Source organism: Elgaria multicarinata, chromosome 2 (genome assembly GCF_023053635.1).
Source record: "Elgaria multicarinata webbii isolate HBS135686 ecotype San Diego chromosome 2, rElgMul1.1.pri, whole genome shotgun sequence".
Lineage (NCBI taxonomy): Eukaryota > Metazoa > Chordata > Lepidosauria > Squamata > Anguidae > Elgaria > Elgaria multicarinata.
The window spans coordinates 54,162,861-54,436,473 of NC_086172.1; the positions used below are offsets into that span (position 1 = coordinate 54,162,861).

General features: G+C 40.2%; 3 protein-coding genes across 4 annotated transcripts; all 3 read right to left on the minus strand.

Moving 5' to 3' along the window:
- Window positions 1-32,655: 32,655 nt before the first annotated feature.
- LYPD6B (LY6/PLAUR domain containing 6B) lies at window positions 32,656-67,604 on the minus strand. The gene is made up of 5 exons (XM_063116575.1): window positions 67,531-67,604; window positions 37,259-37,409; window positions 35,948-36,046; window positions 34,393-34,523; window positions 32,656-32,856 (listed from the first exon to the last, which is right to left on the minus strand). The coding sequence occupies exons 2-5, from the start codon at window positions 37,386-37,388 to the stop codon at window positions 32,689-32,691; spliced, it is 528 nt and encodes a 175-aa protein (XP_062972645.1). The 5' UTR covers window positions 37,389-37,409; window positions 67,531-67,604; the 3' UTR covers window positions 32,656-32,688.
- A 29,813-nt stretch (window positions 67,605-97,417) lies between these two features.
- KIF5C (kinesin family member 5C) lies at window positions 97,418-181,921 on the minus strand. Of its 2 annotated transcripts, none has more exons than XM_063116567.1 (26): window positions 181,759-181,921; window positions 166,215-166,305; window positions 158,928-159,001; window positions 153,597-153,701; window positions 148,395-148,443; window positions 147,048-147,103; window positions 145,276-145,363; window positions 143,858-143,982; window positions 142,076-142,180; window positions 138,007-138,155; window positions 134,745-134,893; window positions 128,904-129,079; window positions 127,188-127,256; window positions 122,129-122,335; window positions 120,667-120,813; window positions 119,887-120,075; window positions 119,656-119,773; window positions 118,206-118,282; window positions 115,967-116,076; window positions 113,863-113,964; window positions 112,142-112,202; window positions 110,554-110,625; window positions 110,094-110,198; window positions 109,280-109,496; window positions 106,389-106,490; window positions 97,418-101,214 (listed from the first exon to the last, which is right to left on the minus strand). In XM_063116567.1, the coding sequence occupies exons 1-25, from the start codon at window positions 181,882-181,884 to the stop codon at window positions 106,396-106,398; spliced, it is 2,862 nt and encodes a 953-aa protein (XP_062972637.1). In that variant the 5' UTR covers window positions 181,885-181,921; the 3' UTR covers window positions 97,418-101,214; window positions 106,389-106,395. The 2 variants fall into 2 exon arrangements, with proteins under 2 accessions (XP_062972637.1, XP_062972638.1); XM_063116568.1 differs by having other exon boundaries at window positions 97,418-101,218.
- A 6,041-nt stretch (window positions 181,922-187,962) lies between these two features.
- On the minus strand, window positions 187,963-242,013 carry EPC2 (enhancer of polycomb homolog 2). The gene is made up of 14 exons (XM_063116569.1): window positions 241,808-242,013; window positions 214,765-214,924; window positions 210,528-210,673; window positions 206,502-206,708; window positions 204,533-204,681; window positions 204,054-204,183; window positions 202,045-202,236; window positions 201,037-201,126; window positions 198,967-199,112; window positions 198,508-198,851; window positions 192,156-192,292; window positions 190,732-190,888; window positions 189,892-190,225; window positions 187,963-189,225 (listed from the first exon to the last, which is right to left on the minus strand). Exons 1-14 carry the CDS (start codon window positions 241,958-241,960, stop codon window positions 189,153-189,155), a joined length of 2,418 nt encoding a protein of 805 aa, XP_062972639.1. The 5' UTR covers window positions 241,961-242,013; the 3' UTR covers window positions 187,963-189,152.
- Window positions 242,014-273,613: the final 31,600 nt, after the last annotated feature.

Genomic DNA, 273,613 nt, shown 5'->3' on the forward strand with positions numbered 1-273,613 from the left:
TATGCCCCAACAGGGCAACAAGAGAGCATTATTATGGGAAGACTGAATGAGACAGATGGCTGAAGATGGTTTGCATTTTTACTGATGCACAGACAGCATGAAGCGCATAATACCTGCATGGAAATGGTGGGTGTGAGCCCGAGGGCTCAGTAGCAGCCATGCAGTTTTGCAGATGGATGTTTCCAGGGTGCAAGCTAAGACTCTCCGTAATAAAGAGTGCAAACTGCTTTCATTGACCACATGTGCATCATGACATCACACTGTGTCTTCCCCGTAACACTACTTTAAACACTCTTTCTCTTACATGTTTTGAAATCCGCCATTCCCAATGTTTTACTGCAGAAGAGGCGAGTTCATACTGGCAAAGAGAGTGATTGGCAGCTGGAGAGTGAAGCATGAGTGAGAATGCAGCTAGATAAGTCTATATACCTGTTCACTGGCACAGGATAATACATGAACACCGGTACACTTCAATTAAGCACTCCCTTTACTAGGGACTAAACTTCAAATGAAAAAAAAATGACGTCTTTGCTTCTGCATTCCTTTTTCCACCATCTATTTTTTAGTACTAAAAATCCCTTCAACGTATTGTCACAGCCAAAATATAATTTCTACTAACATTTATTAAAGAGGTCTTAGAGTCAAACTAAATATCTCACTCACTGCAATTAATGTACACAGTTTAAAAAATGCAAATAGCAGCTGCAGGCGGTGGGGGGAGGGGAGAAGGAGAGCTTAAATTCCCTGCCCCACTTCCCCAGACATGATAGAGGCTTCCTTTCCAATGTCTCAGGGAAACAATCTTCACCAAGACCATGGTAAGGAAAAGAAGGCTTACTAGCCCTGATGGCTACTAGCCCTGATGGTTATGTGCTACCTCCAGTATCTGAGGCAGTAAACCTAGATGCACCAGTTGCTGGGGAACATGGGCGGGAGGGTGCTGTTGCACCATGTCCCGCTTGTTCATCCCTGGCTGATGGCTGGTTGGCCACTGTGTGAACAGAGTGCTGGACTAGATGGACCCTCAGTCTGACCCAGCATCAGGGCACTTCTTATGTTCTTAAGGATTAAACTCTTCCTCTTCATCTCCTTTGCTCCTGCAGCCACTATTTACATTTAGAAGAAGGAAAAACTTCAACCATGTTAATTGCATTCATACAATTATCATCAGGTCAAGTTTTACCCTTAGGATTGCTCCAGATGTAGCACCGTTTCTGTGATGGAAGCACTTCCTTGTAGAAAATAGCATGCATCCCACATATAGATTACCACAAGTGGCACTCACAGATGCCAATATATGTCTTGGCATGTGTTATATGAGGAAAGGCCTGTCCTTGTATATGCCTGCCCAAGTATTGAAATCGGCCAAGGGGGTTGCTGGCTGGCACCAACATTGGTCTCATTTTGGCACCTACTTAAGAACTGGCTATTTTCCCAAGCTTTGGGATCTGATCGGTTTTATTTATTGACTTACTTAACTGGGTACTGCATGTACGATTCCCCTCTATGACCTACTATCCAGGGTTGCACATACGGAGCCCTTTTAAGGATAGTTAAAATTTCATGCAGATGGTTAGAAGAAACTTAGCTTTTTTTAAAAAAAAAGATTCTGTATGTTGTATATTGCATCTGGAAGCTATGGGCAATCATTGGGCAGTATCCAGCTGTGTCATTCCATTAGCACAAATGATGTTGCGCTAGCAGAAACTAGGTTCTGAACTATGCGCAAACAGAGAATCCAACTAAAGTTAAGTTTGCGCAATTCCTATTGCAAAGTTTTTGCATAGTTCTTGTGCAACCCATTGTGCAACATCTTGCGCATTCCCATTGTGCAACCAGTTATGCAACTGCTGGCACCCGTTGTGCAATGCATTCTGCAAATGCTCACAAAACCAGTTCTGCAAGTTTAATGGGCAACCACTTCTGTAATGGAAAAATACAGTGGAGTTCTGCTAGTGCTATTTGAGTTTGTGAAATGTCACTGTTGGATACCACCTAGGGCTTCCCAGGATGTGTGAGATCGTTGTATGATGAGGTGCTGGTCCATATTAGGCCTTAGCTAGACCTACAGGATAATGCAGGATGGAGGAGGGGTGATCTCGCGTTGTGAATAATGCAAGAGCCCACCCTCATTTACACATCAGGCGAGGCGACCTCAACAAGAGAGCCATCGCGCCCGCCATTTTTTTAAACTTTTAAAGGGCCGGCTGCACACGAGCGATGGAAAGTAAGGGTTGTTTTTTTAAAAAAAATGATTTCCCCCCCACACACACTGCCCCTGAAGGGAGCTCCGTACGAGTAATCGTGCGGAGCCAGGGTCAAGCTGCAGAAACGGGCCACACCTTCCGTGGTCCCAGGCTCAGCCCGGGACCATGGAAAAAAGCGGGGCCAAAGGGTAGGGCTATATCCCGGGGCCCTGCCTGAGCCCGGGATCCCCTGTGCATCATCTGGATGCACAGGGATGATACCAGGTATCACCCCGGGATATAGCCTGGTCTAACAAAGGCCTTAGCCACCAGATTTCATGGAGAACATAAGAAAAAAGAAATCAGTCTGAATCCATGTCTTCAAAGGATTTACGTTGACATCAACCAAATGCTTTCCAGCTTTTATGCCTAATGTGCTTTAAAAAAAAAAGACATAGTGAAATACTAGACAGTGAAGAGCACAGTATGTCTGCTAACAATACTGCAACAGGAGGATGGGATGTCAGCATTCTGGAAACATCGGAGACAATAATATAAGGGTAGAGAGAAATGATGAATGTGCTAAATGACAGCTAGTTATACTGAGAAGATAGTGTAACAAACTGTGATAACAGGAATCTCTTTGAGAAAAGAAAAATAGACCCCCACACGCCTACTGAATTTGACCCAGGGACCAAAGGAAAACTAATGGAGCTATCTGTATATAGTAAACATGGAAGAAAATGTCTAGGATTAAAATGAAGACATCGTAAAGCAACATCACATTTCAGCAGGTCGTTATGGAGTCATGAGGATGAGGATGGATTGGATCCCTTGAACTTGGGCTTTGAACTTTTTGAAATTGAGCTGTGTCCAATATTAATTTAACTTACGTCCCATTCATTTCAATGAGTCTACCCTAAGTTGGATACAACCCACTGTTTTTGAGAAATTGTAATGTAGTCTGTAGTACAGAAACGTGCCAATCTACACCGTTGATTTAAAGTGGAGGAAGAGCACATCAGAGTTGTTCACGACAGATGATATTGACACAAATCCACAGCCACCTCACCACTTCCCTCTTGAAAAGCCTTTTCACTCTCTTTTTCTTAAATGCCGCTCTGGAGCAGTTCCATAGCAGTGTGCTCTGTCCCCGGCATTAAATCCTGGGTGTGCCTCTATGACCTGGTTGTGACCTGCAAGTGGTGTGGTCAACCGGTGCCCCCTCCCGCGATTTCCTCTTTTCCCCATTTGCAGTAGGGCTGCTTTCACAATAAGTCGCCTCTTTTTCCCATTCATAATAGCTGTTTCATTAACAATAGCGAGTAGCCAGTTTATATGTAGTGCACAATAAAGAATACACAGAGCAGAAGGAGAAAGGGCAGCCAATAGCAGGAGCCTGCAGCCACGGTGTTTCACAGTCGCATTACTGCAACACATCTACAACTTCGCAGTCGCACAACACTCCTACAACTAAGGAATACACAGAGGGTAAGAGAGAGGGCAGGCAGCCATGGAATTTCGCAGTTGCAATATGCCTGCAACTTCACAGTTGCACAATACACCTACCAGTTTGCAGTCCTGTGATACACTCACAACTAAGGATTACCCAAAAGGGAAGGAGGAAGGGTGGCCAATACAGCAAGAGAGCATGGACAGGGCTAGGAACAAACTTGCCCAGCCATGGGTTGCCTCTTCAGAGTAACACAGCAGTTTGCTCTTGTCATTCACAGATAGCAGCTGCTGAACTGCAGCCAGGAAATCAGAAGACGTTTACTTCTTGGGAGGAGAGCAATGATAAATCTTGATAAAATAGTTAAGAGCAGAGACACCACACTGACAACAAAGGTCCGCATAGTTAAAGCAATGGTATTCCCCGCAGTAACCTATGGCTGTGAGAGCTGGACCATAAGGAAAGCTGAGCGAAGGAAGATAGATGCTTTTGAACTGAGGTGTTGGAGGAAAATTCTGAGAGTGCCGTGGACTGCAAGAAGATCAAACCAGTCCATACTCCAGGAAATAAAGCCAGACTGCTCACTTGAGGGAATGGTATTAAAGGCAAAACTGAAGTACTTTGGCCACATAATGAGAAGTCAGGGCACCCTGGAGAAGAGGCTGATGCTAGGGAAAGTGGAAGGCAAAAGGAAGAGGGGCCGACCAAAGGCAAGATGGATGGATGATATTCTGGAGGTGACAGACTTGGCCTTGGGGGAGCTAGGGGTGGCGACAGCCGACAGAAAGCTCTGGCGTGGGCTGGTCCATGAAGTCACGAAGAGTCGGAAGCGACTGAACGAATAAACAACAACAACAAGCTGCTGAAAGCTCCATCCAACGAGCATTTTATTGTATGCTCGTTACTGGGCACTCACGGACTTTACTCAAGTCCCTCACATGATGTCGTCTGCCTCCTGCATGCCTTCCACCCCTTCTGGCCTTCCTCACGCAACAACAACAAAAACCCTCATTAAGTCCGATTTTTTTTAAAGCTTGAAATCGCTGCTCTCTCCTGCTGTGTGTAGGAGAAGCAGCGCCATTAGAACAGTGGACTCAATGGGCCTCATGCTTGTTGGGTACTTCCTCTTCTGAAGTATCCTCCTCCTCCCCACACAGGTTCCTGTGTGTTTGTGGGGAGGAAGAGGAGGGTTAGTTTGGGTTGGGGAAGTGGAGGCAGCAGCAGCAGCAGTAGTAGCTGCCACTGTTAACTCCAGAGTGCCAGCAGAGGGCAATTCCAGCAGTTGTCACCTGTCTGTCTGTCCATCTGTCCCAGGGCTTCCATATTGCTGATTCAGAGTTGGTGGATGTGAGGGTGGTGTAGAGTAAATTATCAACATTGTTCATCTCTTCCATTAAACTTCTCTGAGCAGTGGAGCATGTAGAAGGGTGGGGGAGCAGGCCTCTTTCATTGACTGAGCAACACCTTTGGGGTTGATGACGTACACTTCTACCAGTGGGACTCCGCCCATCCAATTGCAAAGTAAAGCAGATTAAAGTGCTGTTTGACCTGTGAAAAGTGGGGAGTAAGGTAGCATTTACTTCTAATTTTTGCCTTTAATGGACCAAAAGTGATTTCATGAAAATCCAAATAATACCCGGAAGCACTTCTCCTTCTGTTTTCATGCAGTTGACCATGGTGAAGTCCACCATACTTAATTTGGCCAATTCAGGTTACAATCCTAAATTTACTTACTGGGGAATAAACCCTATTGAAAGTGGAATTTACCTCTGAGTAAACATCCATAGGACTGTGCAGTTACGAGTTGCAGTAGCTTATAAAGAAGACTTGGGACTCAGAAGTGGGAATGTATGCAGTAGACATTCTCAGTCTCTTTGAATGCCTGGTTCAATACACAGAAGCTATGCTTGGGGAGGGGGGATATCCTCAATGTCCATCCATTAATTCTCTAAATTACCTCCTCTCTTAAAACTAAAGTTATAATGTAATTCTTTATTCTTTTTTCTTTTTAACAGTTCATACGATGGAAATGATGATTATTCTATATACACGATGTATGGGTTTCCCCCCCGTTTTCACGATGTATTTTCTGTTTTGTTTGTTGATATTCACAATAAAAAAAAAGTTTAAAAATGAAAAAATGGAAAAAAATGTGGACAAGAAAACATTAGGATTGTTATTCTCCAAGGCTGTGTAGACAACACAACTCATCATCAATCAATGCTTGAAGAACTTCATTCGGCTCAGAATATAATGACTGTGCTGCCAATCTGGCATATCTTTCATTATTTCCAGGACAGCATTTTTGCACCTTGCCTTTGCAACTGGGAATCCTTTGCCCTAATATGAAGCGGTCTGAGGCTACGTCTGATAGCGAAGACAGAAACCTGACTCCTGCTCTGCACCGGATGGAATCATTTGTCCTGGAAAAGACAAAAAGAGATGAGATTATTGAAGCCCAGACTTAGTCCTCCTACAAATAGGCAGTGTTGAAAGGGGGTTCACGTCTTTTCAAGATAGTAGGATCGCGGTGAGGAGGGGAGGAAAATAGAATTATATTGTCAGATACTGGCATTTTTTTATAATTTTGGCAACAAAATTCATAATCCCGCTAAGACAGCAGCTTTGTTCACACGTGCTGATATCGCCCCTGTGCGTCCAGATGATGCACAGGGGATCCCGGGCTCAGGCAGGGATCCCTCAGCCTACCCCTTAAGCCTGATTTTTTCCAGGAGTCTTGGGCTGAGCCCAAGACCGCGAATGTGTAGCCTGTTCCGTGGCTTTTTCCGGCTCCACGCAATTACTCGCATGTAGCTGGGAGAAGCTGCGCATGGGGTGCAGCACTCCCCAGCAGGGTGAGGGAAGCGGGGAAAGCGTTTTTTTTTTTTAAAAAAAAAGGCTTACCTGGGCACACGAGTGTTCGTGCGCATCCTGGCTTTAAACAATTAAAAAATGGCAGGTACGACAGCTCTGTTCGTGAGCTCGTCGTGCCTGACGTATAGACTAGCGTGACAGCCCGCGACAGTTGCATCGCGGACTCTCCCTTCCTCCATCACGCTTTTTAAGGTAGTCTAGCAAAGGCCTTAGACCAAATAAACCCCATATGAGTTGATGGGACAATGCCAATCTTTGGGAGCCATTGCTGCAAACACAGTGGGTGGCACAATGTTCTTATCCGCTACGCTCGTGTGAATTACAACTAGGATGGAGTGCGGTGGCCCATGAATCTTTACAGCAGAGCTAAACAAACTTACATCTGAGGGCTTCATTTTTTAATTTTTTTTTTACTGAGTCATGAACTGAGCGCTGATATCCCATCATCTTTAAGATCACCGAAAACAATGGAATGGCATCATATCATCCTTTTCTTTCAACAGCCAGAGGCAAAATTTCATGCAATGCACTTCAGGTAAAGGTTCATCATCTTAGAATTTTAAAAAAACAAAAAAACCCTCTGTTTTTAAGATCAGTATTGCAAAAGCAACTTTTTGATACATCATTCTTAAGGCTTTGTGGAATAAGGTGGTTTACCTGTGGTATTAAAATAATTAGAGGGTGAAAAAACTCAAAGCAACAATAGGTGTGTACCTACCTACATCAAGCAGTGCAATTTCCCCAGCTGCAGGGCGAGCCTAGTTTTCACTCCACCTTTTCTCTTGTAATGATACACAAACCTGCCTCTGGATCCAGTGTTTATTTTACTCCCTCCCCACTTCAGGCAAGTCCTTGCTTAAAAGGAATATGCAGGTGCCTTACATGTTTGCCCACTTAAACATTTATTCAGAGCTTTGAATTTTAAAGACAATCTCTCTCTCTCTCTCCCCCCTCTCTCTTTCTCTCTCTTGTAAATTGGAATTGTGCATTGCAGAGTTGCTTTATGACTGCCAAAAGGGCAAACCATTCAGTACTCTGCACAGCCAGCTGATGGGGGAAGCAGGAGAGAAGGAATATGGTTGTTTGGTGGTTGTTCACATAAGGGGCAGCCAATCAGCACTCTTCATACCCAGTTTCTTCTGGAAACAAGATGAATCTGAGCTCAGTTCTCTGAGAAAGGTCAAAAGTTTGACCAAAGCCAAATAACTGCAGATCCACAAGGTAAAATATGTTACGTAAGCTGCTTCTCTTACCATGGCATGTTCTCCTCTTTTACTTGCCATGAATATGAAGGATTCCACTTTAAATGATTTCAGCTCTAACTGGCAATTTGAAACTTAGGCCGTAGCTAGACCAGGCAAAATCCCGGGGTGATACCCGGGATTGTCCCTGTGCGTCCACATGATGCACAGGGGATCCCAGGATCAGGGAGGGATGCTCCCTCCCTTGCCCCAGGATTTCACCCTCCCCTTTGGCCCCGGTTTTTCCGTGGTCCCAGGCTGAGCCCGAGACCATGGAACATGTGGCTGGATGCTGTAGATTGACCCGGCTCCGCACGATTCCTCGTGAGGAGCCAAGTGCTGCGCCCATTGGGGGTAGGGTGGGGGGAGCAGGGAAAATAAGTTAAATTTAAAAAACCACTTACCTTTAACGCACAAGTGTTCGTGCGCTGCTGCCCCTTTAATAAATAAAAATGGCGGGTGTGATGCCTCTCCTTCTGAGGTCATTGCGCCTCATGTGTAAACAGAGGAGGGATCTCGTGTTAAACACAATGCGAGATCTTCTCTCCTCCGTCACGGGCTATCAGGTAGGTCTAGCTAAGGCCTAAGAGACATTTCATCACCAGAGTATTGTACTAATGTACCACTGAACGTTGTATTATTGTAATATTCATAAAAGATCAACATGGTTGGTGGGGATGGAGTCAGTACACAGAAATCTTGTTAGATTAGAGAGTTAAGGACGATCGCATATAGAGCCCAGTTTCTCTTTTAAGAATTAGCAAGACTGCATGGGAGCCTGCTCGAAGAGCCTAGCAGGACCAGACAGACCGAGTGGGCCACCAGGACACATTGTAGAACGACTTTAGTGGCTGGAGTCATGTCTCAGTGGTACGTTATGGTTAGAGATAAAACTCATTTTAGGGTTAGGGTTAGGTTGAGGAGGCATGGCTCCTTTGCAAGAAACCATGGCCATGGAAAAGCCTAGCAGAGCGAGACAGAATGAGTGGGCCACCAGGACACCTTTCAGACTGACTTTTTTTTTTTTTTTTTTTTGGCCTGGAGTCATTTCACAGTGGTACATTAGGGTGAGGGATAAAACTCATTTTTGGGGTTAGAGTTATGGTTAGGGTTGAGGAGAGATGGCCTCCAGCAGAGTGTCTATGGCCATGGAAGAGCCTAAAAGGGCCAGACAGACTGGCCTTTGACCCAGCTGCTCTTGGAGGCTTCCTGCATCTGCCAAGAGCCCCAAGCAGAAGATGGTCAAGTAGGCCATGGAGAGCTGGGGCTGCAAAAAGGCCCTGGCCTGCATAGGGGAGAGAGAGGGGAGGAGAGAGAGAGAGAGAGAGATGATTTTAATTTGTTTAAAAGTTAACTCGCAGGTCTAGCACTGGACTACTGGTTTAAGATGATTATCTCACAGACATACCTTAGGGGACCCGAGCAACGCTGGGTATATTAGCTAGTGCTCTTAGATTCCCATCACACTTCATTACCTGACAAGTTCCTCTTCTTTCTTTCTTTTTTTAAAAAAACTTCTAGTGCAACAAATCCAAGAACCAGGCTCTAAGAACAGCTAACTATAAACAAGGAATAATAAATAAATGTCATTGCAATTTTAATAGCATTAAATGCAACGCTTTAATTTTTTCAGTATTGCAAAAGAAAGAATTTCTCAGTATTTCCCAATCAATAAAAATACACCACAAGGTCTTAATGAGACTCAGCATTCTTGACTAATCTCTAACTTTAACTAAAAGAAATTGTGCTTGTGTAATTTTGTCCCCTTATCTCTTGGTTTCTTAAATACAGGAAGCTGTCACATATACATGATTGAAACTTGGATAATAAGCAGAGCTGGCCTGATGAGAAACCAAGTACTTGCACACACACACACACACACACACACACACACACACACACACACAGAGAGAGAGAGAGAGAGAGAGTATCAGATTTCTGTAAACCAAGTCAGGAAGCCATTTACTATTTTCTACTACAACATGCAGTACACGTACATCCAAAGTAAAGTAAAGCCCACAGAAAATCTGCTCTGTTCTATGTATACACAAATTATGCAGACACAGTGGTGGGGAGTGTACAGCAATTCCAGAAACTTCTCAAGATAAGTGTATCATTTTGGAAGGGTTCTCCATCCCTCCCCTCCCCCCTTTCTTCTCCTTTTTCTCCCAGCCCATAAACTGCTTGGCTTTTGACTGTACTCAGAAAAAGTTGACCAGTAAAAATACAGACTTTCACGTGTCTCAGTGGCCACTTATACATTAGCAAAAAAAGAAGAAACACAACACAGTATGTGAACTTGCATAAAATTTGCTTATGCTAACTTTTATATCTAGATACAAATGTAGAAATGATTACTGCAACTTAAATAGAATGGCAATATATCTCACTGAAGTAGGGAATACTGTGAATAGGTGACCAATGTGCCTACTCAGTCCACTGTCCAGATGCTAACTGTTAATGGGCAACTCCAAGGACCCTGCGGCTCTCCCTTCTTATGGTTTTTCATCTTTAAACTGGACTTTGGCTGGACAGTCGTTCAAACAGAGCAGGGGTGAGCAATTGGTAGCCCTCCAGATGCTTTGGCCTATAACTCCCATGATTCCTCGCAACCGGCTAGGGTGTTGTCTATATGTTCTGACTAGGGGGTTGTCTATATGTTCTGGAAGCCCTGAGATGGCTTTCCAGAGAAGCTCCACATTTTAAAAGTCAGAGACTTACCCTGACTTTTCAGGATGGAGTGAGGCAAACATGGCCCTTCTGTCATTAACCTCGCTCCATGCTCAATGAGGAGGTGTTGCCGGATGGAAGATGACCCCTGACTGGTCGACGTCTGCCAGGGCAGGGGTTGGGCCGGTGAGCCCAAATGGCCGCTGGAACGCCCCCACGCTGCCTTTGCAGATTGGATGAGAAGCCTGCAAAAGTCACAAGGGGGTGAAATAAAGCAGCCAACAGCACTGATTGCAAAGACAGACGTGAATGCCCACGGAGGACAGGAAATAAAATCAAAGGGAGAATGGGGGGGGGAGCCAGGAGGGGCAGCTCCAGTACCTGGATGACTGCCATAAACTAGGGTGACCATATTTTGGAAACCAAAAAGGAGGACAACATGGTCGGCCCCCAAGGGGGGTGTCCAGCACCAAGGGGGCATAGCCTTGGTCACATGTCTGATTTTACAGCACGCATTTAAGACAAATCTGTTCTACATAGCATCTTAATGTTAAAATCACTGAAATAAAGAACAAGTGAGAGATTCAATGTATCTGAAATTAACTTCACTCACTCCTACTTTTGTAGGTTTTGCTGTACTTTGAAGCTTTTGCTATGCTTTGTGTGATTCAGTCTCCCCTTCCCTCAAATATCTTTTCTGACTGTGTCTTCACTCATTGCAAGCTGCTGTTGTTTTTAACAGGGTTTGCTACTGGCCGGCCAGATGGCTGGCTTTTTTTAATTTCAATTTTTTAAAAAAGCTTGTGTATAATTGTCACAAGTTTCTCTACTCTAACATTAGGGTGGGTGTTGTGGCAGTTTACCTAAAGACTGGAGATCCCCTTAATGCCAAGGGCTGAAACTGCTCAATATGCAAAACCCCAAAGAGGAGGTTTGACAACCTGAGTTTGAAGGATATGGCTCCAGCAGTTTTAAAACACAATAATTTTAAAACTTTGAACTTTTAAAAAAATCCTAAAAAAAGCAATGGCTCAACAGATCTGATTCAAACCTGACATGGCTAAATCTCTCCTTAAGAGCTATCATGGTGCCAACTTTCAGCCCTTTATCTTTTAAAAATGTCATTTTTAAAAAATAATTTAAAAACCTCAAACTTTTAAAAAAAATCCTAAAACTCAATGGATGGACAGATCTGATTCAAACTTGGCATAGCTAAAGTCCTTGTCAAGAGCAATCATGGTGCCAAGTTTCATCTCTTTAGCTTTAAAAATAATATATATATATATATATATATATATATATATATATATTTAAAAAATGAATCCTCAAATTTTAAAAAATTCCTAAAAATCAATGGATGAACAGATCTGTTTCAGATTTGGTATGGCTAAAGGTCTACCTAAAAGCTATCATGGTGCCAACTTTCAGCTCTTTATCTTTAAAAATGACAATTTTAAAAATAATAATTTTAAAACCTCAATTTTTTAAAAAAAATCCTTAAAAATCAATGGATGAATGGATCTGTTTCAAATTTGGTATGACTAAAGCCCTTCCTAAATACTATCATGGTGCCAAGTTTCATGTCTTTAGCTTAAAAAATGACAGAGTTATAAGCATTTTTGTTAATTCCCATTAGAGCGGCTCTTTGGAAAAATCTGGATTTCCCCTCCCCCTCCCGGTTTTGTCATCAAAAACCTGGACAAATCTGGGCAAATCCAGTCATATGGTCACCCTACATAAACCCAGCACTTGCTCCTTGGTATGGGGGTCATCTAGCACAACCCCACAGGAGCAAAACCATGGGGTTTTGAGGGAACACGGCATCAATGCAGTGCTGTCAAGACAGCCCCTATGGCTACAAGTTGCCCACTCCTGAAATAAGGACACCTACAAACAGAGAATCTCCTCTGACAGCCCTTCAAATAGAGGACTGTTCTCTGTAAAGTAAGGACATATACCCACCCTAAAACCAGCTTCAGATTAGCCCAAAATAGGGCCAGCTGACGACCATCTTCATTCTGTGAGTTGGATCCAGACTGCAAGCTCCATCCAATGCGCGTTTTACTGCACGCTTGTTACTGGGCACTTGTGAATTACTCACATGACGTCGTCTGCCTCTCGCATGTCTTCCACCCCTTCTAGTCATTATTGCACCACAAAAAACCCTCACTAAGTCCGGTTGCTGCTGTCTCCTACCAGACTGAATGGGGCTAATTACTTCCTGTTTTCAGGAAGCGATGTGGAAGCGGCGACAGAAGAAGCGATGGGAGCCGCGCATTTGACTAGATGTGATGGGGCTTTGAGTCATGATTAACTGAAGTCCCATTGATTTCAGCAGGTGTACTCAAAGTATGAGTGCAGAAATACACAGCAATATGGCAGTTGAATAAAATGGGGGCATGAACAAGTGCACTATTTCAAGATTCGTTAACAGGAGAAAGAAAGTGTGGGCAAAGATTCACAGCAGGTTCTAAAACCTGCATTTGGATGTATTTGAGATTAAACTGCAAATAAAATGGTGCTTTTTAAGAGTCTTTGGTGTAGTTCCTGCTTACACAAATAACTACCAGTGATACAGGTGACCTGTGTACTTTAAAATGAAGGCAGGGGCTGGTGGCCCATAACATTTTAATGTGGATTTTTATAGATAAGATTTATTCTTTCCACTCACGTATAGGATCTACAAGGCACCAAAATAGGCCACGAGCTGGTCAAGAGTGACTTTTATATCACACCACAGTGCTCAAAGACACTGCTGCACTGACTCTTTTTAGCATCTAAAACACAGCAAATGCTTCCAGACAGAGGGCTTTCTTAACAGATTTTCTGTGTTACAAAAAAAGATAGAAGTACCTGCTGGTGGTGAAACATGGGAAGTTACAAGCAGAAAATAACAATGTTTGGACGGGCGGACACACACACAGCAAACTTTCATGAATGTGGAAGGGTGAGTGCCTCATAAATGCCTCATTTGGAAGCATCCAACAACCAGACCCTTTAAAGGAATATGACTGGGGATAACCCATGTGATTTTATCTCAAGATCACCTCTCTCTCGTATTAAACTTACTGGTTCGACACACCATAGCGATTGTTGTAAAACCAATTACAACAGTCCTAGACCACAAACCGCATTACAAAGATGGAGAGAACAGTGGCTGTTTGACCTGCGTGTATAATGTATAGTTATTGTGGATCTTAAAAAACTATAAACATAACAAATTCTCTTACAATAAAACTTAGCTTTGAGTATATCGAAGAGCAAGTCTTTACATGTTTCAAAGGAACTCCCCTCAGCTGCACTGAAATGTAGTGCCTCTGTTTATGTCATCAACAAAGAGTCTTGTGGCACTTTAAAGATTAATAAATTTATTATGACATAAGCTTTCAGGGGGCACAGTAAACTTCATCAGATGAATGATATGACTGCCGCTATGGTAGTAGTTAAAAGATGGCAGTGTTTCTATCAACTCTATACTTAGAATTTAAACTGTTTTATATGGATGTCACCAACAGAGCCACAGAAATAACACATATCATAACAACCAGCAAACAATTTTAATAGGGATTTGTGTCTTAAACCTACATTTTTATTCTTTAGAATGTCTGTTTGAATTAAACATATACACCCCAGAAAAGCCTTCAAAGGTTACCTGAATCTGGCCCAAACTATTGTGGTGCTACTGTGCTTCATACACAGGTGTCACACATGACATCACCCCCAATCTGTATCAGCCCTGGGCTTTCTTGCCATAAAAGCAACATTTTCGCAAAGTCCTTTTGTGACGGATTTTCCGGTTACTGTCACCTCCATGCATTTTGGGACTCAGTGTGTCCTAAACATGCGGAACTACTCCAGGGAGAGGGGGGATGGCTTCAGCACTGTGAGAAGGAACAGAAAGTTGCATCAGCTAAAGGTAGACCTGACAGGAATGGAAGAATTAACCCTTCCTATCAGCTTCACCCTCCACTGGCCATCTTTTTTGTTTGTTTATTTGTTAATGAATACCTTCATCATACCAGCAAATGAGTTTAATGAATGAGACACGTTCTCTCTTTTGAACTTTTTATTTCTTTGACTAAAGGGACAACTAGCTGGCATGGATAAACATGTCTGCTCAGAAGTAAATAACATTTTCTTCAATGATATTGACTCCTGGAAAAGTCAGCATGTTGCTTTTGGGACGACTCCTCCCCACCCAGCTTAATAAATGTAAAGGAGGAGGAGGAGGAGGAAACTTGTTGATGTCCTGAAGCTCCGCCTACATAGCCAAGTTAATCTAGTTTAACGTTACATTTGTCTCATAAAAACAAGATTTATATCCAGTCTACACCGGATTAATTGTATTATTATAATAATAATAATTGGCTAAGCATGTCACATGAGGAGTAGATGCAAATTCAAGAAAATGCATTTTTAAACTGCATCAGAGTCAGAAATGCCTCTGTGTAGATTGGGCACATGTGAATACAAATCAACAGATGATTCTGCACTTCTGTGATGGGAAGTCATAAAGTGCACATTTATTACAACTAATAATACACAGCAGTGCTCAAGATCTATGGCTTTGCAGAAGAAATGCATGTCTTGGCCAAAATATGTAAACTTTGAAAGGCAGGGTTGGGCAGTGCTTTATAAAATATGGGAGAAATATCATGATTTTAAGAAAGATATTTTGAAAACCTAGTGGGAAAGATGTATTTATACCTGTTCTTATTTTCCAGTGCTTGGAAGATTAGCTTAGCTGTCAAAAAGCCAATATATTCAACACTCAACAAAAATAATAATACTGAATTATCCCTCCTTTGAACAGCCTTCAAACAAGAGATTGTCATTAAAAGGGTAAGGGGGGAACTCATCTTAGAGCAATAGTGGAACAAATGTAGATACTTGCAGTACAACCAAACCCAATTCAATTCAATGGCAAAAAGTAAGATTGCAACAGTCTCTCTCTGTTTACATGGTTTACGGACAAACCTACCTCACAGGTGAACCACCCAGAGAGCTTCGGCTATGGGGCGGTATAAAAATGTAATAAATAAATAAATAAATAAATAAATCTAAAACTATATTTTATTTATTTATTAAATTTATATACCACCCCATAGCCAAAGCTCTCTGGGTAAATTACAAAAGTTAAAAACAGTGAACATTAAAAAGTATACAAAATTTTAAACCATCCAAAATATAAAATATATTGAATGTATTGTTGAGAGTTTGCTATCCCAATTGCCATACACAGAGTTTGAGGTTTGGTCCAGAATGACTGGTGAATTTTACTTATGGATCAGGAATTAATTGTTAGAAGAATGGTTTCTTGATCTAGAAATCTCTATGGAATGTTCTGAATGGAGAAAGCATCATCAGAGTGGGGAAAGCTAAAGGAAGGGTGCAGGTATACGTGGGTGTGAGACATGACAATAAAAACAATTTTGGAACAGAGAGGGATGGGGGAGACAGGAGTGAACTGAAAGCTGGCAGGCAACTTGGGGTGCAGGTCTCTCTCTTTGGGGATTTACTGTGGAGTGAAAAGCCTGGCGCATCCTAGGAATGTGCTAATGCGTTTCTCTATCTCTATGTTCTGCTTGCATATTTGTAAATATACCGAATCTTGGCAATGATCTCCCCTCCGAAAGGAAGTGAAATCTAACTTGTCTCTGCTTTGGGACTTAAGGAGAACATAGGAGCATGCTATTCCTCTCTCATTGCTCCTAAGGCCTTTGATGCAATCACTCCACAACTGAAATCCTAATAACATACATTAAGGGTGCAGTGTCCTATGCATGTTTAGATGGGGAAAAGTCTTACAGCAGCTGGGGAATGCTGGGAGTTGCATACCACCTGGGGTTGCCTCATAGTTGGACAGTCTGAGTCATAGAGCAGGACAAAAGCATATCTGAGCAAACTAGGGGGATCCTAAAACTCCCTGCAAGTTGAAAGGAGCTAGCTGCGCCAAAAGCAGTACAAGAGGCCAGATCACATGGTTCCAATGAGAAGATGGGTGCCCCTCACAATTAAATTGTACAGCTCTAAGGTGGGCGTCTAGGCTGCCTGTCCAAACAAGCCAGACCTAGATTTCTCTTGACTGATATAAAAAGGGAAGAATGTGGCTATGTTGCTCAGAAGCAAATAGTTTCAACACATACGTGTGTTTTGTGTTACTGCTCTTTTAGAAGAACATTTTGAAGCTACAGAATAATACATCCACCCTGCCCAAATACCTTAAGATATACACCAAGTTTTAAAAAATACAATGTGCATACATGCTTGTGGAAGCTTAACATGCCGTTTTTGGTGCACTTTCAATTTGGCATATGCACCAACTGAAAACTGGGAAAGTAAGAAAGTGGTTCTCTCCCTGCACCCAACACTCACAGGCTGTGTTCGGACAACACGATAGTCAACAGTGGGATAATAATCAACTCAACAGTTGTTTATCTAGTGGGTACCCCCCACACAACATGATAATAATCAACCATGGTGTGGATTAGGATCAGCATTGAGATGACTATTAGTCCATGCTGAGTTGACTCACTCTCCCCCCTCAATCCTCCTGCTAGTATCCCATCAGTCACTGCTGCCAAAAATCTATCCTGCCAGCTGGTCTCGAGCGGCAGCCACCACTTTGATCACTCTTGCCTTGTGACTCTGTGGCTGACAAAATAACCAACGGTGCCCTCCATACAACATAACCAATGGTGGTTGAAATAGCCAACTCTTCGCAGTGTTGGTTATTTGCATTGATTATTTCAGCCACATAACCAACCATTGATTAAAAAAACTCACTCCACACAACATGATAACCCATGGTGGATTAAATAACCAACTGTCAAATATTTAAGTCACCATTGGTTATCATGTTGTCTGAACCAAGTCACAGGGCAATTTTGTCAGTCCATGGGTCGTACTAAAGTTGGTATGAAATAGTAAGCATACAAGAACTGCATGTACTCTTGATGCACATCCATCCACATCAAAACAACCATGAGGATGTACCTTTCTGCTAAATCAGATCATTCATTCAGCTAGCTGATCACTGTCAACCTCTTCCTGTCCAATAATTGCACATGCATAAGTTGTAATCCTATATTGAACTAAAGTGGGGCTTACTTTTGAGTAGACAAGCATAGGATCATGCTGTTTAGACAGTGGTGTGCAAAGATGTCATTAAAAAGTAATATTCAAACTAGCTCCGATGAAAAATAAGGTAATTGTGATTGATCAAAAGTCAAGGATGTTGAAAACAGGAATTGCTCAAATACTTATTCCTTTTAATTTTTAAGTTAAGGGTCATGGTTTATTACCAATGCAAGGACAATTGATGCAGATTGTTGATAGAGTTTCATGGACTATTTTTTCCACACAATAGAAGCCAACCCAGGAGGAAAACTCTCATTAGCAAAGTATGTTTTTGATGAGAAATATTTGTATGAATTTGAGTTTCTGCCAATGTGAACTCATTAACCAAGTACAAAAATCTTCCTTCTTATGCCAAATTACAGTAGCAGCATAAGGCACAGCCAAGATTTAATTATTATGGAATAATGTTTGCTTCTAAGAACTAAGATCTCTTGTTCTGCTTAGTTAATAGATATCTTTGAGAAATATCTTGATTTCCACCACTAGATTATGATCAAGCTAGACAGGGCAACCTTCCTGTTTATGAAAAGTTTGCTGACATTCTGAAACTAAGCCCTAAAGAGTTCCAAATTAATCTTCCACAATGCTGTGTTTGTTGGTGTTCATTTATTTTTATTTTTAGTAAATGGCATATGTATAAATACTTCTCCATATCAAAATAATCCTAGGATTGTTAAAAATTCAGCTCCATTGCCACCACAGAAGATTAAGAGGCAAGTGACTAGTTCAGAATTTAAATTCAATGTTAGCATTTTGAGGTCAGGATTCAAAGGATGTGTTTGCACATGTACTGGGGCTTTTTAGGCCCCTCACTCCCACTGCAGCATCTTATGCTCTCCAAAGCTGTTGTTGTCAGTGACAGGACTTTCTTGACCAGCATTCTGAATGTGGGGATGCAGCTGAAAAAGAAAAAAAGGGACTCCCCCACTGCCCTCCATGCCACGGCCACCACAGTGTTGCATAAATGCACAAGTGCGTTTAATATCATGCACGGGGCTCTTGGGACCACAATACCAGATGGAATACAGGTAGGTTCATGCCTCTCCCAACATGAACCTACCCATACACTGCGCTCAACATCTAACGTCCTACTCCGAGTGCCTACTCCGACGGAAGGTCGGAGGATGGAAACAAGGGAGAGGGCCTTTTCGGTGGTCCCCCCCCCAACTGTGGAATGATCTCCCCGATGCGGCTCACCTGGTGCCAACACTGTTATCTTTTAGGCGCCAGGTCAAGATTTTTCTCTTCTCCCAGGCATTTAACAGCATTTAACAACACTAAGTTTGTTTTTTAACAGACCCCAGAACTGTTGTTTTTTAAATGGATACTGTTGTTTTTATACTGTTGTTTTTGTTTTTGATGGTTTAAAATTTTGTATACTTTTTTTAATGTTTACTGTTTTTAACTTTTGTAAACTGCCCAGAGAGCTTTGGCTATGGAGCGGTATATAAATTTAATAAATAAATAAATAAATAAATAAATAAATAAATAAATAAAATTTGAAAACCTGTATATGCCTGTATGGTAAACCACTACAGACATAGTGATCAAACTATGCAAATAACCCTAAATTTAAAATTAAAACTATAAAATTAAATGGTTGGGTTCTATTAACATGGATAGGAAATGTGTGGGCCTCCAGATGTTTTGGCCTACAATTCCCTTCATTCCTAGCTAAGATAGCCAATGTTAAGGGATGATGAGAGCTGTAGGCCCAAACATCTAGAAAGCCACAAGTTGCCTACCTCTGCATTGGCTGGAATTGCCCTCGGGCATGGATAATGTGGGGGTGAGCCTACTTGGTGGCCATCCCTAGGCTTTGCTCTCCAGCAATACACTTCAGACCCAGAAGATCCAATCACAGCCCTCTTTATACAGACAAGAGGAGACTAAGTCCTAATGCATGACGCACCATACTGCCTGAACAAAGAAGGAAGAAGAGAGGCCAGGCCCATGGAAAGAGAAACTAACACTTGCAGTTTAAAAGATATCCATATCTCATTAGCAAAAGACAGTTCTACTTATAGAAGGACCGTTCTATATGGTGACTTCTGAATCTCTTTCTTTCCATGGAATGGCACCTTGGATTTTTTGTTTTTGTTGAAAGCAAAATTATTTATTAAGAATCCAAAGTATTTTTTTAAAATGCTCCTTTGAATTGAATCGGTTTTGGATCTGGAAACATTTTGGCATGCATCTAAAGTTTTGCATCGTTTTATCAGGGTATCCTCTTCTTACAGGACAATGGCACAAACTCATTTTGTTTGTAATAAGAGAGAAATAATATGGCACACACTCCTGCAACATTGCAAATTGATGGATGCTTCTTCAATAGTGCTATTTTTCATTGATTATCCTCATAAACAGTGGTCATAATATTTAGCTTCTGTGGAAAACAGTTGTTAGGTTTTATCTCGTATTAGCAGGTAAAGACAGTAAGGAATATATAATTGGGGAAGAGCACTTTTACTATTTCTGCCCCTGCAAGATTTTCTGTGGCTTTATAACTGGACTTGTGTCTGCATTCAAAATGCCTATGAAATGCAAACACAAAAATATCTACATCCAAATGTCTAATTTCAGAATCAAGGGGTACTGGGAAAGCTTACAAGAAAAGGCGATTATATTTTCTGGCACTTAATTTAACTCAATTTTTTTTGTGTGTGTGTGTGTTTTTTAAAGCCTGAATAAAATATTTTAGCGGGAGAGACTAAGCAGAGGAGACTAAGCAAACTCACACAAAACTACAGTGACACTTAACTTGCTGCCACCAAACCAGCTTCATGCATAATTCCTTTTGGAAATTTTATAGGATGGGAAATGGCATTTCACATGCCGACATGGCCTTAATTTCCATTAAGGCTAATAGGAATAAAGCATACAGATGCCTGGAGGGAAGAAATAAGTCTGCTCCAGAATGAATATAACCTTTATGCAAAGCAGTATTCGTTTTTGCCCTCTTTTTCATATGCAAGAATGATTTTCATTGCAGGAACATCAACAAAACCTATTGGAAGAATTACAAATCTCAAATGATTACAATGCATTCAGAAAATATGTGCGCGGGGGCGGGGGTTTCTTCAGATACGATACAAGGAATGGAAATAAGAAAGGAAACATGTATCTATAAATAGGAGAGCGCAAACTGGAACTACACCATTCTACATGCTCGTGCGCTGGAAAGCGCTTGCCCCAATACTAATTATGATCACTGTACATTTTCCCAATATGAAGTTGGAAGAATCCTCCTCCCCTCCCCCCCCGCCCACCCTGAGAAGCTTCTTCATTGCTGGAAAAACAAATACCAGCATCCTGGCATTCCAGGAATGAAAATGAGGGTGTGTATACAACCGTACTTATAGACACCAATGCCAGGAATCTAAATAATGAGCTGTTTCATTAACAAAGCTGGCTTAAGGGTAGCCTGTACTAGAGTTAACATCTCTGTGGTGTCTAGACTTTTATGATATTGACAGGACAGGCTTCCGTCTTTAACAGTGTGAGGGAGGAGGTGTGGTGAGGAGAAAAAGGAGTTGCTCCCACCTTGCTCCTTCAAGAGGCTACTGGTATACTCTGCTTGTCTCCACTTGGAGGGATATGGAATTCCTTTCTCTCCCAAGCTGCTGTCTCCCCCTTCTTTTGCATTTCTATGTGGTTCTCCAGCCATGGCCATTTCCCATGAGGAGCCCTTTATTCCTAAACAGGCTTTTATTATTTATTTATTTATTTGTTTGTTTGTTTATTTATTTTATTACATTTATATACCACCCCCCAGCCGAAGCTCTCTGGGCGGTTTACAACAATTAAAAATAGTAAACATTAAAAGTATACAAAAAATTTAAAAGACATAAAAACAGAATAAAAACAACCACAGTTGTTCATGAGGAGTTCTCTCTCCAGGTCAAAGGAACTGGCTGGTGGAAACTGGCCGCCCACCCCATCCATGGCAGGGCCGCTCTTCCTCTGTGGCTCCTCCTGTGCTCAGTTTGTTTTCACACACACCTCCAGTGAGGGTGAAACAGGAATGCTTCCATTGAAAAGCCAGGGGCTGCTCCTCAGCTTCACTTTGGGTGGCTGTGCTCTTTCTGCTGCCTTCCCAATCAGCTGCCCAAACTAGGAGGCTCATCTTGCCTCATGGCAGGGCTGGCCCTGAAACCAATATAAAACTATGGACATTTAGAGCGTCATCAGACAAGTGTTTTATCGCACGCTCGCTACTGCCCACTTACGGATGTTTGCACGTCCTTTAGATGATGATGTCCACCTCCTGCTCGTTTTCCCATTGCAAAATAGACCCCTTTTAATCTCTCACTTTTTTAAACCAGCATGTGCCACCATTTCCTGCTGTGTGCAGGAAAAGCAGCATGATATAAACAGCCCCTGAGTGGACCACATGGTCGTTGCTGCTTCCTCTTTCTCTCACTGTGTAAAGACACTATCATTATTCTGGACAGCAGCAGGAAGACATACCGATGGTAGGGAAATGCAAAAAACCACCTATCTGATGACGCTCTTATTTAAAGAAAAAATGAAAGGGTGAAGTACAGATCACCACTAGCTTTGGCTAAAGGTTGAATGGAAACTTTAAATCCAGTCTATGAAAGTGTTTTTAACTTCACCATAAAATACATATAAAAAATACTTCTGTTCCATTGTATAGCTTTAACTTAGTTTTAAACATGAAATAACACTTCGTTCCTCTAGGGCAATCTTCCCCAACATGGTGCCCTCTAGATGTTTGGATTATATTTTCAGCATCCCTTCCATTGGCCATGCTGGCTGAGGTTGATGGGAATTGGAATCCAAAACATCCAAAGGGCATCAGGTTGAGATCACAGATATTTCAAGAACTGTCAAATTCTGCACAATGATTCAGTGTTATTGAGTATAATGTGAACAACATTTTCCAAAACCCCTGATCTAGACTAGTTCTACACTACTGCTTTAAAGTGGTATTGAAATGCACTGATAATTGTTGGGGCACAACCCACATTCCATATACTGCTTTCATAGTATTATATCTGGCTTTTTATTCCACATTCATGATGATTTGACAGTGTGATCTGGCCCTAATTTAAGCTGCTTCCCTACTATATCTTCTCCACTTTCAAATTTAGATGTTGGAAGGAGCTTGAAATGTTTCTTGCCCTAAATCATGTTCATGTTTAGTCTCAGATGTGCATTAACACGTAATTCTATACCCCATAAATTTACATTCAGAAAACTCCCACACCGCATGATATCATCTCCAGTGACCTTTGAAGCAACCTTTCGCTGATAGCAAGCCTGAAGATCAAACCACAGTGAAAACGTTTGTAAAGCCCAAACACTTGTAAAGGCTAATCACTTATTCCTTGTCATGGCGACATTTGCTTCCCCTGTCTTTCAACTGTCCAGGTTCGTTTACATTGTGCCATCCCATCTCCCTAACCTTTGCTAGACTGGGCATGTTCAGCAGCTGCAGGTGCTATGAAATAAGTCACAGGTATTTTCAATGGATGATGTTGTGTAGTGGCTAAGACCAAGAACTGAGTTACGGATCAGGAGTCCCTGATTCTACTCTTGTCTCAGTCATGAAATCACCAGATGCCCTTAGGCTAGCCACTCTCTCTAAGTCTCAGCACTCCCCCACATCTGTAATATGAGGAATATAATACTGACTTACCTGACAGAGCTGTTGTAAGGGCTACAAGTAGACGATGCATGTGAAGCACTTTGAACATTTGAGAGCACTAAATGCATATTATCACTCCAAGTGTAACACAATAAATGGAGATTACGCAGGGCTGGCCCCAGACATTATGCTGCCTGAGGCAATTGAAAAGATGGTGCCTGCATCCCTCCATTCCATGTATAGAAGCATGTAGGGCAGAGGGCTACTTTATGGGGCCTAGTGTACACTGTGTGACACACACCCATCTCAGTTCCCCAACTCCTCACCACTGCTCCATGCCGACCCCCAGGAATCTGCTGCCTGAGATGGCTGCTTCACTCCATCTAATGATAGGGCTGGGTTGAGAGATTTTAAATGATGTGTGCATGAGTGTGTGTGTGTCTGAGAGAGAGAGAGAGAGACAGAGACAGAGAGAGACAGACTTAGGCCAAGTGCCACACGTCACCACAGATGGTCTGCCTCTGGCTTAGATTATCTGAGAGAAGCTTCTTACTATTGCCATCTCTGCCACCAGTGCAGTGTGTAAAGTTATTACAGGGGATATTCTGCATCCTCTAGCCATATGAACAATTTCTGTGTAGTAGTTAACAATTATTTACTTAATTGCTGTTCAATATTTATTACAAGGAGAGCAAGGCAGCGTATATTGTCCCCCTCCCAATTTATCCTCACAACAACCCTGTGAGGTAGGTTAAGTAGAAAGACAGTCCAAGGCTGTTCAATGAGAGCCAAACTAAACATTACACTAATTGTTAGGGATGTGCTCCGCTCCGATTAGGAGCGTAGAAGCAGTAGCGGATTGGCCTGCTCCGCCTTACCCAGAGGCGGAGTAGGAGCGGACCGCGGACCCCCTAGAAGCAAGGCGAAGAGAAGCGCCCATTTTTCGGAGCTCCGAGTTCAGGCGGAGCGCTCCGGTCGCCATCTTGAAAACATTTCGCCATAGGATTGCATTGCAGCAAATAATCGCGCATAACTACGTTGTTTTTGAAGCTATCATTCTGGAAATTCTTGTGCACAGAGAGTCGTGGATGGGGGTCATTTTGAGACCACTCTCAACTTTCTGCGTTGTCTGGGTCGCGGGCTATATTTTTGTGAAAATCGGGTCAACCGCGCGGCTCAAACTGCGTTTTCGGCTTTTCGCCCATAGGATTGCATTGAGGGAAAGAATCGGGGATAACTGGGGGGGGGGTTAAGCTATCGTTCTGGAAATTCTTGTGCACAGAGAGTCGTGGATGGGGGTCATTTTGAGACCACTCTCAACTTTCTGCATCGTACGGGTCGCGGGCTATATTTTTGTGAAAATCGGGTCAACCGCGCGGCTCAAACTGCGTTTTCGGCTTTTCGCCCATAGGATTGCATTGAGGGAAAGAATCGGGGATAACTGGGGGGGGTTTAAGCTATCGTTCTGAAAATTCTTGTGCACAGAGAGTCGTGGATGGGGGTCATTTTGAGACCACTCTCAACTTTCTGCATCGTACGGGTTGCGGGCTAGACGTTTTTAAAAAATCGGCGGGAAAAATACCTTTTTCAAAGGGCTGAGGGGCAGAGTCAGCTCCCGGTCATGATGATCCCAAAGTTGGAGGAGGGCATAGGCAAAACAGGTAACTTGGGATTCTGGGAAACTTCTCTTTCTTCATCTGAACGGGCTTTTCCCCGTGTTTTTTAATACAGTAGCCCCACCAAATGCACAAACACAACCTGAAATCATATACTAAGCCAAGAATAAGAGATAGAAACACAGCACTGCTCCCCACCCTAACCTTGGGGAACAACTGAATCGATGTGGTGCAAGGGGATGAGCTCCCCTAGGGCATCTCATCGTGGACGTGCCCCCACTCTCTCCTGCACTGGAAGGCCATTAGAGCCTTCCAAAGAGAGTAAAACGGTGGAGCAATGCCTATCATGAGTTGAAGTGAATGGTCACTTTTCAGTGGTGGAGCAATGCCTGTTCTGAGTCGAAGTGAGCGTTTTACTTCTTCTCAGAGCTGTGGCTGTCAGTGTCTTGAACTGGCAGCTACTTCCCCCTCCCCCGGGCACGTCCCCCTATTGCTGGTAAAAGACAGATATAGCCTTTTAAAAAAAGTTCTTCTTGTTGTTTATTGAGCAACACTGCTGCTTTTAATTCCACCCCTCCTTTGTTTATTGATTGATTTATTCCATTTTATATGCATTACTGGCTTATCCTTGGCTCACTTCCTTATGCCCCCAGAAATGCCAGCTGCATGCCTGCCTGCCTTCCCTCCCTCCTCCCCTGCCCACCTCGCAGGGATGTTGTGTGTGGGGTGCCCGATTTTCAAAAATTCGCCAAAAATCAGGGGATGATGGGATTGCTTTGAAACTTGGCATGCGTGTGTATATCCCCATGAGGTGTCATGGTGCCAAACATGAGGTTTCTAACTTGAACAGAAAAAAAGTTGTATAATTTTTTAGCTTTCAATGCAAGCCTATGGGGGGGGGGAAACGGAGCTCCGGATCCGGATCCGGAGCTCCGGGCGGAGCGGAGCGGAAGTGGGCGGAGCGGGGGCGGGGCGGAGCGGCCCGATCCGGAAAATGGCGGATCTGCAAGTGAAGCGGAGCGGGGGGTCTGTGCACACCCCTACTAATTGTATAGCATGTAGCTGAAACTTCTCTTATTATTTACTCAAATGTAAGTGTGCATGGCCCCAACTCAGATTGGGACCATCACACTCCAAGAGAGGAGAATTAAAACTCCCCATCATCACCACAACTTACTTTCCAAAATTACACACACACACACACACACACACACACGGGGTGGGAGTTAACAAATGATTAAAACGTCTCTGTTGTCATCAATGGAGGCTTTCTTTCTTTTTAAAATCCCCCCCTTGCAGGGAATTTTGGGCAGCAAATGATGGTAATCCTCTAATCTTCCAGTCCTGGAGCATGGTTACACCAGAATTAATAAAAAGATAACCTTGAGCAACACACTACACAATTAGAATGATGTGTAGTTTGGCTCCTAGTCTAACCTTAGTTTCAACCACTACACCATGCTACATTAAATACTACATTGCTGAACTACTGCTGTAGTACCCATTCTTGCAAAAGGACACTGAAGGACACCATTGTGTTGTCACTTTAGAGCTGCATCACAATCTTCTCTCTTCTGTTTATGGTGGAACAAAAATAAAGGGCGGTAACCTGAAATACCAATGATAAGCACAAAAAGAGCAACACAACGAGAAAGAAAGGAACACGGCGAAGTGACCTTTTAAACTGCCTCCTGTAATAACAGAGATTATATCCTTTGCACAAATATGTCCCAGCATTTACAACACTGAGAAGTTTCAGAAAGTTTCCCCCCACCCTTTTCCTGGTCACTGGGAGGTTTTCAAAAAATATTCCTGATGACCATTAAGTTTGAACCAGTTCAATGCAAACATTTAAAAGTGTGCTGTAATACAGGGGTGATATATACCGGTGGGCCAATGGGCAGTGTCTGGTAAACTAGTGCCTTAGTTTTCTTCTCCTATAAACAGAAAAGATGGTTGGCTGCCCTGGGCTTATGTAGGAATGCTTGAGTAGGTTTGAACTAGCAAGACAGTTCTTAAGAAAGAGTGCAGACTCCGACACCTATTAGATTCTGAATAAGCTCTGTTGTAAATAGCGGGTCGATGGGAATCCCATTTTTTTTGTTTTAAGGTAGACTGTGTTCCCTGGTCTGATAACTACCTGAGCTGCAAATAAGTTGAATATTAACTAATTGACTGCTTAAAATGACTATTAAAAGTGACAGCTTTTAAATGTGAGTGAGCACAAATTGCATTATTTCATTCTTTATTCTTAAGAGATTTGTGTTGGGATACATTGCTGAAATCAAGAGACATACCTAAATTGCTTGCAACAATGACATTTTATTTTCGTGGGTAAAAGCTTCAATTCAAACAGTATTATTGAATATGTGATCAGTGAATGATTGTGCTCTCGGGTCCTATGTGTATGTATCCTGTTTCTGAACCTACTCAACTCTGAGTCACATGACTCGTTCACTGCGTGGCTGCTGTCCAAAATACTCACTTATGCCAAGTTCCAGTCCAGCTGTGCATGTTGAGTGGCAGGGAGTGGGCTTCAATTCTGGGTGGAGGAACAGTGGAAGGGCAGGAGCTTAATCTTATTTAAGGGTACATTTTCATCTAAGATCATCCCCCAAGTTGCTTTCCTATGCCTTGGATGATGATGATGATGATGATGATGATGATGATTCTTATTATCCTCCTCCCTTCTAAACATCCCTTCTAAACCCCATAATGCATTCTGCCCCAAGGTTCATTCTCTCCCTTTCTCCCTCATTCTGTGCTTTGTAACAAAGCCTATCCTTTGTTATATGCATAACAAAGGATACGTGGTTTCCAAGAGATGGAGCATCCCAGGGTTATTTAGCACCTCACGCTTGCAGTGGGAGCAAACAAACATCAGGATGCCATCTTTGCAATAAATCAAGGTTTAAAAAAAGGGGGAGGATCCACAGTGGCACTAGGTCATTTATATGATGCATCAGCCATTGCGAAGCCCTCTCAGGACTCTCCCCCCCCCAAGTGCTGAATTTAAAAGGTCAGGGACTCACCCTGACTTTTTTCTCTTGGAACGAGGCAACGACAGCATCTGCCATCTGTCGCCTTGCTCCAGAGCTGCTTCGGAGGTGTGTCTGGGCAAATGGCAAACCTTGATTGGTCGCCATCTGCCTGGACAAGGGTGAGAGGGTGGGCCAGCGAGCTGAATGGCTGCTGTCCCGCCTGCGCACTTCTCTGGCATGGGGAGAAGCTGAAAAAAAAGGTTTAAAAACCCCTGGAATGTGAGGAGGTGTGGGTGCCCCAGTGCACAGGTACGAGCTGAATGGCTGCCTCCATGGATCCTCGGAAAAAGAAGGTAAAAAAGAAAAGAAAATCCTGGAGGGACTAAGGAGGCGCAGGCATCCCCGTGCACAAGTTGGCCACTCCTCCTTGTCTGAAAACCCCGTGCTCACTCCTTCACATGGGGATAACGGGAAGGAGCACAAACATGAGGGTTTGAGGGCTGAGGGCTCCAATGCGCCATCATCAAGATGGGCCCCAGGGTTGTCATTCCATGTGAAAATGGTCATTACGAGAGAAATGCACCCTATTGAGAGATTTCATTTCCATCTCGTCTGGAAGTTTAAGAGTTCACAGCAAATTTATCAAAAACTAGCGAATTTATCAAAAACAGAGCTTCGGCTATTGGGCGGTATAAAAATGCAATAAATAAATAATTCAGTTTAGCCATATTTTTAAACCTTGAGAGTTCCCATTGGCATACGTAGAGTTTTCTATTTCAGCAGAAAAGCTCATGGGAAGGAGAAACTTTTAAATCACATTCCTCCTCAAAATGTTTGCAAATATTCACAGCACTCTTCTTGTAATTGCTAGAAATTCTCTTGACATAATTTTGGGCAACTGTCATTCATATATTTAATTATATCCCTAAAACCTTTCCACTTCATTAAGCTCCCTTTTCACCTTTAAGTGCTGCATTTAGCAAAAATGGGTGGTGTCCGACGCAATGGCTTTACTAATCTGTTGTATCAATTACATCACACTTATCTAGCTTCAGGGCATTAAAGCTCACTCTCCAACCCCAGTGAATATCATCCACATCTTTGTCTTTTTAATCTCCTTAAGGGTTCAGTTATGCTGCTCCACAGAAGATGGAGTGAGCAGGAGGAGGAGTGGCACAATTGGAGGCATGGGGAATTGAGGCCACGTGTCTCTCAAAAGCCTAATCTTGTCAAAGGTGCTAGAGAGGCATAAAGAAAAGCGCATGATCAACAGGCACAATGAACGTTATAAAATACATAATGCACTTGTGTTTCATACTGCCACTGTGTCCCATGATACAGAAGATCAAACACCAGGACAATATAAGGTGTTAGTCTTTGTGAAACACTAAAGAACAAAGGGATAAAATTGGCTGTGCAAACATTGTGTATGCAAAAGTAACAAAGAAACTTTGGGCACCTTAAAGACTAACAAGTTTATTATGGTATAAGTGAAGTGGACTGTATTGGACTGGGTTGTAACTGCGGTTGTGTGTTTTGTTTTATGCTGGCGTTTGTACTTTTTAAGAATGTTTGCTCTTTTTACTGTGTTTATTACCACTTCAGTTTTTATTATGTGAGTTTTATTGTTGTACATTGCTTTGTGAGGGCTCCTGCCTTGAAAGGTGGCCAAATATTTATTTATTGCATTTTTATACCGCCCAATAGCCAAAGCTTTATGCCAATTTGTTAGGCCATAAGGTTTGTTGGTTTTGCTGCAATTGACTGACATGGCTACTCTTATGGAAACTGCATGCAAAAATGTTTCTCTAGGCACAGTTTGATTTTCCTTGCTCAAGTTTTTTCTCTACAGATTAATTACATAAGGAAAAGAACTCCACACGTGGAAACCGTTTCCCCAATCACAACTGTTTTTCTGGAGTGCAGCTGAATTCTTATATTAACTAAAACTGGACATGTATATCAGGATGATATCGCTTATGAGATGATCCTAAAATGTTCATGTCAGAGTGCCTGAAGCATAGCAAAAACAAAAGTTATCTCATATACCCTTGGTCAATTTTTCTCCCCATACAACAGCCATTATTTTTGGTCCTTGTGCTAGGGAAACATTTAGCAATGAGCTCACAATTAATTTCACTACTTTACTCAAAACAAATGTGATCTCAGCACTATGAATCAGACATTAATCTGTATTTTCAAAATTGCTTCCCCAATGATCCAACCGTCTAGGTCTGCCTGTTCAGGATGTCATGGCTTCCCAGGGTCTCAAAGCTGCCCTGCAAACTGAGATCCATTAAATAAAATTGAGCAGATGAAGTGAAAGAAGAAAGTTTTTAAGACACGCATGAATATGGTGGAACAACAGAGCAACAATGGAAAAGAGTTTTGCACTTTTAAGCACAAATGAACGAAATAAGAAAAAATGGCAACTGTTTTACTTAGAAGTGATCTTTTCTGTATATGGTGATCCGTATACTTTGATGTGATCCTCTGACTATGGTTACAAAATATTTCAGCCAGGAAGGATCATGTCTAAGTAAAACTATACATTATACACAATACATTTAACGCTCAGAGTGACAATCCAGTCCCTCTCCTGAGACCAGCAATGTGTAAATGCAGCAGTGTGTATGCATGGACAACCCTAGGTGCGCAGAAGGGAAGGCGTCTCCCCTTGTGTAATACAATTCCCAGCCCCACACACAAAGGGATTCTTTCAGAGACGAGTGGGATTGTGTCTTGTTTTATTTTATTTTTCATCCTCACAACAGCTCTGTGAGGTAGGTCCCATTTTAATAGACAAAGGAGGCTCACGCACATTGACCTGCCTGCAGGTCAATAAACTGGGCTTTTTAAAACCAACACTTTATCTACTAGATCTAACTGGGCCTGTAGATATTGGATGGCCTTTTTAAGAAAAACCCTTCAAAATCCACAGGGTGACTTTAATAATGCTGCCTTCTTCAAAAGAAAGGAAAATACCCTGCGAAGGCCTGTTTGCAAAAATTTTGAGAAGAAACAATTATGCACGGATGAAGAAAGACCGACATGAGCCCCATAATCTTCTTTTGTTTCCACTGTGTAATATTGCTAAGAATTTACTTTGTCATTAGGTCATGGTGAATAAGATCCAGACAAGTTACACACCTTGAAAATAATTGAAAAAAACAGAATAATATATCTTGCCTATGCTACAAAATCTCAAGTGTATCAAACTCCTTTTCACAAGCCTTATGTACTTCCATGTAACTCACACACTCTTCCTAATGCTAACAGATACTGCTACCTACATCCAATGGGTTCCACAAGCACACACTTCTGCATGTAAACTAGAGCTTCTTCTTTATTTTCTTTCTTGACTGTAACTCCTTGTGCTGAACTAGTGGCTGTTTTAGAAGGAAGCAGAAAATTCAGACGTTCCACAGAGCTCTTTGGACTCAGGCCTTTTTCACCCCCAGAATACTTCACACATTGGCTTAACTCCTACAAGGCATCAAATCATGGTTAAAGAAGCTAATCCATGATGTCAAAATAGGCACACCATGGTTTGCAATCTGCTAGTAAATCAGAGTTTGAAATGGATTTTCAAATCAAGTTTTGTCTTAATTAAGGTTTGGCATGATCTCGTAAATTGCAGACCATAGTTATAGGAAGGAACACAGGAAGCAGCCTTATACCAAATTAGACCATCTAACTCAGTATTGTCTATAATGACGGGCAGTGACTCTCCAGGGTTTAGGGTTACATAGGGAAGGATCCAACAATGTTCATGGCTGCCTAGTGCTACTGACATTGTGCAATGCCAACAGCACTTGCTGGTGCAATGGAAAATTTGGCAATGGGGTAGTGGCAAATAGGGCATTTCTTACTTTAAAAGGTGTGCAGGGAGCGTGTACTTTGTTTTCAAGGAAAATTGCATTTCTGGGAGATTTCCAGGAGCATGGGTTTGTTTGAAAACAAGGTACGTGCTTCCTGTGCACCTTGTTTAAAGGGAGGGAAAATCTTTTTTTGCTGCCGCTTCCAAAACATCCCATTGCACTAGCAAGTGCAATCACTGATTTATGATAATAAAAAACAGATGCATTGTTAGATTTTCCCCATAGATTCTTTCATGACTTCTCTTTAATTTATGACTGGTTTAAGTAAGACAGAGTACAATTCATATCGCTATTGCTTTGGTATAGTTTGGAGTTTTAATAAATAGGATATCTAACCTCATGCCATGCTGTTTTCTCTGCTTTAACAACTCATGATCATTATGTTGAGCATTTACTCTTAACACCAAGCAGGGCTGGTGTCAGCATGGCTGAGCACCTGCTGATGTCCCCAGGGCTCAAACGAGTCCATTGCCAAACCCTCTGGGGCTTCTGCTGACCCCATCAGCTCCCCTACCCCAATGGCAATAGCAGGGGTGGCAGCAGCACTAGGTCGGGGCTCAGGTTGCCACGGGTTGGAAGCTCATCAGTAACACTATGCTGCAGGGCCACTGAAATCTGGTGCTGAATTCTGACACCAAGATTAGAAAGGATTTTGACACAAAGTTTCAGTGCTACAGCTCCATATCAGAAAAGACATGAAATTGTGGTTCCTGCTGAGGAACCCCCTTTTTTTCTTTTTTCTACTATTTCCAATTTTTCTAGCGGTTCCTTGCTACAATAATGTGCAAATGCACAAATTCCTATCACCCAAATGGAGAATTCTGATAACTATTCAAGTTGGCACAACATCTGGCCATCACGCTTGATCTTCTGAATATTTTGCATAAGCATCTGCTGGTGTCTCCACTATATGATGAGGAGTCTTCAGAAACACAGCACCATTCTGTATCTTTTCTTCACCCTACAGATATCTGAGCACTTTCGCTTCTTCATCAGTCTTCATATCACTTTCAGTAGTTAGGAAGAGTCACGTCATATTACAAAAATTACAGTGACTGAGACCAGCAACAGGATGCTAACAGCCTGTCTGCTGCTACTGCCTGATGTCCTCCGAGCATGCATAACTGCAAATACAGCATTTGTATGATTCGTTGGTATGTCTACATTGCAAATCATCCCTTCACAGCAGGAGATGCATTCCTGTAGGTTTGAAAAGACAGCATTATTATGCAGAAATACAGCTGCTACCCGATTAAAAAAAATTTGGTAGAATAAACATATAAGATTTAATCAGTTAGTTAAATCTGCATATTAAGTAAACAACCATTCTGGGTGGGGGAAAAGCATTTTCTGGTTTTAGATAGCGTGCACACACACATCATAGATGGCTCAACAAACAGAAGAGGAATTGCCTATTCTATAAATGTATCAGTTACCTACTTTTTTTTAAAAAAAATGAATACGTAAGTTAGAAATAGTTAACCACATATTAAATATCTGCTACTTGGTTTACTAAAAGACACCTTTTTAAAGTCAACTGTAAAGTTTTTAGAGTTGAAAATTGCTTTCACACTTGGTCCCTTTAGTACAACTTGAGATGTTTCCGCAATCAGCTTGAAGCAGAAATAAAACTGTGGTTCCACACAGCACATAATGCAGCACAACATTAACTAGCAGTGCCTCTGTCCACGGGACAGAAAGGAAATCAGTAATTAAAGCAACCCCTGCTCTTGCAGGGAACAGAAACTGACCAATTAATTAGCAATTCATCACTATCTGTCACTGAAGAGAGGAAATGAAAGAGAGAAATGACAGTGTAGAAGCTTATAATTAAAAGGCACAGTATACCATAAATTTGAAAGAAGAGTGTGCTAAACTGTGCACTCAAATTTTACATTTGCATTGCACTTGCTTGGAATAACAAAATATACACAGACCTGGTTCGCACATAACTAGAAGCCACCGTGGGTGAATTTCCCCACTTGGCTTCTTCTTGTGGTGGTGGCTATATTGAATATTTGAGCTACAACAGGGACATGCCTTAGCTTGTTGTTACATGTGAAATTGGCAAGAGTAGGTTCTTGAAGTGGTTGATGGCATATCCAGAAGACATGGGCTGTTTTAGGGTTGTGGGTGGCTTGTCAACCACACTAACAACTCACCCTCACTGAGTTTGCATGCACTGATAAGCTACACCAATGCCACATCCTGAATTTACAAAGTGGTACCTGCCACCATGACAAGAATGCCCACTGGAAAATTCGCCTGTGGTGGCTTCTCATTACATGTGAACCAGGACATTGTCTTGCTTGTAGCTCAAAGCATACTAAAACTGCAGGAAATCCACAATGCTTATCCTGAAACAGTGTATCTGATAGATTTGCTTAGTGACTTTGTCAAAAACAGGTCATTCCTGAGCAATGCTACAGCTGATATTCTAAACATATAAAAACAATCTAGGCTAAGACGTCTAATTTAGTATTTGGAAGGTAATCCATAGCTCCTAGCGTCTCTTGTATTGATAGCTGTTTGGGGGCTTACAGAAACTGGTGAGACTCCTCCTGGTGAGATATTAAAAGAAATGTAAGCAAGTAAATCTCAGCTAGGTCACCACTGTTCTCAGGCCAAAATTCAGTTTACCATCTTTTACCAAATTAAGTCTGTTGCCAAGTTTTCCATTGGGAGGGTGGCCCCACTTTTAAGTTGCCGTTCTTTACACTGAAAGGTAATGCTTACTGTAGAAGTAGCTTCCCTGTAGTGACGACAGCCTACAAAATGGCATTCTTCCCTGGTAGCACATTTTTTCGTGACAGAGGTGCTCCTTCCATAATTAGTGAAGTGATGGACTGTCAAACAGTACTGTGTGTCTATGTAAAAAAAAAAACACACACAAAACACTAAAACCACAAAAAGTCAAGAACAGGGTAGTTCCACTGAGAGATTTAAATTTGTACTTCAAATGCACAGGCTAAACTTCTTAACCAGAAATCACGTTCCCAGTCACATTTGAGCACCTGACCTGGAATTACTGATAAATAGTGCATTCTTTTCTGGCCCCTCCCTGACAGCCATCCTGGTCATAGAAAACATTTCTAGGTTCTTGCTTGGGAACCTTTGAAATGTTCCTTCCCATCTTCTCTAAATTTAGAGCATATATGTCCTGATCATGCTCTTCCTGAAATGGGAATACCTGCAGACATCCCTGCATCCCACTGGATGCAGGCCTTCTCAAGATAGTGGGAAAGATGCCTAAGGTATCTGCACAACCCACCCTGCCTCTGTTCCCATGACCAGCATTCCCTCCCCACATAGAAGAAAAGGCAGAGCTGTTTGCATTTAAATACAATTTGCAGAGGGCAGAGATGCTAGGAAAGCACCCAGACAAAAAACCCCAGAGTGAACAACAACTTCTCACTATGTAGCTGCAATTTTCTTTTCAATTTGGTGACACCATGGCCGGATCTACACCAAGCAGGATACAACACTTTAAAAACGGGTTGAAAACGGTATATGTAATGTATCCTGGACCTGAACAGTTGTCAAAACCATTATATACCATTATAAGCAGTAGTGTAGATCCTGCCCATGTGTCAAAGCTGCCCTTTGTACCCTGCAGCAGTGACAGAGTGCCTTTATTCCAGGCTGTTGCTTAATGTCTAAAGGCCTGGCATCACATGGGTGGGGCCAGTGTTGTGGGTCCTTCCTGTGCAGTTGTTGACAACCTGAGGTGGGAAGGACTGTGGCTGTTAAACTTTACATCAACAGCATGAAATGAAGCCAGAAGATAAGCAGCTCCTCCATCACTCCTGTAACATAAAGGCACGAAGTCAGCTATAAATGTCAAATATGATCAATACTGTACCATGTTACAGTACTATAAGGCTGCTGCTTGTAATGTTTACCTCATGAATTCCTAAACAGGAGTCCAGGAAAACAGCTGTGTCCCCCTAATGTAATCAGCATTTTGGAATGTTAAATCCTACTTAACTACCTTATGCTGATGATAGAGTGGAGTTAGTCGGAAAGGCCAATACAAAATGTCTATCTTGTTTTTGTTTTCTTGTTTCTTGTTTTTTAAACAGATTTTTTTTAATTATGCGTATCAGCAACCAATATCAAATATGTGCTCCATATACAGATATAGCATCACAAGAGGACTGCATAGCAACCAAATCCATACCTATTACTTTCCCACTCAGGCAGCAACCAACTATCTATAAGTCTGACCTATACGCCATCCCCTACAAATGCAAATACTCTTTCAATATTTTACTGTTCTCCATACACTTACTCAGAGGACACCATTTATCTTCAGCCCATCTGTTACAGTTGTAATTGTCAACAACATTGTCACAAGTAAAACACTTGAAGCTGCTTGGAAATGGGGTAGCTTTATCAAGAAAGAAAGAAAGAAAGAAAGAAAGAAAGAAAGAAAGAAAGAAAGACCAAGTTAGTTTACAATCATGATTCCAAATTCTACACACACACACACACACACACACACACACACACACACACACACCAGTTATGCCCTAGAGACTGAAGGGAACCAAGAAACAAACTTTGTTAAATTTTAAGTAAATATTCTTGCAGCACAATTCTCAACATGCTTATTCAGAAGTAAGCACCACTGAGTTCAATGCTATTTACTTCCTAGTAAATTTATTTTTATTTTTTATTATTGCATTTATATCCCGCCTTTTTTCCTCCAATGAACCCAAGGCGGCGTACATAATCCTCCTCCTCTCCATTTTATCCTCACAACAACAACCTTGTGAGGTAAGTTGGGCTGAGAGTCTATGACTGGCCCAAAGTCACCCAGTGGGTTTCCATGGCCGAGTGGGGACTAGAACCCAGATCTCCTGACTCCCAGTCCAACACCTTAGCCACTACACCACACTGGATTGCAGCCTTATTTCTTTACATAATCACTGATATCCTGTCTCTTCCACCCAAGTAGGGTGGAAGAACAGTTTATAGATACAACAAAAAAACTAAAATAATAATAACAACAACAAAATAAAACTAAAAAAGTAATGCAATATAAACACAAAGTAGCCTTGGTTTGATTTTCAGCCAGTAACAGGGTTAAAGTCTAATAATATTGCCCATATAGATTAAATAGATCAGTTGCCTGTTTTAGATGCCTCAGATCAGTAGTAACCACAATACAGTAGTGTGGACATGCCTTGGGTATGAAGCACATCCACATCCACCCCTTGCCTTCTTGTGGTGCTGCAGCCAAACAGTAAGGAAACAAATCATAAACTGCAATGCTCAATTAACGGCACAGAACCTCTGCATGATGTGTACACAACAAAAGCACGAGAGAGGCGTAGGAGTGGTAATAAAAGCCATGATAACTTAATCAGATGAACACGCAGGTGTGCATTTCAGGCCATTAATTAAGAGTCCTACCTAATAATTAACAACCACTGAAGACAGTCAAATTAATGTTTTGCTTTTAGGACTATATAGAACAGTATCATATATTCCTTTAAAATAAAGTAAGTAAGTAAGTTACAAGAGACTTAAAATAGAAAATGCTGAAAGCTAAACTTATTTACTGACAAACCCAACAGAACTTTAACTGGGTACTTACGGTCTACTGGAAGTCTCACATTATAGAAGTTGATGTTCTTGGCTAGAATCCAATTGCCCGAGACTATGAAGATCTGAACAAAAGCTACAGCCAACATGTGGCAGAGTAATGGCATGCTGTTATTGCACATCAAAGCTTAATGCTCTTACGCCTGAAAGGAAGGGGGGGGAAACAAACAAAAACAAAGGAATATGGTTATGTTTGGCATAATCTCCCCAATACCTTCTTCACAACCACCACTGCCAGCAGTTTTGGTCCAGTGATGAGTGTACATAAAGAAGACATCAGCAGCACGACAAAGCTAAGCTGCTACTGCCTTCTACTGGCCTGGTTGTGATGTACATTACAGCATTGTTCTGTGCATTAGAGCATGCATAAGTGTGGTGACTGGTGCAGTGAATGAAAGGTTCAAAAAGAACACCCATTGCAATGGATGAAATTAAACTGTCAAGAAATAAAGTGGGAAACCATTACACTAATAATATGAATATAAACTGTGGAACACAGACATCAGTGGTCATTTCCAAATGTGGTTGAGTAACATCTAAGTGGTCAGATACTCTTATAAATAGTTGTCATTACACTGGTGTCTGCAAATCAATGCACAGGATTATCTTCTCGTATCCTGGAGAAAATAACCTTAACATTGTAGGTAGAGATGCTCAGTAAAGGAGAATTACTAGCCCACACAAACATATAAGTTGGGAAAGACAAAAAGTGAAGCTATTTATTATTCAAAAACATTTTAGTCCCTTCAGGTAAATAGTGGCCTGATTTCAAAATTTTATACAAGAGCACATAGGACACAGTATTTCTACTGGAGATTCTAAACTGTTGTAAGAATCTACAAAGTTACAATTTCTAGTCAATCCACTGTCTTTCATATTCAGTGAGATCAAGGCCATAGCTAGACCCAAGTTCATCCCTGCCTGAGCGCTGGATGCCCTGTGTGGCACTTAGATGAACAGGTTTGACCCCAGGACAATCCTGGGATAAACCTTAGGTCTAGCTACGGCCCAAGTATCTATACTCAGTTTGAAGATAACAGAATTCTACCTGCAGGTTTGCAGGTGCTAATGAGGAATGAAAAGGCATTTAGCATATAGCCTCCCTCTAAAAGTATACCCCCACCTCTTGCTTCTGACTCAGAGCAAAAGTCTCCTTGGGAAAGTATGGATATGCTTTTCCCAACGGTTACAAAGCCTCACAAATAAAATGGGGTGTCAACAAGTTCAAAACTAACTGTTCCATAAGCATGCCAATCATTCCTTGGAACTGAGGATGGATTTAATCCAAAGAGAAGTACCACCCAGAGAATTTGGGAAAGGAAGCTGCCTTATTTTGCATCAGACCATTGGTTTATCTAGCTGGTGGCTTTTCAGTGGGAGTGTGATTGAATCCAGTCTGGGTTTTAGTCATAACCAGCCAGAACTCTTTAGCTATCCAAGCTGCTGGACCTATTTGAGGGATAGGATTCTGAACCTTGGATAGTGCCTTTACAGTTCTGGCTGAAACCTAGAATTGATTCACAGTCCCACTGAAATCAGAACCACCATTCTCCACTGCTCTATACTGCCTACAGCGCAGATTCTACATTGAAGGGCAGCAGTATTCCAGGGTGTCAGGCAGGGTCCCCCCCTCCCCAGTTGTACCTGGAAATGCTAGGGAATGCTGGGTCCTTTTGCAGGCAAATCAAGTGCTTTGCAACAGAGTTAGAAAATTTCCTAAACTTACCATCAATATCACCAGTTATCCAAGAGTGGCAATATTTAATATTGTAATATTTACAATTGCTTATAAACATTATTAATGTATCATTCCCACATAACATCCTACTTCAAGTACACACAACCATAATTCAGAATTTATAACAGAATGTGTATGAGAACAAGCTGGCACACATGCTGTTGATGCTGTATGCATGCCAGGGTGGCTAAATATTGCATCCGCGCAACATGAAGTGTCAAGATCCTAAAAGGAACGTGCAGGATCACTATTCAGAATCACCACCAGATGGCAGGAGATAAGATGAGATCACTAGTTGCCAAACTATTTTGTATTCTAGAATCTGAAATCCAACCAGTTACGATGCTGGGAACCAGCCCATGTGCCTTCTCTCACCCAACATACACATAAAAGAATTCAGGTCAAGTCAAGTTTTATTTCGGGCAGCTGAACGCCTTTGGCGTAAGACCAGGGACAGGGCGGACTTTGTCCATTACAAATTTGTACTCTCTTCTTTCTCTTCTGCCATTTCATTGGCCAAACAGCAGTACTACTCAACGCTGATCCAGTCAAATGCTAGGCATCCTCAGCGGCTCTTTGCGTCCTTCAATTCTCTTCTGAAGCCTAATCCGCCATCTCTCCCCGCCTCTCTGTCTGCTAATAACTTTGCCTCTTTTTTCAATGCTAAAATCCAAACTATCCGCTCTGATCTGGCCAGCTCTGCTCCTCTCTCAGTTCCTGTTCCTCATATGTCGGTTCCTCCTGCAAATTTCTCTGCGTTTCCTTTGGTCTCAGCGGATGAACTGTCTACAATACTGCGCTCTTCGAAGCCTTCCACTTGTTCTCGTGATCCGATTCCTTCTCGTGTCTTTATTAATCTTATTCCTGCTATCCTCCCTTCCTTGCTTCATATTATTAATCTTTCTCTGTCCTCTGGTTCATTTCCTTCTGCTTTTAAACATGCTACAGTCTCTCCCATTCTCAAGAAACCTACTCTTGATAGGCTATCTCTGTCTAACTACCGACCTGTCTCTTTGTTGCCGTTTGTTTCAAAGATCCTGGAGCGGGCGGTCTACTCTCGCTGTCTTGACTTTCTTTCTAGTAACTCTGCTTTGGATCCACTTCAATCTGGATTCCGTCCTCTGCATTCCACCGAAACAGCCCTTACTAAGATCACCAATGATCTCCTTACTGCCAAGTCTAAAGGCCATTATTCCGTTCTTATTCTCCTTGATCTAACTGCAGCCTTTGACACGGTTGATCATGATCTTCTCTTAGATTCCCTTCATGACCTTGGATTTTGTGGCTCTGTCTATAACTGGTTCGCCTCCTATCTAGCGGGTCGCTCTTTCAGTGTGTTGGCTAATGGCAGCTCGTCTTCCTCCTTTCCCCTTTCAGTAGGGGTTCCGCAAGGCTCGGTGCTTGGCCCATTGTTGTTTTCCTTATACATGTTGCCCTTGGGCAAGCTTATTCAATCTCATGGCCTCCAATATCATCTTTACGCCGATGATACACAACTATATCTGTCATCTCCGGAACTTTCTCCTGATGTTCACGATCGTATCTCGGCATGTCTTTCAGATATCTCAGCTTGGCTGCTTCATCGTCGTTTGAAACTCAATATGGCAAAGACTGAATTGCTAGTTTTTCCTCCTAAACCTTCTCCTCATCTCTCATTCTCTCTTACTGTCAATGATGTTACGCTTTCAATGATGTTACGGTCAAGGAAGCTCGTAGCCTTGGCTTTATATTAGACTCCTCGCTCTCCTTTATTCCTCATATTGAGGCAGTAGCTAAATCTTGTCGATTTTTCCTGTATAATATTGCCAGGATTCGATCATTTTTGTCTGTCTCTTCCGCCAAGACGCTTGTTCATGCACTGGTTATTTCACGGTTGGACTACTGCAACCTTCTTCTCTCTGGCCTTCCTTCTTCTCACATCAGTCCGTTGGTTTCTGTTCACCACTCTGCCGCAAAGATCATCTTCTTGGCTCGCCGCTCTGACCATGTTACTCCGCTTCTGAAATCTCTTCATTGGCTTCCAATTCACTTCAGAATCCAATATAAACTTCTCCTGTTAACCTTCAAAGCTTTTCACGGTCTAGCTCCTTCCTATCTCTCCTCTCTCATCTCACACTATTGCCCCGCTCGTGCTCTTCGCTCCTCTGATGCCATGTTTCTCACCTGCCCAAGGGCCTCTACTTCCCTTGCTCGGCTCCGTCCATTTTCTTCTGCTGCCCCTTACGCCTGGAACGCTCTTCCAGAACATTTGAGAACTACAACTTCAATCGCAGCTTTTAAAGCTCAACTAAAAACTTTTCTTTTTCCTAAAGCTTTTAAAACTTGATGTTGTGCAGACTTTATACTGTTAGTTTTACCCTACCCTGTGCCTGCTTACCCTACCCTGTGCCTGTTTGCATTCTCTTCCCCTCCTTATTGTTTTACTATGATTTTATTAGATTGTAAGCCTATGTGGCAGAGTCTTGCTATTTACTGTTTTACTCTGTACAGCACCATGTACATTGATGGTGCTATATAAATAAATAAATAATAATAATAATAATAATAATAATAATAATAATAATAATAATTATTTGCCAAATAACATTGGCCACTGCAAACACATGTAGATGACTGGGTACAGCATTAAACCCAGTATTACAGTTTATTGTTGATTGTCCCCAGCACGATGTCCCATATTTAGAAAGGCAGATTAAAGCCTAATTGGGAAAACATAGCAAACTTGTGCATCAAATGTATTTTGCAGGAAGAGAAGAAAAGGAAATTTCTTCCTAAGAGGCCCAAACACACATTAAAGGAAATCAACCTCAGCCTGTTGCTGCTGTGAACAAATTTTGTTTGTTATTCATTGTTATAAGCACTTTTCAGGATAGATTGATCCAGGGTACTTTACAATAGTCAATAAAGCAACAGAGTAAGGCCATACAAAAATAATATTAACATATAAAAATATAATAAAATCACTTTTGCTTTATGATTCTGTGGCTGACGAAATAACCAATAGTGGCCATGGAAATAACCAATGGTGCCCTCCACACAACATGATAACCCACAGTGGGTTAAATAACCAACCATTGACTATTTAAACCACCATTGGTTATCGTGTTGTCTGAACCTAGGCACAAAATTAAATGGCAAGTGGACAAGTCACTTACTATTGTATCTGGTGGTGCAACACCTTCTTTCCCACAGCCACACACACACACCTATGTTGCTGGCAGTTGCTTTTTGCTTTTCTGTATGCTTAGGAGTATGGCTTAGCCCCTTACTGCTGGGAAAGGACAGGACTTTAATGCTATAGGAACAATGCAGAACCTAAGATGAACTTGCTGTACGACAATCTTCCCTAACCTGGTCCCCTAACCCAGTGCAGACCAGCACAAGGTGATTTGAGGAGGCACATACGTTGTCCATTAACAGTATTAGCTTAGATTTTGATTACGGAGAACTGCTTGTTTTGCTTTCCTGTCATTTGAGTTTACATCCATTTATCCCTACTACTCAAAGGAAGTGCGTTAAGAAGAGTAAACTTGCCTTTGAAACATTCTAAAGCCAGGATGGGCAACTTTGGGGGTGGAGGGGAGGGTATTTACATAGCCTTGCCTGTACTGTATTGCAACACACAGGTCTTTGTTGTACCCAATTCCAACAGTGTTTTGGGTTTCCCCCCCCCCCTTCTTCTTTCCTATTCCTTCTCAAAGTAACTCACTCCTTACTATTCAAGCACCATTCAAACTGACTAAGGAATCTTAGGTCTTAATGTATTTATGAAAGCTAGAAGAGCAGCTCATTTATGTTTGCTCTGTGGCTGAAGGTGGAGAACTAAAACTCTCCACTGTCAGCCTTAAACATTGCAGGAAAGCAACTGCCTTTTATCTAAACAAAGTGTGAAGTAGCATCCCTGATAGCAATGCACACACACAGTTAAAACAAAACCCCAAAACTGCACCTGCACCATTAGACAAATGTTTCACTTTGGTCCCTGTTGCTTCAGCATGAACCACTTGAGGCAAAGCAAATAATGTCGGAAATATACCAAGGGGAACCCTAGCCCAGGGAATGTGTCGGCGCTCTCACCAGGGAAGAGTGGTATTTGACATTACCTTGGTGGCCTGGGATATCAGCCCCAGTCAGTAGGTAATCTCTAATTTGCTGGGATCCAACATGAATTGCGCCACTCCTTTTCATGCTGCCGGAGTAATGCAAAAAACACCACCACCACCCCAGGCCACCTTGGAGGAGTACATCTTGTGGCTCCTCCCCATGGTCAGAGCTACACCTGTTGCTGGAGGGCTAAGAAATGTGCTTCTCTTGCTTTGGATATGGGAAGGCACAGCACTGAAGCTGCTCCAAAGGCTGCCAGGACAATGTTCTAAGGGTGGGTACTGACATACCTACAAACAGGCCTTGCAGCTGTGAAGCGAGTTCAACTTTCCCTCACTTGGCTCCTCAAGGGATGCAAGTATAGTCTGTGTATCAGACCCTAGGGCATGTCTAGACAGGGCAATATCCCGGGGATTGTCCCGGGATCGTCCCTGTACATTCACATGATGCACAGGGCATCCCGGGAGCAGGCAAGGAAGATCCCTGCCTTTCCCTGGGATATCGCCCTACCCTTCCATTTTGATTTTTCCCACGGTCTTGGGATGATCCCAAGACCGCGTGACGTATGGCCTGCCATCACGGTTTTGTCCCAGCTCTTTGCGAGTAAACGCGAAGAGCCAGGAACCACATGAGTTCTGTGCCCATCAGGGGTGGGGTGGGGGAAGCGGGTGGATTTTGTTTTAAAAACTTACATTTTGCACAGGAGCGCTCCTGCACTCTTCTCTGATTAAAAAGCAAAACAAAACAAAATGGCGGCTGCGACATCCACGTGTAGATGAGGGGGACAATCTCGCAATCATAAAATTGCGAGATCATCCTTCTCAACCCCCCTCATCTAGCCATGCCCCTAGTTGCCTCTTCCTGTTTTCCCTTTCCCTCATGTTTCAGGTGGGCTGGTCACAGTGCTTTGGTTTTGATACTTCCCCCATCCAAAGTACCTTGCATATTATATAAGAATATGGTAATGTTAGGCTTATTACTAGAACCAATTTTGCTCATTTCTTTTTTAAACTGAAGCTTGAGCAGTGTAGATATGCAGAAAATTACGAAACTTCAAAAAAAAAAGTTCAAAGCTTGAGCTTTAATAGCAAAACAGTATGTTTCTTGGCTCTGTGCCTATTCCTCTACGGGTCACTGCTGGTTTATTTGCTCTGCCCCAAATAGCGCCTGATCTGATGATCCAGCAAGGCAATTCTTCTGTTAAGATTAACGTATTCCCCATTGTAAACTCACTCATTTGAAAGGAAGCCCTATTGAGTGAATTTGATTTTTTTTCCCCCAATGAAGAAGAGTGTGTGATTAAAGACAGGACTGCTGAAACCCAAGTTCAAAACTCTTCTCAGATGCCAACTCACCTTTGCTACAATTTCTCTTAGCCCCAAGTCAGATCTGAGAGCAGTCATTACTGCCATACTAATACAACATGGGGCAGCATCTTATACCTTTTAAAAAAAATTAAAATGCCAGTCATAGTGAGGGTTTAAAGCTCTCCATGTGAGGCAACTTTTGATTGTAGCTTGTAGTGAAGCTCCTTCCCACCCCCATACAGTTAACTTCCCCATTCAATTGATGCCTTTACATTAGGGAATCCTCTGTATATGTCGAAGCCACCACCTTAGTTTGGGGTGACTTACTTAGCTTCCAGGCTGATACTTGGCCATCTGAGTTTGCTAACAGAGGGAATGATCTAAATGTGAAATTGACCAAAACTTGTGATGTGAGATAAAGTATTTGGATTTATTATATTCCCCCCCCCAATCTCTTATTAAAATTCAATTCCCTGAATTTCAGGCTTTACTATTGTGTCTGTGTGTCCACATGTGTGCGTATACACACCATGATACTCTATTGCGTCTTGATACTCTATTGAGTCTGTTCCAGAATTGTATATCTTTGGTAGTTATAAACTTTCGATTCTCCACTATAAATACACTAATGTGCATAGCTATTTATCCTGTACACACAGAGTTCTTAATATAAAATCTTCCAAACCCAGGTTACATATTAAACGCCAGCCAAGTTAATAAACCCTCTGGTCAAATAAAGTCTCTGCATCTCAAATATTTACCCTGCCAATACCCAAAAGGGAGCCAGTCTGGATATTTCCAGAGATTTTTTACCCGCCATCCATGGCTTCATTAATCAAATTGTTTTTGTATGACAAATGGTGTGCAACAGCCTGTGAAAGTATCTGCTACTACAATGCCAACTGAACAAATACACTGGTAGATTTTTTACCTGTTGTTCCTGGAAGCTATAGTTTCTTGCATGTGAAAAATCATAGCAGTCAAAGCAGTTTCAGCTGCTGCTTCTAATTAAAAAACTAAACGGAGTCAATGACTGTGAAAGGTACAGTCTGCCTTAAGTCTCAGAAGAGACTGACCGTCCACCGCACAATGAACATACTCCTAAAGCAACTGAAATTAATGTGTTAGAATCTATCATTTCAAAGGATTAGAGATCAATGTTTTTGTTTTCATTTTGTTGCATGTAACCCCTTTATTCACTACATAACACAACATGTATACCACCTTTTTTTGTATGTTTTTTAAAGAGAAACTATAGTAAACTGTGATTGTAGAGATTAATTTATTTATTCTGGCATGAGTCTTTATGAGTAACAGCCTGCTCCATCAAAGATATATACTGAACTGAAGCAGAACCAATGTTCTTCAGAGGAACAGAATTTTCCTTTTCAATGTTTTATGCTTTGTTTCTATGTTTGTTTCAGCATTACAACTTTTACAGCTCACCTGCAGTTAACTTCTTGACCAAAGAACGCCTGTTATTTTCTCTATAAAACAAATACCTAACAATTCCTCCAAGAGCTGAGGGTGTGGGGGCAGGGGTTGGTAGAATTAGTCCAACATGGTCTCTAGTTGCAAGGATGGTAGAAATGGCATCAAACCTCTTGGTAGAGCGTAAAGATTTTATAGCACAATAGTGCAAACACTAGAATAGTTCCTTTGGGCATAATGTTGCAGTCTAATCTTATGACGGTTCAACTTTGCAGCTAATTTTTAAAATTTATAATTAGCTGATGGTGGGCAATTAGTGACCTCATAATATTCTGGTTCCAAACCGAGATCCTGTGTATAATAAGGCCTGGCATACACAGCCAGCAGAATAGGGTATAATATCCTAAAGGCGGAGTGTACTACTTCAAATTTCAGGTGAGGAATACCATTACTGAATGTTCCCCCTTACATAAAACACACACACACACAGAGTCATAGAGGAAGCTTCTAAGCCAGCCATCTGTCTGCAGCACTAATTGTTTAAATGCAAGGGAGCTTTTTATATAATGGAGCATTCAAACTTTTTATCTTCCATCTGCAGGCTGAAGTAGTACATTCTCTTCTCCTACTTCCAGACTCTATCCATCTTATTCTGTTGCATGTGTACATCCATCCTACCTAATCCTAGTGTAAGTTCTCATTTCTTGTTATATGGAATGAATGTACTCACACATCTATATAATATGAATATGAGAGGGAGGCCTTAGCTAGACCTAAGGTTTATCCCGGATCATCCCGGGGTCATCCCTGTTCATGTCAGTGACACACAGGGGATCCAGGGATCAGGCAGGGACGACCCCGGGATAAACTATAGGTCTAGCTAAGGCCACAGACAGGGGGGGGGATCTACACTACTGCTTTTAACATTTTGAAAATGTTTTGAAACCTGTATATGCAGTGTGTCCTGGGCCCCAACAGTTGTCAAAACTGTTATAAAGCGCTTTAAAGCAGTAGTGTAGATTCCCCCCAGAGAGAGAGAGAGAGAATATACAAGTCTTGGTCATACAAATTCATTACTAATATTTAATTATATTAAGGCACAATCCTATGCATGTTTAGACAGAAAATGTCCTACAACTCCCAGCATTCCCCAGCCAACAACACTGGTACAGGAATGCTGGGAGTTATAGGACTTTTTTCTGTCTAAACATGCAGAAGATTACTCCCTGACAAATTAAACAAAGGGCCATAGGATCAAAAGGGAAAATTGTTTTCCTAATCACAGTGAAAACTCCCTATGTGTGCACACATAGTGAATGCAAATCCTCTCTCTGCTTGCTTTACCATTTTAGATGACATACCTGTGCTTCAGAAAGGTTTCTTTGTCCTCTCCCATTTCTCTCCTGTGCATTTCTTTCTTCAAGCTTGTTCTATTTGTTTTTTTGTTTTGTTCTTTACTGCCTCTCACTGCTCCCTTTTTTTAAGCAAGCAACCAAGCCTCCTTGGGTACCTGCATAATGCTTTGACAATTGTGGTTATAATATCTATGACATAAATAGTACTGATTTTCTTCTCTATAACCAACATGCCACACATCTCTGAAATGAAGTGAACCCTGACATTTCATTAACACTTCATTCTACAGAGATTAGGGAATGGTCTCTTCTCACTGGTTATACCATTCATCTTTCAAGACGGGAGGAGAAAATGTGTGTCAATAGCTGGAATTCAAGTGCACCTCTTTAGACTTTTTCTTTTTAAAGAATTGCTCTCTTATTTTTACTATATAGTACAACCTCATTTGGGCGAAACGTATTTGGACTTGTGCTTAATTGAAAGCCTCATCTAATCTCCTCCCACCACAGCAGTTGTTTCAAAGGAGGAAGGACAGGAGAACACGGATTGCTGCTGAAAGCGCCACATAGCATTGCAGTGAGCTCAATGCACATGCTAGAAGTCAGTGCTGCAACCCTCAGAGACAGCTTTCCCTTGCATGTGGCCTGTGCTTTTTTCCATTTGGAGGACCAAGGAGCCAGTCAATACTGAAAGCTCTCCTGCTCTCTCCCATCAGGAGACCTCTGCAGCATTGGTGGCAATCAAGGAATAAATCTTAACATGGGAATAGAAACTAAGAATAGAAAGACTATGCTTTGTGAAATTATAAGGGCAAGAGCTGAGAAAGGTTCCCAAAACAAGAAATTAATTTGGTTTCTTTTTCCTAGATGTAGAACTTGGCATTTATCCCTATTAAATTTCATTCTGTTGTTTTCAGCCCAGTGCTCCAGCCTATCAAGGTCACTTTGAAGTTTGTTTCTGTCTTCCAGAGTATTAGCTATCCTTCCCAATTTTTGTGTCATCTGCAAATTTGATAAGCATTCCCTGCACCTCCTTGTCCAAATCATTAATAAAAATGTTGAAAAGCGCTGGGCCCAGGACTGAGCCCTGCAGTACCCCACTCGTTACCTCTCCCCAGTTTGAGAAGGTATTGTTGATAAGCACTAACTTACTTATCTCACATCTTGCGCTGGACAAGCAAGGGGAAGGAAATAGAGATGGCTTTAGTTCAGGAAAAGGGTATGCGGCGAGGCCAAAAAAACTGGGGAGAATCACAGAGGGGCACCACGTGACAATTTCTACAAAAGAAATAACAGTATATTTCATATTAATAGTATATTTCATATTTATGCTCCCTAATAAGTCCTCTTGGTTTCTAACTAGTAAAGATGGTTAGGACTACAGCCTTATTTTAATTTTGTAATTCAATTATAAATGTGTGTGCTTAAAATGTCTTTATTTCTAGTAACCACAGAAGTTCAAGCAATGGGGAGTTGTGGAAGGACAAAACTCTTGCCTGGCGGGACACTTGTCCTTCTTGGGCACTATCTGTGGTTTGGGCTCAAGAAAGAGTGGGGCAAGTTGTGTGCTTCCTTCGAGACCAACCCAATCGATGCTCAAGTTAGTGTTTGGCATGTGATGTCCAAATATTAGTTGCCTGCCACTAATCCAAGCATATTTCCTATTGACCATAGAATTCTACAGAGGGTTTGATAGGATGTGTGCAGGTGTGATTCAGTTTAAGACCCCACTATTTTCTACAAGGGATGTCCATCCTATCCAGTGCCTCCAAATCCAACTTTGGTTGTTCACATGTAGACTGATGGCATTCAAAACTGTTTTATGCTTAAAGGTGGCCTAAAATTAATTTGAAATGAAAAATAAATAAATATAGAAACTCCACCCACCCACCCTTTAGCTTTTTTTGTTGCAGGGTACACAGCTCTGTCACAATTTTACACTGCCTCATCCAGGTCTTCTCTTCACAACAATGAATTAGACTAATCAGACAAGGAGGAGGAGGAGGAGGAGGAGGAGGAGGAGGAGGAGACAGCAGCAGCAAACAAGTGGTAGCAATTCAATTGAGATAGGTTAACGAGAGCCACCTAAACAGAGCAATATAATTCACTCATTTCACATCTGAAAATTAGACAGTACGGCACAAATGCCTATGGGTAAAATGTGTGTATGCTTGTAGGTGGGTGGGTGTTTCATCTAATGCGGTATGCTGCTTACTCATGATAATAAAATTTCCCTGGAGTTTTATCCTCCTGCATACCTTTTACCCAGATATAAATCAGGAGCATTTTTTTTTAAAAAAAGAAAAAGGTAAAGACTTTACTGTGCCTGAAAACAATTAAATCCCAGTTGTATATTGTTCTGTTCTGCACTCAATTTTGTTATTTTAAAATTGGAGAGTCATTTTGCCTCCAGCAAACCTCCAACCCTTGATTAAGGCTACTTAATGCCTGAAGACAAACAAGTAGGATAGATGTGATTGACCTGCCTTTTGCCCATTCTAACTCTCTGTGAGGTATTTTTCATTCTTGGTATGGCATTTTTGCATTTCTTCTATAGCCTACAGTCAATATGGAAATAAAACTAGATAGACAACCATGACAATATATCATGGTGATGTGTCAAACCCTGCAACTCTTAAACTCAAGATGCCAAGAATTTTGCTGAGCATTCTGTATAGTAAAAGAAATAAATGCCCTGGGGTCTGATGCGTCACAGGAACTCCAGCAGTATGATGGAGAGTTGAGACTTGGCCTTCTGACAACCTTGTACTCCTCCATTGTTGTTGCCTTCATAGCTATGGCTTCCCCTCAGCCCTAAAATCTTTGCCCTGCCCATGCAGTCTACTGACCTGGTCTCATCTCTTGAACATAATTTCTGTCCTATTGGGACACTGCAACATGTGGCTTCAGCCACATAGGAACATCCATGGTTTATTACTGAACCCATATGCTATTCCTTGCTGTTGGTCTTACTTACTGATTGCCTATCTGTACAAATCCAAACTTGGCCTAGAGAACAAAATGCAGATGTATTTTCTGGCACCTATCATTTTAAAGTATATGCACACTTGCCCTGATTGAAAAACATAATGTCAGCCTTATCCTAGAGATACTGAGAAATGTCAACTTACTGGAGCTAAGGGAGAACTGTCCTTTAGAAGAACACTGACCTGTATAGGGCTGCCAAACCACAATCCAAAAATGCTGAGCATACCTTTATTTCATTTCATTTTATTTATGAGTCATGGTCACCCTACAGCCAAAGTTCTCAGGGTCACATACATGAAAAACCAACACAACAAGACATCGCTTAATGCACAAATTTTAAAAGGAGCAATAAAAATAACACATTCAAGCAAAAGATAATTATCAAAGAATCAAGAGAAAGGGCAATTTTAAACATGCAGCTTTAAACATTTGAAAAGCCTGTGAGAATAAAAGGGTATTTGCCTGAGGCTGAAAAATCAACGAAGTCATAGCCAAGTGGACCTTTCTGGGAAGGGTATTCCAGAATTTGGGAACTACCACAGAAAAGGCCTGCTCATGAGTAGCCATCCAGCAAATTTCAATAAGAAGAGGACCTCAGGGCACAAGCAGAATCATAGAGCAGTATCCAATGAGGCACAACTGCGAACATAAGTTGCATGTGCTATAGCTTAATGTAGGTTTCTAGGGAAAGTTGGTGCACCAGCTAATGCTATTGGCACTACGCTAGAGGTGGTTTATGCTAGTGTAATGTAATTTACATTAGTGGTTTTGCTCTGCTGGATACTACCCACAGACTGCAATCCTATGCGCACCTACCTAGGAGTAGACCCATGGAATAGTGAGATTTATTTCTGAATAAGTATGCATACCTTTATGCTGTGAAAATTATTAAAGCAATTGGAGAATATACAGATATGCCTCTCTTGCCATGTTCTTCACCAAGTTCCTTCACCCACTGTTCTTTCCCTCCTTGCTAATGGACAAAACTGATGTCTTGCTCATTACACCAAGTAAAGGGCAGGCAAATGGACCAGGGGTTTCAAGAGAAAGTACAACTCACTCTCTCTTTCTCTTTCTCTTTCTCTTTCCCTCTCTCTCTCTCTCTGTGTCACATTCTAAGTATGTTAAGTATGCTTATGATTCCAATTCCATCTTGAATCCAAAAAGCACTTTTCACAAGCAGTTTTACTGGCAGCATCTTTTAGCACTAAATCAGATGGGCAAGTGTGCAATTTTGCACAATGATTCTTGGGGGAAATCACCCTCTAGACTGTGCTAATTATTTATTAGTTTATTAGTGATTTTTACTTTAGGAAATATACCCACAATATAAAATAGAGCATGTTTGTTAAACAACTGAGACCTGGGGGTGGGTGGGATTATTCAGTTGTATTAAGGTCTCTCTCTATCTCCACCACCACCACCTTTATTTATTTATTTCATTTATATACCGCCCCAAAGCCAAAGCTCTCTGGGCGGTTTACAACAGTTAATAATGGTAAACATTAAAAAGTATACAAAATTTAAAAACTATCAAAAACATAAAAACAACAGTATAAAAACAACAGTATCCATTTAAAAACAACAATTCTGGGGTCCATTAAAAACAAACTTAACATTGTTAAATGCTGTTAAAATGCCTGGGAGAAGAGAAAAGTCTTGATCTGACGCCGAAAAGATAACGTTGGCGCCAGGCGAGCCTCATTGGGGAGATCATTCCACAACTGGGGGGCCACCACCAAGAAGGCCCTCTCCCTTGTTGCCATCCTCCGAGCTTCCCTCGGAGTAGGCACTCGGAGGAGGACTTTAGACGCTGAGCACAGTGTATGGGTAGGTTCATGTCGGGAGAGGCGTTCCTTCAGGTATTGCGGTCTCAAGCCATGTAGGGCTTTATAGGTTAAAACCAGCACCTTGAATTGGGCTCGGAAACGGATAGGCAGCCAATGCAAGCGGGCCAGAATCTGTGTTATATGCTCAAATCTCCCTGTTCCAGCTATCAATCTGGCCGCTGCATTTTGCACAAGCTGCAGCTTCCGCACCATCTTCAAAGGCTGCCCCATGTAGAGGGCATTGCAGTAATCTAATTTGGAAGTTACTAGAGTATGGACAACTGAAGCTAGGTTATCCCTGTCCAGATAGGGGCGTAGCTGGGCCACCAACCAGAGTTGGTAGAAAGTACTCCGTGCCACCGAGGCCACCTGAGCCTCAAGTGACAAAGATGGTTCTAGGAGAACCCCCAAGCTACGAACCTGCTCCTTAATGCAACCCCATCCAGAACCGGTTGAACGCCCTCCATCCGATCAGAAGAACCACCCACCAGCAGCATCTCAGTCTTGTCTGGATTGAGCTTCAGTTTATTAGCCCTCATCCAGTCCATTGTCGCAGCCATGCAACATCCACAGCCACACCTGATGAAGATGAAAAGGAGAAGTAGAGCTGCATGTTGTCAGTGTACTGATGACAGCGCACTCCAAAACTCCGGATGACCGCACTCAACGGTTTCATGTACTTGTTAAACAGCATGGGGGACAAGACCGACCCCTGTGGAACCCCATACTGGAGAGTCCACGGGGCCGAGCAATGTCCCCCAAGCACCACCTTCTGGAGCCGTCCTGCTAAGTAGGAGCGGAACCACTGCAATGCAGTGCCCCCCACTCCCAGCTCAGCCAGACGTTCCAGAAGGATACCATGGTCGATGGTATCGAAAGCCGCTGAGAGATCAAGGAGAATCAACAGAGTCACACTCCCCCTGTCTTTCTCCCGACATAGGTCATCATACAGGGCGACCAAGGCTGTTTCCGTGCCAAAACCAGGCCTGAAACCCGACTGAAATGGATCCAGATAATCAGTCTCATCCAAGAGTGTCTGGAGCTGGCCCGCCACCACCCGCTCAAGGACCTTGCCCAGGAATGGAACATTTGCTACCGGCCTGTAATTACTAAGATTTTCCGGGTCCAAGGAAGTTTTCTTCAGGAGTGGTCTCACTACCGCCTCTTTCAGACGGTCTGGGACCACTCCCTCTTGCAGAGAGGCATTAATCACCTCCTTGGCCCAGCCGGCTGTTCCATCCCTACTAGCTTTTATTAGCCAAGAGGGGCAAGGATCCAGTACAGAGGTGGTCGCACGGACCTGTCCAAGCACCTTGTCCACATCCTCGAGCTGTACCAACTGAAACCAACTTTACCTGTAATCTTTTATCCTATTGCAGAATAAAGCAACACGGCAAACCTATATGCTCTTACAAGATATTCCAAGGCTTTCCAAGTGACCTTTCTGTATGTCTGCAGTTCTGTAGCTTTCGTCTTATCAAAATACTAAGCAACCACAGTTTTGCCTCCATTTTTGCTAGATAATTCTGTTAATAAATTAATTAAGGTCTAGTATTTCACCCAATCTATAAGTATGAGCTCTGCTGCTACAAGTTAAGACTTCTATGTTGCACACTTCACTGATTAGCTCTCTGCAGAAATTAGGATGATTTTGGTTTATATGAAAGGTGATGACACAACAGAACTGCACAGCAACTGTGTCCAAATGGAGTATAATCATTCACAAAATTCTGCTGTACTCTTAAAATCTTTTATGCCAAGTGTCAGCCTGAGGCAAATTTTTATGAGTGAGTTATAGCATTCACTCTTGAAAACTGGGACGGGCATATAATGGATCTACTGACAAACTATCTTAATTACTACTGCTTTGAAAAATATAAGTTAGAGAGAAAGCCATAAAAATCCCACATTCAAACCCCAAAGAGATTAAATCAGTAAGAATTCCTTTGCTATGAAACTGTAATACAAACATACAAAGGGGAGTCTACGTTACGGCCATAAATCAATGGATACCTTTGATTTTTGTGTAACCTGAAGAATTCACTGGACCTAATTTACCCAACAGGTGGTGTCAGGCAATTGTCCCTATTGGCAAGAAAATGCAAAAGTCAGTAGGTTTATTACAGGCCACAACATTAACATCAGCCTTTGGAAAGATCACTGGTTATTTTCCTGCACTCCACACATTGATCAGAAATTGAAAGATGGTCTTCAAATGCCTCTAAGAAAAATATATTATACTCAAAATCCAGTGTGAAGTCCAAAGGTGTTTGTCCACTAGCAGAACAGACAGGTTTGGCAGAAAGGGTTCCCTCTCCAATCCTCAGTTTCCCCCAGATCTGCTCCATAGGATTGAGGGCTACTTGTACACTAGTATATGGTAAGAGACATAAGTTAGGATTTAGAAGCCTCTGCCAAAGATGGGATACTGGGCCGGAGCAAGTTTTCTTTTTATGTGCAAGTAACCCCTCCTCCAAATATTGGGCATGATCCAGCCACAATTTGATGTCCCTTTTATTTCGTTGAAAGTGCTAAACCTTGGCAGAATTATGCCCCAAATGTTCCACCTCTAACATGAGCAACCCTTAGAATACTAGAACAATTGTACCATCACAACAAGCCCTGGCCATACTGAAGGCCTGCTGGCTTGCACAAAAGAGGAGAGTAAAATGACTAGCACTTAAAGGGGCTGAGCATTTAATTCTCGGTTATTAGGCACATATAATTTCCTGCAATTTAGGCACTGCTGCTGGTTGTCTCTTTGATGTTCCATACTTTTAAGGCTGGGAAAGGACCACCACTAGCAATGCTATCTCAAAAAACGTGGCTCCTTGTTCTTTCATTTGTATTCGTTTGTTCACAGCACGCAGGGGGAGGTTGTGAGGGGGAAAGAAAGGAGGAAATAGTTTTTCCTTGCATTTTAAAATTGCTCTCAAGTATGCAGTAAGGAAAGCTTGTCCTAACAAATCAGTGGCCACCCACATCTAACAACCTCCTGGCTCCCAGGTACTCCACAGGCAGCAACGTTAGTGCTACAAACATCTATTCACTTCTGTTGAGCAATAATGTCTGGCTAATGTTATTATTAGACAACATAGATGGTCTCTATACACTGGGACATCTTTGGACCAGCTCCAATCCCGGTAGTTAGTCCCACTGAAAGCAATGGAAGATGGGTTAGTCACACAACGACGCTGCATCATTGGCATAGTCATTCCTCAGTTTATCTGGATTAGGGTCACTGGGTTTAATTGTTTCGTTACCTAAGAATTGATCACAGACCAGAGTAGGGCAGGCTTTGAGGTTTATGGCTTTATTTGCAAACTCAGGTTTTTACCTCATCAAATGTACTGTGGACTGAAAGATACCTTAAACGCTAGTGGCATCTTTATTAAAATTAAGAGAAAGGAAGTAGTTGTGCTCCCTTCCCACACCCTTAACCATGGTATGCATTTTAGACTTTGGTTTGGTTTTAACTCCTGTTCCTGTTGCTGTTATAGCTTTTTTGATCTATGGTGCATTTTATAATATTATGATCATATGTGTATGTTGGACTTTTTAAAATCTCTGCTGGCTTTTAATTGGTTTTTTATTTTATTATATGTTATTGTGTTTTAGTCTATACAATGCCTAGAGAGACAGTGAACTTCTCTCTAGGCTTTTATCTTGCGATCAAGATTGGTTACTCATGGGTGTTTGCAGGTCCTTTATATGACATTGTCAAACTCCAGGGCCTCTCCTGGGCTTCCTGAACTTTATCTCATTTTTTAAAGATTGCATATAATTGTGAGTTATTTTTCTCCATCCCAGTGTATAGAGACCATCTATATTGTCTAAAACAAGGAAGTAGTGATATAACACAGCACCATCTAGTAGCTGTATAATAAAACATATAAAGCATCAGATAAAGGAACTCCCCAGGGAATAAAAGTGGAAGTGCGTGAAAAGAGTCAATCTTAATCCCACAAAGAATATGAAAGCGGAAGCCCAGGTAAAGCTGTGGGATAAAAAGCCTGGTGTTTAATTTCTTACTCGCCATAGACAACAGGCTTCTCAATACATAAATAAATTTAAGCATTACTTTGGCGATGGCATTAACCATGGCTAATGCTTAGCAAGGTTTGCTCTTAAGCAGATTTTTGACAATAGATTTGGGCTTGGTTAGAAAACCCTGGATAAGAAAGAAACTGGGTTGACATTGACCATTGTTAAGATCAGTGCCAATGTAATAATCAGGTTTAGGGCTGACAGGGGAAGGGTTGGTGGAGCTTGCACCAGAGGCAGGAAGAGTAGAACATGTGGTCCACAGCCTGTTTCCACTTGCTTAACCATGTTTAAGAAATTGTGTGCATCTTGGAAGAAAATACTAGAGCACACACAGGCTTTGCATGCAAAAGGTTCCAGATTCAACATGTAGCATCTCCTGGTAGAAAGTCTCCTGCCTGAAACCATGATGAACCATTGTTAGTCAAGGTAGACAAAACTGAGGTAGACAGATGAATATACATAGCTTCTTATGATCCTACATCTGCACCAATCCTGTGCATCTATGTCAATTATCCTGGATAGATGTTACACAAACCTAAAAGACATTCTGACCAAGTTCCATGAAATGTGCAATGAAAAGATCAAGGAATTCTACTTTTCTTTATGTTTCTATCCAAGACTTTAAGCAGCTATTAAATGTAAGTTTCTCATTCCTACAGGGTATGTTTATCACAGTATCAGGCCAAAGTTTAAATGCTCTAAAATATGTTGGCTCAGGTGAAGCACACACCATTGTTTCATTATGGCTTAAATAACTTTGCTTTGTAGAAAGGGCTTGTAATTTTGCTCCTTTAGACCCAATATATTTGCTTGCCGCTAAACAGGCCGGTGGACCAAAGATAAGAAGAGATAAAGGCAGAGCTAAGAGCCTAGTAAGCTGCACAGATAACACTACCCTTGAAACAATCTCAACAACTAATAACAAGTGACAGGAAAATTAATGTGATAAAGACAACACAAATCTAAGAGGACTAGTAATCTAACTCAGCCACTGTTCCGCTGTTTTCATAACATGCACTTGAAAGCTTAAGACCTGACAGAAAAATCTATGAAGTCAGATAGTGGCTAGGTATGCAATTTAGTTATTTATTTATTGCATTTATATACCACCCCATAGCCAAAGCTCTCTGGGCGTTTTACAAAAGTTAAAAACAGTAAACATTAAAAATATACAAAATTTAAAACCATCAAAAACATAAAAACAACAGTATAAAAACAATGATGTTTTTACAATGCTTTTTTATGACCCAACATTTGCAGGTGATGGTACTAGTTTGGTAGCAAAAAAAAAAAAAAAATGTTTACAGAGCACGGTAGTAACTTTAATAAATGCCTCTTGTCATTACCACAGGTTTATTTTCAGTTACATTTTTTGATAAACAGATATAAAAGTATTTGCCTCCATAATGCCTCAAGTTATTTTAACCAAAAGCTACAGAGGAGGTTAGAGGAAGGAATGATCAACTGCAGGTGACAGTGGAAGCATGTCAGCACAAAGGAGCTGAATATTATAACCCATGCCACAGACCTGACCTTACAAAGTCCTTGTGGGGAGGAAAGTGATAAAATGTATCCCACTCTCTCATTAGTGAGAAAACAAAGATTCCCACCCTTGGCTTGCAACATGCACAGCCCCGGGGCACCAAAGATTCCAGGAACAGGAAATTTCAGTAGGCCACAACAAGAAGATTTATTTCACGTTGTTAAATCATGCTGCACAAAGGTAATTTTCCAAGCCAGGGTTCATGTGGCAAACACACACAATTAGTTTAATGATAAATTATTTAGTATTTCTGAATCAGAACTTTTCAATTTAGATCAGACGGCATTTGCCTTACCTATCAGAACAGGTAATATCATTACAGGTGGTATCCAATGTTAGTCCTACTTAGAGTAGACTCATTGAAATGAATAGGGCTTAAGTTGGTCATGACTAACTTAAGTCTCGTTCATTTCAGTGGGTCTACCCTACAAAGGACTGGGATGCTATCCTATTCTTCCTTGATTTTTAATTCTGTCAACTCTCAAAGGTGTTACAGAAATAGAAAAGGAATAGAAATAAAAAGAAATAGAAGAGAAAAGCTTCCAAAGTTTCTTAAGGTCCAATTTTAAATCACTCAACCTCCCTTCTGTGCAGTACTGTCAAGGTTTCATTTCATGCTTTCAACATGTCCTCTACACTTTTTATATACTCTCATATACTTTCTTGGGGCACTTTTCCATTGTTCCATTAAGGTCACTGGACTTTAAATTATGGGAAGTGTGATGAGAGATGAGAACTGTTCCCTTTGAGATACAACTGAAAAGGTTTCAACAGTCAAAGTCCTAGAAAGAATACAGATTGTTCCTAATCCATGTCCCCTCCAAAGAATAAGTGACACAACCTTGTGTGACTTGACTTGCAGCTGTAGGGAAGCCACCCTAGTTACTGAATATACTCACTCTAAGGCTGCAATCCTATGCATGTTTAGATGGGGGGGAAGTCCTACAACTCCCAGCATCCCTCCCTCCAGCCACCCATGCTAGTACCAGCTGGGGCATGCTGGGAGTTGTAGGATTTTCTTCTGGCTAAACGCACATAGGATTGCACCCCAAGATACTCAAAAGGCCATTTCAATGCCACCTGAGTTTCTTCTTTAACTTTGCACATACTACGCAGGATTGACCTCCTGCCAAATGCTATCTATGAAAAACAACATGGCAAAGATAAATGTGTCAAGCTTAAATTAGATAAACATTGTTTGAACTTCAATTTATTCACCCTCTTAGCTCACAGCAGGAATTAATTCATAGAATCATAGAATCGTAGAGTTGGAAGGGGCCTAAAAGGCCATCGAGTCCAACCCCCTGCTCAATGCAGGAATCCACCCTACAGCATACTTGACAGATGGTTGTCCAGCTGCCTCTTGAATGCCTCTAGCATGGGAAAGCCCACAACCTCCCTAGGTAACTGGTTCCATTGTTCCATTCAAGCATTCCCCATTTGATTAGCAACCCTGGGAAGTATAGAGGAAGTAGGGTTAAAAGTAGGAGACCAATGTGTGAGTTACATTGGGTACCCCTGTTACTAGTTTATTGTTTAGGATCTTGCAAATGATTAAAAACATAAGACTAGTGGTAAAATGGAGGAAATATCTGGTGGGTGGTTATAAAATGGTTCTAACCAACATAACTGGTAGGGAAAAACAAGAGCTTTAAGCAATTATTCCAGTGTCGGAGTATTTGAGTCCATCTAGGCCTGCACGATTGTCAGATTTCATTTCAGTTTTAATTTTCAGTATTTCAGCATTAATCTATGTGCATTTCCTATACATATGTGCTTCCTCCTCCAAAATTATAGATTCATGGGTTTTTTCTTCTGGGGCTGATGGTAGTTGTAGTCCAAAACATCTGAAGAGCAACATGTTGCCTACCATTGGCCTACAGCATATGTTGTGAACTTCCCAGACAGCTTCAGCTATTGAGTGGTATAGACATGTAACAAATAAATAAGGGTGCATAGAACATCTGGCTTCTATGCAGAGTCTTTGGTATAAGTGAGCCCCAGAACAGAACAGGTACCCTAACCTTGTAATAGGTGCAAGGTGCTTCCAGACTATGGACTCCTAGTGCTAACGATCAAAATGCATTGTGCAGCTAGTCCGTCTTTTCTTCCTTAACAGATTTTCTGCAACAACAACAACAACAACAATAACAATAATAATAATAGAAGATGTGGAAACATGTGAGGGCTACAAATTACAGACAATGACTTCCAGGACACATCTACACCAACCAGGATATTCCACTATGAAAGCGGTATATAAAAAGGCAGGAGCCACACTATTGCTTTATAGCGGTCTCATTCCATGAATATGGCAATGAATATGTCTCATTCCATGAATATGGCAAGACAATGGCATGATAAAAGCCTCAACTGGAAGCACCCACCATTTGCAGCTGAGTTGCTGCACATGGGCTTCCACCTTGCCCTGTTCATCAGTTTCCAGGAGGCGATTTTGTCCACTGAATCAGAACACAAAGAAACAAAATGGATCTACACCTCCTATGAAAACAAATAATTAGCTGGACATTTGCCCACTATCTTAATTTTTCAAACGTTATACGCAAGAATAATCCTTTTCAATTTCAATTGCCTTACATTTCCAAGTGCTCCATAATCTTTTCTCCTGAAACACAGTTCTGAAATGTTTGCTTAACAGGGAGTATTGAAAAAGTCCACATGGCATTTCAGGGATTGGTAGATAACAGAAAATTAAATAGAGTGCTATTCTTATCACATATTTATTGACAAAGTCATGCCTGCTGACAGGGCTATCCACTTAAAGCTTAGTACTTTGCTTCAAAAAATGCTGGACATAAGTTTCAAGGGCTTGGCTATCTCAACAAATTGCATAGCTGCTAGGAAACAACCATACAGCAACGACCAACTGGGGCACAATTCCTCTCTATGCTTGCTGTCCGCAGACTCATCTCTTTCCCTCTCCAAGGCAAGCAATAGCACTCCAACAAAATTATTATTTCATAACTCTCTGGAACCTTTTTCATTTCAATACCAAGTGAACACAGTGACTGGGTTCAGATGACACATTACCTCATGATGGGTTAAATAAGCCCCACTGGCGTAGTTTCCCGACAGTTTCACGGGTGGATAAATCCTCACTTTTCCATGAAAAGGCAAAGTCCCACATTTATCCAGTAGTGCATGTGGTGGCTCCACATAAGGGGAACCTGTATATTCAATTCCATCCCATTCCTGCAGACTTTCAAGGGGTTGGGGCGGGGGGGGGGGAGAAACCAATTTTTTGGTGCAGTGTAAATATCCCTCCAGTCCAGTCAGGCCACCCCTTTCAACTCAGCACAGGAGGAGGGGGTACGAGTGGAAAGAAAAGGGAAGCAAACGGTTTGTTTCACATGTGGATAAATCCTCACTTTTCCATGAAAAGGCAAAGTCCAACATTTACCCAGTAGTGTATGTGGTTCGTCCTCCTAAGGGGAACCAGTATATTAAATTCCATTCTATTTCTGCAAACTTTCAAAGAGTTAGAACATTCCCCCATTTTGTAGCACACAAGTAGAGAAAGGAGACCCAGCAAAAGCTTGAAACCCCACAAAGGAGGCTGGGACTATAGGGGAGGAGGGGGGAAATAAAACTATTCAGTGTAGCTTATTTGTCTGAACATCTGTTGGGGCACAGCAGGCTATTTGCAAAATAAACTACTGTGCATAGCTTATAAGCCACCATGGGTTGGTTAACATGACATGTGAACAGACAGTGTTTGTTACTGCTATACCTTAATTGAAACATTCATGAATCCTAGGCTAAATAAGGTATATATTCCACTGCTTTATTTCTAAGAGGTGCTAGGACTAATGGCTGTTTAGGTCCCATTTCTTCTTACTGTAATGGCCATAGGCATATTTTGACATGAGAGAAGCATTGTTTGATCAATCTGATCAATTGGGATAGAAAGGTCAGACAATGGGCATTGTCTTAATAGCAGTAACTTTTTTTTAAAAAAATGCTATCTGTGTCTCACAAGACACCCACCCACATATGTGCAAACTGAAAGAATCTGTAGTAAGGTAGACCTCCCTTTTTCCTAGTTGCTGGGGCAGATTTCCCTTTTGGACCTGGTTGTTCCTGTTTGCTACAGGACAGACAAGAAGAAGCTAGCTTAACCACAGAAATTTCAAGAACTAGTGGTCGGGTACTTTGCACATGCTCAGTTGTTTATGCCTACATGACCAGAACGTGCTAATAAAACAGCTGGCACACCCAGCAAGAGTCAGAGAGGTGCTCCTTGGCAGAGGTGCATCGTTTCTCCGTTGCAATGTTAATCCCTTTCTTTCAAAATAAAGGTGTGTTGGACCATAAGAAGCGTCTTTGTAATGTTTGGGCCATGACATTACTAAAAAAAAAAAACTTGGGCTTGATCTCAAAGATGTGAAAACCTGTTTTGAAGAGTAGTTAAGAGCAACAAGAGAACACACTCTGGAAATGTTGAAAAAGTACTTTATTATTATTCCTTCACCAGTACCAAATCCAAGCCTTAGAACTGAATGCTGGTTCTAAACACTAAACACTAGTGAAATTATGTACTAACAATCCTGGTGTTACATTCATTCTAACCCTTAACATTTTAGTCAGAGGCAATATGTCCACTAAGGTGATAGGGATCAGAGCTTCACTAGTGCTCCTGTGCCAAAAATACCCCACTGATTTTTTAAAAAAAACAAACAAAAATAAACTGCCTCCCTTTTTCTCATTTGTATCCAATGAGTGAGTGACTCTGTCTGCCCCAACATCTCAAGTTGTCTGTGTTGGCCTCCCAGAGCTAGCAGAGCTTTGCATGCACCTTTCTCCTCCTACACTCACACTTAGAGCATCATCACACAGGGAAAATCGTGTTTCCACACCATTGCTTCTCCACCCGCACATTTGTCACTCAAAGAAGGCTAGAAGGGGTGTGAGGGACGTGGGACGCAGACAACGTTGTGAGAAGGACCCACGAAAATCTGTGAGTGCCCAGTAATGAGCGTGCAATAAAACGCTTGCTGATGGAGCTCTTATTCTTTGTAGCATACCAGAGGCACTCTGCTGTCTTCAGCTCTGTTTTGCCCACAGCAGCCAGCCAGCTGGGCCACAACATAGGAGGTCAGAGACAATGCAGTAACCAACCACAGCATGCACCATTTCCACTTCTGAAGTGGCTGCTGTTTGGTATGGAGGTGCATACATTCTAGGATTCAGCATAAGGTCACTAACATGGGGGCTCATCCACTCATCTTGGACTGTTTGCTCCACATTTCAAGCTGGAGAAAGTCAGACTACTTTGTCTCTCTGGCAGTGGAAGCCACACACTGTTGGTTCCTTGCAGCAGGAAATCAGTCTGAAAAGTCAACAGAATCTCTCTCTGCATCTAGTGAACCAGAGCTGTTTCACTAGATTCCACTCTATTCCATTTCCACCAAGGCATAAACAACTTACTCTAAAATGCTGTATATTAATTGACTCACGCTGAATAAAGGAACGGGGGACAAGCTTCCTGCCAATACATGCAATAGCACCTGTCACCACTTAACCTGGAGTTCTCTTGACAACGCTTTAAGAGTATGTTTGCATAAAATTTCTAAGCACTTCTGTAACATTATTACAAGGAAAGGTAGGAACTGGGTCAACCTTAATGAGATGGCAGATTTCGTCTTCTGGTTCCTGAAAGTTAGCACAGCCAGGCGGAGTTTCTTGCCCAGCCCTCGAACAACAAACAGTCTTTGTGCACACCTGACAGAAAATGAGATGCCTGTATTCTAGTGTTAATAGGCCCAACAGAAATGATAAAGGTATCAATGCTTGCGCTCCCTGAGAAAACCTGGGCTTTGTTAACTCACAGTGGCAGCAGTCCAGAGGCATTGTGACTACTGCACTGTTCTCTAGTTATTTCTAAGTCATTTCTAGTATTAGGGAAACTTTTTCCCCCTTGGGAGAAGGAAAACTTTACAAGCAAGGAAAAATTTGCTAGACTGAGAGAGAGAAATGAGTGTTTATAATAACAGAGACATAAGAGATAATTAAGCTTGGTCTGGCTTAATTATGTCAAGTTATAGGCATTTCAGAGGGTTGCAGCTGTGCTGGTTTCCCAAAATGACACACCACCCAGTGCTATTTGTTGACATAATTGTGCCTACAAACAGTAAGGCTAGATAAACATTAATCTATATTTAAATGATATCTAGGTGTACTGCATTCTATTACTGCTCTTCCATTTAAATTGTAGCACAAACTTGCCATTCACGCAGTGCCTGCCCCATTCTTCCATCATCATCATCATCATCAATAATAATAATAATACAATAATAATAGACAAAAGTTGAGGGGGGAACATATTTGTCTAACCTGTCTCACTGTTGAATGCCAACACTGCCACCTAGTCTAGAAGAAATAGACAGCACACAGCACAATCCTATGCACGTCTACTCTGAAGTAAGTCCCACCAAGTTCAATAGAACATACTCCCAGGATTGGATTCCAGTTTTTAGGACAGTTGTGTCAGCTACTGAGCACCAACAGGATTGTGGCCAAAACTGGGCTACTTAAAAACAAGAGGAAGGTATCAGTACAGGAACTCCGAAGTTTGCAGAAGTATTATTTGATATTTAAATATTTATAAGCCACCTTTTCTGACCAGGTCTACTGCAGGAGGTGAGCAAAATACAAGTTTAAAAATAAAAATTCAAAGAGTCTTTAGGAAAAGGGGAAAGTAAAACAACAACAACAACCCCAAAACAGCTTGATCTCTTTGAATGGCTAGAGAATGCTGAAGGGAGAATGAAATGGAGTATATTGGAGGAGGACAATTTAGAAGAGCCACAATTTACATAAACAACACAGCTATTTACAGGATTAGCCCTTGACCATTCAGGCTCTTAGGTTCAAAACAGAGGAACATGCTCCTTGCCAAAACTCAGTTGACTTTACACGAATTTCAGAGAAGCTCCCTTTAAATCTAGTTAACTGAACTAGTTGCAGGTTCCAGAGTTCTTGGGTGTTGCCAGAAGGATGGGTCTGACGGATTACTTGGTCTTTAGCCCCTTAATGGATTTTCTGCACTAAGAACAAAGGCAGAGGAAGCAGCAGAAATACACAAGAGTGCTACAAATAGAAGGTGTCATTGTCTGGACCCCATAAAATCCTGTGAATGAGGCCGAGGAATTGCACAATAAAAGCCCTGTCTGTTTATACACTGTTTACAAATTTACTGAAAAATCTGTGCCTGCATGCTTTGTTGGCTAATCTACAGCATCAATAAGTCTGAAACTTCGACATCTTAACAAACCTTTCTCTGGAGATTAACAAGCATTGTTTTGCCATTTCACTTTTAAAATTATAAATATGCAAGATTATCTCCAAAACTATAGAAGAAAAATACATACAGCTGCACATTGTCCTGAAATTTGATGTGCAAATAAATGTATTTGATGATCTACCCTTTTTATCTTTTAAATAAGAGCTTCAGCTATTGGGAAGTATAGATATGTAATATTATTATTTTTAAAGTCCATTTAGGCAGCAGTTTTATATAGACTTACATGCAAGGACATCTCACTGAACTCAGTAGGCCTTACTTCTTAGTAGATATGTGGAGGACTGCACCATTAGTAACTGCCTTTTCATTTTTAATAACTTTGGGGGGTGAGAGGACAATGGCAGCTATTGAAATGAAGATGTATTTTAAAATGTTTTAAAATGTACTAATCATTGTGGAGAAAAAGAGACCAAACAACTAACGGTTATTATAATTTAATCTCACCAAGCTCAAGCCTCTGCAAAACAAGTGTGAATCACTGAGAAATATGAAGCCAAAATGTTAAAAAGGGGTACAGCTGGTTTCAAGACCAACCTGCCTTTTAAAGCTCTATCATTTCTACGATTCATGCCCAGAACATCTGCTAAAGAGCTGAACACTGAATTTCACTTATGGATGAATTATTCATTAAATAAAAGATGCACTTCCATAAGTTGAGAGAGATCATTTACAGACAGAGGGACAGGTTTATGGCAGGTGGCTGGCATTGGAACCATTTTCACACAAAACACACTGATGCATGGCTTGCAATGGAGCCACAGCATATAGCAAAGTTAAGAAGGGTGACAGAACTTTAGAAACGGAAGGTTTGCACTGAGAGGTTTGGGTTAGAAGCATTTTCCTCCCATAGATCTAGTGTACCTATTGCCACCTGTTAACAGTCAAGACACACCAAAGAGCATTCTTCTCTTTCGCTCATGATCAGTACTCTATATGTTTGCTCAGAATGTAATGACATTAAAAAAAAATAACTACCACAGAAGAGTTTGCCCCTCTGGTTTCAGTATTTTCAAATAAGGAACTTCCTTATAGAAGAGCTGGGTCCTACATATACTTGGTATTTTAACATTTTGGGAAACTTGTGAAAAGACTAAAGGTTTATTGGCAAAAACATTTGACTTAATACAAAATCTGAAAAGGATGAGATTAAAAGGCTGGGAAAGGGATCTGGTTATTATAATTCTAGAATAAAAACTGAACATAAATTTCTCACTTTGTGAAAGTGGTATCATTGGGATAAATCCAATGATAGTACTACACAGGGCTCATCTACACCAAGCAGGATATTCCACTGCGAAAGTGGTATGAAAGTGGTATATAAAAGGCAAGAGCCACACTACTGCTTTATGGTGGTATTGAAGTGCACCGACAACTGTTGGGGCCAATTGGCACATACCATATACCACGTTCATAGTGTTATATCCTGCTTGGTGTAGATGTGTCATGAGCCCCAACAGTTGTCAGTGCACTTCAGTACCACTATAAAGCAGGAGTGTAGGTCCTGCAGTGCACTTCACTACTGATATAAAGCAGTAGTGTGGCTCCTGCCTTTTACATACTGCTTTCATAGTGGAATATCCTGCTTGGTGTAGATGAGCCCTTAGAATAGGCCTATAGTAATGAGTGGGGCTTAATTTAAATTAGACTAATATTGGATACTGGATGTTCCCATTAAGTTTATCAGTATGGAAGACATAGTAAAAATTATTACTTTGTTAATAACTGACACCTGCTAGGTTCAATAAGATGCATGTAAACAACAGGATTTAAGGGGTTCGACATACCATGTCTTTCACATGGACCTTTTCTATATGTGATGGGGCTTTGGATGTTTAGTGCAAAGACCTGAAAGTTGTAAGCACATCTACTCATGTCCCCTCCCCAGATTAACTCTCTTTATATGTTGTGGGCAAACATAAGCACAGGGCTAAAATTACATCAGAAATGTTAGGATGTGATCAAGGCTGAACTCTATTAATTTTATTTAATATAACAGAAGAGGAGATGTCTAATATTGTAAAATCTGTTATGAATTTATTAATTTCTATGAAGGTTGTGTAAGCTCAAAATTGGAAGTGGTTATTGAAATGCCTTTATATAGTGGAGATGTGCAAACTAACTGAAGTTATATAGGAGGAACAACATTCAACAAACAATATCACTGAAAAATCAGGCTTTTTCATAGATTACTGGAATACTTACTGTGTGCATATAAAGTTCAATGGGATTTTTTGTGATATGAACAAATTCATTTTTTTACAATTAGTTTTGGAAAATAAAATTGTCACTTGTTTTTAATAACCACTACAGAGCAATAGGCTGGGCTAATCCAGTTTAATAATATTGTCAAAACACCATTTGACAGCCCCTGACATGGATTTTCAGAAGCGGCCTCTGAAATGTTAAAACACATATACCACAACCACATTGCTCTCCTGCATCTAGTCTTACAATCTTGCCTGGTGGCCCATACTCATCTATCCCAACCTCATCCAGAGGCCTTCTCCCTATACCCAGTTCTCATATCAGTGCCAACCTACCAATCTTTGCTGGGACCTGCATTTTCAGTGAGTCCCTAGGTTAACGGTATTTACATACCTGCTCTTCATCCCAGATACATGGGACTCTCTGCTACCTACTGTTGCGGCTGGAATCCCTCACTTATTGGCTGGTCCTCATTTGTCCAGCTGGATGCATATTTCTAGTGCCTGCTAATATAAGCTTATTTGGTAGCATTCAATGCAAGCTAGAAAAATCCTGCAGCAGTGGAAGGCAGAGCTATGGTAACATCCTTAACATTCTGTCTTCCAAGATAAGGACGAGAGCGAGAGCAAGAGAGAGAGAGAGAGAGTGCTAAATAGACGTCCCATGTCTCAGTGAAGGTCATGGGGAATTTGTAACTAGAAGCCTCTCTCATCAAAGCAGCAGTTTAGCAGCAGGCAGAATGGAGACCCCAGAGAGCAGGATTTAGTTACAGAAATCAAGCTACAAAAGGCAGCAACAAAAACAGTCTTCACATTTCTTTAAAAAATAAATAAAAAAGCACATGGGATCAGTATCTGCAGACAGGGAACAAAATCACCGCAGACGTGGATGTGCAAGGCATAAGTTTTGTCTGTCAAGGATGGAAGCAAAACGTTTGGCCCAAACTGAAATGCAAACATATACAAAGAGAACTGCAGTATGTTCAATGGTAAAAAAAAACCACACACCACACTACGCTCTTGGTAAAAATGGTGCATGATCCAGGAAATTATTCAAATAGTATACGGAATTGACCTTTCAATATCAAGATGCAAGTGGGGTGATACATATAAAAGCTATATGGACATGGCAGAATATGCTGTTCCTTCATGAGGATATCTGGCTTTGCATACACACAACCGTAGGTTATTACATGTTACTATCTACAAGTGTGTTTTCTGCAAGTGCCTAATAGAAATATTTTGAAATTTGGTAATATGTGAAGTGGTCATATGAACTACTGGTATTCGTTTACTGTTATGTAGAAGGGGGACTAGAATAAAAATTGACATTAAAAGGGAAGAAAGAGATGAAAGATAAACAGATTACTAGGTGGAAAATCTGTGCAGTGTGGTAGTAAATTGTTGGTCTGGGACTGGGGAAACCCAGGTTCTAGTTCTCACTCGTCCAGGATGTTCACTGGGTGACTTTGGGCCAGTCACTGACTCTCAGCTTAACCTACCTCACAGGGATGTTGTGAGCATGAAATGGAGAGGAGGATGACCACATATGCTGTCTTGTGCTCCTTGGAGGAAAGGTAGGATACAAAGGTCTACAGATGTTTGATCTGGCTACAGTCATGCATGCTTAGTAACATCACATTTGGACTACTGCAATGTGCTTTACATGGGGCTGCCTTTACAAACTGTTCAGAATGCTGCAGCCAGACTCCTGACCAGAGCCAGTTACAGGAAGCATGTGATTCTCATGTTACTGGGTAACAGTGTGGCCTTAGCTAGACCTAAGGTTTATCCCAGGATCATCCCGGGGTCATCCCTGCCTGCTCCCAGGATATCCTGTGTGCCATTTACATGAACAGGGACGACCCCGGGACGATCCTGGGATAAACCTTAGGTCTAGCTAAGGCCTCTTTTTCCCAGCACAATCCAAAGTGCTAGTTGTGACCTATAAAGCTCTATATGGCTAGGACCAGGCTACCTGAAAGACTGCCTTCGCTCAAACAAGCCTGCCCAAATCTTAAGATATTTGGGAGAGGGCCCTTCTTTCAATGCTGCTTCCTTCCTTCAGAGACATATAAGGTGGTGATAAGAGAGACAGCCTTCTTGGTGGAACTCCCTGCTGAGGGAGGCTACGTGCACTCCCTCTCGGCTGTCCTTCCACTGGCAGGCAAACACTTCTTTACTCTTTATAATTTTATAAAGAAATGGGGGATATCTGTTTCAAAACAAATGTTTACAAAAACTGCCATTACACAACAGAGTCACTGCCCCTTAAGCTCATTGTAAGATGACATTTCAGCTATGTCAGAGCAAGAAAAGGGCATGGACTCAAGGTAGGCACTGGTCCATGCAATTTACCAGCTGGTTTTGGACTCGGTTAAAATCATTTTATTGGTAGGGTCTTGAAATGAAGCCTGCAAATATTCCATGCATTTGGGAAGGGATTCTTTTTCATAGACATCCGTTTTTATATTTCATTAACAGAAAAAGGTTTTGAAGACTAACTTCCAAAAGTTGCCCATTATTCTATCCCAACAAGATGCAACATCTTCTTTAGCCTTTCCAAAGCCTTTTATATATAGTATATCATCACACAGCTTCTCTACACGAGCAATTTATTGCAAGGTCATGTTTGGCCAGTCACAGAAGTTTGTGGGTGTTTTACATGATGCTGTTAACCTCCAGGATGTATCCCGTGCATTCCCCAGTAATCTCACTTTTTAAAAAAAAAATGGAGATGATGCAGTATTTAAATTATCGTGTGATGTCCTCAGTGTGTAAAGCTGACGTAGTGCTATAACTCCATCACTAGATGGTGCTGTGTCACTGAAAAGAATAACATTTACGAGAGGGAAAGTTTTCAACTCAAAGTCACGTGCTCACCCTCTAAAAGCACCAGTTGTAAACATGTAAAGACTCCAGAAGAAGAAACCCAGGTAAGGATGTGTGTCCCCGCACTTAATGTAGAGACACCCTTAAATGCTTGTTGGAAGGATGAGAAGGAACTGTAACATTTGCATTAAAAGTGCACCAAAATTAATCCCATTTCATTATGGGGATTACAACTATGAACCAGCAAGGTTTCTTAAAATTAAGTGTACCATTTTTTTTTCCAATTATACCTTTCAGTGGTGATAAATGACGGAATTACAGAAAAGATACAACTGGCCCGAGGAACTAGACAAGGACTCTCACCGGTCCTATTTGTATTGGCAATTAGAACTATTGGCAAATGTGATAAGAGATGATAGTATAGAGGGAGTAGGATGTAATAAAAAATAAATTAAAAAAATTAATTTATTGGGAGTTGGGAGGGAATATGGAGACAAAGCGTGTTGAGAAGCATGTCAGTGAGAATAAAAGAGAATTACTATAAGATTATATGGAGGTGGTATCTAACCCCGGTGAGATTAAATAAAATGAACAAGCTGAACTCAGCAAATTGTTGGAGAGGATGTCAAAAAAAAGGAACGTATTTACATATGTGGTGGGAATGTGAATTTGTTCAAAAATTGCAGAAAATGGTGTTTAAAGAGATAAAAGACATTGTTGGAATGGCGATTGAAGAGACACCTATGGTGGCATTGCTATCATTATATGGAGAATTAAAGTGTAATAAAGAAACAAAAGAACTGATAACGAATTTGCTGACAGCAGCAAGGTTGATCATATCTAGGAACTGGAAGGTACAAGGAGATTATCATGTCGAAGATTGGTATAAAGAGATTTGGGATATTGCTATAAATGATAAATTGACATGTAATATAAAAGTAAGAAGAGGGATAATAAAAATGAATGATTTTGAGGGAATTTGGAATCAGTTCCTAGAATATGCATTATCTAAGGGGAGTGGAAAACCACCTCCAGAAGAAACAATGAGATTTTGGAAACAGGAATAGATCCTGGAGTGGGGGGGTGCACTTTATGTTATGGGATGATGTCAAAAGATTAAATTAGAAATGTTATAAGGTTATGCAATTCTATGTATTATGATTTTAATTTGTAAAAATTTTTGTGTGTTTTGTTTGTTACTGTATTGATGTATGTTTAAGTTTAATAAAAATTATTAAAAAAAAAATTCCAAGCAAACACATTGAACTTATTGCGAACCATCCAGAGAGCTTTGGCTATTGGGTGGTATAGGAATTTAAGTAATAAATAAATAAATATTGTATAATTTCTGAAAAAGAATGTTTCTTATGTTCTTTGGCTACATCTGGAGCTTGATACAAGTCAACATTTAACTTTTATTCAAGGAAGTTTAGAAAATAGGGATTAGAACCATTTCGGAATCATCACAGGCACTTTGAAACTCAAATACAGGAGTTGTGTGCTAACACAGCACACAGCAGCCTGTTGCTGATCTTTTATCTAATAGCACTGAGCAACATGGCTGCCATCCACCCCCACTGCAGTTTCTTCCTACCTAGACCACTACTTCTTCTACCATTGTTGTCTACCATGTCATGCAACTCAAGCCTAGGCTAGGCTCCTGTTTGTCCTCTTTCTCAAGTCACACCCCTGCTACTTTTGTCTCCAGGCTGAGGAACACAAATCCATCCCCATCCATACCAGAGGAACTGCGCTCTCACAATTCTAGGTCCCATCACTTTTTGGAACTGCCCAAGTGCCAACCTGAGCCACAGTCTGGCCTTCCTAATCTACTCAACCACTAAATTCCCATAAACCAGATTAACTGGCTGGTCTTAAAATTCTTTACCTTCACCTGTAAAATAACTTACATATTTAAGCCATATAAGGATTTTTAAAAACTTAAACTCTTAACTTGGATGACCTTCAATTCACCATGAGCTCTGCAATTTTATAATCCTAGCTTTTGAGACTTCTGTGATTAGGATGACGGTGATGATAGAAGCATGAGAAGGTAATAACCATCCATCTAACTTTTGTTTAATTGAAGTAAAGGTTATTGCTGCTAGCCTTGGCTGGTGGCAGAGAGCCAAAACCTTAGCAATAAAGCTAGTGCTTCATCTTTCATTGTGAAGCTTAGTCAATGTGTTAACCACACACAAAGGGTGGGGTGGGGAGAGCCACTTAAGATAAGTCCAAGATAATGCTCCAAGGTTCATATACATTCAAGTCAAAAAGAAGATGACTATGATTGACTCCCAGAATGTTCTGAAGTTTCTGCCTTGTGTGTTCTTATTCTCACTCACTCTTATTTTTCTGCTATTAATGCAAAATGAATCTCCACATTCTTTGTGATCATCTTTTGAGGCCCTGTGTCCCTGCTTTCAGTGGTAACTTGGCTGGCAACTGAATAGGGCTGTCTCAGGGATGACATATAGGGACGGCTGGATCAGTCTATTTCTAGTCTGTGTCACTCTAGCATTGTTCAAACTTGAACTCTGTTCAAATCTGTTATGCCCATTTGCACATTAATCTCTGTTTTAGAATTGTCATGAACACCTACACATGTCCTTAAATATGTGGTTTTGAACAAATTTTCTCCCAAAATATGCATTTCTAAAGATATTTTATTAAACAAGTACCATATCACAAAATTTGGAGTAGTGCTAAATGTGAAGGGTAACTGCTACATGTGTACATTAAAGGTTTGATAATCCTTTAATTGCATAATCCAATGCATGTTTGAACAGAAAAAAAAACTGCAATTGCCAGCATGGTTGCCTGGGGCAAACTGGGAATTGTAGGACTTTTTCTGTCTAAACATACATAGGATTGCACCTTATAGGGCTTATCTACACCTTAAATTTAAACAGGTTTAACTGTCATGGCTTCATCTCTGGGACCTTGTGGGCAGACAAGGAAGGAGTGTGTACTGTAGAATGTGCTCTATAGTTATAAGCCACATAGTTACTGTTTTATCTGGATACACAACGATGTGTTTATGGAGATAAGTAAGTAGGTTGTTACGGATGGGTGGACTGGAAGAAAGAAAACCAAAACCAGGGGAATAACCATGAAATAGTATGAAACGTGATCAGATTACTTTTGTCTGAGTTATTCCATGCTGAGGAGATCAAAATGCAGGGAAACCACATTAATAGATGGCCTGGCACATACACTTCAGGCAAAGGGGAAGATTTATTTGCTCTGTGCAAGTGCTTAGAATACCATTAGAACTGCAGCCTCAAGGAACTGCCCTTGCATGTCAGATACATAGTTGCCCTTTGTGCCATAGGAAATGAATACCCTGCAGGAAATGAATAGGCTGCCAAAGCCACTTGTGTTAAAACCTATTTTGGAAATCCAGGAGATTCTCTAAGCCACTGATCACAGTACCATGACAGGTCAACCTACTCAACACAAGAGACCTGGAAGACTCACAATGTGATAAGTTCACTGGGGAAAACATTGTAATAAAGCCTCAAATGCTTGGAGTATGGGGAAAGTTAAAACATGGTTCTAGTACAGCACTATCGTTTTAATCACAATCCAGATATTTTACAGAGTATATTTATTTGCAAAATTCCTCACAGTGCTCATGATGCACCCACAGGAGTCCAATCCAAATGCCCTAATTATGAAGAAACCATAAAACACTTGTTGTGGCAGGATAAGTGATCTCCCCACGTTACAATCGTATTGAACATCCCTTTCTCCGATGAAAAATCCCGTAACAGTCCAGCTCCAGCAGGAGGTATCCTGCTTCCCAAAACAAGCAGGAAGCAACCAGCCCACAGAGGCTTGCAAGTTTATACTGTCAGTCCCCTCCTTTCCATCTGGCTTCCTCCTCTTCGGTAGGGCCATCTTTTCTGGCAAGTTATAGTTCCCTATTGTTGCCTAGTAGCATCGTATGGCAGTATACTGCTGTTACAGGTGATGCTAGATAAGTGTGGGGAGCATAGGTGCGACAGCTGTGTTACATTTGGGTGAAAAAATTATGGAAGACCTCACTCCAGCTGCTGCACTGGCTCAGCATAAACTTTTCTAGTTCATAAATGCTCCTCTTACATAAGGAGCTGTCTCTTGCTTTTAATAATGAAAACAGAAAATCACAAGGAACCAATTGAAAGAAAAGGCAAGGTTCCTACACTAAATCACTCATTCAGATTGGGCCTAGATTTTATGACACCTGGAACGCCTTCCCAGGGACCATAGGATTGTAGTTTTATGCTTACCTATGCTTGTACTTTCAGGAAAGATTTAGCCTGGTACATTAAGAATGAACAGAATTTAGTTGTATGCTATTTAGTTGTATTGCTACAAGAATATTCATACAGATTATAGATATTACATACATTTCTGAAAGGATTTCGTCCTCTTGACATCACTTTGAAGGAGCAGCTATATTTACACATAATAGCTATGTATTGTATTGAGAATGGACAACATGGGTTTTTCCTTGAGTAAAAATTAAGTGAAGTAAAACTTACAGTTTAAAAGTCATATCTCACCGCCTGTTTTTGTAGGGCTTTCCCCACTCCCAGCTCTCTGACTCACTGCTATTTTGGGAGGCACTCCATGCTTTATCCTTTTACTGCTACTGTTGCTACTGTCAACCACACCCATTTCCATGCTGTCTATGAAAGTTTGCACAAACAATGCAATGCCTATTCATAGTAACAATAGTTACATGCCAAGTCTCCCCTCTTTGAAATTAAGACTTTGCCAAGCATATCTGTGTTGTCAACAATAAAATAAAATAAAATTCACAGACAAAGAGCCAACTTCCAGAGAGATAGTCGTACAAGTCGGTTTAAGAAAACACAACAAAGAGCCATGACACCAAAGCATAACCAATTTTTATGGCATAAACTTTCATGGATTAGAGTCCACTTTATTAGATGCATGAAGTGCATCTAATGAAGATCCTCATTTGGCAGGTACATCTATGCCTTGGGAGAATAATTATCCTGAAAGGCAATTTGAAAATTCTTTTAAAAATTATAATACATACACATAGGTATAAACGGTGGCTAGCTTCAGTAGTTAAGCATCAACTGCACTTAAGTTGTACATAGTTAAGCTATTTTACATAGCACTCACTTGTATTTAGTAATCCTTGGCAATATTGGTCCACCAAAATCCTCACCACCATCATCCCTGAAGCGAAGGTACCACAGCAGATATGCCTGCACCAGCATTTCTTTTGACAGCAGGCTCTTTCCATTCTGCATAATGTAGTGCTATCAAGCTCGTTAAGATCAGCATCACACAAGAGGGCTGGAACTGTACCTTGAAATGGACTAAAGTTCCACAAAGGCAGCAAAAACACACCATAAAATGCATACATCAATAGCTATTTCAGGAATGTCTGCAGCCTTGTGCATGCCTGGTAGCTTTGAGTTTTTCTCTTTGAACATGAGCATGCACGCACATGTAGATGTGTGTGTGTACGCATACACACACACACACAGCAGCAGCAGCAAAGATCCCATAATTTAAGATATAGTGTGCTATGTGGCGCTACTACTGGGAGGGAAGAAATGTCAAAACTTCGTTTAGATGCATGTAAAGTGGAACTACATTTCATAGTAGCCATGAATACAGGCCACTGCCAAACAGCAGTAGAGCTGTGGGGTGGAGGAGAGATTGCCAGTGGATAACTAATGAGAAGGAGGAGGGTTCAGAAAACTCACACACACACACACACACACACACACACACACACACACACACACACACTTCTCCTAAACCTTCATCCAAAGCTATTTTCTGACATCCTCCACTCTTGGGGGGGAAACGGCTGAGGGAAGAAATTGAGAGGAGGGGGCAAAGCCAATAAGGGAAAAGTTCCGCCCTCCACTCAACACTTCTCTACTAGAAAATAGAGCTGTGCACTAACCAGAAAATTCTGGTGCACAGACCAGTCCAATCCTGCTTGGACTGATTTGGAGGGTACCCACTTTGACTCGGATCCAAACCCGAATCTCAATTTGGAAACCCAGATCTTTATGCCTGCCATGGACTATCAATGGAAATCAACAAAAGGCTGTAACTTCCCCTCCCGCAACACCACCACCACCCCGGTCCCTTATGGGAAAGAAAGTTTTGTGCTACATGCAGGGAATTTTGTGCTACACACCTATAAATTTTGCTTTTTTTAAAAAAGAACTGCTGGTAATGTCAATATTTCTTGGCAGAATTAAATGAAATTTGCTGAGATAGTTGACCCTTCCAAGGGTGCCATGCCTGTTAAGTTTCAGATAAACAAGTGTGAGGAACTTTGTGCAAGAGCAGTCTTTACAGTTTGGGGATTTCCAAACACTTCATGTTTCTGATTCAGTGGATTCTAGTCCACAGAATGAATTTATTTATGTATATTTACATAACCACATGCATTCTCTGGATGTCTTCCAATAAAAAAAACTAACACATATTAATACAAAACAAGGTAGTAAAGCAATACAAATTACAATACTATAACAACCAATACATCAGAAAGCCAGCAGCAGAAAAGAAAATCAGTACAAAGTTCATGGCAGCACCAAAGTGCAGGGATTTTCAATCTCAAAGAATTCCCAAATGATCTATAAAAGTTTATACCATAAAATAAATGTGTTAGTCTTTAAGCTGCCAGAAGATGTTTTATTGTGTTTGCTCCAAGAGACGAACACAGCTTCCTCTCTGGAAGTTGATTACAATGGAAAACATAGTCCACAATTACATTCATTTTGATCCATGGTAAAATGAGAAGTTCTAAAAATGTAAGGTTAGACCAGATCTTCCATAGCAACTACTCCTCAGTATTTTGAACTACCATAATAATTGCTCTAACAGAACATCACTTAATCTTTCCCTTGAAGCCACTAAGATCAGTGTAAAGATATAGGGCACAAAAGAGCTGTATACATTCTGTTCTTACAGCAGCCGAATTGGAAAACATAATGCTTTGCTATTTTCAGGGTGATTAATCAATGCATCAAAAAGAGATGTGGCCATCATCAGAAATTTATTTTAAAATGTAAATAGTAACTCCCAAGGAAAGTTCCACATGTCGCTTGAATCCAGACATACAATTTACTAGAGCCCTTCCTGTCCTTCCTGCAATAATAGGAAAAAATGGTTCAAAGAACTGCATGATAGTGAGGCAAGAGCACATGTATATAGGATGGCATTTACTGCATATCCGCTGCTGAAGATCTCTTCCTGTCTGCTGAGACAATCTGTAGATGCCAATAAAGGATTTACCCAAGATATATGGAAAGCAGGCAAGAAAGAAATGAAACTGCAATCGACAAAAACAAAACACAGAAACAGGATCTAATTAAAATGGGATTGAGATCTTATCTAAAAAGCAGTTAACCAGATTAACTGTATCATCAATTAAATCTGGATCTCAATGTTTCTAGGATTTAAGACTAGGGCCAGATCTACACCAAGCAGGATACGACACTTTGGAAACAGTTTGAAAAATTGTATATGGAGTGTGTGTCCTGGGCCCCAACATTTGTCACTACTGTTATAAACCGTTTTGAAGCAGTAGTGTAGATCCTCTGCTGATACAGTCATCTCCTGAGAACTGGAGGCAAATGTTACAGTTGAAAGTGAAATAACAGCTCTGAAAAGCCTGAGAGGGTTATGTTCCTACCTCACAACAGTTCTGATCAGATTCATAGCCCCTATAGATGTATTTGTAAAAAAATTAACATGTGTGTGCGCACGCACACACACAGTGGAAGGTTAACTTCATACCATCCAGCATTTTTCCTGGTTTTGATTTTATTGTGTCAAGGACTGCATCCAATGCCCTTTGACTTCTGCATAACTGTTTGAGGTTTATAACTATGGTGACAACAGGTTTCGCTTAAAATGACTTTTCAGAAAGGGAAAGCTTCTTTTACCGCAGAAGAATAGTCAAAGATGAAATTACCCATTATGGGAGTTGACAGGGTCCTGCAAAGCACCTATTGTGTGGCCTGATCAAATTTCTGCCTCAAATGTGCACCCAATTTTTGCCAAGCAGTCACGTCTCAGTTCCACATACCAAGTTTCATTTTGTCAAACTAATGAAGTAGAAAACCTGGCTCATTTGACACTTCCCCCGGTTATCTAGCTGTACAATAATTATTAGCCATTTAACCTGGTTCTTTCATAGAGAAACTGGATGCTGGCCTCACCTTCACCTCAGCAGTTTGGGTTTCAAGCCTGTGTCATTCTAAATCCTGTCCATTTTAAAGCAATTGAAAAAATGCATTTACCTTCATTTATTGATAATAAGCTGTGACGGTGGGGAAGTCAATTTAGATTTAAGCATTTCATTTATTTATTTATTTATTTATTTATTTATTTATTTATTTATGTAATATGCTGCCATTCACAGCAAATCTCTCCCAAGAAAGATTGCAGCAAAACCATAATACATACTATCAACAAAGACACAATCTAAAACTAAAACATCAAATGCAACTAGTGAGATGTAACACACCTAATGTTTCTATTATTCATATGTTTTGTAATGCCCAGTAGTTGCCCACTTTTGGGAGGATAAACTTTGTATTGAAACAGTCTTTAATATGGAAGGACATGCATGTCTTCCTAAACCACCTACTAGTTTCTTGGAAGTTAATGTATGATCAGTGCAAATGGATTTTCAGAACCCTTATGACAGCTAAAAGACTGATATTATTACGTTGGAAGGATAAATGTTCACCTCCCATAATGCAATGGACTGAGGACTTAACAATGCTATCAGCGTTTGAATGGGTGTTATATAGACGCCACCTGTAAGTAGATAAATACATGGATATTTGGTCTGTTTTTCTTAAAACCTATGCATAACTGTCTCCACCGTATGAATGGTGTATCTGATGAAAAAAAAATGACATTCCTATGCATGTAATGTTTGTTCCCCCCCAATTTGTTTTCAGTTGTTTTGTTGAATTCACAGACAAAAAACAAAAAGCAAAATATACAAAAACAACCCCCCATAAAAACAGCAGCAGTTAAAACAACACACATAAAAAACAGCTCAAAATAAAAAGGTTTCCAGGATCCAGTTAAAAGCCAGTAGATATGGGGCTGCAACCAAATTTCAGAAGCATGGGGCCACAACCAGAAAGACCCCTCATCTTTTTCTCTCTTATTTTTGCAGTGGATAGAGGAAGACACAATCTACTATTGAGCCTACAAGTTCTTACTTCTGTAGCTAATAGCAGTTCCAGACAGCAATCACTCAAGGTTGGGGCACTGCAGCATGAGCAGGAGGAAGGGTTAGACCCCCCCTCCCCCATGCCACAGTCTTAGCCAAATCAGGAACTCCATGTGGCTGCTTCACAAAGAAGAAAAGTTACCTTGGGAGTTCCAATGTGACGTGCAGTTTGGCCCTTCATTTCCAAGAAGGATCAGATTCCTAATTCAGGACATTCAAGGATATAGTCCCTGCTAAAGCAGCTCTCCATGCCACCAAAATAATAATTAACCTAAATACACACAGCATGGAATGCCGCACAACTACGTTTTCCTTAAGTCAGTGGGTGGGGATGGAAAACGAGACTGTGCCAGCAGAACTACCAGTGAGTCCTTTGGCTGCTTTCTCCCCTCCATGTTCCACCCGCCATGCAAGATATTACAAAATAGAAATGGTATTCTCCTGTAGGTAGACTGTGCAACTAATCCAAGAGCTGAAAAGGATTTCCTGGCAAGAGAAAACAAGTGGAACACTTGAGTCATCAAGAAAGAACAGAGTGGGAATCACAGATTAACAGGAGCTTGTTTGTTTTAACTTAAATAAATGAGGAAAAAATATCATAAAAATCAGAGTGGGCAATCAGTCATTGCATGGGAGTCTTCCTTCTACCTTGGACGTCTTGGTCGATCTACTTCTTTGCATTACTGCGCAATTGTTACTACTAAGTATTCCTGATGTTATCACTATAGCCTATGCATTTTCCTCTCAGAATATCTGGTCACAGCCTCCCCAACCTGATGTCCTCCAAATGTGTTGGACTACAACTCCCATCATCCCTCAACAGGTTGGGGAGGCTGCTCTAAAATAATCATGAATTTGGATTAATGGGGTGGGGAGAGAAGCAGTCACTCAGTTATATATCCATGACCCTAATAATGAAATCAAAATGCATAATGCACACCCCAAAATTACTACCATTTTCATGCACTGATAATGCCCTAAATAAAGGTATTCACCATACTGGTCAGCATCCTCCAGAGCATGAATAACCTCCCCAAAACTGAAGACTGCACATTGACCTTCAGCATACGGTCCACTCAGCCACCAGGGAGTGGGTAGGGATGAGCTGTCACTTCGGCTCCAACCAAAATATTATCAGAAGCTCTCTAAAGAAAAAAGAATGGGCCATAAGGCACCAGAAAGGTTGTTGGGTGGGGCAGCCTTCATTAGCCAACCCCATCATACATCTTCAAAGCCAGAAGACAGTTCCTTCTTTGGAACATCAGAGCCCTAGAAAGCATAATGGGTGGCTTACAGTTTACTGCCCGTTACTTCTGAAACTTTGTAGGCAGGCCCATGAGAGAAGAAGAGGGGTTAATTAGGCCAAGCCAAAATGAATGTTATACTGATTAAGGACTCCAACACATCTGTGCAAACTGGCATGCAGTAAGTGGCTTGTACTTCTATGAAAGGACCCAGTATGTTAAACTGTAGATGAGTAACTAACTGAGCTATAGCTTAAGAAAGATTAAAATCTTACATTAAGTACAACAGGCAGTGTGGACATAAAGCAACAACCTGCTGCTTTTGCTCTCATTTGTTTGAATCTTTCAAGGTGTGAATGTAAATAGCTGCAAAGTCATACTTAGGGTTCAGCATGAGGGGAACTTCCACCATCCTTTTTAAGGCTGTGGATCCATTGGGAAAAGGCCACTGCTCCATGGTAGAGTACATGCTTTACATGCAGAAGGTTCTAAGTTCAATTTGCAGAAGGTCCCAATCAGGTTCACTTGCTTGCACCTCCAGGTATGGCTGGGAAGTATGCCTGTCTGAAAGCCCTGGACTACTGCGAGACACTGCCGGGCAGTGTTTGGGTCTAATTAAAATCCAGAATGGAATCACAGCCCCACCAAAGTCAGTGTCACCAGAGTCCACTGCTGTCGGTGTGCACAATACTGAGCTAGATGGACCATTCTTCTAAATAAGTATAAGGCAATTTCCTTAGGTTAACTCCCCCCACCCCATCTGCTGGATTTCAGGTGACTGCAATAAACTTCAGAGAAGGGTAGGAACGCATCTTGACAGCTTTACCTGTTTTAAAGTAAGCCTTCCCTTCTTTCCAGTGAAGCTTTGTGACTCATGGACTCATGTGACCCAGGGGAATTTTTTGCTACAAGCTGTGCTTCTGAAAAAATATACTCTGCATTCAATTGGCAGATGAATTCAGATAACACAATTACTCCAAAGGGCAGTGGTTCACTTAGTGTCGGATTGCGCTGCTCTTGTCATTCACTCTGCTACACAACAAGCATTTGCTTCTTGGTCCCCTGCGAAACTTCTGTGAAGGAAAACTCTTTAGTTTATAGAAATAAAGCATGAATATGGATTCATTTATGTACCAATTACTTAGCTCTTCATTACTTTTGTAAATGCTAGCTTTCCTGGGTACTTACTAATATGGGCTTGGGTTACAAACCACTGAAACACCTCCTGTAGTAAATACTGAAGTAGGTCCTGCATTACCTGCCTACTTCTAGCATGAGAAAAATAATTCCTACATAGTGAGGGGTGAAGAGCGCACTACACACAAGTAGGTATGTATCATAAAAGTTTAAAAATGCAATTCTATATATTCTTGGAACAAGTACAACCTGCATGGTGCCATAAGCAAACTACACATCCAGTGTATAAAATGAGATCACCCAACAACTTCTGCCCTAAGCATAAATGATACAATGACATCTTCGGCTATTGGGCAGTATAAAAATGTAATAAATAAATAAATAAATAAATCTATGCCTGCATTGGGTAAAAGTGGAGTCACATCATCCTTCATTAAACAGGAATATTCTGTAATGGGACAGTAACACAAAGGGCCATGACACAACTGGCTGATCATAGGTTATTTAGCCCACAATAAGCTGTGGTGCATGCTGGGAGCGTGTGGCTGCCATTTTGACTGTACAACCCCCAATTGGAGGTTTGCTGTGTTGTCTGAACCCAGTCAACATTTATTGATTTATTTATTTATTACATTTTTTATACTGCCCAATAGCTGAAGCTCTCTGGGCGGTTCACAAAAATTAAAATCATGATAAAACAACCAACAGTCTAAAAACACATGGGTTATAATAACATGGGTTATTTGAGGATTAAACAATCCTTGCTTAACCTATACTTCAAATTGTGAATTAACTGAGGGTTTTTAAACCCTCAAATAACCCATGATGACTGGGCTTGGATGACATGGTGCAAGCCCCATTGGTGGTTGTGTAATCAAAACAATCACAACACAATGAGCTGCTGTGTCATGTGAACCAGGTACAAACTGTAAGTGCATGCACACCCAAATCCTCAAGCTCTACACACACATAACTGGACTCCACTGAAGTCAAAGGGACTTATTACCCTATTAAAATTGAAGCATGGAAATAAGATAATGTTCCTTGAAACATACTTAAATGCATAATTTGCATACGTTAGAGCAGGGATAAAAAAAATTGAGACCCTCCATATGTTTTGGCCTACAACTCCCATTATCCCTGATTTGCTATGCTGGCTAGGACTGATGGGAGTTGTAGGCCAAGACTTCTGTAGTAGGGTCACATGTTGTTCCCTCCCTTTAATAGAAGGTTAAAGCACAAAGTCCTAGAGCATTTACTCTGTATCAGCAATGATGAGCCTCAGATGATGTCTTAAGTTTAGTAGATCCGCTACAAGAAAACAGTCATATACTGACAGGTAGAGAGACTTGTAATTGACAGAATCCAAAAAAATATAATTAATATTTTATATGAATATCTTTAACATGAGAAGAATTCCAACTACCTGTATGCTGCCCCTAGATCCCAGTGAAGAAGAAGGACCGAGGGGACAGGAGCAGGCAGAAGTAACATCGGGGCCTGCTCCTGCTGGACTCTCTCTCTCTCTCTCTCTCCTCCCTCCCTCCTTGACTCCTTTTCCTTGTGTGTCATGTCTTTATTAGACTGTAAGCCTGAGGGCAGGGACTGTCTTTTTTGCTAAATGTAAGCCGCTTGGAGAGCCTTTTTTGGCTGAGGAGCGGGGTATAAGTATGATAAATAAATAATAAATAAATAAATAATACAGGGTGGGATACAAATATTTTAATAAATAAATAAATAAATAAATAAGTGGGCCCTGCTCAAACACCATAAATTTTAAGATCAGGAAATTCCCTCCTTTCTCTTACTGTTATTTCTCCCTCAGTTCTTTGCAAAAATTAGTGCAAATTAGCCTATATGCAGCCTCATCTTGTCAATTTCCTTGTATATTAGGCAGTCCACTTCACCACTCCCTTTGACAGCTGAAACATATAAAGAAATTGACCAGGAAAGACTATACATATCAAACAGCCATAACATGCACATGAACACTTGCAAAACATTAATATTTATAACAACAACAACAACAACGCATTTGTGAGGCACTGAAAAATAATAATTAAAAAGAACCAGGGAACAAGTGACAGTCCTTTCAAAGTGCTATTTCAGCACAGGTGGAAGGGCAGTCACTGATGAAATTGCAAAGATCAAGCAGTGTGGGCCTCTTTGCTGATCTTGATAAGCAGCTCTGTAGGTGATCATAGCAACCCATGATAAAATCAGTCTCCCAGGTTCAGATGACCCAACAACCTAACACAGGTATAAACAATACTACAACAAACCATGGGTTCTCTGCATGCTCTGGATTCAGACCACATGACAACCTCCCACGGCTGACTGCCCCATTCATGACAATTCCATTTCTTCCCAAAATGCAAGCAGCTCACATAGCTTTCAGAAAAAGAGAGAATGTAACTATCAAATCAAAAGCAATAATGGTAATTTCAAAAGAGTGGGCTGTCTGAATAATTGAGAAAGCTTAGATTCTGATAACAGTACTCTTCATTACACTTCAGGACATAAATTGAATGCCCATGAGAACCTAAAACGCATCAACAGAGAGCCAGTGTGGTGTAGTGATTAGAACACTGTAGTGAGATACAGGAGATCCAGATTCTAGTCTCCACTTGGCCATGAAAGCTGTCTAGGTGACGTTGGACCTATCGCTGACTGTCATCCTAGCCTACCTCACAGGATCATTGTGAGAATAAAATGGAGAAGAGGAAGACCATGTAAGCTGCTTTGGGTTCCTTGCAAGAGGAAAAAAGTGTGGATATACATGTAAACATTAATTAATGGATAGTCTTCATTTATAGTAGCATAGCACAATCAGTTTGGTTTAAAATTAGCAGTCCACTCTGAAACTTCAGTTATTAGCCACTTCCGAAGGTAGACTCAAGATCCAAGACCTTGGTGTGGTTTGGAACAGCAAATATGGCAAGGGATTCTTTCAAGTGCCAGACATCTTCAGAATATAGAATAAACCTTACAGTGATTTGCTTCAAAAAGAGGCTTGAAGGAACCTTAAGAGCAATGCACAAAGTTTCACTGGCTGTTCTTGGCAAGACGTTATTATATGAATCCAGCCTCTCACCTGATGTCAATCAACATTAATCCACCACAACAGAACTGAACAATAGTTGTCCAAATTTACAGAGGCACTCTCTATGATGTTTTTATGTTAGATTTACCAATTACAGCAATTATAGGTAAACCACTATATTTAAATCTGGAAACAACACAGAGCTAAAGTATTTGACACTTTCCTTGTTGTTTGTGTCTGAGGATACACTCAACAGGGAATGGAAACTATTCCATGACCCATAGGATACACATTTGTAAACATATGCCTGTTCCTTTCACAGCAGCACCATATTTTTCAGTGTAAACCTAATGCATTTAGGGTATAATCCTGTGCATGTTTAGACAATAAAAAGCCATACAACTCTCAACATTCCCTAGCCAGAGGGAGATGGGATGTAGGCCATTCAACCAGACATTCTGAAAGACCACTTGCTTTTTTCCTCTCCCCTGCCCATCTATTTTTCCTTTTGTGTCATTTCTTTTTAGACTGTAAACCTGCAGGCAGGTACTGTCTTATTTTTATTGATTGTATGCAAGCTGCTCCAGGAGCCTTTTCCTCCAAGGAGCAGGATTAAAAATACTTTAAGCAAATAAATAAAAATTAAGCTCCATTGAACTCAATGGAACTTGTGTCTGAGTGGACAGGTATAGGAGGATTGTACTGTAAATGTGTATCTTTATAGCTATCTTTGAACTGCATTTGAAGAGAGGAGGAGAGAAGAATAAACTTCCTGGGTCATTTATTTCCCCTTCGCTGTGAAAGGGAGAGCAGGAAGCTGTACACATGGCTCTCTTGCTTAGTTACCTGAGGGCCTTTCTTATCCAGCCAAAGGAACTGGCTATTTGAAAGCCTGCATAAATCAATTCTACACACATTACTAAAGGCATGATTGAAGGAATTTTCCAAGACCTACATGATGTCACTAGATCCTGCCATTATGTGCCAAACATGATCCGATATCCACAATACTCTCATAGAGGATTAATATAGTGGAATGTATCAATCAGTTGAGAGAAGATGCACAAGTTCCTTGACTGTGACACAATGCCAGGAGATGGCAACCTGATGCCATCCTGACATTTTGGACTACAATTGCCATCAAAACCAGCAGGCATGGCCAATGTTCAGGGATTATGGGGTTGTAGTCCAAAATGTCTAGAGGATCCCAGCTTTCCTACTATGCCTTCTTAATATTCCTTTCTGTTTGAGATCCACCATTTACTTTCTTGTGTTTACCTTTTGACTAACCCCCCAAAACCTCCACCATACCTCTGGGCAAGGGAGTGATGATCCCGCAACCAGAAAGAAGCACTCTTGAGCAAATTGCTTAAGTCCTGTGTACAGCTAATGAGCATGTCTTCTTTTCACAGTTCCTATTTGCCAGAACCTGCCGGTAAGAGGGTAGAGAGGATTATCCACGCACTGCTATGCCTTGCTATTGCTTGGAGCAACATGTGCCACTGCTGTTAACTCAGCTCTATCATTGGCTTCAGATACATTCATTATGTAATTTGTCTACTGGATTTTTTATTCATTAAAATCCTGGGATACGTTTTGCCAATTATTTTGTCAATAAGCAATGGCTCTTTTTGGATACTCAGAGGCAATGAACCTCAGACCAATGAACCTATTTAGCTAATATTAGGCTAATAAAACAAGAGAAAGCAAGACAATACATTCAAAGCATAAAGCAGTCATTTCTTCAGTCACACTTATCAAGCTAAGAGCAATGATGACCAGCTCTATTGGCCAGCCCATGGCTCCTATTGACTCAGCCCATGAAGAGGTGAGTCTCAAAACTCTCCCAGAGGTCTATATACCCTTAGATTTTTTCTGCACCATGGTTTTATCTTGCAGCTTTACCAGGGCTTCTGCTTCCGGATTCTTTGTGGGATGAAGATAAGCAGCTTTACACGTGTTTCCCCTTGTTTTTTTTCGGGGATTTTTCTTTGGCACTGTGCCACAAACTGCACACTTTACATGCAGCAATATCATGGGATCCAGATTTGATACCACATTTTCCCCATTAAGGGAAAAGCTGCAACATTGGTCTCAAAGGACAGCAGTGGTACTGGAGGTTGACAATGTCATGTAAAGGACGCGCAGTAATCTGTAAGTGACCAATCACAAGTGCATAATAAAAGCCTCGTGTAGAGAAGCTAGATGTAGATTCATTCTCCCCCTCTTCCATTGGGAGAAACAAACAAGCCTTTGGTGTTGGCAGACAGCAAAGCCAGGTGACGGCAGTGAGCAACAGCTGACCTTTGACTTCTTGAAGATAACACGGACTATTTCTCAGGCAGCCACCTGAAGCTAGAAGCTGGGCTAAAAGCATACAAGCATGCATAACACCAGAAGGCCTACTAGGCCTGGATGAGAAATCCAGGCACAGACATAAACTAGGCTCTCATGCGCATTTAGAGCATGGAAGGGAACAATTGTGATGCACCACTACTAGCTCCTCAATATGCAATAGCCTTTTGCATTTCTACTATAGCATACTTCAAGTGCCATGTCTTCCCAAACTACTATCTCATGATCCACTATCCCATGCAGTTCAGTGCCTCATTATGGAATCATATAATTTACTGTTGATGTCCCTTCTCTGTGGTCTTCATGATGCCTCATCTCCAGCTCACCTTCACTGAGACTAGGGCTCTAACACATAGGTGGATAATCCAAAGGTTAAAATCAAATCAACAGAGAGAGCAAAATTCACATAGCCATTATGCAAGGAAAGGTTTGCTTCTGACAAAAACTCCAAGAAAAAAAAAGGGGGATTTTTAAAATATTTTTTTTTATTTTTTGCCAGTTTATAAAGAGCACTGGGCGCCCCCATTCCATCCTTTTAATTCTGGTGTGTGCTAAAAAATCCTCAAAAACAACAGCAACAGTACAGCTATACAGCATCTGGTCTCCCACGGGGGTTGAAATAATCAGAAGCGTTCCAAGGATCAACACACTAGGCAGGGCTCATCTAACATAAGCTGATCACTGGATTTACTTCACTCCAGTAGTTAACATGACATAGATATGACAGAACACAGCCATTACTAGTGGTGTGTTTCTAGTGAAGTTGTATTGATGAAGGCCATCTGGGAATTCTCCATTATCCTGACCACTCCATGGAGAACGTCATCAAAAGGAGAAAAAGTAACCAAGGATTAAAGAAACCAAGGATAGAAATAGGGCACAAAAAGGAACTAGTTCCTCCTATCAGCTATAGTTACTAAGACAGCAATGGTGATGAACTAAAAAAAAATCCCTGTAAGCTCTCTTCTTAATGGGTATCTGCAGTACATATGGAAGCCATTACCTTCCTAGTGTGGTGATCCACTTCCTATTCTGTTGTAAATACTGCTATTGTTTGTTTACAGGACATGAATGCAAGCTAGACTGTGGGGATCTCCTTTTCATTCTTTGTTATCTTTCACGTGATTAAATATTTGATTCTATACATCATGCAAGACTTTAACAACAACAAACTTTCACCAAGCAGTGAGTCAATAACACATTTTGTGTCTTACATCTACCTGACAAGGGGAAAGCTCTCCATATGCACAAATGAGGCCACTTTCTTGTATAATGTAAACAGACAGGATTTTACAAGCCTGGACAGTATGATGTGAAGTAGGAGTTGGATGCAGCCTGGGGGAATGGCATTTTTTTAAAGGAAAAAAGAAAACATTTGTGGATGAATAGGTTAAATCCCACAGGATTTCTTTTTTGGTGTGGATAAGTGTTTTATAAGTAGGTTCCTTTGTATTATACAGATGTGGTAGTGAAAGGAATCCCAGTTTTCAAGGTTACAGCTGTAACCCTATACCAACTTACCTGGGAGTAAGTTCCACTGAACTTAGGGGGACTAACTCAAAGTTACGGCTGTAATCCTATACCCACTTACCTGGGAGTAAGTTCCACTGAACTCAGGGGGACGAACTCCTGTGTACACATATATATGATTGCTCTGTAAATTACGTAATTACCATGATGTGCCAGGAAATGAAAGGTATGGTTGCTAAAGATAGACAGCAATAAAGAAGCTACTGAAGAACATATGCTGGTGATTGCATATACAAATTCAAAAACTGCAAGTGATTATATTTGAAATGTATTTAGTTTTGACTGAAGATTTCAATGTATAAGCAGAAGTGACTGATTAAATAATTAATATTCTTACTACTTTTGATAATTAGGTCTTCCATTATCATCTCTAAAGACATAGAGAACCCTTAAGAAAATTGCTGTGGAATGCCCCATTTAAAATTAAAAAAACAAGATAAATATTGAGTTTGAAGCATAGCATGCCCATACAATTGATACAGAAGGATTCCTGTATTCATAGCAAAGCCTCGTTTTCCTGCACCCGTCCCCAAGCCTTACGGTATTTACCCATTAACATGTCCACAGACATGGTGCACAGATCTCCCAATCCCTGCAATGGCCTGGCATGTTGCATGCTTGAGAGCGCATGCAGCAGAGGAAGAAGGAAACAAGCACCTAAAATACCCCATGGAGATTCCCTGAGTGATGCACCTGTGGTGGACTGGATCAAACCCAAAGACTTGGTCTATAAATTCCCAACATATGCACATTTTCATGCCCAGTCTGCCCTTCAACTTTGACTTTTTATCCAAATTCATGTGTAAATAAAATGTAGATAAATTGTGCAGAAATGTTCCACGTGGAATCTGCTAGGGAACATTCTTTTTCACACTGACTTAAATCTGCAAAGACTAAGGAAAAGCTAAAAGTCGTTACTGTTAGCCTACTACTTATCTACTCCTATGCTTTGGGGAGGAGGGGTAACAATAATGTACTGTTTGCTCAATAGACTGCACAATGTAATAACTCCCTCACACTGGAAAAAATCCAACTAGAGGTAGTGTGAGCAAATAAAAGCATATAACGCTTCCAACAGAGATATTGTGCAATCACATGCCTTATTCACAGAGTTTTACAGGAGGGAATGAAACAATGGCTGAGTTCAGACGGCAGGCTAATCAACAGTTGTTTCCCATTCTGTTCCTATTATCCCCCCAGTTGATTAGCGTGTGGTCCGAACTCAGCCAATGTTGTCTTCCACTCAGCCCTCTCATATTCTCTCACCACTTCGTCCATCCAGAAAATCTATTATAGAGAAAAAAGATGGAATAGCTACACAATGCCTTCTGATTTGTAGCGCTAGGAGACCTCCATCTGAAAGCACCCTGTATCAGGAAACTATGATAAACATCTTCCAAATAAGCCAGGATATTAAGCCAACTTTAAATCTTGTCTTAATATCCTGGCTTGTTTGGAAACTGTTAACCATAGTCCCCCAATTCAGACATCATGAGAAACCACCCTGAAGTAAAGACTTCCTTGATTTATTTCCCAGGTTTTGTGAAAGGAGGAGTCCTGGCCACATGGGTTTATGCAATCCTATTTTATCATGTGAATAAATAAGAAATCTGTTTTTGAAATGAATGACATGCACATAAATATTTCTCCCGTAAGCAGATGCCTGAAATGCTTCTCCCAAAATCCAGATGTTACCTCGCTCATCTATCTTATTTGACATATAGTTTGTCCTGAGGGCTGTTTGCTTCGAAATATAGTAATTTTGCTAACCATCACATAAGTCACTATTAAATACAGATACCCACTCTTCCTACAAGTCTAAACTCATGAGGTTAGAGCCTGGATTTCATGAGTTCAATCCTGAACACCTGATGAAGCTAGTCCCTTCCAGGTTTTCACTCTCCCTCTTCCAAAAGGAATGTTAACATTTCCTTTTCATTAACTAAGAAGATTTACATCAAATCTGTCACTTTGAAGTAACTCCTGCTTTGATTTATGCATAACAGATGCTACTATGGAGCCTTTAAAAAAACAACCCAACACTGAAGTTGAGAGACTAATGGATGGACATCTGTAAGGGAGATTATACCTCCAACACATATGCCTTTTTAAAACATACTGAAGGAAATGAGGTCAAAAGCCCAATGATTACAGGAATTCCAGTAATCAGGGCACACAACAATCAGTAGGATTCTCAACATTTAATCTCTTGTTGTGGCATCAGTTACAAGTTGATAAGGGAAGTCACAAAGGATCACAGGTTTTTGAAGGGATCATCTTGGTACTACAACCAATTATCCCAGTGATTCAGTGGAACTGTATTTACTTAAAGAGGACTGAATCCAAGACTACTTCTTTCTACTGCTGCCCTGAAAAGTCTTTCCTGATGGCCCTTGATCCTTAGAAGAGGCTTCTTGCAATGGGAAAAAGAAGCAGGGTATTCCCAATCCATGAGTCTTTTCACAATTAAAGCAAGAACCAGAGAAGGACCTTGCTTCTAGAACTTTAATAACAAAGGGCTTCATCCAAGGAACATTGGACGTTTTCAAGGGACACTGGTCCAGGACATTTAGGACTTTATAGACAATAATCAGAACTTTGAATTGTGTCTAGAAAAAGTATAATATGTCACCTATACCAGCACAAGATGTACTGCAGCATAACACAATCTCTAAGGGCAACCCCACACTGAACTCATTACAGTAGTCATTTTGTGAAGTTACCAAGCTTTGGACCACAATTGAAAGATCTTCAGTTAGGGATGCACCTGCCTGTCAGATGTAACTGACAGAAAGCACTCTTGAATGGAGATACCATTTGATCCTTCATGAGCAATACCACATTGAGAATTCCCAGACTACAAACATACTCCTTCAGAAGGAGCGTACCACCATCAAGTAAATGCATACCACAAACTCCCAGTTCACAACAACCCATGTAACTGTAATCTCCCATCATTCTTCATAATATTGGATGCTGAAGCCCAACCGCCATATTTCCTTCCATGCAAAGGACAATTCATGCAATTTTGTCAGCCTGCAATAGCTGCAACTTTAACTCAACATATGCAAAGGGTCTACGGCCACAGCTAGACCTAAGGTTTATCCTTGGTTCATCCAGGGTTCGCCCCTGCCTGAGCACTGGATCCCCTGTGTGTCACCTAGATGAACAGGTTTGACCCCTGGACGATCCAGGGATAAACCTTAGGTCTAGCTATGGCCTATATGTGCATGCTGCTACCAGGCATTGAACTGAAACTAGATTTGCTTGGGAGTTAGTGCCACAAAAGCTGAAAAGCCCTGCATGCCAGAAGCCCATCAAAGTTTAATTCAAGCAGAGGCAAGAGCATGACCTCCTGATCATGGACGGATGCAACTGGAGGTCAGCATGGTCTGACTCAAAACAACAATTTCTTTGTTGTGAAACACACTACAAAGCAGTGGGAAGGAATACGCTGGTGCCTATTCCTTCATAAAACAAATCCACCCAGTTAGTTTCTATCTTCTACAGAATCAATGCAAAATATAAATAAACTGATGACTGAATAGCTCAGGTGTGTAATTATTGACAATTACAGGTCTGCATTCTCACAAGGAGTCACCATAGTTGTTGGTCCAGCTATGCTTAATGGAGACAAATATGGTAACCTACCAATTACAGGAGAAAAGTGTGGCTCCATAGTTGGAAAAGGAGTGAGGGCAGAAGAAGGCAACAAGAAAAGAAAAGAAAGTTTATAGCAAGACTTAAAACAAACAGGACTTGTAATATTTGTGAGTCAGAGTCAAGCTTGTTTGTTCAAAGGAAACCAAGATTTGAATTTACAATCCCAGTTTGAATAAAGCACATCAGAATTAATTATAATACAACAGAGTGTGATTTTTTTGTGTTCAAATACATTTAATGTGTTCATATACAATTCATTCCAATACATTCCTTCCCAAAAACTGATTTAAATTCCAATCATTTTTATTTGTCAGTTTAGTTGATGAATGTACTGATAAGTAATATTTGTTACTTCTAACATAATTTAACACACATAAAATTTGGCATAGAAGTCCAAACAAAAAGCACATAATTATACCACAACTCCCATAATTCTGTATTCATGTCCATACCTTTAGAACTGAACACCAGAAAAGTCAAAAACATATACTGAAATACAGCTAGGTTATTATTTTTGAGTAGGATTTTGGTTCAGAGTTTTTAAGTTGCTTTGTTAGATTTTTTTAATATATTAATCCATAATTTTAAACAAAACATGATAAAAAAGAAAAGTTTTTCCCCATTGTATGACTAAACCCCTATCCAGTGTTATATATACACAATTCAAATTTTAATACTCTATAAAGCAAGCCCATTTCTCAGCAATATTGTTAAAGGGGGGTACTGTTCTTCCTGCATATCATGTAAGTTAATTTATCCATATTGGCTAGTTCAGTACATTTCAATAACTGCTCTGTTTTAGCTGGGAACTGTGTTTTTTTCCAATATCGGGCCCAGACCAGCTTTGCAGAAACCAGTAGATTCATTAATAATAATTTATTATACATCTATTCAGAATTACTTCTTCTATAAAATTAAAAAAGATTAGCAATAGATTTAAATCCAATTTATATAACACACTATAGTTGTCATAACTAGCATCCAATAGCTATCTGTTATCCTCTCCACTAATGGTTAAGACCTGTGCAGAGAGATTTAAAAAGATATATTAGAAATATAGTAGCACGAATAAATGAGACTTTAAAAATCAACTTGTGGGGCGGGGGGAAAGCATAGTTCTGAACTTGAACCCACCTTATTCAGATGAGACCGGTTTGGAAGACAGGCAGGTTACTGAATGCACAAAGCTCCCTTTAACCCTTGCATAACCCAAGCTCGCTGGGTTTGTATGACACAAGCCCCCAAATGAGGGTCGCCTATTCAAAATGGCAACTGCATGTGCCACAATCTCACCCTGGGTTAAATAACCCATGGTGGGCTGTCCTGACCTGGAAACAGCCCTCTGAACTAAAGTTACAGTACTCTCTCCTGCCTCCGCCCTTTTGCATCATTTCCTGGCAAGGTTCCTCTATCTTTTAACACCTGAATGACAAACACCATTCAACAGCTGAGCCTTTTCTAGAATGAAGTCATGGGAACAGCTTCAGGTCTTAAAGGTACAATGCCCCAACCAAGGAAAGGATAGGAAGGAAAGCCAACTACCCTATTTTTAAAACTCATAGTCAATGATCAGCAAATGGCACCTCCTCCATCTAACGATCCTGAAGAGAGCTTCCACTATTGAGTGGCATAGAAATGTGATAAATAAATAAATAAATAAATACAAGTAAGATTTTCATGCCATTGGTTATGACCTTCCTAGAGGCATAGGACTAGCAGTTGTTAGAAGAGGAACAACATAGGAATATAGGAAGCTGCCTTATACTGAGTCAGACCATTAGTCCATCTAGCACAATATTGTTAACACTGACTGGCAGCAACTCTCCAGGGTTTCAGGCAGGATTCTTTCCTAACCCTATCTGAAGAAGCCAGGGATTGGTCCAGGGACTTTCTGCATATCATGCATGTACTCTATCACAAAGAGCTACAGATGGACTTTGGTTGGAAGCAGCAAGAGAATTCTTACGATCTTAGAGAATAGCGGTACTTTTCTAACCCGATAGTCCTAGGATAGAGCTACTTGGTATAAATATAAGCTCAAAAATTAGAGAAAGGAACGGGTGAGAACAACATACAGCAGATGGTGGAAAGGATTTGACACATTTTCTCCACCCTGAGTACAAATGCCCCAGAAAGCAAGAGATGTGTACACAGTTCGGAATCAGTGCTTGGGAAGGGAGCAGGAAGCAGGAAGGATCTCATCTGCTATCCCTGCCTCCTCCCTCCACATCACCTGGAACCCTGCAAATGCCAAGCTAGCAGATCGTGCACACAGGTTGTGCAGGAGTGGGCACTGTTCACCATCAGATCATAGGAAGCCACTTTACACCAGGTCACACTATCAAGTGATAGGAATGTGTGCTCTGAAAGGCAGAAGCCCTTTAGGGTTTCAGGACCCTTTTTAACCTGGAAGGGACTGAACCGGGGGGCTTCTTCACGCAAAGCAGGTGCCCTTACCACGGAGTTATGGAGCTAGGGCAACTCCCCTGTCAATCAACTATCCCGGCACAACCCAAGGCGGAGAGCTCTACTCCCAGCTGTAATGACCCGCCTTCCCCGCAGCATCTGAAAAAGGTTCCTGTGTTCACCCGAAGTCCAGCAGGAATTGGAGCAAAGGAGGCTGGTGGCTCTGAGATCAGTGGGGTGGTGAATCCGCTCTGGGTTCCAGTCAGAACTCTAAAGGCGCGATCCAAGGTCCTGAACCTATTTCGGGAATAGAGTTCAGCACCCTTTAGAGTTCTGACTGAAAGCCAGAGCGGTTTCACAGCCCCACTGACTTCGAATCCACCAGCCTCCACCGAAGAGGAGCCAATTTGAGTCAATGAAGGGACAGCCAGCAACTCTGCACCCTCTCCAACCACCCCCACTCAACGCTTCCCTGCTTTATATCAAGCGCCACTCAAGCCTTTACGACCCAGCCACCCGGTTCCCCGGGCCCGGCTCTGCAAGAACCCCGCCAGGAGGCGCCTCCCGCTCGCGCCCCGCGTCACTCACCCAGAACTGCGGTGGTCGGTCTGCTTCCTGCCTACCGTATTTGCTGGGCTGCGGCGAAGCAACAGTGCGCGCTCCGCGCTGAGACAAGTTTTGGAGCACCGGGCAGCCTCCGACGGCGCTCACCTGAGACACATACCCAGAGGAGGGGCGGGGTCTTACCTGCCGGGACGGGTCTGGGTGCCCGCGAGGGGGTCTCGCTTAGCTCGCGCCGCCGAGCCCTCTCCCCCTTCGTAGGGGGGCGGGGGCGGGGGGCGGGAGGGAGAGGAGTCGGAGAGGGAGCAAATTCCCCAGAAAGGGCTGCTGCATCAGGAGATGCCAGCAGGACCCGCCCTAGACCGAGGAGAGCACACGCCACGCCAAGCGCTCGGCTTTCTTAGCAGGCGCAGAGCTTCTGGAAATCTTGCGCCTTAAAACGGCACGTGCTCAGTGTTGCAGGAGGGCGAAAAAGCGGCCAAAGAAGTGGCATTCTTTCGGCTGCAACCCTAAGTATATCTCCTGGGAGTAAGTCCCATTGAGCGCTATAGAAGTTGCTTTTGAGGAGGCAGGCATAGGATTGTGCTGTAAGTCCCCCCTCCCCCCTGCAACCAATCTTGCTTATCGGTTTGGAGCTCTTGCCTCTGTAAAATCAGAACCCTGGCTTTGGAAGCAGAGCAGAGGACGAGATGTGGAATCTCTGGCTTTTGAGGTAGAAGTTGAGATGTGTGTGAGAGAGCACCCTCTCACACACCGTGCCATAAACTGTTCATCTTTGGCGCCTGGGACCGGCGCCCTTCCCCCCAATACTCCGCTGCTGCTTCGGAGAGGAGAGGTCCGATATGGGCTCGACGTCTCATTTGGTGCCGGAAACCCATGAGCGGAAGTGCAGATCCAGTCCAAAAAGAATTCAAGAATGCAGAGATCCCTTTACTCTTCAGCCATCTGGCAACCGGGAGGCTAGAATCTTGCAGCTTACTCCTAATTATGGTTGCTCAGAAGTAACTCAAACTATTGTATGGTATGTAAAGTCATCAAAGTACATACAACGAAATTGATGCAGGGAAGCCAAAATAAACTATTTTGTGCTAGTTCTTATTTAGCAAAGGTTATGAAAAAAAGTTACATATTCTAATGGAACCTGTATACGTTGTAAAACATATGTGCATATATTTCCCTCCCTCCCCCTAAGCTTTATGAAAATTTAGATCAATGCAAATTGCGCTTTAAAATTACAGTGATAAGGCTAATCGATAGTAGTTTACATTGGGTTCTTTTACCAAGTGTATCTTTTCTCTGACGGAACAGTTGAGTACAATATTGTTGCCAGTCTGCCACCTAGTGGAACTTAAGTGATCTTGTATAGGATGTTAAAGGCCTGGGAAGAACAGTGCCAATCCAAAAATATTTAGGCAACCTTCTCCAGGAAGGCATGACTTTTAGCGGAAGCAGCTTGAGGTCCTGAGTTATCTCTCCCATAAAACATGTATAGAACAAACACACTGCCTGGGGCTTTGGCGCTGCTGTCATTCAGTGTAGAAAGAACTGGGCTAAATTGTCTGATGGTCTCTTAAATATAAAGCAGCTTTGTAAGGCAGTGAAGTTTGGAGAAGTCAGCACCCCAGTCAAAAAGAGAGGAACCTGTTTGTAACATCTCCCTAAACCCAACCTACAGTCTTTGTGCATGCCCAGTTATGTGGACAAGGACAGGCATTTTTTAAAAAAAATTGATCAAAATGTAACTACGGGAACTAGATTACTAATGTCTTGCTAATTGGGAAATCATGCTACTGCCAATGATGAATCAATCAGGATATCAAATATTTCTGCTGAATCTTGGAGAAGCATATCTAATCTGGTTAGTTCTTTCCTTTCTCTCTCTGCGACACAAGGAGCTTTTGCTGAGTGCAGTAGTTACGACCTTTGTTTTTCCCAGGGACCAAAGTTTCTCCCTTTGGCCTGTCTTCAGAGTTGAATTTTGCTTGGATCCACCAGATGTAAATGTTTTCAATATACCCCCAAAACCTGTTAGATATAGGCTGTATTAAGCCCCCCCCCCAAAAAAAAAATTGCCAGAAAGCTTGTAAACTTGTATGAACAGGCAAACAGAAGGTAACAAGCACCAAATTTGACTTGTTTCAGAATTATCATAGTACAAAAGACAGAAGAGCTCAGAAAATCCAACTGTAAATAACACAGAATAGGCTGAAACCACGACCATCGTTAAACGTAAGCAACAAATGCTACTCACAAGAAAGTTTACTTCAATTTTATTTTCATTTTAAAAGTTGTTGGATGATAAATCATGCAGTCTGCCAGTGTATCCATACATTTTTAGTAGATAGTATTTTAGAACCAAGATCAAAAGACTTATCTATAGGGACGGGAAGGGAGGTTCAGGTCTGATGTTATAGAGGTTTATTCATTACAGTATCTTTTATAATAGTGGCAATTTCCCCCCAGATTGTAACCATCAGAAAAGTATCTACAGTTCAATTTTCTCTCTCTAAAACAAGCTACTGTACAGATACATAGATCCCAGAGAATACACACCTGGAGTACACATTACATACTTTACAAACTAGACATGTATACTTCTACAGAATGCCTGAATCCCTATTATTTCAAATTTTCCACTATTAAAAAGTATTTCAAAAAGACAGACACAGATTTAGGAATAAGACACAAACTTGGAAGTGGTATGGTGTACAGACGTTCAGAATACATGTTTGTCCAATGTGTTTTTAGCTTCATAAAGGCATTAAATAAAGGTAATTATTAACACAAAAGAGAGATCATCACCCTGTAAGCATCCTTTCACAGCTCTGATGTGAATGGCTATCTTTAAAACATTTTTGTATTATGAAGAGTATGAAGGCATCAGCATACTCTCCCTGCACAACGTCTGTCTCAACATGGCTTTTATGGGGAACTGACACAGAATCCTCAGATATAGGAGCAGTCCTTGGAAGAATGCAACCAAGATCAAGGTCTGACCATTTCCTATATGAAATGTAAAGGTTAAGTTATATTTTCAAGTAGTTTTCCCATTTACTGAGGTATGTATACAGAAATGTTTCAAAAACCAACCAGGCTTTGGATGCTAATATACTTTAATTTATTTCCATTTAATAGGTTCATGACAATTCATTCTAACCTTCACTTGGCAAAACATATTATTATCAGTTCTAGTCATGATCTTTTAATTTGTCTCCATGGCAATAAATAAATAAAACTAAATTAAAAAGTGCACTTGAAGTTAACCATGTAGGAAAATTTCCATCTAACTAGCATGGTGTATTAACTTGTCAAGTATTTTATTTCTACTATTTAAATAACATTCTCTTTCCAACTGAAAGAAACATTTTGAATATGAAACAAAAACAGCAAAAGGAAAATAGCTCAAAAAAGTGAAAATCAATAGAACACAGATGTCTGACATTTGAGTAGCAGAGATAAATTAAAGTGAACAGTACTCAAAATGCATACTAGAACAGTGCTTGAGAAATTAGATCCATAACTCTTAATACAGAAAAGTAACTCTAGAGCAAAATAGAAGGACAATAGCACAATACTGAGATGAAAATGTGTGGACCCTAAAAATTCAGCTTTAAGGATTGCAATTTAATATTTCTTTGCAGCATTTCAGAAAAGAATCTGCCATTTTGAACTGGAATGGAAAAGTAAATTCTGAGGCCTCAATCAAAGGGCTCAAGCTAGATAAACTGAGTGACTGATCAGCAACTAGCTGTTCCAGAGAGGTATCAGGAATGTTGCCCTTAAAAAGGCATCAAAGCTAACTTTTCCCGGAAGTTTAAGATACACACACACTTATGTCAAAACTCAAAAGTTCTTAACTACAAAATTACTAGAGTAAATCACTGCACTAAATTCAAATTCATTCCAAAGGGGATTGCACAGGTATAATGCTCAATAGACAACATTCATAATATTGACCTTCCATTTTAAAAGATTATTTAAATAAAAGCCATGGGGAGGGGGAGCATTCAATGACAGCTTAATTACACAAAAGCAACAACAATAGTACTTCATGAATGGTGCACGTTCTGCTCTAAGAGTTGGTCTATAGGTTACAACAGCCATATAGATAGAACCTTCTGTAGCAGTTGCTACAAGGTAAACGCTTCAAACAGCCTCATTGTAGTTATGACCTATAGTCTGGCAGTAAGACCATTGTTTTAGTAAGAGAAACAACAAGAGGCTTGCTGGTACCTTTATTTTGTAATACAGAGGTCAAGTATATATAACTAACAGGTTGGCCACATTAATCCCAGGAATAGGGTTTGGATATGGCAAATTCACAATTCAATTTGCTGGCAGTGCATATACATGTTTATTAAGAAAAGAAAAGAAATTGCAAAAAACTTACCAAAATAAATAAAACAAATGTAAAATCTGCACTCTTTCATTAAATATGTAACAAAAGTATCTCCCCTCCCCCACAAATAGTGCAACCCTTAATAAATTAAACAAAACCTGATCATCTTTGCTACTGTTGAGAGCTTCTAAACAGTAACAGAATAAAATGCCTGAAGTCTATTCACAATCTTTCCAAAGGCTTTAGAACAGATTAGTTTTTTTAAAAAAAAAAGTCTATCAGCCAAACACATTCAGAAGCTCTCGAAACTGTTAATAATAATTAAGCAAAAAAAAGTATAGCCACAGTAGCATAAGGACTGAATGAATGCAAACTCCAATTTAGTCATTTGGAAATTCATATTCTTTCCAGACAATATATTTTAATGTAAATGGTTGTAAATGTATATATGTAACATGTGAAAGATACACAACAGACATATTAAGCTACAGATTTAATACCTGTCTGCCTACCTACGTTTTCTATGGTTATGTTTTCCTTCCACTAAAAAATTAAATCTGACACTCCATGTCTGTCATTAAGAGAGAATCCAAAAGAAGTCTAATTATCTCACTATTGATTGAATGTGCTAAAACTATACTATCCCTAGGCAGACTTGCATATTGTTCCGTTCCAGCATATACTGTTATAAATGCATCACCTCAAAAAGATACGTCCCATCAATTTTCTTTTTTCCACTGCACACTACACATGCATACTTACTCCTGTTCAATATCCTGAAGAACATTTCATTTCATCACAGCAGATTTCTATCTCATATTTCTGACTACTATTAGGGTCTCTCAAAACCAAAAAGAAATTGAGCCTGGGAAGGAAGATGGTGGAGATGGTTTCAGCTGCTCTTGTAAATCTATTTTTCAATTGCATTTAAATCAAAACCATGCTTCTACATGGCTCTCAGACAACCTGATCAATGTAAGCATTATAAGAGATAAAATACTAAACGTTGAGATTATTATGTACCCATGTGATCACTGAATCTCAAGTTCTAGTGCTACCCTAGCACATTCCTCAACATCCCTGGAGTTTGATCTCTACCAAGTGAGTTTTTTCTTGTTTAAATACAAGTCCAAAGATTTCACAAGGATATCAAAAATGTGGCTTTGTGGGGTGGGGGGGTGGGGGAAGCATGTTAGATTTTTTTAAAAAAACCATATAACTGCACACTGTCATCTTCTAAAAATATAAAATAATATGCATACTATACAGGAAATCAGAAAATCATGATGAAACACAATCACCTGCTTTTGATGGCACATAGTTCTTGAATGGTCATTCTTTGATGCCAAGTGCCAGGATTTTACTGATGCACCAAAGCACGTAAAATAAAATTAAAAGCATCAGTGCCAGCATAAAAGGCCCTGCATTAACTGGCACAGTGAGGTTGAAGGCAGTCAAGTCAATGATAGAGTTTGAGCAGCAGATTCCTATTGTTAGACTAGGTGCATGTGTTAAATACACTGTACATGGTTTCAGAAGAAAAGTTGGGTCTGGCACACTTCTGTACACATGGAGATTCTACAAAGCTGAAAAATATTTAAAACCAGTGCACTGCAGATGGCGACAGAATGTATACAATGAACAGAAGTACAGATCCAGTCCAAAAAGGAAAAGAACTAGTGAGCTGATGACAACTTTTCATGTGCGAAGTGGAGCCTGATCTGTCTGGGAGGAAAAAAATTTAAATTGGTTAGTCCCATATCCTACAAAAGTGACCATTCATGTATTGAACATAATTAGGAGCACCTTAATTGGCATGAATGCAATAGAAGCCTCCCACCCATGTTCCCCAGCAACTGGTGTATATAGGCTTACTGCCTCTGATACTGAAGTAGCACATAGCCATCAGGACTAGTAGCCATTGATAGCCTTCTCTTCCAGGAATTTCTATACACACACTGTTAAAGCCATTCAAACTGGTGGCAATCACTACATCTTGTGGTAGTGAACTCCATAGTTTAACTATGCACTGTGTAGAGATGTAAAAATTTCCAGAAATTTTGAAGCCATGGGGAAAAAATACAATATTTGCACTTTTTACAGATTGAAAGTCACTTTGTTACTTTAGGAACATAAAGTGTAATTATGTCCAAGTTGGTTTGGCATAAAATTATTACATTTGTTATATTAAAAGTACAGTGTATTCAAACAATTATTACAAATTGAATTTACTTTTTAATATATTTTTTTTTAAAAAATGTAACAAATGGAGCTACAAGCTCCTGAACTGGAAGGAACATCTGAACTGTAAGGAACTTCTTTGGTTTTGCCAGTTTATGAGGAGCATGAGAGTTGTAGTCTCACTTTGCAACCTAGAACTTGCTTATCCTTGGTGTACAGAAATTGTAATAATCTGATACTATACCGTTTTTAGAAATCATTTGGAGAAGTAAATATCAGAACACCTTGTCTAAAACATTTTATTCATCATGCTAAAATAAAACATCCCATAATCCATTTTTCTTCATTTTTTTTCAATTTTTTGGAAAAAAAACAAAAAAGGCTTTAGAAAATAATAGGGAGGAAAACATTTTTCTCCCAATTTTTCCATTTCCCCCCCCCCCCCGGGCCTTCACATCTCTAGCACTGTGTGAAGGTCAATTATGTAAACTGAGTGGCAGCACTGGGCCTTGGACTGATTAGGACCAAGTTCAAAAACCAAAGTTCAAAAATCCACCCGTAGTCATGAAGCTCATTGGAAAGCCGTGAAAAAGTAATTGAGTCTCAATCGAAGTTATCTGGAAGAAGGCGAGAACACAAATGTAACAACTACCACCAGCCTGTGCTTCACAAGTGTTACCTAAGTGTGCTCATGTGCCATGGCATTTTAGGTGTTCCAAAGAACAAATCACCAATTGTTAGGTTCAGCCTATTAGTCTGGATCATCAATTCTGCTCCAACCTCTGGAATCTGTTTCATAATGTATATATTTTGGTCACACTGATTTCAAGAGGACTTAAGCATACTTAAATAAGTCTATCTTGCCTTTTAGAAAATTCAAGGAGTGCTAGAGGTGCTTGTCGAAGTCTTTTTGTAGTATGTCACAGCTAAAACATCTGCATTTGTTTTGTGCCTTTTTTTACTATTATTGTTGGCTACTGAATTGCTTCTTTCTATGCCTTTTCAGTTTACTCCCTAGTTAATTTAATATAGTTAGTACTACCATCATTATTAGAATTCTTTGCCCTGGGGTTTCTGCACCTGCTCTGCAGATACACTTTTGACAGGCTTCTCCCTTTCGTGCAGATTGTTTCTTTAAGGCATACAAAAAAGACATTAGTTCATTTTATCTTGTCTTGAAAGGTTTATTACAGGTTTTATCATAAGTTTCCCCCTTTGTTCCCAAATACAGGTTACCTTATTGGCGATACCAAAAACAAAAACCTGTCTTAAGACCACATTAAAAACCACAGTAAATTTTGCACTTTTATAAAGCAAACACAGCCAACATGGAATAAAGCCAAAATTTGACATGATGGATGGTTTGCATCCAGGTATGACATACAACATGTTCAACAAAGAGGGCACCTTATCCATGTATACTTAATGCCTAAAGAAACAAAGCTATTTTACACACAAACACACACACACACACACACACAGAGAGAGAGAGAGAGAGAGAGAGAGAGAGAAAGTGAGTCCAGCTGGAGTTCTTTATAGATAATGTGATAAGAACAGTGCAGCTATTTATGAGGATGTTTTAGGAAAAAATACATAGCAAAATGGTTGTAAAAGCTGGAAAATTGCCATTACTTTCCAAAATGTTAACTGCTGTTTAGATATCAGCTGGACATCAGGAAAAACTTCCTGACTGTTAGAGCAGTACGACAATGGAATCAGTTACCTAGGGAGGTTGTGGGCTCTCCCACACTACAGGAATTCAAGAGGCAGCTGGACAACCATCTGTCAGGGATGCTTTAGGGTGGATTCCTGCATTGAGCAGGGGGTTGGACTCGATGGCCTTGTAGGCCCCTTCCAACTCTGCTATTCTATGATTCTATGATAACAGAGTAATATTTTAAACATCAAGAAATGAAATGTGAGTAGCAGAGCAGTTCTATACATATCTACTCAGAAGTAAGGCACATTGCAATCAATGGAAGTTACTCCCAGGTAAGTAGGTATAGGATTGCAGACTAAATCAATATTTAGGAACTTGAAATGGGTATTTTAAAAAATGACATCCTTCAGGTTTATTTTGTTAAATATTAGTATGCTAGCAAGGAAATGAAAATGAAAATAGAAGAAATTTGTGTTACTTTGAGATGCTTATTTAAAATGTTAGATTTCTATTTAAAACTACTACAACAGTAAAATCATTAGGAAACATTAGGAAACATCAGACATGACAGATGTATTCAAATTATTATTAGAACTGAGGTAACTTGCAAAGCCATTTGTATTTGCTTCCGTACATTTTTATCACAATGAATTGCTCGGTGCAAAGAAAAACAAAGAGAATGCTCTGAGCATGCAAAGTACAGAAGCAGACATTTAGGAACGTTTAACCTTCTTTTAGCAATGAAGTGTGTTTAGCAGTGAAAGAGACAATGAATAATCCCAACTACTGGGCATGCATTTGATGTTCCAAATTTGGTGTGTGTGTGTTTCCTCTGGGACAGTCCATGGACTCAACCCCGTTGGTAAATCCTAAATTATCTTAAATAGAATTAAAATTTGGGGGCAGCTCCAATACTTATAAGGCACCTACAAGATGATTCTTAGAACTCTTTACAGATGGAGACATATGAAAACATTTCATCAGAGCAAGTGACCCATTTCATACAACCTTACAAACTGGAACTATCTGGGACAAGTTCTATAAATAATTGCTCAGAATAGGTAGCAACCTCCTACTCTATTTTGGCCATAGTTACATGTCTGGTTCTCCCTGCTACTGTAGGAGTCTTCCATTTGGAACTGGAACATTAGCAGTGGACAGACATTTTCCACAGTGCAGCCCTGTGATAAGGGCAGCACTATGAATGCCTCTTTTTAGTCTCATATAAGATCTCTTTTTTGAGTGATGGGGGTGGCTATTCCTGCAGTAGTGCAGATGGAATAATGTAACAGGAAGCACATCCTTGTTTCAAAACAACAACAACAATGCCTGTTTGCCTGCCTTAAAAGTGGGGGTAGAATATGTGCATTTTAGCACTATCAGAGAGTGCACACCTTTTGAGGGGAGGAATATTCCTGAATGGGAGTTCATGGATACTATGCTATTGGTGACCGAGAGCATCACAAAATGGTGTACTACTCTTCTCTCACATTAGCCAGTTGCATTTTGGTTTAGTACAACTTGTTACAGATAAGCCTTGTTACAGAAAAGCCTGTTTCCATCAGGAACAAGGTGCAGCACCATGGACAAAAACAGATCACCCATTTTTCTGAAATATTATCATCTGTACAATCCCTTCTAGCTTTAGGACAAGGGTGGGCAACTTGTCCTCCAGATGTTCTGGCCTACAACTCCCATGATCCTCACCACTGGCAATGCTGGCTAGTGCTGATGGGAGTTGTAAGCCAAAACATGTGGAGGAGCACAAGTTGTCCACTCCTGCCTTAGAAGCACTAGCTCTTCAACTATACAGGACAATGAGTGAGGCATAGATGCAGCAGTCTTAGCACTGCCCACTAATATAGTTATGGCAAGAAAAGGAACAGAACTTACTTGGTCTTGGTTCAGGAACACACATCTCAGCTTATTAAGCAGATATATGCATGAGCTTTGCGCCTGGGCAATCTGTCCTCACACTGTCCCTTTCCTTTCAGAAGACTTCCTGGATTAATTAACAATTGTTTCCCATTATGTCAGAACCAGTAAGCTGTTTTGAACCTGGTAACTAGCCAGATAATCTTCAATCATGGTGCACTGAGAAGGGAAGGGGCAGTGTGAGGACGAGAGATGTCAGCACAAGGCTCATACACAACACAGCTTAATAAACTTCTCAACTCATGGGAAAAAAGTGGGGCAGCCTCCGAAAGCACAAAAATCTGCATGCATATTCTAATAATCAATATTCCAGAAGTTCTATTCATTATGTCCAAAGAGTATTATTAAACATACTGTTATGCCTGAGCATAAAATTGTTGTTACAAGTCTACTAGGTCTAAGCAATGTGCATTCATGCTGCTGAGCACCCCAACCTTTGTACTAAACGTTTCATCCAAGGTAGCCCAAACACTTCCATCCTCCACCTACACAACTTTTCCACAGTCATGCTGAATGTAATATGGTATCCAATATCCAGATCCCACTTTCATTTCTTTTCCAAAAGAAAACCAGCACCTGCCCAGAACCACATTTTCTGGCCTCTGTTTACAGCTTGCAGCACCATTAATTGTGAAGGCTGCAGAGGGCTAAAACAGGATTACTGTTCTGGTAATTGGCTTTGCTTTCAGACTTCCTGGAATTGCACAACTGTATTAAGTGAAGTCAAAACCAAACCATTTACTATCACCTTTAACTCGATCATTCATATATACAATGAAACTGATGCTTTGGTGTTGAATTTAGGAGGAAGTGACTTTTTTGCTTAACAAAGTATGAGTATAGTGTCTGCAAGTATGGGGTGAGATATTTTGTTTTCCAGTCCGTTTGAGAATGTCACTGTGCCCTAACCCAACCTTTCTTCAATACTCAAGAGATGCTCCATACTTTAAACAGCCATGCAGTTTTCAAGATGGTGGCTACCTATCTACCTCCACCCCATTAAAAAACAGGGACAACTTTTCCTCCTCTATTTTTTTGCGAGTAAGAATGTAGACCCTGACAGAGTGAGCTTCTCACTAAGAAGCATATGCTCAGAACTACAAATTACTGTGAGCTCACCTGGGATTTATTTCATGTTCTGGTAATATCCTCCTCCCCCTCGAATGGCATGGATGGCTGTTGGAGAACATGCTGGATAATGACCAGGGCGTATAGGTTTGGCTGCAAAGAGAAAGGTCAAAGCCAGGGGAAGACTTGGTTTAGACAAGCTGCACATCGTGTTTCATTTTGTTTCAGTATTTATATTCGTCTTTTCCTTTCTGTAGAAGGCCCCATTCATCTAACACCACACACAGAGAGAAAAACAAATACTATCTAAAAGACCAACACACAGAAGGTTGTATTCAATAGTATCATGGTGCTAGCACAATGCTTCTACCATTTGCACATGGATAAAAATGGGCTTTCTGCAACTGCAAATCCAGTATTTTGATTCTGAAAAGCATTCTGACTTCATTAAGATAGCTGTGCTGGTTGCTCAGCAACTGTTACCAGAACAATGCCAATTCTGCTAACATAACATTAGATACAACCCTGTGTCTTACTAAATTCATGTTGAATCTGCCTGGATCTTAAGATCAGGAACATAACTTCTGTTTATTGGCCTGCCAGTAAGGGCTAATTAGGCTGGGAGGCACCAAAGACAGGGTCCTTCTCTGTAGAGGCCCTGTATTTGTGGAACTCTCTCCCAGGGGTAGTAGAGTTGGCTCCTTCCCTTTTTGTTTTCAAGTGAAAGGAACATAGGGAGCTGCCTTATACAGAGTTAGAACCTTGGTCCATCCAGCCCAGCAATGGTACTCCAGTGTTTCAGGCAGGAATCTTTCCCCAATCTACCTGGAGATAACGGGGATTGAACCTTGGACTTTCCGCATACACAGCATTGCGCTTATCACACTGAGCTATGTCTCCTTTTTATTTTCATCTGCCTTTGGTTGATGGTCTGCACTGAAAGGGCTGTTCCTCACAATTTTAAATTATGGAATTGTTTTAATTGGTTTTATTGGATAACTAGTTTGCGTTATAAGTGATTTTAAGTTGTTGTCGTATTTTTAAAACACTTACGTTTGTGTGCTGCTTTGGGAAGACATAAATCCAAAGTCTCTAGACCTGGACTGGGAAACTTGTGGCCCTCCAGACACCTACAACTTCAATCAGCTCTAGCCAGCATAGCCAATGGTGAGGGATCATGGGAGTTGTAGGACAAAATATATTTGTTGGTCCCAAGGTCCTCACTGACTTGTATGTAGATCATCTTAGTCTTTTCCTGTTAAATGTCTGCCACTGTATGTGTTACAGTTTTCATGACTAATATGTATTCCCATCTTCTAGCCTTGCCCAGGCCAAAGCTGTTTGTAGAGCTGGGAGAGTAAGCAAGCAAGTACTACTGGAAAGGCAAGCAGGCTCTTGGAAAGACAGCTTCCTCTTCATCAAGGCAGGAATGGGCAACTTGTAATTCCCCCAAGCCAAAACATCTGAAGGGCCACATTTCCCAAGCATGACACTTGCTCTTGTTTTTCACACAAGTCACCAGGCTCTATGCAGTCTTTTTGGCGCCTGAAGGGTATGAGAGTTCCATAACCAGTAGACCAAGCACCTTGGCTTATAGAGACTATTACCAATCAAGTGTGTTCATGCATTTGTGGGCTTGCTAACTCTCTCCAAGGGCTACATGTCATACAAGAGCTGCTAAGTATTTTCACCAGAACACTGATGTGCAGTTATAATTAAAATCATGGAGCTTGAGTAAGGAGACATTAATTCTTGGCGACTGATGTATAGCTTTGGGCAGCAATGCCAAGAAATTGTGTTTGCCTTTGCTGCTGTTTGTCTGAAGATATGTAAAGTTGGGTCTGCCTGAAGGGCTGTGCTGGGGCTAGTGGGTGGTTTAGTTAAGTTGTTCTGTGATGGAGTGCTAGCACCAAAACAATTTTGGTATTGGCTTTATTTTCATCCCTTGACCATCAGGGATTAGACAACGGAGATAGAAAGAAGTAAGAAGCGGGCAAGTGGTAAAGCACATTGCTGTACTATTACTTGCCCCCCTGAAGCTGTTCTATGGAGCTATGATGTATAGGAGGGCACAGTGTTCCCCAAGAAAGAGTGTTGCATAGACTGAACCCTAGCACTCACTCAAGAGTGTTTCAGCTGTTTCATATCAGACTGCTTGTGAAGACCCACATAGAAAACTAGCAGGTTTTGGAGAAGTCCAGGAAAGATTACTTCTCTCTGATATATATGGAGGAGCATTCAGTCATACGAGCCTCTGCATAGTGCAAACAGAGGTTTATGACCTTACAGGACTAAATTTTCAACACAGCTATAGTGCCATTAATATCTCCATGGCTGGGAGTTAATAAAAGGTAAAAAGGACCAATTCCAGATACACTATGAGATTTAACATAGAACCCAAAAAACAAATCACAAGACAACTATGTTTGTGGATCAGGTAAGCCTTGGAAAAAGGTGTTCAAAATGACCTGACCTATAAAAACCTCAAGGTTGGGAAGGGGTGGGTGGGATAATTTTGCTTTGGATTAAAAAAAAAAAAAGCCTAGAGAGGAGGGGGGGAGGGAGTATCCTCTTTAACGTTTTTAACAATACACCTATGGAAAAGACAGGATGCCATAGCAAGCTTTAAAAATGAGCAAGGTACGTATAAAACCAGAAGAAGTGGTTTTATATGTACCTTGGCTATAATTCAGGAATGTTCTTTCAGAATCTGTCTCATGCATTCAAAAGAAATAGAATCACCTTTCATTTTCATTTTAATCGCCGAAACTCTCTGGGTAATTCACAACAACTAAAACCATAAAATGCAACACAATAAAATATAAAAGTTTCAAAGTTTAAAATCTTATACAGGAGAAGACAGGAAATCCAGAATGTCCATTGGATTCACTGGGTTTTATTAATAACTTTTATTACTAATCCATTTGTGCCAGAATACATACCTATCTGAGCAGAGTGTGCTCTCCTCGCCATGTTCTTGGCTCTCACTGCCTCTTTAATGCGATCTACCTCCTGCTGGTATCGTTTCCGGTCCCGCATGGCATTCTCCTTGGCTTCCCTTAGGGCACTCTCCAAGGCTTTCACTCTCTCTGCTGTCGCTCGAAGACGTTTTTCCAACTTAGGAAGCTCACAGCGAAGATCTGCATTGTCACGTACCAACTGTAAAATATTAAGAAGAGATTTGATTATGGAAAAAATGCAGTGCAAATAAGTCATTCAGATGGTGTTAGTGGCGAGAGCAACCACCACCACCATCCAGACCCCGTTCAGATAGCACTTCCTCAGAAGAAATCTCAACCTGACCAGAAGGATATATCACCTTCTTCCCAACCCCATTAAACCAACATAAATGCGTTCTTGTCAAGTCTTGTGCTCTTAAAATTTGCTATAATATTTGTGTTTGTTGGATGAGCTGCATGCTGATATATAGGAAGACTCCACACTGTTACTTTGGTTGTAATTTAGGGCCAAAACAGATATTACTTTATATGTCTCCCCCCCCCACCCCAATTTTTACTCTAGAGTAGGTAAAGGCGGTCCTGGTATAGATCTGAACCTTAGAATGGGAGGTATCGGTCCAATTCAGATTGGGGGCAGGGCATGCCTGCAATTTCTATTGTTTCCTTGTGCGTACTCAGCAGTAAAAATGAAAAAAGTAATGTCTATTTTGGTCCTCAATCCATGGCTCCTGTAGGCCTGTAGACTAGACAAGAGTTTCAGCCGACAAAATAGCAAACAACACAGTAATAATCCCACCTGTTTGTGAACCTTTGTAAGTTGTTCCAGGTTGTTTTCCAGAAAGGAAATTTTCTGTTTCTGAGCAGCACTTCCACCTCCATCGTCACTATCCAATTCAACACTCTGTGCAGGCAAGGAACCAAATTAGAATCAAGCCTCTTAATACAGAAAATACGCTGTGGTTGGAAACTATGGAGTTGTGCAGAAGACCCACCTGCCCAAGAACTGCATTATAGACTACTATAAACTTTAATTTGTGCCTACTGGTTGAAGGTAAAGCTGAAATAGTGGTTAACGCAAAGCATTTCAGCCTGATTGGATTATGCATATGCCATTAATGGCATAGCCTCTTTACATACATGTCTGTCTACAACTAGCCAAGGTATTTTGGCACTCCACTGCAATGTATACATTAAATAGCATAAAAAAGAAGAGAATTTGTATTTTTGCACAAGTCTCTCCTTGCACCTCAACTTACTTTTTTAACTCGGGTGGTGAGATCTTGAACAAAGAGTCTGCGTAGGTTATGGAGGGTCTGAAGTTCTCTTGCCTATAAATACATTTTTTAAAATAAAACATTGCCTTAATGTGATCCGTTTTAACTAAGAAGCGCAAAGCAAGCTGCTATGCAAGCACATAACAGCTTATGAATGGAAATATTTTAAATAAATTATCGTGGCATTACACTGGCCATGAGTAACAGCAGAAATTGATATCAGACCTCTATGGGTACATTGGTGGTATTTCTCAACACATGGCAAATTAGATCTCTTAGGATGCAACCCTATGCATGTTTAGACAGAAAAAGGTCCTACAGCTCCCAGGATCTGCCAGCCAGCACAGGAGTATTGGGAGTTATAGGATTTTTTAATATCTAAACATGCCCTTAGTTCTTTATACATAAATTGCACATTCGTGCACACTACAGAACATACATAAACATAAAGCACAATAAAAGCAAGGGCTGTGACCAGTTGATCAGGTTTAGTCAACTGATTGATTAAATTTGTGTAACTTCACATGTAAGCATAGACAATTGTTCTGAAGGAAGAGGCCCATAAATGGTAAATGCATATGTCCTATAGAATGTAAACAACACCACATTCTGCACTAGTCATTGTATATGCACAGTGATCTCTGCAAGATTAGGTCCCTGCATACATGAATCTAAAAAACGTGGCCAGCCTTGGCTGTGCTAATCATATTTGAAGGACAGGACAAATTGAACCTGGATCTCTTCCCTCCTCCTAACACTTCACTGTTTCAAAATAGGCAATGGAGATGGTTATGCTCACAGCTTTTCCATTCTACTGCCTTCAGAGGGTTTTACCCACTGGCCTAAAAATAATTATAAATAAATATCAGGGCCAAACACATGCACACACCATTGTAAATGCATGGCACACCCACCATAACTGCTCCTGTATAGGTTTGATATTGGGGCCAAATATTGTTTCACAGTAGATTTGTTTAAAGGTGACAGAATTTGCAAATTATACATGTGTCACTGAATACAGGAAGAATATTTCATAAAAAGACTATATAACCATTTCATTGATTAACCTCTAACTTTACTGATATTACTGAGACCCAAATATATGTCACAGCTTAATAAAAATCCGTTGGAAGGTATTCTATTGGTATCAACTTGGAATTGAATATCAATGTGACAGGTGACTTATGGTTACCTTATGCTTTTCATATCACATGATAAGCCCCCATCACTTGCAACCACCATCATACAGAAGGCAATAGCCACCAATGGAAGACAACACAGGAGACAACAACCACAGGAATAGGTCATCTGTATTCATCCCTATTCTTCATTTTAAGAAGCCAAGGTACTCAAAAGGATAGAAGAAATGTGTTCCAGGAAGCAGTTTGAACCACTGGCTTTCAGGAGACACAAAGCAAAATATAGGAAACATATAATATTGAAGTGTGAAATAGGTGGTTATCCCAACCTCCCTCAACCTGGTGTCCTCCAGATATGTTGGGAATTATGGGAGTTGCAGTCCAACACATCTGGAAAATACCTGACAGAGGGAGGCTAGTTTAATACATACCACAGTTTCTTCCAGTCCCTTAAGATCTTCCCTTGCTTGTTCCCTTTTATCATTAAGCAATCTAGACAGAGGGGGAAATGTAAGGTAATTAAAAAAATTAAGTTGAATAATATATTCTATGATAAGGTACCCAAGTCAATGAAATGTATTTGCTCATCTCAGCTGACATATGCATTCCTGGGATGGACGTGTGCAGCCACCTCTTGCAAACACTCTAAAACTCCTGCATTTTTTTAAAAGCCCCACTGCAAAAGGAAGCTGGGTTGGTTTGGGATGCTGTGCTCTGATTACTGCTTTCTCCTTTGTTGCAGTGTCTCTAGCTCTCCCCACTATCAGAACAATCAGGCATGGAAAACCCTTCAGGAGCTAAACTGCTCCAGCTTGTCCCTGCACTAGAGATTCTATGCCAGCTGGCAGGCAAAGCTCTTAACTGGTTACATTAGCATAAGGCGTGGGAGATGTGACAGGTGGCCAAAGGTTTTCCCAATATTTAAACATAAAAGCCTTCTCTTTTCTCAAGGAACAAATGCAATCTGAAACAAGATATTGCAGTGTGGAATGCCTCTGGTCAGGATTCCAGCCAGATATGTCCTTTCCGAAAATATTCCATTCCATTCCCCCCGCTCCTGGTTTTCCATATCTCCACCCCCACCCCCACCCCAAAAGATACACATTCTATGGACACTGAAATGCTCAGTTCCTATTGGGCCATTGTTGGAGGTTCCCTCCCTTATGGGTTTTTGGGGGAGGGTGCTTTTGCAAATCTTGTGGTCCCTCCAAGCCTGTTGATACCTTCCCCCCCCCCCCATCTCCTTGAGATTGGATGATGTCACTTTGGCTACATAAAGATAGCCACTAAGTTTGCTATTCGTATATAGGATGGAAGTGCACAGATAAATCCTGGGGGCTTCCTACCAAAAAGTATTTCCAGGGCAGAGAATCAATCCTCAAACAGTTCTATGATTATTCTCCCTGTCTTTCACACTACTGTGGCAGTCATCCAGGACTGGTTCCAGCTTTTGGGGAAACCTAGGCAAGATGCCCCCTGTGGGTTCCCCTAATAGGTCCACCTCTGACATCACCACTTGAATAAGCGGACAAGCAAGGAATGGCAGGCAGCAGGTAGCAAAAGCAGCCAACACCTGCCTCCTTCCTCTGGGCAGCAGCTGCTGCCAGTAGCTATTGGTACTTGCTTTCCCGCACACAAGCAGGCAGGCAGTGAGTGACAGCCCCAGATGTAGCAATCACTTCATTCAGGTAGGAGGCAAGTGAATCACTTGCACTCTGCCTCTGCCTCTACCTGAACAAAGAGGGCCCCAATCCCACTGTTTTCCAGAGAGAGAAGAGAGGAAGCATTAAGAGACCAGTGGTGGCATTGTAGCCTCAACAGATGCCGAAGGATACCAACCCCCAATGCCACCTTTGCATTATATTTAGGGTCTAGTCTCAGCCCATTTCAAACACAGAAAGATTTTTCTATGCATTTTCTCGATGGCGAGTAGCAATCAACATCCAAGTCTGGCTCCAGGTTTTCAGGAACAAGGGTGTATTAGAAAAAGAATGGGACATCCATCTAACTTCATTAGATATCTTCCAAGGACAGATCAGGAGTGACACAAGCAGCATGCTGTTACCTGGAGCTGAGGATGACTGTCTGGATGCAACATTGTTGGCATGTGAGCTATTAGTCATAAAAGGAAAAGATTACACTGCTAACTTACATGAGCTTTTCCAACTTCTTTTCCCGTTCTTGATCTTCTACTTTTAATTTTTCATAGTCAGAACTCAGTTTTTCTTGTTCCAGCTGCAGCTTCTGATTCATACTGAAACAAAAGAAAAGCAGCTAGAATCAAAATGGAACAGCAAGGGGGAAGGAAAATCCCATGCATTCAAAAAGCCATAACAACTAGATCAAAGTTATCTACTTTGAAGTTATATTGATAAGATCTTTATTGTACACGTACACAGAATTTCCATTTACACACATGACCACAATTCTTAACTCACTATTGATTTTTGCATGGCTTATTGATGTGGGGCCAAAAAATAAATTATAGTTCCTCTATCCAAACATGGCCTTAATGCCAACCTTATCAAAAGTCCTAGATGCTCAGGAAAAAATAGGAACTGAACACATACATACTGTGGGTATTACACTATCCACTATGGGTCATTCACCTTATCTGCATATGCACAGATAAAGGGCTTCTCTGCATTTAGCAAAAATTTACCTGGGCTTTGTCTTCTGGAGTCTTCCCAGGTTTAACTATTGGCACAATATACACACTTCCCCCTCCCCCTCCCCTGTTTTTGCTGGAACCTTCTCATAAGTTTCACCTATATCACCAGAAGATGGCACTGTTTATTGCACAATTTTGGTTTATTACAGTATTTCAGGCTCAAGAAGGCTCAGAAGGTGGAAACAAGACAGAGGGCCTTCGTAAGTGGTGGCTCCCCAACTGTGAAATGAATCTTCCCACTGAGGCCTGCCTGGCACCACCACTGTCATCTTTTCCACGCTAGGTTATGACTTCCCACTACTCCAAGGCATTTAATGGCGTAATGATGGGCCACTTATGCCAGGTGTCTTGAACAGGTCTGCTATTGAAATAGTTTACTAAAATTGTTTTCAGCTATTTAAATTGTTTTAAATTTTGCATGCGAGATGTTTTTAGACTATATTTTATTATAATGCCATATTATGTAACAGTTTTATAATGTTGTAAGTGAATTGTTGTGAACCTCCTATTAGGTGGTATAGAAATGAAGTGAAATAATAATAATAATAATAATAATAATAATAATAATAATAATAATAATAATAATATCATCATCAATATCAAAGACTGGCAAGGCCTAAGGTATAAAGCTGGGGAGTGTTGTCATGCCCAGGGCCTTTTCTTCTCATCTTTCCTCAAGAGAAGGAGGTTTTCAAGTTTAGTGTGGCATATTAGAAAGGCCCTAAGGTAAGTAAGTATCATAGGCTAGTTTAGGTTGTCCTTACATTTTATCTGTATTTGGGTTTCCAACTGTCTGATCATTCTCTGCAACTCCTTTGTAGTTAATTTGGCATTTGTAACTTCTAATTCCCCTTTCCCTCAGTTGTAAATAAACTACCTACCTCTTAAAGCTGTGTCTTCTTGTGCTCAATGCAGTAAAACTCTGTGGTTGGTGCTGCTAACTTATATTGTCCTGGACTTGGGGAATTGAAGGAACTGGCTTGGTCCCTAATTCCTTGTGCCTAAGAGTCTAAGCAGTTCTGGGAATTCCCTGACTCAGGCTGCGGCTCGAGGGGATGGTGGCAGCTTCTATACGACATGGTTCGGATTGAATCACGTCTCCCTCTGCCTTCCTTTACACTCCCAATATGTCGTTGCCATGGAACAGATCCCCCATCACCTTTAGCTAATTTTTCAGTATCAGCCACTGAAGCACTTTGAACAGAAACTGTGTTCTAACGACATTCAAAGCAAAATTATTTCAAAGCATTTCCGTATCTACATTTTTGTCCAAGCCTTGGGAATTCACATTATTTTAGTTTTCCCCTCGATTGTTCTTTTCAGTTATTGCAAAGCAGGAACACTTTATGAGTGTCATGGCTAAAATAATTTCCAGCACTTTTGTTTATTCAAACCAGTAACAGCAAAAAAATACTAGAGGCACACATCCGCAGCAATAGGGGCTGTGGGTCCTTCATGAGAGAGTTTTCAATAAATCTACTTAAGAGATGCATATGTGTGTGATCAATCTCTCTCTTTCAGACACACACAGACACAGGGAAAAATGGAAGAGGAAAGCCAACAGGGACGCGAAATGTGAGCTTACTCTCTGATCTCATCGATGATTTTGTGCTTCTCCTCAATCTCATCTCTCAGCCTAGACAGCTGCTTCTGGTGAGCTTCCCTGTGACTCTCCATCTGCTGTTCCAGTGTATTCTGTTCATACAAAAGGGAGGTAAATAAATTACATGGGTTTACCTCATTGCTCATTTTTGATCATTGCTCATATGGCCATTTATCATATTTTATTTCACAAAATATTTCTGACATAGCTCAAAACTTCAGAGATTTCTGTGGGTGCCCCTCATCTTTTAAAACTAAGCTGTGAGTATTGGCTTGCCTGATCACATACCAATTGGCTCTGTCTTCTTAAAACAAAATTCTCACATGCATAAACCATCAACTTGAGGATTGTGGGTCCTGTGAATGAAAAAGGCTCTTAGGATGCACAGGAGAGTAACTAATTCCAGTACTGCTGCCATAACCAAGATCGTGTGTTGGTCTGTTTAAGAAGATGAGTTAAGGAGGTGTGTAAGGAGATGAGTGGAACTTTGACAGCGGTTCCTATGAGCCACTGCCATACTGTAGTAGTTTACAGAATTATTTATTTATCATTCCATTTATATCCCGCCAAGGAACCCAAGGCGGCATACATAATCCTCCTCCCCTCCATTTTATCCTCACAACAACGACCCTGTGAGGTAGGTTGGGCTGAGAGTCTATGACTGGCCCAAAGTCACCCAGTGGGTTTCCATGGCCGAGTGGGGACTAGAACCTGGATCTCCCGACTCCCAGTCCAACACCTTAGCCACTACACCACACTGTATGTTTAAAACATAAGACCTCATTTGTAGTGCAATGAATGCTTAGTGCAATGAATGTTCAGATGCTGGATGGAATCCTGTTCTTCAGAGATCATACTGTCCCAGCACTCCATTTCTATGGCACAAATGTCATGAGCACGTACTAGATCGTCCCTTGGCCTAACCAGCTCTATCCCACTGAACCCTCACAAAGACACCATGCCACTTTTTTTTTAAGGTTTTGGTGGCTGTGCTTTCCATACTGTGCTATTCAGCCTCTTGATCATCATCTCAAGAACATTAATGTATATTATCATTTACTTGCTGGCTGTATGCTTTTTCTTATCACTGACTCCTATATCCATTTATATAAAACCAAAGTGAATATCAGCATAGCTATTACCTGCACCCTTATGCTGCAAAGTACCTTTCCTATTATATAATCATGAATTCTGAGCTTCCGCTATTGTGAGGTATAAAAATGCAATAAATAAATAAATTTGGTACTGAATTAGGACTAGCATGGAATACAGGGTTGTTGTTTTTTGACACACACACTCACCTGGAAGGGCCCTTCCTCTGCCACACTACAAACATGCAATATCAGATCATAATATGGAGAGGAGGAGGATGTATGCCACCTTGGGTTCATTGGAGGGGGGAAAAGGTGGGATATAAATGCAATAATAAATAAATGAACATAGATAAATAAATAAATAAATAAATAAGGTTATTTTTAATCACACTGTCGAGGAAATGAGTATGTGAGCTATTTTATCTGTGCCCACCCTGTTTTGCTGTAAGCCCCTTCGATAAACAATTAAATCTTCTGTAGCAATTTAATCAAAACTGTAACTAAAAATATATTGCTCAACCAACAAGAAGTGTTGACACATTAGTCAGAGTGTAAGCCTCCTGGTGAGGACAGGAAGGATGTGACCACAAGGAACAGATGGTCGGGATTGCAGTACCCATCATCTGGTTTTTCCTATCCTTGAAACTCTACACATGCATATCAATCCTTGCCTATCATTGGTTGAAAAGCTTACCTATTACTGTATTATGATTGGTGTGTTATATGAGGTAGTTCTGCTGTTGTTTCTAAGGATGTTACCCTATATGTATGTTAGCTTTGCCTGAAACTAGTGGGCAGTCCTTCAGATCCTCTAGGGATTGTCACCTTGCAGCACTGCTCGTAATAAACTTTTTCTAAAATGAGAGAAACCGTGTCTTACAGTTTTTGGCCGCCACTCAGCAAATCCCAATTAGAGGAAACCTGCCTTTTCAGAGTTCCTACACACACACACACACCTTTGACATACTACTTTAAAAATACAGAATGGCATCCAATGCACACCTGAAAACATAATTTGACCCTAATCATTACTCAGAGAAGTGTTCTTGGAGGGAAAGCTGATCTCACAACTGCAGTACACATAGAATCATAGTTCTGGAAGAGATCTTGGAGATACTTAATATTACCTTCATTTCCTCTGCATCTTGCAGCAAGGTCAAATGTTCTTTCTCTTTATCTTTGTAACTCACTTCATGCATTTTTTCTGTTAAAAAAAAGTGAGTAATTCCTGTTTAATGTGATATAGTTTAACAAGACACCACTCAAATCCCTAAACAGTCTCCCTCTGCAAACAGATGATTTCTACTTCACACACTTTTATCTTGGCCTTGTTTACAATGACAGCAAAACCGAAGGGAATCAGCTCCCATATTAATAGATGTTTCGCTGGAACAATTTGTAACTGAACTAGTTTTAACCTATGTTTTTCAAAAGATGCCTTCTTCAAACAAAATGATGGGTACCCTTTCTAATACTATTTGTCCTACTAAAAATATCATATTCGAGGATTATCTTTCACCAACAGAGTCCTAATCACTGCTAATTCAAAATATAACAATCTTTAGGCTCAATTTCTGGACCAATCCTGAATGTCTGGTATATCACTTAAGTGGGCCCACATAGATTTCAGCATGTGAATGCCAATTAGGATTGAAGAGCAGGATATAAATCTTAGAAATAAAGAAATAAATGTGAAGCAATCCTGTTATTGTTTCACTACTCTTGCTATAGCACTGTGAGGAGCAGGCTGAGTTCTGAAACACTCAACACTTCACCTACTATGCAGGATCCCCAGATATTGTTAATCAGATGGTACAGGATTCCTATGGGATTGTGGGATGAGATACAGACCGAGACTCAAAAAACTCACTGAAACTTTTAGAACACCTTTATTTACATGAAATGCAGTTAATTTCAATCTATTCATATGTGTCACAAGGGAACCTGGTAGACAACCCAGGTCATATACTTAGAAGCAGGAGATGTGCTAGCTGCTTCTTTGGTGGCCGTGCCTTTCTCAGTTTATTTTGGTATATCTTAAATACTCTTTCTTCCCAAGTCTTTGTAAAATGTGAAAAAACATATCTTTTGACTAAATTACTCTTTCGAATATTAAAGGACATCACCTTTCCCTCAGAAAACTGGACAGCCATTTCACAGGCTGACAACATTCCTGAATTATACAACCATTGCCTCAGGTTTTGGCCTTATCTTGGAAATCTCTTTGTCCAGTGGTTATTTTTCCAAACTAATTACTTCATCCTGTAGTTCACATTCCCTGTTCAGCTCTGCATGTACACATTGTACATTCTTTCTAGTAACTTTCCTCCATTTAAACCTCAGGAGCCCTTTCACCCAAACGTGGGCCATTATATGATTTTATGTGACAAGAGCAGACAAGCCATTGGCATTAGACAATTTGAAATGCTAGGAATGAGGAAAACGGTGGAGAGAAAAATCACAAGAGAAAAGCCTAACCAAAATCCAACATCTGCTGAGAAATATAAAACCCAGATGGGCTATTTACAGCTCAAGACAAATAAAACATAAAACCACCAAACCTTGAAAACAGAGTACCTTGAGCCCGCAATTTGGCTAGCTCTTCATTAAGTGAGTCCTGTGACTCTTCGAGTTGCCTTCGCTTCTGCTCCATGTTCTGCATGTAGTCTGTGAGAGACTTGATCTTTGCTTCGTGCTTTGAAGGAGGAAAAGGAAGTAAATAAGGGGGGAAATATGTTGAATGTGTGAAGGAAAGCTGGGGGGGAGGGGAAAATGGACTGAAGGGAAAAAATGAGAATGCCCTGTAACCTGTGAAATAAGGAGCTGACAGGCAGCAAGTTCCCTCTCACTGGCATTCATCTTCCTGTTGGAGTCTATCTGGGTACTCTCCAACTGCTTGCTGCGGTTCACCAGAGATTTCACCTCAGACTTCATCTTACTGATGTAGAGCCGTGCCATCGTGAATTCCTCCTCAATCACTCCATTCACATCTGCTAACTGAACACATCAAATAGTTGCATAATAAAAGTTTACCAGTAAGTTCCATTTAGTATGACTGTAAAAGAAATGTAGAACTATGCTTGCATTAGACACAGAAAACAGCCTGATTTGTATTGTTCTTTGACACTGATCTCCATTTGTCAGACATTAAGGTTTTTAAAAGTTTTGGTTAGTATCCTATGTTCATCCTACATAGTATAGACCCATTGAAATGAATGCAACTTAAGTTAGTTAGTTCTCCCATTTAAGTGGATGGGAAAGTTATTGTGAGCAAGGGAACTTCTCTGCATGCCCAAGTAAATGCTAGATGGGATTAGGTTTGGGATATTGTCTACATTGGTCTGAATAAAAAGGATAGCCATTAATCTGTTATAATGGCTATGGTTTATTCTAAATTAAGGGAAATATGTTTTGTAACGTAGGGAAATTGGATGCAAGTGTTTAACATTCTCAAAGGCTCCAAAGGGGAAAACCTAGCATAAATACAACTACTCAGTCTTAACTGGTTTTCTAAGCGAAATATTCTATTTCTAAAGTGAAATATTTCTCTTAACCACTTCATAATTCACTTCAAAATAGCCAACATACCGTTTTGACATCATTAGTACCAATGATTCCTCCTATCTCTCCAAGGTCCTTAAGCAGTAAATTCAAGATTTCAGTAGCTCTCTTTTTCTGATGATTACTGAGTTCTTGCAGTTGTCCCAACTCTCTCTGTGTAGTTGTCAGGGCAGACTATAAAACAATTTATGGATAACATTACAAGATTAATTACTGATCCTAAACCAGGAGACACTTCACATATTTTTTAACAATGTATATTATGTTTTAATTGAGTATTATGTATTTTATCATTTATTGTTGTTCCCCGCCTCGATCAAAGTGGAGAGGCGGGTAAGAAATAAAATTATTATTATTATTATTATTATTATTATTATTATTTGCCACAATTACATTTTTTGGGTTATGCTCTTGTTTCCTGCATTAACTATGTAAAAAGGAAGGTACATATTCCTGAACACCCAAGCGTATGCACCAGAGAGCCAAAACCAATCCACGTGATACAGCCCGAGTTGACCATCACACTTCACTCAGAAAAACATACGATAATTGAGCTCTTTACTGCTAAATGTAATAAGCTGATCTTTTCTTAGATTTATTTAAATTTTTGCCCTTTGTAGCTCTAACTAATGTCTCTTCTTCATCTTAAGATCACACACAGAACAAAGGTCAGACACATTCGTCTCTCTACAAGTCTGGCATATGATTTTGTATTTAAAAGTAAGATTTTGCATTTACTTTTAGCACATATTATTATGGGGATTTGGCAGAAATGATGTGCACAGAACTGTGCCATTGCCACATGTATTCAAAGAAAATTGAATGATTGAAATGTGTATTGTAGCAATGGGATTGCTCTTACTATCTCAGTCATCACAATGCATCTTCAGTGCAGAGAAACTTGCAAATAATCTCACTTTCACAACTGTACCAGTTCATAAATTGTATTGTAAATAAACTTCTCAGTTTCTCTTGTGATAGTATTATTTCAGCAAAAAACATTCAATGGTAACAAAAAACAAACTAAATCTTGATCTTTCTTCTATTTCATTTCCTATCCCATTCCTGCTAACATTTTTCATTTGCACAAAGAAACTGCTCCCCAGCAGCCTGTAATTCACATAATACTGCCTTGTTAAGACCTGTTGTGGCAGAGCACACTTCAGCAAACACAATTTAATAATGGATACACCACTTCAAAATTCAGTAGACTGGAGTGTAAATGACAATCAAAATGCTGTCTTCTATATTCTGGTCCTGGAACTAATTTTGTAACTTTTCTTATATCTGACGCCTGGTGTCTTGGTAAAGAGAACGATCTCATCGCTACAATATACACTTCTACCATTTCAATTTCTTTGAATGCTTCTGGCATTTTGAAAGGTTCCTTTTACTAGGTACTTATAGCAGGTGTTTACAAATTAGCACAGAAAAAAGCATGCAGGCACACACACACACACATATGAAGATTAACAAGGATTGTTCCTACAGTTTTCTGTGACAGTTCCTCAGCCAGCTGTTCATTAGTTCTCAGCTTGTCCTCCACTTCTTGTGACTTCTGGTCATAATTAACAGCCAACTCCTCCAGAGCCTGAAGAACTTCTTTTACTTCTTCCTTTGCAGCTTCATTTTCAATCTGAAGGCGAGTGAGTTCCTCTTGGATCTTCTCATAATCTCTCCTAGTGGAAGCCAAGAGCTGCAAAGAGATTAAGACATTAAGATTCCATACTACTTTGGTCAAAACGAAGACCTAGGTGAAATTGCCTGTGGCATCAACAAGTGACAAACAAGACAGTGACTGGGTTCACACAACACATGAATGCACTCTCAGTAGTGGTTGAATGTGGGTTGTTGTTGAAAACAATAACCCATGGTTTAATTACAACCTATGGTTCAACAACAACCCATACTCAACCACTGAGGCCTTAGCTGGACCTAAGGTTTATCCCAGGATCGTCCCAGGGTCATCCCTGCCTGCTCCCGGGATATCCTGTGTGTCATTTACATGAACAGGGTTGACCCCGGGACGATCCCAGGATAAACCATAGGTCTAGCTACATAGGTCTAAGACCTGAGTGTGGGGTTAGCATGTCATGTGAACCAAGCCACTGAAGATATCAATGTCAGAATGGAAGCAACGCTGACATTTTTTTTCAATGAAACGTCACAGTGAAGGGCAGAGGAGAAGCAGGACATACTAATTGGCCCCCATAAAAATGTCATCCAAATCAGTTTCTTTGGGACGTTTAAGGTAGGAAATCTTAGGGCACAATCCTATGCATATTTAGACCAATAAAAAGTCCTACAGATCCCAATATGCCCCAGCCAGGGTCATGCTGGGAGTTGTAGGCCTTTTATCTGTCTGTCTAAACATGCATAGGCTTGCACCTTTAATAAACTAACTGCAAGAAACTGTAAAAGAGCAATTTTAGCATACAGCATGATACTCCTCAATAAAAAGAGTAGAATAACCTTGTACTCACAGTCTTTTGGGCAGGTTACTTTGCCATGCCTCCCATTTTATTTATTTATTTATTACATTTTTATACCGCCTAATAGCCGCAGCTCTCTGGGCGGTTCACAAAAATTAAAACCATAATAAAACAACCAACAGGTTAAAAGCACAAATACAAAATACAGTATAAAAGGACAACCAGTATAAAACCATGGCAGCCATTTTGTGGTAGTGCCCAGGGCAGTTCTCAGATTACCAAATGTGCCCAAGGTCCAAAAAGGTTATGTACACTTGATCAGGGTGGATCAAAATCAATGATTTTTTAAAAATATTTTTTTTAAAAAATGGATTTTTTTTATTTAAATCAGATTTTTTTTAATAAAATGCTTTTTGAGGAAAAATCTATCTAAAGATAGTTTTCTGTTTAAGATACATTATAGTCCAAAGGTTATTTATCATGAAATAAGGATTAGTTTTTAATTATATAGCATGAGGCTGTATATTCATGCAATGTTTAAATTTTTTGGTAAATGAATTCCATTAATCCATTCACAATGTCATGCTCTTCCAGAGGTTTCTGTAAGATTATTGGGCAATTTTTCTATCTAGAATATATTATCACAGATGCTTGGTTTTACAGTTCTCAAAACTTTGAATTTGTGTCTGCAGAGATCACAATCCCATTGTTCCTTTGCAAATCTATGTATACAGAATCAACCCCTTAGCTCTTAAGTGCTAAGTTTCAAAAAATTCAATGAAGAGCCATTCTGCCATGCCCGGCAAGGCCTGGGCATGGGGAAGCATTTGTAAGTGGGGGAAGGAAGGAGATGTGCCTTGCCCTGACTGGCCAGAAGCAGGTGGTGCCACTGAGCTGGGAGGGGTATACATGTTGGCCTATAAATAAGCTCTTACCCCTCCCAGTTTCCTCTTTGTTTTCACGGCTCCCTCCCTGTAGACAGTGTGAGTTCTCTGGTCGCCATTTGGGGCTGAGTAGGATTTTTTTGCTCATGTTCTAAATTGTTCATGTGTTTTTTCGCCTACTCCACACTGTAAGATAGCCTGGGAGTATAAATAGGTTGATTTGGCGTTGCTTGTTAATTTGGTTACATTTGATGATAGGCAGGAAGGAACGGGCATCCAGAGGGATTTTCTCATGGTGAGCATTCATAGGCACTGTTGCGGTGACTGGTAATTGCTGAGGGCTCCAAGCGTTGAGCCCCATGGCCGGGCTGGGAGATAAGGGTTACTTCTGAGGTCAACCTCACCTTGAGACTTGCAGCATGGATTGGGGGTGACACCAGAAGGTCTCCCTACCCCAAAAGGGGCAGCCTGTGGGAGGGCAAACTGTACAGCGCCAACCCACAGGACATGAATAGCTCGGCCTGCTCAGAAAGGTCTGAACCAGGCCAGACTGGATGCCCCTTTAGGTTCCCCCTTTGCAGATCTTTAAATAAATGTGGCCCTGTTTAAACCCAAACTTCTGTGTGTCATCTCTTTATTTACTGACATCTGTCTTGTAATAGAGTGCACTTTTGGGGTTGGGGAAGTCACATGATTAAATTGAGTCTTTCTGAGTAGTGATTTAAATTGTGATTTAAATCAAATTGATTTAAATAAAATCCACCCTGCCCTTGATCATATTAATATGAACACAGGAAGCAGACTTATTGGGCCAAGTAGCTCAATATTGTGTGCATTCATTGGCAGCAGCTTTCCAGGGTTTCAGATAGGAGTCTTTGTCAACCCTATTCAACCTCTTACACAGAAATCATTTGGTCTACAAAGGCTAAATTACAACCCTTTCCTGCTAAACCAGCATTCTTTCCCTAATGAGAAAAGATGCAGTTACATCTAAAAGTTGAGAGAAGTTTGTACAAAGTCAATTTTATACACAATTTCATTTCATTTATTTCATTTCTATACCACCCAATAGCCAGTTGACAAAATAATTAAAAACCAAAATGCAACATGATAGAAACATAATTTTAAATTATAGAAGAAAATTATAAAGAGATATTTTATTTATATAAAATAAATAAGGTAAAATAATTTTCTTTATTGTATGTCAAAGCATATGCATTTTGTGAATTTAGCAAATAACCTATTGACATAATACCCCTCATACTTTCACCTACTAGTCTGCATACATGACTATTGTCTACAAGACTTTTAGACTACTGGCTGGGCCAAAAAGAGAAGATAAAGGAGATAAATATAATTCCTGAACTGTCATTAATCCTACCTGAACTAAGAGACACTGGTATTTTTTCTGGATAGAAGACTAGGTATTCTTTCTCTAAAGTTTGGCAATATTTGAAAAGCCATCTTGGCGAATGGGGAGACCCCCATATATAGTTAAATGTATATGTTAAAAAAGGTTGTGGCTGTGATCACTTCAAATGAACAGAATAGCCTAAAAAAATCAGTTTACAACAAGGTATCTGTTACTATTTAATTAATTTATTTAAAACATTTCTTAGAAGACTCTCAGGGCAGAAGCCCTCCCAAGGCAGCTTACAACCATACATTAAAAACCATAAAAGCATAGACAGTAAACATTAAAAACAATAAAAGCTCATAGTAAAAACTAACATTGTTATTCTCCATCTGTATAGAACTTTAGCCTGCTTAATTTAGCACAGTGCCCTCCAGATGTGTTGGACTACAACACTGAGATGCCGGGATTTGCAGTCCAGCACATCTGAAGGGCACCAGGTTAAGGGAGGCTGGCTTAGCAATGAAAGCATGAAGGAATTCAGATTCAACATATGGTGTGTTTTAGTCCCGACAAACGGTTATGCGATACGCAAAAACTTAATCAGTGGCAATGGAATGTGAAAGATATTAGAACAGCCTGTTTCCTTTTCGTAACACTTATGTTAACAGTGAATCTGCTAGCTTAATCAGCCAGAAATAATTGCTCTGACTAATTAAGGAAAACCATGGTTAAGGCAGACAATCTGCAGCCAATAAAAGGTTCACAAACAATTGCAGAGATTACTAGAGAAGATAGTAAACAGGAACAAGTCTGTCTAGAAACAATGTTCTTTTACACTAAATTCCAAAGCAAAGAACAAACTTCCTCCTTAGAAAAGATACGGCTAAATGTTTTTAGGGCCATAGCTAGACCTAAGTTTTATCCCTGGATCGTCCAGGGGTCAAACCTGTTCATCTAGGTGACACACAGGGGATCCAGTGCTCAGGCAGGGGCCAACCCTGGATGATCCCAGGATAAACCTTAGGTCTAGCTGTGGCCAAAGTCCTTGTCTATACTGAATATTCCTAGAGGGGTATTTTGAGAAGCAACTGAAGAGATGTAGACTAGTGCATCAATTCCCATCCCCTGAACAATTATACTGGAAAATTCTGTTTCCATAGATTCCAATTACACCTCTACACCTTTTCTCACTCAATGGTGGCAACTGAAGTGCTATAGTTGATATGTCTCAGGGGGCTGGATGTAGTCATGTGAGTTCCAGTTATTGACCTGCATTTTAAACCTAGTAGTATTGCATTAGTATGGACAAAATTTTAAAACAATCAAGGAGGAGCTTCCAAAGGCTCCAATAACTGATGTATTCTGGATTCACACTTCCAATTTTGCAATCTAAACTATGATTATGATACAGCAATACCATTAGGTTTAAAGCAAGGATGGGGAAGAACAGACAGGAAACATCTGCTTTGTTGTAGCACTACTGTTACTATTTCTAGGAGGACTCAAGGATTTTGTTGAGTCTGCAATGCCATCTCGACCTCCTGAACTTATATGTTGATCAAATCCGGCAGTTCTGGCATTTATCCATTTTTTTTAAAGCAGTTCTCAGCTCGAACATACCACAATACATACGTTGGGGCAGTGTACAGATAACATTTTAGAATAAAATTTGTTTAGAAAATATATCCTTTGTAAATATGTTCAAAAATACATATTCAAGTAGGGTTTTTTTAAAGGAAATTTTTAAAAAGATTAATACATAAATTGGATGGAATGGATTTATGAACACATGCAAAGCTGATAAAAACTGAAAATAGACTAAGCATTCCATCCCTAATTAGTACTAATAATAAAATTGTTTGGTCTACTTTTTACCTCATCTTGATCCAACATCTGTTGCTTTAGTTTCTCAGCCAGCTGACTCTGCTGATTAATTTCATCATCCTGCAATAGATGAAAAGGTGCAAATCTTGAAACGAACATAAACATGGATGCAAATGCTGGAGGGAAATGAGAAACAGAGCAGGAAAATAAATCATTAGATATTCCTTGTATTATAAACTGCAGAGTACAAAATTTTGTTCTGATCGTTAGCTATGAAATATATCAGTCTTAAAAGGCGTAAACTCCAAGAGCCATTAATCAATCCTTTCTTGTTCCTCATTTAATGAATGTAATATGAACTGCACTAGGTAGCCAATTCCACAGAGAAGAGAAATATTTTTTTCAAACCACAAAATCATAACTACATAACGCTGATGGTAAACAACGCTTGAAATTGACAACCACTTCTAATTACAGGTCCACTCTACCTCCTTTCCTTACAAAACAGATGTCTTCCTGTGTGTGTGTATATATGTATATATTTTACACACACACACACACACTGCTATGAAGGTACTACAAAAATGCCTTACTTCCATCAAATGAAAATTCACATACTTAAACTATTGATAATGCACCATATGTTTAACAGAGGGAAGGAAATTATCTCTGTTATTTGCTTTTACTTCATGGCAGGTCACAACATGGTGCAAAGAAAAAGCTAAAGTTCCTTTTAGATACTTATGCTAAATCAAACAAAGGATGTGGATATAGATCTTTCAATGCAATATATAATCACTCTTTTTGTGTATATTTGTGATAGAATCATTATGTCATTATTTATGTATTTATTATTTAATTAAATGTTTATCTCTACTTTGCCCCAAAATGACCCTCAAGGTATTTACTGTGTATCTACTGAATCTACACACAGTTTTAGTAACAGAGTTTATGACCACACATTGGGGAAAAATCTACCCCCTTCTCAGTATTAAGGCAATTGTTGCATAGTTCCGTTTTCACCGAGGCAGAGAGCCTATGTCCCAATTGTGCCACTTTAGAGTGCATGTGAGACTCACGTGATGAAATGCTCTCTCATGTGGGAAGGAGAGAAACATCGTTACACACAGAAGATGAGGTTCGAGCTCTTCTGCATGACATATAAAATATTACATGTGTGGGTGGGGTTGCACTGAAGAACATTCAAAATATGAAAACACCCACCTACGGTATGAACTGGTACAGCCAGACACAGGTCTTTCACCTCAGGGAGAACTACGCCTCAGAGCAATACCACAACTACCTCAGTGACCCACTAAAATAGTTTCTATTCTCTTCATGTTACTGAAAAAACCCAGGTATCTTATGCAAGCTGGATGGCTGTTACTGCTTACATAACACAGAACCTGATGATGCAATCTTCCAGGATTTATTGTAAAACAAAGAAGTTCTGCTTTGAATAGAAAAGCTTGTTTTTATATTAGTGAAACCACTACTTCCTTTTTGTCCATGAAGCAAGAGATTGCCTTGGCAATATGTATTTTAATAGTGTCAAACAATCCATTGTTGTCTGGAACAGAAAAGAAAGGAGTTCAGTTAACATTTTCCAACACTAGTGAACCAAAGCTCATGAGCTTTTAAAAGACTGGTTGTCTATTCTGTACAGTTTGAGGCATGTTGTGGTTTTACAGTTAATGACAACACTCTTTTGCTATGTTCTGTAGCAGTTTCCAACAAAGAATAATGAAAAGGAAATAATTTCTAGACCTTATCGTCCAACTGTCTGTAGAGACTAGTAATCTCTTCATCATATTTCTGCTTTTCTTCAGTTGAGATACTGGCAGCAACAGGTACAATATTATCGATGATGGGCGTATTGTCACATGGTTCCAAGTTCTTTTGGTCTTTAGCGCTGATCTGCTCATCCTCAGGAACAGCCTCTCCTGCAGACACAATAGCTCAACAAAATCAGTGATAAAAGGGCCCAAATGTGGACTAAATCTTCAATATCCCTTTAAGGGCTTAGATTACAAGTCTCTTCTTTTCATACACATATTTAGTGGTTTCTCAGAACCAGCTGAAATCAGAGATAAATCACTTTATTTTAAAGATCATAACTATGTTGTCAGAACGAATAGATACAACAACTACAAATTAACCAGCCAAGAACATAATGGGGGTGGGGCGTTCATTCTGTTTCTGCCCCCGATGTTTCAGGCCACAAGCATCTTTGTTGCTAAATCTGTTCAATTTTGAAGGTGCCACAAAGCTCTTTTGGTTGGATCTAGATTTGTGTTCATCAGAGTTCTGGTGCTGGAGAAGATGTTTGGACAGTGATTTTTTTTTTTTTTTTTTTTTGGCTGAGCACCACCTTCTATCATTTTCTAGGTGGTTGGAGGACCTTCCAGAAAAGTTTGGGAAGTGGGACTGGAAGGATGCAAGGGGGGAGGGGGAATCATAGGAAACTGCTGTTCCACCCTTCCTCTCTCTGGGAAGCTTCCGCTAGATCCCAGTTCCTTGTGCCAATGGAAGGGGCTCCTCTGTTGATAGAGGGGCAAATCTAAATCTAGTCCTTCATTGTTTTTGCTGCAATGGACTAAGACAGCTACCCAAATATAGCTTCTTTGTGGTGACTTTACCAATGCTTTCTTACTAGGATTTTACATGGCATGTCATCCATCAAGTTATCTTAGAAGTTTAAAATGAAATACCCAACTACACAAAAATATTGCAAATACTGAAGAAGGAATAGATATATCATGCGTTCATCTTTATTCCATACTCAGAAACAGCTCTGTATTCTTTTCTTTAAAGTATCTTGTCCTTCTAGAATGTAAAGGACATTTGCTAAACTGAGATTTCCAAGATTATCCAATTGTAAATTCTCAGTGCTAAACAAATATCTTTTACCAACTAAGCTGCTGTCATGAAAATTTCATTGTGCTAATAATGAAAAATTCCCAGCATTGCTATGACCTAACCCTTTGGAAGTGACAGTGGAAAGCAAGTTTCTAGTGTAGCTTTCTACTTGCTATTATAAGTAGATACCTACACACAACTCATGAGGGAACAAAAGAAAGGAAGGTATCATTTTTGGATTTACAAGAAATAACTACAATAGCAAGCCTGTCCAGGAATGATTAATGTGTGGTAAATCAGTACCAAAGCAACTGTCTTCACAAGAGAACATTTTGATTTCCTAAATTCTGATATTCAATGTCTAGTGCTAAATCACAGGTACATATTATAACTAAGCATTCAGTGTTTGCTACAGTAATGAGTGTAATTAACCTTTAAGACCACTAACTCCCTGAAAAACTCTAGAAACAAAATTGAAGGTAGTTTAAGTGACCTGTAATTATCTGTTGCAAAATGTATTTTCAATATTTTATACAGGTATTAAAAAAATCCTCCTCCACAACCCTCACTGGCAGTTCATAATTAAAACTAAAACTCTCAGCAACAATCTGAAATAGGAAAAATCCTTTTCAGTTAGCATTAGCTCACTGAAGTTTGACATGATCACCACCCACCAAATTACCTAATTTTCCTCTTATCCAGACTGCTCAATGGTAATTACCTTCTTCATGTTACCCTTAGCAGCACAATTGCTGTTCTTCATATAATAAAGTTTAATCTAAAAAACTGGGGGTTGGAAATATGGCAGGTAGCAGAGTCTCTGAAGGCAGTGCTAATGAAGGGATTAATTCTAAATTCTAAACTCTTAACCTCAGAAAGAGACACTACTTTGCAGCCCTCAGGAAAATCAACGGACATAATTGGAAATGCTTGCTTTCATTTCCAAAATGCAACGGAAGTTTTGATAATGTTTGCTACCTCAAGATACAGGGCCAATTCACGCACAGAACACCAGTGAGAAAGTTGATTCATACATGCCCACTGGGGGTGCCTGACCTACCTGATATTCACATACTGAATGTAATGTTGGAATAGAGAAAAAGTGCATAGAGCCAATCTGTGTAGTATACCATACCAATTTTGATGAGATAGAGAAGGGAAGCACAATCTCACTTCCTCATCACTCATGACACTACCAACTTAAAGCTTTGCGTGAACCAGCCAACAGATACAAAACTTGTAGGTTGAGACTTATGTTAGTACAACAGACATAAAAAAGCCTATTTGCCCTACTTGACCCAAAAGCCAATTGAGATGATCCTTTGCCAGCTCTCTTCCTTTTCCTGTATGCAAAATGCTCTTACACATTTTTTTTTTAAAAAAAACCTTCTACAATCCCATGAACTGCTTTCTGCTACGCTAACTGAAATAACTCATCTACACTCAAGATTTCTTTCTTCTGCAGAATGTGACTTCCAGACACTACTGGTGACACTCCAGAGAAGAATGCCAACTCTGTACAGCTGAAGACAGCAACTTTATAAGGTCAATAATTTTGTTCTTGACATCACTAGAAAAGTTAAAGGCTGACATCTCTGTGTCATTGTATGTGATTAGGATGTAAACATTCTAAAAGAAAGAAGAGGATTGGGTTTAATTAGGCACAACTGATTCACTCGTCTGCTACTGAATAAAGAAATAACTGCTTAGGAACTTCATCTGGTTATTGCCAGAGCTTAGTTTTTTAAATGATAGGTCAGCACTGAAGCAAAAGACCCTCTGCTCATGCCTGAAAAAAAAAACATTTATTGCTACATCACCCTGGCTGAATTAAGCCTTAGCTGGTTCCTATGGTGTCTGGCATCAAAACAACATATCAAGCACCCATGAACTATCAGGGGTGATGTCTGAATTCCTTGGTGCTTGTGTGTGTATTATGTTCCTACGAGTATAAAAAACCCTTTCAAGATACATTCCTTGCCTATCAGATGTTAATTTTAGCTAGGAATTGTCAAGGCACAGTCCCAGAATCTTTTTCCAATGCCAACCCTGGAGCAAACGAACAAACAAAATCCCCTCTAATGTTTACATATCTGGATTAGAAAGACATTGCTTAACATGATTTTTAGAAAGACATTGCTTAACATGATTTTTATCCTGTACCTTTAGCCACCATCATATGTTACCAGGATGGATAACAAGTTCAGAAATATATAAAATTATAGTATTAAAACCATTCAAAATATGCTTAGGGCAGATATTTTGACTTCAAACAAACAGGCTTGAGCGCTGGTACCTCTTATTTTAGAAGTGAAGCATTTGCTTTGCTTTACCATTAATAAATGGTAATTAATTTATAAATTAGTAATTACCATTACTAATCCCAAAAGCTTCATGGCCAGAGAAAACCACATGGTGAGAATGATTCAATGACTGGGTTTGCACGATTGGGAAAGGAAAATAAGCCACCATAGTGTATTTTCCTGCCCCATGTATGCCAGCCACGTGTCACGTAATTAACATAGCTCCCCTTGCCATGTGTGATTTGTCATGTCATCAGATCCCAGCGGAGGTGGGTGACAAACCACCCCTCAGCCCTAGAACAAGCGATGTGGTTTAGATGACACAACAAAGTTGCTGGTCTCAGACAACACAACTCTGCCTAAAAGGAGTAATTATGTGGCATGCGACTGGCACATGCAAAGCAGGAAAATAAACTATGGTGGCTTATTTCCTTGCCTGGCCATGTGAACCCAGCCATCTGACTTCAAAATAAACTATTAAAATAAAGGGAGATCTATGAGCACATCAATTATTTTGATTCCTAGAAATCCATTACAACATGAATTCTATGTTATTATCATAATTCGTGTGTAGCCTAACCCAGACATGGGGTCAGTTTACCAAAAGTGGACAGAATTGGAATCCAGAGTCGGGTGGGTTTGGAAAGTGTGCTGAGGTCTACATGAAGCTGGAATTATATTGGCATGTGGCATTTTAGACCACAGCCTCCCCAAATTTGGACTAACTATTCTGAAGATTCCTATCCTATATTTATTCAGAAGTAACTTTCACTAATTTCAATGAGCCTTACTTTTCAATTATTAGATTTAGGATTGCAGCTTTTGAGGTTAAGCCTATGACAGCAGCTTTATGGCATTTGTTGATTTTTCCCTGTTCATCCTGGCGGTGATCAGTTTTCTTTCCTCTCAATCCACAGTTGCCAACTAGCATTCTCTGTGGAGACTGACATTTTCTTATTACTCCAGGATTTAATAGCAAAAAGTCATTAAACTTCCATTGGAAGGATTTTACTTTCTCCCTGATAAATTCGATTGAAATAGAGTTATGATCTGTGTGTGCTGGTGCTTGTTTCACCTTTTGAGTTAACACCAAGTACTGTAGAACAGAATATATAATTTCTCATATTTGTGTAATAGTATCTCCAGATGTCAGCCAACATGAATGTGTTAAACAGTTTTACCTGCTTTACAAATGATACTAGAATGCTTGTTCTTGTTTTTTCATTTATCCATATAGGTGTATAACGCTCCATTCATATCTCCTGCTATCAGAATTTCACTTCTGACAAAATCAGTTAAGAGTTTTTAAAGTTGGCTCTCATTTGGGGTATATATAGTTCCTACTGTTAGTTTTCTTGGTTTATTTACATTTAATAAACCTTCTTTCCAAATCCAAATATATTTTTTCTACAGTCCATTCTAAATTCTTCAAATATAACACCACACTTTTTAATTTTTTAATCCCTCATGCAACAAATTTTGTTCCTAAAAATCTATTTAACAAATTTACATATTCCCTCTTTATACGTATTTCTTATAAAACTATTATATAGGCCTTTTTTCTTTAACTTCAAAAATATTTTTCTTATTATTACCTGTTCATTCTATGAACATTACAAAAAAAATCTTTATTCAATCCATTTTGAATTCAATTAGTCTAAAAATATCCTTATAATCTAACAATATTTTATATAAATTATCACAAATTAAATCCTTATTTCCGTTCTTTATTTCTTGTCTCATTTCTAATGTGATCTTACTATTCATAACTACTACCCTCTTTCCTAAATATACTATGACCTCTTCTCTTTTCATATTCCCACTTTTTAAAAAATAAACAAATTGCCTTATTCTTTAGGTTTGGTTATTCACTAGTCTTATCTCTTGTTGTCCCACTTATTATATACAGAAACGGTTTTCCCTCCTCTATATTATGTACTATAACCAAATCCTTATCCATAAAAATATTAAGTCTGAAGATATTTCCTGGGCTTGGTGTCAGGTTAGTTAATTTTTATTTTATTTATTTATTTATTACATTTTTATACCGCCCAATAGCCGAAGCTCTCTGGGCGGTTCACAAAACCTAAAAAATATAGTTAACTGATATAAACCAGGGTTTCCCATTTTGAGAATAGCAGGAAAATCTGGTTCAAAAAGAGCCGGAATCTCTGCACTGAAGCCACTATACAAAAGGAGAAATGTGCAGGCCCAATGCATATTCTTGGCTTAATGGCGTACGAAAAGAGCAATGTTATGTCTGAACCAAGTAGGGACAAGCCAACACACAGAATAAAGTGATTCATCATTGTAATAATGTCTTGCCTAATCAGTAAACTGCATTATAATTTATTTGGGATAGCATTGCAATTATTTGGCTAACTTCCTTTTTAATTTAAGACCTCAACAGCTGCCGAGTAATTAAAAACCATTTGTTATTTCTCACCATTTCTCCACCTGTTCAGTTCCATCTCCAGATGCTGGATAACATTCTTTAGTGTCTTATTTTTTTCCTTCTCCTTCTCATATTTTTTCTTCCATTCTTCAGCAGTCAGTTCAAGATTCACAGAGACTGTATTTTTAATAGTCTTGGCTCTATACAGAAATAAACAAAAACAAGCAAGCAGTAACTGGGCGTCCTCAATTTTAGCCATTAAACCCTGTTTAATAGGGAAGTATTCAAATACCAACTAAGGTTGTGTCCTCAATATAACTTTGTTAACTGTTTTCAGTAATTACTACAGCAACTCTTCTTGCCACTGTTATTTGATGTAACTCCCTAATTAGTCTTCCCATAAACTTTAGCTAACACTGAATCATAGTTAACTAATTACTCCTGTTACTTTCTTCCCCCAGGCATAGAGTAGGACAAAGGTGTAAGAGGGCAAACAGGGAGGACTGTGATGGAAAGGAAATTATTAATGGACACCTAATCAAGTTCCAGGGGAAAAGATGTTGCAGGGAAACAGCATCTGCATTCTGAGGTAGTTGAAAGCTCTGCCCAAGATGCTATGCAGGTTATGAACCTACAACATATTTATTTATAAAATTTATTACCACTTTTCACAAGATGTTTATCATATATTTACGAAATTTATAAACTGCCTTCTATCTAAAAAGATTCCTGAGTAGTAAACAGGGGGAGAAAACCACCAAGGTATTAAAAATAATAATAATCCCCAAACTACGGTTCACATTATCAAACCATATAAATATTATACAATCATAAATCAATACAAAATGGGAGAACACGCTCACAGAGATAAGCAACAATTTACAAGATGCAGCAAAACGGATTCAATTGAAAGTGTGGGTGAACGAATAGGTCTTTAATTGGGTCTGAAAGCTTATATGACATGGCACCAACAACTCCTTCAGAACTGGTGTAATGTGTTCTCAGTAGGTTGTCCCACTCAGCATCCTAAACTGAGGCACTTTGTGCTAACTGCAGCCTCCGGGCCAAGCTCAAATGCAGCCTCACATGGAGTACATTGTTCTGTATAGCACCATGAAAATTGATGGTGCTAAATAAATAAATAAATAAATAAATAAATAAATAAATAATAGTCCAGTCTTGGAGTTGCCAGTGCATAGATCACTGTGGCCAATATATAATTGGAAATACAGTTTCAGACTAGGTGCTGCCAGGGGTCATGAGGACTACAGCCTTGATTCTGTACAAAGGTTTCTTTTGTCATGCCCAGGTCCACTACAAGTTCAATGCCTGAAGAGCAGTCTTGTACATGCTCACACATATAACCTTCTCTATCATATTAAGGCTACAGTCCTATACACACTTCCCTGGGAGTAGGGATGCGTGAATCTGCCAATTTCAGTTTCTCATTTTTCCAATCTTAAGTTTGTTTTGTCCCATTTTCACATCAGGTGTTTTTTTTTTTAACATCTGCACAAAATTTTGTACCATGTGCATTTTCTTTTTTGCAGAAAATTTCCACTAATATAACACATTTTTGTATGCATTTTTTATTGGACAAATGTGAACATTGAAAAAGATCTGTGCTTTAGTTTGTGGATTGGTTCAGGTAATGTGAATTAGATAGACCACCTTGAAATGAATATCAATCCCATCCCCACCTGGGAGTAAATCCCACTGAATTCAGTGGGACTTACATTTCTGTAGGCATACATAGAATTGCATTCTAAAAATATATACACACATGCAGAGTTTTCCCTTCTAAAAATATGATACTTATGAATAGCATCATACTTCTTTTGTCTTCTTTACGGTGAATTGATCCATATAATGTCTTCTTACTAGATAACCTATTTCTTGTTCCTTTTCAATATACTCAACAGAATTCCTCTTTTCATATCAGTTTTAGCTGGCACTTCTACATTTTACTTAGAGAAATGATCAACTCTGTTCTGTCAATGGCATGTTGAACTGCTTCCTCTTCATATAAAAGAAACAAACCCCTGCATAGCAAAATTTAAACACAGTACTCTGTTGCTTCCAGTTTTATGCCTAGTGTATGCACACACACACACACACACACACACAATCTCATCTTTGAATTCATTATTTATGCAGCATCTATCACAGCCCTCATTAGCCAAGGCTGTGTCACACTGTGCTGATTCAGTCTGCTCCTGAACAGATTTGCCTTCCAACTGCAAGATTCATTTTTTGATGATTAATGCAAAATGTGGGATGTAGTCAACAAATGAGAAAATGTGAGTATGATAGAGACTAGGCAGCCTGCATTCTATTTATCTGGCCAACAATCTAACATATGTGAAATCTTTACTGTAATATTTATCCTTCTGCTTCTCTAAAACCGTTTATAAAGTATCACTAAGCTTCCGGGAGCACTACTGAGGTTTAATGTTCCTGTAGGTTTTAAGAATGTTCACTTACATTCACATACCTGATTTGCACATTTATTGTGCAACACATTCCCTGGAAGATCAATAGACCTACATCAGGCTATGAGCCAGCAAAGCACTGGTGCATGAAATTAATCACAAAGCCAGTTCTTTTGCTGTATGTGCAATTTTATTCTTGAGTGCCTTCTCATAGAACTGTTGCAATATCACTGCTGTTTGCTGACAGATGATCTCAGGTCCAATCCCAGCAACATTTTCTTATCCAATCTTAACTGGCTAGTCTTACTTCTGACTTAGATCATATTAACAATCTCCTTGCAGTCCTTTTCCATTTGCATTTCTAAAGAGTGCAGCACATGTTTTAATAGCAATGTATTATTAAACTCCTCTATGCGTTAATTCAGTGAGTGCAACTAAATTAAATGGGGCTAACTCCTACATCAATGGGTATAGGATTGCAGCCTGAGTCGTTCTATTGTAAACTGCCTCGAAGGCATTTGCCAGTTGTGTGTATGCAAATCTGATAAAGAGCTTCGGCTATTGGGCGAAATAAAAAAGGTAATAAATAAATAAATAAATAAATAAATAAATAAATAAATAAATATAAAATTACAGTATCTTTGTATTTGTGATGCACAACTCATGTCATTTTATTTTATTCAAGTTTGCATTTTTAAAACACACACACACACACACACACACACACACACACAGGACTTTGAATTGCACTTCATGGTTTTAACTTTTGTGAACCACCTAGAGAGTTCCGGCTATTGTGCAATTCAGCTTGACTAAAAGTCGGTATTCATGAGATATAACAAAGGCATAATCTGTTCCAAGAAACATATATCCTTGCTCACCTTTGTCCAAACATTAGAGTAGACTTGGTTTCTGCTTCATTGAAGATTGATGGGGAACAACAGATGACAATGGTGGTTCTACAATTCCCTCCTAAGGAGTCTTGAAGAATTCGGGTCATTTTGCTGTCTCGATATGGGACATGAGTTTTCTGATGAAGAGGTATAAAACAAGTTCAAACAAACAAAAGATTTTAAAAAGTGATAATAATAAGTCCAAAATATGTAAAATTGTTTTCATATGACTAAGATGGCGCATAACATTTGGATCGCAGGTACAAGACTTTTTGGTTTTGGAGTGTCACTTAATGTGTCACTAATTGGAAATGAAATTGAAAGCTGCTGCAGTCAAAGCTAAGTCTATCTTCCCAGTTGGCAAATAGGGAAAAACTAAATAAGAACTGTAATTATTAACCATGTGGTTTATAAAAGTGATACTTCGTCCTAAAATGAGATCTCATCTTCATCATGAACTAACAGAAGAGAGCTCAGAAAATGAAGATCTCTGTAACGTAATTGAACAATACTAATGACTAGCAGTACATTTGTGTCTTTAAACTAAACTTTGCAACACTAGACTCTTTATTATCATCATCTAGAACAAGCTGAAGTTACACAGTTATACAACTACAGTATACAAAGAAGCAGTAATGACATAATATTGTCGATTTTTCAACTTAATGGATTGGATCCAGGCTGCACTCTGCAAGTAGGAATGTCCCTGAGTGGAATTCTGCACAGAGGACAGAGATAGGTAGGTGACTTTTTCTGATCCTTCTTCCTCCCCCTTATCGAGGAAATCAAGATGGGTGGTCTGTTTACCTATGCCCACAGGTATTAGAAAACAAACTGCTTTGGCTTTTTCATAATAAATCATAAGATTCATGCTTTCAGTGTAACTGACATATATTAAGACTGCAAACACTTTCACAACTAATGGTCTATGTTGAAATACATGTCACAGGACTGTGTCTCAACAGAAGTAGTTAGGAGTACAATCCTTTCAAAGCAAGCTAACTGCAAAAAGGAAACAGATGGAGGTCTGGTTGGTTTAAATGATTGCAATACCCACCTATGTATTGTTTTCCTAGTCTTAGAATTATTTGCACTCTGCACATGCATAAATGCCTTGTCTATCATTGGTTACTGTATTGCAAAACTGTATTATGATTGGTGGGAAGGTTCTGCCGCTGTCACTAAGGGGAACTGTCCCTATAAGTATGTTAGCTTTGCCTGCAACTAGCGGGCAGTCCTTCAGATCCTCTAGGGGTTGCCACCTTGCAGCACTGCAGGCTGATCGTAATAAACCTTCTAAAGAGAGAGAAATTTTGTCTTGAGAGTCTTTGACCACCACTCAGCAAACAATGGGGACCCACCCTTTGGGGTCCCTCCACACTGTGCAGCTACTTATGCATTCTAAAAATCTGCTCCAGTGGGTTGGGAGACAATCCAGAACAAATTTTCTAAGTACACAAGTGGCTTCAGTGACAGGAGAAAAACCCATTTCACCAGCCAGATCCATCCAATGTAGGAAATGCCTTCTACAAATGGAAGAAGCCCCTCCATTCACTGAATACGAACTCTGGAGCCAACCCAATGGGATTCTATGTGAAATATTCCAGAGAGGTAATGTGTCTTGTAAGACTAAGACGCCTTCTTGGATTAGGGAACACTTCATCAAATTCCTGAAGTGAGCTCTAATGCTCAAAAGCTTTTGTCATCACAAGAACATACATTTGTCTAGTGCTTTTTAAAAAAAGTTTTCTCAAGCATTGTCTTCTATTCCTTACATCAACTCTGTACATTATTATTATCCCCATACTGTATAGTGACAGGGTGTGAGAGGAGTAAGGCCACTGAGGAAGTTCATAGCAATCTTGGCATATGACACAAGGGCTTCCGGATTCATGGCTCAGTCTCTTAAAACTCCCTGGTGTAATCTTTTCATCTCTAAAATACTGCCCAATTCCCTCTCTCTCTCTCTCTCTTTCTCTTTTCTCTCTCTCTCACACACACACACACACACACACATATATATATATATATCAAAAAGTATTTTGATGGTTAAAAATGTAACAGTAACAATACAAGTAATACATTATTGGAAAAAATATTTAGCTGAATGTTCTGAAAGTAAATATTTTCTAAGTTTCCTCTTTCAGTTTTCATATTTTGGCTAAAGCAAACCAGATTTTCCAAGTTTTCCCAGTTTATTTTCCATGCCCCCATATCTTTACCTGCATGCATTCATTGCTTGATCAAAAGTAATTAAGTTCATTCATTCACACATCCTGATGGGTGACTGTTTACATTACAACCCTGTAAAGGCAATTCCACACAATAAGCCTTTTGCTTAGAGTAGCTCCTCCTGCTGTTCTGGTTATTTCAGCCAGAACAATAGAACACATAAGCCCTCTTCTGGCATTCAAATTCTGAGGTTAATCACCACACTCTCAATGCAATCTGGAAAGCTGGAAAATCAGCACTGTAAATTGTAGGGTGAGCACCCATGAATAAAAGAGGCTCTCCTCTTCACAAAGCTACCCTCCACATGTAGGAGGTGCCAAAGTGATGATGGAGGAGGGTGGGGCTAGCACACACCCCTTCCATGTGTAGATTATCCTCAGATTTGTAAAGCCTGAAGAGGGCTATAAAAACCTTGGTATGTGGCACATTTCACCACCCATGCAGCTGAATGCACTTGTGAATGGGACCTGATACATTTCCATCATAAAAAGGTTAATGTTGGCTAACATGGGTGAGTTAGCACCAATTATTTTCTGCTTCCAGTTTAAGCTGAAGATGCAAGCACGTGCACTGTGGAGATGGAAAATTGGGGAAAACAAAGACCACCACCAAGGGGGTGTCTTCACGCCGCTGGATTGGCCCCACGTCCCTTGAAAACCCCATGTTTCCCCTCTCCGGGGGTGGTGTTAGGTAATCCTGACACTGAGGAGGGCTTCTGGGCAGCCATCCAGGGACCAGAGCTGCTCGCATCCTTTTTCTTGTGGAAGGTGACCAATTGCAGGTCGCCTTCCACCAGGGACCACCCAGCCACACCTCCGCTGCAACTCCAGAGCGATATAAGGGGCTGTCTTGATGTGGTCTTCTATGTCCTTGCATCACACCATAGAAAAAAGTTGGGCTAAGTTCCCGACTCCCACCCCTCCAGTTTCAGCAGAAAGTCCCAGGTTGGGTGCGTAAGTCTTTTATCCCCCTCGGCCAGCACGGCGTGAGGGGGAGAAACAATAGTTGCAGTGGGGAGGAGGGGAATAAAGGCCTCATGTGTTGCACACATGGGCCATGTGAGGCAGGGGTGGGTCCAAGCCTATGAAAGCTGGTCCCGCCCTTTTCTCGGCCTCTCTGTCTTTTCGGCTCCCACCATCCCTCCCTCTTCTAGTATGGGACTTAGCCAGTTGCTCCCTTTGCGGGGAGGGCTGAGTAGGAATTTTTCCTTTATAAGGTTTTGCCTACTCCATACTGGAGGTTTTAAGGAGGGCAGATAAATAGGTCAATTTGTCAGCAGGATGTGCGGGAATTTGCTATCCCAGAATAGGGACGGTGACCACTCTGGCATCTTTTAGGTGACTCGCATAACCAGAGCTCCTGCTCCTCGTGAGTTTCACGGCTCACGTGTCTGGATATGGTATGCCTTTGGAGATCTTCCTGCCTCATCTACTCAGGGTTTTATGCTCTGCGTGGGGATGACATGGGGCGGTCTCCCCACACTCTTGAAGTGTCGTATAAGAAAGGGGCCGGGTTACCCAACTCCTGGCTTAAGAGAGTGGCTCGCCCTTAAACCAAGCAAGTAGCCTGAGATTAGTACATCTTGATTCCCACACTTTTCACATGCAGTTCCAGGGAGGGGTTGAATGTTCTTTGTTGTTAAATAAAGAGGCCCTAGTTTATCCCAGGCTCTGGTGTCTGTGTCTTTATTTCATACTTCCTTCTCCACTTGCAATTGCAGTGGTGTCATATAATCGACGCTGCGCCACTGTGCATTTACCCCAGGGCTTTCCGAACATTTATTTAAAAGCTTTAAAAGGAAAACAGTAAAAAAACAATTACTTACAGTTCCTTCTGCTAGTGCTGAAATAACATTGCCCAAAGCAGACAAAGACTTATTAATATTTTTAGCTTCATCGAGAACAGAACCCTCTGCCCCAGTCTTGCTGACCTGCCAGAGAGAGCAGATATTGGTCAAACGAAACTCTGAAGTTCAAATTCTGAGGGACAGTGACAAAGTAAGTAAAACCAGTAACATTTGAAAGAAAACACCATTCCATCGTATCCTGGACAGAAAAGCAACCAGTTTGTGAAAGCTACAAAATTTCAACATCACTCAGAATATTCTTATTAAACAGTGAACTACTCAATTTTATTTTTTGCTTTACTTTGCCAGTAGCCTATAAACAACACACGAGTCAGTTTATTTCACATATGTCCAACCTTCCCATGGGAAGTTCATATGAATTTCAAGCAGTGTCCCACTCAGGCAGCTTACTGGGCCAGATAGGCTCAGCTACAGCAGATAATGTGCCAAGTATCCTTAGATCATTCTCTGAATATTACAGGTCCAATAACAGTACCAAGCAGTATCTTCAACAGGACAAGTTAGGAGTTGAAAGTCTTATATGGAGCATGCTGAAGTCTTTTCAAAAATGTTACTAGGGGCATGTCTAGACAGGGCGATATCCCAGGGATTGCCCCGGGATTATCCCTGTGTGTCCACATGATGCACAGGGGATCCTGGGGGCAGGGAGGGATGATCCCTCCCTTGCCCAGGGATAACCGTGATGGCTTTAATCCCAACTTTTCCCATGGTCTCAGGATCGTCCCGATACCACGGGACGTGTGGGCAGCCATCCCGGTTTCGTCTTGGCACCTCACGAGTAACCGTGAACTGGGCATGGAGCTCCTCAGGCGTTCCATGCCCATCAGGGGTGGGGTGGGGGAGCAGGATGGTTTTTTATTTAAAAAAAAACACTTACCTTTTTGCTGGAGCACTCGAGCACTCATCTTCAACAACAAAAAAATGGCGTGCGCAATGTCCTCTATCCTCCCAGGACATCGCGCGCCACATGTAGACTTAAGGGGAGGATGTCACGATCATCATATCATGAGATCTTCCCCCCTCCGTCAGTAGGTCTAGCCATGCCCTAAGAAAGCAACGCTATACATCTTTCGACAGAAAAAAGTCCTACTGTTGAATTTTAAAATGCCTTTTTTAAATAATGTGCTGCTTTTAATAATGTATTAGTTTTAAATGTTTTAATTAGTTATATGTTTTTTATGGTGTTTGCATTTGTGTTGTGCCCCACCTCGATCCAGAGGGAGAGGTGGGTAACAAATATTATTATTATTATTATTATTATTATTATTATTATTATTATTTTGCATTTGTGCTTTTAACATGTTGGTTGTTTTATTATGGTTTTAATTTTTGTGAATCGCCCAGAGAGCTTCGGCTATTGGGCGGTATAGAAATAAAATAAATAAATAAATAAATAAATTATTTACAACCCCAGCATTCCCTAGCTCCTTTTTCATTTTTTGGTGCTACGTCCTTCTTCTCATGCATATGGATCTGACACATGCAAATGGACCTACATATATCTCTGAATGATAGCCAAAGTATCCTTCAAGGTAAGATAGTTAGGAACCAACTGTTTCCCATCTCTTCTGCAACGCTAGGAAGCAGGAGGGGCAGTGACTTTATCGAAGGAAATCTTTTAAACTACAGGAGTATTGGAACCGATCCTTTTCAAATTTAATATGCATTTTATTATACAGAGTTATGCATTCTACAAACTACTACCACCACCATGCACCATTGAGAAATCATATTTCTTACCTTTTCACTTCCAGCCAAATCTACCAGATAAAGCTTTCCACTGAGTTTTTTTTCGGTTTCAACATTCTCTTGTTTGATATTAATTAGGAAGATACTATGACTTCTAGAACTGTGTTCATTCATATCTATGAAAAGAAAATTTAGTATTATATTCTTGTTATATAAAAATAGGTCATTTCAAACATCTCTTTCCAAAAATTGACAGTCATCTTATTCAATTTTGTCATGGCTCTGATTCATAACTAACCTATTAAAAGCAAGCAGCACAAAACAATCCATTCAAGTGTAAATTTTCAGGCAATTTATAGCACATGATACAATTTCAACAAAATAACCAAATGTGAGATATTTGTAAGAAGGACCTGAACAGAACAAGGGCTTTTCCACAGCTTGGAGGATGTTCATTAGAGGTCTAATACAAGCCACGACTATTCTCACCCTTTCTGTAGAACTACCTATAAACCTACCTTGAAATATAGACCATAAAAACGGGAAGTGAAAAATTATTCTAAATAGATGGGAAAGCACAATGCATACCCGAAGAAAGGAAACTTAAATATTTTGAAAAATAACTTAAGAAATATTGATGTGGTAACATTATAAAATTAGGTCTTCATAGTTCTAATGATGATGAGCCACATTTGGTTCAACAGACACTTTAAAATATATCATATAAATGTACAGTCATCCTTACCCAATACTGTTCCTGACTAACGAAAGGGAGAAAGCCATGTGGTAGTCAGAATAAGGTCCCTAATAGACACTACAATGAGTATATTTTATAAGAATGTTTATGAATATGATAGGCAACCTGTTTTATGCCCCTTGTATCATACTAGTGCAACGTTGCTTGCCTTACAGTTCACAATAACTTCAGCTATTGGGCGGTATTAAAATGTAATAAATATATAAAAGAAATAAAAAATAAAAATGTTATGCTTTTTGCGAACATAAAGTATGTTCACAAAACACAGATAAATATTTTTAAATATTTGAGCCTGACAACATTTAAAACAAATTAATGCCCATGCTAATGGTTGCTAAATGATAAGACTAACATTCTATGTAATAAAGCTTTCTTAAAATCCAGCCATCATAAATTCCACAAAGGCAGGAATTCATACAGTATATTATAGATTAAAAAGAATCAAGGCAAGAAATACGGTCTCTTTTAAAAAATACTAATCACACTTTTGAAAAGGCCTTTAAAGTTACACAAACAAAAATCTATTTAATGCAATAGGGACTCTACTATAAGAAATCTGAGTTATATCAAAGAGACAATCAATTAGATGAAGCAATTGTACCTTTTCTGCATTATAACAGGTAGTATTATTATATTAATTATAATTTTAGCATAGTTTTCCAATTATATTGTTAGATTCTAATTACAGATCTAGAAGTACATATATGCTTACTTGTAACAGCTACATGGCGGTTTGTTTTCCCCTCATCAATGACATCCATAACTTCTTCAGGACTAGAGACAAACCTCTCTGTACAGCCCTAGAAATGTGTGATTCACAAATGTGTGTCAGACAAAAAGTTCGGGAGAGGCAACTCCCTCCCCCCCATATCAATAGTAGACATAGCTCCCTCATAGGCCAAAGCCAAAATTCTGTCCTCAAGCTTATGTTGGATGCAAACATGTATCAATACACCAGATAATAAACAGTTCCACAAGAATGCAAAACCAAGCATTTGTGTCTAATACATTGGTTGTACACTGTCTATGATCAATCAATCTGCAAAATCTATGTGACAGATCCAGGAGAAATTGTGCCCAAACAATTGCCCCACCAATATGTGTGAGATTTAGGGCTACATCGCTTCCAAGAGAATCCGTACAACAATGTTCCAGGTTAACCTACCTCATCAGCTCACCACCTGCTCCCTTCCTTATTAGGGAAGAGGAGACTGAAGTGATGCAGCTTACCTTAAGAGTGTCAGACTGCAACTGTGAGTATGGGTTGAACAACGAGTTGCCGTTGAACCATGGGTTGTCATGTTGCATGAACTCAGCCACACTAAGAAACCATGATTTGTTAGCTATGAATAATCCATGAAGAAAACCCATGTTTGTTGTTGGGTTGTTCATGGTTAACAAACATAGTTGGTTAGTGCAGCTGAGTTCACACAACATAACACCCTTGGTTTAGCAACAACCCACAGTTCAACGACAGCCTATAGTGTGGGTTGTCACGTTGTGTGAACCCAGCTAACACGTCTGATATTTTACTTAAAAGGTAGGTTGTGGGGAAAGAGTATTTTTTGTATTTGTTTGTGGTTCTAAAATACTTTGATGTTTGCACTAATCTTAAAAAACAGTATCTACTCCAATGAATATTAAATATGAAAGACTCCCTTATAATTTCTTTCATATTTATTAAATATTAATGCAACTGTTTAATTTCAGTGGGGTGACTAACAAAATGAAACTATTTAAAAGGAAAGAAAATGAACCAAAAATTATTAAAGAACATTAATATTTCAGAAAGGCAATGTTTAAATGCAAAGATTTCTATGGTTAGAATTCTCAGTTGAGAAGGAATTGCTTCATTCTATCCTCCAGAGTCAATATGACTTACTGAAGCACTGTCAAGGATATCATTCATAGCAACAAAAGAAAAAACAAACAAAACCAAGGGCTAAGAATTCAAAACTCAGCATCTACTTCAACACAGACAGCAATTGTTTTGTCACAATTGCTGGGGACGTATATCTATGTAACAGAGAACAGTAGCGAAAATTACTTGTAACTTTACATAACGTGTGTGTTTTTACCCAGTAGATAAAATATGCATTGAAGAACTGTAGACATAAATAATGACACTCCCTCCAATTTCAACAGTTGCAGGGGGTGGGGTGGATTAATATATGTGTGTTTATCCACTGGCTTTATTTTTTCTAGTATTTTGTGATTTGGGTTCTGGTGGTCTAAATGGAATTACTACTTTTATGTCTTCAGTATTTGGAGTCTTTTAGTCTATTTGATGTTGAGCGTTTTGTAATTTTGCACGTTGTGGCATCTGTAGGTTTTATGGCATTTTATTTGTATCTGCCATGATTTGTATCTGGAGAAAGGCACTATACAAATTAAAATAAATAAACAATGTGAAAACAGGCTAGTTTCAATTATTACAAAGGAACAATTCAAAAGAGTTTTCTGCATACAAAGAAATGCTTTTACCTTGACATATGGAACTCTGTTCTTGTCTTCATGTACTGCAAGGTTTGTCTTTGAAACTAAAAAAGGCATGAGGCACACAATTTGGTAAGTCGAAAGAATAGTGTGAATGTACTGTAACTTGAACAGATACTTTCACAAAAGAAAGAAGTAATTTCATTTTACAAAAGGATTAGCAACATGGCATACACCAAGGTATACAATGAGAATGTATCCAATGCCATTGATTAGTTTTGTTGAAGGAAAAGATGTAAGACATACAACTAGACTCCAGAAAGAAGTGCTCCAACATACATACTTTACTCTGACTTCATAAAAAAATCCATCGCACATAAAATGGGAGCTCTGATCAATATCTGCTGAATATAACTTTGTCTATGGCATGGAATGTGGTGGGATTGGAATGTTTGTGACAACAGTCTCAATTAGGCCCAGTTCAGTTGCCACATTCCCAGCCCATTACATCTGTAGAAGACTTCTGGTTTGTTAAACCACAACTTCTTTTTTTAAGTCAAAGAAATTATTTAAATACTCACAATAAAAGTAGAAGTATGAAAGATGTTGGGAGGTGGTAGCAGTTGGACCAATCATGCAGAGGTGGAGGTATTCTGACACAACCTTAGGGTGCCCAGGAAAAAAGCTAGTAGGAGTGACATCTGGGTGCAGATGCAACACTTTCTTCTTTGATCTAAAACTCCAAGTGAGCTGCCCATCTCCCATGTGCCATCCACCCTCCACCTCCTCCTTTTGAAAGCAAACTTTTGTTTTCAAACGTCTAGATGTCTGGCAATTGACTACAGCCTCTGTGTGTCTCTATGGCCTGGTTCAGACAACACGCTAAACCACACTGCTTAACCACAAAATGTTTTTTGAATTTTAGAATGTTTTTAGGATGTGTTAAGGATGTTTTAATCATGTATGCTATGTTTTTAATCAGTTTTAATGTGTTTTATATTCATTGCTTTATATTTGTTATTATTATTATTATTATTATTATTATTATTATTATTATTATTATTATTATTATGCATTAAGGTCAATGCATTCCGTTAACCATTTTGTGGTTAAGCAGCATGGTTTAGCATGTTGTCTGAACGGGACCAAGAGTGGCATAAACACATCAAACTCCTTTTCTTTCTGGAGATTTAGAGCCCACTTATACCTTATGTAGTGGTGGATATTATTCCAGTACAGGAGTATCATTCCAGGCAGATAATGCAAGGCCAAATGTTTAGGGATGACTCCTTGACCTACGAAGGCTAATTTAAAAAGTCTGATTGTTCATAAACTGGTGAAAAACTCTTACTCTGCTCAGCTTTAGTTTCCATTTTTACGTCCTGCTTTACTTACCATCCAGTAAGTCCCTTATTTTGTCCAAGTAAATCTCAAAGTAGGAAACCTAAACAAATGAAGATGTACCAATATTAATTACATACAAATTTGCAAAAAGTTTTAATAGTAACAAATGGAATTCTTACACAGAAAAGATCAAATCCAATGCAAACATATGGTGTTGGGTCCAGTAATGTGCTCAACAGGATTCTGTTTGCGCTAGAGGAAGGGGCCAGAGTGGAATTCTTCCTCCACTCCACTCCAGCCTCTTGATAAGCTGCTCTGGAAGGTTGAGGGATGCTCTGGGACAAAGTGGAAGGTGGCACTGGGGCTGCAGGGTGAGAGGGCAATCAACAAAAAATACCATCCTGCCTGTTTCTTGCACTGGGAAGCCTCCACTGGACTTCAGTTCCATCTAGGCCAACGGTTCTCAACCTGTGGGTCGGGACCCCTTTGGGGGTCAAATGACCCTTTCACAGGGGTCGCCTAAGACCATCGGAAAACACATATTTCCGATGGTCTTAGGAAACTGTATTGACTGAACTATGTCATGTATCATCTTTTGTATTATTAAAGCTATTGTTATGTATTATTTTCATTAGCAAACCATCCCATGACAATGGATCGTGTAGAGAAGAACGAAAATAATTTTATGGTTGGGGGTCACCACAACATGAGGAACTATATTAAAGGGTCGCGGCATTAGGAAGGTTGAGAACCACTGATCTAGGCCCTTCCAGTCACAAGTCTGGATCCAACCCATAGGTGATAGCCATTTAATACTATGCATGCAAGTTATTTTTCCTGACATTCTCCTGCCAATGTTGCAGTTACTTATTATATTTTAGATATGTATTTGTTTTTGAGAAAATTCTGGAAAAGTAATGAGTCAAAGAACATTTGCACAACTCACGGGCTGGATAAGTGGAGGTTGCATAAATTACATGAAGCACTACTGAAATCATCACTAATTGGTGGGGGAGAGGGGGGAATAAATATGGAACACAGGCAAAGTGACTGAAAAATACATAATTTCTAAATAGTAATAGAATCATGTTATAAACCGCACAGAGAGCTTCGGCTGTGGGGCGGTATATAAATGTAATTAAATAAATAAATAAATAAAATCAGGAAATAAGTCCCACTAATATCTCACTAATTTCAATGAGTAAAGGCACTTAGGATTCCAAGAGGTAGGGGTGAGTCAGAGATGAGTAATAATTGCAGATTAATTTCAATGGACTTTAATGCCTGGGATGTTATTGTAAAAGCAGACTGTATTGACCTAACATGGCAATGGACTGATAGCTAGTTTTTTGTGGTGTTGAAAAAGAACCTTTGTAGAGCTGAAAGCAGTAGCTTTAATTAGACTTATCCTGCATGAATAAGTTTTAGTTCCAAAATAACTCTAAAAACAATCCATTTGCATCTCTTGAGGAAATGCATTAAGATGACTTCTCAACTAATGTGCTTGTATAGACCACTGAACTTACCTGTGAACTGCAGCATGCAATACATGGCTTTCAGCATAGAAGGGCAAATGAGAGAACTAATGTGTACAGTCAACCTGCTGCCTGCCAAAAGAGTTTCTCTCTAACTGGAGCAGGATCTACACTACTGCTTTATAGTGGTATTGAAGTGCACTGACATCTGTTGGGGCCCATGACACCTACACCAAGCAGAATATAACACTATGAAAGTGGTATATGGTATGTGTTATGGGCTTCAACAGTTGTTAGTGCACATCAATACTGCTATAAAGCAGTAGTGTAGATCCTGCCTCCATATACCACTTCCATAGTGCTATATCCTGCTTGGTGTAGATCTGGCCATACAACTTCATAAAGTCTCCTTATACATATTTCTTACCCTTGTGTGTTTTTTTCTTTCTGATATGACAAAAGCAGAAGGCAGCTATTCTCTTGTTCTGAATTAAGTTGCATTGGACAAGATCCAATTCCTGCAAAGGCATAATCTTACTTGTTGTGTTCTAGAACCGAAGGGTTTGTAAGGTACCCAAGGGTCATCTAGCTCATAATCTCATAAGAAGACATCATAGTGTTTTCAAGTTCAATTTAAGGTGTTGTTTTTGAGCTTTAAAACCCAAAATGACTTGGGACCCAGGTAGCCAAAAGGCCATCTTCTTTCATATGTGCCATTCTACACAATTCATTCAGCATCTGAGACCTAGGTCCATGGGCATGGTGGACATCCAATAGAAACAGACCCTTTTCAGTAGTGGTACCAACTTTGTGAAATGCTCTCCCTAGAGAAGTGTAGCAGGCACCTAAACTCTACTCTTCTTGGTGTCAGTCCTTTGGCTAAGCATTTCCCAACCATTTTTTATTTACTGTCTTTTGGCTGTGGTGTGATTTTGCATATTATTTATTGTTCTGCTTCTATGTGGAAACAGAGGAGTGGTTTTATTCTGTGCAGTGTTTATCAGCAGTTACAACACAGAAGCCATTAATGGCTTATTAAAATAAATGCAAACATTCCAGTCTTATTTAACGTTTGCCTGGGTATTAAGTTACAGTCCATTTTAGGTGGGGGAGGGGTTGTTTGTTTGTTTCTTGTTTCAATCATCATTAATATTTAAGGTAAGGCTCTTAGAATATGAACTACTCAGGCAGAACAGTTTTATTATTGATGGAAATATTGTTTTAATTGAATTGTTCTCACTGTTCACGGCTGAGAGACTGGTACAAGGGACAGTGCCCTCCCAGGCTCAATACCTGGAGAGGGGCTGGATGTCGAGTTGTTCCTCACCTGCCTCCCAGCTCTGAGCAGACCTACTTCTTCTGCCACCTGCCAGTATGCCCTCCCCAGGAAAGCCCCATGGCTGTAAGCTGCCTGGGTCCAGGGAACTGCTGCTGCCCATGGACCATTTGTGCTTTGTGTGTAGCAGCTACCGGTGGTTCAAGTTGCAACTGCAAGCAAGTTGTTTTGAAAAGAATCCTTCACATCAAGGCACGTGGAAAGCTGCACCATTGGGGGAGGGGGGAGGACAGAGACAGAGCACGTCAGTACTGCATGCCTCCACCTCAGAGCAAGCAAGCACATATAGCATATCATGTGTGAAGCGGTGAGACTCTATGTGATTCTACATTTTAAAAGAGACATTCTCATGTTTGAGCCAGCTTTGACAGTGACAATGTTTTGCCCTGAAAAACAAGAGGCTGTTAGATGGCCTTCAGGGCCAGAAAGCCTGCATTTTCAAGTGATGCCTCTCTTGTATAATCAACTTACACAATCATTTCAGTACCATTTAAATAACATTTGCTGTTACAGCAGTGTGACGCAAAGTCAATTGTTATTCTGCTGCATCACTTAGGGGGAAAATTAGGAAGAGCTGAGTAGGCTAATTCTACCGCCCAATAGCGTTGGCTATTGAGCAGTATAAAAATTTAATAAATAAAATAAAATAAATATTTTTCTCTTTGTTTTTCACTTGTAGAAAGTAGGAAAAATACTGTATAACAACCTTCGTCAACCTGATACACTCCAGATGTTTTGGACAACAACTCCCAGAATTCTTGACCATCGGCCATGCTGGCTAGGGCTGATGGGAGATGAAATCCAAAACATCTGGAGGGCAACAAGCTGGGGGAAACTGCCATATAGGGTTTAACAATCACGAGGGGGAAAAGAGTTTAAAAGTCTATGCAGAAACTGATTTTTAAAATTCCAAATGAGATCCAAAATCTAGTCAATTAACCTAATCCAACCAGAACTACCCACATAAAGAACCAAACCTGAAGCATCTGAGAACAGATGGCACAAACCACCTGAATGGCAGGTGTGTGCACAAGGAGATCTTTGCAAGCAGTTGCTTTTGCAAGAATCTGGAACTGATGTCCTGGCATGCTAGCATGTTTAACATGGATGGTTAGCATCAATCAGTTACAAAACAGCTTCCAGGCCTGGTTTGAAATCTTAGATCAAAAGCGGATTGTGGTTAGCCTTAAACATAATAAGTACAAACGTAATGCCATATCTAACTAGGAAAGGGAGAACGCAGGAAGCCCACAAGCTGACAATAGACTCCAAACCTTCTCACCTAATAGAGGGATCGCAATGTCAGTTTTGTCAAGGGGAATGTGTGGAGGAAGAGGGTACCCTGGATATATTGTGTCCGTGGATAACAGAAATGTCTGCACCAAGCCAATGTGTTAGGCAAATCTGAATGTTTCTGCAATTGTTTACCAGTCACCCATTTGAGGTGCGAGAGTGAAATCTGCATATCAGAATAGTTCCAACCCTTCCCAAAAAAACTGACAGCACCAACCCTTGGTTCACTGGGCACAAATATAAAGTGCTACTCACAGGTGGCAGCATGTGCAACTCACTACTGCAAGCAAAGATGTTTGCCTTATAACCAGTCTTGTCAGTTTAATAAGAACATTAACTTTTCCAGCAGAGCAATAAAAAAAATAGTGGGGCTATCCTATAAAATGCCAGTGGACAAGCAGCTTTCTTAATCTTTTCAAATGCTTACAAGAGTTTTGTTGTTGCTGCTGTTCTTACAGTTGGGCGCTACATCTGATTAACTCAAAGCTGTGCCAATTGAAGAAAAAGCTATCAGCTCGGTACAAAACTAATCCTGCCATAAGAGCCATATTTGGCTCAATAGCTCACTCTAGGATTATCCAGCTGCCTTTTAAAGCTTTTAAATACAGCCAGTGTTAAGATGTGCTAAGCTCTTAAATCTTGATCATATCATTAAGAGTGACATGTAACAACTTTCCTGCTACCGCAAAATGCAGACTGAAGCAGCTCAAAATATGGTTCTAGTCATTATGTTCAAAGGAAAGGTGTTTTGTAAGCTTCTACAAAATGAGGTGTTCAAATAATGTACACATTCATGCTTTTTAATCCTACTGCTTGAGTTACATTTCTCCAAGCTACATTTGATATTTCTCTCTTTCTCTCACATACACACACGTTCCACCTACAAGCTCATTTCATCTTTTACAGAGGAATTCTGTACAGAAATGGGAGGGGGGGGAGAGCAGGAGTAGACTTTTTACCCAAGACAATGAAATTTTGCCAGGCTTAGTTTTGTTGAACTGAAATATGATGGATCAAAATTTGTTCTAAAACAACAGAAAATGTACACACATGTGGAGAAATGCAACCTTTTAGAATGTCATTGAAGTCTGACACCACACTCAGCTTCTTTTTAACTTATCATTACATAAGATGTCATTTTGCATTTACCTTTATGTGAAATTCTAGGTTTTCATCCATGGAATAGATGTGATCAAAGATGTCATGTGCAATTCTTGGAATTATTCCCATTAGCTGTGGGTCATGTAACTTCCCCTAAAGACACAAAGGTAAAAAGCAAGTTAACTATATTCTGTCTCACAACCCTATGAGTTAGAATAACGATCTGCATGCTTGTTCTGTAGCAAACACTGTAAATAAATCTATTTGTTTATGTCTACTTTGCAATTATTGATTATGTCTATTTTGGAATTAATGGCACCGCAACCACAGTGGCCACAATAGAAAGTGGGCTGAAAACCCAGTCCTCCCAGATACAACTCACAGACAAACCCATATTTGGGTATGTGGAATAAGCCTCTGGTATACTGTGCAACCGTGGCTTGCAAGTTATGCACCAGAGGGTAGACTACCACATAGACAGAAATTAATGGGAGATGGAGGAGGGGAAGATGGAACTCTGGTAAGTCTGTGGATTATTTTGCCATGCCTAGTGTCAGCAAATGTACCTGGCCAGCATTACTGGTAGCATGCACAGTCAGCTTCCTTTGCTTTATACAGGGCCTTTGAAGATAAAAGACAAGAACATTTTTCCTGACTACATGGCGTTTTCACTTTTCCTCTGGAAACAAAAATTAGTCAGTGCTATTATAATGAAGCAGCACCCTTTCCTTGCTTTGCTTTTATAGCTGCAGCATAATGATGAAAGCATAGTTAGAGAGACCTCTCTCAAGAAACGGAAAGGTAAGGTCTTATGACCAATCAGGACACCCTTAATAGGACACAGACCTGTACTTCCCCCACTACACACAGGATTAAAGAGTCAAAAGAAATGACATCCACTACATTATTACAAGAATAGATCCATGGACATATGCTCTCTCTCTCTCTCTCTCTCTCTCTCTCTCTCTCTCTCTCTCTCTCTCTCTCTCACATACACACACACACACACACACACACACACACACACACGGGTGTGTATGTACATGTACAACTGAGACAGAAGCATGATTAGTATGAGGAGCATAAAGGGAAAATGCGGTGGAACACGAAGAACCAGACGGATACAGTCATCTATGGATGTCAAGGAAGAGCATGGGAAAGTGTCCTGTGGTTGCTGCCACTTTGCATGTCAAAGAGGGCACAGTGTCACACTAGAAACTTTAAAAGGCTCCTTTATAGAACCGCTTACAGGAGATTATATCAGGCTCCAAAAGAACTGGGGACATGAGTTAGTATCCAATGTAACACAAATGCTAATGTAAATTAAGTTGCACTACAGGGAATCCTGTCCTGCCAGCCAGAGCTATGGATGTTGCATAGAGGTGCCTTACACTAGTACAGGGGTGGGGAGCTTCAGACTATCTGGGGGGTATTTTCTGATTCCTGGATTCCTCCAGGGTCTACACTCCTACCACCGCACCTCCTGTAGCAGGAAAGAAATGGGTGTTTTGCTACCAAAATGTGGTGGCAAGCACCACATTCAAGCTACACAGTGGCCACATGTAGCTTGAAAACAAACTAAGTTCAGAACTTTTGAGGCTCTGTAGCAGTTTGCTGCCAAATTTCAGAGGCAAACAAGGTTTTTGCTTGTAAAGTAAAGGAGGAAATATGTTAATGTACTACCCTATGTGAACAACTAGACTTAAAAGAGAAGAAAGTGACATCAAGTTTGTTTGCTTATTTGTTTGCCTTTGATTTTTGAAAATTAGTAAAACTTTGGAGGTCTTTATTCTCCAGCTCAGTAGTGTAATATTTCTGGCTCTCTCTGCTGCTTCAAAAACAAGAAAGCTAGCAAATCATTACAATTTTCAGCTACAGTTCCCTTTGGACATGATGTGCTGCATCACAGTGTGACAGAACTGGTGGAGTGGCAGCCAGCTTAAATATTTAAATATTTAAGCCAGTCAGAAGGAAATTAAACTTGAAATACTAGCAGGCTATATATAGCTGCCTAACTCAAGGGTTCTCCTCAGATTTTCCCATCCTCTAATTATCAGTGATATTTGGGAGGGAGAAATGGGGCGGGGGGGGGAGATTGTTATTAAACAGTCTTGTGCCAACTTAAAGTCCAACACATCTGTAGGCAAGTTGCACCAGGTGCAATAAGCTCCTGACTAAGAAACCCATGTCTCAAGAAACATGCAGAGCTTTATGATGCCAAGGAAAGGAAAGGAACCTCTCGTGCAAGCACTGAGTCATTACTGACTCTTGGAGGGACGCCAGCTTTCGCTGACGTTTTCTTGGCAGGCCTTATAGCGGGGTGGTTTGCCGTTGCCTTCCCCAGCCATGATTACCTTTCCCCCAGCTAGCTGGGTACTCATTTTACTGACCTCAGAAGGATGGAAGGCTGAGTCGACCCGAGCCGGCTGCCTGAAACCAGCTTCCGCTGGGATCGAACTCAGGCCGTGGGGAAAGTTTCAGCTGCAGAAACTGCTGCTTTACCGGTCTGCGCCACACAAGGCTCTTATGATGCCAAACATTTACTTATACTGGGAGATCCAAGGTATTCACAGAATATGGCAAAAAATGGGATACTAGAGGATCACGAAAGAGGTAAAGTGGGATGTAAGGAGAGGTACTATAGATTACGAAAGAACTGGTAAACTGTAAAGTATCTGCCCTTTAAAATTCAAAGTCTTTTCCAGCCAGGGAACTCTGAAGCATTACAAATTTAAGTGTGAAATCTTCCTTTATCATGAGGAATTATTGATCCCTCATCCTTAGAGACCCCACTCCCCCAGCAAAAAGTATGCGTAATAGTATTACAAGAAGAAGGCTGGAGTTAAAAGGAGGATTTTTTAAAAAAACCCAACTAGTATAGGCCAGGATCTGTGTTTAAAACCTTGTAAGAAGAATCATATAAGAAAAGATGGAAAACACACCCCTCTTTTCCTACAAAAATCTGAGCCTGTAATTCTGAATGTAAATTGGGTGTTTTCCCCCTCCACCAGCTCAAGTACCAAAGGCATTTTGATTTAATTACATTCTGAGCTGGGGGATTACTGTGCAGCAGCAGCAGCTGCACAGAACAAGTAGATGATTCCCCTTGCCTACTCCACCCTCAAAACTACCTCTTAAAAAGTAGCAAAGACTTAGATAAGGTAAGGTGGCATTTATTCCAGTTTTAGCTTAAAAGGAAAGGTGGGAAAGCTACCGAGGGAATCAATTATTTTATAAGAAACAAAAGGCAATTATTCACTTACTTCTGGCTAACTAAACATCCATTAATTTGTGTGAGCTTTTGGTCAACCCATCCTTCAATGTCTTAAGACAAGCTATGTTAAGTTTTCTTAAAATCTTTTTAAAATGCAAATAGAAGTAATCACCAATTAGCAAATAGAAGTAATCACCAATGCAAATAGAAGTAATCACCAATGTTGTTCACACATAGTAACAATCTAAAATATGGGTCACTTATGGCTTGTTGTTGATTATTACATTCAAACCCTGTACTATGTTTTAACTATGGATAATTAACCACAAATAACCCAGGAAGAGTACCTATGTTTTGTTGTTGGCTTGTGAACTTTGGGTTGTTTGTGGTTAACAACCAATATACTGACTTCAGAGGGCACAATAACCTATTGTGGCTTAAATAGTCAAAGGTGGGTTAAATAATTAACGGTTGGTTATTGTGTCATCTTTAGGGATGTTCTCATACCATGGCTGGTTATTCAGCCAAAATAACCAACACAAATAACCAACACATTTTAGCGTGTTTTTAGGATGTTTTAAGGATGTTTTAATCATGTATGCTATGTTTTCAATGTGTTTTATATTCACTGTTGTTCCCCACCTCGAACCAAGTGGAGAGGTGGGTAAGAAATAAATTATTTATTATTATTATTATTAATAATAATAATAATAATAATAATACCACGGTAGACAAGGGAGACTGCTACCATGAGCCCATTGAAATATGTTACATAATGCACAGTTAATAAACTCTGAAACCAGAGATGTGCACTATTAAAATAATGGTAAGGACTGTGCTGTGGACCACTTCTAGCATGCAAATTATTTCCTTGCTCAATTTGAGTTTAAGTTGCATGTTCATTTATAAAGAAAGAAGCTGAATGACTTTTGGGAAAGCTCATCTCCCACTGCCGAAGGTCCACAAACACAGTCATTCATATGACCAGACATTTTTGTCTAGCAATAAGCAGGGAAAGATTCCAGTACCTCTGCCACATGAGTGCATTTGCCACTGACAAACTAGAGACACAAAAAGCATGGCACTAGACTGGTTCTTGTGACGATGCATTCCAGCTGTGTCATGGGTTGGAAGAAGAGAGTTGCTACACACACACACACACGCCATTTCTCTCTTAGAAGAAGGATACACTTTGCCTCCATGTAGAAGAAAGTTAAAAAGCTCTGTTTTGTGTACCATAAGCCTCAGCTATTGGGCAGTATAGAAATGTATTTAATAAATGCATAAAGCTCAGCATTGTTTGCTAGTTGAAACTACTGTTGGCAACTAAGCCCAAACAAGATTTATGGACCCTTGGCCATTATCAGATGTCTCATTAAGGAAGCCCTGAAGGAAGCCCAGAATGCAGTTTGCAAATCCATGGGTTTACCCTTTGACTGAAGAATGTGCCATTGCATAGGAAGAGAGTAAAATTACCTTCTGATAAGCCAACCTTGTGATGTCCATGCTGTGAAAGAATTCTACCCACTATTAGGCTATTACCATATGAGCAAGCAGACACTGCAATTTAATGTTTGCAAAACCACAAGGGATTAAAAACAACAAGTGATTAAATGATCACCTAAAAGGACCTCACTTGGAGGATAAGCTTCCCTTATTCAGCGCAGTATGCAATTGACCCACTGAATACTATCGCGTTCTGCATGGGCTTAAGACGTAGCTATATCCCAGCTTAAATTTTGGGCTTTGCAGCTCAATTCCATTCTGATGAGTACTATTTTACAAGCTCAGTTTTATACACCAGAATATGCATGAATATGACTCCAAGAAGGGCAATGCAAATGAGACTGACATCTCCATCTATAATGGGGTGACGAAAAGCAGGAGGTCTAGTACACTGCTCAGGAATAAACAAGGGTGGGTGCGGGGGGAGACAGCAAGAGAATATCTGTGCCCAGACTAGAACATTTCGGTTATGCAAATCACAAGGTATGTATTTATGATTTACACACACACAAATCAAAACATGTTTTTCATGAAACTGAATTTTTAAAGGTTATCTATCTTTTATTTTATCTTTTTCTATTTTAGGAGTAAAGTCTATATCAGCAATTTTTAAGCTGCTGTTACTGACAATAAATGTCTATTTTGAGAATCACTCTTACCTCCATGGTATGTGTTTTTCCTGAAGATGTTTGACCATAAGCAAAAATTGTACCATTGTAGCCCTCCAGAACATCTGAAAGGGGAGAAAATGGAATTTGTTACATTTACAAATTACCAAGGAAAAAGCACCATATGCATTAGTCATCATTTAACCAAAAGACGAAGGAATTGGGAAATTAAATGAGGATATCTGGTAGAAAATGTACAGATGTACTGTGTTGCTAAGGTAACATAAAGAAACCGGATTTCTTGGCAGCCAGATCTAATTTAGATAACAACATCCTTTGTACCTTCCTATTGCTTTCCTTCATAAATCTCCTTTGGATACTGGTTAGTGTCCAGTTTATTCATTTGGGAAGGTAAGGAATGGAGAAAACTATGATCTATCCTAGATTCCAAAGGAAATAAATCAACACCAAATTTAATGTTCATCTACCATTTCTTCTCCACCTAAGATTATTTTATAAACCTTCTACCTTCTTGTTTAATGGAAAAAGAGGTGTCACAAGGCTGATTCCAGTAGCTGCACTCTTGAAAACAGAGGGACCCCGGACTTCTCTTGCTTATGATTCTATGAAACCTAGAAGCATGAGACTCTGGATTTTTATCATTCATGGAAGCATGTATGTGTGTTTGCATGAGACAAAGACTGGGTTCAGATGACACGATAACCAACAGTCGTTTAAATAGTCAACGGTTGGTTTTTGTGTCATCTGTAGGGACTTTTTCATAGCATGGTTGGTTATTCGGCTGAAGTAACCAATACAAATAACCAACACTGTGCAGAGTTGATTATTTGAACAACTGTTGGTTATCGTATCGAGCACCATTAACTATTTTATCACACACTGTTGGTTATTTTTGGCGACCACAGAGTCCCTTGGCAAGAACGACCAAACCAGTAGCTACTGCTCTAGTCCAGCTGGTAGAACTTGCAATGCCTGATGGGATACCAGCAAGAGGATTCGGGGGCGGACTAGCCCCCCACCCCCCAAAATAAGGGTGACTATCACCCCACTACAAGTTTGGATGGTGATAAATAAAAGCAAACCATTCTCCACACATTATGACTATAGATAGCCACCCTTTATAACCCACATCCTCAAGAGTAATTTATGTTGGAGATCAGATGGCAAGAGGGGGTAATCAGTGCCTAAATCTTTTTGAGAGGAAATGAAGCACACTCAGCATCAGTAGATAGTACAAATTATATATAATTGTTGAAAGAGATTGTGTATTTTCCCCCAAAATTTTGAAAAGTTACTTTGGCTTATAAAATATATGATTTTACAAATATAAACAAGAGAATTAGGAAAACTGAAAGTTTTAAAATTGGAATTAGGAATATAGAAACATAGGAAGCTGATTTTACTGAATCACACCATTGGTCCATCTAGCCCAGTATTGTCAACACTGACTGGCAGCAACTCTCCAGGATTTCAGGGAGGATTCTTTCCTTGCCCTACCTGGAGAAACCCGGGATCAAACCTGTGACCTTCTGCATGCAAAGCATGTGCTCTATCTCACTGAACCGCAGTGGGTGACTTTTGGCCAGTCACTGACTCTCAGCCTAAGCTACCTCCCAGGGCTGTTATGAGAACAAAATGGAAAGGAGGAGGGCCATGTAAGCTGCCTTGGGTTCCTTGCAAGAGGGCAAAAAGCAGGATATAAGCATAACAATGACATAATATCAGAACCACAGTCTTGACAGTAAGAAAATCTGTTCCTTTTAGTGAGAGACTTAATAGCAATAAATTCACAAAATGGGAAATGGGAATTAGAGGTTTTACACATCCTTAGACACTTAAATACACTAATTTATGCTCTTGTACTTAGCATTATGCCTCATGTACTTACAAAGGAGTCTCTAAATGGCCAGAGAACTTGCAATTATGTGGAATTGCAAAGTCTCATTCTGAATGCCGTCCTGAAAACAACATCATATTGATTTTCAGTTCAGTGCATGGTGAGCTTGGTCAAAAAGAAATTATACTTGGATATTACTGAGACAATGGTTTCCTCTGGTAAAGCAATCAATTGTTGTTTTCCATGGATACCTGTGAACCAGATGATTTTTTTTTTTACCGTCCATGCATTGAACGTCACTAATTTTAAAATGACCAGACTGAGGTATCCCATATTTTTATATGACAATGTTACTAAAAAATATATGACTTTTGTAATACCTCCATAGATAGATACTGAGATCAAATATTTTAAAAGAATATTAGGCTATCCCTGTCTTGTACATTTAACACATAGTTTTGCTGATTTATACGTAAATATGGTGTGATTTAATGCAGTAGCATTGTTATATTTTTTCAAATAAACAAGTGTGTAGTTCGCAAAGCTAGCAGCAATTGAGCGAGAAATAGTCAGACTTCCATTAAATGCTCCCTTAATTTGCTTAAACGCCAGTCCACTCACATCCATGGAGCTGTCCAGAGGGATGGTGCTGAATGGAGAGCTCTAAACTGCACTGTAGATGCATGTTTTCAGGATCCTGGTTTCTTTATACACAAACACATATGCACACACTCAACACACTATGGCAAAATGCGGTTGCTGCTGGTCTACTCCATGCTGCTCTTCTAAATGCTAGTGAGTTTCTTTCCAGATGTTCCTGCTCTTCCCCTGGTTATGGATTTCTACAATGCTAATGCTAATTTCAGCTCAATAATAGGCATACACCATTACCTTGCTTTCTTAGGGCATCCTGATTATCTCTTTGTGCAATAAGAGTGGTCTTGATTTGCTGTTCTTCATTTGTGTAGTGGGTGTCTTGCTTTCCCCCCATTACTGGACAAATCCTATATCCTTCCAGTTGCAGTTTCATGTCTCACCTCCATCCCAACAGCATAAGCTGATGGCTTATTAAAATGGCACTTCAGGATTTGGTCCCTCCTTATCACCCAGCATTGCATTCTGGTGATTATTCCACCTGGGCCAATTCATAAGAACATAAGAAGACCCATGCTGGATCAGACCAAGGGTCCATCTAGTCCAGCACTCTGTTCACACAGTGGCCAACAAGCTGTCAACCAGGGACCCACAAGCAGGACACGGTACAACAGCACACTCCCACCCATGTTCCCCAGCAACTGGTATATAGGTTTAAAGCCTCTAATACTGGAGTTAGTAGCCATTCATAGCCTTCTCCTCCAGGAATTTATCCAACCCTCTTTTAAAGCCATCCAAATTTGTGGCCAACACTACATCTTGTGGTAGCAAATTCCATAATTTAACTATGAGCTGTATGAAGAAGTCATTCTTTTCATCTGTCCTGAACCTCCCACCAATCAGCTTCATGGGATGATTTCGGGGTCTAGTATTATGGGATATCACCCTGTCTAGCCGAGACCCTCTCCTATTACGGCTCTGGTTTATTTAGGGAGAGACAAGTCAGAAATCCCAGTTCAGACATAAAGAAACCACAGGAAAGGTCTGAGGGTTGTTTCGTTACTCCTACTTGGAGGAGAAGCCAAACAGCAGCAATTGGGCAGCTTAAACTTGCACATTCCTCATTACTAATAAGCCAAGTTCCAAACACAACTGTACACTTCCAAATATCTAGTGCATATGCTTTGATTCATCCTGTTTCTGGCTGGGTTCAGATTTTCATTTCCATGCCTGCGTCCAGTATTTACGTAATTACCCATGCTGCAGCACAGGTTGGCGTGTCGAACAACCCAGCATGCAGCACAGTAGGGGTGGTTTCATACTCATTTTACAACACCATGATGGCTTCCTTCCCCCCTGCAATCATCCAGACACCATCTCTGTCTGGTATCCAGTAGGGGCCATGTGTACAGCCAGCCTAGCCAGACCAGGTCCACATGCGGCTGCAATATCGCGCTTCTAGGGAAAAGCTGTGACACACATGAAAATGTGTTTTTCCAGGAGGGGTACAGTCCATAAACCTTACTGAATGCTACCCTCTGTCCTTGTCCCTCCCCCCTCTCTCTCTCTCATGCCAAGCATGCAAACAACCCAAATGCAGCAATCAATCGTTTATGCACTGTGTATTGAGAAGAGTCCAGTAGCCAATTATTCCAAAGAATCCATTAAAATATCATTTTGCCTTTATCCAAGACTCCAGATTTGCCTTGTAAACAGCTACAGTAAAAAAGAAAAATGCCCGCCAGTCTGTGTATATTGGCCATTTCTTATTTCCATGCTCTCCAAAATCACTGTCTAGTAACCATGGTGCTTAATTCCTTTCATTCAGCAGGATTCAGCAGATAGGACAGTCATTTCCCCTGCACAGAAAATGGACTAAAGCATTTTATTAGCCTAACAAGCAACAGCCAGAGCAAGATATGAGAAAAATGGAGGAGAGAGAATCTATATGAGATTGCTATTAAGGCTTCAAAAATCAAAATTAACATACTGCAAAGAAGGAGGCATTGAACACACTTCTGGGATGTACAGTGCTCCATTACCCAAATCTCTCTCTCACACACACACACACACCTCTAAAATAACTCTTTGCATATTTGGAGAAGCGAGAGAAATATATTGTATGTGGGATTTAGGATGGCAAGGCAGAAAAATCAGTGATTTACCATCGCTATGCCTTTCTGAAATGAATCACCAAATTCAAAACTGCATGTCGGCATACTAAAGCTATAAGTATCTATACCAACTGACATAATTACTATTGAACAAAACAACAAACTCCACAATAAATCCTCAGGGCCAGGGTGCCACTGAAAATATAGGCCGACGTGTTAAATTATTAATTTAAAAAGATTGTGATAAACACCAAATGATTTCTATCTGATTTATTAATATCAGCCCAGAGAAAACAAGCAGATGGATGATCTATATCCAAGACAAAGGCTACACCTGAGCCAGATTAGCTTGGTCAAAGATGAGAAATATGAAGATTAGGAACTATAGGCCCAGGAAACAACAGTTTATTTATTTATTTATTTATTTATTTATTTATTTATTAAATGTATATACCACTCCATAGTCGAAGTTTTCTGGGCGGTTTACAAAAGTTAAAAACAGTGAACATTAAAAAGTATACAAAATTTAAAACCATCAAAAATATAAAAACAACGTATAAAACAACAGTATCCATTTAAATAATAGCAGTCCTGGGGTCCATTAAAAAACAAACAAACTTAGCATATGTTGTTAAATGCTGTTAAATACTTGGCAGAAGAGAAAAGTCTTGACCTGGCGCTGAAAAGATAACAATGTTGGCACCAGGTGAGCCTCATCGGGGGGATCATTCCATAACTGGGGGGCCACCACTGAAAAGGCCCTCTCCCTTGTTGCCATCCTCCGAGCTTCCCTCGGAGTAGGCACTCGGAGGAGGACCTTAGATGTTGAGCGCAGTGTACGGGTAGGTTCATGTCGGGAGAGGTGTTCCATCAAGTATTGTGGTCCCAAGCCATGTAAGGCTTTATAGGTTAAAACCAGCACCTTGAATCGGGCTCGGAAGCATACAGGCAGCCAATATAAATGGGCCAAGTCGGTCTTATATGTTCAAACCTTCTGGTTCCAGTTATCAATCTGGCCGCTGCATTTTGCACAAGCTGCAGCTTCCGAACTGTCTTTACTCTCTGTTCCACCCAGTAGAGAGTCACATCAATGGTTAAGTCTTACAAATGCCTCATCTTAATAAAGATAAAGAAGGTAATCTCAGTATTTGTAACACATCGCAATCACGGCTTTACACAAATAGCAATGTTTACTTATTTGAAAGAGGGCTTAGAGAGAGAAGCATCTGTAAACAAAACATAATGTGGATGCAGCCTTAAGTGCACTTTCTTTCAGAAAAATTTATTCTAACCTATATTTTGAAAAGATGATACATCTCTTGTAATCACCTCAAGGTTGAGAAAGCTAACTCATAGGTTGTTGCCTTACCCAGAGGTAACTCAAAAGTTGGCTGTCAGATGAGTGAACATATTGTAGCTTGTTTTCCCAATTCTCTGGTTGTATTCCACCCTCCTCACTCACTCTCAACATGTATCCCAAGAGCCTTTGCAACACGAAGTGCAGGCCGCTGCTGGCAAGGTTTCATAATGTCAGCAGCCTCTTCACCACTGGGCCCCTCTGCATTTTGGGTATGTAATACTTTTTGGCTGCTCTCAGGAATGCTTGTACTGTACTGATGAAACTCTTCCCACCTGCTACCCATTTTCCCTACGGATGTTTGAAACCCTGCATTGTTCGAACAGTAAAGCATTCCTAGCTGCCATGGTCATGATCAGTGCTGGGAGGAGCCCCTTAACTTGACTATTTCCCTGCAGGTGCTGGCAAAGCCCCTTTCCATCCCACTCTTGTCGTGAGTCTATGGAACCAAGAACCCCTCATCAACTTCTTCCTCACCCAGCCATCTTTGTGATCATGAAAACAGCATGGGCTGCAAATGGGCACAGTACATAGCTATGGATAACATGTGGATAATTACTCCAGCTAGTGCAGGGCATGCTTCCTGCCATGAATCTGTTTCTGAGTGGGTGATGTGACACTAATATGCTGCTGTCAGCAATATCCCTGGATGTCGCATCCCTCCTGTCCAGTAGAATTGTTGCCAACTTGTCATAGAATGGCATGGTGCATGCATCAACATCTGAGCACTTGTGAGTCGTTATTTCCTTAAATTTCGTCAGTCCATTACTCCTTTTCCTGCACTGCGCAGGGGTCTGTGCAAAACCTCAGGCTAACATTTGTTTAGTAAACCATGTTAACACAGTCTCATGTCTACAGGTGCTCTGTAGTTCAGATGATGTATTAAACAAACCCTTCCTGGTTTGTTTAGCTGTTATGCTACCAGGCAGGAACGAATGAATTGTGTGCACCAGTGCATTCACAATAAACCAGGATTCTCTGTAATCCTGTCTTATCATTATGCACAAACATAGCCAAAGAGGTTGTCACATTGCCTGCTACTTGATCCTTTTTAACTGGAGATGACAGGAGATTAAACCTGATATCTCCTGTATGCAAAGCAAGTGCTCTACCACAGAGCCACAGTCTCTCCCTTGATACACAGAAGAGGAATCAAAAATTACACATTTTTCCATTTCCACTACAACACAGGACGTAGAGACACACTCATGAGTACATGCTGAGGATTTCAGAAGTTCGTAGATATCACCATGTGAGATCCGTAACTCCAGCATCGCACTTATCAACAGAAACAAAGGAAAAAATGACAAGCCATTCACATGTCTTCCTTCCCCTCCCCCCATCTGGGCTTATTAACAGTTACTACTTGTGCTCAACTCCATCCCTTCTATCATGACAAACTGAACATTTCTTACCTTTAACAATCTGTTTGGCACAAGCATTATAGACTTGTTCTTGGGATGTATTGGAAGGTAACACTCTATCAAAGACATAGGGTTTCCCTTGCTGAAATAAAAACAAGAGGTATTTTTGTTAGGAGAGAACACACACAGCAAAACCAACATTATGAAATCCAACAGAGATCGATATAAAATGTACACCTGCTCAATTTGGATTTTGATTACTACAAAATATGTTACAGCTGACATTATGGCCATTATGGCACATCCGGCATTTGTCATATGGCCTGTTCAGAGTAGACAGCAAACACTAGCTGGATTTCAAATTTCCTAGAAGCTTGTCAGATTCAGCATGGTTTGAAGAAAACAGAACAATAGACTCAAACATTAAAGTTGCAACTCAAAGGCATAGCTAAGAAATAGCAATTTTAAAATGTAAGATCATATGAACTGAAACCTAAATTTGAAGAGGTGGATTCATCAAAACATTATAATCTCTCTCATATAATTCTAATTTCCCATTTAATTCCACATTAACACCAAGTTAAAATACTTCCCAAAAGCTGATACATCCTGCGCCAGTGTTTCAATTAGGGAAAAGCTAAATGTTACAGTGTTGAGTTCTCCCTCCTGAGTAATATATAATCCCATGTCCAATCATCAAACATACTACCATATGCTAGTAATTCTGATTCTATTATTATTGTTGTTGTTGTTGTTGTTGTTGTTGTTATTAAAATGGTGGGTAGCTGGGATTTACTTGTTTTTGCTAATTTGTGAGGGTGGGGGACATTCCTTCCCCATTAGCAAAAAAACCCTCAAGCATGTTAACTCAATTTGATCATTCACCTTCTAAAAAGTAGGTATATATTATTGGCTTTTGTAGCACAGGAATGGAAATGGCACGGGCTGTGTTCTTCTGTATGTCTTTTAGATTGGCAGCTATGCTGAGGGATTGGTTTGAGCTGCCATTTATGTCCCATGGATGATGTTTTCTCTGCTTTTGTAAAGTCTGTTGGCTGGTTTGGGGAATAATTTTATGTGTGTGTGTGGCTTCTATTGAACACATTTTACACAATTTTTAATGTTTAACTTTTTGGTCTAGACAACTTTTTATATATTTACCATTAACTATGAATATTTATTTATTTATTTATTACAGTTTTATACCGCCCAACAGCCGAAGTTCTCTGGGCAGTTCACAAAAATTAAAACCATAATAAAACAACCAACACGTTAAAAGCACAAATACAAAATACAGTATAAAAAGCACAGCCAGGATAAAACCACGCAGCAAAATTGATATAAGATTAAAATACAGAGTTAGAACAGAAAATTTAAATTTAAGTTAAAATTAAGTGTTAAAATACTGAGAGAATAAAAAAGTCTTCAGCTGGCAATGAAAAGAGTACAGTGTAGGTGCCAGGTGGACCTCTCTGGGGAGCTCATTCCACAGCCAGGGTGCCACAGCGGAGAAAGCCCTCCTCCTAGTAGCCACCTGCCTCACTTCCTTTGGCAGGGGCTCACGGAGAAGGGCTCCTGTAGATGATCTTAAGGTCCGGGCAGGTACATATGAGAGGAGGCGTTCCTTCAAATAACCTGGCCCCAAACCATTTAGGGCTTTAAATGTCAATACCAGCACTTTGAATCGGGCCCGGACCTGGACTGGCAGCCAATGAAGTTGTAAAAGGACTGGCATAATGTGATCTCGCCGGCCAGTCCCTGTTAGTAAACGGGCTGCCCTGTTTTGTTACATACATACATACATACATATATATTAATATAATATATAAAAAGTCTTGGCAACTTTTTATATATTTACCATTATCCATGAAACAATGGGGCAATGCCAATGTTGCCAGCCCTTGCTCAATTCAGTCAGGCCTTGCTCAATTAAATATATATAGCTCCTTTGGAGAAAGGAAAACTAGTTGCCAACATTATAATTGAAAACTAAAAAGGCTAACTTCGAAGTAAATAAATTCTATTTAATTATACAATTGATTCTTTCCATTCACATCTGCAGTGTGCAGGCAGATGGTCAGACACTTGTGCTCCATCATCTTCACTTTATCTGTAAAAGTAGCTATAAATAAACCTGTCACCTGTTCAACCTGCAATTCTGAAAACCGCTACCAAAAATTTGTGTAAGAACCACATTCAAAGTATCAGCTTTAAATGCAATAATATAAAGTAAAATAAACCAGGGTGTCCTTTAAGGTTTTAATATCCCATCCATCCTCCAAGGAATTCAACGTGGCATTTTATCCCATTTTATCCTCACAATAGCCCTGTAAGGCAAGGCAGTACAAGCACAAACTAAGTCCAGATTCAAAGTTTTACTCAGCCATGAAACTCTCTAGGCCACCATGGGCCAGAATCACTATTTCTCAGCCTAACCTACTATACAGGGTTGCTGCGTTAATATATTGGAGAGGAGAGATATATATGCTACCTTGCGATCCTTGAAGGAATGGTAGAATGTAAATGTGCTAAGTAAAAAATAAAATAAAATAAACTCTGACATAGGTTAAGAATTGCTTCCTGACTTAAGTAGGGGAGTTGCAGTGGGGAAAAATATTTTCAATCTTTCATTTCAATCAAGGTTGTTTGTGTTGTAAAGACAGAACAAAGTACAAATCCTCAGGCAGTTGCACTAGGTTAACAGTAACAATCATTAAGCTACAGCCAACATTCCCTTCAGGGTGTTCACATATTAGATTGCCATTAAAACTGTGTCATCTCTTAGACATAGTTCCCTACCTGGAGGCTGTGATGAGCTGCAAGAATTCATTTACTAAATGCTTACACACCACTTTGCAAATGTGAATCATTACATAAAATGCTATCCAGCACCAGTTCTCCTTGTTCTCAAGGCCATAATAAAGGAGAAAAACCCAAGCGCGTTAAATAAAAACCACAGCACAAACAGAGATGCTTCCTGCAACCTTTTACTATTAATCAACTCTCATGTACAGGACTGCATACCAAGGAAAAAGCATGTGTTTGACAGAATCTATAAAAGCATATTTGTCTGATTTTATCGGCTGTACTAAACAATGACTTTAGAGGCATGCCTAAAAGAAGTAGAATGATAAACATCCATACTGTACTGTTTGTATTACCAGTCCCAATAATGAAAACTAACAAAAACATGAATCTGTAAATTGATGGTTTGTCGTTACATGTGAAGCAGGTCTTAGTCACTTGGAAACAACAGCTATGTTGAATCTTGGCAGGCCATACATACAGTGGCCTGGTTCAGACAACACGCTAAACCATGCTGCTTAACCACAAAATGGTTAATGGAATGCATTAAGGACAATGCATTCCATTAACCATTTTGTGGTTAAGCAGCATGGTTTAGCATGTTGTCTGAACCAGGTCTATGGGTCTGTTCAGAAAACACCTTAAACCCTGCTGGTTAAAGGCTTTTGGTTAAGCAGCAGGGTTTAAGGTGTCTTGTGCAATGCATTTTGCTAAACTTTGCTCACTCTACAACAACTGGCTGATTTGACAGTTTCTGCCACCACATTAAAGTGAAGGTTGTGGTGCTTCCATCTCAGGCACTCAACTTGGAAGGCTTTCTTTTCCTGGAGGGAAGGGGCAGTGAAACAATTAAACAGGAAAGAAACTGTCCTGCAGCCAAGTGCTTATTCACTTGCATCCTTTACTACTATTCTTACCACCAAGTATCCCTTGCTGCTTCTTATTGCACCCAAACTGCAGTGCAGAAGGCTCAAGGAGATGCTAATTCTGTAGTTTGCAGAATTTTAAACAACCAAGGGGGAGACTCCTATTGATTCTCTACTTCTCCAAGCTGCTTCACAAGCAAGAGTAAACTGTCTCTGTCCCAAGCCCTTGCTTGGGCAAAGAGGAATCTTCTCGCTTGCATAGGGATTTGGACACAATATAAAAACCACAAGGGGAAGCTCCTGCACTCTTATGTTCTCTATATTCCACAACTAATGACATCCTTCTGACTATCTCTGAAGCCCCCTGCACTGGGGTGGGGGTGGGGGTGCTGGTGGTGATTTGGTAGGAAGGACAAATAGAGGGTAGTTAGTAAGAAAAATAGTTGTGGGCCTCTTCCCAAGAGCTTTTCTTCTGGTAGAAAACACCAGCCAAGTTACAAAAATCATGTGTGGATGTGGTCAGTGAACATTTTAAGAAAAAAACCATACTTTTTTTTCTCCCCATTCTCCAAAGACTTTTTCTCTGTTTCAAGAGAGGTATACCATATAACACAGGAAGTGCTATCTCAGAAACCAACGCCCATAACTGCCAAGGGTGTGTTGAACTGGGATTCTCTGTATCCAGGTTCTTTTTATATGTTCATGTTGCACTGGTTTAACCCCCAAGCTCTGGCACTGGGGTAGTGCAAAGTATCTAGGGAGTAAAACAGCAGCTTGCCAAGGTCTTGTACTGGTCAGAAGTCAATGGAGAAGGGACACAGAATATGCAATGTTAATTGCTAATGTACCCATATCTGCAAGATCAGAATTGCCTGCAATTCCTCTATGCTAGGCAAAGGAACACAGAAAATTTGAGTAAACTCAAAAGTACTATTACTATACTATTTTTGTCATGAGATATTGTAGTCTTCTTCATACTATGGTTGTGCAATTTCATATAGGTAACAGCCTTTATTCTCATTGTAGCAAGAGTGGGGTATTATCAAGCATGTTCATTTAAGAAGGAAGTGCTTTTTTTCTTTTTTCTTTTTTTTTTTTTTTTGCCTAAAAGACGTATTTCTCATCTGCCCACTCCCTCTTCACTATTAAGCTTCAGATGCTGTTGGACATCATGTTCCTTTTTCAAGACCCCATAATCAATTATTGTTTCAACAACCTCTCATTGATTTCTTGTGTCATTTTTTCCAATTTTGTTCTGGTCTCACCCACTGTGTTTCATTTTCGCCTCCTGCCATGTCATTTTCAGTCTACCGCCAGAACTCTCATTTAGAAAAAAAAATCAATATTCTAAATCAGGGGAAAGCAGCAGCAACCCAGCTGAGAGGCTCAAAGCACAGTCAGCACCAGCTAAATAATCGAGCCAGGTCACTGGTGGCATGAATTCTAAACCAGAAGAATACTAGTCAGCAGGATACCTGCTTCTAAAAAGAGTTTTTTTTAAAAAAAAAATCCCAAGCAATTCCATTTATGAATTCATTGCTTCCACAGCTCACTGGAAGATATATGTTTTACACACCTCAAAGCCTTATTCTGAGTTCATATCATTACCAAGCTTTCCTTTTAAATATTGCAGAATTTCTGATGAAGACACTGCCTTCTTTCCAAGACCAGGGATATGAGCCTGTAAAGGCATGGAAAGCCCTTCTCCATCAACCATTTCCCATGGGACAGTCCCACAAAGGATAGCAATGAATTAGATTCTGATACTGCAGCTGCTCTCATATAATCAAGTCAGCATATTCTGCCAAAGACACTCACACTGGCACATGCAGGTAAGTGTTCATGCTCACACATACATCAACATCTGTATTCTTTTGGCCTATTGCACCTAACCCTTCTAAAACTCAACTGCCTATTTTCCAATGCAGATGCAATTAACACAATGCTGATAACAATGTCTATGTCTAAATATTAAATGGATGTTCCTTTTTTATTTTACTAGTGTGAAAGATAATGAGACATGTCTAGCATTCTTAAATCAACAACAGTGAATAACCTCTTCATTTACTGGTTGCAGAATTCGTCATATAAATGCTACAACATTTTCAAGCTAGCCTGATTTTTTTTAAAAAAACCAGACACCTCTTTTAATCTTAGTGGTACTTTAGGGACAATAAAGATAATGAGTTCACATACAGAGGGAGTCCTTGCACTGAATTATATATTGCTTCTTTCAATACACAGTCTACCACATAAAATATTACAATGAGATGAATTCTTGTCAATGAAAATTTTGTGAGGTTGATAACGCCCCCACTGCTTAAATAGAGCATTATATTTTGTGTCAGCACAGTGAGGCTGAATGATGTTCTACCCCCACAGTCTGGCTATAGGGTAAAAGGATCTTCCCCTAAAATGGTGCTGGTGTGGGAGATCCTAAAACTGGATCAAGCAAAGGAACATAGGAAGCTACCTTATACTGAGTCAGACAATGGAACCATGTAGTTCGAAACTGTCAACACTGACTGGCAGCAATGGGTCTCCAGGGTCTCAGGTAGGATTCTTTCCTCATCCTACCTGGAGAAGCCGGGGATCAAACCTGGGACTTTCTGAATGCAAAACATGCACACTATCACACTGAGCTTTGGCCTTTTTCCAATAAAAAAAAGAAGAACAGACTTGGTTAGGTACTGGGGCGGGAGGGTTAATTTGGTCCCAGCAGCAACATTTTGTATGAGTATTGGGCCCAGCCATGCAGGAACTACATCTACTCTATCAAAATTCATAAGATACTTAATAACAGCAGTTTATTGAATGACACTGAGTCAAGCAAAAAGACAGAGCCCTTTCAATGCACCATGAAGAGTGGTACTTAAACCCTAAGAAACAGTTGAAAAGGATGCTAGTGCTGCACATTTGAAGGCACCTTTCTGTGTTTTATTGAGAAGGGAATTCAATTGTACCCATTCAGAGTGAGCTACACCTGGTTTGATTCATTAAGCCACAATAGAAAAATGGTAGCAGCATAAAAATCAAGGCCACCGGCTTCCCCATAATTTTTGCAAAGTGCTTGCTGATGCTATTTACAAGGACCTGAAAACCTGACCACTATGTAGCACTTAATTCAAAGGAAGCAAAAAGAAACTATTCATGGTCATGCTCTTTGTCCCTAAAACTATGGAGTTTCCATTGCAAGATGGAAGATCCCCTAGCTGCCGTTATTTTAATTTCCTTTTTAATGTCTTGATATTTTTTTATATGTATCCAAACCTAGGGGCAAGGGATGTAGGATTCCTGAGGACTACATATCCTTTTTTAAAAAAAAATCCTAAAAGATATTTTGTAGACTTCAAATTGTGGAAATCGGGGCAATTCCAAGAGATCCACTACTGCCTATTTGCTCACTCAGCCAGTAAAAATTCCCAAGAAAGAAGCCGTATTTATTCCAACTGCCTGTTCTTCAACACAAACAATGCTGCTGGATAGCAGTTGCTTCATAATTGCCCAGATTTCTAAAAACACATTTCTCTAGCTATGTAGAAGCAGCACCAAGTCAAGCTACATTCACTACACTTTGCTCACACATATTATCTAAAAATGACTTTAAATTTTATTCCCCCTTTTAACATATTGCAAAGATCCTATTTTGGGCTTTGAGGATTCAAATTCAGATGTTGACTACAGTGTCTTGTACAACAAGTGATCTGTCTGCTTTTTAATCTTATGAACATTGTATCAGAGTGAGTTGAGAAAAAAAAATCTTGATGCAAAGCCAGTCTGATCTAGGGGTGACCCCTGGAGAGTCCAAATAGATACAACCAAGCTGCCCTGTTTGCTATGTTATCTTACCCTAGATTGTGACTTGACACAGTCACCACAAGGCTTTTATTACAGATTTTAATACCTGGGCAGGTTCATAATGAGACAGGTAGTCCTTAGATAGGCAAGTCCTAGGCTGTCAAGGGGTGAAGAAGACCACCCATTTGTGTTGAATTATAGGGGGAGGAGAGAAGGAAACCAACCATTCATCAATTTGTCATTGCTACTTCTGTCCCCATCTTTTAACACCACCATGTATAGTGGCAACAGAGTTAACAATACAGAACAGAGCTGGAGGACAAGTCCTACTCAAATCAGTTTGATTAATGGTATTGGGTTAAATGCATGTGTTTCACATTCATCAAGTTTATATCAGCGCAGCAGAGTGGATATGAAGTTCCCATTCTGTGTCTGGGGAGAGAGAGAAAAGGACAAGAAGAGAAGGAACACTCTCCTTCTAGCCATGGGCTTTAAGAGACTTTGCTCTACGAGGGGTGTATATTTCATTACGTATGCATCAGCTATGAGCACTTGTTAAAGAAGCCAAACAATGCAACAGGAGGTCAAAGTCTAATGATACATAACATAAAAAGCTAATAAGACATAACAACTATATTTTAAAGGTAAAATTAATGACAGAACGCCCAAAGAAACATGTTGCTCACTGTCCTTTAGTAGAATGAGCTCGCTAAGCATTCTAAAACACTGCAATTAAAACAAAAATCAGAGGCAGGCAACCCATAAAAACCAGCTGACATGTCTCTTGCCATTGAGACATTTTATATCTGGCACAAACACACACAGTGCTTGCACTACATGGATGAGCAGAAAGGGACCCAGACAAAGCCTTGTGCTCCCCCCTGCCTCTCTTCTTCTGTACAGCCAGGAAGAGAAATAAACCAGATTTCAGTTTCACTTTAGGTGGCTTGTTCTTACATGTAAACCAGGGGTCATAATTTAGAATAAACTCTAGTCGATTGCTAAACAAGCAAACAACAAGTGCAATGTAGTTTTGCTAGCTTGTTTAACAAACTAGAATGTATTTTAAATCACAATTGCTGGTTCACATATAACAACAAGCAAGGAATCTCATTAACATGACACTAAATTCTGGTTTATTCCTCCTCTCAGCCACATGGGAAGAAGAAAAAGCACACAAACCCAGAGCTTTATCCACGTTCCTCTCTGCTCATGTGAGCAAAAGTTAAATTATGTTTTAGCATCATCATACCATTCAAAACCTGCTCAAGATGTGTGGGGGGGGATTCAAGGTTTAGAATTTTCTTAAAACCTCAATTATATTATTTATTAATCTAAAATAGTTTAACATTAAATCAGGAAATCACATGTTAGGATATATCACGATCCCTTAAAACTAAGTAATGACCATCTACCAAAAATATTGAGTTAAATGCTTCTTTTTATGTAATGACTATTACTCATTTGGGCTTTCTACTAGACCCAGGCCATAGCTAGACGTAAGGTTTATCCCAGGATCATCCTGGGTTCATCCCTGCCTGAGCTCTGGATGCCCTGTGTGGCACTTAGATGAACAGGTTTGACCCCAGGACAATCCTGGGATAAACCTTAGGTCTAGCTACGGCCCCAGGGACTAGCAAGTTACCACAGTATCCAGGATTTCCCTACATACATTTATGAATGGTGGGGTTTGGTGGGAGAGGAAGGGGGAAGCAGAGCATGTGTAGATTTCTCAGCTTCACTTGCAATGAACAAGCACTTGATTATAGCTTTTGCTGCGCAAGCAATGGCAAGTGCCTAAATTCATACTACCAAAAGCTAGAGCTTAAGTCCAACTCACAAATTCTGCCCAATTAATTTTGGAAAAGATAGTGATTAATTTGCCAGGTAACAGTAAAATGCCAAAGACAGCAGAAAAAAAATGTAGCATTGCAATATAGTATTCATAGAGATACTGTCCACAGATAATAGAATATGTTAAAAGTGGTTGCATTCACTATTCTGAGGGCCTTGTTTGTTTGTTTTTTAAAGACAGTAAATTGGTAAAGTGGTGAACATTTTCCTAGCCATAAAATGAAGCAGCTACGGACTAGCTGACTAGAGATAGGCAGAGATGTCCTCCAGTGACACAAGAATATTCCACAAGCTCCTGTTAAATTTTGAGAATCCTACACAAACTCCAAAACAATTCCAGCCTTCTTTATTTTGAGCATGAAAATGTGAAAAGGCTTTCGTTAGACCATCATGCCAACCTGTGTAATTCAGAGGCAGCCTGTTATCTAAAAACAAAGATGACGGGTTCATGGATTATTCATGTAACAAATATAGTTGTAATCCAAAAGTGTAGAACTGCTATAATTTGCCTTCACTTGCTGAATCATTACAGATCATTGCCTCTTATCAAGTAAGCCAATTACACATCCAAAAAGAGTCTGGAAGTAGGCAAGGTAAACTAATGCCAAATCAACTTTCTTGGTGCTAGTGCAAATATCAGGTCAGCTTGAGGTGCCGATCAGAACAGAAAATATATCACTTATATAGTATGGAGACCCAATTACTCTGCTGGTATTCCTCCATGTGCCATAGGTATTTAGTAACATTCAAAGCAAACAGGCAACATATATAATCATCTGTGCAGGCCAGTACTATGCAGGTTTACTTGAATGATCATAGGATTACAACAGTACAATCCTAAACATGTATACTCAGAAATAAGTCCCCAATGAATACACTGCGCTTTACTCTTGAGTCAGTGTGGTTATGACTGCAGCATTAGATGTACCAAGGAACTTATCATAGGGAATTCATTCCTCCTCTGCAAGCCCCATTGAAACAAATGGAAGTTGCACAATGCTAAAAGGATGTGGAGAGTACAGCTTTCCAGCAGATTGCACCCAGAGTATTTGCATATAATTAGGCAACAACAGCTAGCTTTAAAATAGATGTCTTCATATCATGTATTTCAATGTATTAAGTTTAAGGAAAGTGTTAGCATGCCATATGATCTCAAACAAAGATTCGTTGGTGCTCCAATAGATGTTTAAAATCAAAGCAAAACTGTTCCAAAGAACTCCACAAGCAGTTACAAGGCAAGGAGTATTAAAAACAAGCTAGTTAGATTATTATTATTATTATTATTATTATTATTATTATTATTTATATAGCACCATCAATGTACAAGAGGATGTGTTTTGTTTTTTTAAAAAATGCAATTAGTAATTCTGCTTAGAGTTAGTTTCTTAAATAACCAAATGCAATTAGTATTATAGGCATGGCAAACAAAATGATACCTCCCAGCACAACAATTAACCAAACAATAATTTCTCACAAGTCTAAACTTTGTTTTTAACTATCTAGCAGGCTACTGAAATAAGCCTATTTTCATTTGAATCACTACGTATTCACACATAGCCAGTAGCTACTGTATTGCCCTGAAAATAGAAAAGTTATCACACCCAAATTTAAACATATATATTATCATTTTGATGCTGTTGATGGTGCAGAAGTGAGAATAAGTGAATGAGCCAGTATTTAGGTCAGTGCTGAATCCTCCTAGGTCTAGCTCTGGTTTAGCCCTGTAAATTGGACATGACAGTACTGTCAAGTTAAAGCTTCCATTTCAAGGTTGGCTAGAAGAGAACTCCAGGAAGTTTCATTACAGAAGATAAGAGAGAAATGGAGTCTCAACCCAACAGGAATCAAATAACCATATAGATTTCCTTTTGCTTTAATGATGATTAGGGTGTTTTTTAAAAAGAAGGAGGAGAAGATTATTCACTCTCCTTCAAAGTACATAAACTCTGGGTCATTTTCTGGAACTGATAGGAAGGCATTTTTAAGTCAAGCAAAACAAAAGTACTTCTCAGACAGCGCATAATTAATCCATGACACCAAAGGCTACAAAACGACAGAACTGAGTTATAGCTAAATGCTCACTTGCTTCTGAGTAAGTCATACTGAAGTATGAGACTTACTTCCTAGAAAAAAATGTATAGAAAGCTGGGCTCTGAAATCTGAAGGTCTGACTAAGGATTACACGGCTACCTCCAAATCTTTTTCTTTATACACTAATTACTCTGAGGGCATGAGAAGCGTGCAATGTAAGCTTACCTAAGCCAATGGATAATACCTCCGATGCCACATCCTATGCTTGTTTAAACAGAAAAAAGTCCTGCAACTACCAGCATTCCCCAGACAGCCATAATGGTGGGGAATGTAGAACTTTTTTTCTGTCTAAACATGCATAGGATTATGACCTAAATGGCTGACCTTGAGATGCTTATGTGCAGTTTTTTGTGAGCAACCTACTTCCAAACACATGTATAGATTATAGTTGCATGTTACCACATAGGAACACAGTGGCCCCGTTCAGACAACACCATTAACCATGCTGGTTAAGGGTTTTTGACATGCGTTTTCATTAACCAGGTGCCTCCGCTAACCACATTGTGGTCGGCTTCACTAGCCCTGTTCTGCAGCAGGGTTAGTGGCACTAACTTTGGCTTAAGGTGTCATCTGACATGCACCTGTGGTTAAGGAGCTGAAATCATAGAGCTAGCTGTATAGAGTGCCCTTAATAGCTTAAATCATGCAACTGCAGACTGTCTTAGCACAAGAGCTGATGGGATACGGGGCGGAGAATTCAGGCGCTCATCTAACTGCTTTGTGGTTAGTGTGTGGTTAAGGAAACCGGGACCAGACAGGGTTAACAGGGTTATGTGCGAGTGTACGGTTTGTGGTTAGCACTAATCACAGAGAAGCATGGTTAAGCTAATCAAAGAGCCCTCAGTGTCATCTGAACGGGCCCTATGTGTCCTCATCTACACATGCCTAGCCATGCACATGTCTAACTATGCATATATCCAAGCAATACACATCAAGGATCTTTAGCCAAAAGCCATATTTCACTTTGGTAGTAATTTGGAAACCCAAGAAGGCAAAAAGCAATAGATGATAAAGCCAGAATGTTGAGTAACAACAATTTATTACAATAATAAAAGATGTGGTTAAATCTAAGGAATGGTAGATGTGGAAGGAATCTAATGCCAAATAAGGAGAGGGGATGGAAATAAACACTAGACAGAAGTGCAAAGATTCTAATTGGATCAGAAAGATGAATCAGACTAGAAACAATGCTTTGCTTGAGGCAGTGCTGTTTACCTGCTTGGAAAGTGAAGGAGAGGAAGGGAAATGAAGGAGGTTGAAGCAAGAGATTGGGGAAGTCAGAGGGCAGACACTACCTGCTCAAAAAAAAAAAAACCCTAAAAGTTTTGTGGCACCTTAATTTATTTATTCTGACATGAGCTTTCATGGATTATGGATCCAATTCATCAGATACATCTAAAATTATGGAGAATGACAGGGTATTATACATCTGAAAAAGTGGATTATAGTCTACAAAACCTTATGCCAGAATAGTCTTTAAGGTTCCACAAAACGCTTTGCTGTTTTTGCTGCAATAGACTAACATGGCTACCATCTGGGAATTTTACAATGGAAGGTACCTATTCCACATGTAGTGGGGGAAAGAGCTGTTTCTTCTGGCAGATGCAGTAGCTCAGGAGGTTGTCCTGGGGCTATGCCACCAAAGTTGTTGCGGTTGACAAACACTGCAAGTTGAGCCCTTTCAGGTCCTTAAACTTCATATTGTATAGGGCTTCTTTGAACTAAGCCTTGGAGAAGGGCTCAGGAGGCTATGGATCCTTGACTGGACCAAGCAGGAGGGAAGGAACACCAAGTTAGGAAGGAAAAACATGAACCACCAAACCTAAACAAACTGAGCAGACTTTTTGCAAGCTGTTTTAAAAGAACTTGGTTTTGGCGAGAGGATTTTCCTTCAGAGAAGCAGAGGGATGTAGGCAGGAGTTGGGTTTTTCCGCTATACATGTTTTGTGCACAAGGAGCATATTTTGGATGTAGGTTGCTAACCTTAATGGATGCTAAAGAGAGTTAACATGTTTCTCGTAGTAGCAGTGATTTAGGCATGGAATATTCCTTCACCAGGGCTCTAGGATTGCCAGATCAAATGGACATGTCTTGGATAGCTTGCTTATGTAGGTGCTAGGTAGGATGGAAGCAGTGCACGGCTACTAAAGAGAGAAGGTCCACAAACCTGGAAGCAGCATCCATCACTTTTAACAGTACCTGAGCACAAGTATTTTTATGCCTTTGAAAACTCAATTTAAGGCTTTGAGAGACAGGGAATAACTTGTCCATTGAAGAGTCCATGTGTCTGTTGCGGATTCTCTGGCATGTTCAATTCACTGGGGGGCTGTCAACCCACATTAATAGAGCATGCCACATATACACACCTACAGCTCTACATTACCAGGAACATCAGTACTGGGTAGACAAGCTATCTTCCTGAAAAGCTGATATACTATTACTAATTTTCTCATTAAGACCGTAGTTTGAAAACATACAGGGGAGAGGTGGATTCCCATTTATTAATAACAACCCAATATTAGGTCGTTCATAGGGCAGAAGAATGTTGCCAGAAATTTTCCTACAAACTCTGAAGTTGAGACGATAAAAAGTTAGAATTCATCAAACCACAGCACATCTTAAGACAAAAGAAGAACGATCTTATCAGCCAAAGCTAATATTGGTAATGATCCTGTGAACTGATAAGGCCAGGAATGCTTCTCAGTCCATACTGCAGCAAGAAAAGGAAATTAACACAGCAGACAACTTAAGAGCATCTCTGGGCAGAATACATAAATTCTGCTCTCATCTGCAGAGACTGCAGCTTGGCAAGCTTTTAACTCTGTCAGTGCTGCTAAAATGCACAAACTGCAAAGCCATGCGGGGTTGGTTTGGAGGAGAGGGGGAGGTGAAATGAGAGTGAGCATTCCTGCACCTCTGCCACTCTCGCGGCAGTTTCTTGCCACCTGTCAATCAATCAAACGCATCAGGGAGTGAGCAAGTGAGCATGCCCAGTGATCCAGATGACATCAGCTTGATCAATGCTGAGAATTGGAAGGCTGCAGTAGCAAGGAGGAGAGGCAGCTGGAAGAGTCAATTGGGGTTGACTCCATTCAGTTCCCCACCATTGCTCTCTGCTGCAGCTACAAAAACAGGGAATTCATCCAACTGGGACCTTATACCGCAGGTTTCTCCCTGCCAATGGCATCCAAAGGGGATAGTGATTAACATTTTGTTGCATGGCACCAACATTTTACAAATGTAGGGATTTGCCTGGATCCCTAGCAGCACAATCCTGTGCATTTCTACTCAGAAGTAAATCCCATTGAATTCATTGGCATTTACTCCCAGGTAAGTGTATACAAGATTGCAGCCCAACAGTAGCATTTGGCAGATGGGATGAAGAATGATATAATAAGAAATATAAGAAACTTGCATTTCATGGGGTTTTGGCCCCATTGTTTATATTACACACACCCTTTCCATATAGCCCCTTTATAATTTATCTGCCAGCTAAGGATAACGCTTAACATACAGTAAATCCCAGTGTGTACTCTTGTTTATACATACTTATGCCACAATAAACGTTAGTCTGTCAAAGGTGCCACATGACTCTTTGTTGTGTCTTCTTACCTATGCTCACACCAGTGCAATGAAACTTCTCCGACATCCACATGCCAAGCCCTTTCATTATTTATCTGCATGCCCTTACTCATCCTCAGATCCACAAACCCTCTTTCTATCACAGCTTGTCCATTCCGACTAAGGAGAAAGGGAAGAGCTATTCCCCTTTGGGACGACACACACACCCGCAACCCAATCTCCAAGTTTTCGTACTAACCGAGGGGAGACGCTCCCTCGTCCTCCCATGCAGTGGAAGGAGTCCCCCCCCCTCTCTCCCTCCCCGCCCCCGCAGCCGTGCCTTGGCCAAGGTTTGGAGCTCAAGGTGAAAGGAGTCTCCAAAAGGGAGCAGCAGACAACGCCGGGAACAATGGGAAGAGGAAGGAGCACAATGTAGTGCAATGGCACGCCACGCCACGCAGGGGGCCCACAGCAATGTTGCCGGGGGGTGGGCGGATTTCTCAATATTACTGCAGGGGACGGGGGTGGAAGGTTCCGGGGCGAAAAGAAAAAGGAGAGGACTAACCCCCCCCAGACACACACAATTAAAACCCCAAAGAGAAGCGAGGGAGGAAGCTTACCCCAATGACGACCGTGTCCTCGCCTTTGAATTTGGGGATAAATTTGTCCCCGCGGAGAATCTCCGCATCGTTGAGGGGCCGGAACCGGCACATCACTTTGATGCTGCATTCGGCTGGGTCCGCCATCTCGGTGCGGCTGGGGAGGCGAAGGAGCGGAGCTGCCGGCGCGTGGCGGGGAGAGGCGCGCAAACCCTGCCCACCTTTTGAGGTTGGGGCTGGGGATGTTCCTGCTGCTGCTGCTGCTGCTGCGGCACTAGTGGTGGTTTCAGCGGGCCACAGAGGGAGCCGAGCCCAGTCAGAGGACAAGGCGGCGGCGAGGCATCGCCGGCTGCCCCGCGACCACCAGCTTGGCCGCGAGCCTGCCTGGACGAGGCCGGGTGCTTATGCAAAGGAGGGATGGGCTGAGGTAGGAGAACCCGGGTCCCGGTGCCTCAGGGGTTGCAGCTGGATTTCTTCAGAGAATAGGGGCGGCTGCTACCCAATAGGTGCAGAAGTCGATATGCATGCATGCGGCTATTCGAAGTCTTGGAAATTGCAAAATTAAGTCAGGCGGTTTGCTTTTTATTCGACCCCCCCTCAGCCCCTGGAGCCTCTTGCTAGCGGTGCGAGCTCTTCTGCTGCTGCTGCTGCTGCTGCTGCTGCTGCCGCCACCATCCCGCATCCCCGCCGGCGAACCACCTTCTCCCTCCCTCTTTCCCACTCCCGCCCCCCGGGCTTTGTGACTTCACTGCATTACATCAACTCTCACAGGCTTGAGGGGGAGATGTTACCGGCGCATCCTGGGAGTTGTAGTTCTTAAAACCACAGGTGGGAAGCTGGGGGAAAGAGGCAGGTGGGGGACCAAGAGCAAGCTTTCTGTTTGCTAAGTCCGAAAAACGTTTGGTGCAGGAAAAATGCTTGGTTTTTTCTCCATCATTGGCCTGGTTCAGACAACATGCTAAACCATGCTGCTTCCTTTAACCATTTTGTGGTTAAGCAGAATGGTTTAGCGTGTTGTCTGAACCAGGTCATTCCCTATTAAAGAGTAACAACACTATTCCATTTTCGTGAGTAAGCTGCCTGTAGGTTAAAAGGGTCTGCCTGATGTCTAAACGAGGTTAACAGTTTTACGCTCAACATCTTGTACAATGATAGGACACTAGTTATAGTGAGGCAGACCTTTGGTCCATCTAGGCCAGTATTGTCAACACTGACTGGCAGCAATGGCATTCCAGAATTGCAGGCACGATTCTTACCTGGAGATGCCAGGGATTGAACCTGGAACCTTTGTATGCAAAGCAGGTGCTCCACTACTAAAGTTATGGTCCTTCCTCTATGGTCCTGGGAGCAGTCACCAAAAAGGCTCTCTCTTAGGTCACCACCAAACACGCCTCTGAGTATGGCAGTCTAAAAGGAAGGGCATATTTAAATTCATACACTGTGCTTCAGGGAGAGCTCCAGCAATTGAAAATAAGCCCTAAGGCTCAGTTTAGGCTCAAAGTAAGAATCTCTTTCCCAACTGTTGAGCAACTCTGTTGACATCCTTCACATATTGCATTCCTGTATGTAGGTACTTTCTGCATCAAATGATATGTAACCTATGTACACAGATGATCATGAAACAATTACATTTAAAATAATAATGATAATAATAATAATAATAATAATAATAATAATAATAATAATAATTTATTTCTAACCCGCCTCTCCATTCTGATCGAGGTGGGGAACAACAGCAAGTATAAAATACAAAAAAAATTATATCCAAGCACTGGGGACCAATGTGCTGAAGTACTATGTAGCAGAATCACCACTGGGGATTGTTTCATGCAACTGTCTAAACATGAAACTCACTTTTCTTACATAAAATACTTTCTATGTAGACATTTTGTTACATGTCAAGGGGCTCTTACTTCACAGATCATAGTGCTGTTTGAGCAAAATGTGTTCTTTCTTCAACTTTATATTACGGAACGTAATTACCATTAGAGTCTAGCTGTCAGTTTGAAAAGTAAGCTGTAGATCATACTTATTATATTAATCAAATGCATTTAGGCTGGCAAGTCAACACAGCACACAGCATATAGGAATGTTTTGTTTTTTCTCAAATCCAAAGGCAAATAGCCAAGCCATTACATTTTCAGCACATTTCCCTTAATAATGTATAACCATTAAAAAACAAATCATTATGTGCTGATAGCACTAGAGGGATTTAAATTTAAATTAATAGGTTGATGGAATATTGGAACTGGGTTCTATAGAGTTTCTGACACATTGGATAATTAATCCCCAGAATATTTCATTTTGATCTTGATTGGCTATGGCCCCTTCAGTCCCCAATAGCTTCTTTTCTCTCTAAGGTAAGACCTTATTGGACTCAATTGCAGGATAAAATATCAGAGGAAATAAATAATGTAGTAGTTCCTACTCAGAGACTCCCTAGGTATTGTAAATTTTGTGAACCGCCCAGAGAGCTTCGGCTGTTGGGCGGTATAGAAATGCAATAAATAAATTAAAAGAAAAATACTTTTTAAAAAAAGAAAATAAAAATAAAACATAACAGTTCTATGAACTTACAGGCTGCATAGAATGTTAAGACGTAAGAGAATACAAGTGTAACTCTCATTGTCTGAAAAGGAAACTTCCAGGTTCATACTGAATGCCAATGAAAGGAATTACTGTCCTTGCCGCTATATCAAGTTTGCAGAGGGGGACACTGCTGTCTAATCACAGCTATGCGAAAATCCTGGATTCTATCATAGTTTATGTGCAGGGTGGGTAGGTGGGGGGAGGGTCTAGAGTAGCCTTCGCCAACCTGGTACCCTCCAGATGTGTTGGTACTACAGCTGGTTGAGAATTATGTGAGTTGCCGTCTGACTATATCTGGAGGATACCAGCTTTGGGAAGGCAGGTCTAAAGGAACCAGATGTCAGGAAGACATTAGTTCTGTACCGTCTGTCAGCTTGCTCACATGAGGGCTATAAGTGGGGGAGGGAGGTGGGTGTATACACAAGCTCCACTGTAGTCCCTGCCTTTCCCATGTTCAAAAAAAGGTCTCAAGGGAGCTTCTATGTGTGCTTGCTTAAACGTGACGAGAAGCTCCTGGGTGACTGAGAATCCTGCATTATCAGGGTTCCTGATTGCACTGCTTCTACTGACAGTCAAACCAACCTGAATAGAACCTCTCCCCACTTCAGACTTCCCAGATCATCACAGGAAGGTCAAGATCTGAGGGGGGCAGGGCTTGCATGCTTTTTAGCTTTCGTGTGAGCAGGTGAAGGACTTGCCTGCATAGAATTTGCATGAATCTAGGCATTACATCTATGACTGAGTGCTGTTCAGCCATGCAATTTTGAAGTTGTCAGTTTGGGGGTACAGAAACAAAGAGGCAATTGGCATGCTTTGGTCATTATGGCATATAGTATTCTGGAGATGAGTATTATGCTTTGGAGGATGAATACTCCATTTGGTTAAAAAGGAGGGTCAGAGCCTCTTTTGCCCGTGCAAAATTCCAGCTCCACTCCTCACCTTTTACTGCTATATAGCATTGCACTGAAATTGTCTACAGTAGCTCCCCAGGGTTTCAGACAGGAGATTTTTCCCAGCTCTGGCTGGAGATACCAGGGATTGAACTGGGTACCTTTTGAACACAAAACATGTGTGCTATGAGCTACAGCTCTTCCCCAATCTGTTCGTGGCTAATATATGTTTCAAAAATGATGCCAACCCTGTTACCAATTTGCATGTTTACAAGAAAATGGCACTTTCAAGCTAGACTCAAGTGCGACCCATCCAGGAACCCAAATTAGGTGAACAGTAACAAAAATGTTACACATATTTTAATTAGTGATGTCCTGTCTTCAGCAGTGATTCTCTAAAAAGGCTGATAAAGTGAAGGAAAAGAAGCCCTTGGGATACCAACTTTCCATGGCTGAACTACTTCTAGATATTCAGTTTTGGGAACAGTTTTATTTGGGAAGGGTATAAATGACCCTTGTATAATACAGACATTTTAAATTATTGACACTCACATTCTCCTTTATACAACAAAGTAGAATATTTTCCAACACCTAGAGCAACTGCAATTTACTATAGTAATAATATAGGTGGGGGGAGGTCTTACATTCACCTGGCCAAGGATTGCCATTCTGTGAAGCAAGTACACACATTCTTTCCCACTGCACATGTGAGTGTGCATAACCTCCCCCCGCACCACTTTGAGAGGAAAAATCATGTGGATCCTATACGTGCATCACACAAAGCCACATGCTTGGTAGAAAAAACAGGAGTAACTGCTTCTTCCAGTACAGAATGACAGATGGGTGCCCTAAAGTAGAACAACGGGTTTGCTAGTCTCTTTCATTCTTTGGCTTCCCAGTACAAGTTGGTACAAGCCACAACAAAGTCACTTCTTCAGGCTTTTCACTACATCTTCTGCATATTTTACAAACAAGTCTCTTACTGTATGTGAGGACTAGGCAACCTGGTACCTTCCAGATGTTTTGGACTACAAGTCCCATGAGTTTCTAGCCACCATGCCCAATGGTCAAGGATAAAGTCCAAGTAATCTGGAGGGGAGGGGATTGCTCACCCTGTCTTATGCAAATTCCTGAAATTAGATGTACTACGAAGGGCTACTGGCTACAAGGTATGCTATGGCTCGACTTGTAGTATAGGTGTCTATGTCACATGTAGCTCAGGGATGGGCAAATTGTGGCCCTCCAAATGTTGGACAACTGTTCCTATCATCCTTCACCATTGGTTATGCTAAGGCTAGGAGTGCATTTCAAGATCTGGAGAGCCACAAGTTGCCCAACCCTGTACTAACTCCTATTTTTTTACATCCATGTCCTCACAAATCATGAGGAAGGGTAATATATGTGCTGAAAATGCTCCTGAGAGAAACTGATTCTAATCCTTTCCTTCTCTGCAACCTTTTAAAACCCTATCTCTTTCCTACGTATGAATTTTTTTGAAAATTCTGATAGTCGAGAAGCAAAGAAACTGAATGCTTTTTTACTTCAACTCTTCTGAAGATACTTTATATGACTGATAGAAATATATGGTATAGTCAGTGTATGTGATGCCTGTATACTGTACACATATGTTTGAAAAAGAAGTACGACATAAAAATCTGTAATGAAATAAAATTAAACCTAAAGAAACTAAATCCAGATGTCACTTGTTACTTTATGTTCAGACATCAGAAAATAAATTCAGAAAATTGTTAAGATTAAAATCAGTGAAGCATAATTTTGTAGATTCCTTTGCCATTTACATAATCAAATGATTTCCACTCAAATGATTCTGCAAAAGCAGGTACAGCGCACCTTATAGCTTACAGGTAGATTAAATGTACATGCACTATTGTACATAAACTAAAATAGAAAGAAAACCTGCCCAACGTTTGGATTGGAGCTTGACATTGTTTTAAGTTTCAAGTCCCAATCCAGACTCTTTGACATATGTAAGTGTACTGCCCACAAAGTTCTACACATGCCCATTGTTCAACATAGTCTGGGCCTACAGAAACTTTATGTATTCAATATTCTTGAAAGATAGTGATGCAAATATATATGCTGTACAGCTGGTACCACAATTTGATTACCTAGGTTACTAACTGGAACTGACTGATATGATCGTGTTACAGTGCTTCATCAGCTGCTCTCGCTTCCATTCCATTTCCGAACCCAATCCAAAGGTGTTACTTGAAGGCACTAAACAGTTTGGTACCAGAGAATCTAATGGAACAATTTCTCTCATTTGTACCTGCTCAGACTCTTATGTCATCTTTGGAGGCCCTACTGAAGAAAGCTGGGTGGGTGGCTACAAGAGAGACGGCCTTCGCAGTTGTGACAACCCGCTTTTGGAATACCCTCCCTAAAATGGGTTTGCCTGGCACCTACATTGTAATCATTTCAGTGTTAAGCAAAGACGTTTCTTTTCTTCCAGGCATTTTAGAGATCTAGTTCTACATTTTTATGGCTGTTTTATTGATTCCTGTGCTGTTTGTTTTGTATTGTTTTAGTCCTGTAAATATTTGTATTGTATTTCAACCATCTATCTGTATGGCATTTTAGTCTTTTAGCTGATTGTAAGCTTCCCAGAGACTGTTGGTTATTGGGTAGATTAAAAATGTAATAGATATATACATACTAGCTTTTTAAAAAAAAATCACAGTGCAAAATGCTCTCCACATTGCAAAATAAACACATATGCAAGGTGTCCATGTTTTGATATGTATTTTTATTTCCCTGCAGTTTTCACTTATCAAGAACAAGTAACAGGGAAAGTTGTCTGAACTAGTGCATAAACAAACATTCTGAAACACCACTACACGTATCTAATTTACAAGAACCGTATAAAAAAAGTCACTAAAACACTACACTACGAAGGTGTCCAACGCTTACAGTCAGACTTTTTCCAACCCGTTACTTGCCTTGTAGCCACAGGAAAACTCTCCAAAATTGAAAGACAATCTGCCACAACCCTCCCCCCTCCCCCATCACCTGGGATGGCTCGATATCTAGACATCCAATAATTATTGCAATGATATATAATGCAATACATACCTGGTAAAATATCATTTATGTGGTGTGTTACAGTTAAAAGCCGGTTAAATTATGCAGACTTCAGATAAAATATAATCAGTTGAAAATTTTCTTCATATCTGCACAGTTTAATATGTGCTAGATGCATAATTTTTACTAGTCAGGTTTTCTGTGTAATTATTTTTTTTTATAAACTGGTATTATAAATAGAAATATACATTCAAAATATATGGAAAAGTGGGTTACTACATTAAATTTGCATGTATCGATCCATCCCTTTCCCCTGCACAGTAATAGAAAATACTATTTTGCCTTGAACTTCATATTTGACAGTGAAATGCCACTAAAGTATTTACCAAAAAAGTCCATCTAAAATTGTGAAACAAAATGAACCAAGTGAAAACTTTACATTTCCTTTAGAAAAAAATTACAAGAATTTTTCCTAGCTATGAATCTTTTAACTTTTTTTTAGACACAAAGTTGGATTTATTTTTACAAGATACAAAATGTAAACATGGCAAAATAAATAGTTAAAACAAGTGATGCAGGATCCCATTTCATGCTCATGATCCCATTAAAGAATTATTTTTAAATCCATTCAGTTGCAAATTCAAGTGCAAAAGCATGATGATGAATATCTACTATTCAAGTAACAGAAATAATATTGATGATACAAATAAACTATTTTACAAGGTAGTGATTTTCCCAATTTTACAAAATGTACATTATATATCGACTTAATATACGATATGATAGTCCATTTAGGTCCATTTTAATTCCCTGTGATCCACAGAGTGTTGTTTTGCATTCAGCTGGAATATAAATGACTACACCATCAGCACAGGTTGAGCCCCTGCTTTTAGGTTATGTCACCTCCATTGCTACTGTCGTCTCTGCTATTCCATTCAAACCCAATCTTTCTGGTTCATGGTTCTCTCTGAAAAAAAGAAATAAAAATAGTTGATTACAAGTAGGAAAAAAGTACTTCTGTTTAGAATTCCCCAATATCTGGCATTATGTTATCTCAAAGTTTCTCTTGTTTATAATTCAGATAAAAATCTGCTATACTTGTGGCACAACCTATTCCTAATAAATTTTTTTTAAAGGGGTCTTAAATACTGACTGTTATTTCAGTGTTATTCAATAAGTTCTATATGAATCCACCATATGAAAACTTGATCATGATGTACCCTCCCAAATTTCTTCCCAGATAATATTTTGAAAAGCTTTCTCTTTTACGCAACTATTTTAAACTTAAAATCAGGTTTATGGATTATTTAAAAATGTGAGGGATTTCAGTTTTTTCCTGAAATTTCAGAAGTCAAAGCAGTGGATGAAGAAGGCTTCCAGTCCCTGAGAGCAGAGCTTTAGCGCCTTCCTAGTTCCTTGCAACTCCCTATGATTCGCAAAACCGGAATAAATCATACACAGCAGTTTTAAAAATCAGAATGACATACGCAAATAGTGTTTATACCATTACAGAATTCAGCCTTTCTCAGTATACAACTGGAATGTGTGAGCACAATCTGATTTTAATTTTTTTTAAAAAGACAAGCACAAGAGGACACATTAAAATTCCATGCCATTTTCAGTATATACACACCTTGCTATGCTGCTGATGGCGCTACTGGGAGTCACCTTTGGCACTCTGTCCATACTGGCAGCAACTGTGGCAAGTTTTAAGGCGGTTGGCGATGGTGCTGAAGTCCTTGTATTGATATGTACATTGACTGGAGAAACAACACTGACATTGTTGAGGTGCACTGCGTTGGTGAGACAAGAATTGTTCATGGGAAGCGTTTGAGGGCTGTTTGTGCACAATGCTGGGATTAAGTGGTTTGTGGGGGTGTGGCCAACTGTCCTTACAAGTTGTACAGTTGAGATCCCTGGGCTGGATGACAGAGCCATATTGGTGGAGTACAGAGTTTTTGATGTCGCTGTTCAAAACAAATGAACAAACAGAGTAAGATTCCAGATAGAAAATAATACATTCAGTACAACTAAGCAAGCCTTTCCCAAGCTGATGCCCTCTGGATATGTTGGACTTCATGGTGGCTGGGAATGATGGGAGTTGTAGTCTAACACATCTGGAAGGCACCATTTTAGGAAGGCTGACCAAAGCTATTGTGAAAATGATCAAGAACTAAACATAGAATCTATTTTAGGTGTTTGAAAGGGCTTGCAGATACCTAGCAGGGATTTGGAGTTGTAGATAATAAAAAGGATCAAAGCACTTCTCTGGATTGTGGCTCAAACAAAACACCCAGCAAGAGTATGAGCTTGTTTGTCGCATTTACTCTTAGCTGAACATAGCCTCATTTCCCCCCCACCCACCCACCAGTTTTGTTCCCTATCATGCATTTCTCCATGTTGATTTCACGAAGAATTGAGCATTAGTGTTTGTTATGAAGTTTATATGAGAAAAGTAGTAAAATTTCCATACCTGTAGGCTGTACAACACCATTGATATTGTGGCTGGTGCTCTGTTCCTTCGTCACCTCACTTCGACTGGGAGCAGGTGCACTCACCACTGCAGATGCAGCAAAATGGGCGCTGGCTGAGTCAAGCGTTTTCGACATACAGTCAGAGGTACTTGAGCCCTGGGGTATTTGAAAAGAACAGATATCACAATTGTAGACTAATGGTAAGAGACTGGTGAATTAACTCAGTGCCTCCTATGAATAGAAGCTGAAATCTGAACTAAACCTGGTGTTACTCCCTTCCAAAGTTATATCACAGAATGAGAAGACCTCAAATAGATTACTTCCTTTACTTCTATCACCTCAACATTCTGTTAGCCAGTTTTTTCAGGACAGGCCCCACCACTAGGCAGAATAAGGCCTCAGGTGGTGGATGCTAGGTTATGTGTATGGGGTGATGGTAGTGGTGATAGGTCGCACTAGCAGTCCCCCCCCATCTGATTCCCTTTGTTGAAGCACTGAAAGCTAGTCCGCTTCCCTAACATGCAGTGCAGGACAGTGTGTTAGGAAGGATTCAACTGCCAGTCTGCTCAGCTTATGGATGTGGCTTAGGGTGGGCAGATATATTAAAACCATCACATGTAAGATGAAAAGCCCCTTAAATGTACTGCTATTTGATTGATCCATGCTGTACCATTTTTGTGCATACACGTATCATGAACCAATTACAGATATGGGCAGCCATCAATGGACAACTATCACGGCCCATGGCAGTACTTCAGCTGTCACGAACACAGTAGTTGCTGTTGTCTCAATTGCTATTGAGCATGGTGTGGAGAATGTGGTTAGGGAGTCATTTTTCTCCCTCTCCCATAATACTAGAACCTGGGGACATCCCATGAAGCTGATTGGTGGGAGATTCAGGACAGATAAAAGGAAAGACTTCTTTACACAGTGCATAGTACAACTATGGAAATCACTACCACAAGATGAAATGATGGCCACCAATTTGGATGGCTTTAAAAGGCGGTTACATACATTCCTGGAGGAGGCTATCAATGACTACTAGTCCTGATGGCTATGTGCTAGCTCCAGTATCAGAGGAGTAAGCCTATAGGCACCAGTTGCTGGGAAACATGGTAGGGGGTGCTGTTGCACCATGTTCTGGTTGTGGTTCCCTGGTCCGACAGCTGGTTGGCCACTGTGTGAATAGAGTGCTGGACTAGATGGACCCTTGGTCTGATCCAGCAGGGCTCTTATGTTCTTAGCATCAATTTAGCATCATGTGAACAAAAAAACCACACTGGGTGAACCACTCTTTAAAGGCTCAATTTCCAACCTTTTATATTTTCACATCCAAGAAAAGAAATATCCAGGAGGAAATAGAACTGGCTCTCAAATTATGTTTCTGATAGATGAAAAACTGTTCTCCAGAATGGAATATTACCTGTGCTTTTGGATGCGTCTGTTGGGAGGAATGCTGAGACTGCTGTTTCTGCTGAAGCTGAGCAAGTTGCTGTCTTTGCATTTGAACTAATTGCTGTTGATGTGTTTGAAATTGTTCTTCTGTAATACCCCCTGTTACTGCAGAAAAGAAAAAGACTATGTTTAAATTTATCCTAAGAGTACGACACAATATAATTCATTGTAAACTTACAAGAATATGAAAGCAGGACAAAACGTTTTGCACAGACTAGTTAAGCAATGTACAGAAGCGTCATGAAATTATTCATTTTAATATTGTTGAACTGGATACTAATTGGTTTATGCCAATGAACTGCCTATTTCTAGTAGATCATAACATTAAACAGTTGATTAATAGTGCATCAATTCAAGTGATATATAAAAATCACCATTTATAGAAAACTATTTTAAAATGCACTATCTGATACTTCAGGGGTCCATAAGCAAGGTGCCCATGGGCACCTCCAATGACACCTGCGGATACCTGTAAAAACATACCACCCATTTTTAAATATACGTACATAGATTTGTATGAAATGCATACAACTTTCTAGCAATTATACATAGCTTCAACAAAATATATGCAAATAAGCCAAATATTCCGTTTGAACGTGGCATCTATAGGCCACTTGTTCAAACTTTGGAAGTGTTGTAAGGTCCTCAATCCATTGCATTATAGGAGGCGAGCGTTTATCCTTCCAATGTTGTAATATTAAGACTTTTAGTTGTCAAACGGGCAAAGAGGATCCATTTTTGATGACCATTTGTTAATTTCCAGAAAGCAGGTAAATAATTTAAAAGAGCGTGTGCATCAGTGCATATTGAAAACAGTTCCACTACAACATTTATCCGTGCAATAACCTCCTCACTAAAAGATGGCAACTACTGGACATTGCCAAAGCATAAGCATCGGCTGTGCTGCACCACCAGCAATTACCCAAATTAGAGAATTCCTTTCTAAAAGGCAACCCAAGTTTTTGCTCAATAAGATACAGCCTAATTTCCAGAGACACAACAGGCAGACACCAACTCAGCTATCCACCAATGAGGCATTTTGTGGTTGTGCCCACAGTGGTTTCTCAAATTCACAAATGTGCCCATGGGTCCAAATGCTGCCAGAAAGGAAGCCATTTAACAGCTCCAGTTAACATCCACCATTTAAACTGCAATTAAAGAATTACTCAATTACTAATTAATGTTTTCTGTAAAATGAAGGATCAATGAGTTTCCTTTTCCGTTTCTTTGAATAATTAAGAACATTGTGGCTCTGTGTTTTGAAAATCAGGACTATCTTACTAAAGTAACAGATGAAGACATTTGGTACAGCTGCCAACTTTGCAGGCAAGTGAAACAATGGGTATGGCATTTTGGGGGTGGCAGATTTACATGAAACATGAGAGAACAGTGTCCTTCATATTCCACATTAAAAGGGAATTATGGTGGTTCTTCCGACACAGCTATTATCTTTGTATGGGGGAAATGCGAACAATGTATATTCATCAATGTTTAACATTTCCAAAAGTGAATAAAATGTATTAAATGTGTCAAAGATTTTCTACAAAGAAACAATTTCAGTGTATGCTAGTTTGCACTTCACACTCAACAATGGTTTAGCACTACATGTACAAGCTGTAATAAGCCCAAGCCAAAGCTTAAAATCGATACCTTTGTGACAATATAAGGAATCTGAGAATTTATACTGTCTAAATAATAATATGAATTAATGTTTCATGTTACAGATGAACCAGAGGTTGCCATTTTAAACAAATCCTGGCTAATGCAATAAGTCAGCCTCACTACCCATGATTTGAAGTTGGTTTGTTTAAAAACTGAACAGATTGTTTTAAACCACAATTTCTCATTTGTAACTAAGAAGCCAAGATCCGACGAGAGTGAAAGGGAACACTGCAGAAGTCATGCTCCCAGACACGTGGAAGGACAAGGGAAGGGGCAACATGTGAGCTCAAGGCTCAGTGCAACTAGTATGAGTATTTCCTGGTTCAATTAAAACCAAATCTGGAGCTCAAGTTCATATGTGAGCTCTTTATTGAAATATATATTTATGAACCATTTACTAGATATTTATATTGTATAAAAACTTACTTTCATATTATGTATATGTTTAGATAACTGTTATTCCTGAAGTCACCACAGTTTTCTAAAGGCTAGCGTAACTCAAATGATTGAAATCAAAGCCAATGAATCAAAAACAGATTCCCAATTTTTGCATCTTATTAATGACCTTGTCTTACGTTCATTAGTTTTATTTTCCCTTCATTCGACTGTCGTACAGCTCTTCTATTGTAGCTCTGTAACTCTAGTGTAATTTGGACCAAGGAAGCAAATCCCCAAGGAGTTTAGGAGAAAACACAGACTTTCCCCAGCCCCCTTTTTAGTGGTTATCGTAAAGTTTTAAAAAGGAATACACATGAGACAAAAAGGGTATGATATTTCTCAACAATTTTAACCCATTTCAAGTTTGTGGCCATATTTGGAACTGGAAAAACATTTCAAATTCTCCAGTGTAGGCTTGAAATATTTGGCAACTAGCATCAGACTCTTAGGTGTACACATGCTGAAGAAAACATTTCATATGCCTACACACTTTTCCAATATTAAAAGGAATGTGTGCACTTAGAAAGCTATAGGGAGGATGCTGGTTCTCTCTATAGGGATTTCCCCCCACATCCATGTGGAAGTATTCAAACATGCAAACTTCTATTTGCAGCATAAAGTGATACAGGCTAGAAAATATGTTACTTGCATGGTGAGTGGTATATCTATAGAAACTAAGTTTTTAATTCAACAGCAATGCATTACAGTTACAAAGAATGTCCAAAATGTTGTAAAATATGATATTCAAACGTGAATATTGACAATCCAAGACATATTTCATGGATGTAAAATGCAGAGATACACTGGTGACTGTTAATAGTCCCCAGAATGTGATCAGCTATCAAAGTTTGGATATTTATTATAACATACATATTACTAGCTTTGACATCAACTGTGTACTTTCAGATCAACAAACAGATTGGGGAGTATCCACTGTTAGCCCTACTTAGAGTAAACCCACTGAAATGAATTGGACTTGTTAGTGAATAATTTAAGTCTCCTTCACCTCAATAGGTCTATTCTAAATAGAACTAACATTGGATACTACCTATTGTTTAGTGGTAGTTTTAGAATTGCACTGCTGTGAGCATTCAGCTGCAGTGCTATGCAAGCATAATGTTGAACATGACTATATTTTTCCAGCTTCTTTAAAAATATACTCTTTGCCCATCTTTAGTTTTGAAAGATTAAAATTAATCAAGGAGTTACAAAGCAAAGATGAATTTAGTGGAAAACCTAAAATTGTTGGGGTTTTATCTGCAAGGAACTTTTCACAACACAGTCTTTCAGGCTGCAATCCTATACACACTTACCTGGGAGTAAGTACCATTTAACTCAGAGACTTACTTCTGAGTAGTCACGATTAGGATTACACTGTGAGAAACATGAGGTTCAAGTTCATTAAGATTGTTTCTTACAGCATTAAATCAGCTAGTTCCTTTTACTGAAACTGCCATCCTTTCTAAAGCAAAGAAAGGAAAACGAATATACAAGATAAATCAGGGCTCTAGAACATCTCCCAGTGGTAAAGACTGCCCATCGAGAAGAATGGCTGAATATTAGCCTTTTCAGCAGTATGCAGCATCAGCCAATTTCATACTTCCTCTGTTGTGGCACCCTAGTTGTGGAATGCCCTCCCCTTGGAGGCCCAACTGGCACCAACGCAGGCTACGTTTAGGCGCCAAGTTAAACTGTGGTTTTTTATCAAAGCCTTTGAGGGTTAAATTTGCCTAAAGCTGCACATAGTTTTAATTGTTTTTATTGCTTTTAAATTTTCCACTGGTTTAGCTTGTTAATGGTTTAATACATTTTTAGCTGTGTACCTTATTTATTGTTTTATACTGTTTGATTTTATCTGCATGCTGTCCTGAGATTCCAATGATATAGGGCAGGATACAAATGTTTTAATAAATAAATAATACTGCATAAATCAAAACATGAGGACTGGGAAACTTTCCTCACAAGCATATACAGATCTTGGATAAATAGGAACTCTCGGGTTATTTATTTATTTATTTCCCCCCACCCAACTGCAAAAGGTAAACTTGGTCAGTTGGTAAATCTGAGATATTAAGTAGAGAAGAGCACCAGGATTTCTGCTGATTTTATGAAGTTATCAAATTCCATGCTGGGGTTGGTGGAGCAGGACTGCTAATTACCTTTCTACACACTTAGGGTTTTTTGAATGTTAAATCCATGTTTCCCCCCCATATACATAGTAATACATGTCTCCCTTTAAAACGATTCTTTTGTTGGGGGTATATTATATTTTCTCTATCAAAGAAAGTTTTTTCCCCAGAAAGTACATTTAATGCTATTGTGACTGCTGTGTAGGATGTGCTTTTAAGAATCAGAGGGCGCAATCCTATGACTTGTAGACGAGTCAGGGAGGCCTTAGGATCTGAGGTCAGAGACAGCACTCCGATCGTGGATCCAGGCATACCCTGCCCCCATGGTGCCAGTGCAGAGAGAATCAAGTTGGCTGCATCTTCAAGGTCGTAAAGGCGACCTCATAGAGGGGGTAAAAGGGAGTGTGCTGGTGGGCAAGGAGGGGAATGGGGAAGCCGGGATACAATATATACCCAGGCCTCTTCAGCCTTCTTCCCTCTGGTTCCGACACACTCCAGCTAAACAGTGGAAAAGCCCGTCTAGTCAAAATGCAGAGCAGGAGAAACATGGAGATAAAGATTGGCTCCACTGCTCTGCATAGGATGTCTGTAAGCCTCCGGGTTCAGAGGGTTACGGGCATCATCATAGGATTGCACACCAAGAAATGCTATGATTGGGTAGACACAGTGAAATGAATGGGCCTTACATCAAACTAACTGTAAGTCTGGATCCAATGCAATGTAATCATTATTATTGCAATGACATCTAATTTCTGTTGATGTATTTTCAAAAGTAAGCTTTACAACATAAAACTAAACGTAAAACAATTTATAGTTCATTTTTTGAGGGGCAATTATTGTTCTGCTCTCAAAAGGGGTCTACTGAGTGCCTTGAAATTAATGCAATGTAATTGGCACAGGCACTTGAATTTGATGGTTTGACCTGGTAATGGATAGAAATACTCAGACTGCTAGGGCTGGTTCTGTTTTCATTAAACTTGAGGAGAGGTTTTGACAGGAACATGGGATCAAAGCCATACAAAAATACCAAAGCATGTGTCTTTATCACACTGCTATATATACAGGAATCATGGACCTGTTACTGCTGACATTTTAAGCAACCAAGCCATTTTTATTCACACTGCTTACAGAATGTATCAAGTATAGACAGGAAGCAAGTGCTAAAAGTTAAGATCTTTAAAATATTACTGAATTACTGGGATATAGCGAATGCCATTCCTGCCTCATGGTAAAACAGGGCAGTATGTATACTGCAAGTCTATGAGAGCAATTTGGAGCAGTATTTCTTCCACCTTCACTACAGCCACTTAGGATCTATTAGCTCTGGGGGAGGACAGAAGAGAATCAGTCCCAGACAAAAATCAATGGCCTAATATAATGGTATTAATTTTTTTTTACAAAATTTGTAAAATGTATTTTTTGTATTGGCAGAAAAGTGGTAAATAAAAGTAATAAATAAATCCACAGGAGCAGTGAAAACCCATAGAACGCCTCATGGGTTGAAGAATTCAGCTTCCTGAGATTCTCAGGTGTTATTTAACAAATCAAAATACCAAACAAATTTCTAACACCTACAATTATAAATATATGTTTGTCTGTTATTAACAATGGCTGCTAGAATCTCAGAAACAAGATGGGAGGGCTGCATAAGATGTTTTTTAACATCTATAATTCAGGTGCAGTACACGGTACTGATGCAAATTCATTTACTATCTTCAGATGTGGCTGTATCTAACAGGGTGGCTTTGGCTTGGGAATTGCATTAATGATCTAGAACAGAGGTGGGCAACTTATGGCCCTCCAGATGTTTAAGCCTACAACTTCCATCAGCTCTAGCCAGCATAGCCAATGGTGAGGGATCATGGGAATTTCATCTTATGTAACAAAAATGTGCAATGGACAAAGTATTTGTTTCAGAATACAAGGCATTCATTCACTGATTTTATTCATTCATTTATTTATTTATTTATTGCAATAATCCCATCCCGACCCCCAAACTAGACACACACAATTGTCACTGCTAAAATCTACAGCCAGGTCCCAAGTGTAAGACAAGAAATATATATTTCAAGTTTGGAAATCCTTGCTTACCTGATATGCCATTCTTGCTGGTGTTCAATAAAGCTACAGAAGGTGCAGAAACTCTTTTATTATTCACAGCCTGCCCTTGTTTCCTTGAGGTACATTCTTCACTATCACTGTCCTGTAAGTTTAGTAGCCTTGGTTGGAAACACTGTAGTCGACATGATCTGATATTGCTTAGTATTTCAGAAAGGGAAAGTCTATTTTCACAATGTTTATTGGAAGCATTGGTCCGTGAAAAATTAGAAGAAAAGTCTACGTTTTGGGAAGAGCTTGAACAACTGTTTAGCATATCTGGGTCAATCTGTTTCAGGACAGGATCATGCTCTGTGGCTATCCGGTCCATCAATACCCTGTTTTTGAAGGGGAAAAAAAGAAATAAAGGAAGAAACATTAATATCAATTTAAAGTATTTGACCTTAACTACCAGAAAATGGGTTCAACTCAATAGGTGGTTGTTGTATTTACCTTCCACCCCTGCCAACTCGTCTTCTTGCAAATCCTATACATCTTCTTGGAACAGTAAGTGTTGTCAGGCAATGCCTATACCTTAGCTTATCCAATTCTGCCAGTTCTGGATTTTCATGAGAATAATTAGTTTGGTCCAAACGAGCCTGCAGAAGATAAAATAAATAAATAAATTTATTTTTTATTATTGAGAGGGAAATAAATAACTGCATAGAACTATTATTATAAAACATTATTTGGGTTGCAAGCAAAATGACTTTCACAAAGCAGAGAAAATAAAGTGAAAGGTGGAACAATTATGTAAGAGAACACATAAAAAGTTAAAATCCTTCAACTTGTTCCCATGAATTTCACTCATTCTGGTCCACAAGTAAACTTTTTTGTTGTTGAATGCAGTAACGGTACCTGGCTTTCTAGCTAGACACCTAATTCTCTCCTCAAAAATGCATCCACTGTTTTCAATGAAATTACAGATGAGCCGGCCATGTATTCAATCTTTTATCCCCAGATGACTGCTGATCATGAAGATGTTTTCTCCCTACGTTCTATTTAATAATGAGAGTCAGGGGAGCAATGCAAGGCATGCACCTCTGGAGTCAGACATACAGAACAGATGCCAAGGCAGCAGTGGCCAAAATCTGAAATATGCCTAATATGACATGTAAGTCTAGACAGAGGCCAGGCAAGTGAGACGCAAATTTGACTGGATTCATTAGAGCACAGGAAAGTACCCTATTTCTTCGATTCTAAGACACACTTTTTTTCCCATATAAACATCTCTAAAAATGGGGTGCGTCTTAGAATCGCGGGTGTGTCTTAGGTTTTTTTTTTCTGTTGGTGGTACTGAAATTAGTGTGCATCTTACAATCGATGGCGTCTTACAATCGAAGAAATACGGTAGAATTCAGACCTAGAGAGAGGGCAACAGTTAGATGCAGCCATTTATATCCTAGAGCCCTGAATAATCTTCAGGCACAATATGGAGATATGATTTGATTAGGGCTAATTACTAAAAAACTTGAGTAATTATAAAATCTACTACTATAAGATTTTGCCCTTCTACCATATTGTTGTCTTGAAACAGTTAGTGTAGACAATGTGACTGGGTTTGGTCCTTCGCAGCAAGGGAAGCAACCACGGGCGTGCCTGCCATTTGCATTATTACCCATGTTGCAGTGCAGATGACATGATAACACATGGGGAGCCCCCAACTGCTCCGCCTCACCAAGGGACGGGATTATCTGCTGCTGCTGCAGCAGCACTTCCTGGAAGGGGATTATTTCCCAGGTCAATAGAGGCGCACTGGGCAAGAGCAGCCGGGGTTTCTGCCACTCTTGCCTGGTGACTCTGTAGGCACGAGGAAAACTCCACAGAGCCCGCCACACGACATGCAACACAACGGTTGTGCAGGAAGTCTCCTCTGCTCAGCATTAATATTCTGCATGGAGTGCTTTCCAAAAGAACTCCACCGTTGCATGGAGTTTTACCGCCAGACAACACATTTCACAACGGTGGTGTAAAAACTCCACTGTGGAGTTCTAAAACCACAGTTGAGAAATGTGTTGTCTGAACTGAGCCAAAGTGTTTTCCTTTTGACCAAACATCTGTCTTGGTCAGAGTTTCTAAGGTGCATCTCCTACCACAAGTACTTGCTCAGACCCTTAGGTCATCTTCAGGGGCTCCCCTCCAGGTGCCCCCACCAAAGGAAGCTAGGCAGGTAATTAAAAGAAAGAGCCTTCTCAGTGGTAGCACCCCACTTATGGAATGAAACTCCCCAGAGCTTCACCTGGTACCTACATTGTTATCTTTTCAGGGCAAAGGCCTGGCAAAGACCTTTCTTTTGTCCCAAGACCTAGTTTTAGGTTATTATAGCTGTTTTTATCAATTCCCATGCTGTTTATTGTTTCTTATATTGTATTTTATTCTTTTAAATATTTGCATTCTATTTTATATTTTTAACTGTGTTTTAAAATGGCATTAGTTTTTTTAACTGCTTCCAAACTGCCCAGAATTGAAATTATGTGCTAAAGAATTAAATAAAGAGGTCTTAATAAAAGCAAGAATTCTTACAGCATAATACTGGCATCCTGCTCTTCTTCTGAAAGCACATGCTCCATCAGGATCATTTTCTTCTTCTGGTTCCGATACTGGTGAGGGTACCTAGCAACCAAAGAGGTTTAATTAAAAACAACAACACTATTATACTAAATGATTATAGCTGATGAACACTCTCCTCCCTTGGTTTTAGCACTACACAACATTCTAAATCTGACTGAAATACAACCTGTGTATTTCAAGTTGTATTTCAAGTTGTGGCACCCCGGCTGTGGAATGAGCTCCCCAAGGAGATTTGCTTGGCACCTACATTATATGCTTTTAGACGCCAGGTGAAGACCTTTTTATTCTCCCAGCATTTTAACAGTCTATAAATAAATTTTAACTCGGTGTTTTAAATTTGTAATTTTGCATTGCTGCTGTTTTTATCTGGTTGAGCTTTTATATTGTATTTTATATTATGGTTTTATACTGTTGTTTTATACTTTGAATGTTTTTAATTTTTGTGAACCGCCCAGAGAGCTCCGGATATGGGGCGGTATAGAAATGTAATTAATAAATAATAAATAATAAATAAATAAATAAACTTAAAGATCACAATAAGTTCCATCAGCCACCATCCAAGAAACAGGGAAAGTAGTTTTGTGAGTAAGGGAGCTGTAGAATTGCTTTTATCCAAATTAACCCCCCATATCCCAGAATGCATAATCTTTTCAAAATAGAAGAGACTTTCCAAAAGAGTTTGTGATGTGTTGGGAGGGGTCATCTATCCAAAAAAGTCCACTGGGCTCATTTAGGCCCTTTGTGCAACCCTAGGCAGCTTTTTGGATTTCAAGTCATCGTTAATTTATGGTATAACATTCCAACATAAACCTATGGTAAAAAGATAAATGACTTATTTTTAAAGAATCAAAGTCACTTCCTATTTTACATAGCGTTTTTTCTTCATTTTTCCCAATAAGCCAGAGTTCTTCATTACATGCAAAAAGGAAATTGTACTATAACTTCGTTTATTTTGATTACCTGCGGGAATTCATCTTCATCTGAACTGTGGAAGTCATATTGTTTGATATCAGTTTTGCTGATCACAGGCAAAGGCTCAGTAGTAGACTGCTGAGGATTAATTACACTCTCAGTTTTAGGCTTCTTTGGATACTTCTTCTTTTGACGGACAACATCAGACACTTCCTCTTTTAGAGATGAATGATGAGCATGCTGTTTGTATATAGCACATTTTGGAAAAAATCCCCCGCAAGTTTGTTAGTAATTATTTTCATGGTACAAATAAAAAATTGCTAATACCCACCCTCCCAGTACTCCCATGCTCAGCACTGTTCCTGAACAGGTTTTAGAAAATTACATTTATATAGCTCTGAAGAAGTATTAATTACAAAATGTCATATTCAACAATTAGGATATATAATATTTAGTATCTCTTTTAACGTACCCATTACATTTCTAAAAGGTTGGTCTAGTGCACACTATTCTGCTAAAAAGAAGTTCCTTAAAGTAACTTCAAACTTCTCATGCCTCCAATGTCATAATGTTAAGCTTAACTTATATCACACTTCAATTACTAATAAAACTGAATATTTTCCCCAAACTGAAGACATTTCATCAAAACAAAAAAAATCAAAGGAAGTTAAACAATCAATATGAGTTTGGTACTCATGCAAGTATGAACGTAACTCAAGAGTGATAGGTGCCTACAATATAATAACCACTAGGTGTCATCAAAGTTAAATACAAAAGAGAAACATTTTAAGTAGATGTACTCTTCTGGATATAAAATACTTGGAAAAAATGGTGTGTGTGTGTTTTTAAATTAAGAAACATCAGAAGATATTTACTGCAAATAATCCAATTCTCAAAGCTCAGCAAGCACAAGTCTCTCTGAAGTAATTACAATTGCTACTATTACAGTGGTGTGCAAACCGCATGGACAATTATTTCTTTAGCAATATTAAGCAAATCATCCAATATCTAGCTTGTGCTGGAATACTGGTTAATCAATTTGGCAAATAATTGTCCAAAAATCTTTAATCTGCTGATAATTCTTCTAAGATGACTAAAGGAAAGCCACAACTAACATTTAAAGCAATCCAATGTTCTTGACTTCTTAGGGTTGCATACAATGTAACACCAGTGGAAAAAGTAAAGGAGTTAAGAGTTGCTTTAGGCAAGCACTAGTGGAACAACTAGCACAAGCAATATCTAGCATAATGAAGTCTTACTGGGCAAGTTTGCATGATCAAATAGGCCAGTGTGGCTTAAATAAACCACAGTTGGGTGCAGCACAGGCAGACAGTCATAATGAATACTGAAGCCGCAGCTGGTCATGTCATCTGAAACCTGGCAGAAGGGATTGTGTGGCTTCATCTAGGATTACCTGAGGGTTGTTAAAAACTGCTGCCCGGATTTGGAAAATATGACAAATGTCAGCTGCGGCTTGAACATTCAAAAACTCCCAGCATGCACTGGGGTTCACTATAGCTTAAATAAGCCACAGTGGGTTCTCATGATGGTGCATGACTGGTGAAAGTACTTATGTAATAGTTTTGCAAGCTGAAGAAAAGTATAGCATTTGATCCTTGGAAAGGATGAAACGGGGTTTCCACAAGCAGTAGAAGTTTTGCACGTGAGGAGGAATAAAGCCACTGGATACAACTCTAGAAAGCTTTCAGTATCAGGTTATGGATGCAGCAAAGTCCCAAAAACGGTCTCCTCTACTCCAACTTTTTCTAACAAGTTGCATAATCCAAGAAGCACAACAAGCCTTTCTAAGATTCATTGATCAACTGCTATTGATGTTCAAAGTGCTAATACTAAAAGTCAGAAATATAATTGATTGCATTTGTCTATTATCTGATATAGACACTGATTTTTAATTTTTGCTTTTCTCTACCAAAATAAACATAGAAGGAAGTGAGAAAATAATTATTACTGTATGCCCCCCAAAGAACCTCAACTACGTGGGAAAAGAAGATGTCTTGGCTAACTAACTGAGAGAGATCAGTATGAAAGTAATTTACCTTAACTTTACATTCTTGAACTTTGTGATTTCCATTATGAAGAGCTGCTGGAGTGGTGTTCATCTCTTTTTCAGTTGTATTAAGTTTGACTTCATTAAGTATTTCACCTCCATAATCACCCAAATGATACCTTAAATAAATAAATTTTAAAAACCTTACTAATCATTGAGGTAGTACATTAAATGTGCCAAGTGCTTCAAAACCTTTTTGTATTCTCATAGAAACCCTGCAAGGCAGGTCATACTTATTCCTGTTTTACAAATGGAGAATAAGGGATGATGGAAAATAACTTGTTCAAGGCCACTCACTGAATTTATGGCAGATACTGGATAGGACACCAGGTCTGCAGAGTGCAATATCCCATAAAACGTATTATATTTACTAATAACGGCCAATACACATTTCAACTAAAACATGCTATTATCTGGAATACAAGCTGAACCTTTGATAAGAATGGTTAACTTGGATGAAAGTGTTACCTTTTCTCCACAACTTCTAACGTCAAATGTAACAATTCTCGTTTTGTTTTCTCTCGTCTTTTAATCATCTCTAAAATCGTTATAGCTCTACTGAACTCCCTTCTTAATTTCAGCATCTTCTCATAAGAGGCTTCATCATTCTTTCGATTCTGTAGGAAACAAATATTTGAATAAAAAGTGTATCTAGAAGGTGAGTTTAAACAAACGTACTGTGTGTAGGTTTTAGCCATGAATATTTAAGGTTAGAGCCAAAGTTCAAGTGAAATTCTGCTTGTGCAATGGGGCTTTTCTGCCCCTTCCTCCCCATGCACCGAAAAATCTGCTCAAAAATACAGCGGCCTGTAAAAATACCATTGGATGGGGAGAATGGGGCTATAGCAGGAGGGCGAAATTGGAAGAAGTATATAAACACACAGAATTTACTCTTCAGATAAAAGTGTATTAAAATCTGTCTATATTTTGGTATGCTTCTTTATGGGGAAAATGGTTTTCCACTTTTTATAGCTAAATATAAAATTTTATATTTCCAGCCATAAATACAAAATTCCATCAGAAAAACAGTGCTAGTATGTGGAAGGAAAACAAAAAGAATTGTATGGACAACTGTAGACCAAAAAAAGTTTGTGTGAATATCGCACATATGTGTGAGAGTGTTTGTGTGTAGCATCTTCTGAATTTGACTCAGAAAAGGCTTATGTTATAATAAACCTAACTTAAGGTGCCACATGATTAAAAGAAGTGTTTTTGCTGGAATTGCTAACACAGCTATCCCCCCAGAAGCTGTATAAGTAGAACATGCACCTGTGTAGAATGTGCCCATTGGGTTGGATCCTGATTTCGGTGCAAAGAATTGGGCTGGGGGAAACAGACTTCCCTAATCTCTCCTCCCCAAGGCAGCTCCTTCAGTCTCTGAAAATGCTTCTCAGAGCTACTTTAGTCAAGAGAACAGGGTAAGTCAGGAGAACAGGATGTGATGTGGTGTGTGTGTGCTTGTGTGTGTAAGAAGCTGTAGGCAGAAGGAAGGAATGGGAAATATCCCTCACACAAGTGGCAATGAGTTTTCCATAAATGCCATTATTTATTTACTTGGCATATTTACAGCCCACTTTTCATCATGAAAAGGCTCCCAAAGTGGTTGTCAATTAAGCAAAGGATTGAAAACAAAATTACAATAAGAACAGTAAAGTGTAACACAAAATCATAAAAGCAGCGGAAATATAAACAGCAAAAATATCAAACAAACAGAAACAGAATAAAATCATTCAGGAGCATGCAATCAAACCAACTAAAATGCTTGAGTAAATAATTTTTACCTGCACCTGAAACTTAGGTGCAGGTAAAGTAGGAATGGAACCAATGAAGTGTGATAGGCCTGATATACATCTCAGCCAGCCAATCCAAAAGGGTGACACAGTTGATGATACTGAAAGCCACTGAAAGGTCCAGGAAAATTAGTAGGCTTGCATTTCCCTTGTTTTTCCTACAAAGTTCATCCTATAGGGTGGCCAAGGTAGTTTCAGTTCCAAACAAAGGCCTGAATCTGATCTTAGGTAATCAATGGCAGCTAAAAGTGTTTAGAACTCCCACACCCACAAAAGCAACTTCCTCAAAAACGAGAAGGTTTGAAACCAGCCTATAGTTAGCATAAATGTTAGGGTCTAAGATATAGAAAAGAAATTTGATTTGCATCAGCTACTAATAGGTATAGATACAGAATTGCAGACAATCCACACCCATGAATAAATTGTACCAAAGGATAAGTAGCAGAATGTGACAGATACAAGATCAATTACATCCAAATTTGGATGCATACTGCATTCTTGATACCTATAGCGCTCTAAAAAACAGAATGAGAATGCAATTGTATTCCTATGAATTTTACTCATGGTCTTATTAAAACCTCTTTTATTCTTAATTTAGGTGAATAGATGTTTTAAGGCAGGGAGGCTGCAAAAATTCAGATGGTTACCTTTCTAGTCTGCATTTTCTCAGTTCTCCTCCGAAAAGCCACATATGGATCGTTGTTGGTGGAGCCATCTCTTTTTTCTTGTTTGATTTGGGGGATGAGGGAAGGACCTCTGCAGTTCTTACGTTTTCTTACCCAGTAGTCATAGACAGCCTTAATAAGATAATCGTCCTCATTTAGCAGCAACTTAGCTTCCTGAAGTGTTACAAGCTGAAAATGATATAAAATGTATTTGTTAGATTAACAAGAAAGATTTTAATAATTGTCCTTCACAATAATCCAAGATGAGAAATTTTGCAGAGAAAATGTAATATATAAAAACATACAGTGTCAGCTATTAGAACTTTCGTTTCTTCGTATAATTAATATTGCCAGTGTGAAGAAAACAATGTGGTATATATTGAGAATAAATGAAACATAGTGGCTACCAAAAATGTGAAACAAGATTATAATATCTGACACTTTATGATGTAACACTTCCTTTTAAAAAGGAAGTATTTTTAAATTCTTCACTGTCTGAATTACAGTACCTGCATCCTTTTCATCCTCTGTAGCAGCAGATCTTGACCTTAAGTACATGTTAGATTTCCACAATGTTTCCAGCAATAGAAATTAGGAGTTTCAAATTGATGTCAGTTGATAGAAGACCAATATATTTACTACTTCAACAAGCTTAATTTTGCTAAATGATTAAGGACTAAAATTACAACATGTAATCTACATTTATGTGCCAAAATAATTATGTCTTTTTCTCCTCAGATTCAGAGAGGCAGTGTGGTAGCCCTATCACATTTTATATCAAAATGTAAAACAAATGCCCACTTTCTTGTATTACAGAAGTTGTCTTCAAATGACATTCTACCCTTTAAGGGACACCTCTTTGAGGATTTTATATTTAGTTCTTAGACCCACAGATTTTTGGAAATTGTACTGTTAAAATGGGGTAACTACAAGGGCTTGAAACTCTACAACAAACTACTATTCCAGCTCCCAAACCAATTTCTGAAGAACTGAGCAGTTCTACAGAATAAAGAAGCAGGCCACTCTTGATCTACATATGATTTGGCTGACATCTACATAGACTTAAATTCTTAAATGAATATGCTTTCCCTTCCGAGGAACAAAGCAAAATAGCTAGTAAGTTCTGGCTATTTTTTTAAAACCTGCATAGTTTTTCCACTCAGCTATTTAGAAACTCCAAACAAAAACTATTTGTTTTTCAACCGAAGGAAAAACAAACTAGAAAATTACATTTCTTAATCTTTACTTAGATGTATTACTGCACTTTAAGGCTGCAATATCTAGATTGCTAAGCTTTATTCCTTGACACAATTACTGTAAGAATAGAAATGATTAGATTCTGGTGGGACTGAGTCAAAAAACCAAAGCTGTGGAAAAAAATACTTTATTATCATGGAACATAATCAAGAACAAACTTGAAGAAAGTAAGTTTCCAAAATGTTTTCTCTCAAAGCCAAGATCAGAATATCTCCATCCAGTGGTCCTAATCTAACTGAAATCTTACAAATAACCTGCCTGACTGATTTTAATGGGACATAACTACAACTAATTTTAGTTGGACTGGGGCAAGTGACTTTAGAGAAACACTATAATGCTTCAAACCACAGTACCTAGTAACTACTTTATCTATCCCAAAAAGTCAGATTTCTGAAACAGTGTGAACATAATAAATACTACTGACATTCCTCCTCCCCAATAGTTTCCAACTTTTGGACTTTCTTAGTGTTTCCAGAGATACATGTCTTGGGAAAAGTAAGAGAGTTTGACCTTCTCCGTCTCCTTTTATTTATTGGTGTCCTCCATGTGATATAGACTATACACTCTGAAAAGCTGAAAATTAAACTTCTCTTATATATAAAAATGTTTCATGGGGTGGCATGATGAACTGGTTCTTAAACTCTGACAGGTTCATTGGCTTCAGGCACATCTGACTACAAGGCCAACTGAACTATAATAATATCAGAATTTCTTCAACTTTTGTTTCTTTTTAGAAACTCAAACATATGACTTAAAATCTCGTAGACGATTCAACAGCATAGTCTCTTCATGAGCAATTTCTTAATATTTCAGCTCATATACTTATAAATGTAAGGTTCCTTTTTTGTTCAATTACACATTTCTTGACAACTTGTTTGAGCTCTGTTGTACTCTAGAACCACAAACTACTTTTTTTTCAAATGAAAACCGATCAGTTCAAAAAAGATAATAAAGTAGTTGGAAGACCTTGCTTTTCAGCCCATAATTGTGTTTTACTAGCATTTGCTCAGTTAACCACTACTGATCATCAACTACTTTATATATCTGAAATGGGTTTTATGAGCATCTTTCCAGTTTCAGATGTTAGAATGTTTATTATGCATCTTAATGCTATGTTGGATTAGGGTAAATGTCTTTCAGTGCCTGAGAATAGAAGACTATTTACCACAGTCAAAACAAACCACTACATTCAGTACACACGTATAAATTGATTCATGTTCTTAGTTCTATGTTTCTTGGTCTCACTTTCTACGTGGATGACATCTACTAGAGATTCGTTTTATTATTATTTGAAGAATGTCTAAAGTTTACACTACTTACTTTCTTACTTATACTAAGGTGGAGGGTGTTGGGGGAAAAATCACCATATGATTTCTGTGGTCCAGTTTCTTCTTCCAGAAGAAAATGATTCCAACAACATTTATGACAGAATTTACTCTTTAACAAGAGCTTCTCTAAATTATATTTAGTCAGTAAGATTAAAATATTTGCCAAAATAAAGAAAATGTCCTAGTTAGAGGGCTCTAAACTCTTTCAATTATTTGATGGCTTTTAAACAACCATTAGTATTTCAAAAATATGAAGCATCTTTTATTAAGCTTGTTCACGATATACATCTCTAAAATATTTTTAGAACTACTGAATAAATATGCAAATATATGATCATTCCTTAAAAATATGGATGAAACTGTAAACCACCTTGCAGTTGATTTGGTGAGGTTCAGGTGACACCAAGCTGCTAAATTATAGCAATGTTATTTGAATTGGTGAGAACAGGGGACTGAACAATTTCCCAGATCAAAAAGGAGGTTTGGAAAGCTTAGAATTGATACTTTTTTGATAATATAAGAGATGTCAAATTTATAGTGATTAAATTATGTGAATTAAATTTCAGGAGAGGTGTTAAAGAAGTAGAGCAAGTAACTGTTTTAATTTGGCAAAAGGCATAATATGGCCCTTTCTGCAACTGTACATTTGGTAAATTCCAGTTAACAATTCTCTTCTAACCTGTATTTTGCATCTGGCAGGACTAAAGCAATCCACAGACCATGTCGATACTGTCTAAGGATCACCTGGCTACATTTCCTTAAGTAATTTGATTTCAGTGCAGATGTTCCTGTTTAAATGGCCTATGTTTTTAAGGGGTAAATGAAGGGTAAAATGGTCTTTACCCCAGCCTTATAATTTAGCATTGGCCACTTGTGAAAACAGCTGCCTTCAAGCCCTCATGTAACTCCTCCCTCACTGCATTCACAGCAGCTGGATCAGAAGCAGGGATATAGCACCTCCCATCACTGCATGCCCATCATCTGGTCTTTGTTGCCTCAAAGAACTACCATCTAGTATCGCAAACACCTCTAAAACGAGGGACAGAATTACACTCAAAGTTCCATGCAACAATAGTAGAGAGGCACGCTCAGCCTTAGCCCTACTGCTGGGACAAGCACTCAACACAGCTTCCTGGCAAGGTGAAGGGCAACTTGAAGCAGGGGAGAGAGGAACTCTACAAGAAAGTGAACTACCCCCTGAGCAATTATCAGTAAGTTTACTCATTCAATTCTACTTCATTACTTAGTAGGATTCTTCACAAAGATATACCATGTCATTTTTTCTGAGAGGCTGTATGTAAGGCTATGGCCTTAAAGCATTACTAATGATATGTAAATAAAGACATTCACATTTAAGAAATCTTATCAAAATTCAACTTTATTAGCAAAATCTGCAAATTTCTTTATTGGGAAAGCATAATACCTGATTAGAACTAGCTTTTTCAAGCCTGTCTATCATAATTTCAAACTGCAGTGGTTTGATTTCCATCTTCCGATTGAGCCTATTTAATAATGTCTCATCTTCTGAGTCCATATCATAATCAGGTTGTTCATTGTCCAGATTGAAGGCTGAAACACAAAAGAAAGAAAATTAAAATCCCATGCTATAAAATGGACAGGTGTATACTAAGATCAATCAGCTGGAAAGAAATAAAAGGTCAACTAAGCTCTGTTCCCAAAACATGGGACTGGTTTACTAGAAAAAACACAGAAAATCAAGATCAATGTGTGCTGCAAGCACAAAGCATCTGCATACTGAAAGAAACCTACAGAAAATATGGTTTCAGATGATTCAAGCAAGTGACCTACCCTACACACTACAAGGGAAGGCAAAATAATGTTTTGGCTACTCAAGAAATAAGCCTTATGTTAAATGCTCAACCTGAAATGATTTCCCCCAATATAAGATGTGAAATTTTTTGGCACTATCACGCAGTAGGTGGTGAGATACCATATCTTAATGTCATAAAATACTCTATAAACTAAGGGTAGCTGGACAGTTTAATGTAATCCACAAATCCAACTCCTGGCCTCCCCACAATTTTAACCAAATCATGCCCCCACCCCATAGCAAGGGTAGGAAACATATGGACCTCCAGATATTTTGGCCTTCAACTCCCATCATCCCTAGCCAGCATGGCCAATGGTGAGGGATTATAGGAGTTGTAGAATAAAACATCTGGAGAGCCACAAGTTGCTCATCCTTGCTTTAGAACGATTTAAAACATGCAAGTCCATCTAAACCCATTCACTGTAATTTGAACAGTGCCAATTCAAGTTGTATTTATCAAGGCCAATTCAATTTGTGACAAAATAAGAGTAGATATTCAAACTTTAAGGAATAGCTGGATAATGGAATAAACAGGATGTGGTATTTCCTTCTATGGCAGGATCTACACTACTGCTTATAACAGTATTGAAGTGAACTGATTTTTTGGGACCTATTACACATTCCATAGTGTTATATCCTGCTTGTTGTAGATCTGGCCTATGACAGTTCTTTTAAAGAATTTTTATGAATAAGCTTTTTTTTAGTATATACTTTTCTTTAGTAATGTATTGGGGGTGTTCAGACAATCACATTGCGGAAAGAAGCCATTGTGGCTTCTCCCCCGCCCCCACACATGCTGCATACGACCACCATTTGTGTAATCCCCCATGATACAGCATGGGTTGGCATGCTGCCTGAACCCGGTGCATGCTGCAGTGGAGGTAGCTTTGTACCCCCCTCCCAACAAACCCTAGTGCAAGTCATGTGTTATAGGGAGGTTACGAAGCCACCCCTGCTACGCCACATGCCAGGTTCAGATGACATGCCAACTCGTGTTGCATTGCGGGGGATTATGCAAGAGGCAGTAACATGTGCAGCACACGTCGGGGCTGGGGGAGAAGCCGGGATAGCTTCTTCTCCCTATGCAATCATCCGAACCCAGTCATTATCTCAGCCATAGATTACATTGTGCTAGCCCCTTACACCAAGCATAAACCATTCACTTGCCCAGAATTGTTCAATTTCTTGTAACAAACTTGCAGCCCATACAATTTTGAAGATATAAAAGACAAACACTATGACAGAGACAAAAATCCAGAATGACAAATAAGCAATAGTTATGACAGGATCTTGATATGAATTTCAAACATCAGCTGTTTCTTAGTGGAATAATTTGTGTACAAAGACAGACCTGCTCTCTGGGCATATACTCTACAAAGTGCCACCTTGTTCAATAAAAATTATTCCCTGATGAAGAAATGAAGCTTGAAATATGTAGTGGAATCCCTCAATAAAGATTACTTTTCACCATTCTGTATTTTTTACCTTTTGGCATTGTTTCCACCAACAATCACTTTCTGCCTTCCAGGATGCTCACTAGGGAAGTACTAATGCTCCAATCAGTGATATTTATTTGTGGAACATTCTCCATTTCAGAAGTTCACTACTAAAAATGTATGTATGCCAATTGAAAGTATTAGTCAAGCTTGGCAGTTTCAAAATTGTACTTAGCGTTTTTCAGGTGATTATCCTCAAAAACAAGAGAATACAGTGAAATGGAACTAATAAATAATGATGGTGAAACTGAAGGTGGCTCAACAACCTTAGTGGAAGAAAGTTGAACTCTGCTGAAATAGATGTGTGTCTGTCAGGATATCAGGCATATTTCTTTGGGTTGCTAAAATTAATTAGTGACCTGGTTAATTAGCCCACAATTTGCTGGGCTGCATGCCACATGTGCGTGTTGCCATTCTGCATAATCAACCTCAGATTGGCATGATCGTAGATTGCTGTGGGACACGTGAACTCGGACACTGGCTCAGTTCAGACAACATGTTTCTCAATGGTGGTTTTAGAACTCCATTTCTCCATTGTTGAGAAACGTGTTGTCTGGCAGGAAAACTCCATTCAATGGTTGAAAACACTGCATGCAGAGTATCAACACTGTGCAGCGGAGAGTTCCTGAACAACTGTTACGCTGCGTATTGTGTAGAGGGCTTCGTGGAGTTTTCCATTGTGTTGAATGGACTTTTCCCACTGGCTACAGAGTTATCTGGCAAGAGCAGCGAAAGGAGGGAGTCCTGCTCTAGGAGCCACAGGGATTGTTTTTTGCAGCAGTGGCTAATGGGATACCATCAGGAGGACTGGGGGAGAAGAAACTGTCAATCAAACATTGTGTCGACTTTTACTCAACTTCACAGGATTCCACAGTCTCACAACGGTGGAGTTAGAACATGTGTGGGGAGTACCCCCTAAAAACTCATCCGTTGAGTGGAGTTTTCACAATGCATTGACTAATGTGTTGTCTGAACTGAGCCACTATGTGTTGTTCATGGGTTAACCATATTTTTAGTACCTTTAGGGGTTTCCCCCCTTAAATTTAAGCTATGTAAGGGAAGTATGTGATATAGTCTTTAAATTTTTACAAGTATTCCAATAAAAATATTAAACAATATAACATTCAAATCACATCAAGTGTGCTTTAATTTTTCCTTCAAATATTTCAGGTCAAGTAAGTGTATACTGGGACAAAAAACACTGGTATTTTTTTATATAGCTTTATTGTATACTAAATACAAGTAAAATAAACATGCTATATTAGATATTTCTTGATAGGGCATCAGAACATTTTGATGCAACAATAGCAAACCAATCTCCTGGGAACTCACAGAAAAAGCATAATGAAAAATGCTATTATGTTCATCCCTCACACCTGGCAATCAGAGATATGATAGTGCCTCTAAATAAGGAAATTCCATTTTAACTATCATGCTTAATAGCATGATAAAATCCATCCTCAACAGATTTTTTAAATCACAAGCTCAATAGGACACACTGGGCACACAATTCAAAAGACACCTTAAACCATGGCTTTAACCACGGTGAATAAGGCTTTTTGCTTTATTCACGGTGGTTAAAGCTGTGGTTTAAGGTGTCTTCTGAACGGGGCAAGTGACTACAGATCTCTTTCTTTGGGGAAAAGTGGCTGAATCTAGGTACCGCCCTTACTCCCAACACTAAGAGTGAAGGTTTGGATTCAGGGCCCTCTCCCCACCTTTCCCAGATGGATGTCAAGCAATGTCAAAGCTGACAGTAACACACACACACACACACACACACGAATGATACAATAAAAAAGCTATAGCAGAGCAGCAAAAAGTGCCAGCATATGGGTAAATATGGTGCTGAAAGGATATTAGATCTGTTGCCAAGTGAGATTCCCTGGGGAGAGCATTCCAGAGCCAAGGTGCCATAACAAAAAAGACGTTATCACTAGTCCCCACATGTCTCACTGCTAAAGACAGGACATCTGATGAAAGACCCAAGAAGGACTCAGTCACGTTATACTGCACATTTCTCTAGACCAGGCCAGCATCAGTAACAAATAACAATTTTCTGAATAGCAGAAAATATTTTTGTGCTATTTAGTACTTTTGTCCTTTGTAATAAGCAACCAAACTATTTCTATCATTATGTGAATTATATACCAGCTTTTTTCAATCTAATCTTCAAAACAAATATAGAAGACTGCCCTTCTCTCAAAATATTTTCCTACATCTCTCAAAAAGTCAGAAAGCTTTATTACATTCTTCAACCTGAAAGTACAGCAGCACATATTTTGTCACCAGCCCCACAACTTTCTTATAATAAGTAGTAACAGTGAACTTACGTTGAATATGAATGAACTGTTTTGGCTGTTTAAACTCTCCTTTGTATAGGCGACTGTAATAGTTGACATTGCTTTCTGCTTCAGGAACTGGAATAACCATATTCTCTTTCTTTTCTCTGAAGACTTGCTGTGCTGAGATAGCTCTTTGCAAATGGTGTTCCTAAAAAGAGGAAGGTAATGGTTTATATATCACTACTGTACTATGGAAAAACCAGTAGCATATTTTTCTAATAGTAGCATCTTGCATCATCCTACTAAAAATTATTAAAAATTGAAGGACACCTGATTTCAAGACAGCAAGATAAGAACATAAGAAGTGCCCTGATGCTGGATCAGACCAAGGGTCCACCTAGTCCAGCACTCTGTTCACACAGTGGCCAACCAGCCATCGGCCAGGGATGAACAAGCAGGACATGGTGCAACAGCACCCTCCCACCCATGTTCCCCAGCAACTGGTGCACGCAGGCTTACTGCCTCTAATACTAGAGATAGCACACAACAAGATATTTCAACAGCCAAAGAAACAACATTGCGTCTCCTAAAATTATTAAACTAATTTTGATTAAGCTGTGATAGATTGCAAAGAAAATCTTGCTTGGCCTTGCTTCACAGAAATGAGAGGTTGCAGTGAAAAACAAACATACAACTTTAGAAAAGGCTGTTCTAATCTCCCGGTTGTTTTGCCAAATAAGAGTATCCTCCAGGCAACAGGTTGGGAAGCTTTAAAGAAGTTGTCTCCCCACCCCCTTCTTTAAAACCACAAATAAATAATATAAATATGTGTAGGCAGCCAGACTGGTAAACATCTTTGTGGGCTAAGTATGCTGTTGATTATTTTTAACATGGCAGCTGTAGTAAAAACATATTTGGCAAATTAAAAAGGAAGATATTTTATGAATACTTTTTAGATGAATGAAGGATGTAGATAGAAGGCAGGACAGAGGCTTCTTCTCACTTTCCACAAACAGAAAACTATCAAATTAGACATAGGCCAACAGTTAAATAGAATGAAAAAATCTTGCAGAACTTGGAATTTAATCAGCACTGCAAGCATCACAACTTACTAAGTTTTTAAAATCCACAATGAGGATCAGAACTCTCTCTTTATATAGCACACAAAGATTCCATTTTGGTTTCAGGATAAAATTAAAATATTAATTCCAAAGTTTACTTTAAAACTGATTACACCTGCTTCATCATAACTGAACTTTTATACCAAAGCTAATAAACACCTGTGTATACAAAAGGGGCCTTTTCAATCACTCATACAACCTGCCATAATTTCCTCGGAATCTTTATTAGCTATATACATCATACATTTAGGGTCTACACAAGGCCTGGGTTCAGACAACATGATAAGCAGTGGTGGGTTAAATAGTCAACGGTGGGTTATTATGTTGTCTGCCAAGACTTTTTCACACCACAGCTGGTTATTCAGCCAAAATAATCAAAGCAAATAACCAATGCTGTGCAGAGTTGATTATTTGAACAACCATTGGTTATCATGTCATATGTCGGGCACTGATGACTATTTCATCGCACACAGTGGGTTATTTTCAGTGACTAAAGAGTCCCCTGGCAAGAACGACCAAACCAGCAGCTGCTGCTCTAGTCCAGCCAGCAGAACTTGTAATGGCTGGAGGGATACCAGTGGGAGAACTGAGGGAGGGAGACAGGACGAGGGATGTGTCAATCCAACACACCATTGACTAATAGTCAACTTGATGCTGTCCTTAATCCACACCACAGTTGATTATAATCATGTCATGTGGGGAGTACCCCTCGATAATCAACCGTGGAGTTGACTATTAACCCACCATTGACTATCGTGTTGTCCGAATGCAGCCAAGGAAATGTTCCTATATATCAGTTTCTTATACATGCATATTTTGCTACACACACACACACACACACACACACACACACACAGACAGAGAGGGCGTAGAGGATTCTTAGATGCATACACACAGAAAAGCAGACAAGTGTGTTTGTCACATACAGCACCGCAATGCACACAAGATTTCTTGCACTTAAGTGATACCTTTGTAGAACATTAATTTTGCATGAAGCAGCACTTAGATAAAAACAAAAAGACCTACAAACCATGCAACTTATTAAATAGAGGGGAAATTTGTACTTGACCCTAGACAACAAAGCCAGAGGTTAAAGCCAGGAACTTTGAGAAATATAACATACACGCAAGAAATTAACTCCTAAATAAAGATTAGAAACTCCCTTCAGGATATATAGGGCAGTATCCAGAGCTGGCAATTTGCCAGTAGTTATCAGATTGTGCTAGTGGGAATGAGTACTAGAAAAACTAGTACTCGATAAAGTGGCAATTCTGGAATGAGACAGGTTAGTGGTGCTCCCTTCCACAAGGTCCATGGACTTGTTCCATTTCAGAAATGCTCTTTTGGACTACTTCCCAGTTGTTGTACTGAGCAATAGCTTACTGTTCCACACCATTGGATAGTGCCCCTAACAAAGTTTTACAGAAATAAATTAAGTTACTTCTGACCTACCTACCTTAACAGATGCAAAATTTCTATAAAATAATGGGGACAAATAAAAACAGTTACACAGAGCCTTGAGTGACCCCTTTAGCAGCTGTTCATGAGGTGGAGGCACACAGCACTGGTGGAGAGAAGCTCTGCCAATGGAGAGACACATCCATCCTGAAGTCCTCAGTTATCTCTGCAGAAGACTCCACAGCTGTAGATCTGCTGCTAGCAGGGTTTCCACTGGCATTAGACCCAAATCAACATGTTCTGGAGGCGTTTTGCATCTGCTGAGTCCATTTCCCCCATAAGGCCCCAGGACCTCCTTTGTTTTTATCAGCCAGCACAGGTGTTTTTCCTCCCATTGAAACCAATGGGAAAGTAACTAAAAAAACTGCAGCTGAGGAAAAAAGGTTAAACCTGCACACACACACCTGTCCTGGCCAGAATGAGCCAGCAGGGCTTTGGAAGTGGTACCACTTCCCCACCCACAACGCTACTTAGGATTGCTCTCTTATTGAATTATCTGTACTTCTATCTCTTAATCCAGTGTTCCATTACTCATCAATTACCAATTTGTTTTATCCTTCATGTTCTAATAGTTGGGAAGTGTGCCTTCAAATAATCCCTTCCTCATCTTTCAAATTACAATATCAGCTGGTGAAACCATTCAAATAACATATTGCCTCTTAATCTGTATCTGCACTACTAGGTCAATGGCATGTCAGATTACTACCAATGTACAACCAGTTTGTGCACAAGTGGATGCATACCTAACCTATGCAATCAGCACTACAGACTGTTGTAATAATGTGTTCAGTACTGACATTGGGTTGGCCCACATACTTTCCAATTAAATATGTACATTTTATCTTTAGTTAGAATGGCATCCAGTTTCTTTAATAGTGCCAATGTAGCCTAGTGTACTCAACACTTTATTTTGTAAAAACCATAAGCTTAAGGCTAGTTGTCTTCCCATTGGCAATGCAGGAACCCAAAGTTCTTTCATGTAGGGATGACCACGAAAGAATGCAGACCTCTGTTTCCACCCTGAAGAGAAAGTATGTAGGTGAGTTTTTCCCAATTTGGTACACTCCAGTTTTGGACTTAAAACTCCCATAAGCCCCAGCCAGCATGGCCAATGCTCAGAAATACTTGTCCAAAATATCTGAAGGGCACCAGATTGGGGAGGGCTAGTGTACATGTCTTAAGGGACACAGGAGTGTCCTTTTAGTTAAGATGAGTCACACATAAAAAATCCGGCATTATAATTGTCAAACTTCTACCGCTTATAGAAATGACAGCTGCTGAGATAGCTAATAACTTGAAACGTGGTACCCATGATCTTCTTAATGAGGACTACAATTGTGCAAAATTTCAAACTCATCTGATAACAAAGGTACGGAAAAGTAAAAAGTGCTGTAAATTGGCACATTTGTCCTTTTTACTCCAATCTGCAGTTCAGCATATCATATATATAACTTTCAAATTTCGGAGAAAAATACTGATGTAGGTTATTCTTGGTCGTTGACGAGGTGTGCCTTTAATTGGTTTGGTGAAATTTTGAGCAGAAGTTCAAAGGTTATTAAGGTTTTTCTGCCCTATGAAAGCCTATGACAACAACTGTTGGCAAAGTTAAATTGGGCTTACTCTGTTTCTTCAATTCAGTCTGTTTTCAGAAAAAAATCTATTACAGAGGGCTTCTATGTGTAATGTCCATTTTTTTAGTTATGGAATGTAACTTTACAAGGTGAGACTACATGTTACTACACAGACTGGGATCCTAGCCTGGAGCATAGGAAGACTTAATTATCCACCCCACTCCCTGCTGTGGTCTGCAATCTGGTTCAGGTTTTCCCCCTCCCCCATGCCTACCATTTACATTGCAAAAAGGCACCCAGCTGTAATGTACACTGCAGGCATAGCCCCCTACTCACAACTCTATAGAGTCTTAATCCATATAAAATCCCATGAGATTATTTTTGATTAAAAAAGAAAATAAACTAGCTATGTCAGAGCTATGTCAAACCACTTTTCTGAAAGCAGACATACAGCACAAGATTTTTGTTCTTACTTTTTGCAAGGATAATAACTTTATTGTGTTATAACTTTCCTTTTCAAAAACCAAGCGAATTCAATGATTAAAAACACTGGTTGTTTAAGACCAGAGTTAAGCTACATAAGGAATGACACTCACACCTGAGCATCCTAACATGCTTAAAGATCCTCTACAAATGCATATATTTGTTTTTCTGCCACCACAGCAGAAAGGAGACCTGGATTCAAACCCCTGCTCAGTCATGAAGCTTACTGGGTAACCTTGCACAAGTTATTATATTTCAGGCTAAATAACCTCACAGAGCTGTTCAGACATGATTAAATTAATGACATGTATGTCATATTGAGTTTCATGACATTATTAATTATTGAAACCAAACTATTTCTAACATCAATAATATGAATAAAAGGAACTTGCCACTTGGGTGGTGGTGGGTTTTCTGGAAAATGTTTATTTGGCTTATATTTAGTAAGCAAAGCTTTAAAAATATTCTGTATTAATGTTTAATGGAGTATAAACATCTCAAAGTTTTTCTAAGAGCCAAAAGTAGTTGAACTGTAATAAATGAGATGGGGGGGGGGAATATTCAATAAATTATACTTAGAATGGCTTAAATGTTATATTCAAACCAATTAAAAGCTTTACTTCAACATTATTTTGATGGGAATACTTGTAAATATTTTAAATTATGACAACTTAATAGCATACACTTCCCTTACATAATTTTTTTTTAAAAGTAGCACTGAGAACTATTAATATGTGACATCTGACTACAACAAGATCCATATGAATCACAAAGATGCACCTCTTTCAAAGATGCCTCAACATGTGACTACATATTAGGCATAGCCCATACACATATTGTGACTGTATATTTACATCACAAATAGGAAGAAATCAGCAATAATTATTTACATTTGAAAATATATGTTGCTAATATAACTTTGCCAAGGAATTCACTAGGGTATCCTTTATCAAGGAAAATAACTTGGTTTGATTAAGGCAGAAGAATCATAAATATATTTATGGTTATCAAATAATAAGATAAACTGTAAAGGTAATACTAATAGGAAATCTTGGATCCAATGAAGAGTGTTTGATTAGGATCTTGGAGAGCTGGGTTTGCCCGTAGCAACCTATTTCTTATGTAATGCAAGTCTGCATGCTTAAACCACCCATGAGTTGTCTGGCAGAAGTGGGAGAGAGCTTTTTACCCACAGTTTGTTTTGGGGTTAACATCTGGATTTAGCCACTCCTCATTGGTTTGGGACTGGACATGATGAGCTATTCGGTTGTTGATTGAAAGTGCCCTCTTCTGATTGTCCCTGACAGCCTATGTTTTGTTTGACCCATGGGCTGTCATTACATGAAACAAGGCTTATGTCAAACAGACTGGCTTCAGACGATCATGACAAGAAACCATTGTGGCTTCTCCCCTGCACGCACGCGCACACACTATTTGCATAATTCCCAATGCTACAGTGCAGATTGATCTGTTGTCTGAACCTGACAAACGGTGCTGGTAGCTTCGTACCCACCCTACAATCCATGAAATACAGTAGAGGTTATAGGATGGGTACAAACTACCCCCTCTGTGCACCGAGTTCGGATGACATGTAAACCGCCCAGAGAGCTTCGGCTATGGGGCGGCACATACATTTAATAAATAAATAAACCTGTTAGGAGGTGTGCAAAATTACGCAAATAGCGGGAGCATGTGTCCAGCACACATGGGGTGAGGGAAGAAGCCACGATGGCTTCTTTCCCTGTTGCAATCATTTTAACAGGCCCACATTCTTTTCATTATTTACCAATCTGTACAATATGAAAATCTGTGTGCCATCAAAGTAGAAAGCTCAGAGAGTGGCCATGAGAGAGACTTCCTCAGTGGTGGTGCCCTGACTTTGGAATGGTCTCAATAAAGAAACCATCTAGAGCGTACGTTACTGTCTTTCAGCATGAGGCCAAATTGTCATGACAATGAAGTGCAGACATAACATGTGCAACCAAACTGTGACTCAATATAGACAAGACACAAGTACAGTTGGTCGGTGGTTAATTCAACTGAGTGAATGGTATTCAATGTTTTAAATAGGGTCATATTTTCATTAATGGCTCATGGGACGTTTGTGGCTCAAACCAGCTTTTAACAGTTCTTCAACTAATTCATCAGCTGCAACCTTAACTGGAAAGAGATAATTTAACCACAATCACTAATGCTCTGGTAACCTCCCATTTAGACAACTGCAATGCATTGTACAAGAAGCTGCCTTTAAAGATAGTTCAGGAACTGCTGTTGATTCTGAATAAGGCCACAAGTTTATTATTTAGAATGGGAATTTTGATCACATGTATGCCTGAACTTTGCAAGCTACAATGGCTCCCAGTTCATTAAACTGCAGATAAAGCCTTAAACTACACTGAAGCTGGTTACCTTCTCCCACATGTACCTTTTGAACACAAGAAAATAAGAAGTGCCACGTTGGATCAGACCAAGGGTCCATCTAGTCCAGCACTCTGTTCTCACAGTGGCCAACCAGCCATTGGCCAGGGATGAACAAGTAGGATATGGTGCAAGAGTACCCTCCCACTCATGTTCCCCAGCAACTGGTGCACACAGGCTTACTGCCTCGAATACTGGAGATAGCACACAACCATCAGGGCTAGTAGCCATTGATACCCTTCGCCTCCAGGAATTTATCCAACCCCCTTTTTAAAGACATCAAAATTGGTGGCCATCATTACATCTTGTGGTAGTGAGTTCCATAATTTAACTATGAGCTGTGTGAAGAAGTACTTCCTTTTATTTGTCCTGGATCTCCCACCAATCAGTGACCCAGGGTTCTAGTATTTTGAGAGGGAGAAAAATGTATCCCTATCCACATTCTCCATACCATGCATAACTCTGTACACCTCTATCATATCTCCCCTTAGCCTCCTTTTTTCCAAGCTAAACAATCCCAGTTGATGTAACCTTCCATCAGAATCCCAAAATCTCTTTCTTGTTCGGTCACTGCCAGCTCAGATTCCATTAGGTTATACTTGAAGTTGGGGTTTTTTTGCCCCAACGTGAATCACCTTACACTTGCTTACATTGAACCACATCTGCCATTTGGAGGCCCAGTCTCCCAGCTTGGAGAGATCCCTTTGGAGCAATTCACAATCCCTTTGTGTTTCAACAACCTTAAATAATTTGGTGTCGTCAGCAAACTTGGCCACTTCACTGCTCACTCCTAATTCCAGATCACTTATGAACAAGTTGAAAAAGAATTGGTCCCAATACTGATCCCTGTGGGACCCCACTATTTACTCTCCTCCATCGGGAGAATTGACCATTTATTTTTACTGTCTGCTTTCTGTTCTTTAACCAGTTACTGATCCATAAGAGGACCTCTCTTCTTATTCCATGACTACTAAGTTTATTCAGGAGTCTTTGATGGGGGCCTTTATCTAAAGCCTTTTGGAAGTCCAAGTAAACAATGTCCACCAGATCACCCCGTCTACATGTTTGTTGACACTCTCAAATAATTCTAGTAGACTAGTGAGACAGGACTTGCCTTTGTGGAAGCCATGTTGATTCTTCTTCAGCAAGACCTGCCCTCCTATATGATTACTAATTTTGTCTTTAATAATGCTTTCAACTAATTTACCTGGAACAGATGTCAAGCTAACTGGCCTGTAATTTCCTGAATCCCGCCCCCCGGATCCCTTTTTTAAAATTGGTGTTACATTGGCCATCTTCCAGTCCTCTGCTACAGAGGCTGAGCTTAGGGACATGTTGCATATTTTTGTGCGGAGGTCCTCAATTTCATACTTGAGTTCTTTGGGAACTCTAGGATGGATACCATCTGGGCCTGGTGATTTATTTGCTTTCAATTTGTCAATAAGGTTGAGAACTTCATCTTTTGGCACCACTATTTGTCTCAGTTCCTCAGACTCCCTTCCTGAAAACATCCGTTCAGGCACAGGCATCTGTCCTGTATCCTCTGCAGTGAACACTGATGCAAAGAATTCATTCAGCTTCTCTGCAATTTCCCAGTCCTCCTTTAGTACTCCCTTAACTCCGTTGCCATCCAACGGTCCAATTGCTTCCCTAGCTGGTTTCCTGCTTCTGATATATTTAAAGAATTCTTTATTGTTGGACTTGATATTATTAGCGATGTGCTCTTCAAAATACTTTTTTGCATCTCTTATTGTTTGCTTGCATGTCCTTTGTGACAGCTTGTGCTCCCTTTTATTTTCTTCAGTTGAGCAAGACTTCCATTTTTTGAAGGAAGCCCTTTTTTCTACAATAGCTTCTTTGACACTGCTTGTTAACCATGCTGGTGACCTCTTGGACTTGGTGCTACCTTTCCTAACCTGTGGAATACTTTTTAGTTGAACTTCTATTATTGTGCTTTTGAGTAAGCTCCATGCATTTTCCAAGGATTTAACCCTCTTGATTCCCCCTTTCAACTTTCTTTTCACTAGTTCCCTCATTTTAGAGAAGTTTCCTCTTTTGAAGTCAAGTGTGAATGTGTTGGATTTCCTGGGCAATTTCCCACTTAAGTTTATAATGAATCTGATAGCACTGTGGTCACTGTTATCGATTAGTTCAACAATATTTACATCTCATATTAGGTCCTGGGCAGCACCATTTAGGATTAAGTCCAGGATTGCCTCCCCTCTGGTCGGTTCCATGACCAACTGTTCCAGGATACAGTCACTTAGGACAGCAAGAAATTTAACCTCTTTGTCATGACTGGAATATGAATTTATCCAGTCAATGTGAGGATAATTTAAGCCACACATTATTATAACACTTCCTCGTTTGGAGGCCTCCCTGATTTCATTCTCCATCTCAAGATCACCCTGAGCATTTTGGTCTGAGGGACGATAGCATGTTCCTAGCACTACATTAGTTTTGGGGCCCTGCATTGTCACCCACAGCAGTTCTGTGGAAGAGTCTTCCCCGTTTAGGTGCTCTAGTCTACTTGACACAATGCCCACTTTGACATACAGAGCAACACCGACCCCACTATGCCCTTCCCTGACCTTCCTGTAAAGTATGTATCCAGGGATGACCGTATCCCACTGGTTCTCTCCATTCCAACAGGTTTCTGTAATGCCCACTATGTACAGGTTCTCCTCTGAAACCAAGCACTCCAATTCTCCCATTTTAGCTCGGAGGCCTTTAACATTTGCATAGAAACACATATACACAGTGTCTCTGCCGTGTCCCTTTTTTCCTGTTGCACTTTAGCCTCTTTGATTGGCTATCATGTTCTATCCAGTACTCATGGCCTATTTGCTCCCCTTCTATATTGTGACAATCAGAAACATGTTCAGAACCATCTCCTTCAGATGATTTAACCCAAACCGGATGCTTCCCAGCTCCTGTCAGCTTTCCCCAAGGATTTAGATTAAAAGCTACTCTGCCACTTTTTTATGTTTAGTGCCAGCAGTCTGGTTCCGTTTTGGTTTAAGTGCAAACCATCCCTCTTATACAGGCCCGGCTTGTCCCAAAATGTTCCACAGTGCCTAACAAATCTGAACCCCTCCTCTCTGCACCATTGTCTCATCCACACATTGAGACTTCTCAGTTGAGCCTGTCCAGCTGGACTTGTGCGTGGAACTGGTAGCATTTCCGAGAAAGCTACCTTGGTGGTCCTGGATTTCAACCTTCTGCCTAGCAACCTAAATTTGGCTTCCAGGACCTCATGACTACATTTCCCTGCATCGTTGGTACCAACATGGATCACGACAACTAACTCCACCTGAGAACTGTTTACTATGCTATCTAGATGGCGCGTGATATCCGCAACCTTCGCACCAGACAGGCAATTTACCATGCATTCTATACACCTGTCACAAACCCAGCAGTCTATGTGTCTAACGATCGAATATCCCACTACCACAAGCCCCCTCCCCCCGGAGGCACATCCTTAGTACGAGAGGATATTTGCACATCTCCTGAGGAATGGATCCCTTCTAAGGGATCATTTCCCTCTTCCTCAGAGTGATACCCTCTTTCCTCGAGACCCTCATTCTCCGGGACTGCAGAGAAGCTGTCACCAAAAGAGTGGGACATCGCTGTTAGGTCCCTGAAGGTCTCATCTATCAACCTCTCTGCCTCTCTGAGCGTGATCTCAAGGGAACAAACTTGTTCCCTGAGAGCCAGGAGCTCATCACACCAAGCACACACCCATGATTTCTGTCCAGCAGGCAGATAATCATACATGTGGCACTCAGTGCAATACACTGGGAAGTCCCCACACCCCTGCTGGCATTCTACCTTCACAACTTTTTTATTGTTGTTGTTGTTGTTATTATTTTATTTATTTATTATTGCATTTATATCCTGCCTTTTCTCCTCCAAGGAACCCAAGGTGGTGTACATAATTCTCCTTCTCCTCACCACAACCACCCTGTGAGGTGGGTTGGGCTGAGAGTCTGCGACTGGCCCAAAGTCACCCAGTGAGTTTTCATGGTCAAGTGGGGAATAGAACCTGGATCTGCTGACTCCCAGTCTGACACTTTAGGCTATTACTGCTGTTACAGGGTTTGTTTACTAGAACTCTGTTACTGGGAGAAGGTAGGGAGTTTATTCAGAGCTTAGTGTTTGTTAATTGGTTTTAATTTAAAGTTACTTACTCTGAGTAGGGAAGGGAAGAGTTTACTGCCCTGGCTTCCTCACCCTGCTGAGCCTAAAATGAAGCTAGCAAAGAGTGGGTGTTATTTCCGTATGAGTATGGGGTTTTCTTTAAACTTTAAGATCTTCAGAGACCTTGCTCTGGGTTACCACTAGGGAAAAGGCCTTTTCAGTGATGGCACTCTGGTTCATGAATAACAACCCCAAAGAGGCTGGCTGGTACCATCTTTATGGTCTTCTCAGCAACATGTAACACTTTTTTTAATTTACCCAGGTCTTTAAAATAACTTCTTAGTTTAAAGGACTAATTATAAAATTCTGTTTTTTAAATTGTTTTTAGTTTTATGTTTTTGTTGTTTTATACTGTATTTTAATGCAGTGAATGTATTTGTTGTTTCAATCACCATGGTTATATGCATACATAGATGCATACACCAAAATACATTATACTGGTATACACACGTAAAGTTTACAATGCAAAGGATTTAAAATAATAAAAAGCCATGAACAAAACCTTCCATTAGCAGATTCCCATAAGTATAAAAGAATAAAAACTGTTAGATTAAAACCTTAAGGTTAAATTACATCATTATGGTTCAGCGAATCTCGTGTCTCTATCAGTTACAAATTTGTCAACATCAAAGAGCAGGTATGTAACTTTATTTTGATCATCTCGCTCTGATATATCCCATAACAGGTTCAAAATAAAGTTTCTCCTTGATTCGGAATACAAAGAACAATATAAAAAGTAATGACAGAGATTCTCTGCTACATGAGCACCACATATACAGAGCCTCTGTTCAACCTTTAATTGCAAAGCTTATACCAGCACTGTCTGAAAGAACTAACAGGCTTTGAATACAATTAAAAACAATGGTTAAGAGCAAACTGTGATTGGTGTAAACATGGCTAATACCAGTTTTCAAGTAATTTGACGGATAGAGGCTGGCTCAATAGAGATATGACAAGCTTATACAGACCTCTCATTTCCAGGTGCTCTGCCTGAGCATACACTAAGCAATGAAAAGAAACAAGTCTTTGTTAAGCCATGTGTAAGTGCTTAGCCCGCAGATAGAGATGTAAAATTTCCAGAAATTTTGAAGCCATGAGAAAAAAACAGTTTTTCTGGGAGGGTTTCAGAAAAAAACAAAAAAAATTGGAAAAATTGAAATAATGCAATATTAGCACTTTTTACAGATTGAAAGTCACTTTGTTACTTTAGGAACATAAAATGTAATTGTGTCCAAGTTCGTTTGGCAAAAATTCAATCACAGTGCCCCCTAGAGGCATAAATGCATCTTGCTCTTGCATTTGAGAGTTGTAGTCTCAGTTTGCAACCTAGGATTTGCTTGTCTTTGGTACACAGAAATTGTAATACTCTGATACTGTACATAGTTTATAGAAATCATTTGGAAAAGTAAATATCTGAACACTTTGTCTTAAACATTTTATTCATCATGCTAAAATAAAAATCCTGTAATCCATTTTTTCAGGGGGGAAACAAAAAAGGCTTTGGGGGGGGGGGAAACGGGCTTCCCCCCAAATTTTTCAAGGTTTTTCCCAGGCCTTCACATCTCTATCCGCACAGGGAAATATTGTACCCATCGTAGTCCAGTTCGGACCTCATAAGCTAGGGTTTGCAGAGCCATGGCTTATCAAGATCGAGCAGCGTTCAATCCAATCACTCCTGCTTGGCTTCTCCTGGAAATGAAAGGGGTTAAACAAACTATGGTCCCTCCACCTGTAGCTTGTTTATCATGACTTCCAAACCAGGAACTTTTTTCTCCTCAAACAAACCAGAGTCATAAGCCATTCCTTGTTGTTGGTTTACAACTCCAGCTTGCTCAAGGAGAAAGAAGCCAAAATTCCCAGTTTGGACATCAATATGAACAAATCCTGGAGGGACGGCCCATGGTTTGTTCGGCCACTCCCACCTGCAGGAGGAGTCAAGTAAGAGCAATTGGTAACATGAATGAGGACACTGGCTTATCCTTGCATCTGAAGCGGGCCGGAATTAACATTTTACATCTTTTAAAACTAAACCCATGACCCTCTGTCAAATAATGTAATTAAATCCTTCTATATAATATAGAGCTGTCCTGAATTTTCATCCAAATATTTTCAGCTTAAGACTGCAGCTGTTCACAGCACTTTATCATAGAAATTACAATGGAGATGAAATTTGAATTAGGAATTTGCTGGTCCCAAATTCAATATATACTATACTAATTAAAATCAATACTTTCTATGTATTGATACATAGTATTGATAAAATCAATACTTTCTGTGTCTTACCAACACACCTAGACCAGAGGGTTTATGATTCTGGAATAGAAGAACATATCATATACTGACATGAACATAAGTAGTCTCTCTTTTTAAAACTGTCTACCAAATGGGTTATATGTGATTTTCTTGTGAATTTATAATGGATTTGTGTCTTGGATTTTAACAAAGACTTCTGTAGTTTGCTACACATCATTCAAATTACAACCTTTATCCCTCTTCCTTAGGTCACACAAATAATTAGATTGAATTTGATTGTTGCGTGACTAATGCTAATTTTGAGCTTTATGGTGGTTGGCGTAATTAACACTTTATAAGGTAATTATAGTTGAGATTGATTCATTCCTTTCTCTAACACACACACACACACACACAGAGAGAGAGAGCGAGAGAGATAGAGAGAGAGAGAAGTCTTTGACTTTAAGGCTGTACTTTTTTAAAGTGATCTCTACAATGTTACGTTGTTAAAAAAAAGCAATTCTTGAACGTCATGCTTTTATTTTGGATTTATTAAAGATGATAGCAACATCATTACGTGTCCTAGCAAAAAGCCACTTTGGCTTAAACAGTACAGTGGAACTTTACTTACAACCTATGCTTATAAATAATAAATTTAGATTTCCCAAGGTAACCCATGTTCAATATAAGAGCTACCTATCCACTTCATTAATATTCCATGGAAAGCAACTGACCATTACTGTCCAAGATTATGGGCTTCCAGTACCATACCACTTCAAAAGATATTGGTCTGGTCTGGGGCTTCTCTAACTTTATTCTAATGAGCCTCACTAGATCAGGGTGGAAGATAAAGACTCATCTGCAGCCAACAGAATTAAAACTGGGCAAGAAGGTGGTGCCCATGACCCTTTGAACAAATGCCTGTAGGTTGGGGTCAGGCCTGTATGCCAAAATGTTTCATTGACTTAACTCTAGATTCTGAACACTGTTCTGCACAGGCACAGAGCCACATGAGGGATCACGAAGAAGAAAAAGGAAAAAGTGCAAGAAAAAGAGAGTTTCCACATCCTCGGCTAACTGCAAACTTGAAGAGGAGAGAGGAAAGGACAAACTCTTACCTCTCCTAACCATAGCCTTTGGAAACAGGCCATTCTTAAAGATTAAGAACCATAGTTTTAGGGTACTTATTAATATATTAAGTAGCAACAAATGAAACTTTGCTGATGATGTGCCACAGCGTGTATTCGCCCAAGGTTTATGAATACACATCCAAAATCAATATTTATATTTTGGAATGATTGCTATTTTGAGAAACAACACTGTTATTTATTCAAGCTATTTTAAAAATAAAGGGGACTACACAAATAGTGAACCCCCATCCTTCTCCTGAGTTCAGTCCTGGAATATATCTTAAGTGTCAGAAATCTGAAATGCTACCCCCCTTCCAAGTGATATTGTTATAGGCAGTCAAGGGGAACTGATTGCATTTATTCCACAATAGCACAAAAAAACTGGAAGACTTTCTCAATCATGTAAGAAGGGTCCAAGAAGCAATGTCAACCTGGCCACGCACTGAGATGATCTTCAGAGCTCCTTTTCTGGTTTCCCATACCATCTCAGGTGAGGCAGGAGGTGACTAGGAAAAAGCTCTTCCTGATTGTGGTATCCCATTTATGGAATTCTCACCAACTTTAATGTCTTTTCAACACTAAACAAAAACTTGTCTCACATATAATGGTGGCAAATCTTAGGTTAATTTAACTTGCAATTTGCTGCGCTGTGTACAGACCACATTCCACAACCATTTTGCATAGTTGCTACATGACATTCAAACCCAGACACTTACAGGTTAGTCATCGGTTAAACAATCCACAGTTAACCTACAAATTATTAGGTTAATTGTGTGTTGTTTAACCTATGCTTAACCTATAGAGACCAGGTTTGGATGTCAGGTATCAATCTCCAATCCGCCCAATCAGAGTTTGGATATGCAAAATGGTGGCAGAACATGACCAGCACACACTGCAGCAAATTTGCCGCCATTACATGTGGCCCATAGACTGTTTATTCCTGCAGGGCATTTAAGATTTATTTTAGAAATCCTATTGTTTTATTGCTCCTTTTTATTCTATTTTATTTATTGATGCTTTTTAACAGTATTTTATTATCTTTCTGGGATGGAAGAGGGTTGTAATCAAGCCTGGAGTTTATGAGTTGAAGGGCAGTATACCTTCCTTTAAAAAAAAAAAGAGGAACAAGTAAAACAAAACTGAGTGCAGCGATGGATACTTCCAGAACCTATTTTCTAAATCAGACATTTTACTTCCTTCTCCTTATCATCTAATACAGTTATATTCTATTTTTTCCACAAATATCAAGTATCCCTGAAATGTGTAAAAGCCAACAACAAATCAGATGTGGCAGACTGCATTAAGGAGCTTTTGAATTAGATATAATATCACAGTGGCAGAAGTCAACTAGCAAGACTTTCTTCCTGTTTCCTCCCGCTGAAGCTCTCTATGCTGCCTAAAAATCTCCTCCGAAAGATTTCCCAGCCAGGACATGCAGAGGACGAGGGCTGGGGGAAATCCAGGAGAAATCCAGCATTTGATCCAACCCTTTATAAGTTCATCTTACTATCAAAAGGCAGCTGTCATGTATACTGCTGGAAAATGATGAATTGTCATATTCTAGAAGTACATGCAATATAGAAATGGCCTGCCATTGAAAAACCTGTGATAAAAGGTAAACACACACACAAGTGCAGAACTGTGCCAAAGTTTCTGGATTCTAGGCCTCTGTGACCCTTGGGATGCCACTTACAAGCATTAGGCTTTAAGATGAAAAATACAAACATAGCCCAAGACTATATTTGGAGATGAAGCTGGGGTGTTAATCTCTCTCAGCTTTGCCCACCAGAGTTCTCTGTCTAGTAGCTGGCAAGGCCTGGGGGGCAGGGAGGTGGAGTGGCAGTGGTCTATTGGGATTCTATCCACCTGACCAGATGCCCTGTCCCACAGTCTGCAGGGTTTGAATGTGTGTATCTGAAGCTGGGTGCTCGGGACAGAATAGGGATTCTGTTGGTGTACCGTCCACCCTGCTGCTCAACAGTCTCCCTTCCTGAGCTAGCTGGGGTAGTCTCGGGGTTGGTGTTGGGAGTCCCCTTGGCTTGTTGTGCTGGGGGATTTCAACATCCATGCTGAGGCTGCCCTGTCGGGAGTGGCTCAGGACTTCATGTCTGCCATGACAACCATGGGGCTGTCCCAAATAGTATCTGGCCCCACCCATGCTGCTGGGCACACTTTGGACCTTGTTACTATGCTGAATGGGGTGACAGTGATCTGATAGTGGAGGAACTTTCTACAGTTCCATTGTCATGGACAGATCACTATGGCACTCAGAACCTCTACAGGGGTGGAGGAACGATTAAGATGGTCCGCCCCAGGAGGCTGATGGATCCGAATGGTTTCCTGATGGCTCTTGGGGATTTTCCTGTTGCTTTGGCAGGCGATTCTGTCGAAGCCCTGGTTGATCTCTGGAATGGAAAAATGACCAGGGCAGTGGACACGATTGCTCCTGAGAGTCCTCTCTCACAAAGTGGAGCTACACCAGCCCCTGGTTTTCCAGGGAGCTGGCGGCGATGAAACAAGTGAGACGGAGACTAGAGTGACATTGGTGGAAAACTCAGAGTGAATACAATTGAACATGGGCTAGAGCGTATTTGAAGGCCTACTCCATGGCAATACGGCAGCAAAGAAATTATTCTTTTCTGTCACTATTGTGTCCGCAAAGAGCCGTCCAGCGGAACTGTTTCGAGTGGTATGGGGCCTGTTACATACTGGCCCCCAAGAGGAGTATTCAGACCTTTCAACAGCCTGCTGTGACCAATTTGCCCAGCACTTTGCAGATAAAATCGCTCGGATCCACTCTGACTTGGATACTATAGTTGATACAGACCCAATGGAGGTAACTTGCTTGTCCAGTATTATTGGATATTTTTCAATTTGTACAGCCTGATGATGTGGACACGATCCTTGGAGAGATGAGAGCCACCACATGTATGCTAGATCCTTGATCCTAGTGGAGTGATCAATGCCTTCCTTCGCCAAAGCAGAATGTCAACCTGCTTGAAGGAGGCAGTGGTAAGACCTACATTGAAAAAGCCCTCCTTGAATCCCACCATATTGGATAATTATCAGCCAGTCTCCAATATTCCATTCTTGGGCAAGGTATTGGAGTATGTGGTGGCCTCTCAACTCCAGGGATTCCTGGATGAGACTGATTATCTAGATCCATTTCAATCTGCCTTCAGGCCTGGTTATGGGACAGAAACAGCTCTGGTTGCCTTGGTGGATGACCTACGCCAAGAACTGGACAGGGGGAGTGTGTCCCTGTTGGTTCTGCTGGATCTCTCAGCTGCGTTCGATATCATCGACCATGGTATCCTTCTTGACCACCTTGCTGGGATGGGACTTGGAGGCACTGTTTTACAGTGGCTCCATTCTTTCCTGGAGGGGTGGACCCAAAAGGTGGTGCTGGGGTACTCCTGTTCGACTCCTTGGCAGTGAAGTCCCTCAGGGCTCTGTTTTGTCTCCCATGCAGTTTAATATATACATGAAACCGTTGGGAGAGGTTGTCTGGAGTTTTGGGGTGCAGTGCCAACAGTATGCTGATGACAACCAACTCTACTACTCCTTTCCACCCAATTCCAAGGAAGCTGTTTCTGTGCTAAACCGGTGCCTGTCGGCAGTGGTGGATTGGATGAGGGCGAACAAATTACATCAGACTTGAATTTTCTTTCAAGTCTATAACTGGCTGTGTCCCTGTCCCCACACTAAACTAGGAAAAAACCTCAAAAACTTCAGCTTTTCCTGATAAGTTAGGTATTCCAAAACCCTTATCTTATGTGCCCTCTTCTTTAGTTTCTGAAAATGCCAATTCTGTAAGGCTGTGCATAGCCCTTGGATTCGCCTTGGTGGCTGTTTCAGAACCCCAATTCAAGGGTGCTTTGAGGCTGGGCTGCTTCGCTTTGGAACTGAATCCAAAGTGATGACACCTCCCCCCCCCCAAGGTGGGTCAGCCCTTGTGGGTTCCTGGGTGCCAGCTGCACAGCAAGCACCCAGGAAAACCAAGCACAAGGCCGACTGTGAATCCATTGGACTCCCCGCTTGCTTGCCTCCCTCCCTCCCCACTCACCCCCTGAACCTGCAGGACTTACCTTTACTGTGCTTCCTCCATTAGAGCCATGATTTAAAAATAAGATGAGTGCTCTCTCGTTTTCAAAGATCTACAGTTGCAAACTATGGAAATGGCCCTTTACGGCTGCTGTACTTTGTGGTTGTAGGTCAGTGAAAATCACAGAACCCCTATTTTTTAAATCTCTGCTCTAACGGAAGAGAACAAATGGCAAAGGTAAGTTCCGCTGGTTGCAGCAGCTCCAGATTTGGGGGGTGAGAGGTGAGTCCAATGGACTCACGGTCGGCTTTCCTCCACAGGCAGGTGGGGCAGCCCACCACCACCCCAAATCAGCCTGAGGTGCTTTGGAACCAACCTGTTTTGCCTTGGGATGCCTCGGGCTGACCCAGTACCACAATTGATTTGGCCCACCTCAACATGGATTTGAGGGTTCCGCCCAAGGTGGTATATAGCCCTACAATTCAGTGTTCATTGACAGTGAATAAAGGCAAAATCATTGGTAAAGAATTATTATGGAAGGGATTGAAAATTAAACAGCACTAAGCATTGTGACATTCTTTAAATCTGTAGATTGACCACATCTACAATAGTTTGCCTCATATCAAAATGAGAACTAGAAAAAATGTAGAACTAAAAATTACCTTTCCATTATGACCTCTAGGATCACTTTCCTTGATAGTAACAACCAATTTTGATATACATTAGTGTATACACATTAGAATTTTGGGGCTTTATATGCATGATTAAATAGGCATTGGGTGTGTTCAGATTATCGCAACGGGGGAAGAATTCATTGTGGCTACTCCCCTTGCCCCTGCACCTGCCATTTACATTATCCCCATGCTGCAGTGAGGGTTGGTGTGTTGTCAGAACCTGTCACACAGTGCAGCAGGGCTGGCTTCATACCCACTCTACGACCAACAATTTGCAGTGGGCACAGTGCAGCATGGGAAGATTAGTACCCATCCTGCAACCTCCATTGCATGTCTTGGGTTGCATGGTGGATATGATGCCTGCATGCTGGGTTTGGACGATATGTCAACCCTCGCTGAAGTGCAGGGAATAATGCAAATGTGCAGGGAAGAGCCATGATGGTTTCTTCTCCAACTGCAATCATCCAAACCCAGTAGTTGAATCTCATGTACTAGTTGGTTGCATAGTCACGCAGTTTGGAAAGGTCATTTTGGAGCTTTCAGTCTGCATAGGCTGAATCATTTGGAGCAATCTACAAATTATTTTATTTCACATAACCCCAGATAATTGATGAATATATTTGAAATATATTCCAAATATAAAACCTTGGGGAATTCCACCTATTCAAGTTTCATTTTGTAAGCAGTTACCAATTTATAAGTTTGATTAGGAGCCTTTATCAGTGATCTGTCAAAAACTAGTAAAGTCTAAATATATGGTATCGACTAGATTGTCCCGGTTTCATAATGTGTTCACTACTTTAAAAAAAATCTAAAAATCTGGTGAGACAAGACATTCCCTTTGCAGAAATCATAATGAGTTGTATCGAATTGTTTCCTTCTACTGATGGAATGCTCTTTGATCCAGTAGGGGCTTCAGTCAGCGGAATTGGGAGAGAGGGGATTCTGCTTATTCCTCTTCCCCCTGCACCCCCTAATCTACTCCAGAGGGTTGTGGGACCTTTCAGAACAACACAGGAAATGGGCTGCAAGGGAATCTGTGAAAATCACCTTCCTTTCCATTCTACTGAAGGAAGCCTCCACTGAATCAGAGAGCCTTCTGTCAAGAATGCCTTTGGACACAAGCTAGCAATTTTACATCACCTAGCTTTGATCTTCTATATATTTAATATTTTAGCCTTAATAAGGCTAACAGTTTACATGGCCCCAAAATTAGATTGACAACTCTGTATTCTCCTAGATCTTCCCCGCCCTAATCCTCTCGGCAAAATTAGTGACCCTCTGCCTTCCAATCCTCCAGTAATCAAGATGATTTAAGATGATAAATTATACAATCCAGTAAAATGATCAGCAATTACTTGTTAAATCCATTAGGGGCTCTAGGGTGACTGCTATTTTGTTACTTTTTATTTCAATTACTCCAAAACCCTAGTCTTCAGAATCATTCCTCAAAAGCAATAGTTCACATGCACTGCATAGGTATATCACCAATCTCTACTGCACTGAAGACAGGTGTAAAGAATTGATTTAGCTTCTGTTCACTTCTACATTACATCTTTCAATCCTTTTTTCCATCTTAGTTATTTTGTCCCATTGCCTGTGTGACTAATTTCCCTTTTCAAACTATTCAAAGGTTTTAATTTGTTTTAATTCATTTGATACAAATAGCACCTTAAGACCAAATAAGGCCAAGAAGGGGGATGGGTTCATCATAAAATAGTTAAAATATTAACAATAAACCTTAACATTTGGCTGTAGACAGAGGCAACTAGTAACATGCAACAACTGGTAGTGATGGCTGTGCGTCCACATTTGCATCAAACACCATGTACACATAGTTAACAGAGCTTGGATGAGTATTGCAATATGGAGGAGCATATGGAGATGCAGTTCCACAACATACAGTATTTCTTCTTACTGAAGCAAGGCATTTTTCTTTGGCAATTTGCTCCTCAAATTATTTCTTGGCTTGCTTTTACCATAAATTACACTTGTTTTGCCAAGTTTCTGCTTTGTTTCCCCCTTTATTTTGAGGAAATTCCTCCTTTGAGATTAGAATGAATGAGATTAATATTCTGAGACGTTCTCTATTTCAATGCTGGTTACATTTGATACAACTGTAGCCCCTGTATTTAAATAGCTTGACAACACTTTCATCTTGCAACAGATGCAGACCAACTAAGGCTGCAATCCTAAACACATTTTGCAGTCTTAGTATTTCAAAAATCACCCCTCCTCTTGTTGTCACATCATCTGGAGATTCTCTTTTCAATAGATCCCATTAAACTGAGTAGGACTTATTTCTATGAAACCATGCACATGATTGGGCTGTAATTAATCCAAGACACAACCATTTATTTTATTTCAAAAAATGTCTTTCCTCTGCTCATGCTCAAGATGAAAATCTTTGACCTAATCCACTGAATTGATTAAATTCAGTCACTGGCACTACATTCCCATTAGGTCGAAAGATAGAGAACTCAAATGCTGAAATTGTTTTGGCTACTTCAGAAACTTCCAAACCTTCCACATGGGATACAATCCCTATAGAAGAACTAACAACTGACCTAGTATGGCCACATTGAAAGGTCCCACTTCCCAACAATAATTGCGCAAATGTGGCAGGTAAAAAAATGGGTGACCATAATCATATGATTCTCTACTAGAAAGGGGTGTGGTTATGCCCAGTCAAACACTATTTCCTGCTGTATTCACAGGGACATATTTTGTAGAATGTTTTAGAATATCTCAAGTCTGCATTTTTACACAGCTTGCAAAAAGCTTAAAAACACACACCTTTCTTTTTTTAAAAAAAGATAATCTGATAACTGTAGAGATGCTTAGAAGTATTGGCAAGAGGAAAAATATGCCAGCGTTTAAAAAAAGGAAGAGAAAATACATTGGGGTTTTAATCTGCTTTTTATTCATGAGCTATAAAATCCATTGAAAATAATAGTATGGTATTTGCACTAACTAGCAAGGATTGCCCTCAATGAGTTTGAAACCAATGTTTGAAGTGGAATCTAACTCTAGTTATAAGGACAATTATGTTGGGAAAGTCATAACACTTCACTGGGGTACACAAACTGATGCCCTTTCAGACATTCTGGACATATAATTCCAATCACTGGCCATGATGACTGAACCTGGTGGGAGTTGTAGCCATAGGGTTGCATCCAATAGTGTCCTGCTACCAGCAGAACCACTAGAGGATTGCATTTATCCTCCCCATTGCAGCCCCATCAAACTCTTCCAGAGAGTTGAAGGATAGTTTTTCGCCCCCAAAACATTTGGAGGGCATCAGGTTGCCTGCCCTTGCATTATACCATGGTTAAACCAAACAATGAAAGTGAGGGGAGAACGACATCTTATAATGTCTTAATGCAGGGTTGGACAGCCTATTTTGGGCTGTAGGCATATTTGCCAATTTGAGAAACTGTTGCGGACACCACCACAAAACAGCTGTCTTGGGATGTGTGGCTACACACAAGGAACTTGTCCAAAAGACTGAGTAAAAGGCAGAGATATGAAGCCAATTTTCAGCACTAACAGAAACCTATTTCACAGCAATCCCAGCTGCCCATAAGTGAAGGGGGTAGGCTTGGGCACCTTGGCAGGAACCAAGAAGGATGTCCGGACATACCTCAGTAACCGCAAGTACCGCATTGCCTACCCCATCTTAATGGGTTCCTTTGACACACAATGCAATTTGAATCATCAAGTTAGCTTCCTTTCGGGTATTTGAGAACTTCAGTAATTAAGGATAAGATTCTGAACAGCAGGGAGCTGCACCCCTCCTTTCAATTTTCACTTGGAAGTGTCTGTGTTTGACCAAGATCTAATGAGCTGATCAATTGCCATGCTGGCTGGGGATGATGGAAGTTATAGTTGAACACTTCTAAGGGGCACCAGGCCAGGGAAAGCTAATTTACACTTTACCAGCAACATCACAAAACTAAAACTATTTAATAAATTAATATCCTGCCTTTCCACTAAAAATGGCACTCAAGACAGCTAAAATACAGATTAAAACAACATCTCGATTCAAACTTAACATAAAAACAAATTAAAAATACAATAAAAGATTGATCCAAAACCCAACAGTTTCATCCTCTTCAACAGCAGACCAGTTTATATGCTGAAATCCTGCCTGACCAAAACCGTCTTTGCTTGCTGGCTGAAGGACAATAGAGAGGAATGTGACTTACCCTCCCTTGGCAGGGAGTTCCAGAGCCTTAGAGCAGAAACTCAGAAGACCCTTTTATCACAGTCCCACCAAACATGCCTCAGGTGCTGATGGGACCCAAATTTGGGCCTCTCTAAAAGATTTTAAAACCCAGGCAGGCTTATATGGGAGAATGGGGTTTCTCTGATAGCCTGACCCCAAGTCATAGAGGGCTTATAGGTCATAAACAATACTTTGAATTTTGTCTGGGAATAAGCCATAGCCAATTAGGCTTTTGTAACAAGGAAGTCAGATGCTCCCTATAATTGTCCCCAGCCAACAGTCTGGATGCAACGTTCTAGATCAATTGAAGTTTCCAAAGACTTTGCGAAGGCAGCCCCACATAGAGTGCATTATAGTAGTCTAAAAAGGATGTAACAAAGGCATGTGTCACCATGGCTAGATAAGGAATTCCATTTCATATTTCTCTTCTTTATGCATCTATGATACTGTGCTAGCAAAACAGATTGCTATAAAAAGATATGCACGTACTAATAAAACAATGAAGTAGCAATCTACACAATTATTTTAGGAGAAATGGTCTGGCAACATGGCATCTTTTTATTTTGGGCTCCAGGCTTTAGTCAGTTTAATCAGTATTCCACACAGTGTGCTGTCCCACCTAAATCTAGCCAGTTGCGAAACTGATTCAAACAACATAAATTTGGGTGACCTTGGTGCAGAGTTTGTTTCCCCTTTTAAAAAAGCAAACAATATAAACAGTTCAGTCAAAAACTGTGTCAAACTACTGCATCCCAATTTTAATTCTCAGACCAGGCACAATTCCTGGTAATCATCAATAGCAATGATAAGCAAAACTGAGGCCTAAAATGCAATTAAAATGTTTTCTATGTATAACCTCATTAAAAGAATTGAACAGGTGTTCCTTAATGCCCACAGCCACCGTACCGCAATCGACACACCCACTGTCAGCAACAATCCTTAACATTTTTCACAAAAAGTAAAAAAGAGCAAGCAAAACTCAGTGAAATCCAATCCAATTTCCTTATGTTATAAAGAAATGGCTATAATGTCAAACCTGAATACTACTTCCCCATTGCCCTTGCTGTCAAGTGGAGAAAAACAGACAGCAGCTGGGGACCAAACATATCTGTAACCAATAAGAGAAGCCAGTGCCACATTTTCTTGTTGGCCATTTGGGGGCGGGGGAGGGTTTATTTACATTAGACCTGTAGCATCTTTAAGAACTAGCCAATTACAAAAGCTGGAACAGCTGACCTAGGCCAAGGTGTGTTGTCATCTTGTCCACACAGCCCATTCTGCTGCTTGGAGTCACTTCCTAGCTGCAAAGACAACAGCCAGCATCAAACTTACATCTGTAGCCCAGTGGAAAAGCCTAGCCCCACTATAAAAATAATCTGGTGCCAGGCTTTCCTTACAACTAGTTTGGGATGGGAGAACAGTATTGGGAGTAATGTAAGATAATGAATGAGAACTGATAGTCATGTTTGGAGGACCCTTCAATGAAAGGGGAGTAAACTCCATGATTTCCTGATGTTTTAATTATTTTATGTAAACCACTTTGCAAAGTTCATCTGAAAAATCTAAAAATGTATAAAATATAAAATATTGACTTAAAAATACATCCTGTTGATATCAACTGGACTTCTAACTAAACATAACTAGGGTTAGGCTATACACCTACTCAAGCTGCAATCCTAAAGACACTCACTAGAAAATCAACTCCATTGGACAATGTAGGACTTCTGAGCAAATATCTGTAGGATTGCACTGCAAGGCTGCATCTAATTTACCTGGATTGAATGAAACTAATAGGATTTATTTTCAAGTCTCATATTTTGTATCAGGCTGTAAATTATGGGACTGCTTTATTGGTTTATGACTCGAAACAACTAATAGTAAAGAATAGCCAATATATTATATTTTTAAAAAATAAAGTGTGTTTATTAAAATCACACTTAAATATACAATATTTCATATCATTTTTTTAAAAAGAGAATAATTATTTTTTAACAATAGGGATTTACATTTGCAATTTTAAACTATCCCACTTTCCACAAACTGAAATGTGCAAGTTGCTTGAAGCTATATAAATCGGTCTTGTATTAAATTAAAATGAACTGCAAAAAAAAGAAGCCAAATTTGTAAACATTGCTTGATTATAGTTGTTTTAATAGTAAAACGCACAAGCCAATCACAAAGATGTGTGGCCTTCTTTTGACAGTCACAATCTCAGGAAATCCAATTAAACACACAGTGGGCTGGCAATGAGGCGGAGATATCTTTTCATTGAAGAAATTCTTGAGGATACATTTACTATCAATTCTGCATGAAAACACAGTGATGTTAGGAGTAATTTTTACACAGTAAGCCAAAGTTAAAGTCTAAAATATGGATGCTCCAGCTTTTAATAAAAAATACAAGTTTACCCAAACAGCACCAATATTACTGACAGAGCTATCTTATCTATTTTTTCAGGCATATGTATACAACCTTGAAATTAAAATTCACAACCTAACAGAGATGTGAAGTAACGGAAAACTGGTATTTCACACCTACACACATTCAAACACTACAAGCAAATGTCATTATGTGAGGACATTATTCATCTTCAAATGCACTCTTGTGAAAGAGTCAGTCTCAGGCAAGAACCGTTGCACACATACTTGCGAGTAAGCCCCACTAAACTCTACGAGTCTTGCTTTTGAGTACAAATATATAGGATTGTGCAGTCAGTCATGTTTCAGCAACGGCAAGAAACCAAAATATAATGGAATATTGTTGAATCACACGTATAAGCATAAAACACAGAAACCAACAATTTTGCTTTGCATGGCACATAAGAGTAGCCAAAGCAACAGACAGCTTCAGCCCCTCTTCCTTACAAGTTAGGCTGAGAAGTTTCGAATGTCAGTATAAGAAGACAGCGCCTGAGCAGACTAGGCACAACGTTATGTCATTGAAAATCAAATGGAAGCAAGACCCTGCCTATTTTCACACCAGGCTACTGTCACTTCCTACTAGAAAAGCAGCCAGCTTTAAATTTATAAAACAAACAAGGCCTGTTATACGGAGATGTGATACTCTGGAATAAGGACACTCCCTCAAATTAAGAGGTGCCTAGGAACTCTATCAGCTGCTGTCATATAGCTCCAGTCAAGCAGCCGAACGTACAGAACTGAAATCCAACAGCAGCACAAGGCAGGCTCCGCTAAGAGCGGCCGGCGCGCACACTCTCTCATTCAAGGACGCCTTTTGCGCTTCCCTCCTGTTACGCCAACGTAAGGCCTCCCCCTTCTTCCCCCCTCCCCGCTAATCAAAACACTTCGCGAGTCCTAGGGACGCAAAGAAGATGGCGGAGCAAGGCCCCGCTTACGGCGTCGGAGGAGAGTTTACGCTGCGCTATTTACGTAGGACCCTATTGGGAGCGTGCGCCGCTGCGGCGGGAAGCGTGCGTAGCGGCACTTGGTGAATGCCAATGGCCTATTTCCCGTGAGGGGAGGGGGGATGTCTGATAAACAATGGTGGGCCCCCCCTGCGCGACTCCCTTACCGATTCCTCCTCCTTCTCCATGCCCGTGGGCATCTGCGGCACGGCCCGGTTGATGGAGACGCAGTCATTGAGGTCGGGCATGTCCTTGCCGCGGTAGATGGGCAGCGGTTTGGCGGCGTCTAGCGCCCGGGCTCGGAAGGAGAGTTTGCTCATTGTCTCCCCCTCACAATAACACCCCGGGGCCGGGCTGGGGGAGCTGGGGGGGCGAGGGGGACCCGCACTACGGCCTCGCCGCCGCCGCCCAGCCGCTCCCGAACCCGGCCCGACACACCATGGAGAGCCCCGCCGCCCCGGAACAGCTCCCGCGAAGAGCCGCCCGCAGCTCTAGATCCGCGCCGGGCTCGCTCGATCCGCTCCCTGCGCCATGGCAAACATGGCGGACATTAACCAAAGCGGCCAGCGATCCCGGCAGCCAACGCGAGAGCGGGGAAAGGAGGGAGGGGGGAGGGAGAGAGAGCAGAGCGAGTGAGAGAGCGCGCGGGAGGGGGGGAGAGAGAGAGAGAAAGGGAGGGAGGGAGGAGGAGGAGGAGAAGAAAGGCGACGAGGAGGAGGATGCGCGCGCACCCCCCAGCCGGGTAACCAACAGCGAGCCGTGAAGGAGGCGAGGCCCGACGCGCGCCGTTTCCCTTCTCGGTTCTTACGCGGCAGAGGACGAAGCGCAGGCAGGCGCTGTGGGGAAACTTAAAACAGCATCGGGGCCTTCTTTTTCCTTCACGCAAACTTCTCCACACGCTGGCCCACGTACCCGTAAAAGCACGCGCATGCTCATCACGCCGCTCTGCTGTGGAAAGGGCCACTTCACCCCCCTACCCACAGTTTCTGACAAAACTGTAGGCTATAAAACACATCTCTCCGCTGCACACCTGTGAATGGCGATAAGCACCCGTATGAGCTGAAGGCAATGGTTTGCAATGGCTCCAGAGGCAAACCGGGGTTTGTGACTGTAATGTGCAAATGCGAGCGACCCTAAGAAGTCACAGGAGGACTGGGGTCCTATAATGTTCACATTCACAGTCGCTGCATAGAAAAGGAAATTTCAGCCGGGTCAGTTGTTCAAATCTCCACTTAGAGATTTGAGGAAGATACAGCAACCCTGTTTTAGGCTCCAGTTAGTCAGTTACCCTAATCTAGCCTTCTTCAACCAGAGTGCTCTCCAAATGATTTGGACTTAACTCCCAGCATCCCTGATCATTAGCGTAGCTACCTACGGGTGATGGGAGTTGAAGTCTAAAATAAATAATTGGAGAGCAGGTGTAGCCTAAAGGGGAAAAAACTAGCTTTGATTTTCCTCATTCAAATTTCATCTTGATCATGAATTCACTAGATAGACTTAGAGCAGCTTTCCCCATCATAGTGCCTTCCAGATGTGTTGGACTACAACTCCCAATATCCCCAGAAAGCATAACCAATGGAAAAGACTGACTCAGAGTGTGCTTGCCTCTCAGCATTACCCACCCACCGCATCTGTAACATGTTTAATTCTGACTTCCCTTACTGGGTTGTTGTAGGGATTAAAGAACATTTATATAGCACTTTCTAATGCTCAAAAGTGCTTCACATAAATTTTATTGCAAATTTAATTAATAATAATAATAATAATAATAATAATAATAATAATACATTATTAGAATGTAAGCCTATGCGGCAGGGTCTTGCTATTTATTGTTTTACTCTGTACAGCACCATGTACATTGATGGTGCTATATAAATAAATAAATAATAATAATAATAATAATAATAATAATAATAATAATAATAATAATCTTTGTAGTAATGGTCCTGTAAGCTAAATAAATATCTCCATATTGCATTTGGACGATGGCTGAGAAAATGATCCCTTGCCTAAAGCCTTTTAGAGCACAATCCAACGTATGTTTAGACAGAAAAGTCTTATGAGGTTTTCTGTCTAAACATGTATATAGTATTGCATCTTTAGTGCTCCTGAGGTGAGATGTGAATGGGGACTTGCAGCTCACCCCTCAGAATCTTAGCTACTCTCACAGAGTTCCCTCTACAGTCAGTAGATCCTATCTACTTTCAGCATGTATGCTTAGTAACAAGAGAACATGATTTGTACATAAGACTGATGCCTACATTGCCCAGAACATGTATCCTCATTAGAAACCTCTTTGTAGCTTTCTGTTCTGTATTAGCTACTAGACATTTGTACAAATAGCATGAATACAGCTCACAGGGTGATTTAAGTGTCATGGATGAAAATGTTTTCAGTCACTATATGCAATGTATCTGTACCTTCCTAATTAAACTATGACACCGGATTGGGTAAAAGGTAGGCTGTGATCCATTAGCATATCAACACCTAAATTTTGTTGGACAACTTAGCATCAGATAGCAAAGTTTTCAAAGAATCCTGAGCTAGATATAACTGATTCTGATCCAGAATTTCTTACCTTCTCAAGAAATACCTAGGTGCTCAGTATCCCTTGACACAAGTTTGTTATGCCTAACTGCTAAGAGATTCTGAATATGCACTCTTGCATTTAAACTTAACATCAATGGACAACAGGGTTGTTGTTTTTAAAATTAAGTAATACAGTCCACTTAACAGTAAAATGCAAACAGAAGATAGATCCCCATAATATTTTGAAGGATTGTTCTGTCACTATCTGTACATGCATGAGTACACATAACCACACACACAGAGAGAGAATTACAAATAACCAATGTCATAGGAAAAGGCTACCTGCCCAGAATTGCTTAACCCATAAAAGTAGTATGATCCCACAGATGCAAACACAGAAGCCCATTCAAGTGCCTTTCTTGAACCTATGCAGTCTGGTATACACCACTACTGCACATGTGCATGCATGAGACTGTGTAATACCCACAATTGGGGCCTATTTTACACATAATTCGGACACAGAGCAATGACATATGCACATTCTGGCAGAGGATGGTACTGATACATCAATGTGCATATGCACATTCAGAGAGACATTTTGCTTCATACACTGAGGATGAATACCTGATTAAACACAACCCAGATGCTTCCTTCTATAACAGAGAAACATAAACAGTGAACTTTCTTATTTATTATTGCTCCTGTGCAGAACTAATAGCCTCTCAGTTGTTGGGTGTTGTTGCTTTTTGCACATGGGATCCTAAGTGAGGACTGACTTGATTTATTCTTACTCGAAACAGGAGCTAGTATGGTGTGTTATATTTTAGGTGAGAGGGTGTTTTTGTTTTTGTTATCAACAGACATCCTTTGTGCCCAGATTCTTCTTCTGTAAGCATTCCAGTTGTCTTGCACAGGTATGAATGGAGCTGAAATACAGGACTAAGGTTAATTATTCCTGGTCAGAGGAATTTGAAGATATGCCTGAAAGTGGGCAATGTAATAATTACAAATTGTCTGCTAACACTTATCCTCAGAGCACAGTAATGGAGCATGATTACATAAAGCCATCTAAAAATAAAATCACATAGAAAGAGAAGTTGAAAAGTTGTCAAGCAGCAAAAAGTTCAACTTGTTTCTTTGTGTTAATAATGTCCTTTCTGTGTTATACATAAAATGTCTTGCACTTTGTTGATTTTGCACAGACTAACATGGTTACCTTTCTAGAATGTGTTGCTAAAATAAGTGTGCATTAAAAAAACACCCTAACTATATCAAATTAAATAACGTGTGTTTATACAACCTGACTTTATTTTTACTCTACCCATTACCTATTAGAAATATGTCTTTGTTACACACAATCATGTCTCCTTCACACAGTCCCCTAACTTATACTTATTGTACTTACTGCATACTTACATTTTTATGCAAATATGAGAGTCAAGACATTAAATATTCACATACTATACCTATGGAAACATTACCAATTTATTACTTGAGCAATAGTGGTGGCATTATCTGCCTTCTGCTAGGCATTGCAAAAATACTTCAGAAAAATAAGCTTTTTATCCATAACTGTTAAGCGCGCGCGCACACACACACAATACATGAGCAATATTTAGCACACAATCCAGTAGTCATTGTATACCACTTGCTTAACTTTTGTAAAGACTGCTGTTTGTTGACGCAAACAGTCCAGTGGACAAAAGTACTAATCTACATGTTAAAACACATGATTAACTTTTATCTTGGGCAAATCAATGAGGCTACCATCCTCAAAAGCCAGTATGATTCAGCAGATAAAATGTCAGATGCAGATTTTATCTCTGTCCAGCCATGGACTCACTGGATAGCCTCAGGCAACCTACTGTCTCTGCTACAAATCTCTATCTGCATAATGGGAATAATAGTGACCCTCATTGGAAGGTTGTGAGAATGATCCAGATAAGACTATAAAGCACCTTGCACTGACTTAATCTGAAACGGCTTTAGAATAAGGATTCTAGAACCTTTGATTTAAGTTCTCCAGAAAACTTCTACCAAAACAAGACTTCCAACGTTCAACACAGGTAATACCAGTATGTTGCTGTAAGAATAATGTTCTCTTTCTTTGTCATAGGCTATGATGTTTTACACTTTCCTTTCAACGCAGAAATCAAAATACATTTCATTTTTGTACTGCTTTGTTATATATAATGAAACAAAATTGGTCTTAAAACGAAACATAGACTGAACATTTAAAAAGTAAATGGCACTGAAGTTCACAGTGATCAAAGAATAAAAACAGATATGGAGATAGAGGGTTGCTGTAGACAGAAAGACAAGACAAAGTTGAGTTGCTGGAGCAATATATTTTGCATAAAGCTAAAGAGTGGTCTCTGCTAAGGTCCCAGGGCAGATGGTTGCTATGAAATAAGGAGGAACTGAATAAGAATTATTGTAGTGTTAAATAAGATGAGTGTATTGCAGAAAAGTTAAAGGAAAACATTTATTTATTTATTTATACATTTATGAGTCATCTTTCGCTCCTAATAGGGCCCCCAAGGCAACTCACAATTAAAACTTAAAAACAGTTTAAACCCTTAAAAACAATTTAAGTGCAGAGCCAATACATTTAAAATAGTAAAAAGCCATACAGAGCAGAGGTGTTTTAACAGCCTGCCTAAAACTGAACAAAACTGAACTTTCTCCCTTAATATTGGTTTCATTGCTAGAGAGAAGGCCCTGTCCTATATGCCCATCAAACTAACCTTTCTTGGTGGTGGAACATCCAGAAGGGCATCCAAAGAAGATCTTAAACTATGGGCTGGTTGGTTTGGGAGGAGGAGGTCTTTCAGATAACTGTTTAGGGTGTTTTAAGCAAGCATAAGCACTTTGAATTGCGCACAGAAACAGATGGCAGTCAGTGATGTTTAATTCAAGACCAGTGTAATCTGGACACTATTTTATACTAGCTGCAGTTTCCAAACACTCTTCAAGGGCAGCCCCATGTGTACTGCAATAATTTAGATGGGACCTGATTGTTATGAGTGTTTAGAGGCACAATCCTATTCATGCTTAGACAGAAAAAAATCCTACAATTCCCAGCATTCCCTAACCAGCATTCTGTCTAAACATGCATAGGATTGGGACATAAGTATGTGTTGTAGTAAGATCACCACTGTCAAGCAACTGGGGCTGGGAAGACTAATTGCTAATTACCACCAATGATAGATAAGATAAGGGACTTTGGGAAAGACTCAAAACTCTGCTTTGGTTGGGTTTATCTTAAACTCGTTGGAAGCTAGGAAGGTGCAATGAGTGAGAGGTGATCGATGTGCAAGTTATTCACCATTGTAGAAACAAAATGATGTCACAGGAAGAAAGCAGCCAGCCAAAAATAAAAACATAAGATGCCAATGTAGCAGAGCAGGAAACAGTAGTTTAAAAAATTATCAGTTTCCTTGAACAAGTTAGCAAGTGCATGAAAGGGAAGTGTGGTCAGTGCTCTTTTTTTTTTAGTGGAAATGGGTTTATACAGCTATTGTGGGATAGTAATCTAGACTCTATGCATACCCTTTTGGAAGCAAGTTCCTCTGAAATCAGAAAGATGTTCTTCAAAATAATAATAATAATAATAATAATAATAATAATAATAATAATAATAATAATAATAATAGTAATAATGTGATCTTCTAAACAAGTGAATAAAACTGTGCACATTTGTTAAAGGACATTTTCCACCCTGGCAATAGGGTATGTGGCAAGAGGTGACCCAATGACTCTGTCTCTCACACACTGACTTCTTCAATAGCAGGAGAATTCAAGAATTTAAGATACACGTTTATTAATCAGAGGACTTAACTTTCTTGATCAAAAACCAAAACAAGCAAAATATGAAAAGCATTCAACAACTAGATTCAGACATCATGATACCCCACAATGGGTTAAATAAGCCAAAACGGTTCACACAGTGGCCACAGAGGCCAACTAGCTCTTGACCAGGAACCCACAAGCAGATTCAGAGGTTGAATCAAGGGCTACGGTGTGTGAACTACACTACAGACATGCATGTAACATCCAGGCTGATCGAAGGTGGGCTTCTGAGTATAGAAGCAGTAAGAAAGTCAGAGCTAGGGAAATGGAGAGCCCTAACATTATTGGGAGAAGAAAAGAAAAGTCTGGGGCAAGTTTGCAAGAATGGGAAAGAGAGAGGATGGTTGTTGAAGAGTGTATGGTTTGATCAAGTTAGTCCTGGAACACAGTTATAATAAGAAACAAAAGGGGACAGCAGGACGGGGTTACTTGTGGGTAGAACACGCACTCTAGTACCTTGGGCATGATTCTTTCCTGCCCCATTATTATTTAGAAACAGTTGAAAAAATTACTCTGGGATAAAACCAGGAAAATGATTTGTTGCCAGGCAAACTCTTGAGACTTATACAGAACATAAGAAAAGTGACATTGCATAAGGCCAAGGATCCATCTAGTCCAGCATTCTGTTCCCACAGTGGCCAACCATATATCTATGAGAAGGGACAGGATATGTGGCTGTCTTATAGGACTGAGCTGCAATTCTTCCAGACTAGGAGAAAGTGGCTGGGATCCCAACCAAAACTATCCAAAATTAGACTGAGTTGTACAATTACACATAAAACAGAAAAGAGCGTGAAGAGTTAGGAGGCTACACTTGTACTGTAGACGGAGGTCCTCCTGAAAACAGGATAGCTTTGCAAAAGATACTTCTCCTCGGGTACAAGTAAGTATGGGGCATGTTGAAACTCCTAAGGATCTCAGTGAAAAATAGGTCCATTTGAAAATGGTGGTTGCATCAAGTTTGGCTCAGCAAGACAAGAAACTAGGTAGCCAGTTTGTACAGTCTCTGGGCAAAATGGTGGTGGCACAGGGTAGCAAAACAGCAGAGTTCTGTGCCTTTTTGGTGTTGCCATCTGGGTTTGTCTGAGGGGCCAATGGAACTCTGGAGTTTGCCACCCTCCAAAATGCAAGCAGAATCCTGTCAACAGTGGGGAAGGCCAGGAGACCAAACAGGTTTCAGTAGTGGGTTCCAAAATGTTACTGGTCCAACAGCCACAAATGTCATCAGTCGAGTAAACTGATGCCACTGAGTACTCTACATTTGGTGTTCTCGTACTGTTTAGACAAAAGCTTCAAAGGCACAGAAGAGTGTCATGCCTGACATCAGTGGAGGCTGGTTTCTCTGATTTTGGCGGGGCTATGAATCCATTCTGGGTTTTAGACAGAACGAGGCAGAATGCTAAAGGAGCTATCCAGGGTGCTGGACCTAATCTGGGGATAGAGCTCAGCACCTTGGATAGCTCCTTTAGAATTCTGGCTGGTTGTGACTAAAACCCAGAATGGATTCACAGCCTCACTGAAATCAGAGCCGCCAACCTCCACTGCCTGGCATTTACAAAGCTATAAAGAGGTTATGGGAAACTTCCTAGGTGGTGTCAATAGCTGTTCCAGGCTGAAATAATAAGGGTTTGGACAGCTCTTAGCCAGAGTCATCACTAACGCAAAAAGGACGATTTGGGTTGAACAGACCAATCAAGCAAGTGCTGAATCTCTACCTATTCAAAAAGAGTGACCTTTCTAAATGTTTAGAAATTCCCTGTCTAACACCTGAACTGGTGAGTTTATATCATGAGTTCAAATATAATTTCTGGGCTGGCATAAGTGGGCATAATTAAATTGGAGTTTGGCCATCCTGGAGCTTTTTGAATATGTGCTGTTGTGATTAGCTTGGTGCTGCTAGAACTGTCCTAGTAGATGTGACCTGCAGAGTTTTTAAGCAAGACTGCTTCATATTGTCCATTTTCCTGCCTCTGCCTAGCCTTGCTCAGGCATCTCAGCCATGGTTGTCAACTGTCACGTGAGTTTATAGTGCCTGCTAACAAAGGGTTTGGCACTGAACTCAGAGTCAGTTTGATTTGGACTGATATGGTTCACCTTCTCATTTAACAGAAGCAGCAAGGGCCAGATTGATGTGGTTCCCAAGCTTCTTTCTGGACCATCCCTAGCCATATGCTTTGGTAACAGGGGCAGATTTTTCTAAGATTTACAGGTGGTGCTTAGGTGAAAGTGGCTTTTCTAGGGAATGGGGAGATGGGGTACAGAAGCAGCGCCAGCAGAAATTTCAATGTCCACATCATATTAAAAAAATATAATGGCCTATGTAAAATGGTGAGAACTGCTAAAATATAGCAGAACTACTAAAATACCATCTTGATCTCAACATTTTGCATAGGTCAATATGAAGTCAGACAAACCCTAACAATCAATCAAACCCCTCAAAGTTTTAACCTGGGCCTGCCTCTGCCATTGAAATTAAAAGCCCAAATTAACTGAAATGTGCCACCGATTTAAAGCTTGCTCTCTTTAACTTTGCATTTCACAGTCCCACTACAGATGAAATGGATGATAGTCCACAAAATCGTCTGCCACAATAAATCTGGTAGGCTTTAATGTGCCACAAGACTCTTCGTTATTCAAACATGCAAGATTCCTGCTTGACAGATTCCTTAGCACTATCGTTCATGCTTTGCAAGACATATAGCACCATAACAATGAGTCCTAGAACTACAGTTTCACCGGAAAAGTTACAAAGATATGCCAAAGCATTCTTAACAGTTAAGCCACATAATGCCATACAGCCTTTTGTCACTAAGATTGAAAAGTGCCACAAGCAGCACTGCTGAAAACAACCCAAATTAGCAACTGAAAGCAGTACAAACAAATCTACCCTGAAGTAAAGCTCACAACAAAATTAAATCACAGCAACAAAACACCAAGGAGAATGCCATCCATGGCTTTGGGAGATAAGCACCAGCGTCTCCAGTTGCCCCCAGAAGCATGTAAGGATCAAGCCCAAAGATCTGTATTTTGACATCATGTGAAAGAGAAGGACAGCTGTATTCTGCAGGGCATCTGAAACCTTTGGGTATGTTTTCAAGGACAGCCTTGTTTAGTATATCACAGTAGATTTAAGGCACAGACATTTCCCAGGCTACCTTCTCATTGCTAATATATTCCCTGATTCTTTCTTTTAGTCACATGTACTGTAAATATCACCCCTGTTTTGCAACAGTACTTTTTTAAAGAATGCTAAATCCTTACCTCAAATTCTGTAATTTGTTGAAGTTTCTCCATCGTCATGCTTATCGTGGGCATCTTCACATGAAAAAAATTCTCTAACGTGTTGGCATCACCAAGCTGAATAGGACATATATGGATCTTATAGATCCATAGGATATTTATGGATTTAATGGATCAGTATTTGTTGTGATGGCCATTGGCTACAAACAATAAAGAATGAATGTCTCTCTCGACTCTCTCTCTCTCTCGTAATGGATCAGTATCTGGTTAAAGAACAGAAAGTAGACAGTCAGAATAAATGGTCAGTTCTTGAAATCAAGGAATCATAGGTGTGCAGAAGGGGTGTGCCAGATGTGCCCAGGCACACCCTAATGTCTCAAGCAATAAGCATGAATTGAGGGGACCATTGTGTAGGAAACCGCTGCCTCTGAGAGAGCACCATTGTTCCCAGAAGCAGGATTGAAAAGTAATTGCTCTGCTGGGAGCTGCACTTCAAAGAGGCAAGGAGGAGGGTTTCTGAATATCACCTCGTAAGCCTGTCCTCCAGCCAGTGTCACTACAATGTCCCACTAATGCTGGGGCTTGAGGAGTATCTCTTCACCCTGCCCCAAATGCAATGACCTTCCCACAGCCAAGCAAGCTGGACGCAGAGCAGGGCATCAGTGTCTACAGTGTTTAATAAATAATTGAATAAAAATAATGTTCTTTATGACTGAGTATTCAATTAATATTCGACTTTTAAAAAAAAAATCCTTGGGTGCACACCCTAATGAAATATGTCATGCACACCTATGGGAGGAATGTAAACAGTAGGGTCTCCCAAAGATTTGTATTGTGACCGGCGCTTTTTAACTTCTTCATAAATGATCTGGAGTTAGGAGTTAAATCTCTCCAAACTGAGAGAATGGGCATTAAAATGAAAAAATTATTTATTAATTTATTACATTTTTATACCGCCCAATAGCTGAAGCTCTCTGGGCGGTTCACAAAAATTAAAACCATTAAGAACATAATAAAACATCCAACAATTTAAAAACTTAAATACAAAATACAGTATAGAAAGCACAACCAGGATAAAACCACACAGCAGAAATTGATATAGGATTAAAATACAGAATTAAAACAGCAAAGTTTAAATTTAGGTGTTAAAATACTGAGAAAATAGAAGGTCTTCAGCTGGTGACGAAAAGAATACAGTCTTTTTAATGTAAGAAAACATCAAGTGATGTACGTTGTGTCAGAAAAATTCCAACAACATACCTGGCATTGACTGACCAAGTTGAGGTGGATAGCTCAATTAAAATATCAGTCTCCAGTATGCAGCAGCTGTGGAAAAAACAAAATTCCACACTGGGAATCATTAGGAAAAGGTATACATCTGTGGTGCGACCACACTTAAAGTAATGTGTATAGTTCTGGTCATTGCACCTCCAAAAAAGACATTGTAGAGCTGGAGGAGGTGCAGAAAAGGGCAACCAAAATGATAAATGGGCTGCAGAAGTCCCCTTGTGATGAAAGATTGCAACATTTGGGGCTTTTTAGCTTAGAAAAAAGGAAAGAAAGGGAATTATACTACACATATTTGGGGAGCCACTCTCAAATTTCACTACATACTAAGACTGTAGTCTTTACACACTTACATGGGAGTAAGCCCCACTGAGTTCAATGAACCTCTGAGTAAACATACAGAGGTTTACACTGCACATCGCATTTTAATCAAATTCACTTGTAATGTAATCTATCTTGACAATTAGTTTTGACCCTTCCTTTTATCCATAAATGAAACATTAAGAGCAGCTATATAAATAATAATAATAATAATAATAATAAATAGAGACTTCCTATCTTTTTATCATCCATGCTAATGGGAATAGTACAATCTGAATATATACTTAACTTCATCCACCAAGAGATTATACATTGGAGGAAATTAACTTTTTCATGAAGATTGTGTTTCCTTACGCACATTTCTTTTGGACGAATGCACTGATCATGTCTTAAATTTACACTGGTTTGCATTTTCAGACTTAAAAACCAAGTTCTTTTAGATTTGAAATATAAATACATCTTCCCTTGTCATGCGTTCCAGAGAGCTGGAAAGTATTCAGCTGAGCACAAAGTAACTGAATATAAGATTTTTAAACACTTTATTTAGGAAAGGAAAATCATTTCTTCAGTGGCTCAGAATTCTGTTAAGTTACTTGTTGAAAGTCTGTACTATGAAATGTCATTTACACTTGTTTGCATGCATAACAGTTTTATATTGTTTTGGCAAAGACGGCTCCATCTGACAAGCATTTTATTGCCCACTCGTTACTGGGTGCTCACGGAGTTTGCTCAGGTCCCTCACATGACATCGTCTTCCTCCTGTGTGCCTTCTGCCCCTTCTGGCCTCCTTGGTTAAGTCCAATGTATTTTTAAACACGGAATTGCTGCTCTCTCCTGCTGTGTGCAGGAGAAGCAGCACCATAAGAACAGCGGAATCAATGGGCCTCATGCTTGTTGTGTACTTCCTCTTTTTAAAGATGGGCGGAGAAGTGATGGTAGGGAATGTGTTTCCCCCTGGTGTGATGGAGCTTTGAGAGGTAGGGTGAGTGATGACATGGAATGCTTATAAATTTCTCAGCTGCTCAAGAAACTGCCCAGCTGCTCTGAAAGCAACACAGTTTTCACAGTCCAGCTTTTGTTAGGAAAGGGAAAGTTGTTAAAGTTGCTGGGATTAAAACTCAATGGGTCGTAGGTACAGAAGTACTTTCCTGGGAGTATGAAAGGATGTAGAACAGCAGACAGAAAAACAAGAACATTTGGGAAAGGAAGATGAAGGAGCAGGGGAAAAGGGCAGAGAAAACATGGAACTGAAGTAAGAAGGGGGCTAATAAGAGAGAAGAGTGTCTAAAACAACTGTTACCACTTTAGGAAATGCGTGGCCATGCTCTATGAGTGCAGCAGAGTGACAGGAGTGCTAGGGAGAGTTGACCAAAAGTAGCAGGAGCCCTGTCCTCTTGACCAGACACAAAAGAGGGCAGGGCTCTTACAACTTTAACTGTTGTGATGAATAGGGGATTTCACCAGGAGCTGCATACATACAAATGACACCTGCTGAAATTCCCTTCTCTATTCAACTGTTAAAGATACAGGAGCCCTGTCCTCCTTTCCATATGGTCACCCTAGTTCAACTGCAGTTCAAACAGCAGTTTCCAAGCTTGAAAAACATTTAAGCATTCTGTATTTTCACAAAAAGCATATGGCACTTCTTAATATGGAATTAAAGGTGTGGAAGTGGAGTTTTTGATAGAAGGAAGCACTGGAGTAACCAGGAGGCATATCTTCCGCATGGGGTGGGGGGGAAGTGCTGAGCATTCTGATAGATAGTTGAATGCATTAAGAGGCTTGTTAAAGGCTATAAAGTCTCCTTTCTCCCTTTTGCTGAAAACTTCCAAGGGAAATGAAAGGATCCTCTGTCCTATCAATCTCAATGGGGTTTTGTCATTTATGAAAAGCTTAATCAAAGTAGCTACTAAGCATGCTGAGTGGTTCCTGGTTGGAGAGTGAAACATCTCAGTTGTTCCAAACTATTTTGATTTGAAGTTACTAGAAGAGTTTAGAAGGCTTAGCCATCTCTCTCTCAACTCCCACCTCTCCCCTTTAAAGACCTTATTGTATAAAATGATCTATAAGATGCCAGAAAATGGCTAGGTTAGAACCATTCTGAAAGATGGCCTCCAACATCTCAGTGTTTGAAACTTAACATTTAAATACACAATTCACTCTAGAAATAGTCAATCCCTTAAAATTCAAGTGGGGAAATATGCGATTAGAAAGCACTATTTAGAAGTGATGAACAAAAAGGTATTCATCGAGATTCATTAAAAAAAGAAAAAAGAAGTGATGAGAACAACAACTTTCCTCCGAAGATGTTAATGCTACCTTTATTTGGTACTTTTTTTTTTTTAAAAAAAAGGGGGGGGGTCAAGAAGTTTCTACAGAATCCACAAACACACACACACTTATCACACAACCCCTTTGTTGCTGTAATTACACAGCTACAATAAAAATAGTTTTTTTTTGGCCTTTTGATTATAATTCAGTTTTTTAGAAAGGGTGAGCAGGAGAAAGCTACCTTACTGATTCAGTGCTCTCTTGGAGCATTTTGAAGCCAATGGGACATTCAGAAATGATTACTATTTGGATCCAGGTGCCCTCTTCCAAATGTGTTAGACATCCACCCTTTGTCGGCCTTCTCCCCACCTGGTAGTAGGACCCCGTGAGAGGGAAATAAAACATTATCTAGCTCTTTTGCCACTGTATGTGCAAACGCTTCCTGATCAAAAGAGCAACCCTTTGCTCCATTTCATCAGTCTCTTCTGCTAGCACCGTAGGTAGAACCACATGTGGGTTGTTTTCATTCCATTCACAGCCCGATGGATCCCAACTAATGTGCAGATGCCAGAAGTGTAACTCTGAGATGTTTGTGTATATGTATCCCATCAGATCGTAAACATGTTTTTAGCCAGTGACTGTAATGCCCACACATCTAGTCTTGTTAACTTGAGAGTGTACTAGGTACTCACCAAGGTATTGTGACATAGGTCAGTAACACCATGCTGATAAGCTAAGCCTGGGATACAAGAGTCTCGCAAAGTCTAGTGAAGTGCAAGCTTACTAAGAGCATGTGGGGAAGTGGCTATAGTCATTCAGATTGCATGGGTTTGAAATAGTCACACAGCAAAATGGATTCACGAAACAGAATCACTTCCTTGCCTCATATATTTCTATTGACAAAAATTTACTTTTTTCCTAATACCTTGAAACAGATATGCTCAGTGGTCACTTTCATGTACTGCTCACATTAGTGTCATGTGATTGCTGGGGAGTGGGCCCACACTCCTGGGCCCGCCCACCCCCACATTGGCTATGGTCGTGTGTCCTGCTTTACAGAGGACTGTCCTCTATTTGAAGGCACCCTCTGTTTCAGGGGTCCACAACTCTTTTGGGTCAGTTGACACATTTGGAATTTGGGGAGAGTGTTGCGAGCTGCCATGGGGTGGGTGGGTTGCCCATTTACAAAATGGCTGTCATGGGGTGGGGCTGCCCATTCACAGAATGGCTGTCATGGGGGGGGCTGCCCATTCACAGAATGGCTGCTTTGGGGGCGTTGCCCATTCATAAAATGGCTGTCATGGGGGGGGCTGCCCATTCACAGAATGGCTGCTTTGGGGGCGTTGCCCATTCATAAAATGGCTGTCATGGGGGGGGCTGCCCATTCACAGAATGGCTGCTATGTGGGGGGGGGGGCGTTGCCCATTCATAAAATGGCTGTCATGGTGGGTATGGGAGGTCACAAAACACTCATTTTCCAGAAGTCAAAGTGGTGAGACTAAAAGAAAAGTAACTTGCCCAAGAAATAGAGCCTGGTTTCAAAACACAAAACCAGTCTTTTGAATCAGAAGAAGAAGAAGATGGAACTGAGAAGGGCAGCACTTTGCTTTGCAGCGTACCAGTATCTCAGTTAATTTTGTTTAAAATAATAATTTAAAAATCTTAAGAAATCAAATCAAATCCAGGAGAGGCAGGGAGCCCAGTAGGCACCAAGAGATGTGTCCATGGGCACACTGGTTCCCAAACATACCGCGCCGAAGACTCCAGTTCTGTTTGAAAGGCTGTCTGGTCCAAGTCCAGTTAAAAGATAAAGAAGCATAAGAAGGGAGAGCAGCAGGGCCCTTGAAGCTGCGCACCAACTGTTAGCCTCTGGACAGCAGACTGAGCAGGCAGGCACCCAACTTATCTGGCCACCGTCTTCCCCAGTATGGTATGATTTCTTTTTAAATTTTAATAGTTATTTGTAAATTTGCATTTAGACATAGACATCAGGAGATGCAAATGTTTTGCAAATCTGTGTCCTCTTTGTGGTGTGGGGGTGAGAGGATGCATAAGTGGCCACCCCAGGCCCCACCTCTACACATCTATGCACTACCCAGGGGCAACTGCTTGGCCCATGCCAAGGTGTGGCAATATGGAGGCAGAGGCAGGTAACATGCTAATGTGCGGACGTCCGGAGGCAGAGCCAGGCAGCATGCCCGTGCCAGAGGCTGGATCAGGGCCCAACCCCTTGTTGGGGTAATCACTGAACTTAACCGTGCTGTAAAATACAGACTCACAGTGATAGCAGAGTATACAGCAGCTCTTAACTATGAACACAGCAAAGACTAAAAATATAAGGCAGACATTTTTGTTTGTAGGGTACAAAAATAAATACTTTACTGACAGAAAATAATTAGTTATGGCAAAACAATGTACAATTCAATACTCACACATGGTCACATGATATACAGCTTACAACAGGTTTCACAGCAACGAGAGTGATGATTTAATCTGGTTACAGAGGTTCCAAACACTCTTTATATACACTTTCCAGTACAAATGATGCAATCAATAATTGGCACTAATAGAAAAATTAACACTATGTCATAGTCCAATTATTCAATCAAGCCCATCTGCAAAATTGACCTTTCAGTGATTGTCTTTTGCTGACTTCACACTTCTTCCAGGATTTGCAGAATCGTCCAGAAATATGGAAAAGGAAAAACAGAGTCCAGTCCAGGACTCAACACTCCTCAGTCATTGTGTGATGCCCCATGCTTGCCATTAATTAGGAACAGCCCAGCCAGGTGCAGACAGCTATCAAACATTTCATCCACACTGACAGATGTTTTCGGCCCAGAAGAGTGTGGCTGTTGGTTTACCGCCTTATCCATTTGGCATTCCATTTGCTCATTTATAACATAAATGACCCTGGGCAGATCTACACCAAGCAGGAGAAAACACTTTGAAAACAATTTGAAAACTGTATATGGAGTGTGTCATGGCCCCGAATAATTGTCAAAACTGTTATAAACTGTTTTAAAGCAGTAGTGTAGATCCTGCCCCATTGAACATTAAAAACAAAAACAAAAAACAGAATGATATTTGGGACACCTGTTCAAGGGACAGTTTTGAATATCCCCTCAACCTGCAAACCCCTCCAAACCTGATTTCAAATGTATGGGAAGGAAAATGCAAAATATATTGTAATGCAATATCTGCCTTGGAGACAAAAATCAGAATGTTATCTGTATAGTGACAGAAAAAAAGTTACATTTGCAAAGATATTAGAAACAGGGGGAAATGACAAATAGATCACAAAAATATCATGTTTGATTTTGTTCTAAATGATTCTAAAATGTTCAGCTATTTTCTAAACTTTGAGAAACTTCAGCACTTGTCATTCACGGACTTACACAGCTTTGCTATTTATTTAAATATATTCTTGCTATCTTTCCAGCCACACAGTCTATCTTGCTTTGTCAGCAAAACGTGCCCTCTTACTCTAAGAAAAAATTACATTGGTGTGTCTGACCCATAATGGTACACGGAGCTCAGGTTTTGATCCCTTGTGCAGCCATCAGTCATCTAAAGCCATAAACCTGCCATGATTCAACACATCTTTTTCACAAAATAACCAGGGGGCAGGAAGACATGTCTTCTGCACATTTGCTGGGGGGGGGGGGGAAAGGGAGGCAAAGAACCCACAGCAAAATATGCCTAAATCCAGAGTTGATGCCGTTTCGTTCCAATTACACTGGAGCAAAATTAAGCCTCAAATAAATAGCTGCTAGAAAAGTGTTCTATGTTGTCTAAAAACTTATTGATAAAGGCATGCAGGGGGGAGAGGAAGAAGACTGTGCCTTATGAAAACCCACACAAATGCAACTACATATGCTAGAGCTAGACTTATAATTCAAGAAATTTATTAATTACCGTTCAGAAGGATATAGGCATCAGTGCAGCCCATGGATTTTCCTGTAATCTTATTCTGCTGACCCAGCAGATCTGAAGGGAGCAGTTGAGAGATGTTCATGACTCTCAAAGTATCAGATGTGCACATGGCTCTTTACAGAGCTCAGGTCTCTGTCCCAAAGAGCTCACAATCTAAAATCTGCCATATAGGGGGGAAACAGAAGAAGGGGAAGGGAGTGGAGGCCCGGGTCAAGAAGGAAAGAATATGCCGTTGTTTCACTTACATGTGCTTAAACATCATTACAGGACTGGGGAGTTAAACCAAAGCCTTCATAATAAAGATAGTTTTGAGGGGATTTGAAGGACTCTGGGGGGATCTACACTACTGCTTTAAAGCGCTTTATAACAGTTTTGACAACTGTTGGGGCCCAGGACACACTGCATATACAGGTTTCAAAACGTTTTCAAAGTGCTTTAAAGCGCTTTAAAAGCAATAGTGTAGATCCCCCCTAAGAGAGGTGGCACCACACAAGTGCAGTTCCAAGCATATGAGGCAGAAAGGGAGAGCGGAATCTTCTGAGGGAAGATGAGACCTCCACAGGGTAATGGGAAAAGCAAAAGTTACTGGCAGGGATATAAAAACAGATATAAGAAGTAGGAACAGAAAACGAAGGGTGGAGCATGGCCATCAGAAGAGCCTTGCTAGTTCAGGTTAGAGGCCTATCTTGGTGCTGCACCCTGTTTCCCACAGTGGTCAATTAAATACCACTGGGAAGCCCAGAAGCAGGACAGGCCAGCAGCACCCCTCTCCCACTGGTGCTCCCCAGTGACCCTTGGAGGTAAGGACAAGGGGTTTGGTGCTAGAGCTGAGAGCAGACAGGAAGCCAGTGTAGGGATTTCAGAAGTGGCGTCACATGATCAGAACGATGAGAGAGGAGAATTATTTCTGCAGCATAGTGTTGCATAGAGGTGAGGGGACCCAGGTGCAAAGAGAAGAAGATCATAGTCATCTAGAAGAGAATATGTCTATGTATTTCTCTGCAGAAATAATTACACTGAAGGTGGCCTCATGCTGGAGCAATCACCCTGCCTCATTCACAGAATTTTATGGGGTGGGGGGCAGAATGACAACATCTTCCATTTGTAACCCTCCCATGTTTTCCTACCGCTTTTGCCATCTTTTTTCTTACCACAGAAAATCCATTACTAAGGAAAAATGAAATAGCTGCACACTGGTACTACTAGGAGAGATCCATCTCAGAACACCCATTCACTCTGGAATTGCCTCATACAAAGTGAGTGAACCAAGAGTGGTGTCTATAAGCTTTCATAACCAAATTGTTGTTTTCCTCATGGTTTTGATTCCCCTTCCTGAGGAGGAGACACCTCTGATATAGGCTCTCAAACCTAGAAGAGGATGTGGCTGTCGTTGCACCCATTGACGCCCTCTCACCTCCGGCACCAAGCCCAAGAAGAGCCCCCTGGAACCAGGCTCTACTTCTAGAGGAGGTCACGTTCCTCAGATTACATGGACACCGATTCAGAAGCCGCCACCACCCCTCACTTGCCTCCATGCTGTCAAGGCTTAAAAAGCAAGCACAGCTTCTTTATAAGGAAGAAGGCCTCTTGCAGTCTGTGGGAGAAACTAGCAGCCTGATGCAGAGGAGCTAGAAGCCTAAGTCCTATTTAAGTCTCAGTCTGAGACTGCCAGTTGTCGGACGAACATGCAAACGAGCTTGTTTGGCTTCCAGCTACCATACCACACAGATCTCTCTGCAGTGCTTTCCTTTCTTTGATTTCTCTGGCTGGTATCTGATCGTGCTTCTGGAGACTCCCTTGCACCCAGCAGGGCTCGCAGCCTGAAATAGTACATTATGTCTATGGGGGGTGGCAACAAAGTGTTGGAGAGAGCTGTGGGCCACATGGCCTGCCCTTTGTCCCCTAAGGTACCCTGCTGCTTTCTGGTGCAATGGAGGATGCTGTCCCATTGCCAGTGTTGAAGAAAGATTAAACTGCCAGTCCAGCCAGCCTTTGTACACGGAATGGAAGGGGGTGCCATCTTGTCCTTCGCCTCAGGGAGCAAAATGTCTTGGGCCAGCTCTGGCTAATGTAAGAAGACATTAATAAGGGACTGGGGGGGTGTACCCCATAATAAGCTTTGGGCCAACCCAGATCATAGAGGACACATTCAGGAAAGTGTCCTCTATGAGATGGCATAAAATTGTATCCAGCCCTCTGCTTGTTTTAGGCACAAGCCACTTTCAGGCCTTTGGAGTGGCCCAAAACTTATTAATGGCGTGCACTGGTCCTCATTAATTTCTTCCCACATGGGCTACTATTGGCCTGGGTACACAATGCTTGAATGTGTCGGGCCACAAAGTGTTGGTTGGATGCATTTCTATGTCAGAAGATTGTGCACAATGATTATTAACATCAACAGGTGTTAATAATCATATTATTATGATTATAATAGTATAGCAAAGAAAATTTACCAGATTTTTTTTTTAAAAAAATTATTCTGCTTGCAATAGAGACACATAGGACCCTATTAAATATCTGAATGTATAAAGGCATAATCCTATGCATGTTTAGACAGAAAAAAGTCATGCTAGGTGGGGAATGTAGGGAGTTGTAGGAGTTTTTCTGTCTAAACCTGCAGAGGAGTGTGCTCTAAATGTTTGAAAAGCTAACTTTCAAAGGGGAGAGACCCATTTGATCTCATAGAAGCAGAGATATATTACAATGTCAAGTGATTTCCCCCCCAGCTAATTCCAACAACTACTGGATGGAGGATGGGGAAAACATTTTGTATTGACCTGCACAGTGCAACTTTTAGTATGTTGCTCTTTCTGCTAGTTTGCGTGCTCTCTCAAAAAAGTAGCTTCTTTTGGAATTAAGGTAAAGTTCATCCATATTTTTGTTGGACTAGTATGTTGGCAGTGTACACACACTGTGCCAGTTTCACACTGTACATATCTCACTGCCTGTTTCTCAGATCCCTCCCTGCCACACACACAGGCTCAGGTTGGTGTCAAGCATTTGTTATAGTTAACCTAATTAACCTTTTATCATGACTGCATCACTTGAGAACTGTGAACATTACTATGGGCAGTATCCAATTTGGCAGTACCTCTAACGTAAATTATGTGGCGCCAATGTAAGTAATTTCTTCGGTAGTAAACCTAGCGTGCCAGCAAATGCTATTGGTGTTGCACTCGAGGACACTTCACTAGTGCAATATAATTTACATTAGCACTAGTGCTAAATTGGATGCTGCCCAATGTATAAAATGAAACCCTTTAAGTCATAAGAGGAGCCCTGCTGGATTAGACCAAGGGCTCATCTGGTCCAGAGCCTCATGTGGCACAGAGCAGTAAAGCAGAAGTTTCTGCAGTTGAAACTCTCCCCACAGCCTGAGTTCAATCCCAGCGGAAGCTGGTTTCAGGCAGCCGGCTCGGGTCGACTCAGCCTTCCATCCTCCTGAGGTCGGTAAAATGGGTACCCAGTTAGCTGGGGGAAAGGTAATAATGGCCAGGGAAGATAACGGCAAACCACTCCGCTATAAGGCCTGCCAAAAAACCGTCAGCGAAAGCTGGCGTCCCTCCAAGAGTCAGTAATGACTCAGTGCTTGCACGAGAGGTTCCTTTCCTTTCCTTCCTTCATCTGGTCCAGCATTCTGTTCACACAGTGGCCAACCAACTGTCAACCAGGGACCCACAAGCAGGAGACGAGTGCAACAGCACCCTCCTGCCCATGTTCCCCAGCAACTGGTGTATACAGGCTTACTGCTTGGATACTGGAAGTCCTGGATGAAAAGGGAGGCATCAGCATTCTTGTCTACAAAAGAACTAGCAGACCTATTTCCAGAATTTTCTCCATGTGCCTCAGTAGAATTGAATACTGGCTTGAGCTGCTGGCTTTGTGGACTTCCAACAATATGAATTTGTACCTTATTGATGTTAGATCATAAGAAGTGCACAATCCCTCTGTGCCACTCAATGCTGCTTGCTTTTAAATTAAAATGCTCTCTTATTTTCTTTCCCTAAGATGACTTGGGATTGCATGATGACAGCAGTTGTAATATTATCAGTGTTTGAGATACTTCTCACTAATTTTTGGCTGGGTTGTTTGGAGGAAAAAAGGGCATAACCCCCTTGAGAGGAAGATCAGGATAAAAGTTTTTGATGCTCATGTCACATAGGGTGACCATCTGAAAAGGAGGACAGGACTCCTATGTCTTTAACAGTTGTGCAGAAAAGGGAATTCCAGCAGGTGTCATTTGTATGCGGCACCTGGTGAAATTCCCTCATCACAACAGTTATAGCTGTGCTCTTTTGTATGTGGTCAGGAGGGCAGGGCTCCTGAAGCTTTAACTGTTGTGATGAAGAGGGAATTCCACCAGGTGCTGCATGCATACAAATGACGTTGGGTGAAATTCCCTTTTCATCACAACTGTTAATGATACAGGAGCCCTGTTCTCCTTTTCATATGATCACCCTACTCATGTCCACATTTTAGCCTTGACACAGTTTTTATTTGAAATTTATGTTACTTCTTTTAGCTATTAAGCAAACGTAGCATTGATTAGGCTGACCATATGAAAAGGAGGACAAGGGCTCCTGTATCTTTAGCAGTTGTGTAGACAAGGGAATTTCAGCAGGTGTCATTTGTATATATGGAGAACCTGGTGAAATTCCCTCTTCATCACAACAGCTAAAGCTGCAGGAGCTATACTAGAGTGACCAGATTTAGAAGAGGGCAGGGCACCTGCAGCGTTAACTGTTGTGATGAAGAGGAAATTTCACCAGGTTCTCCATATATACAAATGACACCTGCTGAAATTCCTTTTTCAATACAACTGTTAAAGATACAGGAGCCCTGTCCTCCTTCTCATATGGTCACCCTAGTATTGAGACCTTCAGAGTTGTTGTATTATTACATTTCTATCTTGCCTTTCTTCTTCTTCTTCTTCTTCTTGCAAGGAACCTAAAGCAGTTTACATGGTTCTTCTCCTCTACATTTCATCCTCAACAACTTCAAGGTAGGTTAGGCAGAGAGTCCAAAGTAGGGTGACCATATTTGGGAAACCAAAAAAGAGGACACCTAGTGTGTATGTGGGGGGAAGCAGTTTTCTGAGTCCTGCAGAAAGTACGTTATTCCCCCGCCACCTTAAAGAACCCGATTGGAGTGGAGGAGGGGAAAGGATTTCATTCTGCACCACCACCATCCACTCCAATTGGGGCCTTTTCTATAATGTCCACGAATGACCCACTTTCCCCTTTAAGACCTCAATTGGAGCTCAGGGTGGGGGAATGACATGCCTCAAGAAAGCATGTCATTCCCTCCTGTCATGCTAATGGAAGCCTTAAAGGGGAAGGTGTGTCATTCCAGGACATTATTGAAAATTATAGAAAATCCCCCGACACCATGGAAAGAACAAAAACCAGGACAAATCCGGGGAAATCCTGACAGTTGGTCACCCTAGTCCAAAGTTACTCAGTGAGCTTCTTCCCAGGTCTCATGTGTCCCAGTCCCACATTCTAACCACTATAACCACCCTGGCTTGTTTACCTTCAGAACCAAAATTACCATGCTCTGAAAGAGGACTCTGGCATTGCTATTCAATGGAGACAATGCTAGAATATGGTGTTCTCATGGGCACTAAAATCTCCCACAAGGAGCAACATTGTGGCTGACGTCACAAGGATGAAACAAGGTATGAGTTGATGGAGCCACACAAGTCCCTGGCAGCTCTTTCCATGAGCACTGGATTATTATTTTTAAAAACGTCGGAGCCCATGCAAATGATGGCTTGGAAGGAGTGGCCCTGTCAGCTCACGCTGCACAAAATCAAACAAAGCCACAGGTAAAATCACTACACCTGTGGTATCATTAGCAGCCCTCCTACCTCCAACCCCCGTCCGACTATCAGATCATTTGACATGTCCAAATGACTTTGTGAGTCTATCACTGAAATGTGACAAATTCAGGCATTCCACATTCTGGTCTAACATCCTATCCCCTGAAGAATATTTCATTTATTTCTCCAGAAAGGGATTTGTTTTCTTCCACCTTTTAATTTTTCGTGGCTGTTTAGCCACAAACTAAGCAATAAAAATGACATTTGCTACTCAGCCTTTCTCAGAATGGCATGCATAGTGGGCTATACCTTTTTATCCAAACCACTACGAAGTTGATTTTGCTGAAAGAGTGGGTGACTGTCCCAAGCTAGATTTGTGTCTTTGTGGGGTTCTGTGCCTAGATTTGTCTGGAAAGCATACTGGCTTTCAAGGGCACAAAATGCACCTCTTACATATTCTGTAATGGCTTGTTTTTCTAAAGATAATTTAAGGTTGTAATCCTGTGCATACTTATCTAGGGGGAAATCCATTAAACGCAGTGGGGCTGACTTCTGAATAAGTATGAAAAGATTGGGCTACTTGTAAAGGTCTCCACTACTATCCCAAGTCTTAGATGAAAACAAATGCCACCAGTCTCCCACAATCCTCATTTGACAGGTCATATTCTAACAGGATGTGGTGATAACAGGAAATAACAGCACTGGCAAAGGTTGTGACAGGAAACCAAAAGATTCTTAGAAGACCACTCCTCCCTGCTGGGAGACTGTTCCTGGACGATTGCAAAATGTGATGCTTAAAAAATGGATTAGATTTAATCACACACAAATTCAAAAGGGTGAATAGTGATGCTAATTTACCAAGTGGGTTGTGGCTTTTTTTGCATGCATTATTTTTGCAAACTGGCCATCCATAACATCCTGGTAAGTGTTGAAGATAATGTTACATTATTCCTATTTCTTTGGCGTTTTGATCAGATAAAACAAAACGGATAAAAACAAAAACAAACCCCTCTCCACTTAGCAGGACGTTACGGACAAAACTGCTTCATCTGCAGAATACATTGGGCAAATGGTCATCTGTGTTCACCTGATTGCACTCAGTACTTCAAAGAGACTTTTGCCTGCAAAGGCATCCCAGGAAAATGTGAAGCAGCAACTGGCCAGCTGTTCCAGATGCTCACGAAAGACGAAACACTCCACTTTATTATACAGCCAAGGCCCCTTAGGTATTACAGTCAACTCAGAGCACCCCGGGAATAGCTACTGGGCAGATTTTGCAAAGTTCACAAGTCAAATGGCTAAGTACATTCAACTTTCTACTTAGAATTGTGAGAGTCTGTCTCTGTTCTCAACATCCAACCAGATTTGGATTGAAAACTGCCTGCAGTATTTGCTGCTGAGGACTCTGAAAAATGATGCTGCAGAAGACAAAACAATTGCTTAATGTAGCATGACACTTATTCCTACACACTGGCTGCTGCTCTAGGGTATAATTCTCTGTTGGTATCACTGAAAACATCTTTCCATGCACCTATTTACAAAATATGTTGGGTACTACTACTGCTATCCTATTGGAGTGTTTCTACTTTAAGGGAAATCACATTGTTTACCTGGGGCTTTTGTGCTTCCTGGTTCTTTGGCATGATTGTTATGGGCTGCATTACACTGGAGGAGAAGGGTAACCACATGCTTTAAATTTAATACTTCCCCTCCATTCAGTTTTATTGAGACAATGCCATCTAGTGGTGGAAGATCTGCTGTTTCCTGTGTATTACCATTTTAAAAGCGGTTCTTTTCATACTGGGATTTCCAGAGGATTTTGCAGAAGACATCTTGGTGGTTGATGACATCATGTAATCGACCCAAAAAAATTATGAGTGTGCAATAAATTGCTCATTTAGAGGAGCCCGTTGTGATAATTTAAAATCCCAACTTTACCATTTTCCTCCTGCTTTTTTTCCAATGTAAGGCCTTGTCCAATCCTCCCAAGTCTTCAATTCTAGTTCTTCAATATGAGAAGAATACCCCCCACCCCAACAAATAAATTAGCTTGGGCTACATTAACCCATACCCTGAATTTATCAATTTCAAGATACCAAATAAATATGCACTAATGACTTCATGCTGACTTAGTATTGATTGAACTTATGTCCATTGCTTTCCAAATCCTAATAGGTTCTTCACAGAACATTCCACCTTTTTAGAATTGTCCTTCCAATTGGCAATTTCTATACATTGACTGCTTCTCACTGTTTTAAGTGAATTGGGACTGCCACTTTGGATAGGCCAAAATGATATGTTGTGGGCTCTTTAATTATATGTTCAGGTGCTTCAGATCAAGCATACAAACCTGTTAACGCAAAAAGGGTGTGAATTTGAATTCAGGGGAAAGGGAGAATTGGCTATGTATTCTCTACATTACATTAGCAGCACTCTCTTATTCAACAACTTGGTCAAATTCACAGTCACCCAACCTGATTTATAGTAAATCACCTTGCCATCATCATCTAACAAGGACTGGTTATTTTCCTTTGTTATTTTTTGTTCATTATCTCAGAATTAATTAAACATAAGCTGATCAGGGTTAATCATTGCCAGGGTTAACAGGAAAACCTTCCCTTGAAAGTTAATTTCTTGGCATTAAAGATTTACAACACCAAAGGCATAGTGGAATTGCAGAAGCAAACATGTTGCAGACAATCACCAAAGTTCAGGCAATTTATAATATTGCCAATTCAGAATGCTTGAAAACTGTGGAAACTTATAGTCTATAAAAGTAGGGCACTTGGAAACTCTGGCAAAGACTTACATGTGAAGTAACTCATTAACATTACTTATAGAAAGAGACTTAGGACCAATTCACAATTTTGTATAGCTCATGGTAACTGCAGGTATAATTATGTGATAGCCCAGGTGAATAAATGGCTGTCACATAAATCAGTTTTGTGAACATTCCTTGTCAATGGAAAGTAGTGTGACAAGTAACAAGCTTACTCCAAGCCTGTGCGTGTGTGAATTGGCTCAGAGGAAAAAACATTAAAGAGTTGTAGGAAATTCAGAAAAAACACATAATTCATTTTTATCACTGAATTTCCCCAACATGACTTGTGCGTTTATATCTGTTTGTGTGCATACATATTTTCTAAGGCCGTAGGGGATTATCATCGTGTACCTCTTCTGTCATAGGGGTCATGATTCCAAACTACTACCTTCACTTTGAATTTTACTGTCTAACTTTACATCTCATAACATACAGACTAAATGCCTGGTGAAAGAATTAGTGTCCCTCACCAGAATAGCATAGTCTAGGGATAAGTAGAAAGTAGACAGGAAATCTACTAGTAATAGATCTCTGGGTGACGTGCAGTAGATCAACATGTGTTTCTGACTGCCCTGTTTAAACGTGTAGTTACAGGGAAGAAAAGCACCACTAGACGGAAAAAGAATGGGAGGCAAGCTCTGGTGCTGCTGAAAACAGTTAAAATCTTTAATGGTTCTTTTTTGTAAAAGGCTCGACATTTCAGATTTAACAAAATCCTTCCTTAGGAGCTGACGCTAGATACAGGCTGCTAAAAAAACAACCTCTTCTTATATGTTGAAAAAACTTTTCTTTCTTCTAGGCGTTCTATTGATGAACTGCGTTTTGCCAGAGAGTTCTTACTTGTGATGACGAGTCTAGCACCCTCATTTTAAATTAGGCTGTTAAAATCTCTGATCAGATGTAGAATTCTACTTATATATGCAGGTCATCCTGGTATATAGCTCAAGGGGAGCAGTTACCAGCTCTTCCCACTGAGTCACTATTTTGTACCTGGCTGTGGCTCGTGGACCTTGAGGTTGTAGTTGAAAAACCACCACCAAAAACTATAACAAAAACTAGAGCAGGTTCTACATGGCTAACAGCTGCCTACACATGGTATAGGCCAAGATAGCAATGTGTTTCCATTTGCTTCCTTTTCCTATAGTTAGGAAGTTAAATAATGGTAAAGTTTACACATAGTAGATCAGCCTTTTGGCAAGCCTATGCCCAAGATGGCTAATAACGTTTTTAGGGGGAGTAGCTTGGAGCAGCCTCCCAACCTTTGGGGCTGCTGGGCACATTTGGAATTTTGAGAAAATGTCATGGGCACCTCCTCTTTATTGTTTACTACAACTTATTTGATTGTAAGCCTACGCGGCAGGGTCCTGCTATTTACTGTGTTATCTGTACAGCACCATGTACATTGATGGTGCTATATAAATAAATAATAATAATAATAATACAACAGAACACCCATTTCACATAAGGCAAACTGATGAGGCTGAAAGACAAGTAAACTGCCCATGTAACACTACAAGGCAGAGAATGGATATGAAGCAACCCTCACCCCAAAAAGAACCATCTTCTCCAAAAGAAAGAAAGAACTGGTGAAGCTAAAAGACAAAGCAGCTTGGTCAAGATTCTAAATACATGGCAGAGGTAGGGCCTGAGCCTACAAACACAAACATATTATTTTCAGCCCACAGGTGTTTTTTTTTTTTTTTGATCCAATGGAATATCTAGTTCACAGAAGGCAGCCAATTAATTTCCCCAAATCACCTCCAAATAAATTACTCTAAAATGTATTCCCTCAAATTCATATAAAGTTCACTCAAATCCACTCCCCCAAATTCATTACTTAAATCCATTCCTGTTCAATTAATTGTCAATCCACTCATTTCTCCTTTGCCACCACCCAGGTCACCTCCCATTCTTTCTTTCTGCCTGCCTGCCTGCCAACTCACCCCCACTCACAATCTTTTCCTCTTGCTGCGGGCCAACCCACTCAGGATCACCCACTCCAAAACACACACATTCAGAATCACTCTCATTCATCCCCTCTTACATGGGGAACTACTCAGCCTGACACACAGTCCTGATCTTATTTATTGACTTAGGCTGCAATCCTGTGAACACTTATATAGGGGAAAGTTCCACTGAGTTCAACTAAATTTAATTCTGAGCAGACATGCATAGAATTATGATGTTGGCTAGTTGCATGTATGTATCTGGGGTGACCATATGAAAAGGAGGTCAGGGCTCCTGTATCTTTAACAGTTGCATAGAAAAGGGAATTTAAGCAAGTGTCATTTGTATATATGGAGAACCTGGTGAAATTCCCTCTTCATCACAACAGTTAACGCTGCAGGAGCTATACTAGAGTGACCAGATTTAAAAGAGGGCAGGGCACCTGCAGCTTTAACTGTGGTGATGAAGAGGAAATTGCACCAGGTTCCCCATATATACAAATGACACCTGCAGAAATTCCCTTTTCAATACAACTGTTAAAGATACAGGAGCCCTGACCTCCTTTTCATTTGGTCACCCTAATGTATCACTTCACTGAAATCATCTTCCTCTCTCTCCAGATCTTCATCTATTGTCCCCCAGGCAGCGATTGTAACTGGGTCTCATTCCTTCCTCTTAATGACATTTTCTTCTTTTCCCCTTCTCTTTAAAAATATTTTTCTTCTTTTAAAGCGTTTTTAAAAATTATTTACTTCTCACTGTTATATGCCTCCTTTTGCTAAATGCTATCAAGGCAATAGACAATAAACCTTAAAACAATAAAAAACAAGAGCATGAAAACAAAACAAAAAATGATAACATGTTTAGCAGACAGACAGATGTGGTGCAATGTGAAGCACTGACATCCAGCCTGCCTTCCACCATCGTTTCCAAAGAATGTCTCTGAGCCCATGTGAGGCCCTGGAGCATGGGTGGCTGGAAGCACACCTGACTGACTGCACAGAGAGAGAGAGAGATGGTGGTGGTGGTGGTGGTACAGGGGGCCTTGCAGGCACCAAAAGAAGTTGCACTTCATGGGGTGCATCTTTGGCCATTGAGTTGGGGAAGGAAGGAAGAAAGTCAAGGAACATCTCCATTTCGAACACAAATAGGCAACCTTTTTACCACTGCAGGCCAGATTCTAATGAAGAAGATCTGTTGGGAGCCAGAACCAGGGCCAGCCCAAGCCTGTCAAAAGAGAAAATGGTGTCCTTCTACATTCCACATAGAGAAGACAACAAGAATTGCAGTTGAACCTTACTTCAACACTGGCATTGGGATAGCATCCTGCACCACCTCAAAGGGCAGCAGGCTAAGGGGCTCAGAACAGGCCACGTCAGCTCTGTCTTCCAAGGGATGGCAATGGTGGGCAGGCTGCTGCTGCTACCCTCTACACACAACTACAAAAGGAATACCTTTGGACACCTTCAGAAAGCATGGATCCTTTGTTCCCCCTCCCTGGGTAGTGATGCCCTGAAAGTACAGACCTGATGGGGGTCAACATTTTCAAAGTCCTATTTCCTCCTTAGCTCAGGCAGAAAAGCTTTTTAGAAGTGTGAATCCAGTGAGATCCCTACTTTCAAATGGTTCTGCCTGGACAGGGAGGGGCAGGAGCCTGTCCAGGTTGCTGTGGGCTGCTGGTTGCTGGCTTCTAGTTTAGAACCTACTTTCCTGTCTACAAGGACCAGTCAAGGTTCCAGTTCAACCCAAGCTCCAAAGGAGGAACATGTTATGAAGTGAGCTAGGCTGTGAAGTGAAAAGATTTGTTCTCACAAAACTATTCCTTCCCAAGACTGCAGTTTTGCTTAGTAATGTCCTGTTGGGCATACTCCATAATTAACTGAAATTTACTTAATTAAAAAAAAGTCTACTGGGGAAGAATGTGACAGGGCTATATATGCACTGAAATCAGGTAACAGTTGCCTCCTTTTTTATATAAAAAAAGTCCTCAAGATGTTTGAATAACTATGCAAATAAGTGCCATCTTAGTCAAATTACATACAAGAGATAGGATTCCCCTTGCTCTTGGGTTAATCTCTCTAAATGCATGCAAAACACTGGGCCACATAGGCATTTGAGGTGTGTGTGTGTGTGTTTGTCCTTTCTTGATTATGCTTTCAGACCTGTTGCTTATAATTGGTGCCAGATCCCTTATTATGCTTGCTTAACGACATAAAAACAATACTTCGTACAAACAGTAATAAGGTTGGTACTTGCTAAAAGTGGGAAAAGCCAACAGAGACCAAAAACAAACAAATGAGTAATATTTAATCAGAATCTGGGAGACAATTAACTTAGGTATAGTAACTTTGTCTGTTTTGAATCTTCTAATTTAATAAAAAGAAAATCATATAAAAATTAAGGAAAGAAGGGATGGGGAAGAAACATAATACACTTACGTATAAACAAAAAATTTGGTGGTGGTGGGGGGATGGGGCAGGGTGAAAAACAGGGCAGGTGCAAATCAAATTGATTTACATCACCACTGATATTTCCACTCTTTCTAAATCAGTATCCTGGTTCCAAGTGGATTTCTAAAATGACGACTATTCCTTCTTTGAACAATTTATGTTAATTTATCCTTAGGCATGATTTCAAGAATTTTCATAAACCATTCTGAAATAGTAGGAACATTAGGGGATTTCCAGCAAAGAAACATACACTATCCCCCCCCCCACACCCCACCCCTGGAAACTAGCGAATTCATATTTAACTGTCTGATTGTTTTATGTCTATTATCTTCTGAGTGATTTAGCAGAATTTTTAAAGTCTCATGTTTCACCATCACCACAGTTATCTGCTGAATAATAACTTTTATCTGAAGCCAATATGAGTTTGAGCCTTAGGGCGCAACCACCAAACTGTGATATAGATCTCTTTAAATGTTATATTTCCAACATTTTAAAATATTCAGATGATAAAATTTATTCTGGTTCTGAGGGGTAAGTAGTATCTGTATAATAATTTATATTGAGTCCTCTTTAATTAACAGAAACTGAGTACTGCTTAATTCCTTCATGATTTTCCCCCTATACCTGATCTGAGATATCATAGCTCCATCTGTATACCATAAAATCCTAGATGTTTCCTGTCTTGTTTTCCTATTTAATATAATCTGATACAGTTGAGAAAGAAGCCCTCTAGTGCCTAATTTTTAATCAAAATATGCGCCTCGCCAGGTCCCTCATCTGAGCTGCCTTTAAGTCCTGTGTCACAAAACGCCTAATCTACAAATATTGAAACCAAAGAACACACCGTCCCTGTGTGCCGCCTCTATAAAGTTTTTAAATCTGAAAAAATACTCTTTTCTCATTGTTGAAAGTTTTTCACATTTCTGCTGATAGTGAATCTATTCTCTCTAATGGCTGAAGTTAGAGGTAAAATATTTTGATTTAATGTATTCCAGTGTTTTAAAACCTGTCCTAAGATCTTCTTAAGGTCCCAGCGTTGGTAAATTGTGTTGATTATAGTGACCTTTATTTCTGTCTATTACAAAATGTTTATCCTTTTAGACTCAGCTAAACAGAGACAGTGCATTCCTCAAAGTTTCAGTCCAGAATGAAATTCTAATTTTTCCCCAGACTCATTATATGGCCTCAAAAATCTATAACCTCACTACATTTTTGTAAGAGTGGTAAAGACTGAATAGCAGTTTTGCAATGTCATAGAGTGCTAAATAAATGGTATGTGCCTCTGAGGGAATCCTTCCACCTGTCCACATGCGCTTCCCTCCACTATTTCTCATGCTGAGTGTATGAGGAATACAGACATGCCATTCATTTACTTTGGAAAAGAGGTGCAGGAACAACTCTGCTGTTTTTCTCCCTCTCTATAATACTACAACCTGGGGTCATTTTTCTCCATGCTGGATGGTTTCTCCACTTCACTAGGTCTTGTGCAATTGGCCAC

Bases quoted from the DNA above. Each gene is read 5' to 3' on its own strand.
- LYPD6B (XM_063116575.1), bottom strand. From the start codon at position 37,388: ATGTGCAATAACAGCATGCCATTACTCTGCCACATGTTGGCTGTAGCT. The intron at 36,047-37,258 runs GTAAGTACCCAG...TTCTTGATAAAG, and splicing joins TGTGAGACTTCCAGTAGACC to CTACCCCATTTCCAAGCAGC. The intron at 32,857-34,392 runs GTAAGCATTACC...TCAAACCTACAG, and splicing joins ACAGGGAAGCTACTTCTACA to GAATGCATCTCCTGCTGTGA.
- KIF5C (XM_063116567.1), bottom strand. From the start codon at position 181,884: ATGGCGGACCCAGCCGAATGCAGCATCAAAGTGATGTGCCGGTTCCGG. The intron at 142,181-143,857 runs GTAAGAAATATG...TCTCTCTGGCAG, and splicing joins ATTTGGCTGGAAGTGAAAAG to GTCAGCAAGACTGGGGCAGA. The intron at 106,491-109,279 runs GTATGTATTCTG...TTCTCTTTGCAG, and splicing joins AGCACACTCTGCTCAGATAG to CCAAACCTATACGCCCTGGT.
- EPC2 (XM_063116569.1), bottom strand. From the start codon at position 241,960: ATGAGCAAACTCTCCTTCCGAGCCCGGGCGCTAGACGCCGCCAAACCG. The intron at 210,674-214,764 runs GTAAGTTCACTG...TTTGTGTTTCAG, and splicing joins ACAGTTCATTCATATTCAAC to CCTTCAATCTGGACAATGAA. The intron at 190,889-192,155 runs GTAATATTCCAT...CAAATACCCCAG, and splicing joins AGACGCATCCAAAAGCACAG to GGCTCAAGTACCTCTGACTG.